The sequence below is a fragment of the Netta rufina genome (assembly GCF_964035555.1).
Source record: "Netta rufina genome assembly, chromosome: 17".
NCBI classification, from domain to species: Eukaryota; Metazoa; Chordata; class Aves; order Anseriformes; family Anatidae; genus Netta; species Netta rufina.
In genome coordinates, this window is record NC_140141.1 from 8141190 (window position 1) to 8382183 (window position 240994).

At 48.2% G+C, this 240994-nt stretch overlaps 8 protein-coding genes across 16 annotated transcripts; 6 read left to right on the plus strand and 2 right to left on the minus strand.

Moving 5' to 3' along the window:
- The first annotated feature begins 4498 nt into the window (after window positions 1-4498).
- On the plus strand, window positions 4499-32559 carry MSI1 (musashi RNA binding protein 1). Of its 4 annotated transcripts, none has more exons than XM_084297281.1 (15): window positions 4499-4634; window positions 4921-4961; window positions 5143-5224; window positions 5340-5424; window positions 9943-9984; window positions 11328-11420; window positions 21659-21707; window positions 23671-23753; window positions 24228-24345; window positions 25903-25983; window positions 27152-27208; window positions 29911-29979; window positions 30066-30220; window positions 30643-30732; window positions 31645-32559. In XM_084297281.1, exons 1-14 carry the CDS (start codon window positions 4576-4578, stop codon window positions 30706-30708), a joined length of 1080 nt encoding a protein of 359 aa, XP_084153407.1. In that variant the 5' UTR covers window positions 4499-4575; the 3' UTR covers window positions 30709-30732; window positions 31645-32559. The 4 variants fall into 4 exon arrangements, with proteins under 4 accessions (XP_084153407.1, XP_084153408.1, XP_084153409.1 ...); XM_084297282.1 differs by having other exon boundaries at window positions 30667-30732; XM_084297283.1 differs by lacking the exon at window positions 27152-27208.
- Window positions 32560-37013: 4454 nt separating this feature from the next.
- On the plus strand, window positions 37014-38812 carry PLA2G1B (phospholipase A2 group IB; the record flags this gene model as incomplete). Its single annotated transcript, XM_084297431.1, has 4 exons — window positions 37014-37047; window positions 37131-37290; window positions 38076-38203; window positions 38685-38812. The coding sequence occupies 4 exons, from the start codon at window positions 37014-37016 to the stop codon at window positions 38810-38812; spliced, it is 450 nt and encodes a 149-aa protein (XP_084153557.1).
- A 7327-nt stretch (window positions 38813-46139) lies between these two features.
- On the minus strand, window positions 46140-52306 carry SIRT4 (sirtuin 4). 3 transcript variants are annotated; one of them, XM_084297286.1, is made up of 6 exons: window positions 52259-52283; window positions 52029-52119; window positions 49735-50240; window positions 48751-49045; window positions 47411-47614; window positions 46140-46860 (listed from the first exon to the last, which is right to left on the minus strand). In XM_084297286.1, the coding sequence occupies exons 3-5, from the start codon at window positions 50232-50234 to the stop codon at window positions 47462-47464; spliced, it is 948 nt and encodes a 315-aa protein (XP_084153412.1). In that variant the 5' UTR covers window positions 50235-50240; window positions 52029-52119; window positions 52259-52283; the 3' UTR covers window positions 46140-46860; window positions 47411-47461. The 3 variants fall into 3 exon arrangements, with proteins under 3 accessions (XP_084153412.1, XP_084153413.1, XP_084153411.1); XM_084297287.1 differs by lacking the exon at window positions 52029-52119 and having other exon boundaries at window positions 52259-52306; XM_084297285.1 differs by lacking the exon at window positions 52259-52283 and having other exon boundaries at window positions 52029-52161.
- A 5384-nt stretch (window positions 52307-57690) lies between these two features.
- PXN (paxillin) lies at window positions 57691-99402 on the plus strand. 4 transcript variants are annotated; one of them, XM_084297277.1, is made up of 15 exons: window positions 57691-57781; window positions 80997-81223; window positions 81700-81815; window positions 83750-83889; window positions 84258-84459; window positions 84976-85111; window positions 89416-90432; window positions 91224-91493; window positions 92162-92566; window positions 93046-93126; window positions 94513-94683; window positions 95028-95201; window positions 95758-95839; window positions 96212-96360; window positions 97898-99402. In XM_084297277.1, the coding sequence occupies exons 1-15, from the start codon at window positions 57769-57771 to the stop codon at window positions 98162-98164; spliced, it is 3450 nt and encodes a 1149-aa protein (XP_084153403.1). In that variant the 5' UTR covers window positions 57691-57768; the 3' UTR covers window positions 98165-99402. The 4 variants fall into 4 exon arrangements, with proteins under 4 accessions (XP_084153403.1, XP_084153404.1, XP_084153405.1 ...); XM_084297278.1 differs by lacking the exon at window positions 93046-93126; XM_084297279.1 differs by lacking the exons at window positions 95758-95839; window positions 96212-96360; window positions 97898-99402 and adding an exon at window positions 94815-94882 and having other exon boundaries at window positions 95028-95166.
- Window positions 99403-100745: 1343 nt separating this feature from the next.
- On the plus strand, window positions 100746-103831 carry RPLP0 (ribosomal protein lateral stalk subunit P0). Its single transcript, XM_084297177.1, has 8 exons — window positions 100746-100775; window positions 100970-101073; window positions 101231-101406; window positions 101499-101586; window positions 101867-102013; window positions 102481-102666; window positions 103109-103249; window positions 103631-103831. Exons 2-8 carry the CDS (start codon window positions 101020-101022, stop codon window positions 103793-103795), a joined length of 957 nt encoding a protein of 318 aa, XP_084153303.1. The 5' UTR covers window positions 100746-100775; window positions 100970-101019; the 3' UTR covers window positions 103796-103831.
- Window positions 103832-104160: 329 nt separating this feature from the next.
- Window positions 104161-146916, plus strand: GCN1 (GCN1 activator of EIF2AK4). The gene is made up of 58 exons (XM_084297349.1): window positions 104161-104182; window positions 105972-106074; window positions 106709-106772; window positions 107330-107461; window positions 108698-108806; window positions 109523-109621; window positions 109707-109841; window positions 110372-110440; window positions 110527-110635; window positions 111055-111129; window positions 111387-111515; window positions 111727-111777; window positions 112183-112281; window positions 112562-112735; window positions 114277-114429; window positions 115211-115303; window positions 116764-116839; window positions 117003-117162; window positions 118081-118270; window positions 118395-118519; window positions 118889-119067; window positions 119241-119334; window positions 119771-119884; window positions 119963-120161; window positions 120659-120814; window positions 123792-123973; window positions 124239-124319; window positions 124816-124959; window positions 125599-125726; window positions 125911-126100; window positions 126522-126592; window positions 127396-127561; window positions 128577-128771; window positions 128941-129187; window positions 129861-129982; window positions 130289-130403; window positions 131159-131338; window positions 131681-131901; window positions 132630-132698; window positions 132846-132984; window positions 133094-133290; window positions 133658-133800; window positions 134555-134672; window positions 134814-135029; window positions 135355-135519; window positions 135929-136090; window positions 136532-136624; window positions 136860-137003; window positions 138012-138281; window positions 138568-138681; window positions 139208-139438; window positions 140050-140243; window positions 140785-140899; window positions 142024-142120; window positions 143011-143159; window positions 143800-143904; window positions 145354-145572; window positions 146201-146916. The coding sequence occupies exons 1-58, from the start codon at window positions 104165-104167 to the stop codon at window positions 146324-146326; spliced, it is 8013 nt and encodes a 2670-aa protein (XP_084153475.1). The 5' UTR covers window positions 104161-104164; the 3' UTR covers window positions 146327-146916.
- Window positions 146917-152679: 5763 nt separating this feature from the next.
- On the plus strand, window positions 152680-167270 carry RAB35 (RAB35, member RAS oncogene family). Its single transcript, XM_084297026.1, has 6 exons — window positions 152680-152774; window positions 156330-156380; window positions 157124-157247; window positions 163775-163899; window positions 163988-164112; window positions 164645-167270. Exons 1-6 carry the CDS (start codon window positions 152723-152725, stop codon window positions 164771-164773), a joined length of 606 nt encoding a protein of 201 aa, XP_084153152.1. The 5' UTR covers window positions 152680-152722; the 3' UTR covers window positions 164774-167270.
- A 4950-nt stretch (window positions 167271-172220) lies between these two features.
- Window positions 172221-226465, minus strand: BICDL1 (BICD family like cargo adaptor 1; the record flags this gene model as incomplete). Its single annotated transcript, XM_084297276.1, has 10 exons — window positions 172221-172421; window positions 177073-177193; window positions 179879-180009; window positions 182326-182469; window positions 183646-183864; window positions 184168-184347; window positions 185510-185656; window positions 187701-187817; window positions 221313-221528; window positions 226091-226465. 10 exons carry the CDS (start codon window positions 226463-226465, stop codon window positions 172221-172223), a joined length of 1851 nt encoding a protein of 616 aa, XP_084153402.1.
- Window positions 226466-240994: the final 14529 nt, after the last annotated feature.

Genomic DNA, 240994 nt, shown 5'->3' on the forward strand with positions numbered 1-240994 from the left:
TCCAGCCTGATCCCAGACCTTCCCTGCAGCTCTGATGGTGTTTGATGCAGCCCAGTCCCATGCTGTACTGTGCCTTGCCCGACACGTGCCTGGAGACCACATCCTTTGACTTTCTCCTTGTTCTTCCTCTGAAACCGAGGATTAAAAGCAATGCCAAGATGTCACCTCTCTGCAATAAGCAAGTTATTATAATAAAATAATAAAATATACACATAACAGAATATAACCACATCACCAAACTGATGTTTGCTTAATTTGCCCTTAAAAATATTCATGGATGGGACTCTGCTCCCGGGTGGGGAAGAGCCTGGTAGGAGCGAGCTGGTGCTCTGGGAAGGTCAACTTTGCTCGGGCTGCTGGAGGGAGGGCCAGGCAGGGGTTAGGTAGGAACAAGGACAGAGCAGAAAGCAGAGACCGATGAAACTCAGCGACAACTGGAAACTGAGGGATGGGAGGGAATGAAGGTGATGCTCAGGGCATATTTGAGGAGAAAAGCCCCATTTTCCAAACTTGCCGCTGTCTTCTATCACTTTCCATGTAACTTTTGGAGCGCTGCATTGAGAGATTGATGGGGAGTGGAGATGTTTGCAGCCCACCTTCGGGGAGTGGAGCCCTCTGTGCAGCAGGGAGCTGGCACCTTCACTTGGTCTGCGGGGCAGCTCCACGGCTGGTGGCTGAACTCCGGTGCTCCCTCCCTCGCTCGCTGCCTCGCTGCAGACAGGGTCGTGTAGAGCAGTCACCACAGAGTTGTTGGGGCTTGTGGAGAGGGAAGCAGCAGGAAGGGCTCTGATTTTTCCTGTGCCCATCGTTTCCAGGACAGCAAGTGGAAGCCTGCGGTCTCCTGCTGTCCTTCAGAGACCTCTCCTCTTTTGCCGTTTTGTGCTGGATCCCTATTCACTGTGCTACAAGCTCTCTCGTTTCCTTTCTTCTTCTCTCTCCGAGAGAGCCAAATTATGTTTTACTTTTATTTTCCCTTCTGTGCAGATGTAGTTCAAGTCTCTGAAGTTCCAGTCCTTCTTGCTGTTTTGTGGTAATTGGGGTGGTCTCCCCTTCTCTTCTCCCTCACTCCTTTCTTCCAGTTATCCCTGTTTGTATTTGCTCTTCGTACTTCCCTTTACTCTGCTCTTTATTCACCCACACATATCCTTCCCCTCCCTTTTGTCTTGCATGCACCCCCGTTCTGCTCCTCTCCTCTTTCCCACCTTGCTGTTTGATGTTCTGCACCACGTATCTTATCTTCTTGCACAGTGAGGTTTCTTAGACAGCAAAGAAATCCTTGGTGCCTTTACAGCCGTGCCTCTCTGCCTCTTGCTGCACGTGACCTTCCCCCAACATGAGCGGAGCCAAAATACTGCGAGTTCTCTAAGAAGTTCTCCACGAAGGTGCCTGACTCTTGCCCTGAGCAGGTTCCCTTTGAGGCAGCTGTGGTGGCTGCCCGTGCACAGGGCAGGTTTGCCATCAGCCTCTCCAGAGGGCCAGCATCACCCCGCAGCACGGGAGCACTCCAGGAAGGCACTGCCAGACTGGCATCGCCCCCAGGCCGCCGGCGGGGCTGCAGCTAATGTCTTCCAGGTTTGCTTGTTCAGCATCGTAACGCAAATATTACAAAAATGATTTGGATTCCGACTGAAGTTTGTTTATTAACTGCCCAAACGAAATGAAAAACAAAACTTCTCAGAGGACCTGACTGCCAAAAGCTCCTGGCTCCTGGACAGAGACAGGTCTCCAGGACTTGATCTCTCCGTAAGCCGCGTGTGATGGAGTAAAAGAGGCTGCCGCTGCCCTGCCCCTCCCCTAACCTCCACGTTTTGGAGCCTCCCTCTCCCCATGAATAACTCCAGTGTCTGCCACTGGTGCTGGGCAGAGCTTTGCCAATCATCGTCCTCAGCAGGAAGTGGACATGATTTTGATAGTGTCACTCTACCACACACGAGACACTGAATAGCAGCAAGGAAACTGAGCAGTTCTGTTAATCTCGCTGGTGTTTGGCAACCTCTCAGCAGCAGCCACAGAGGCACTACAGCTGTCTGTCTGCAGCCCCAGGAACACAATGCTGCATTATTTTATATTTGGAGATCATCTTTCCAATCATAAGGTCTGGAATGTTTTATATATTTACTTCTCCGGGAGGAAAGCTTCCTACTGTCACTAATCAACAGATTTTTTCAGGACTTCCTCTCTTGTGTGTTAGAGAGAGAAATGCAATGATGCCACCAAAGTGCTTTGGGGTCCTAAGGTGGAAATACAGAGTATTACACCTATGTTTTGGAAAGGGCCTTGGAATAAGTTCCGTGGTGCAGCGTACCATCTTTCCTGGTGATGCGAGTCCAACCACAGCCTCCATCCAAACCCTCCTGCAGTCTCATGCTTTTTCCCCTTGTGTGCACAGATGTTAACTCACATTGATCCCGTTCTCCCTTCTGCAATATTATTTTGGTGGAGAAGAGACTACAAGAAGAAGCATAATGCAACAAATATATACATGACGAAGTGTTTAATGCTTTGTCTCTCAGACTGCTTTACTTCATCTGTCTTGTAGACAATAAGCATTTAAAAATTAAAAACAATGCACTGGTAGTAAACAAAGGGGTGTTGTCCTTTTGCATGCCCAACACTGATCTCCTGTTTTTTAGCATGCCGAACACTGATCTTGTTTATTTTTTTCCCTTTCTTGTGTTTAATTAGCATTACTTCTCTGCCTAAGTTGGGCGATCAATGGAGCATGAAAGCTGTGCTAGGTGACTTGCAAAACATTAGCCCCCCAGTTGGAGTATTCGACATCCAAATCAGAGCAGGTGCCAGGAGGCAGCACAGCAGCAGTGGGTTTGGGCAGCATGGCAGGCAGCGCCGGTGGCTCTCTGGTGGTGCAGGTATAGCCCATTTTTTTGGGGATGTACAAGGGGAGATGGCAGAGATGCTGCCTCAGCCCTGCTGCTGCCAGCCGTGGTGCCACCTCGGTGCGTGGTTTCTGTTTCTCTTCCTCAGCAGCCCAGCTGCCTCTGGAGGCACCTCCACCCAGTGTGGTGATTTCAGCCCTGTGGAATGAGTGGGTTAGTGCGGAAGCAGCTCAGCCTGGGCTGGGGGAGCCAGGGCTGCTCTGTGGCCAGGACCAGGACGCTGCACAACTCAGTCCCCAGGGGTGGCTACCAAGCCTGGTTGTGAGTGTGTAGCTGCGCCCAGGTACGGGGCCAGGAGATGGGACGGTGTCACTGACCTAGCATGGGAAATAGAGTGGGTGAATGGGGGCTTGGAGAGCTAACAAACAGAAGGGATGTATTCAACTCATGGTTGCACCAGGGGCTTTGGGATGAGCCTAGGTTACGAAAGATGCTGCTACAAGGTGTTGTTAAAGCAAGGTGTCCTGGCTCCTGGCCAGGAGGGAGATGAGGTGTGTTGGCACATGAAATGATCGTGGAAGAAAGGGAAGAAAGGTCAGCTGAGGGTGGTCCTGATCTGAGAGCCCTTTGGTGCCTTGTGTTGGGCAGTAATAGAAGGTACAGGGAAGGCATGTGGTAGATGGGAGAGGAGCTAGAGATGTGCATGGAGAATATTTGGCAGCATGGTGGCCCTTGCTAGAAGCCCACAGCCTGGGACCCTGTGCTAGCCCTGTCCTGAGACGGGCTCACAGCTCCAACCAGCAGAGGTTTTGTGCCCTGCTGGGCTCCCCTGTGCCACGGCTGCCAGCACGTGCCCTGTCTCAGGCCGACGCACTGTGCAGCCAGCCGAGAGGCTCTGGCTCACCTCGCTGTAGCCTTGCAGGTGACAAGCAGCATTTCACTTGCTCCTCACCAAGCTCCTCCAGCCACCCACGCCGGGTTGCAGGAGCTGAGCAGGGAGCCCACAGACCCCCTCCTAAAGCCACCAGCATGTGGATGAACCCCCGAGCCAGCATCGAGCGGCTTGGCAGGAGCTTGGTCGTTCACAGGACCGAGGGATGTGCTGGGCGACCTGGGGGCCACCTGCACCCCCCCCCAGAGAGCCGGGGAGGGCACAGACCGGGCTCTGCGTGCGGGGGCTTCGGAGCTGCCAGCGGGTCCCGTGCAAGCAGCATTTGGGGGCACAGCGGGGCCGGGCTCTGCCCCCACCCAGCCGCTCGGGGGGCCCGGGGAGGAGCCGTAGGGGCCGCCCGGTGCCCGCTGCCCCGCGGGGACACCCGAAGCCCCTCGGGGGGGGGTCCCAGCCCCGGTTTTCCCCCTCGGGTGGGCTCCGAGCGGCCCTGCCCGGCCCCGTCCTTCCCCCGGGGGCAGCCCCGCGGCCTCTTTGTCCGCAGGTGGCGGGGACAAAGCGGGGCCGGGGCCGCTCGGGGCCGGCTCCGCTCCCCCCCCGGCGCTGCTCCGGGCGCGGCTCCCGGCGCTCGTCCCCGGCGCTGCCGGCGGGTTTTATGCGTGCGGAGCCCGGCGGGGGTGGGAGGAGCCGGGCAGGTTGTGCCCGCCGGGCCCTCCTCCCTCGCTCCCTCCCCGCCCGGCGGAGAGGGGTCGGGGGAGGGGGCAGCATGGCCTGGCCGGCCGGCCCCTTTTCCAGCGCTCATCTGCCCCGGGAGTGCGGCGCCGCTCCTCGCAGGGAGAAGAGGTCCGAATGGAGACAGACGGCAGCCAGCCCGGCCTCGCCTCCCCGGACTCCCCGCACGACCCCTGGTACCGGCTCGCCGCCCCCCTCCCCCCGCACCTTTCCTTTAACCCTCCCCACCCCGTTCACCCCCCCCCCCCACCCCCCCACCCCCTCTCCCCGGGCTCCCGGTGCACGATCGCGGCCGCCTCCTCCTCCTCCTCCTCCTCCTCTTCTTCTTCCCCCCCGGGCCGGGCAGGCGGCGGCGGCGGCGGCGGTGCCAACATGGCCGATCCGCGCCCTCCCCTCCCCGCCCGGCCCCGCGGGGCTCGGCGGCCCCCCCCCGGCTCACGGCTGTCCCCGTTCCTCCCGCAGCAAAATGTTCATCGGGGGCCTGAGCTGGCAGACCACGCAAGGTGAGCGCCGGGCGGCCCCGCACCTGCCGGCGGTGCCCCGGGGAGAGAGGGGGGTTTGGGGATAAAGGGGGGGGGGGGGGGGGCGGTGGGAGCGGGGTTTGGGGTTTTGGGGTTTTTTTTTTGGGGTGGTGGTGGCTGTGGGGCCGTGCCGGGACACCCACGGCGGGCGCTGTGCTTGCAGAGGGTTTGCGGGAGTACTTCAGCCAGTTCGGCGAGGTGAAGGAGTGCCTGGTGATGCGGGACCCGCTGACAAAGAGATCCAGGTGAGGAGGCCGGGGCCCGCTCCTCCCTTCGCCCCCGCCGCGGCCCGGCCGCCACTTTAACCAACTTTCTCTCTTCTCTCCGCATCCCCTCTCCTGCCCGGGCTGCGGGGCTCAGGGGCTTCGGGTTCGTCACGTTCATGGACCAGGCTGGCGTCGACAAGGTTCTGGCCCAATCCAGACATGAACTGGACTCCAAGACGGTGAGATGACTTCTCTCATCTCAGGGGTGCATTCGCCGGCGGAGCTCGGCCGCGCTCGGAGCAGCCATCGATTGCGGTGTTTGATTTCCAGTTAGAGGTTGTAAACTATCGATTACTGATAGCGATCGATCGGCCCCTTCTCCACCTCACTTAGCAGCTGGTAGCGTGGCTGCCGCCCCGGCTCCGGGCTCGCTATTGACCGCTGCCCCAGCGGCCGGGCATCGATCCGCGGGGCCCTCGTCCTCCCTCCCGCCGACCGTGAGGCCCCTCCGAGGCCGCCACGAGCCCCCTGCCGAGCCGGGACACCTGAGAGCAGCGGGGGGCGAGGGTTGGGGAGAGGGGGAGCCGCCCCCCGTGCTCCCCGGGGGTGCTGTGCCCCCGGCGCTGCTCCCTGCTCGAGGCCTCGCTGCCGCCCGTGCTCGCCCCTCGGTCGGTCCTCGCGCCCCGTGGCGTTCCCCGGGCGAAGTTTTGGTAACGCTGGCGGAGGTGCAGGACTTTATTGTCTCCGAGCCTGGCCAGCGCCCGCCCATGTGGGCCACCGGCGGCCTCTGGGAGCAGCAGCCGCGGCTCCGGCTCTCGCTCCGCAAACCCAGGCGGCTCCAGAGCCCCCCGGGAGGGCTCGCGGGGGAGATTTCGGCGGCTCCCGGGGCCGGGGGTGGCTGGTACCCGGTCCTGCCTCACGAATCTGTGGCGCTCGGGAGATGTGCGGGCTCGGTTTTGGGGGGGTGGGGGTGAGGTGTCTGAGTGGGAGGTCCCTGCTCTGCAGTTTTGGTGACTTCCCTTCCCCTGGATTCCTTTTCCGCGTTGCTGCCCCGGGGGTGAAGGTGAGGGTAGGGCTGGGGAGCGGCAGGGGTTGTGAGGGGCTGAGATGGCGAAAGGGCGACGACGTTCCTGTTCTGGGCACGGGCAGGCAAGGAGCCCAAACGAGCAACTTTTATTTCCAGCGCGTGGCTCGGGCATCCTCGCCTTTATCTCAGCACAACGGAGGGGGCGGGAGAGCGAGACCCCCTTTCTGCGGGTTTACGGCGCGAGTCGCAGCGAGATCTGTGTCTGTTCCTGTTTAACCGCCTGGGTTGCTCCCTTTGATGTGCACAGGTCCTTCCTCCCCCCGGGAGCTCGGGGTTAAACCTCTCCCAGCCCTCCTGGCTGGGCCTGGGTCCCCAGGACCCCAAACCTCCTCCTTTGGGAGGGATGGAAAGGGAGCTTTGCTCTGGGGCAGGGTTACAATGAAGTATTTTGAGGAGGACCCAGCTTTTTCTTTTTTTTTTTCCCCCTCTTTCTGTTTTGCTAGCCTGTGCAAACACGGTGTCTGATCAGCCAGTCCCGTCAACACCCTGCAGGCTGGCGTGGACCCCTCTTGGAAGGGCAAGGGCCAAGTGGCCGTCAGGGCAGCGATCCTGGCGGGGTTTGGGGCCGGCAGCGAGGTGAAATCCTGGGTCTCCATTCTTCTCTGAGCTGCCGCTGCCTCCGCAACGCTGCTCCGCGGCCCATGAGGGCAGGGAAGGGAAAAGAAGGGAAGGGAAAAGAAGGGAATGGAAGGGGTGGGTGGGTGCTGCAGGAACAGACGGCCTCGTGGCAGAGGGCGCGTGGGGACCGGCCGGCCATTGAAATTCCCGGCTGCATCTGCTCCGCTCGCCCTGCCGGCGCGGCAGAGAGCGTGGGGGCTGTTCCGCCAGGGTCCTTCCTTTGTTAGCAACTTTGATCCCCTTCCCCGGCCTTTTTGGTTTTTAACGCTGGTTGGTTTTCAGTCGGGTCAGGTGTTTTGGGGTGTTTTGCCCCAGTAATTGCCAGGTGAGAGGTTGGTCCTGCGTGGAGCCTCCGCGCACCTTTTGCCTGCTGAGCTGAAGCTGCTGTGAGTCACGGGTTAAATGACACAAACTCATCTGAATCCTAATTTAGGGTTTTGAGAAACTTTGCAGGAAAAGGCCCGGTGTCCTGAAAGGGCAGCCCGCTCTCGAGGCTCGGTGTCTCCTGGTAAACAGCACTTGATCGACGGTGTCTGCCCAACTTGTTGCTTCATTGTTTTCCAATTCTTCCTACCCTAACGAGCGCTGTTGGCCTGATTCTCCGGGGGAAGCTTGTGCTTTGCAGACTCCTCTTTGTTTGTAAGCTAGATAGCAGCAGCCCACGGGGTTATTTATGGAAATGCTTGATACGAGAATTGGCTTGGCAGTCTCAAGGTAAAAGATTTGCGTGACTTTGTAAAGCTGCAGCTGGCCGCTGCCTTGAGCTTCTTCTTTCTGTCTGGGGGAAGAGCAGGCTCGGTGGTGCTGGGTCACCCGCTCGTTTCTTTGTTGCCGTCCCTGACTTTTTGCTGGGTTTGTCTTTTGTGGCAGAGAGCCTGGCTCTGGGGGCAGCGCCGGCTGATGGAGAGAGGCTGGCTGTAGAGTTGTGATGAAGGAAGGAGCCCAGCCGTCAGGTTTCGTGGCTCCTGCCCTGCCCTGGACCTGCTTTGGGGCACCAATGCCAGCCAGGTTCACGCAGGAGGTGCTGATGGTGGCTGGTGGCATGGAGAGCGTTACTGAGGAGCCCCCGGTATACCTACACCGTCAGGTGTCCCTACAGCCCTGTGGGGTGAAGCGAAAGCGGCTTGTGCTCGGGTGACTTCCACTTGCCGTAGCCTGATACAGGGATTTTTTTGTTTCTCTTTTTTTTTGGATACAATCGGAGCAGCTCTGAATGCTCCCACTCTTCGCAGATTTCTATCTGGGTTTGTAAAAAGGATCCGTGACGTCAGCGGGTGACACTGAAACACAACTCCTCTGGGGCTGGTTGTTTTAACACCAGAAATGAGGGGGGAACGAGGTACCGGTGCTTTTGCTTTAATTAGAAAGCCTCCTGCCACCGAGGAGCAGTCCAGTTTTAGTAACTTGAGGCCGGCGCTGAACTCGCTCTCCTCCGCGTGTTCCCAGGGCTGCCCCTTGAGCCGCTCGCCCGGGCCTCCCTCTACCTGCAACAATAGCTGCTTGTGCAGAAGAATTCGGGCAGCGACTGCCTGCTCCCTGCAGCCAGGAGGACGCGTTATCTCTGCCCAGTTGATCACACTCAGGGTAATGAGAAAATGAGGCCGAGCTTAGCATTGCTGAGTATGAAAGCATCTTCTTGGCAGGGGCTGAATGACACTGGCTGAGAAGTAAAAGACAGTAGATTATTGTTGTTGCTTATTATCTGCCATCAACCTCCTGGGCTCCTGCCGTCCCCCTGTCCTCAAAATTCTCTGTGGGTGCCCGCACTGGCCAGGCAGGGCGTGCGTGTGTGTGGGGAGGGAGAGGGGGACGGCTCGCATGCCCCAGGGAGGCACCCAGAGGGTCCTCTGGTCCTCCTGCTCGCAGCCTGGGGACGGAGGTTTTATTTCTGAGTTTATTTGTGCTCTTCACTTTTGCCTCTGTTTACTTAGGTGCCGGGTTTATTTATGTTGCAGGCCGTGAGTCAGGCCGGAGGTGGGGAAGGCAGGGAGAGGAGCTGGTGGAAGGGCCCGGGGAGGCCGAGCTGCGGGGCTGTGACAAGTGAAAGGGCGCGGGATGGGAGGGCGGCCGGGCTGAACAAAGCAGCGGGAGGCGGGCGAGAGACACAGCTTCCCTCTGGGCTGCTGGGACGATGCTCTGGGCTGCCCTCCCAGCTGCAAGCCCGGCCAAGCGCGGGGCCGAGCCAGCCCTGCCTGTGCCGCGGGTCTCCTTCAGCTGATTTGTAGGTCTGGCTCGTCCCCGACGTGATGTAACTTTGCTGGAGTTGCCATAAAAAAATAGGCTGTAAAGAAAGAGGTGGAGGCGGAGGAGGAGCGCGCGCTCCATGGGCGCCGGGCGTGCGGCTGCGTTCGCGTCCTCCCGGCTTTGTGGTGGCGCTGGGAGCCCGGCGGGACGCGCGGCACCTGGGTGGCGGCTGAGCAGGCACAATGGAGGGCTCAGCGCGCCGAGGGGAGGCTTCGGCTTCATTGTGTGGAGAGGGGCGGCACGCTGCCCCGCGGCCACAGCCCCTGCGCGCCTTCCACGGGCAGCTTTGGGCTCCTGGGTTTATTCTGCACCCTCCTGGCGGCTCTTTTGCTGCTTCACCCTGTGTCAGGGGGTGAAAGGCGTTTGGTTTCTCGCCTGCCGCCTCTCGTCCGTCCTGCCGCTAGCCAGGTGAGCTCCGTGCTTGGAGGGCGAGCGAAAGGGAGAGCAAAGAGGCAAAAGGCAGCGCTCTCAGCGCGATGCCGGTGATGCGGGGCAGCCGGGGGCAGGCCGGGAGGGAGGGTGCAGCCGAGCCCGTTAATCCCGGCATGTGCTGGGCTCTGGGTGCCGCCTGCCCGGCGCTCAGCCCGAGCTGCTGCATGCTGGGACTTGTAGTCTCTGTGGAGCGCACCGTGCCGAGCGGGGGATGATGCCTGCGCCCTGCTTCCTTTGGTGCTCCTCAGGGAGATGCTGCGGGCTTTTAGCGAGGTGAGCCACGTGGGCAGAGCCGGCCGTGCGCCCGGAGGCAATCCTGCGTGCGTAAAGAGGCAGCAAAAGGGTGCTCACCTCTGCTTTCCAACGTCTCTTTCAGATTGACCCGAAGGTAGCGTTCCCTCGCCGAGCACAGCCCAAGGTAGGTACCGTGGCCCCCTGAAGGGTCAAGTCGTGGTGGGGAAGCTCTGTCCCCTGCGCGGGGCTGCCGGTGCCGGTAGCGGGGTCACTCCCTGGGGTTTGCTCAGGACAGGTGCTGGGCATGGTCTGACCCGGCTGTCAGGCTGCGGTGCTGGGGGTTGTGGTGCTGGAGGAGCCAGCAGGCCCCTTGGTTACACATTCGAAGTGCTGCGATGCGCTCTGTGCCACCTCCTGAGGCTGCAGGCAGAGCCCTGAAGCTGCGGGAGACACGGGACAGCAATGCTGCGGTGCACGAGGAGAGAGGGCTGCATGTGCACAGCTGCCTGTGGATAAGTGCATGGCAGGGGTGGGCTGAAGGATTTCACTGCACGAAATGCCCTCGTGTGCCTCAGCTCGGGCAAAGGCAGGAGGAGCTCGGTGTTGGACCTTAGGGGCCAGTGGCTCTGGCGTCGCAGTGAGCAGTTGCTGCTTTTAGGCTCTGGGTGTCCCGCCAGGTTTGCTCTTGGCTGGGAGTTTCCAAGTTCGTCGTCTTGATTCCTGGTGCTGTCACGGGAGGAAGAGCTGGAGGGAAGCACGGAGGGAAGGGGAGGCTGGTGCTGGGAGGGGAGGGAGGGGGTCAGGCCCCGCGAACAATCGGTGAGCAGGTATCCCGAGTAACTGGAGCCAGGAAGCACATGGTAGGAATTGGGTTAATTCCATTAAGCAGTTTGGTGACAGAAGGTGCTTTAGTGTTAGAACGGGCTGCTCTCCAAGGCAGGGAATTGCTGCGGATTAGCCCCATGCTCCTTGGGGTAATTAGGACCATGTGTTCCTCTGAGAGCAGGGGTGTAGCCAAGCAGCGAAGGGGAGGATGCAGCTGGAGAGCCAGTTCAAAGGATGTCAGTGTGCCTCCGCCTGGCAGCAGTGGCCCCTCTCAGGGCAGCTCGCTTCTCCCCTTGTCCCAGAGGCACGAGTGAGAAGTGGCACAGGGGTCTTTGCCTCCTTGCAAAGGCAAAACGGGATCTGACCGGGCTTTGTCCAGGCTCCTTTTCGGAGGAAGCAGAACTGACTTCTCCGGGGGAAGGCTGGGGATGTAACACCCTGCTTCTTGGGGGTTTTGGGGGCATCAAGGGAGCGGAAGCAGCTCGGCAAAGGCTGGAGCCTGCTGTCCGAGGAGGAGGTGTTGGTGAGCTGGTGTGTGCCTGCAGGGAAGCGCTTTTGGAGCACGCCGAGGGCTGGAGCTCGGCTGCCAGGAAGGGGCAGCCGCTGGCTGGCAGCAGAGGGTGAGCTCGTGGCCTTTGGAGCCCTGTTCTCCCCGCTTTGCTCTCAGTTTATTTGGTGAATTCCTGTCCTTCCCTTTTCCAGATGGTGACCCGAACGAAGAAGATATTTGTGGGTGGTCTGTCAGTGAACACTACTGTGGAGGATGTGAAACAGTACTTCGAGCAGTTCGGGAAGGTAAGGCTCTCGAGTGGCGTCGGATCAAAGCTGTTGCTGCTGGGGCAAACGGGAGTTTTCTGAACTTTTTTGGCGGTGGGATTAGGAGCCTGCGAGGCTTTTGTATGGGGTTAAGTAAATCGAAGGTCGGTTACAGAGGTTGGGTAGCTGTAATGTCTTTGTAGCAGACTTAGCCCCGTGTTGGCTTGAAACAAAGAGCTTGTGCTTGTTTCTGGAGTCTCTGGGACCTGGGCTATGGGAAATGGTTTTCCATTTTTCCTTATCCCAAGGCCTGTTGGGTGTTTTGGTCCTGCAGATTTGCAGTTTGTTTGGACGCTGAAGGAAGGAGTGTAGACACTCTCACCAGGGCTGCCGCAGCATTAAACCTGTGGGGTTTGGCCTGTTTCTGCTTCCAAGCCTTGTGATTGATGTTTCTGTAATCCTTTATTAAAAATAAGCCTTTTGGGTCCTGAAAGTTCTCCTGCTGAGTCTTGGGCAGGTGCTGATGTTGTTTTGGGATGTTTGGAGAAAATCTGGCATGTTGGCTGTCCCTTGTGTTGGCCTGGGTCTTCTGTGCCAGCTGGTGGCTCGGGGCAGAGTAGGCTTCTGTGGATTGAAGTTGTTTGTGCCCCTGCTCCGTGACAGCCAGGTGTGCAAATCACTGGTCACAACGGGGCTGGAGGATGGAAGAGGCTCAGTCTTGGCCTTTTGGCTGCATCGGGAGGCTGTGAGCAAAGCAGTGGTGTTAGACTGAAGGATCCCAAGATTTATAATGAAATTAGGAACTGACGGGGATCGTTGCAGCCAAATGCCGAATGTGGTCACTTCTGAGGCAGGGCACTGGGTCTGGTTCACTGTTGCTCGGTGGTGTTGTGTTCTTCTTAGCTGTTTTGGGGCAGGAAGAGTTGGAAACAGTAGCTGTTGGGGTCTTCCCCCCTGGCCAGGGTGGCAGAGCGTGGTTTGCTGGGTGATAACTGGCCGGGATGTTGCTGATAGCATCCTGGATGTGGAACAGTACCACAGGAACTGTGGAGAGTGTGAGGGATGAAGGCTTCAGTATTCATTGTCTTCTGAAAGATCACGCAAAGGGGTGATGCTACGTTAAGGCACGTTAGCTGGTGAAAAGGAGGGGAGTTTTGAAATCCGTTTTGCCAGATCGTTGGAACATCTGGGCAGACAATTTGGAACGAGTGCTTGTTCAGTACCTTCTCTCAGTTTCAAAAGTCAACTGTGTGTGTGCCTGGAGTGCTGTTGTGACTGCAAAGTGAGACTTGTTTCTGTTTCTGCGTAGCCCTAAGAGAGTGATAATGGCAAAAGTCATCACAAATCCTCGTGTCTGAGAGTCATAAGCTCTGTGTGGTTTTTATTTTCTGTTAGAAATAAGCGAACTGTTTGTCCCTGGGAGCTTTTACGTGCTGTCACTGAAGGGCTCCACTAAAGGTGGTGGTGTCCATGTGTCTGTGTCATCAGAAGGTTGTCAGCCGCATGTGTTTCTGTGCTTCTACTGCTGGCTGCGTTCGATAGGAAGCTGAAATGTCTTGGGTGTAATCCCCTTTTAACCTGAACTGTACCCTTGTTAATGTGAAGCAGAAGCATGTCATGTAGCACTCAGTTTGCAAGCAGTTACAGTCCAGTTTGAGAACTCCTTTCCAGTTCTTTTGGAGTGTTACCCTGTTACATTCCTCTTGTTTAATGGTCGCGTGTTGAACGAGGTCCTTACACCAGGAGACTGGCAAGGAGTGGTTGTGTCAGATTGTTTTCTTAGGACTGGGCAGAAGGGAGGGTTCTGCACAGCTCAGTGCGTTCATTGCCCAAGAAGTAGCATCCCGGCCGACATCCGCTGCTCCGTCTGCATTAGGTCGATGCAGCTGGCCTCTCGGCTCTCGGGAGTTTCCATGGGGAGAGGTCAGGGCTGGTCGCATTGATTCTCTGGTTTTGGGGCTGTTTCCTGACTCATCTGGCCGTTTCAGCCGAGCAGAGACTCCTCAGAGCTCTAACGCGAAGCATGTTCCCTGGTCTCTAGCCATCTTCCAGGCCAAGCCTCAAATAATTCATCAGAGGCCAGGAAAGCTGTTCCCTGAGAAACTCTCTGCAGGTGGTGGTTCCGTACGGCTGGCCGGGGGATCGGTGGGGGCACACATTGCCGAGGAAAGCCTCTGTGGCCATCAGCGCTGGGGTTCGGAGCTCTGAATGTGCCTCTGTGGTTTCCAGGGCTAAGAACAGCCCGTTGCCCACATTTCAGACGTGAGTCATTCTTACGGAGAGCATGACTTTGGTGCGCAGGCTCTTTATGATGCTCGGGGCCTCCCGGGTTTCAGAGGTTTCCTGGGATCCCTTCTCCAGAGGGACGCTTGGCACCTGACTTTGTGGTGTTCCACCTCCTAAATTTATGGCATCTTTAAGTGAGAGGTGAAGCTTCAGGCAGGTGAGCCGCATGGTGGAATGCCTCTGTTGTATAAACAGCAATGTTGTCTAAGTCACCTGGGACAGTATTCTGGAGTTGGATTGGGATTGGCTGTGAAAGACTTGTTAAGGGTGCCCTTCTTGGGGGACTCACCCTCCAGGGAAATGGCTTTGTCTCTATTCCCTCTTCCTCTGAGAGACTCCCTGTTTTTCCAGGATCTGGCGGGGGGAAAAATCATTCTCCTTTCCTCCTGCCTGCTCAGGAAGCCGTGGGAGCAGCCACAGTTAGATCCTAGAGAGGAAGGAGAGGGGAGCACAAGTCACGCTGTCCTGATTCCTTAGTATCAAGCTATCAGGCTCCTGGCTGTGCTCTTCAGTCAACCTTTGTGAATCCAAAGGCAGGCTCCGTTTGGCTCTCAGCTTCAGTGAGAGGCCATCCTCTGCCTCTGAGGACAAGGGAGCACGGAGTGCTGCGCGGCTTTGCATGGAGGTTATCTTCTAGGAGGCCCTGAGGCTGCAAGCTTAAGCATGGGGTAGGTGTGCCACCACTTGGAGCCTTTAAATGGGGAGAGATGCTTTTTGAAAAATGCCCTCCAGTCCAGCCAGAAAGCACGTATGTGCTGTAGGGATTAGGAGAGGAAGTGCTATGGCCTGCAGTACAGACAGGGTCAAATACGGTTATTGTAACGTTCTGTCATCCACATTTGTGCACTGCAAGGTACCAAGGTAGCTGGTGTTGGTGTGTCTCAGATCAGGGCAACACTTGGAGCTTTGTGTGTTCATTAGCTGGGGAAGAAAATATGGAAGTTTGGTTGGGCTCGAAATGAAACGGTTTCCCATTTCAGAAAACAAGATCACTGAGTCTGACTTTCCATTTTGTCATTCCTGCTTATTGTCCTATTTTTGTTTTGTTTTCTTTCCTTGCTGAGTCCAAAACCTTCTCTGAGCCTCGTAAAATGGAAGTGACAAAAGAAAAATGAAAATGTGTGAGAAGGAAATCCCCGAGCTTTACTTAGGGTTAAGGGAAGAAATGGAGAGGCTGGCACCCCCATTCTTCATATCGAAATGCTTGGTTTTGACAGGGAAAAAAAGGTGACGCTTCAAAGAGGATCCCAAATAGTGTGAGAGTTTCTCTGGTTCAAAGAAGGACAGCTTTCTTTTTTTTTTTTTTTTTCCTTCCAAAACTGTGAATGAAAAATATGGGCTGAGGTTTTCATGAGGAAAAATACAAAGTGGTTTTCTGTTTGTTTGTTTGTTTTAGTACAGTAAGAGAGACTGAGAAGTGCTCTCAAGCCAGCTTTGGTTTGTCAGGTGCAGCTGCTAGGGCTTTGAACATGGTGGGATCTCTAGGAAATACTTCTGGCTCCAAATCTCGAGTATCTCTGAGATGCAAGATGGGAACATGCACATGCTTTGTAAAGAGATTTTTTCAACTGTAGGATTGAAGTCCAGGAAAAGAATTACATTCAGAGTATGGGCAACCAGGTGTCTTGGCTTAAGGTGGAGTGTTGGAGATCTTGAGACTTCACAAGGAAGTATTTCAATATCGTCTCTAGACTCAGGCTACCACCCTCGCTGAAACCTGAAACAGAAGGAGAGGAGGAAGGTACCTCGTACCCAGCACCTCAGGCATAGCTAGTTCTCTGTCTTGCTCAACACGTATGAGGATGCCTCGGGAGCTTGAGTCCCAGCTTCCTCCTTTCCTGCTTCAACCTGTGGGAACGTGTTGCTCTGTATTACTTTTTGGGGACAAAGGGGTTGACCATCAGAGAAATTTCTTTGGGCTGTTGGGTCTCTGACCTTATAGGCAAAGTTATATACTTAAAGTAATAAGTGAAGAATAATTTTGGATCCTCTTTCTTTTCCAAGGGTTGGTCTGACAAGGTTTTGGGGTAGAGAGGGTCAAATAAATTACAAGGTAAGAGGCTCAAAACAGATAAGGTCTCTTTTTGTCATAGAGCTCATCTAAGCTGTGAAATCTTTGCCCCAGGGTGTTGTTGCTAAAATTTACATAGGCTCCAAGATGATAGGACAAATTCATGGAGTGCCTGGTAAAGATACAGACACCCCTTCAGGTTTGGGAAATCCCTGAATCACAACTGGCTGGGAGCTGAGGGAGGATCTTGGGATCTGTCATAATATCTTTCCCTTGTCCTTCTGTTCTTCCAAAGGGACTTGCTGTTTGTCTGTGTCCTGGGGGTTGTTGGGCGGTGTGGGCCTCTGCTCTAACTCGGTGCAGCCGGTCTTGTTTGTCATTAGGAGGGAAGTTGGGCCTTTCAGAAGCTAGGGGTGCAGAGGTGTGCTGGAAGAAACGGGGGCCTGGCCCCAAATCTGGTGTTTCTTGTGTGCTTTTGCATTTAGTGAAGCAGAAGTGCAAAGAATTTATTCACAATGATGCCTCTGCGTGACTCACTAATCAGTCGAGGCTCCAAGAGCGCTTGAAAAGTGCTTAAAAACAGGCTGCATCTGTCCCTGGGCTTGCAGGTGATCTGCATATTTGGATGAGTTGGTCACGAAACCTCCGTCTCTCAGTGCGGTAGATCGTGCCCAGAGAGAGACCTGCTCTCTAAAAATATCCTGGAAGCAAACAAGAAGGAAAAATCTGCTGAGGTCTGAGTGCGATTCTGACCTTTAGGTTGCCATCTAATACTCAGTCCAAATTCTGGACCGTTTGCTTCAGACAGATTCTGAGATCTCAGTCAGGCGATGACTCCAGCGCTGTCCCGACCGAGGGAACAAGCCCCGTATCTCGCACGCGGGATTTAATGGCAGGTTGCATGGCTGTCACAAATGCATATTCATGTACACCTGCCAGAAAAATGGTGTGGTTGACTGGGGTATATTAAATGAGTTTTCCCTGCTGACTAATTGGAGAACCTTTAGATACTGATAGGGAGTTTCTTTAAGGGAATACTTGTTCCTGCGCTATGGCTAGGCACGATTTCCCTCACTTTGATTTGGGAGAATGTTAATTAATTAATCTTTAATCTGCTGTTCTCTGGAAATTTCGGGGATCAAAGAGTCTTGTCAACCTGCGGTGGATTTCCAAACTGGATTTTGGATTTTCTTCCGCTGATCAGAGGGCAACTTATGCAAATGCTCACACGTAACACGGTTGCGAGGAACAGATGGGGAGGGGAGGAGAAGGGGAATCTGATCACCTCTCTTGTGGCAGTAGGCAGTTCGGCTGGTGGTAACAAAGCCTCTGGAACAAAGGGTGCTCTGTGCTCCGCATCTGGTAGGCAGATAGCCAAAAATGGGCTAGCATTAATGGTCATTCAGATCTTCAGTGGTTCATCTGATATTTGCCAGGTGCCCACGGTGCAGCGTGAGAGCAGGCAGGAACACCTGGGCAGGCTGACCCACTCACCTGTGGCACGGAGCGGGCTCGGTCTCTCCGTTTAGTCTTGTTTTCTGCAGAATGGGGTAAGGAGGCTCAGAAACCTGGTGCCGTGTGGGCACAGCATGCCTGCTCCATGGCACTGGGCTCTGGGTCGGTGCTTTCTCCTCCCCAAAATTAGCTTGCCCTGTCTGAGCAGCCAGGAGATCCTCTCGGGGTGGCTAATGCCCTCCCTTTGACGGGATGGCCAAGCGGTTTCTAGATCATTTGGTTTATGTTTCCCGTGTTGAAGCTGTCTCACCAGCTATTATTCTTCAGCCTGGTGTTTTGTTTTTTTCCCCCACAAATATGTTGCCATGGTTCCTTCCAGGACCAGCCAAGCAGTCTTTAGTTGCTGTTCAGGTGGAAGACACCTGTCTCTGCAAAGCCTTTGCCTGAATATTTACAACTTTCTCCAAGATCTGCCTGTGTGCAAGTGCATCCAATGTTTCTCATCAAACTTGTGTTGGAAATTTTTATTTATTTATTTAAAATCTGCAAGAGGCTGCCATTGGCTTCTCTTTTGTAGAGAGATCCACGGCTGTCCCAGGAAGACTGAAAGGTGGTAGGGTGGGACTAAGCTACTGAAAAAGTCAGGCTTTTTGGCTGAGCCTAGGTGGATCGTACTGCATTCAGTTTTGGTATAAAATGTCTCCTGTTTGGGAGGCACCTGAATGTTTTGGCTGGGCTGAAGGGTGCTTTGGTGGAGAGTCTCCTTGTGAACCTGTCACTTTTCCTCCCTGTCACCCCAACCTCACTGATATCAGGTGCTGGTTCCAGAAGGGCCTCTCAGGAGGGTGCTGCTTGCTGCCCGCCTGCAGCAGGGGCAACTCCATGAAGGATGAGGAGTTCCTCCTCAGGGGGAGTTTTTCTCCCTCCATTTCATGGATGTGTTACTTCCACTGAGCCAAAGCCTTTTTATCTTCCACTCCCATTTGGTTTCCAAAGCTAGAGAGAGCCTCTGGAGGCAGAATGGAGAGGTGATGTTACCTTGGGTTTAAGGCTCGGGGACGTGGTACCAACTCCCTCACTGCCAGAAACCTGTCAGAAAGTGATCCTTTATGGTAGGGTTCCTTGGGAAGGACACATCGAAAGAGCAAGGGGTACTGCTCCTGTCACCCCTCTCTTCTTGACGGTTCTGACCCTCGTGGCCAAGCACGGGGAGCGGCAGCATCCCTCCGAATTAACAAACCTTGAACTTGTAACCTCAGTGCTGGATAACTGCTGCCTGGACCAGCAAGCTATATAGTTCCCTGGGAGAGAGCCTTGACCACTAAGCTAAACAGTTCTCCAGTAAAGCGATCTGCTTCTTTGACTGTGTTTAAAGAATTGAAACAAATATTTATTTAAGGGGAGGGGGAGAGCGGGAGAAAGACAATTCACCCAGCGAGAAAGCCTTTGTTCACGTCCAGTTATGATCACAGATTACTTCCACACCCTGTTAAAATGAACTTCGGGGTGCTGCTGAGCCTGCGTGCTGTTTGCCGTGCGCTTCTCCCACCTGCGTTTCTGGCTGCTTTTAGCCGAGGTGTCTCCGCCACCCTTCAGGGGCCGGCTGGAGGTGCGGGGCCAGGATCTGTGTGAACCACAAAGAGTCCTTCATCCGCCCTTCATCCTCACCACCCCTCCGCCCGCATCCCGCAAAACACCCTGCTCAGGCCCCCCATGGTCAGGGGCTGAGGCGAGATGGCGGCGTCTGGGTCGGTGCAGGAGGGAGGCGAAGCCCCAGTGCTTTTTCACCTTTTTCCATCGGGAGAGACCCGCTGGGCCCTCACTCCCTCCTCCGCCCCGAGCCCCCCCAGGCTGAGGAGAGCGGGCGCCGCGGGGCGGCTTTGTGCGGGCCCCGCCGCTCGCTCTAATCCGGGCGGCAGCTGCCAATGGCGGCCGCGTTGCCGCGGAGACGGCTCCTGTTGGCGGCCGCCTTTGTTGGGGCCCACCGCGGTCCCCGGCAGGCGGCCATTGTGGCGGCGAGGCCGCCGGGAGACCCCCGCCGCGACGGGCCCGTCGCGGCGGGGGTCTCCCGGCGGCCTCGCCGCCACAATGGTCGCCCACCGGGGCGCTTGCCCCCTCAGCACCGCCTTTCCCTCCCGGCCAGCACCGGCTCTCTTTGTCCTCGGCTCCCAAGTGGAGGTGTTGGGGCTCAGATCCTCTCCGACCTGGAGGGCTACGAGGCGTGAGCGGCCTCCATGGGGCCAAGGGGAGGCCGCTGGGCTCGGCTTTGCCTCAGGGAGCTGAGCGGAGCCATGCCGGGCTGAGACCACCAAACGCATCTCACCTGTTGCCTTGGGCAGGGTGAGAAGGGGTGGTCGTACATAAGCTTTTTTGGCAATAAAATGCAGTGGTTGTAGCTCTGCGTAAAGTTTGGGCCCCAGAGTTGGGTGGGGTAAGACTATTTCACATACATAGTATTCATATTTATGTATATACACTACATGTCCATATATATGTGTCCATTTCAGTTTAGCTCATGACAGAAGGCAGCTTCCAATAAGGCATGTGTTATATATCATAAATAGGTTCTCACAACACCAGCACGTTTCAGGGTGCTGAGCAGACACCTGATTTCAAAGCACTGGCAGAAACTTGATAAAAGGACCACGCTGAGGCAGGCTGTGGCTCTCCTCTCAGCGTGCAAAGCGTGGTTTGGGATGAAGCTGTTACCCTTCTCCCCACTCCAAGTGCTGGAGCGCTGTGGGAACTCAGCGGCCGCTGCCCAGGCTGGTGCCCTGAGCTGGGTTTGTGCTCGTACGTGCGGGGCTCCACCACGTGCAGCTGCTCCTGCGGAGGCTGCTGGGGCTGATTGGACGCAGGAGGTCAGCCGTGTGCCCAACCTTTCTGTGAGCTGGGTTAAAAAACGCATAAAAACAGCCAGTAAAAATTTAAGCCACATCAGGTTCCCCGCCATCACAGGCATGGAAGGGAAGTGGTGTAGGGGCAGGAGCGAGGGGCGGTGGGGAACAGCAGCGCAGGAGGTGTTTTCAGCCCCCAGCTCCACATCTGCATCTTGGGAAGCTGCTGAGGCATCGCTTCAGATCTGTGCGAAGTTGTACGTGTCCCATGGCTCCAGCTGGGTTGCTCACGTTTTGCAGGTGGTGACTTTGCAGAGGGAGGCAGAGCCAGGACAGGACGAGCGCGAGATGAGCGGGAGCCAGGTTGTCTGTTGTCACCTCGCTCCTGCAGGGCAGACGTGTCGGACAACCCCAAGGGCGTTGGCGATGATGTCTGTCTGCTCACGATGGCGCTGGAAACGTTAGCAATGGCTCCTTCCATCCTCAGGGCACCGAGGTGGAGCCGGGTGCCCTGTTTTGTTTGTGGGGAGCTGAAGTTAAGAGCAGTGCCCATGCCAGCGAGCTGTCCCCTCCCTGCCGTGGAGTTTGGGTGCTCGCTGCTCGGGGAGCAGGCGCCTCGCACATGGCAGCGCGGCCGGGCAGCTGCTGGCCGAAGACTGCCGCCGCCTCCCCCGAGCACTTGCACGTCCAGTTTCATAATCGGATTAAGGCAGTGGTATTAGAGAGGAGGGATGGGTCAGTGGGACAGGTTTACACTGGGGCTTACACGGAGGGGATTGAAGTGTATTTTTTAACCCTGCTCCGCCTGACCTGCGGCGCGGTGCAGATGTGTCTGCAAGGAAACGCCCAGTGGGAAGGTGGTGGTGGGGGAAAGTGGCACCAGGCGATGAGGATGCACCGGGTGATGGGATGTGCTGGGCAATGGGATGCACTGGGCGATGCACTGGGAGATGTGCTGGGCGATGGGATGCACTGGGAGATGTGCTGGGTGATGGGATGTGCTGGGAGATGTGCTGGGCGATGGGATGTGCTGGGCGTTGCGCTGGCCTCGCCATGGAGGAGAGCAGCCCCCGGCCGGCTGGGGGATGGGAGCCGGCCGCCCCTCCCCCCGGGGAGGCAGCCCTCGCTCAGGCCTTGCAGTAAATTTGCTCTAATTACAGCCTCCAGCAGTGGGAAACCTCACTTAGAGGAAAGGCTCCTCCGGGGTGGGGGCGGGGGCCGCTTCCCAGCTTTCCCAGGCGGGCTCTGTTGTCTGAGGCCTCCGCTTCCCCCCGTCGCTGGGAGGCCCCTTATTCCTCTCCCCTCTCCAGCTTTGCTTCTCTCCCCCCCTTTAATTCTCCTCTCCTTTGAGGCTGGGATTTGGGAACAATGCCTTCCCTGCTCTTTGCCCCCCGGCTGGAGCCGCAGGCAAACAATTGGGGTCGCTGGCTGCAGCGTGGGGAGGGGGAAGCCGGCAGGGACTGGGGCCGGGCGAGGGGCTCAGCCCGGCAGCACCTGCCCCGGGCCGGGGGGCTTCGGTTTGGGCAAGGGGCATGGTGGTCCACGCTGTGGGGATGAGCCTGGTGCGTGCACCCTGTTTCCTTCTTGGGGATGGGAGGTCTTGATCCCTGCTGGTTTGGGGAGGCCGGGTTTGCGCAAATATGTCGGCGATGCTTGCAGTAACCTGATGGGAGCCCTTCTCTTTGCAGGTGGACGATGCGATGCTGATGTTTGACAAGACAACCAACCGACACCGAGGTGAGAGCGGTCTCCTGGCTGTAGGATCGGGGAGCAGGGAGGGTCCCCCTCCTGCCCTGAGCAGGGAGGCGCTGGTATCCCAGCAGCAGGGCAGGCGGGTCGCAGCTGCTCTTTATCTTGCCTCCAGTCGCCCCATCCTTCTGCATCTGCATCCTTTACCAGCGTCCCTTGCAGCACAGAGAGCTTTTGTCCAGTGCGTTTCCTGTGCTGTAAACTCGCTGAGTTGCAGATATGTGAGAGGAGGCGGCCCCCTCCCCTCCCCTCCCCGCGTACCTCGGTGGCTCCAGCCCGCAGTGTGTGTCTTACCTTGTCCTGTGTAACCTGAGCCCCGGGAGCGCTGACAGAGAGGCTGAGGAGTGCCTGCCTCTCACCCCTTCCTCGGCTGGGAGCCCGCTTGTGCTCCCAGGTCACCTTTTTCTTACACGAGCCCTGCTGGGGTCTGGTTACAGGATGGGAACAAGGCTGTAATGTGTGTGAGCTCCAGACCCAGCCCACCCATGGGTGTCCTTGCCTCCTGCTCCCCGCGTGTGTCTGCAGCCTGCCTGCCTCAGTGCCTGGCACGGCTTGACACCGGTACTGCACCGACTCAGATTGATTGGCAACAGCTTAACCTACGAACCTGGCTTCAGCATCTTCCAAGTCGGGGCCAGAAGCAGCCCTGTGAGCTGTCTGAAGCCCCTCCGAGCACCTCTGCCCCCGCAGCAGGAAGGGGACACTTCCTTCTGCTCATGCTGCACTGCGTGCCCTTCGGTTCTTTTTGCTTTTTATCAAAAAAAACATTAGATCTGTTCTGTTTGCACGCCTTGGGATGGTGTTCCAGCCTCATCTTAAAAGGGAAGAAATGCTCCAACCCCTGTTCCTCCATGGGTACCCCTCAGTCAGTAGTTAATGAGAGTTGTTGGGTATTTAAGGAGGGAGCAGGGGGAGCTGCCTGCCGCTCTGTCAGCAGCGTGGGCCTGGCAGAGGTCTCAGGACAGGTTTTGGCATCAGGGTTTCGCTCTTGAGTTCCTGAGCCCCACCACACATGGGTGTTGAGAGGAATGGTGTGTAACTGCCTGGGCACGGACGGGAAGGGTTTGTGGAGAGATTCTTTTGTAGTACAGATAAAAAGTGGATCCCTGTCCTTGAAAGTTATTGTAAAGCACCGTGAAACCGGCCGTTCTGGAAAGCAGAAAGCTCTGCTTAATCCCTGCGTAGCTGTGATGCTAGCCTGGAGAGATCCTTCAACCTGCCTCAGTTCTCCAGAAACAGCTGTAGTCAGCTGAATTTAGTCTGCCCACCCTCGCTGGTGTTTGCCAAAGCTGTCAGCAGCGGGTTTGGTGGGAGAAAGGAGGTGCGAGCGTGGGCCAGGGCCGTGCTGTGTCTTACCCCCAGGACTAAACTTTGGTGAAGCTTTGCAGATCGCTTTGCCTGTGCATTATCTGTGCAGCTCCCTCTCGTTCCCTGTAACCGCGTTGCTGATACTTGCCCGCTTATGCAAGGTTTTATGAGCAGTGGCCGAAGAGGAAATGAGCAGGGTGTTACTGCGGGCGTGCTGCCTCCAGCACGGATGGGGATGTCCTGGCTAGCAGCTGGTCGTTGCTCTACCAGCTCTCTTTGTGTGAGCGTCTGCTGGGATCCTCCCCAGAGTTATCAGCCGTGTGCTTTGCCTTGCAAATAGCAAAATCAAAAAACAAAGCAAAACAAAAACACTTGGTTTTGAGAACAGTTGGGTCGAGAGCAGAGGGTGGGAGGTACAGAAAGAGAAGGAAAGGGCAGTCCATAAGGGATGGGCTTGTCTTCTTCTGCATAAAGGCAGGAGTTGCTGGAGAGGGAAGATGGGGCACAGCAGTTTCCGAAGGCTGATTGCACTGTCCTTGAAGCTTGTGGCTCCTTCTCTTCTCCTGCCAGTAAGAGAATGCAGGGGATGGGTGTGAACTCTGCAGAGCTCTCGCCTGACCAAGGGGTTTTGCTTTTTCTTCAGGGTTTGGCTTTGTCACATTTGAAAGTGAAGACATTGTGGAAAAAGTCTGTGAAATCCACTTCCATGAGATCAACAACAAAATGGTGAGTGGCTGCGCAGGGAGGTACCTGATGGAGAGCAGGGCAGTGGCACAGGGGCACAGTGGCACAGCTGAACCAGCACGATGCTGGCATTTCAGGAAGAGTGCCTTAACTGTACCTGGAGCTGCGCAGTGCTGCAGGTTTTGAAGTTACAGCAAAACCTCACGGTGGCCTGGGAGGGGACAGAGCACTACCTTTATTCAGAAAGGAGGAAAATGAGGCTTTGAGGCCCCGGTGCAGGGCCAGGTGGAAGATGAAGGGCTGGATAAGAGCAGTGTTTGAGCTCCTCTGTGCCCGTTGTGTCTGCAGAGCGAGGGGAGGCTGGCAGCGTGCAGGACCGGGGGAAGGACAGCGGGACGGGCTGGTGGGACTGGAGGTGGTGGCTGGGGACAGCCATCCTGGTGGGCAACCTGGCTGGCCCGGGGGCTGCGTGCTCTGTGCTGGCCACAGCCGGGTCTGACCTTATCTTCCTTGCAGGTGGAGTGCAAAAAAGCCCAGCCGAAGGAGGTGATGTCCCCAACGGGCTCAGCGCGAGGGCGGTCCCGAGTCATGCCTTACGGGATGGATGCCTTCATGCTCGGGATCGGCATGCTGGGTAAGCCCCGGACAAATCTCATCCCAGTCGTGCCCGGCAGCAGCTCTGAGGTTTTATTGCCAGGAGCCTGCAGCAGGCAGGGCGGCCAAGGGCAGCTCTCCCTGGTGCAGGGCTGGGGACAGCCGGGGAGTGCCGGGACCTGTTTGCGATCACAACTTGCCCTCTGGTGGCACCTGGAAAAACTGCAAACTTGTCGCTGCTGTCCTGTGACAGCCGGAGAAGCTGCCCGGAGGGAGCCAAGTGCTGGGAAGCTCGGACCCTCTGCAGCTTAGTGCCTGTGGTGGCGTATAACCAGTAACTCCTAATGGCTCTTGTGGAACAGGGCACAGCTCAGAGCTGAGCCAAATGCGGAATAATCCATGCCCAGGCATTTTTCCCCTGTGCTTCTGATGGATTTCTGATGGATTAGTTCCTAGAAGAGCCCCAGAGTTTCCACTTGAAATAGTCACCCTTATAAAGGTTCTTACTGTTGCTTAAAGACTATGAAAATGCCCTTAACATTTTAGTTAAGCTTTGTCTCACTTCATTCCCTCCCTCCCACGGACAGCAAGTATCTGGTAGTGCAAGGAAAACCATACCCCTATTGTGGGACTGTTATAAAGAGCCATCAGTGACAGCCAGCTGGGTTTCGTGTCCCTCAGTGATTCTGAGGTGGATGCGCTCAGACACAAGGTTTTAGAAGCCTCACTTCCAGGTCTACAAAAGGATCTGAATGGAGCACGAACCTTCCAGCACGGTCGCTGTTCCCAGTCCTCCTCCCTCCCCCTGCTCTGGCCAGCCTCGAGCTGAACCAGGAGCACTCTGTTTGCTCAGGATCATCGCTGGTGCTGCCGGACAGGCCGTACTCAGCCTGGCTTTCCTTGCTAAGCCTGCCGATAACAGGCAGACACTGAACAAAACCCCCAAAAGGGCATTTTTTTCCCCCAGTGTTTTCACTGGACTTATTGAAGGAAAACAAATCTTCAGCCTGCGGTTTGGGCTTTTGCCTTTTCTAAGCCATCTGAATTTTAAAGTAGCGAGGCTCGAGCTGAGTCATTGCAGAATCCACGTATTCATTTCTTGGGAGATCTCAAATCAAATATTCGTCTCTGAGTCAACGTCCTGCGTTCTCACAGGCCTGTGCTGTAGAGGTGGACGGCTTCCCGGGAGTGGCAGGCACTGTCCTCCTGCCCGGCTCCGGGAAGAAGTGCTCTGCCTGCATTTGCCAGCATCTCTCATGCGAAAGTGACTCAGAGCTTTCAGCCTTTCAGATGCCACCACCTCCCCGATCTGTCCCTAAGTCCAGCTGACACATCAGACTAAGGCTTTCTGCAGAGCTGTGAGCTTCTGAGAAGGAAACCTTCGTGTCCCTACATGTTGGGAGCGAGGGAAAAAGTCACTGGGGCTGTTAAAGCGCCAGCTCACATGCATCCTGTTCCCTGCCTCAGCGATTCCCTGGGTTTTGTGCTGTGTGTGTGTTCTTTCTGAGGGCAATGGTCACGCTGCTTGTGAGCAGCCGGGCACCGAGGAGAGGGACGCGGTGAGGCTGCAGTAACAGCGCCCTGTTCTGTTCCCCAGGTTATCCAGGCTTCCAGGCTGCCACCTACGCGAGTCGAAGTTACACTGGCATCGCACCCGGCTACACTTACCAGTTCCCTGGTGAGTGCTCCCCGCTCCTTTTCTCCGCCTGCCTTCAGGTGATGGAGTCCTTGGCATGATCCGTGACCCAGGCTCTGCCCCTTTTCCCCTTTTCTCCCCCCCCTTTTTGGTCTTTCTTTAAATTGGAGACGGATGTGGAAGGGGGAGGGGAGAAGCCCTGGAATAGGTGGGAGCAGCCTGTCCTTCATTAGGATTATCCTCACACCCCGGTGACAGGAAAAGCCCCAGGCTGCTCTGCTGCCCTTTATGTCAGCCTCCTCCGTAGGGCTGCTGCTGTTACCCAGGAGGGCCCCCGCAGCTCTGCCTGTCTCGCTGCCTTTGTGTATGTGTCTGTCTCTCTTCACCAGAGTTGCCACTGCTCTGAAAGTAGCAGGGGAGTTTGAATTGCAGCTTGCTGTGGGCTGGGGAACCCCTCGGCACCCAAAACACAGGCGCCTGCATGCTGTGGTTGCCTTGTGAGCCCTGCCTGGACCTCTCGCAGCTCCTGCTGTGCCGTGGGCTGCCCGTCCCTCCTGTCTGAGGGGTTTGAAGCTCCCAGCCCCGCCGTGCGCCCAGGACACGGCCGCTGCCATCAATGGCTGGAGCCTGCTGTGCCGCAGCTGCCAGAGCTGCCTGGGGCCTCTTCTCCTTCCCCTTCCCTGTCAACCCGGGGATGGAGGTTGAGCACACACAGAGAAAAAAGCCCTCCGCGCTGTTTTCTAGAGAAGTGGCAACTCCGAGCATCCCCTCCTTACCTCCCCCTCAGTCTCAGGGTTGTTACACGAAGCCTTGCTGGCAGGGGCTGGGAGTGGGCAGTCGGCTCTTCCTCCCGGCAAGCCCGGGCCGACTGTGGCTGAAAGCTGCTGTTGCCTCCTGGCTGCCTGGAAGCTCCCTGCGAATACAGTTCATGGCTCTCAGTCCCCGTGGCTTCGAGTGCCTCGCTGTAAAACCTGGGCTGGGCTGCAGCTGAAGCTTGTGCTTGCCCTCCCTTCCAGATTAATGCTAAGGACAAACGGATCCTTTCAGTCTCTGGAGCCCAGCACCTTTCAGCACCAGTTAGAAATTAGTTTAAAGAAGGCACTGGCCCGGTCGCAGCCTGCTCCCACAGCAGCCCTGGCTGCTGCCTGTCTGCGGGGTCTCCCTGGGGGCGGTTGATGGGTTCCTAAGCTGTCTTGCATTTCGTTTTTAGAGTTCCGTGTAGAGCGGACCCCTCTCCCGAGTGCCCCCGTCCTCCCTGAGCTCACAGGTCAGTCCCGCTCATTTCCTAAACTCACAAGCTGGGCAAAGGGGGCTTTGGGCTGTTCCAGTGGTGTTGCTGCTCCGCAGCCTGCTGCAGTTAGGCTGGGAGAGCTCCTTGTTCCCTCCGTGCGAGCTCCGTCCACAGCTGGGGCTGGCAGGGCGGAGAGGGAAGCAGGGCCCTGTGCACTGCCTCTGAGAAGGGCAGTGCAGGTCACACCAGGTGAAGGCGTTGTAATTCCAAAATGGCATTTCCTGCTGCTGGCCTCTTTTTTAGCTCCTTGCCCTGGGCCGGGTCTAAGTCAGGTACGGAAAACTCCAGAGAGCAGGGTGACTTCTCAAAGGTCCATGAGTGACCTGAACCTGAGCTGCTGCAGGGACAAGATCTGGAGTGCTGGGAGGAGGGAGAGGGCGTGGGGCGCTCCTGCTCACTAATCCCACATCCCTGTGCAGGAGGTGTAGGGTCCCTCAGTCCCTGTGGGATGAAACGAGGCCAGAGGGCTGTGCTCCAGGGCTAGTCCTGGCTCAGAGTGTAAAAACCCTCTGGATCCTCAGCCCCTGCACCGTGTGCGGTGCCTTCTCTAGGCGGTGCTCCTTCTGTCCCCTCTCCCTCCCACGGCCATGCTTCCCCCAGCTCTGTCGTGTCCGTGGTATCTGTTGTAGAAGAGCAGCTTTGTGTAGCACCCCGCTCCCCGTGTGCCATCTCATGTCCATGGTGTTCCTCCTCTCCAGCGCTTCCTTGCCCCCACCTGTCTCAGGGTGCGAATCTCTGCAGTGGGGGTGTGGAAAAGCTTCCTGAGAAGCTCCCCCGAAATTATCGGTACGAACAGGGCTGAAAGGGGGTTTTGTGGCACAGAGCCCTGTCGGTCCTCAGGGAGTCTCCGCTCTCCGGGATGCTGAGGTTGGCAGCCAGCAATGAGCAAATTGCCCTGAGGGAGGTAGGAAGAGATGAAATCCCAGCTCCCCCTTAACAATATCCCTCCCTGACATCAGGGATGCAACTGCATAAGCATCTGACCCCATCTCTAAGCCTTTTGGTTGCCAAACAAAGGAGATTTGGGTTCAGTGTGTATTTGCACATGTGATTTTCCCAGCAAAACCTATAAAATTTGTAGAGGAACATGGGTGACCTGACAAAAAAAGTACTTTTCCCTCCGAGGTCCGCCCCGGGCTGCACCGTGCCCCTCCTCGTGGAGGTGAATGGCCGGGGGCCCGCTGGCAGCTGGGGTGCAGCAGGGCCCTGCACAACAGCAAGTTCTCAATGCTGCTTTGCCTGGCTGGGTGCCACGCCAGCTTCCAGTCCTGAGTGTCTGGCTGAAGCACCAGCTGGGGATCGTGGCGTTCTTCCCTCCCCGTTCCGCTTACCTACTGCTAAGCAGTCGCTGCGCAGCCTCTTGGCGAGGCCGCGAGGTTCCCATGTGTAGGCTGGAGCCGGTCCCGCGCAGCGCGGGGCCCCCTCGGATCCTACAAAGGCCCCGCAGCTCGAGGGCCCTCGTGCCTCGAGTGGCTGAGCGCCTGCAAATGGGCTTGGCACGGGGAGCTGAGCTGAGGGGATGGCACAAACGGGGCTGATTGCTCCAGCGAGCCGAGGGAGAACGCGCAGGTGCCTTGTGGTCGCTGCACCAACCTGGGCTCTCCATAGACGGCCTGCAAAAGCCAGAAGGGATTTTCCTGGAAAAAAAAAAAGAATTGGAGTCCTTGAGAAGGCCTGGCCCTTGTTCTCATTTAAAGCACATTCATTCATCTGTTTTAGAGCCTTGAAGCAGCGGTGGGGCGGGCGGGCGGCTGCCAGCAGCGTTTCCTCCCCAGAGCGGTGTCTTTGGGGGCGATGCGGAGCTGCAGCATGCTCGCCTTGGCCCGGGGCCTGCAGCGAGAGGCAAACCCAGATCTAAGCCCTGCGTGACGTTTGCCTGAAACAGGCTGGTGCCTGCTACTAAATATTCCCTTATAAGCTAGTCTGGATTTCAGCCTTAACGTGATTGATTTGTTCTGACCTCTTTTTATGGTGCTCTAAACAGAATCACGGTGAATTTCACATTCAAGCATGAAATGCTGACCCAGTCATTTTAAGGGCAAAGAGAAACACGCTGGCTGCATGCCTCCTGCCCCGAGGGCTGGTTGCCTATGGCAGTCGAGTTGGGAATTAAAACTGCTACGTATAAATTAAGACTTACTGTTTTAATTAAGCCATTTTTAGTTCCTGCTCCCTCGGTATATGTTTCCTGCTCGTCTGCAACGAGCAGCGAGGGGCTGAGCAGTTCAGGTGTGAAAGCGGGGAGGATGGTGTGCCTTGAGCAGAGAAAGAGGTAGAAAGAGGCTGTTAAAATAAGAGCCTCAAAACAGAGGGGAGGGGCTGAGCCTCACATCACTGAGGATCACTCCGAGCTGCTGGGTTTCTCCACGTTTATAGCCAAAATTTGTACCTATAACACCCTGGGATTTATCTGTCTCTCTGGTTCAGCTCTTCCACATCCCTCAGCTGCTCCGGGATGTGGGGTTAGCAGAGCATGGCTCGTGTCCCCCCGTGCAAAGGGTAGCAGCAGAGGCAGGGCTGGGCGCTCCCCTGCTCTCCTCCGTGGACATCCTGCACACTGTACGAGGCCGATGTGCCTGCGTGGCCCTGGAATTTCGCAGCGGGGACAGGAAGGGCCCCGTTGAGGAATTCCCCGTGGAGCCACGAGGTCCCTGAGGTGCCCGTGCCTTCCTTTGCAGCAATCCCCCTCACTGCGTATGGACCAATGGCGGCAGCAGCGGCGGCGGCGGCCGTGGTGCGAGGGACAGGTAAGTGCCACCTTCCTCCCCGGGGTGTGGGGTGGGACGGGCCTGCGTTTTGGGGATCTTCACTTCAGTTTTGCCACCTCTCCCAGGTTCCACCCCCAGTCGCACCGGCGGATTTCTGGGCACCACCAGCCCCGGGCCGATGGCGGAGCTTTACGGAGCCGCCAACCAGGACTCAGGGGTCAGCAGCTACATCAGTGCTGCCAGCCCGGCCCCGAGCACCGGCTTCGGCCACAGCCTAGGGGTGAGTGTTCCTTGCTGGGCTCTGCGCAGGGGGAGGGTGGTGGCAGGGGCAGGGGAGGGGGCTGCATCTCCACACGGTGATGGAGGCAAGCTGGGGGGGAGCAGACAACTTTCTGGTCGGGAAATGCCACCGCTGAGCCCCGCGCTGCCGGTGCAGGATGCTGCAGCTCGCTGGGAGCCTGCTGCTTCCCTGGGCTCCGCTGGTTCTCCCCAGCCACAACTCCAGGTCCTGATCTCCAGACCTTCCCCCTACCTGGCCCAGATGTTCCCAAAGCTCATCTTGGCCCTGACGCAGTGTCCTGCGGGTTGCTGGGCTCCTTTAGTCCTGGCACCTGCAACTGGAACTGCGCTCCCAGCATCTGAACCGCGACTGAATATGTTTTGGTAGTAATTTTCTTCACTTCTCTTTTGTTTGCTTAACAGGGGGTTTTAACTCTTTCCTCGCAGGGTCCCTTGATTGCAACAGCTTTTACCAATGGGTATCACTGAAGCTGGGGACCAAGGAGGCAGGAGGTAAGAGAGCTTCAAACAGGGCCGGGTAGTTAGAGAAGTGTGAAATTCTGAGCTTGGGCTCCCAGCAGGGGCTGTGGAGGCTGCGGGGAGGCTCGCTGGCTTCACCCAGCCCACGCAGGGAGTCCTGTGGCCAGCCCAGGGCTCCGTTCCACACAGGGGTTGATTTCCTGCTCCTCGGGCTGGGAGCATTGTGGAGGGATCGCTTGGTGTCTGGGCACAGAGGGGGGGAGATGAGAGCACTGACAGGAAGAGGAGAGGTCTGCAGGCTTGGCCAGAATCATGACCTGGTGGCTCACCTGTGTGGCAGGGGGAGCCTGTCCATGCGGCTGGTTGTTCTCACTGCTGCTGAGACCGCCTCTCTGCAGGGCAGAGCTTTCCTCTCCTGTCTGGGAGAAGGGCAGAGGGCAATCTGGGTGCGATCAGTTCTGTTTCTGGTCCTCAGCAGGGCCTGGGAGGGAGCTGGTGGATGGCGTCTGGTCTGTGAACACGGCTGAACTTTGTTGGCTTAAAAAGTTAAAAAAAAAAAAAAAAAAAAAAGTTATTTTTTTTTAAAGGAGGGAACAGCTGGCAGGGAAGGGTGTCCGGACAAGGCCCCCAGAGCCTGGCCGGGCGCTGAGCTGGGTGCTGGAGCTGTGGCTGGACCCTGCCTGGCTGCAGCCTCCCCAGAGCCAGGAGCTCCGCAGGTCGGGGCAGGCCGGCTGCACGGCGTGTGGAGCCTTGTTGGTGCTGTTAAAGAGGGAAGCAGCTCTGCTGGGCCCCGTTGCCGTGCCAGCGAGGTGCGGGGCAAGCCCGTGTCGGGGCAGGTCTGGCTGTTGAGTTATTCCTGCCGGGTAACCCCGGGAGAAAGCCCCGAGAGGAAAGCCGTTGGTTGTTCTAGATCCTGTCCCTTCCTCCCCCTGCTGTGTCCCGCAGATTCCCCAGTGACCTAACCGAGGACAGCGGCTGGAGGATCTGGTGAGCCTCGGGGGATGAGCCACGGTTACCTTTTTCTCGAGTCAAACTGCACACTGCCGGCCGGCTGCCAGGCTCCTGCCGCCCTGCCCTGATCTCTCCCTTTGACCAGACCACACTGGACTGAACCCGAGGAGATCATCTCGCTTTCTTACTAACCACCGACGGTTTACGCTTCCCCCTCCCCTGCCCCCAGCCCACCGGTTCTTCTTTTATTTATTTTATTAGCTGTTAGTTTTATTTTTTTATTTTATTTTTTTATCTTTTTTGGGGCTCCCCCTTCTTTTTGTTGTTTGCTCTTTCCCGAGCTAGTAGACATATTTTATGAATTGGCTTTGTGATTGTGTTAGGTAGTTTTTATTGAGGAGTATTTTTATTTGGCTTTGAAACTGTTTTGAATATTTTCAACTCTGTTGTTGTTGTCGTCAGTGTTTTTAAAGCACGGTATGTAACAAGAATGCAGTTCTGAAGGAAAGAACGAGACGCAGAGAGAGCAGAGGATGAGAGGAACTGATGTATTTCTATTTTTTTTAAAGAAACTGTTTTTAATTGTTTCTGTTTTGTAAATGTGAGGCTTTGAAAAGTGTGAAACTCCAAGGATCCGAAAACGTTGGACATCGCTATGGAACAAAACAAATGTATATTTTGCTAAGTGAAAAACACTATCTTACAGCTGAAAGATTTTTTTTTGTTTTCCTAGGTTTAGTTTTATGTGGGATTTTCTTTTTCCTCCTGTATAATATGTAAATATTGCGAGCTGAACCTGGCTGCCACGTGCAGCCTGGCTCCGAGGAGCAGCTCCAGGTCCTGGACTTGGTGCCGCAGTGTGAGCAATACTCTCCAGCAGAATCCTGACAGGACTCCGTTCTTTTTTTGTACACCTTTTACTGTAAGATTTTAAGACCTCTGATGAGACGAAAGGGGGGGTGGGGGCGGGGGTGAAACGTACCGGCCACCGGCTGTTTTGCTGAGCGGGTCAAAGCTGCTTCCAATCGCTCGATGTACAGACTCCATCACTGGGCTCCGCAGTGCCAGCCTCTGGTTTGGCTTTAGGTAAACGGCTTTGCCGCCACTGTTTGTCTGGGTTACTTTGGAAGGAATCCACTCTCCAAACACTTATCGCTTGCGTCAAGATTTCCTGGGAAAGGGATCCTCCTCCTCCGGAGGCGAGGGTATCGGAAAGGGGAGGCAGGCAGGTTGGGGGGAGATGCGGGTGGTCGTTCTCTGAAGGGCAGGGTGCTGGGTTGGGGAGGCGTTAACGGGGAGAAAAGCATTAGGGTGGTGATTTGGGGGCGGGTTAAGGGCTTCTCAGGGATTATATGAATTATAGAATCGCAGCTTCCCATTTGCTTTACTCTTGTGTTCTGAAGACTGTGGGAATTTGTCCGTTGTCCCATGCGGAGGTGGTCTGGTCCCTTCTCCACAACCTGCCGGGGCTTCCTCTGGTGCCACGTGCCCGGGGAAGCCTCCCGCAGGAGCATACGGGGCAGGTTTGGGTCTGGATTTCAGTGAACCAAAGACCTTGTTAAGGGGGGTGATTAAGCCTTTTATTAAGATGCAGCCAAACTCTTTTCCCAGGGAAATAACAGCTTCATCTTAAGTTTTAAAAATCATTCCCTCTCTTCCCCCAAACTGAGCCCCCGTAAGGGAGAGGGGCTTTGAGGACAGGACCGGGAGGGCCGCCGTGCCCACAGGGCTCTTCTCTCCCATCCCTCCCCTCCCCGTGTGCTGGAGCTTGTCCTGACCTGGGCGATGTGTTTGGAGAGTTCTGTTTAGGTAAGAGGGTACTTAACAGATCAGTACTGAAAACACAAAGCAATAATTTTTGTTACTGAGACAAGAGTCTGTATGTCTGTTTTTTTAAATATTTCCTAAGTAAAGAAGAGCTGCATTTTATTGGGTTTATTTTTATTCTATATACTTCAAATTTGGGTCTGCGGCCAGCGCTTTCCTCCCTCTTGGTATACGCGCTGAACTGCTTCCGTGCCCCCTCCAGACATCCCAGGCCAGCTGTGCTGCTGCTGGGCTGCGATTCACTCTCTGGCCAGTGCTGCCACTGCCTGGAGGCTGGGGCTCCGGTTTCAGGGTGGGCATTTTTTTTAAAAAATAATAAAGCTGTGTTTTTAAGCCAGTAAGTTATTACACTCCAATGTTTGTTCTCTCCACACCTGTAACCCTTTTTCCAGATTTCAGTTTTAAATTCCTAATAAATTATTTGAAAACTGTCCTCTCTCGTTATTTGGGCGTGGGAGATTTTTCCAGTGGAGGGGACTGCAGGTGAACTGAGAGCTGGCAGGAGGCGCATCCTGCCATTAGGATAAAAGCCCCAGGGCTCTGACTGTGTGTTCTGCTCCCAGCCTTTGGCAGCGGCCCAGTTTATAATGTGAGGTGGATCCGGGTTTAGCAGAGATTGTGCCTCTTCTTTACATTAGAGAGGTTTTGTGCAGATATTTATAGGCTTGAGAAGGGAGGAGACACTGTGGTGCTTGGAAGGTTGGCTCAGATACTCTTTGGATTCGTTGACTATGGTGAGCCAAGGAGGCTAGATCTAAGAAAATAAAATGAAGACATAGGAAGAGAATTCCTTAGTAGGTAACACTACAAGAAGAGATGGTAAATTCCAGCAGTGTAACAGACCTGTTCTAGCAGGTCTTAATCACAGAGAATTCTCAGAAATGAGGTAAGGCTCAAACCTGTGAATTTAAGAATGAGTTGCAAATTGAGGTGTCCTCAGAATCGAACTGAGCACCAGCAGCTTTGTATATTGTACAGGTTGGGGAAGCCAAAAATAGCTTTAGTGGAAAAATCTGTACCCTTCTGGGAGTTTTCTCATAACACACTCTTGTGCTGCTCACATGCTCACTTTCCCACTCTGGGTGGTCCTTTTGTTGAAATCAGATTATGAAATCCAAAATATGACAGCATTTTTATAACTTAAAAGGCCAGTTTAGTAGAGGTTTTCTTGGCAACATCAATAATAAATGAGAGACTGAGAAATGGGGAAGAAGGAACCACAGAAGGAACCTAAGGTTCATTGGTAGAAGAGAAATAAAACATTAAAAAAGGGAAAGGTAGCCAAGGGAGAATGAGAATGTCACTTAAATGGATATTGAAGGGAAAGTCAGTAGATTGATCTGTGGGTAAAAGATTAAATCCTTTTTTCTAAATAAACGGGGGCACCGACTTTTTCTACATCAGTCTTTAATGTTTCTTTGATGTTCTCACCATTAGGACACAGGAATCCTGAGTCTATATCCCAGCACCTGTTTGGCCTTAGCTAACCTGTGAGTGGGGAATCTTGGGGCATCAGAGAGCTTGTGAGCGATCAAAAAAGTCGGAATGATTCTGGTCACTCATCAGCAGGCCTAGCTTCAGCTAGGTGGCCTAGGGATGTGTCAGCACCCTGGGTGCTGTGGGCACCCTGATGTAGTTTCAGCGACTCTGAAGGGGAAGATGTGCTTGCCATCGCTTACAGAAACATGCATTTGATCCTACTGAAGGGTGCTGAACCCTACATTTCCTGAATAAGCACTCTGGATTTTAGGCTGTTTTCTCTTTCCTTACTCTTAAAACTTGATTCATGCTTTAGAAATAAATGCAGACTCTTACTATCAAGGGAATAGCCTGCAATTAATATCTCAAGTGTGTAAAAATGCCAAACCTGTAGCCTTGGCAGCATTACAGGCTCCGGGGTCTGAATACGACTGCAGTATTTTGGACTCCTGGCTGACTGCAAAAACTTTTCTTACCCTTTTTTGGATCCAACTCACCTCGTGCCTTGGTGCAGAGAACCAAAGGGCCTAGATGGGCTCTGCTTTGGCGAGAAACTGCGGTCTCTGAGCTACAGAACGCTGTGTGCCTTGAAACTTCTAAGCACAGGTCATTTCTGGCATAACTCCTCTGAAGTCACGTAAGCCACAAGTCCTTGTTTAAGCCAGGTAACGTTGGCTTTGCCAGGAGAATGTGTACTGTGCCACCTGCTTGTATCTGAAATCAGCGGGCTATCACCAGCTAATCACTAGTTATTTCCATTTGCAATGCTACCATTCACCTGGCGATGGGTGTGAAATGGAGTAAGGCTGGCCAAAGGCACATAACCTGGAGGGAAACTATTTTATCCCCATATACTTAGTTAAATCTACAGACTAGCTAGTATAAAAATTAATTTTGCTTAACTTGAGGAACAGAGGTTCTATCTCAGAGGAAGAATGGGTGGTTTCTTCTGGACAGGCAATGTACATGTATTAAAAGGAAGACTACATTTATCAGGCAGATTTTGATGGATGGAAAGCAGAATAGATAACGGGAAGAAACTACACAGCCAGCATGCTCATTGTTTCCAAAAGGCTGCAAATGTAGCTGCTCTGAAGATGGTAAGTCTAAACACACAAAACATGACGGTGATTTCAGGAGCCTGATGGCAGCCTGATGCCATCAGAATATGATTGCCTGGAGCATTCTACAGTTTCACCCAGCTCCGCTAGGTTTTGCCATGTACCTGGTGATGTGGTAACACACAGACCTTGACCAGAGAACACCATGTCTGTCCCTGCACTCCAACACTCCTTCTTCTTCTTGGTCCTCTGCATCTCTGAAGCCTCAGGGAAAGTCCTGCTGAATATTTCAGTTAATATTTCCTACAGTCATCCCACCACCGATGTGTTACCGTCCCCTTGTGTTCACACTTTCCTTTGTCGTAGCTGTTTGTTATGCTGCTTCTCCCGAGAAATTTCAGAGGATTTCCACGTTGCTTGGCTCCTGGTTCTTGCCTAGCAGTACTTCTTTTTCCTATACGGAGAAAGTTAAAACTAGACTTTTAAAAATTAATTATTTTTTTCTGCTCATGCCAAGGGTCAATGGGGATAAGTGAACAACGTGTTATCTCGTTCCCTGAATTAGACCAGGTGAATCAACGCAGAGATATAGGAATAATGATAAGTGGGATAGCATAGAAAGAGTATACAAGTATTAGTAATTGTCTGTTAGTGCCAGTATTTTCCAGCATAACTACCACGTTGCTATATTTTTTTAGTAGAGAGCCCTTAAAAATGTCCAGCTCTTTCAGGCAGTCTTCTAATATGAACATTAAAATAATTTAATAGCAGAAATCCTGGAAAGCAAATATTTACCCTCCTGGCTTCCAGAGTTTGAACTCCACTGGCCTTCACCTGGTCGTGTCACAAGCTGCCATCTACAGCCCCTGATGGAAGAAATCTGCATTCAGTAACACAAATACTGGCTTGCTGACCTCAGTTCTGTTTCAAGGTGAGTTTGTAGTATAAAGAGCTGCATTTTCTTTAGGACCAGTCTCATTGTCAAGACCTGCAAGAATGAAGTCCCTTGCCCTGCTTTTCCTGCTGTCGGGTGCGTAGGTGGCACTCGCCTCTGTCGGCATGCCCGTGACTGGTAATACCATGCCTAACTCTAACCGTTGTGCTTCTCCTCAGTGGGTGCTGCCAGCGCTGATGTCTCGCCTCGCGCAGTGTGGCAGCTGCGCAGCATGATCCAATGCACCATCCCGGGCAGCCACCCCCTGCTTCAGTATGATGGCTACGGCTGCTACTGTGGCTTGGGAGGCAGTGGAACACCAGTGGATGAACTCGACAAGTTTGTACAACTCTGCTTTTACAAATATCTTTCCTAGCTTGCACTTTCTCATTTCTGCATGCCTGCTTCTCCTTAGCTGGCCCTGTATATAAAAAAAAATGCTCACAAAACTCTCTGGCTGCTATGGATAAAGTGTTCCCCCAAAGACTGGTTCAAGGAAAAAAGGTTGTGTAGTATCATACCTGAATGTCTTATTACTAGGATAAAATATAATCCAAGCAATGCATTCTACTTTCTCCTTCTGTGGCAGCTATGTTCCATTCATTCCAGCACCTTTGTGTTTTGTTTTGTTTTGTTTTGTTTTGTTTTGTTTTGTTTTGTTTTCCCAGCAGTGCTGTGCTGGCAGCCCAGACAGCAGTTCTGAGCCCACTACCCAGTGCTTGACCATCGACCTCTCAGGGCTGAGCAGCAAAATGCTAAGAAGTAGCTTGCCAGTTTGGAGCTCACATTAGACCGATAGCCAAGGTGCAGCGGATTGTGGCAGCTGTTAGCTTCTCAGCTGCCAGGCTGCTGTAAACACACGTGTACTTGGAACAGTAGCTGGCAGAGGAGGAGCTGAACTCAATGATCCTTGTGGGTCCCTTCCAGCACAGGCTATTCTGTGATTCTGTGTCCCTTCGAGGTCCTTTGTGTCCTCTCCCTCTTATCACCGAGTATCTTGAGTTTTTTTTCTGTTCAGCGCCTTGTCAAAGCATATTTGTAAACACTAGCATATTTACATGTCTCACAGGTCAGCTGAGCTTGCATTTCTGGCGTTTTCTGACCTCTTCCTCCTTGTCTTCCAGGTGCTGTCAAGCACACGATAACTGCTACTCTCAGGCAAAGAAGATGTCATCGTGCACCATCTTAGTGGACAACCCCTACACAGAGTTGTACAAGTTCAGCTGCTCCAGTGAGGAGATCACGTGCAGCAGTATGTCCTCCTCCGTCTCACTCTGCTTTGCTCGGCACCTCGGCTGCAGCTGGGGTCGGGGCTGTGTGAACCGAGCGTTTCTGTGGCAGGGAGGCCAGCACAAGGCCCTTGCTGTGGATGCCTCCGAGGTGGCCCAGAAGGGTCCGAGCGTGAGGTGGTGCACGTGGGGACCCGTCCTCTCCTCAGGGGGATGAGGCCCTGCGCTCCCACGAGGCCGTGGGGGCAGTGGGATGACTGGGGAGTGCCGTGCAGCTGTTACATGTCTATAATGTGATGGCCGAGCTTTTATGGCTCCTGCATGGCAAGAAGCAGCCAGCAGGCCGCCAGGCAGAGCTGAGGGAGGGCAGGAGGGACATGGAGGAGCCCCCACAGCCTCTGAGGGGAGTGCCTCACACCCGACATGGCGGCGGTGAGGCGGGGGGGGCAGAGGGGAGGCGGGCGGCGGCTCTGAGGCTCTGACCGTCCCCGCTCCCTCCCTCAGGCACCAACGACGAGTGTGAGACGTTCATCTGCAACTGCGACCGCACGGCCGCCATGTGCTTCGCCAAGGCGCCCTACAACCCGGGCCACTACCGGCTGGACAAGTCCAAGTACTGCAAGTCCTCCTGAGGGCCGGCAGCGAGCGAGCGGGCGCCGTGTATATAATAAAGCCGGGCTGACACAAAGCAACGCCGCCCCCGCGCCTCTGCCGCGCCTCAGCGCCGCGCGCGCCCCCGGCGGCCGTTAACGGCCGCGCGCGCGACCGGGTTCGGGGTGGGAGGAGGAGGAGGGAGGGGGAAGAGGAGGCCCCGCCCCCTCCGCGAACCGTTCATTGTGGCGCGCGAGGTGTCCCCGCCTCCCCCGTCACCGCGTTCTTTGATTGGCTCTGAGCAGCAGCGGGGGCGGGGCCGGGAGGAGGTGGGGAGGGAGCGGGCGGGAGGCTGCGAGCAGGTGCGCCCCGCCCCAGCCCCGCCCCGCCCCTCGGGCAGCACCTGAGGGACCCGGGTTCGAGTCCCGGTGCCGCCCCGTCCCCTCACGGCGCCCCCCAGCACCCGGGCGGGCGGGGAACGGCGGCGGCGCGGCTCCCCCCGGCCCCCCTGAGCCCCGCCGCTGCTCCTCCGGGCTCCCGTCCTTTGGGGCACGGCCCGAGGCGTTTGGCCGTTCCATGCCCGCGGGGCTGTAGCTGTGGGGAAGGGGCGTCCCTGAGGGACGGTGCCGGGACGGAGCCCCCGGGGGCTGCTGCCGCCGGTGGGGGCGGCCGGAGGGGGCGGGTGGGCTCCTGGGGCTGCCCCAGGTTGTGGCAGGGAGCCCTGGCTCCTCAGCCAAAAACAGCTCAGCCGCGTCCCTCAGCATGAGGAGAGCGTGCAGCCCGCCTGTCCTCCCTGCCCAGGTAGAGGATGGAGACCCTGGACGAGTTTGACAACGAGTACCCCCTCAGCATCGCGTTCTGCAGGCAGATTTCCCCAGAGGACTTTGAGGAGCAGTCCGTGTCCTACACGCAGCAGTGCCTGCAGGAGCTGTACGCGGCCATGGAGCAGAACCCGCGGGTCTGTGAGAGGGCTTTGAGGAAGCAGAAACAGGTGGAGAAGGAAGAAGCTGGCTTATTCTCTTACATAAAGGTACTTGTGGCCTCCTTGTAGGAGGCTATCAGGATGATAATGAGATAGGAGGGTGAATCACTTCTTTTTTTAATAAAATAAAAATTGAGTGTGCAAGTCTCACAGCCAGATAGGCCGTATTGTGCCAATACTCATATCCTGGTTTTCTTCAGGTGTTCATGTTCATGGGTTTTCTGGAAACATTGAGCTCTCTGGGTTCTGTGGAAATCTGGAGGCTCGTGGATGTGTTTCCATCGTACTGCTAGGATGAATCATTTCTAGGGCTGCAAGTGCAAGATGAGGTCTTTTGTCCCCACACGCTAGCTTTGATTCTGAGCTCATTGTTTGTAAAGGTCCTAAGCGTTACTGAAATCCCTTTGTAGGGATAAATAAAACCCATTGTAGAGGCAAAAGTAAAATATTATCGCTATGTAAAGAAACACTGTGCTTTTGAGCTGTACCATCCTGAGCTGGGAAGAGAGCTGGTCTGCAGTCAGAAGCGTTTCAGAAACTTAGTATAAGTCTTTCCCCGTAGTAGTAACTGTAGGTTTGAGGTGGGTAGTACATCTGCTGCTGGGCCATTCTAGCGTTCCCTAGATACTTTCAGTGGAAAGATGGGAGTGCCAACTCATTCTATGTCTCTCTTACCCCATACACATTTCTGTCAGCCTACGCTTACGTTTGGACCCTTGGTCATGTTTCTTATTTACACATGTTTGGTGGTGCAGAAGGTCTAATGGCAGATTTAACAGCCCCCCAGGCAAGCCCTTCTATCTATAAGATACAAGATCTTGTAAGATCTTGGCACGTAGCATGAAGTGCCAGGCTCTAGGCAATGGCAGAAGTGGTGGCGGGGCTTGGAGAGGCTGTGCAAAGTTACTCTTTAGGGCTTGGAGGAACACTGTGGAAAGCAGAGTAACAGCAGGCCAGCGGTTGCTCAGACTGACTTATTGCCAGTTGACGGGGAAAACAAAGAATATATGAACATCTTTTGCCATGCCGGTCTGTGCTTCTGCTCCAGGAGCACAAGCAGAAACTGAAATAAAATATTCCTGTGCTTGCTGTGCATGGGAGCTCTGAAGCTGTACAGAGCTGGCATGTGATGTGCTGGAGGGATGGTGCCTGTGTGGGTTTATGGTGCAGAAGTGAACCCTTGGTGTCTTATCTTTGTCTTCTCTATTGTTGTTTTTTAGGCCAAGATTTTTTGGACTCTGCAGGGAGAATTGAATTACTCTAACTACATGGACATTGCAGAGATGAGAGAGAAAGTATGCCAGCTGAGACGAGACATGAAGAGAGTAAACAACTATGCTCAGGGTAATGACTGCTTCAGTTTCCGTTTGTGTCTGGAGACCAATACTAGACACTTGTACTGTTACTCTTCTTCTCAGGCTCAGCTTTTCTTCTTACCTGCCACTGTATACTTAGTGATGCAGAAGGAAAAGCACAGATGTGGTAATTAGGTATCTTTCTGTAGTGGGAACGGAGAGAACTGGGGGTCTGCACACAGACTTGCAGGTATCGTCTGTGTCTGGAGCACTGTTTTTAAACCCTGGCTAGCTTGACTCTGTCTTTCACCTTTCTGTCGCAGTTTTGTTTCTGGTCATTCAGGAAAGATCTCAGGGAGAATAGTGATACTAATCTACTATCTCATTCATGAATTTTCTTATGAATTCATGAAAAGTTCTCATGAATTATTCAGAGACACCAGAAAGGTGTCTCTGTGGTCTTTCTGCTACCCCAGATCTGCTGTTTTGCTGCTGGATACCGTATTGATGCCCCTTTTCTATCAGCACCCAAACTGAAATCACTTGCTGCGAGTTTCTGTAGGAGAGGCATATATTCACTTGCTTGTCAAGACAGCTGATTTATCTTCCATTTTGCAGAGCATAACTGAAACTTATTTCCTGGTTTTTTTTTTTTTTTTTTTTTTTTTTTTGGGTGGTTCTTATGAGCTGCAAACTCCATGTTTCATCACCCCCTTTAAAACAAGCTTTCCTCTTTGATCAGCTATTCACAGCTCCAAGTTTCCCTCTGACTGAAAGGTCCAATCACCATAAATCTGGCAGAGCTTTAGGAACTGTCTTCAACCCATTTGGCTGTGTGCAGCTCAGTAAATGGAGGTTATTATTCCCCTTCATGCTAAGCTGTGAAAACACATCAAAAAGCATTTGCTTCTTGTCTCAGCTCCAGTGCTGTTTTCCCCAAACAACAAAGGGACTCATATTAGTGAGAAGGCAGCCGTAATCTCTGGCTTTCCTTACCTGCAGGTACAGCTGCTTTATTGTAGAAGCAGTAATTGCACAGGCAGCCGAGGAGCCGTGCTGCAGCCACAGCCAGTTCTGTGCACAGACGCAGGAGTCCCTCATTACACCCAGCAAGCTCTGTCTTGCCAAGTGCTAAATGGGAGGGTTGTAATCTGATTTTTGTCAGATGCCACCTGATTGATTAAGGAACCAAGCATCGCTTCCCACCAGCAGTGGTTTGTGTCAGCCTGTGAACTCTGAATTGTTGCAGGTATTCAGTTTTTAGAATTACAAAGTCCAGTTGGATTTCTTCTCCTTAGCCCTTGCCAAGGACCACGCTGGACATTTGGATGCAGCATGTGTCTGTTTTTTGATACCTTTTTTTTTTTTTCTTGGAAGAATCTTCTGATAAAGGAGCAGCAGAATGTCCCAGAAGAGCTCTCATATTAGCAAAAATGCACCGTTTCTGATTTGCATGTGCTGAAGCTGCATATGTTGTCAGGGTCTTGGCAAGGGCTAGCAGCTCACTTGGGTCATTCATTCAAAGCTGCTCGCCTCTAGTTTGCAAGAGCCGTGCTGTACACTGTGAGACCTTTTAACACAAAATGCTTTTTATAATCCTCCTCTTTTATTTTTAGCCTTATTGTTACCTGCCTGGCCAATTGTCAGTGTGAGCAGGTATGAATTTCTTATTGTCCATCTGCGTCCTGTATCTACCAGGACTTGGGTGCACAGGTGACAGACCACTCAGTTGTGCAGCTCCCACTGGGGACTCTTCCACTTAAAATCTCACAGAAGCAATATGATAGGAGGAAAAGGACTAATGGGCTTCTTTGTGTTATTATGCCCAAAACATCATCCAGATTTTTTTAACTTTAACCAGAAAGATTAAAGCTGTTTAACACCCCACATATCAGAAATTCCTGACCTTTTCAGAAAGAAAGCATCAGCCAGGAGAAATCTGGCATCTGAAAGGTTTTTTCACATGTATTATATGTGAATATATATCAGTGATGAAAATGGCCAGACCAGTAGGACTGGAGAAGCAAAGTCCTCTATTGTAAATTTATTCTCTTGCTACAATTATATTTTCTGTAATCTAAAACCACAGCTGTTAAGGCTAAGTTAATTTAGATCTCAAAACCCCTGCGCTGTGCAGGGTGTCATGACAAGAAGCACTAACCTCAGGTGTTTTCCTTTCCCATAGGCACCAGAAAGCCTCCCAGGATGGTTGCTTTCAGTTGCTATTTACCTGGGGCTGCCCTAGGACAGGTTATGTGAGAGGAAGACTCCATCTGTCCTGCCCAAGCATTGGGTTTTGAATGAATAGACTGAGGAAACCAGTAACTTGGCACTGATTTGAAATATTTTTTTTTTCTCCACACAGGTGCAAAGACTAGGAAAGGAAGACATACAAGGCACTCGTGGGGAAAGATGCACACTCTAGAAGGTGGATTTAGCCCCTTGCGCTCCAAGGCTCCTGAACCTCCCAAGATCGCAATGCCCAGGGTCTTTGGTCCTTTTCCAAAACTCACGAATCAGCAGGTTTGTCAGTAGGAGCAATCTGACTGTAGGAGGTGGGAGGCTGTGCTTACACCATTCCCATCAGGCACACTCCAGGCTGTCTCCTGGGTGCTGCTCCTTCACCGGAGTGCAGTTTGTGAGACAGCTCTCATCCTGCAGAACTCTATTACAAAGTTTGCTCTGAGGGTTTGCCCAGAACTGAAGGCAAGGTTTGCCAAATATGAAGTAGCTTTTGTTTGCTCTGGGTAACTCCAGCCCCCCTTTCATAGGAAGGGCAGAAGCATCCATTATAAGGTACTCACAGCTCCTCTAGCCAAACCTCAGGAACCTGTTGTGTTAGGAACAGCTGTAAGAAAGAGTACAAGTTGTTGATTCAGCTAAGTTCATTGTTTAAAAAAAACAAACATACAAACAAACAAAAAAACTGTACTTGTGCTGTTGTCTAATGTGTGCTTTTACCAACCACAGGTGGACAGAACTACAGTTTCAAGCCCTGATCTGAAATTCTGGTGGAATGGCATAGCAACAGTGAACCAGAAAAGGTAGGAGAGCACTGAATCATGCAGGGGATGATCATGGCTGGGTTAAACCAGACAAGGTTGCTAGGAAGGATCTGTGTTTCCCCATGGTAATAGGGAAAGAGATCATTCCTCAGGCTCTGTAACACTCTTATTCTGTTAGTTTCAGCCGGTGGTTGATTTGTGTCCTATACTGCTCAACCCTGGGGATTTCTATAACTATATCCAGGCTGGAAACTTGAGAAGCTGAGAGATTTCGCAAGACAGGTCTTTGCTAGCTACCTGCAATGGCATAGTCAGCTTCTGATAGCCGTTATCTCTCTGCCTTGCTTCTTCCTACACAAAGAGTGCCAAAGGAGTGACAGGGGAAGGTGTCAATCAGCGTTAGAGTGGTGCAGAATTGGCTTTTGGTTTGGAACTTTAGGCTTGCTGTGGCATTTCTCAGTTGAGCAATCTTACTTCCCAGTGGTGGTGGGGGAACACGTTAGGAGATTAAGTGTTCTGATCCTGCTGTAGAAGTAGTCAATTTTAGTAGTGCTGGATCAGCCGGGTAGAAAAAAAGGAACAACTTTGTCTCAGCCTCATATTCATTTTATGTATATGTGCTCACTACCATATAGTAATAAACCATGCACAGGAAATTTACTGTAAATGTTTATCATTTACTGTAAGTCACTGTCCCTCGTGACTTAAAAGCATATAGTGCAATATATAGTGTAATCTGTGCAGGGTCAGGGTAGAGACGCCTTTATCAGTGATGCTGAAGAGACGCCGCGACTCCCATGTGCTCAGCTGCTGAATTGGAGGCAGGAATGGGCGTAGCAGGTTTAGTCACCTGTCACATTGGTAATGCCCAGTCCTCACTGCAGACATTTTCTTCTTTCAGACTTCCTGGCAGTGCTCCCACGCCTCCTCCTCAAAATGCTGGCTCTAATGACACCAAACTGGCAGCCTCCGTTTTTAACACAACTATGACATCCGCGTTTCAAGGTGGTGCTGAAGATGACATGGATAATGAAAAACCTGGCCCCAGTTCCTCTGCTAAAGAGGCATAAATGTCTCTTCTAATATGAAAAACCTAAACGAATAAACGCTGTGCAAGTGCCCTGGTTGCGTGTGGAGGCTCTGCTATGCCTTAGCCATGGTTTCTGCAAAAGCTTTCATTAGCAGGACAGCTGTACTAAGAAAAAGATGACTGACATCTATGAGCTTTCTTCACTACCAAACAGCAGATTTCTAACTCACTGGCAAGTAGGATCACCATTAAATGGGAGCAGAATGCAGGTAGGGGTCCTGAACTTACCTGACATGGCATTGAAGTGAAGCAGCATCTCCTAAGACCCATTATAGCTAAGTCTTGAAACATGTTAAGTATCTAATTTCCTCCACCTTCTGCAGAATTGGGTCCTCGAGTATCCCTTTGATTCTGTATTTTACTTGCTCCTGAAAATGGCAACAACAAAACCAAGAATTTTTCATCCTGTGGCCAGATCTCCTGGCTTTGTTATTGCCCTTTTAGTAAATGACTCTGGCACTCTTTCTTCAAAAAAAGTTCTTGTCAAAATCATCAGTATAGGACACATGACGTGAGGAGTAGGTTTGGGGCATTTGGAACAACAATTACACTCCCTCATAACCATGAGAGGAGTGGTAGATTCATATGGAAGGTTGGGTGAAAAATGTGATGTTCCAGTCTGGGCAAGATTCCCCACATATGTTATAATGTATGTAAAGCTACCACCCTAAGGATTACCAAAACATGGCTACCCAGTAGTGACAGATCTGTTAGGAGTGTGCAAAATCACATCTGTGAATAGCTTGAGCTCAGTCCTGAGGGAAACCTATTGTGCAGATTTAATTGCATCTCTCTCTCTCAATTCATCAACTGTTAGTAATTACATCCTGCATTTTTGCAATGGAAAAAATGAATCTAAACTGGCTATTGAGACTGTCCTTAAATAAATCACAGGAGGGAGAGGAAATTGCAATGCAAATAGTATCAGTCATGTAAACAATTTTAATTCACTACTTAGTTATTCATTAATTAAATAACATCTTTAAAAAATGCATTCTACAAAAGGTAGCAGCCACACTGAAAGCAGCTCTGGTCAGATATTAGCTTAAAGTAAATCCTCTGGCATCTCAACAATATTCCATTTTTAAAGCGTTCGGATAGTAAGCAGTTCAGCTGGTCAGCTGACAGTTGAGAGAAGTGCTGACTTCCCCTCTTTGCTCAAAGACGTCAACCTTGCAGTCTGTGCTTTCAAATCATTTCTTACAAGAGCAGTATTCTTGTTCAGCTTCTCTTTTTAGCCATTTTTTTTAAAATGGCAACAGCAAATCCCCTTGAGTCCTTACCCTCTTTAGCATGCCCCACGTTTGCCCACTAATCGCAACGGATCCTCCAGCTGATACTGTGGTGTTCCACATTGCTCTCCTCTGCTATTCTACCTCAAGTTACTTGGTAAAACTCCCTGCCCCTCACTCTTCTCCTGGGACAACTATTCAAAAAAAAAAAAAAAAGTGTTTTGTTCTCACATGTCTGGTTATCCTGTCCCAGTGAGTGCAAAGAGAAGGCACTGTTTACAACGACAAAGTAAGGCAGAAAAGACATATTTTCATCATCATTCTCCTTCCTTGTTAAGTGGAGCGGGTGTCAATGCAGGAAACAAACTGGTCAGGTCGACATGCGCGAGGCTTGCTGCCCTCTCCTGGTGTCATCAGGGGCCACACGTAAGGATCTCACAGATGCCCCTGAGATTGAAGTTTTTCCACTTTTGAGATGGTAAGTCCTGTAGGAGAGGAGGTAAGAAGCTGCTTTATCGATGGAATCGACCATTTTCGTTATTCTCATTTCAAAAGAGCAGTGTTTTGATCAGCTGGATCAATTCAACCAGACAGCTTTCAAATTGTCAGTACGAGTACAGTGACTTGAGAAACTTTCATGAATTGGTTTGTTACAACGAAAATTGTGTGCAAAGGTAGCAGCACTGATCACATTCTCTGAATCTGCAGATGCCCCCGATCCCCTGTAGTTTTCTGTTTGTGACAACTGGATTGGAGGTCAACATTGCTAGGTTTTCTGGTCTCCTTTGCCTAATTTTCTGGGAGCATTTGCACTGAGTATGCTTTCTGTTTATGATCACGGGAAGCAGTATAATAGCCCATCAGAGCATACCAGGTACAGATGAAAATTTGCAGCCAGGCTTTGATGGGGACATATTTTTGATGGGAGCATTGTGGGAACATCTTTTTAGTCAGCACATCTCAGTCACAGATTTTAATGGATACAGAAACCCATCTTCTTACCCTTTAAGGCGACTGACCAGGGAAGGTACTCACCTTGGAGAAATATTTTTACTCCTGATAGCTGCTGATGTTCAGTTTGCTGGGTCAGTGTGCAACGATCAGAGGCAGCAGCTCTCCACAGCGGGAATTCAGTTTTAAGGATGCAAAGTGGTCTAACCTTGTGGGCCCGATGTTAAGGATTGCAATGGGCAGCTGCTTCTCCCGGGCAGCAAGAGCAAACCTGTAACCAGAGTATACCTGCAGGAATACCAGCAGAGAGAATTATTGGCAGCACAGGCAAAGGAGAGCTACAGAAAGGTCTAAAGAAAGTAAAGTAGTTGCTGTTGGCAGGAAAACGGGGCTGTATGTACACTCTGTGTTATGCAACTGCACTTAATTCAAGTAGGAGGTTTCTCCACTCATGAGTGCACAGAAGAGAACAGCTTTTGACTTCTTATCAGTGAAGGGTTTCCACTTTTGTAGAAAATATATACATTGAAGGGGAAAGCCCTTGTCTTTTAGTAAATCTCTGCAGCAGTTTTTATTAGTTATCATAGGTACTTAAATGCTTCTGCTTCGATGGTTCTCACATGGCCCAGTTTAGGTACTACAAGAATGAACGTAAGGCATTTCAATCATTCCTGTGCAAAGGATTATGTGCTTAAGAAGTGCAAGCTCAAGGAATTTGTCTCCAGTATCCTGAAGTGAATTGCAATCAGCCAAGCCTTCATTTTCTGCCTTTCTGGAAAGCTTTAGTTTTTCTTAATGTAATAGAAACTGTTCCTGGAAAATCTCTTACACAAGCTCTATTCCAAAAGCTTTCACAGGTTAAACACCAGGGTTTTCTAGATCACCTTATCTTACAGATAAAATACGGTTCACAGAGAAAACGTGGTGTGATACAAAGGACAGTCCTAAGCAGCAAGCAGAGAGTTCTGGTCTCTTCTTCAGAAGCTTGATTAGGACTTAGAAGTCCTAAAATCTGGTATTGCATACAGCTTTCCATGAGGCCTCAACAGCTGGCATAGGCTAAAAAATTCAAGGGAAAAAAAAAAGGTGGGGTGGTGATGTTTGCAGAACTGAATTGTGTCAGGTATCCTGGCTTTATGGGCAAGCGCGAGCCTCCAAGGCAGTGATGGAGGAGGCAGCAGAGTGAGGTCTGAAGTGTGAATGGGGTTATTTACAGCAGCATGACTGAGACTGGCAGCGGAGTTACAGGCTCAAACAGGATAACTGTAGAACTAAATCCCAACAACAGTAAAAATAAATTACCAAGAAGCTCTGAAGTGGCTGTGGTGACTGCAAACAGCAGTTCTAATTTGGGGGTCTAAGAACTTGTTGCAAGCAGAGTAGCCCAGAAACAGGAACGCAGGGTGGGAGGAAGACCTCCTTACCTGCATAGAGGATCCTGCCACCAGCATGGAGTCTGACTCTGCCAGGCGTTGGTGCACAAAATCCACCTTTTCCCGGCTCACCGTGTCTCCAAAGAAGGTCACGTCGGGCTTCAGGATGCCACCGCATTTACTGCAAGCTGGGACTTGGAAATTGCGCACCTGCTCATCCGTCAGGAAGACGTCCCCATCCGGAGCCACACCGAGTGCTTCAGCTTTCCAGGTGGGATTCAGAGCTTCAAAATGCTCCTGAAGCTCAGAGCGCAAGGTTTGATCTCCACAGCCCAGGCAGAAAACCCTGAAATGCAGAGCAAAGTCATAATAGAGAGAGAGAAGCTTCTAAGGAACTCATTCCTTAGAACAAGGAACAAACTCTAAGGAACTTGTTCCTTAGAAGGCCTGGAAAGTCTGTTGTCATCGCCCCCATTTATGTAACAGACAGTGCAGGTCACTGAGCTGTCTTTCTGCCTCCAGCTGTTGCTTTGCAGGGATGCTCCAGGGTAAGCACTTTGAACCCTGTGCATCCCGTCTCACAGTTAGGGCTTGGCTTTTTCATCAGGAAGTTCTGGGTGACCACAGGCAGACTGTGATGGCTCCTCTCCAGACGACCAGCCCGTGCATTTCTGGCACCACCCTCTCTACTTAGCCCTGGACACTCTTTGCATCCTCAGGATCCCCCTGCCTTCACTAAGAGGACATTTACTGCAGCAAGGAAATGGGAGGTTCGGACTGATATAAGTTCTAAGCATAACCCAAACAGTACTCCAAAAATGGGGAGTTGTTTGTTTCTTAAACACCGCTCTGTGAGCAGCGCTGGTGCACGATCCTCATCACCCCAGCACAAAACCACCCTTGAGCACGCCATCTCCACTAACATAGAGCTTTTACATTTTGCCTCCTTTTTCAGCAGCTACCACTGCACTGACACGTTGGTCACCCTGATCGAGACACGAGAGCATCAGGCATCCTCCTGTCCCCACGGGGTACCTGTGTGTGCAGCCATGCAGTTCTGTCAGGCGCTGGCTCCCAGCTTTGGTGTGGAGGGCGTCCACGTTCTGGGTCACCAGCCAGTGAAGCTTTCCCAGTTTCTCCCAGTCTCTCAGCACCAGGTGCGCCGTGTTGGGCTGGTGGGAGGAGAACTGGGGCCAGCCCACGAAGTTCCTTGCCCAGTACCGCTGCCGGGCACTGGCGCTACGAACAAACTCTGCGTGCTGGATGGGCCGCCTGTCGGTCCTGGCGTAGAGCCCGACTCCTTCAGAGCGGTAATCTGGGATCCCCGATTCAGTCGAGATTCCAGCCCCGGTCATTACAAAGAGCTTCTTAGAGTTAGAAACAAAACGCTGCAGCTCCTCTACTTCCACAGGATCCGGGGGAAGACAGGCTGGCACGAAAGCCAAGTTTGGAGAGGTCCTGGACACGGAGTGGTGTCTGAGGTGATGGAGTTGGGTGGCTCTGCAACCCCCTGGCAACCTCCTGGCAGAGAACATGCTGAGCTAAAAGCCAAGAACAGAACACATGGCAGGTAAAAGAAAGCAGAGAGCATGTCCCTGACTCTATGTTCTTGGGATTCTCTGGAAAACATTGCTGATAAGTTTTCTTTGCTCTTTTTTTTCCTAACAAAATCAGAATGACTTTGCAGCTGTTAAGTAAACCCTGCTGTGCGAGGACAGTGTTTCCACGTCCCATTCACAGAGGGTAGCAGAGGGGTGCTGAAGGTGTGAGGGTGTTAAAGGCAGTTTGAGGAGGGCACCAAGCACCTCGTAGCTGAGCTGTTGCAGTGTGGGGACAGTTCCTTAAAGGCTGCCTGCTGGAAACATGCCTGAGACCTGTGGCAGCTCTGAGAAAGCTCTTCAAGTAGCGAGCTTGTTTGTCTGCTAGGCAGGCAGCTCGCTCCTTCTTAAGCTTTGGAGCCTGGCTGGTTTTTATAGACTCCTGCTGTGTCTGAGTTGCTTTGCCTCAAGTCAGGTCTTCCTCAAATACCAATTCTTACAGTAAGTAGAGCAGTATCTGTGTCCTGGTTTCAGTTAGGACAGAGTTAATTTTCTTCCTAGTAGCTGGTAGAATGCTATGTTTTGGCTTAGGATGAGAAGAGTGCTGATAACACCCCCATGTTTTAATTGTTGCAGAGCAGTGCTTATACCAAGCCAAGGACATCTCAGCTTCTTGCTCCGTCCTGCCAATGGGCAGGCTGGGGGTGCAGCAAGAGCTGGGAGGGGACAGACCCAGGACAGGTGACCCGAACTAGCCAAAGGGGTATTCCATACCATCTGACGTCATGCTAAACAATACATAGGGGTGGCTAGCCGGGGGAGGGGGCTGGACTGCTCGGGGTTAGGCTGGGCATCGGTCAGCGGGTGGTGAGCAATTGCATTGTGCATCACTTGTTTGTACACATTATTAGTAGTAGTACTATTATCATCATTGTATTATTATTATTATTATTGTTATTATTATTGTTATTATCATTTTCCTATCTTATTAAACTGTCTTTATCTCAATTCACGGGCTTCACTTTCCATTTCTCTCCCCCGTCCCAGAGATGGAGAGTCGAATTACAGGGAGAGCTGCCTGGATTCAGGGCCATGGCACCATACCCCAGTAAATTAGATTGAAATCATCAATGTACTGACACAGTGGCCATGCCGGAGTTTTTCAGGGCTGAATCTAAGCACCACGTGCAGGCTTACTCTGAAAAGCTTTCCACTATAGTCCCAAATTCTTTTTTATATCGAAGCAGAGGATTATGTTCATGATGATTTTTGCCTTGTTTTGTTGTTTAACAAGAGTAGTGTTGGGCCTTCCTTCTGTACAAGTTTAATTTTCCATATTAATTAATTAGGAGGGACAAAGTTTCCCAATAAACTGTGACTTGCTTTGAGAATAAGTCCTGTCGTGATGCTCCCAGCAGGCTGCTAAGCCAGCTTGATGGTGATTAAATTGCTTTAACTGATGAGAATTCTCCATTTCCCCCCCTTATCATCAAAAGATCTCTCAGAAGGAAGTGTTCAGAGAGGGAATGAAATGGAGATATAAAACAGGGTGACCCACAGGAGAGAGAGAAGGCAGCGGTGGGCGCAGCAGCAAGAACAGCAGCGCGTACGTTTGAGGGAGGCCCTGAAGCATGACAGTGAGTGACAGAGAGAAACTCGCAAAGGGCTGAGCGCTTCCTGTGAAATGCAAGGCTGCTGTCAATATCTAAGCGCTCAGATTTAAAAAAAGAACAACAACAATGCAAGCCAAAACCCAGCCACGCTTACGCAAAGCTCTGTAAAGCTACCTACCAGGGCCCACGGCTGGGTTTTGTTTTCTCACACACATCCGAAAGCTCCGCAGGAAGAGAGCAGCCAGCACAGGCAGAGGACAGACAGCTTGCTACAGGGCAGAAATCCAGAACCGCATCACCCCAGCCTGTTCTGTAACAATGACACGGGGGGGAGGAGAGGGGTGGTGGGCACGGTGCGCACAGCCAGGGCCAGAAGCACCTTATGGTGAGTAATGCCCCAAAACTTACCTGTCATAGCGCTGCCCGACCGACCTCTGCAGGCCTGCGGACGAGGAGTTTGCTGGGAAATGTAGTTTGCAGCGAGCCCGAGCAAACACTACAACTCCCAGGCTTCAAGGAAAAAAAAATAATCGCCCCCCTTCCTGAAAGGTGTGCCTTGGCAAACACTGCGTGCTGCCCTCAGGAAGCACAGAATAAAGTCAGGTTTGGTACGGATGTAAGTAGTAAATAAGGTTTTGTAGGTCTGTGACCTTATGGAAGCCTGCGTTTTCCTTTCGCTGCTGCTTACTTGTCAGGTTTTAGCCTCAGAATGTGGCTGAGCAAATAATGGAAGGAAAATCCACTGGGGGTGGTTAAGGACACCTCGCTGGGGACATGTGCCTGGTTGGAGTGTGAGGGGACACAGGGACAGTACAGTACGTCGGCCCCATCCTTGTGCCCTTGGTGCCTCCACTCGGTGCTGGCCGAGGTTGAGCCAGGCTGGGGGTCCTGGTGGGTGTAGTTGGAATGACAGGAAAAAGGGTGGGTGAAAGATGTGGAAAAGGACCACGGCACCAAGGGTGGGCAGATAACAGCAGTCAGGTCCAGTGTGTTGGATTAACGCGGCCAGACAAAACTGCAGAGGTCAGCACGCCACAACCACTCTCCGAACGGCTCCTGAAGGAGGTGTGGATGAGACGTGAGGGGCGGTTGGAGTTTTTCAGCCACTTGCACCTCTCCCAGGGCACAGCCCGCGCCCTGAACCCTTTCACCAGTCAACTCTCCACCACCGAGGGGCTTGCTCCGTGTGGTGGTCGTGCAGCTTTTTCGTTGGCGTTAGGTTCGTCCGGCCTCTGTGCCAGGCCTGGGCAGGCTGCTGAAGGCCCGCGGAGCCGAGGTGACGCCGGGAGCGGTGGCACGAGGGGCACGGAGCCCCCCGGATCCTCAGCACTGCACCGGGTGCTGAACACATTGGGTAACAGCACGCTCGGTCTCATGTGTTGTTCTCTGCGAGGCGCCTCCCCTTGAGGGGAAACGGGTGGTTTTGGGCAAAACCCGGCGGATTTTCTTCCTTTTTGCCCAGGAAAGGGGCGAGGCCCCCCTCATTACCATACCGCCCTCCCAGCACCCTCCGCGGGCCTCCCTTGCCCTGCAGCGTCCCTCCTGCCCCCTGCCCCTCCCGTTCCCCAAAGCGGGGGCTGGGGGCTCGGGCACGGCGGGGCAGGGGGCGCGCAGGGCGGGGGCGCGCCGAGGGGCGGGGGGGGCGCGCTCTGAGCTGGGCGGGGGGGCGGCGGCGGGGTGGAGGCTGCGGGGAGGAGAGGCTGACAGCTTTGCGCAGTGGCAGTATCGTAGCCGATGAGGTAAACCCGAGGCGCGATTATTGCTGATTGAAAACTTTTCCCAATACCCCGCCATGACGACTTGAAATACAGTCGGCATTGGCAATTTTTGAGAGCCTCTCCGGAGGCTGCTGTTAGCTGGTTAAAAAACAGAAAGGACAAAAACGGAGGAGGCTCTGGCCTCAATCCCAATTTACCCTTTAACAGCCCTCAGCCTCTATATTCGTGCAGCTTCTATCCTCCTTCAGCCTCCACCCTCTCTCTGCCTCCATCTCCGTCCTCATTCAGCCTCCATCCCATTCAGCCCCCACCCCTCCCCTGCCTCCATCCCATTCACCCCCCGTTCCCTCCCTCCACCCGCCAGGGGCGGGGGATCCCGCGCCAAGGCGGGGCGCGCCAAATGACGTCACCATCAATTTGCATACCGCTTCCCAGCAACCCCCGCGGCTGCCCCGCCGCTCGGTACGGGGGTGGTAACGGGAGGCTCCCCACCCGGAACGGGACCGGGGGGCATAAGAGGGGCTTGGGGAAGGCGGGGGGCACCGGAACGGGCAGGGTGAGCGGCGGCGGGGGGCTCGCCGTGAGCTCGGAGGCGGCCCCGGGGCGAGGGGTGGCGGCGGAGGGTTTATCCTGTCAGCTTTGCGCAGTGGCAGTATCGTAGCCAATGAGGTTAATCCGAGGCGCGATTATTGCTAATTGAAAACTTTTCCCAATACCCCGCCATGACGACTTGAAATATAGTCGGCATTGGCAATTTTTGACAGTCTCTACGGAGACTGAATTTTCATGTGGAAAAATAGACAAGTTGAAGTAGTAGGGGCTGGATCCATCCACCAGTAGCCTTTACTTTAGAAAATGGCTCCTCGTTGCTGAAGACCTCCCGCTTCTTTGCTCTGCACGAAGCGGCTGCTGGCTGTGGTGTAAAACCCTCCGGGTGACCCCATGCACGTCCCCTGTCTCATCAGTTTAAGCCCCCGCCCCGCAGAGGAGGCCCGTGACCACCACACACCAGCATCCTGGGCCGTATCTCCTGCGCAGTGGAAAGCAGCCCCCTTCTGTCTCTGTGCACATCCCATATGGTTTACGCTGTGGCCAGTTAGCTCTGAGGTTCTCTGTACAGCCACGGGTGCCATCCGGGTGAGCGTACCCTGCCTGGCTGACCCCAGGTTAGGCGGCTGTTTATAACGAGGTGGAGTAGGGAAATTAGTAGCAGACATTGATATTCCCTCTTTATCAGGTTTGCAATGTCAGCTGGGCTGGGATGTTATACACCACGGTGACCGAAGAATGACAGTGAAACCTCCTCGATGGCATTTGTCCCCTGTTTGCACTCCGGTAATGGCAATATCTATTTGAAATCAAAACCCGAGTTGGCGGGATGCCGTCACCCTTTGTCAGAATGAGGCACAGCAATAAGCACTGAAGTCATGCGTAGTAGACAATGAGTAATGCAGTTCATGTACTTGTTTGGTTCACTGAAGCAAGGTCAGTTGATAAGTGTCATATCTGTTCATTGACTGATTCTCTTTCCTCCTAACAGAACCATCTGCTACAACCCCGCCGCCGAGTGGTTTCTTCACCCAGTATCACAAAGCCATGACCCCCACCCTGTGCTAGAAGTCACCTTTGCTCTGTTTGCTGTACTAGGTCCTTCCACCAAGCGTGATGTTGAACTGTGCTGCCATCTCCCTAAGCTAATGGAAACTTTCAGGCTTGAGGCTCTGCCTGAATTTTCCTTCTGTGTCCACCCGAAGAGCCACGTCCCCTTGTAGGATGTCCCTGTGGCACAGCGCAGAGGACACACTGCAGTTCAGTTATTCTCTTCACTCTGCAGTTTCAAGTCACTCTCCAAAGTGCACAGGTAGGCTCTAAATGTGCCTTACAAGTCTTGTAGCTTCATATCTGTTCTTCTCTGACACAGATTTAGCCTGGTGCTTTTCATAACACCTCTTAGGAAATGAGCTTGGATTTCTCCAGTCTGAGATTACTGAGCCCAAGTGGGCAGGCAGAGATTTAATCCATCCAGTTTCTGAGTGCAGAGCGTGTGGAGGCCAGTGGGTTAAGCCCCCTGAAGAGTTGTGGGGCTGGTCCATAGCTGGTTAGCTACTCTTTGACAAGGAGAAAGATGCCTTCAGCAAGCACCCTGGGCTATGTGGAGGCAGGAAGTTGTGAAGTCCGGCCTTAAATTCACGTTGACTCATTGTCTGACTTTATTTCCAGCTGCCAACCTCGTTTCCCATCTGCAAATGAGAACAACAACTTCTTGTCACAACTTCTGTGAAAGATAAGGGTTGAGTCATGCTGTGTTGTAGTCGCGGGGCAGCATGCAAGAGGAAGCACCGCATACTCTGATGCATGACGTGCCTTCGTTCCCCAGCAGCAGCAGCTCTGAGGGCTGCAGCTGTTCCCACATCGCTTCCCCCTCGGTCCCACCAGCTGCCTCTGGGCAAGCCTCGGCTGCTGCTCTGCTGGGGAAGAGCTCGCTGGGGCGGCTGTCCCCAGGGAACTGCAGCTGTGCGTGCACGGGGCTTGAGCATCAGGCAAGTGTTCACAAGTCCAGGAGCATTTCAGAGGCAGAGAGCAGGTAGATGGGGAGCAAACAGGAGTTACGTGGCACTAGGAAGGATGGAGAATGGTGAACATTGGGTGGGTTTTGTTTGAGCCCACCCCTCTGAGCAGCTGTTGTAGCAGCTTGGCTTTTAACCCGCACTTCTCACTGGGAAACCACAGGAGGGTTGTGAGGTGCCAATTTTGGGTAGGAAATGTTAGGGTGTGAAAAAGAATTCAGTTGTAAACAGCACTTGATTAAGACTAGTGCAATGAGAATAGGCTTGGTTTAAAAGCTGTACAAGTGGAGGATCGCGTCCCTTGCACAACAGCTCTGCCATCCACCACAGTCACCCTTCCACAGCAGTGCTTAAGTCACAGGGCAAAGCTTTAGGGGCAGAGACTCCTCATCTTTATATTCAGCAGCTTGGACACAACGTGTTTCTTCTGCATGCATCCCGATGAGAAGTTCATTTTTGCCATGAGACAGAAAAAAAAGCTGATTTTGTTGTTGCTGTTGTTTTGATTTGCACTCACTGCCACACTCACAAAGGATCCGGTAGGAAGCTGGTGACGAACATCGCGTACTGGGCTGCAATGCAAACAGGGCACAGCGGAAACTTTATTCATGCAGAGGTAGAGGTACAACCCGAGCCAAGACCTGCCTGCTACTTGCTGCTGGAAGAAGCATGGATCGCGGGAGGGGGCCTGATCCTGACCGCCCCTGTTCCGTACCAGCAAATAATGCTGGTGGTGCACGTCACCCCACCCGAGGGGACACATCCTGCAGCTATTGCTGCTCAGACGTGGAAAAGCAGCGACAGATGCTGAGCACAACCCCTCTCACGTAGTGCGGGAAGCACATTTATGTACACAAAACACACAAATCCCTCCACATTGCGCCTCAAACCTTGCCCAGAGCCCCACAAGGAGGTGTCAGGAAAGGTCCTGGTGTTGGGGTGACACACAGGGTGCCAGCCTCCATTCCTGCTCGTGGTGTCCCCCAGCTGTGCAGGGACGTGGCTTCCTGAGGGGTGCTGGGTGCAGGGTGAGGCTTGGCATAAGTCCCCTGGGGGCTGCTGTCACCTACGGGCAGCAGGGCTGCACCCAAACCCCTCACCACAGCTCCCACTGCGGTAACGAGAACTGGGGGGCTGAGGGGACTGAGGGGGACTGAGAGGACTGAGGGGGACTGAGGGGACTGAGGGGAGTTAGGGGGGACTGAGGAGGGTTAGGGGGGACTGAGTGGAACTGAGGGGAACTGAGAGGGGCTGAGGGGGACTGAGGGGGGCTGAGTGGGCTAGGGAGGACTGAGGGGACTGAGGGGGGCTGAAGGGGCTGAGGGGGACTGAGGGGAGTTAGGGGGGACTGAGGGGACTGATGGGGACTGAGGGGGGCTGAGGAGATTGAGAGGGGCTGAGGGGACTGAGGGGAACTGAGGGGACTGAGGGGGTGACTGAGGGGACTGAAGGCGGCTGAGGGGACTGAAGGGGGCTGAGGGGGGGCCGGGGCCGCGCCCGCTCCCGCCGGCAGGGGGCGGCGGCGGGCGCGCGCGCTGAGGCAGCGTCGGGGGCGCGCAGGGGCGGGGCGGGAAAGTTGCGAGGCGCTGAGGAGAGCGGGCGGCGGCGGCGGGGCGGGAGCGGCGGCGGCACCATGGACGACCTGGGTGAGTCCCTGCGCGGTGCCCGGCGCTGTTTGAGCCCGGGGGGAGCCCCCTCGGAGCCTCCCGAGACCCCTCAGGGTCCCCTCAGACCCCCTCAGGGCTCCCGGTCCCGCTCGGGGCTCGGCTTCGCCCCGCTGCCCCCCGGCTCCCCCCCGTGGGATCCCCTCCGAGCTGTGGGGACGCCGTGAGGGCGGCCGGGGGTAGCGGCGGAGCCCGGCCGGGCCCCGTTACCTGCAGCCCCCTCAGGGAGAGGCAGCCCTCCAGGGGGGATGTGCCGCAGGAGGATCGCTGCCCTGCTGCAGCCACAGCCTCGCGGGGAGCTGGCGGCACAGAGCCGGGGCTCACACCCCCATAAAAAGGGCCCTGAAGGGGGCTGGCGAGGAGAGCAGGGCGGCCAGGAGGCCCTCAGCTGCTGAGCAAGGAATTCCTGCTGGTGGGGCAAAACCTCAGCCCCAGCACCGGGCTGGTGGCACTGGCGTTGAGTCCCTGCTCCGCCAGCAGCCGCCGTGTGGTTCAGCCCGGGTGGGTCCGTTTGCCGTTTCTCCCACCCCTCAGCACGGTTATCTCACGGTTATCTCCTGCTGCTGCTCCTCCATCGTGCTCATAGGGCGCTGAGCAATGTGTGGCTGGTCAGGGCAGGACCTGTGCAGCCAGGGCAGCCTCACCGAGCAGCCCCTGAGGTGAGCCCGCGTGGGGCGTCGTATGGGCACGGCTGTGGTCCCGCCAATGTGCTCCCAGCGTTGTACCCTGCCAGCTGCATTCCTGCCATTCACAGAGCCGGGTGGCTTTCCAGTTGGCCAGATAGGCTGCTGCAGCTTCAGCACGTTTCTTTCTTTCCTCTGGGTGAGGATTAGAAGGGAGCTGCAAAGAATGCATTGGAAAAGGTCCGAATTTGTGCGTTCTTCTGCGGTGTTGAGCGTTAGTGCCATCAAAAGTGGAAGTTTTAATCTGATTTTTGAAATAGAACTTCTCGTCTCATCAAGCCGTGGTCACACCAGGTCTTTCTCAATTCTTGTGCAGCCTTTCACATTGGACCAGATCTGACTATCTTAACAGTAATTGGTTGGGCAAGAAAAGTGGAACATTTATTTCTAAGATAATGTCTTTGGTCTGCAGAAGTCACCATAAAAGATCACGCCAACCTGTTTTCCCTCTGCCAGTTGTTGTTAGTTCCCAAGTTGCTCCCTTGTTTTCCTAAAGGCGCTCACCTTGGGATGCATAAGTAAGGCAGCAAGGCTGTGCTGATACAGCTCCTCTGAAACAAGTCTCATTTTGAACTGAAGCGAGCGTTGTTTGTTTTTCTTCCTTCGTTATCTCTGTGTGGATTATCCAAGTTGTGGATTAACCATGCTGTGGATCCAGACGGCTGCGCTGGCTCTGGCTGTAGCCAGGCTGGTCCGGCAGGGCTCAGAGGTTTGGGCACGGTGCCACACACACGTAGCTGCGCTGCTGCCAGGGCCGCTTTTGGCCCCGGAGTAGTTTAGCATTGAACCTGAGTGAACGTGCCTCGTGGGTTCAGAGCTGATGCCGTGTAAAATGAGCCGGGATAAATTCTCCTGCGCCGTGCTTCTGACCCTTTGTGGTGCGGACACAACCGGGGGCTGACGGACGTGCTGGGCACGAGGGAACGCCTCATGGGGCCTGTTATGCCTCTGTCCCTAACTCCCCAAACTTACAAACATGTTTTAGCCGTCCCTCTCCCCTCCAGAAGCTGGGAGCTTCTGGAGTGTTGATCTGTGTGTGCTTTTGCGCTGCAAAATGGAGATGCAGAAGTATCTTGGTTTCATGCTGCTTGGACTGGGGAGGGTGGGTTTTCTCACCCCTGCGAGAAAGGGTTGCTTTGGGGATTTTGTTGGAGCTTAAAGAACTTTGTGTTTTTTTGTTCCCCGCCCCCAGCACTGGAGAAATGGCGTTGCGGTGCGCAGCTCACGCAGGGAGCTGCTCCAGAGCTCTGCCCCAGGAGAGCAGCTGGGGCACGGGGCGCCCGGTGCTGGCTCCCGATGGAGCTGTAGTGCTGTGGGGCCAGGGGCAGGAAGCCCTGCGTTCAGGCAGCCCCCCAGACCCGTCCAGATTGCCTTCCGTCCGTGTTGGAGGAAGCGCGCTGTGCGGATGTGCTTGGAGTTTGACAGGAAGCTCGCGGCGTGAGTTGGGCGTTCTGCCGCGCTGGGAATTGGCGCCGAGCGTGGAGCCGAGTCCTACGGAGCACACATCCTGCCTCGGGGGGCATTGCCCCTTCCTGGGCTTTCCCGGGGGAGTTGTGTGCTCGTGGGCTGTAATTCCAGCAAGCCAGCGATCCAGCCTGTCTGTTTGCCTCAGGCAGTTTGAATTAGCTGTTGAATTCTTGGTTCTGTGGAGCTGCCTTGTGTGAGCAGCGTGCGTGCAGGCTGAGGGGTCTGCTGGCCGTGGGGGAAGACATCACCATCCTGCAAAGTGTCGGGTTCAGGAGAGAGGGAGGAGGGAGGCACTGCAGTTGCTATAGTCAGATACCGCTCAATTTTTGACTTTGAGTGTTTTCTTACAGCTTCAAAGAGTTCTCTTTCAATAAAAACAAAAGACCTTCAGTGTTTTTCTTTCAGGCTAATCTTCCCTACTTGTTTTTAACTTTGTATATTTACTGTGGGGCCAGCGTGGTTACTGTTTAGTTTTGTAGGGGCCAAAAGATTAATTTCACTTTTTGTACATTGTCTTGGTTTTCAAGAGCTAGCAAAAAGCTGTAGTGCTTTGGTTTCGAGGATGAGAAAAGATTTCACAGCTTCAGGAACTTTCGTCTTTTATTTTTTTGGAAGAGGTTGTTTGCAAACACTACTGTGGAGTCTTTGTTTAGCATTGTTTTATTTTCGTAATTTATTTATTGAGAGCTTTGGTAACTCCAGGCAGAAGTGATGTTGCTTTTAGCAGCTTTCTTTTGGTGGCTTTGAAATTCTTGCCTGTCTACTGCTTGTTTTTTTATTGTTTTTAAGAGTTCAGACTTCTTTTTTTTTTTAACTGGAGTTTGCAATCAAGAACAAAACAGCCTTCACTAGAGAATTCACCAGAGTGAGAGGTGTTTTACGAAGCAGTTGGTTCTGCTGTTCAGCAGGGACGTATTTATGGCCGTGTTCTGGCCGTGCGTGCAAAGCGGTCTGTGAGCTTATTTTAGGTGTTTGCTCACTTGTAGGAGGTTCGCCTGTCGGAGGATGTTTGTCTAGCGACGTGGCTTTAAGCGCTCTGGGCACAAAGACTGAGCTCCACAGGAGCTTTTGCTTCAGGAGGTGTTCCCTCTGCTCCAGAAGCTGTCACCCTCCCTCTCTTCAGGGCTGAATCTCCCAGACTGACCTGCTGCTGAGTTGTGGTGGCAGCGTTTGGGGGGGGGTTCCTGCCTTTCCTGCTGCCGTCTGCCAGCTCTCGGGGGTGGCTGCGCCCCGCGGGGCCGTGCTCTCGGTGCCTCTTCTGGGGAGGAAACACGGGCAAAGCTGCCAGGTCCCTCGGCTTTCTCCTGGCTCAGGTTCCCGAGCCGTTCCCGCTGCTGGGCGAGAAGCCTGTAAACAGGACTAATGCCCTGCACAATGGGGTTCTGACTTGTTTCAGCTTCTTAGCTGCTCTGACCCCTCGTGAGACAGGGGCTTCATTGTCCCGAGCAACCCAGACAGGGAGTCCTCTGCCTCGAGCGGCGTGCGATGCAGAGAGAGGCTTCTTTTCTTGTTGCTCTATTTCCATGGAAAGTCTGGACTCTGCACTGTCTTTAGCTCCTTTGTCTCTCGCTGGGAGAGGTCAACTTATCCCAAGTGTTCAGCTGCCCTCCTGGTTCAAACTGATCCTCTGACACCATCTCCACCAGCAGAGGAAGGAATGGGTAACCTCTTAGAAAACTCAGTTCTGTCTCTCTTCTTTCCTGGGGTATCCGAGCACCTCAATTTCTCTGGACCCTTTTTTCCTCACCCCTTTTCCCTCGACCTGTACTGACTGCATGGAACATGTTGTGAAACTCTGCAGTGACAGAGAGAGCTGAAGCCTGGCTGCAGAACAAGCAGGGACAGCGCGCTTCTGGTTGCACGAGAGCAGTTTCTCTGATCTCCTGCACCAGATATGTATAAATTCCTCAAATCGAATCTGTGCAGCAGCTGTGGGGGAGCAGTAAACAGCCTGTGGCCATAAAACGAGTCTCTTAGAACCGGACTGCTGCCTTAGCTGTGACACCCGGCGTCTACTGCAGCTTTGGAGGAGGCCAGGCCGGGTTCTGGATCCAGTCGTGGTGGGAAATGGCCACAAGTGACTGGGATCTCGGGTCCCAGCTTCCCACTCTGTGTCCCAGACTGTGCCTCCCCGCCCTTGTCTGTGTCCCTCGTTGTCCGCTGCGGAAGCTGGTGATGAAGACGTTCTTCTGTCTCTGCTGCCTGAAAGTGAGACATTGTCTGTGGGTAGCTTCCACAGTGTATGATGAGAAGATGGGGCTTAAGGAGTGAGATTCTTGCTTGTTCCAGCCCGTCCTAGCTAACTCGGGTTTAGTAACACCCCTAGGAGTACACCATGCCACGTCTGTGGGGCTGTTAAATATAAAAACGCTAAGCAGGGAACTGTGGGGACCTTTGGGCCCTACTCTTGTTTTTCAGTGTTTGCAGAGTCTCGCTGCACATCTCCTTCGGTTTAGTTTCAGATGCAGGAATCAGCCAAAAATGGTGATTCCTGCTTCCCCATCTCGTGGCCCTGCTGCTTACCCAGTGAGTAATCGGGCTGCAGAGCGAATGGGTTCAGGTCACGGCTGTGCTGGAAGAGCGGCCCCTTTGCCTGCCCGCTCACCCAAGTGGAGGAGACGATTTGCTGTGGGGTCAGTAAGCCGTGCTATCATGTCCCATGGCAAGATAAGCAGATCCAGCTCCACGTAGAAGCAAGGAGGGGCCCCGTTCCTTCCCTTTTGGGCTAAAACTAACCGGATTGGGGACAGCGTGGGAGTTGTGATTTCAGACAGGGTTAGCCTGACCTAACTGCTGGCTGCAGCACTGCTTTTCCCCATCTCCCTTCATCATGTCAGCATAACCGCTGCACGCGTGGCTGGCTCAGCAGGCTGGTTCCCCTGAAAATCCTTATTTTAATTGGTTTCTTTTCAGCCAGATCCCCTCCTTGCCCTTTTTGGCCACGTGTTTGTACAAATCCTAGTCCTGACACAGGGCGTGGGCAGGGGGCTGGGGACTGGGTGAGGCCGCCTCCTGGAGCTGGACTTCGTGTTTAATCCAGCATAAAGTAACGATTGATTTACAGCTCCAGAAACTTGCCCCGACCGTGGGCATGTCGCTCCTCCGTCCTTGCAGCGGGGTAACAGCTCCCTACCTGCAAAGTGTGCTTAATGTTTGTTAAGATCGCCGTGTTTCTAAAATAGCTTCTGGCTGAGTGTCTCAGAATAGTAACTCTTTGAAGCTTCTCCTGTTTCCCTTGCTGGAAAAGCATACAATGGCAAGTTTGGATTAGAATTATAAGTTTTTCTTCCCTTCTCAGCTCTGTTTATGTTCCCTCTCTGCCTTGCTGATTGCTCATCCTTTCTTCAGCCTCTGTTATGACAGGCAGTGAGCGGGGAGAAGAGATTTCCTTTCCCTTCCAAGTTCCCCACAGCAGTTCTGCTCGAGTCTTTCCCTTTACCACAAAACGTCGTGAAGTCATTCAAAGAATGTCGTGTGCTAAAGATATACCATAAAAATAGGAGGTGGGTAATGACTGTGTCACATCACTTGTGCTTTTTTTTCCCCATTTATGTTCATTCTCACTGCAAATGGAACCAGAGCCACGCAAACCGGATGGCTGGGGACAGCCTCCCTTGATTGGCTCGTGCTAAAATCCCTGCTCTCTCCTGCGTGCTGGGGTTCTGGAGCACTCGGACACTTTGAAGTATGTTTTTAAGTCTTCATAGAGCAAACAAAGTAGAAACAGCAACTGCAGTGAGAACAGCTTCGGTGGTTTTGATGTTTCAGTTAGAGGAGCTCGAGTCCCAGAGGTTACATGCTTGTCCTGTTTAGGAATCTGGTAAGCTTTTTTTTCTGCTCATAGACATGCAGCTCTTTCTTGGAGCAGCCAGTAATTATTCTGAATTTACATGGGAAATTTATCTAAGGATAAACTACAAGCTGAGGATCCCAGCGAACTTGTGGGAGGCCCCAGGAGGAGGCAGCCTGCAGTGTTAGTTCCCGACTCCCTTTCCCTGTGGCGGAGTGCCTCTGCGCTGTGAACGGCTTTAGTCTGAGTTATTTAAATGAGGTTTGGGCAGTTGGAAGACTTCAGAAGCAGTTTGGCATGGCACTTCTCACCGTGCTCCTGGTGCGTGTGAGTTCAGTGCAGCAGGCTTTGCGGGGCACTGCTGAGCGTGTCTGGCAGCAGGCACTGGAGTGTAGCTGGAGCTCTTGTTCTTTTTACTGCTCATTGCAATTGTTTAAACCTCTAACGTTTTGCAAATGATGTAAAGAATGTTGAAAAAAAGTAAATGCCGCTCCAGGGAATGAACTTTCTGAATGACACTTTGCATGGGGAATTGTGCTTTAAACGGCTTAGCTATAAATCAAACTGTATGGGGTCTCCTGGCATAAAGCAATGCCATGTTTTTGTTGCAAAACTGAGCTGGCAGACAGAATTAGCCCGTGTCTGACTAGATCCCCGAGGGACCTTGTTTTATTTCCATCCTTCAAGAGCAAGGTGAGCAGAGAAATTCACCCTCTGCTGTAGGGAAGTTTGTGGTGGCTCGGGGACTGTGCTGAGGTTGGGTTTTTCTAATAGCGGGAGAGGGCAAAGAAAACTAGAGGTAGAAAAGGTCACGCTGTAGGTGTGGACCTTTACCTCCTGTAAAGAAGGGGTGCTGTAAGTGATTTGCTGCTTTAGGGGGTTTAGTACTCCCATGTTCTGCCCTCTTTCATGGGTCTAAACAAGCTCGAGGCTTCTCTTGGAAAAGCTTTCCTTTAGGTCGGAACCACTAACTTGAACTGGATCATCAGACGAAGAGGGCCTGAGGCTCACTGCACGTCCCCTGGCTTTACTGCCCCGCAGGTAATGGGTTTGTGGTTGTCTCCAGCAAACAAACCTTTTAGGGCAGAGGGAGTAAGAGGAGTGAGAGGCCTGGGGAGAGCTGTGCCGGGCTGCAGCTCTGCCTCCTGCTCCTTTCACGTGGGAGACGTTTCTTGGGCCGCATAGGTCTGGCTAGGCAGCGTGAGATACAGCTGGAACCATTCTGCCTGGCTGCGAGCAGCTCCAGCAGTGAGACAGGATCCCTGCAGAGAGCTGGAGCACGGGGGGGAGGGAGCGAAATGCCATTTCAGCCACGTCATGAAATCTCTTATCAGCGGCCAGCTCGGGGCTGCGGGTGGGTGAGCGGTGCTGGCCACGAGGAGCTGCCTCCGACTTGTGCTGTGAAACGTGAGGAGCTCGGAGCTGTCAGGCAGGCCGGGCCGCGTGGGGCTCGGGATGAATTTGTCAGTCATGTTCTCAGAACCCAAAACTTGCGGTGTTCAGGCTGCCCTGCTGGTGCTTACTCTGAGCTTTGCCGCTTGGCTGTCCTCAGCGGGTCCCTTGGGCAGTGCCTCACAAGCACAGCTGCTCTGGCATGCTGCTCCTGTGCTGCTTAATTGCTTAAATCTGGCGCCTCCAGCACCTTCTGCCTCGGGATCGTGCTTGGAAGCCGTGACCACATGAGTCAGAGACAAAAGCTGTTAGGTTACCCTTCGCTTTCCTCTAGGAGTTGGGTACGGCTCAACTTGCTGGATGCCAACTTGCCATTGAACACGAGGGAGCACACTGCACGAGCAGCTCACCGTGGCACTGCTTGTTGTGTGAAATGCCGTCCTGCTAGGGCTGGCTGGGGTTCCCTGATGGCATTGCCTGGCTCAGGGAAATGTCTTTTTGGGGTGGCACAGCCAGCACGGCACGAGGAGCAGGGTGCTGGCTGCTGCCCACTGCTGTCGCTCACCGCGACCCCATCCTCGCGCCGCGGGCTGGGGAGGAGGGCTGGGGAGAAGGGGCTGGGGAGGAAGCTTTATGTAATTCTTGGCTGGCTTCTGAGTAATTGTTTTAATGAAATGGAATGCGGTGTATTCAGCGCTGCTTGGCAGAAACAGCCTTTTTTTGTATTTGCTATTTTGGGGGGGAAGCAGTCGAAGTTAGTCTGTTTTCCAGCTGCTTCAAGCAATTCAGCTTGGGTTTGCCACAGAGGTGGGAGCAGAGTATTGCTCTCAGCGAGGGGATGGTTGTCCTGGTGTGTGTGTGTGTCCTCGTGCGTGTGTAATTCCGTGTGTAAGTGACTGAGCCTGGTCCCTCTGCGCGGTGTGAACGCCGCTGTGGTTCCGAAGTGAGATCAGCTCAGTTTCAAAGTGTCTGGTAGTGACCTGTAGGTGCGTGTACTTACAAAATCTGTATGTGTCTAGGAACTTGGTAGGGAAATGAATCAAATTTTTACTGTGCCCTAGCTCAAGGTACAGCAGGAAGAGTATGATGAGTTAAGACAAGGAAGTCAACTGAATTCTCAGCGAGGCAGAAATGCAGGAGCTGGGAATCCTGACTCCTGTAAATGAGTGCAAAATACTTTCTCCCGTTCTCAGAATGGTTGGGTGACTTGTGTCTTAGGATTAGTGGAGGGCCAGTTAGGGATCACGCTGAAAACCCTTTTTCAGAAAGCGATTTGAAGAGGGATTCATTTCACGTACCTATGAAGGGAAGTTTATTCTCATGCTGCTTCTATTTCAGTATTGCTGGCATTTCCATTTTTGGTCAGCGCTGGAGATTGGGCTCTTTTACTCATCTTCTACCTCTCAAACTCTACTTTCTACTCTGTCTTTATCAGTTTTTTATTGCGGTTTTCTGTAGTCACGAGCTCTCTTGCGAGTAAAGCAGCCTTCCGTTGGTAGGATGGAGTGTTTCTTTGGCTAATAAATTCTGGGCAGGACACCGAGATGGAGAAGCCATCGGGCATTTGTTTGCTTTGTTAATACCACTTCTGGTAAAAATAAATCCTTGTTATTTCTCTTGCAGGTGGTGAAACGAGCAAGATTCTAGTAACTGTTACTGCTGTGGTGATGGCAGAGGATAGGTGGAAGGCTGGGTTGCCTGCCTTCTCGCAGCAGGAAGAGAGAGGGAACCTCAGGCAGATTCTCTAGCTCTTCTCCGTTCACTGGTTAAAATTTGTGGTTCTAAAAATGTTAGTTTTCTGTCTGGCTTTAACAATTTCTTTTCTTTCTGTGGGTCTTGGTCACGGCATTGTGAAACTCCTGAGCCACATTCCTTTGCCCAAGCTGAAAAAATGCAGAGCTGTGGAGCTGTCGAGCCATCAGCGAGCTCCATCACGTTGCCACCCACATCTTCTCCCACAGTAACTGGGGGGCAGTTCCCACATTCATTTCTGCAACACTGTCCTCCTTCCGTTCGTTCCCGGAGGCTGCTGTTAAAATAAAAAGAAGCTGTTTTAATTAGATCGTCAGCCATGCGCTCATGGCACCCTTGTACTCTGTGGTCTTTCCTAGGGGTTCTTTCAAAGACGTTGCTTGCCCACTCCGTAATTACTTGGATTATCTTGAGGTTTTAGGAGAATGCTCATTAGACTGGAAGCTTCATTTTAAAACTTTCTACCTATTATAGTTATAAGTAGTTCTAAGATCAACATGACTGAAAAATGTTAAATATTTTGTTGTCATTTCCCCCTGCCCTGCTCTGAGAGTTTACATTGGGCTTTTGGCAGTGCTTTGTGTAAAGTCAGTTCCTGATGATGACTTACACTTTTGGCTCACAAAGAGGTCGGCGTTGCTTCCAAGTCTGCTCCCACTCTGTTACAGAGAACCCTTACAGAAATGAAAACTTGTTTTAAAAAGAGAGGTCCACCATTTTGAGAGCAATTTCTTGGTAATAGTTGTTTGTTTTTTTTTTTGTTTTTTTTTTAAGCCAGTTAAACTAAATGCCATATTTGACAAGGAACACTCGTTTCTTAAGAAAAGGGGATCATCTTCCCTCAGAATAGTTGGCAGGTCAAACCAACAACTCTTTAACTCATCTTAATTTGTATCTCAACATACTAACATTTTATTTGACATCCTCAGTATCTGAGCGAGGTTTGCAGGGACTTCATTTCTCCTTATAGGCATGGGCTTTTCCAACTTGACACAGCTTGTTTTTTAAGGGCAGATCTGCATCTGTTGGGCTTTTTTTGCATTTATGTTCATGGGAGATACGCTTGTTACCTACTAAGGGAAAGTTGTTGGAGTGGATGCAAAAATATTTTCTGGGAGGACTAAAATCCCTGAAGCCTGCATTATGGTCTCCCATTTCAGAGCCTTCACGTTAGGTGTGTCTCAATAAGGCTGTAATAAATGGGGGTAAGATCACAATGTCTCTTTAGTGTCCTTATTCCCAACTGCTGGCCTCCTCCTTTTGGTAGCCGGGGGTTCTGTATCTCGCAGGCAGAATTTGTGCTTCTCGTGCTTGTAATTAATTCAGAATTCGTTCTTATATTTCTTTCCTTCATTTCATCATCTTTATGTGTGGCTCAAATTTTCTAATTGGCACTTTGCCTGGAAGAGTCTATATTCAGATCTGTTTATGCTGCTTGGATAGGGTTTCCACAGTTTAAAAGATGCTGTTTTTTTTTTTTTTTTCCCTCTGTTAAGTTTCATGCCTGTTCTTGCATGACCATGCAAATCTTATCCTTCCCTTTATTGGTTATGGGGTCCACATGCTTTCCTGTTTCAGTTACCTAAAAAAAAAAAAAAAAAAAAAAAAAAAAAAAAAGATAATTAAGTTAGAACGTGCAAGCTCTGACAGTATTTTGTCTCTGGCAGCGTCCAACACCATTACATACACTGATGGATCTGGTCACGGTGATCTTTAGCTGAATGAGATACTGGCGCTGAAGCGGGTCCTGCAGGCACTTGAGCCTGGCTCAGTGTAGTGGCCCTAGTGCCCCTGGGAGGGGGTGGCCCTACTTCCCTCATCTCATGTCCTCCATCTGCTGCCTCCCCTGGCTCTTTGGATGTACCCCTTCCTTTTTGCTGACCCCTGTGCTTATCTCACTTTCTTAACTCAGAAGAAAGTCTTCATTTTTTTTTTTGTATATTCTGTTCAATTGGTTCACGGAGGGGTCTTGTAAAAGCCAGAGCCAAGAGAGGTAAGTGGCAGCAGCACATGTCTGGAAGAGGGAGCAAAACCTCTCCATTTTTGGCAGTGGTGAGCTGTTAATTTGCCGTTCTGCATCCTGTGAAACTGTATCCTCAGCTCTGGTGCTCACTGTCCAGTGGAACTATTGTACTCTGTTCCCATGTAAACCCTGATGTAACATGTTTTTCTTCCCCAGATGAGTAGAATCAGCAGTTCCCAAATTATGATCTGCAAGCGGTAAGTGCTCCACAGCTGTTGTAAGGTGTCCTTTTAGATGGTCAAATTTGCAAACTTGTCATTTCCACCCGAGGGCCCTGAAGTGCAAGCAAAAGAGGGTCGCCATTGCCCGCAGATTTGGAAGCCGCTGCCTTTTTCAAGCTCTTCTGATGTGCCAAGGTGTATGGCACGGGGATAATGCTTAAAACCTGCTGAGAGGAGTTACCTGCTACCAGATTAGCGTACATGTATGTTGTAATTTCAGTGCTGCTTGTAACAACGCTGAGGTCACGTCAGATCCGACTGCTTACAGGTATGCAAATCTCTACCAGACACAGTCCACCTGGGGCTTTAAAAAATGCAGTTAAAAATGTCCACCCTCATGTCAGTGGGCGTGTGGAGAGCTGCTGGGAAGTGGCTGGGTGCCACACACCTCTGCACTCGGTGGTTTCCTCCAGGTCCTGCAGTCTGGGGCTGAGCAGTGTGCAGCACATGACTGAAGGGAGTTTGTTTCCCTCTTGCCTACTGTACTTGTACAGCTCTCCAGACGGACCTGAGAACAATTTCCCAGTGCTGTGGTGCTTTTACTGCCCAGTGGCACCCATTCCCGTTGTCTGACTGAACAGCTGCAGCACTAGGAGTGTCCCTGAGCTTCTTCCATTTGCCAGAGCTGTGCTTTAAAATCTAGTTTCCTGAGGTTTCTGTACCCATCCTTGGACTCCCTGCTCTCTTTAATGGAGGCCTCCTTCCTACTGGGCTTGGTCGATGTTTGTGAAATGGCTGCGTGCTGCATTTGACCTAATGATGCTTGTGGAGTAGCTGCCTGCTGATGGAGCAGGAAGGGTCTGGTTCCTCAGATAGCTGGCTTGGCTGAGCCCCTCTTCCTGTAGGAGTACAAGGGACTTGGTATTTTGATCAGAGGCTTGGCCCTGGGAAATTGTCCCTGAGGGGTCAGCTCAGTGGCTGCTTGTTTGGTTTTCATGAATATTTTCTTGTTTTGGCAGAGGAGAGCAGATCTTGTTGGATTTTTTTTTAACGTTGCTCCGTTTCTAGAAACTTTCTGAAGGAAACCAGCCGCAAATAAAAATTCTTAGGACATGTATGGGGAGGCTTTACTTGCCCTTTTTTGCATGCATAAGGGTAGATAGAGGGCTAAAGGTTAGTGCATTGGCGGTTCATTTCTCTTATATATTTTTTTTCCCACCCGAGATGTTGGCTGCAACCCAGGCCGGGTCAGAACTGAACTGGTAGTACCTACTTAGTCACTCGTGTCAGACACGTACACTCATTCCAGTCCTTTCCCACCGCAGGCGGGCAGGGTGCCACTTCGCTCGTGTTCAGCCCCAGCGGGGCTGTGTTGTAGCAGAGCTCGTGTCCTTCAGCTCTGTCCGAGCCAGCTCGCCTCCCTCGCAGGGACAGCCGGGGCAGCACTGGCCGTGTGCTAATGCCTCTGTCTGGGACTTGCCGGGAATGCCTGAGGATCTGTTTGCTCCCAGGCAGAGAGCAGAAATAGATCTTGCACAAGAAGGGCCACGCTAGGAGAGGGCTGTCAGGCTGTACTTACCCTGCCTGGAGACCAAAGCTGTTTCCAATTTGGTGCTGGGGAGATGGAGACTCTCTAATTTGTGCAGATCGTTGCTTCTTTTAATCGTTCTCAGGGCCAACTATACCAACCTGTAGGACCACGGGTTTATTTGCTGCCGAAAGGAGAGGATTCTGACAAAAGACTCGGTAGCAGGTGGGGCTCATCGCAGGCTGCGGAATCAGGCTGAGAAATTCCAACTTAAGTATTTTTAGTTGGGGCCTGAAGGGCAGCCTTCAGCTTTCTATTCTGATATAACACAGCCAGTCCGTGTTATATTGGGCTGCCGCGTATCACTGCTCTGATTCTGCGAGGCAGATGACTTCCCTGCTGCCCAGGGGATTTGGACCTTATGGTAAGGATCCTGCTACGCTGAGCCCCGTTGGAATTCGGGTGCTGCGGCTGCAGGCTTTGTTGCTGCAGGTCACAGCCTGTTCTGTCGGATGGAGGCACTCGGAGGCTTAGGTTTAAGGTGTGGAGCTCTCAACTGCTGCGACTGAGAAATGGGGCTGAAAATGGCCTCCAGGGCTGCCTTGGGCGCCTTAACTGTGGGTAGGGCGATGGGCTGAGGGCTGCAGTGCCTCAGTCAGGAGCAGCTGAATCACTGGAGGTCACAAGCTCAAACGCTGAGTAAAATCTGGCTAAATCTCTGAAGTGGTTCACGTACTGCAGAAATCTCTTGTGCAATCTCCAGCTTCTCTGCCCAGTAAACCAGAGCCTGGCTTTGTGCTCCGAGGCCGCGAGCGGCGAGCTGAGCTCTGCCTGCCGCTTGTGTGCGCCGGTCACAGGACGTGCCGGGGCTGTGACTCGCAAACTTTCCGAACTTTTCCTGAAGATTGCTCGTAGAGCAGTGGAAGAATTTTTTTGCCTGAGCTTATCCATGTTTGGTAATCGTTTCCTGTTGCTCGGGGCTCAGTTTGAGAGCGCAGGGAGAAGCGGGGAGGAACCACGCGAGGGATTATTTTATTTTCCCTTTTAGCTTCACCCAACTGGGGTCCTCTGCGAGCTGCTGCGCAGAGGCATCCAAGGCTTGTGTAGCTGGGGGTCTGGCGTGCCCCACAGCCTTTGGTGGCTGTGAAACTGAAAACATTCATCTGCCTAAGGAGTCGGAGCGTGAACTCAGTCCGAGGCACCAAGCCTTAACAAAGGGTGTTTTTTCCCAGGACGAGCTCGGTTTGCTGCTCCGGACTAGAAATTCGAACAGAGGGAAGTAAATATAAGATGGCTCCTTTCACTTCAAGTGTGGGGAAAACCACGCTATTAAAAAGAGGATGCTGTATATGACAGGAAATAGCTCTTCCCTCCCACCCTCCCCAGAAAGTTCTGGAAATGAGCAATAAATAGGAGGACACACCTTTGGGCGGGAGTGGCTCTGAAACCGGAGATGTCGCGGCGTTGCTGCTAGGCTCGAGCGCTCCTCTCTGGAGGCAGGACGTGAGGAACACAGCGGGCAGCTCAGGTCCTGTATGGTCCTGTGTAGCTGCAGCTGTCCTTAAATCCTCCAAGCCACTAAGAGCTTGTTGCTCCTGGTGTTTCTGTTGAGAGCTTCCTACTGAGGTAGCCCCAGCCGTGGAGTTGCCAAATTTGAAAGAATTTGGAAAGGCTTCTCTTTATTAGTGGCTTCGTGACTGGAATAGGTTCTGTTCCAGTGACATGCAGGATTCACAAAGCCATGTTTGCTTTTGGATGTTGGTCTGGTAACCTTCCTGAGCCTTCTTTTTCAGGAGCATTGACTACATCCCTTCTGAAAGGAGATGCTTAAATCCCAAACCACTTCCAGCGGGAGGATGCTCAACAAACACGTATTGAGTAGTATTCTACCCTGATTGTTACGTGCCTTGTGAGACTCGACTAGTGTCAGCACATGCGTGATCTGCCTGGTTCCTTTGAAGTACAGACTTAGCATTTTCAGGGGGTTAAAAAGTTTTAAGGTTAAGTCTCGTTTGTATCAGTTTGTGTGAAGTGAAAACCTCTACAAAGTGTTCGCTAATGACAGAGATGATGCGAGGCGCCCTCGTGAGCTGTTCTGAGATAGCAGAAAGGGTGTGGAGGTTTTTCTAGGCAAGCTGGAGGAAGGCAGAATGACTGTGCATTCCTCTGCTAGGTGGTGGTTCGCTTCTCTCAGCCCGAGCTGGGGTCTAATTGAGCGTTTTGAGAGCTAAATGGAAAAATTCTGATCCTACAGGAAAATCTTTTGTGGTTCCTTCACACAGCTTGGACTTCAGGCGTTGTTTCGTCCAGGAAGCCGTGCTGACTCAGAGCTTCGAGGCAGTTGCAGCATCAGCCTGGCAGCCTGCGCGCTGCGATGATCCCGTGCCCTGCGGGCCTGGCTAAGGGCAGGTCACCTTCCTGCCATCACCGTCCTACCAGCTTGGGGAGCGAGCGGAGCCAGCTCTGGGAGGATTTCCCAGCCTGTCGCATCGGGGATGGCGAGAGGTGGATGGGAGCTGCTCCCTCAAGGAGAAGGGGCTCTGCTTCCCTGGGACTTGTGGTGTCAGCTGCTCCCTGCAGCCTCTGCCCGTGCCCTCGGTCACACAGGAATTAGCTGCCCCTCGTGATGCTGGCAGCGTCACGCCAACAGCCTGCTGACAAAGCCCCGTGGCTGAGGTTACGGGGCAGTTGGGCGCCTCAGTGACATTTTCCTGTTAATGTGAAAGGAAGTGGCGTGGCGTGGCCGGTTTCAGGAAGGATCTCGCAGCGACCTTTCTGTTTTCCCAGCATACACACAGACAGCCTTCTTGCCTGCGCCCCTCGGAGGGATGCTGTGGGTGGTTGAATCGTACAGCCTTGGGGCTGCAAGGCTGGAATAAAGTGTCGGGGAAGTGGCTGGTAGTGGTGAGGGATTGCTCCGGAATTTGAGAGTGTTGGGGTTTGCCTGATTGTTCCCTTTTCAGGCTGCGGATTTTGTGGTCAGCATCGGAGGCGCAGAACAATCGTGGGATTTGGACAGGAGGATGGGCGACTTCCTTCAGCTGGTGGCAGGACGGGGCTGGATGTCACTTGGTGACCTGGCCTGAGCTTCGGAGGTGGAGGTCCAGGGTTTCCTGTCCCAGGCAGTAGTTTTAGTCTGTCAGTCTAGAGAAGGGCTGAATTCTGGCATCGCTCTCTTTACGCAGCTCTTAGGAAATGTTTTAAGCTGTAGAGTGGCTGGGGCTATGCTTCCAAGAAACGTAGTGAGTCTATCTAAAAAGAATAACTTTCTCAGAGTTTCTAGGCTGGAATAGTTTTGGAAGTGTCTGGCTGTCAGCACAGCGAGCTCCAGGAGTGGTGTGGGAAAGCAGCGATGGCTGGGCCCTTCCCTCCGCCGGCAGCATGTGCAGGTGGCAGCTCTGCAGAAACTGGCCGGAGCACTTGCAGGGTTCAAACCTCATCTCTAAATGTGTGGCGAGCAGTGACAGACACACAGGTACCAAAATCCCCTCAAACTGGCCGTGTTGTGTGCTCCTTCCGCCCCGTGCTGGGGCGGTGAGGAGCAGTTAGCTGGCCACAAGCCCTGGAATAAAGTTTTCTGCTTGGGTCTCAGCGGTCGGGGCAGGAAGCCACGGTCATTGCTGCAGCTGATAGCACAGACCACAGCCCAGGGTAGTGTCTGGTCTGGCCTTAAACTGCTGCTGGTGGTCGGAGCTGCCTGTGTGGGCTGCTGGGCTGGGGCAAGCCGCCTGCTCTTGGCATTGGGGACTTTGGGGTGGCTGTGCCACCAGGTGACGTTGAAAGCAGGGTGTCTGTCACGAGGTGTAGGCTGTCTCTGCAGCCTGGCGGAGCTGGGCACAGCAGGTGGATGCCTTGTTTTGCCCACAATTCGGAAGTCAGGGCTCCAAGCACACAGCCTTGCTTGTTCTAGGAGGGTGGTGTTAGTTCTAGAGGACAGAGAAGCTTCGGGGGTTTTGGGGCCTGTTGTCTCCTGTCAGAGCTGCCCACACCGCGTGTCGCTGCTGGTCCCGGCATTCCTCTTTGGGAGCAGCGCGCCTGGGACCCGAAGCACAGCTTCCACCGCTGCCTTGATGAGGGCAGTGCAAGGCTTCGGGTGAGCCTCCGTCCCTGGCATGCACTCAGGCATGGCTGAGCGGGATTTTTTGCCTGTCGCTGTAACTGCCTCTGGGCAGGTCCACACAGTGTGAAGGAAAAACGCCGGTGGCTGCTCTGCGCTGGCAAATGGTTTGGCAAATGACTTAGCTTTATCTTGAATTGCCTGGTCATGGTTTTCCTATTTCTGTGAATTCTGTTTCGTTGCTTTCTGGGGCTCCCCCAGCTTCCAGACTCGAGCTTGAAGGCAGTGAGAAGTCCTGCAGCAAGGCTCCAGCAAGTCTTTGGGATGCAGCTCTTTGAGCACTGCAAATGTTTCTTCTGAAAGGCTGCTTAATAGGATAAATATACCCAAGCTCCCCATTCCTCTGCAGTTACTCACAATGTAAAACTGGCTTGCCAAGGGTTGGGTTACCGCCCTGAGCTGTCTCCCTGCATGCGAGCTGGGGGAGAGGAGACTCATTTGAGCCTAATGAGATTTTAAAAGTTTGCATTCAAGGATTTTGTGAGGAGCCTGCTGAGTGAGCTCGAGAGCTCAGGGCTCGGTTCTGACTGTGCAGCTGCCCCCATCCTTCTAGGGCAGCAGCAATCAGAGAGCTGGAGGCAGCATCATAGAGCTGTTAAGAAAAAGTGGCTGGAGGATGGCATGTCCTTCTGCAAACAAGGTGTCTGCAATGTGTCCTGCGCCCAGTGAGACTCGGTTATCACCTCATTTAGAGCAGCCCTTGCAGCTCTTCTGCTTTTTATTTACCAACTCACTGGCAAATCGCTGCTGACTAAGGCAGAGGAGCCTGGAGCGGCTCTGGTTATTTGGATACGCAGGGGCGTGGAGAAGAGCAGGAGAGCTGTAGCCACCTGTCCCTGCAGCTGCACAGAGGAAGTCCTGCACTTTGTGCTCAGACATCTCGCCCTGTGCCCGTGCCCGGGCTGTCGGGGTGCCCCCCAGCATGGGGGAGCCACAAGGGGAAGCGGCGCACTGTGGCTGGGTGCTGGAGGCATGAGCTCTGTGCCGTGCCTGCTGGGGCCGGGATCCTGCAGCCACCGCTCGCTTTCCAGATGTCCCATGCGAGAATTAGAGCCCCAGGCAGCGTGCGGTTGGGGTGTGCAGATGTGGCTTTCAGCTGCTGAGAGCAAAGGGCTGATATCTGTGGCATTTGAGGTATCCTGCCTCGGCCATGCTTCCATTTCCTTCCCAGCACAAGAGGAGCTCAAGAAGAAAATGTGACCGCCACCCTTTTGATCTGCTTGCTGCATTGACAGTGCTCTGCCCTGCTCTGTCAGCGTGGCTTAACAGCTTGGCTTCAGCTCTCAGGAGAGAGGAGCTCCGCGTGGAAATGGGAGGCAGTTCACGCTCTCCTGGCACTAACACCCTCATCTCTGTGCTGAGCGTGCTGAGTTACGCCGGCCACTCGGTAGCAGAAGGCTTCTTAATAGGCCAAAGCAAATTTATGGTGATAATTCTCTCTCGCGTGTAATTTTTAGCTTGAGGAAGGTTAGCAAGTAGCTGGCACATCGGCTGCGAGTGAAGTGCTTGCAGTGGTGTGCGCCTCTGACTGCCAACGCCTTTCAGCTGGTGGTTTGTTTTTTTGCACATAGTGCTCTGCAGGTTGGTGTGAGTGTCACTGGGTGCTGAGAACAAGGAGGATGGATGGCTTTGCTTTCAAAAATAAAAATCCTATGCCGCTGATGAACGCAGTGGAAAACAATTTACTGCTCGTGGTAAAATTAGCGTTAGAGGCTGCTTGCTGCTGCTTGGCAAATGTGAGTGGTCGATGCCTTGTCACGGAGGTTTTTCCAGAACTAGCTGGTGGTGTGTTCTGCTCCACTGCTCCCTTAATGTGGGAGCGTTTGTGGCAGGCACAGGGACAGGGGAGAGAACAAAGAGCACGCTCTGATGTGCATGGAAGATGCATGTAAATATTTTTTTAAATAACTTCACTCAATTGAAGGGGGCCAAGTACAGCTCAGACTTACAGAAAAGGGAGCTGCTGTGGGCATCAGCACACAGGGTCCCCACGTTATCTGTCCCTGTGCCCTACCTCCGAACGGCGTTGTGCTCCTGCTCTGGCCTCGCTGCTGTGCATCAGACAGAGCCGGGACGTGGGAAGCCGGGAATGCACGCCCATGGCTGCACACCAGGCTGCTCCTGGGGACGGCAAGTGCTGGCACGCAGCAGAGGAGCCCCGGGAATGCTGAGGAGCTGCGCCTCTGGCTGAGGAGATAGCGCAGGAATGTGCACTGTGTGCTCGGGGGGTGATGTCTCCTTTCGGTGCAGCTTGTCCTGCTGAGTGGGACTTCCCCACAGCGCTGGCCTGTGCTTGCATCTTGCTGATCCCCTTGGTAGGAAGGGATTCCTCAGAGCGGTTCGGTGTGCGGACGGCAGCTCCCTTTTCCCCCGTCCTCTAACCCTACAGACAGCTGCGCTGTGCTGAGCACCGAGAGCTGAAAGCTGAATGCCCCAGGCGAAACGACTGGCAGGGCTTTGGCAGGCGCTGGAAGCGATGCATTAAGTGCCCCTTGCCGGTTCCTAATGCACACACAGAGCTGTGCGGGGGAGTTGGAGGCCAGAATCCCGAGAAGCCTGTACTTAATAATGATTTTTTGCAAAGTGGGAGGAAGGCTGAGCTAATGCGCCCAGGCTTCAGATACCTTGGAGTGCTGTGGAGTAGGAAAGGCACCAAGCGTGGTGGCTGGCACTGTCCCTCCTCCGCAGAAAAACCAGTACAGAAGAGCCCCTTGAACGTGAAGGCAGCTGTCCTGCCCTGCTGGGGAGGATGTGGGTTGAGCAGCCCTCAGCCCCACTGTGCTTTCACTTGAGCACGGTGCTTGGATTGCTCTGCGGAGGGAGGAGGAGGAGGAAGAGGACTGATTCTGTGCTACAACATCTCCTGCAGCATGTGGACAACACCGAGCGGGAGTGTCGGGGCTGGTGGTATTTCAGCAAATACCCCTCATTTTTCCCCACCCTTCAGCGCTCTTTTAACACAGTATAAAACACATCCTCCTCTGCACCCAGGCCGTGCTGGTGGTTAGGCTGAGCCCTCTGCACTCCGGTAACCAGACCGTTCTGCCTTTCCGCTCTGTCCCCGTGCCTGCCAGTTGACCTTGGTGCCTGTGGGTTGCGTTGGAGCCCGCATGGGGCAGCGGTGAATCTGCGGTGGGCACCGTGTGGTTGTTTTTGGAGTGCTGGGCAGTGGCCCCCGAGGTGCCGCGGCGCGTGCTGGGGAGCTGCAGCACACGGGGTGTTGCGCCCCTGCTGTAGGGCTGACCAAGCGAGGTGGGGTCGGTGCCAAGTTGGTTGGTGCTGCCCGGTTTCCTCGCTCTGTCCCGGTGAGGATGTGGTGGTGCCCTCTGACGGCTGCCTCCTGCCCTGGGCTGGGGGCTGCTTTTACACCTCCTGCAGCGCTGTGCCACAGGGGCTGCCGTGGGTAGGACCGGTTCATTCCCCAGGAAATCGATCGAGCCTTTGCTATTTCTGCTGAGGGACCGAGTACTTCTATTTACAGAGCAGGCACCGCAGTGACAGCGCTGCGTGAGGCACGGCTCCTTTGTTACAGTTCGTTGAGTTAGGGCTGTCTGGTCCCCGTGGTCCTTTTCTGAAAGCCAGAAGGGAGCAGTGGGCCTTTATTCCATTAATATTAATTAAAAAAGTCCCTTCTTTGCCCCTTCCCTTCTCTCCCATTATGTTAGCCTTATAGCCTTACAAAGGTGTGTGGATCCCAAATGAGCACACGGAGCTGCGTGGGCATCAAAACGTCGAGCCCCTGGGTGTTAATCCCCTCGATATGAATCCCCTCGGCTGTTTGCAGCGTGGCTGGGGACGAGCTTCCTGGCGTGGCGAGGTGGCTCTGGGCAGACTGGCGTGGGGCAAGGCCCCATGCTATGGGGAAACTGGTGTCTGCTGGGGCCGTGCACTCCCGCCTCGGGCCCAGCTGGGAAGTTGAGGCAGCTGGAGGACGGCAGCGATTCCTTCCCCAGCCTTTTCTCCTCCCTCCGCTTCCTGTTCCTCGCTCTGCCTTGTTTGCTCAAGTCTGGAAGGGGGAGGGCATGGGGGAAGTTAATCATTAACTGCCGTGTCCTCTCCTTAACTCCTTCGCAGCCTGGGGCTCCTGGCAGCTCCAGACCCCTCTGCTGCGGGCTTGGCGGGGTGAAAAGCTCCATTTAGCTGAACTCCTGTGTGCCATCAGGAAAAAGCAGCGGGTTTCTTGGATTTCTGTCCAGTGGCTCACTCGGCAGAGCTGCTGGCCTGAGGAGGTGAATTTTGCAGTGAGATGGTTACATTCGTCTGCCCCGCAGCGAGGGCCGGGGCTGGAGGGTGGAAAAGAGATTTGGGGTGCCCCTCGCAGGGCTGGAGGAGCCGGCCGCCCTCCCGGGGATTTTTACTTCCTGGTGGAGTTTGATTTGCCTCTGCCATTGGCGGGGAGCAGCACAAACCCCTCCTTCTGGGTAGCCCTGCTCTGGAGCTGTGTGCACCAAACCTCCGTCACAGGACCTGCCCGCGCCAAGGAATCGCGGCTCCTCGGTCCCCGCGAGGTACGTGCCTTCCCCTGTGGAGTCCGCCAGCCCTTCTTTTGCTTAAAAAGAAGCCTAAACTCCTTTTCCCCCAGCTGCAGCAAGCTTGTATCCCGACAGAAAATCCAATTCTGGGGTATTTTGGTCCCCCTAGGAGGATGCCTGTAGCTTAAATGCTTTGGGGAGTCTTCCTGGCTAAACGAGTGGTGCACAGAGTTAATTTACCGCGGGATTTAATTTGATGCTGGCTGTATTATGATCTCTGAGGGCAGGACTGCTGCTTTTTTCTCTTTTCCCTTTTATAATGCTTTATTTAGTGGAAGAGAGTGGGCACAGAAGCAGCACCTTCCTCATCTCGCAGTGTGATAACGCTGTCCTCCATCTGACCCTTGAGCGTGGTTTCTGAAGGGCTGCCCAGTGCTGTGGCTGCTGTGGGCTGCTCGGCTTGGGAAGGGGCTTGGAGCTGGCAGGTGCCTGCTGTTAGGGCCAGCGTGCCCCACGGCTTGTCGGGTGCCTTCTGATCCCTGCAGCTCCTTGAGACCCCGGCTGGGTCCCCAAAAACTCAAAGGCAGCAGAGTCTGGCATTGAGCAGAGGGAGATTCGGTGCCAGTAAGGGGGCTTCCAAGGGCTTCTCCTCCCAAAAGTTTCCCAAAGTTTTCTTCTTGGCGTCTGGCTGAACCGCACATCTCCCACGGGTGCCTCCAGGTGCGTCCTGATGCTCCCGTACCGGAGGGCACCCGTGTCCTAGTGGGCCGGCTCCTTTCTGAGCAGCCCTGCAGAGGTGTGCCCCTGCCTGCGGGCACCTGGCCAGCCAGGCTTTCTGCCGAAAACGTGCACGGTGCAGACCTGCAGGCGCTGGAGTTTCCCGGCAGGGTGGCTCGCAGACACCCCACGAGCTGGGATTCGCCGTGAGTCACAGCAGAGGAGCGTGGGGAGTGGGGCGGGCGAAGGAGAGGGTGCGGGGAGAACCCCAGAGGGGTGGGTTGCCTCGTCCCGTTGGTGAGGGGGGAGCGTTTTCCCTGCTCTGAGGTTTCTGAGAGGTGCTAACCTTGTGACGTGGGTTCCTCTGCCTGGCACCAGCGCCGGTGTTTCTAGCGGATGGAAGTTTTTTTTTTTTTTCTTCTCTTCAGGAATTTGTGAGCAGGCTCCACCCAGCGAGCTGAGAATTGTTTCCAGGAGAAGAAACTGCGTTTACCTGGCAGGCTCTGGAAACCAGTTAACTGTTTATGTGATGTACCGAGGGGGATTTTTGTTAGGAAAGACGAAGAACGTAGTCCTGCTGCCACGCCGATGGGCTAATTTGAAAGTTGCATGCTTCTTGCAGCGCCTGAAACTCTGGAGAAAGCCCCTCCCGAGATCTTGTTTCCTGCAGAAAGCAGTGCCTGCGGCCACGTGAAATGACTCGGTGATGATGTGGGGCCTGTAATTAGCCTGTGTCAATATCCTGTTGCGGGTCAATCTCTAGGCAGGTTCCTCCTTGGCTGCTCCTCTGCAGGGCACAGCGAGGCTGCGGGTCCTTCGTGCTGGGTGGCTTCCCAGTTAAGACAAAAATCTGAGGCTGACCGAGTTTTTTCTGGCTGCTCTGTTTCCCCTTGATGTTTTTCTTTGTACTGGAAGCCCTGAGCTGCAGCGGTGTTTCACAGTGCATTTAGCAGATCACCCTAGATGAAAACTCTTCCCAAAGACCTTCTGATGCGGACATCCTGAATAACGAGACGAAAGAGAAAACGCTGTTGTCCAGGATTTCACTTTTATTTTATTTTATTTTATTTTATTTTTTTCTCTTCCTTTCTGCAGACGCCTTACTGGCAGACCTGGAATCCACCACCTCACATATCTCCAAGCGCCCGGTGTTTCTGACAGAGGAAACGCCGTACTCCTACCCAACTGGAAACCACACGTACCAGGAGATCGCTGTGCCACCTCCGGTGCCCCCGCCGCCCTCCAGCGAGGCCCTAAATGGCACCGTGATCGACCCCTTGGACCAGTGGCAGCCCAACGTGTCCAGATACGTCCACCAGCAAGTGAGTGAGCGCGTGGTGATGGAGATGGGGAAGGTGTCTGCTTGTTTGGGTGCTGCAGTCCTCTCAAGGATGCAGATGAGGGGAAGGAATAGTGAGATGTGAGGATGAGGTTGGATAAGCACAGAGAGGGGAAATGGGGGGATGTGGAGGTTTTTAATAGAGCTAACCAGTCGGAACAAATGGCGAAGAAGAACTTGAAACCCACTGTCGTTGTTTCAGCAGTGGTAGCGTGATGACATTAGTGTTAGTCACCCGTCCTGCAGGCTGGGGGTTTCCAGCGCAGATCTGCAACTCGGAGGCACATCCGAGGCAAGTGGGGGGCAGTTGTCCTGGTGTAGCTCCTCTCCTGGAGGCTGGCTTGGCTGCCTAACAGACAATTGTGCTGCTGGGCTTTCTCCTGCGGCGTGTGGGGTTGCAGCACGGTGTGTGTGCTTGTGTGGTGTTCTCTGTTCCTAACACAAGTCTCATTCCCACAGCCTCAGTCCCAGTCGCCTATATACAGCTCTAGTGCCAAAAGCTCCAGTGCCTCCGTTCCTAGGGACGGGCTCAGCTCTCCTTCTCCTCGTGCCAGTGAAGAGGAACACGTCTACAGGTATCTTGTCCCCATTGACGGAGAAGCCTGACTCACAGCTCGAGCTGCCTTCTGTAACTGGAAACAAACACTCTGCTCCTTGTATATGTTCTGCTGCCCAGTGTTGGGTTTTGTTAGCTTGTTTGTAAGGGGCTACAGAACGTTTTGTACCTGCTTCAAGTGTTAGTGTGGGCCTTTAGTTTGCTCAGCTGTAGGAGAGGTTAAGGATCCATCAGACAGGACTGGATCTGGATTGGGTTGAAGGTTACAATCCAGGGACAAGTGACAAATCCGGCCCCAAAGTTCTTGAGGAGGTGGGTGGCCTTTGAGTCAGTTGTCTCAGGGAGCTCAGTTACCCGTCACCTGGCAGGGTGCACGATGATTGGAATTTTCATGTAAATTGACATTTTTTTTAACAAAGGCTTCAGATCTTCCCTGTCACTGCTACTGACTACTTATTGCTTTATACTCACAAAGACAGCTCAGAGGTTGGCGGGGCAGCCTGTATGGGTTGTCCTGTGTGTTGTGCTGACATGGGGCTGAGAGAGGAAGAGGTGGTCAGGGCTTCATCTCTGCCGGCCCCACACAACACACTCTGTTCCCAGCGCCTTTTTACAGTGGTGTTTCACTGGTGTTGTGCTCTAACCACGCCTAGCTCTTCCTGCTGAGCAGAAAGTTGCTCGCAACCAGAACTACTTCTGGGTAGAACCAGGCGTAACCAGAGATGGTCCAATGGAGGCAGTAATTGCAGTTTTTTCAGAGGGCTGCGTGCAATTAGTACAAAATGAAGATAATTAGGGCCCTGAATCCTCCTGTAAAAGGGCCTGGCATGGCCTGGTTCTGGTCTGAATTGCAGCTTGTGTGCTTGGGCCAGGATGAAGTACACCCTCCTCAGACTGCGTTTGTGGACTTTGTTTTCAGTCTGAAGAGAAAGATAAGAACTGCCTTTATGGAATTTAATAATTGTCGCTGGTGCAATAGGTGTCAGAGTGCTAAAGCCTGTCTTGGGTTAACTTTCTGAGCAGGATCTGGGAGTGTGCAGGAAACAGAAATTCCCTTTTTGCATTTGGAAAGCATCTTTTTGATGCAATAAGAACCTCTAGAGCATTATGAGTTATTTGTCTACTTGGAGAAAAGTATTTCCCTGCCATTGATGATGGGAAGACTGTTATTACAGTGTAGTTACTGTAAGAAACACCGGACTTGTCCTCAATTGTCAGTTTTGCTTTGAAACAGCTTGCAATTGTGTGTAGCTAAGTGGGATCACCCTTACAGGATAAGCAGTAATTGCAGCTAGTGCTTTATATGTGCTCCTGTGTAGGTAAACTTTAAAGGCCCGTGTTTAACGTGGTGGAAAATGCTTTCAAATTACTTCCTTATAAATTGGTTACAATTCCCCAAATAAAAGGTTTGAGGACTTGAAAAGAGACCTTGTGTGCTGCAAAAGGTTGCCACGTAACCTGTCACTTTTGGCTTTTTGTTGCTAGCTTGAGATTTGTACTTTGCCTCCTCTCCAGTCTGTGCTGGCCCTGCATCCCCTTGTTTCAGAGGAGTTATTTGCTGCTCGCTGTGATGTCAGCAGAAACAAGTAATTTTCCCGTATGCCAGCTAATGGTTCTGCTGCTGTTCTGTGCATCTTGGATCTGCAGACAGTTAACTCTTTGCTACAGGGCTGTGCAGCACGCGGTCCTGAAAATCCAAGCCCCTGTCTATCAGTGCTGTTTCTTTGTAACTGACAAACGAAGATGTGGCTGAGCAAACTGAAGCTGTGGCTAAGCAGCAGCTCTGTTGATAGTCACTTCACAAAGCATGCGTCATCTTTCCCCACTGGTCTAAAAGCCCCAGTTGGAAAATCACACGGTACACGTGTAAACTCTACCAACCTAACACAGATTTCCCTCCATTCTTCTGCTGTATCTTGAAGTAGAAGTTTTGTGCTTCCCTTTTATTTTTAGTTTCCCAAACAAGCAGAAGTCTGCAGAACCATCTCCCACCATGACCAGCACCTCTCTGGGCAGCAACCTCTCAGAACTGGACAGGCTTCTCCTGGAACTGAATGCTGTTCAACATAATCCCCCAAGTGGCTTCCCAGCAGGTAAGGAGTAGCAAAACGTTTGGTATTAGCAGATAGTTTGCTTCCCAAAGTAATAGCCTACTTTCTCCTTCCAACATCCCCTCTGAGAGAAATGCCCCCAGCCCAGATCAAAGACTCATTTAGCATGGGTGGGATCTCTTGAGGTCCAGCACCATACTCAAACTCGGTCCAATTTTAAAATTGGCTCTAACTGCACACTTTCAAAGTTAGATTATGCTGCTCAAGTTCTTGTGCATTTAAGTGTTGAATATCCTCAGAGATGGAAATTCCACAGGGTTTTTGGGCAGCGCATTGCTCTTCCCTCTGATCTGCGTGTATGTATGGACCTCTGTGTCTGAGCTACTCTTTTCTGCTCCCCCTTTCTAAAGACGAGGCCAGCAGAAGCCCATCACTGCCCGGCGTGACTGGACCTCACTATGTCATCCCAGAGAGCAGCAGCTCTGTGGGAGGGAAGGCTGCACCCCCTACAAAAGAAAAACCAAAGCGAAATGGTGGGCGTGGGATCGAGGATGTGCGTCCCAGTGTGGAGAGCCTGCTGGATGAGCTGGAGAGCTCAGTGCCAAGTCCGGTGTAAGTGGTGCTTTGGGGGCTGCTGGCTTCCCTGGGGCTGGACGGGCTCTTGTGGGAGTAGTGAGGTAGGGGAGGGACAGATGCTGCGGGGCCGTGATGGACAAGATGGGATTTGTCTGAAGGGTGGGAAATTCAACAGGCACGTGAGGATGCTGGTGCGCTTCTATCTACTGCATCTCTTCCTGGATGGAAAAAATAACACATTATGTCACTAGCAGCATGCTGAACTTGGGTTTATAACTGATCACAGATACCCGCTGTCTGGTGAAAGAAATGTTTGGTCACAGTCCCTGCCTTCATGGCTGAGGTGTATGTGCATGTATGTTTGTTAGATGTGGCAGAAAGAGGAGACTTCTCTGTGGTGTGGAGGTTCGATCTGGGAGGAGGGCTGGCCAGGGTTGGCTGTGCTGGTGAAACTTGCTGTGCTGTGCTTTTTTTGGGGGAACAGTGGGACTTTCAGTCTAGGAGGGCTCCCCTGTACCTAAATGCACTCTTTTTCTTTTTTTTTCTTGTCAGCCCTGCAATCACTGTGAGCCAAGGAGAGGTGAGCAGCCCCCAGCGTGTCACTGCCAGCCAACAGCAGACCCGTATATCTGCTTCTTCAGCTACACGAGAACTGGATGAGCTGATGGCCTCCCTCTCTGACTTTAAGGTGCTCCATCTTCACAACTTATGTTTCATCTTGTCCCTCCCCTTGTCCAGAGTCTCTTGCCTGTTGGCAGTGTCTGCTGACCTTATTTGGTCTCCCAAATGGCCTCTTTACCTCTCATCCTTACTCGGAGAAAGTTCCTCTGGGGTTATTTGCACTTTGTGTGCTGCTGTAGGTTCTTGACTTCTATAAATTCTCATCACTGGCATGGGTAAGGCAGTTCTGGGGTCTGTTTTTCCTTCCATCCTGCAGTTTGTCCGTGTTTTGCAAAGATAATGAGCTCAGTTACTGCTCAGTGCAGGGTGAATTATTTTGCTGTGCTGCAACTGAACAAGAAGTAGGGGAGCATGGGACACCATCTGCTTATTGACAGAGACCAGGCTCTCCTGTTCTATGGGATGGCCCCCTCTGGAATGCATTTTTACGCTGATGTGCTTTCCCTGAGGAGGGTGTGTTAGGGGCTTAAAGGTATGTGGTATGAACACCGAAGCCTTTGCATCAAACAGCTGGAGGCTTCAAAGGTTTCCACCTGAAAACAGTATCACTTGTTCAGCTCAAAAAAGAGTTAAAGGCTGAGCTTCTTGGGGAGTAGAGGATAGCAAACAGTGTTCAGAATTGTGTTTACAAGTCAACCTATTGCACTGGAAAGGAACTGCTACCGGTGCTTCAGTTGTGAGTGGCACATAGAAAATCCCATAATAGGATGAGCAGGGGAGTAACTTGTCTGTGGTCATCTTGATGAAATTTTTGGCATACATCTTTGGATGATTTATAAACGCAGACATTTCTTATTCATAGAAGTATGCTATCATTCTGACACTAAGTGATTAACTGGAGTTTATTTTCATACTATTTCATTTACCCACAATCGTAGCAAAAACTGCTCTTACTTTCTACTTTCAGCTGGTTCACTTAAAGCCTTGCTGAATTATTCACTTGAATTTATTCTGAGAGAGCTGGAGAAGCAAATACCTAACACATTCTGTATGTTGTCGTTATTGGGTGTGCCTTTCTTACAAGCAAGTTTGCTTTGTAATCCTAAGCAAGTCCCTTACTCACATGGCAGAATCTGCTGGTGCTTGGTGTTTCTTGCCTGTGCTGCACTCCATCTCCTCCTACCAGGAGTTTAGATGTGAGGCAGACAGAGCTGAGCAACACTTTGTGAGAAGTAAACAGGACATTCGGACACAGCTTTGTGGTTATTTGTGGTGGTCGTTCCCTCTGTGCCACGTTCATGTGAGTACTTCCAGAGTGTGCTGTGGATTTCATGGAGATCCCTACAATACCCAGAGTTTTGACCAAGCGTGTGAGCTCAGAACCCAGCAGCGAGCAGCGTGTATGCTCCACGGGACTTTACTTGCCCTGGCCTTGCTGGGATTTAATTCAGTCTGTGGTCTGTGACTCATGTATACAATTTAGTGAGAATCAACGAGTTACTCACTGTTTGCTCTGGACTTAGTGTAGTTTGTATTTAGTCAACTGCAAACGTTGACACCTTCCTGTTGCTTTTTTTTCTCCATATTAGGTCCTGAGGTAGAGTGCAGGATATCCACAGCTATCTGTAAAATCTGTTTGCAAAATGGCACAGTTCGGAGGCTGGAGAGCTCCCACCTGTGCTGCTGGCAGCATACCTTGCCTTGCTCCTTCTACACACTGTGGGAGTGTCAGGGCCTCGTGCCCCTGCCGGGCTCAGAAACAAGCTCAGGGCATGGTTGTTGTCACAAGCCTTTTGCTCCTTGGTGAGCTCTTGGCAACTGGGAATTCCCTTGCCCAGCATTGATTTTTTTTTTTTTTTTGGCAAGATACAAAGAGGGGATGTTTCTAAGTGTGGGTGTTCAAATGCTTTGCAGTCTTGGGAAAAGGCCTGAGATTCTTTCTGTAACTCCATTAAAATTGCATGACAGCCTAGCTGCTTCCTGTATGCTGCCCTCCTCCCTGGCTTAGTTTCTGGTTGGACTTTAACAAACTGAAATGCAGCAAAATTTTAAGATTTGAGCTCTATAAACACAGTGTTAAGATTTTTGTAAGTCTCATCTGTATATAAATGTTGTTCCCCTGAAGCACCCACAACATGATTTCTGTGATCACTTCTCTTGATAATATTGTCCCTGGCTGTTTTTAACAGCTGCCCTCCTTCTTCCTGTTCTCCTTGTTGCTTCATTTTCCCTTCAGTCCTTTTTGTTTGTTTTTACCTCCCGTATTTGTGCCAGCTAGTGGTGTTAGCTTGTCTGTAAAAATGGACTTGTGGTCTGTTCCAGTGGCAGGATGGAAGGGAGAGAAGTGGAGCCTTTCCTAAAAGTGCAAGATGAAAGGCTGTTGTTTGAGTGCCAGACCTGTGTGGGGCTGCAAGAAATAGGACAGAAAAACCGAGTCCAGTATGCAATTAGCTGGAGCTGGTTCAACTGCAAGTTCCAGCAGATGGGGGTGGGAGAAGTCGCAGCACTGATGTTTAATTTCCCTCATACCCCAGGGTAAAAGCTGCTGTAACAGACTGATACATTTTATCATCATTTTTCTCACTTTAATGAGTTGCTCATTCTCTTTGCTTACAGAATCCATTTGATTTTTGGTTATCTAGCTCATCAGCGGCCATGGAGATTACTTAATGCACTTGGTTTTTCAGCCTCTGCCACTCCTGTGTAATACGATGCCTGCTTGCTGCGTGGTGAGGTGCCTTTAGCTGTAAACTGCTGTGTGTGCAACCTTGCTCTGAATTTGGAGCTTGTGTGTTTTTAATAGGCTGGAAATACTTGCTTCTGAGCAAAATGACAGTCTTGCTGTCAAAATGACTGGCTTTAATTTTAGAAAGTCTAGAAATGAGTAAATATGAACCCTAGCATAAAAAATGGTTGCTTTTATGGGTATATCTGGGGGGTATAAATACAGAGGAGGGCAATATTGGTTAACTTGCTATTTTAACCGAGGAGTGTACTTGCTAGTTCTTCTCATCTTGCTGTGCTCCCTGAAAGGAGGAGCAACCTGTGATGAATTGTGGTCCCCTACCACATTCCAAGTGGTCTCCCTGTAGTGCTACTGCTGTGACTTCACAGATTTGTGTGCTTGCCAGCTCCTGACCCCTTGGGATGGTAGCTGCGTAGGCCAGCTGAAGGTATATGTCTTTTCCACCTTCTGGCAAATTTTGTGCATGTTCTGGTTAATTTTAGCCGTCAATTCATGGCAAGTGTCCCAGAAAGGTAAGTAGGGACTGAGATACTGTGCACGGGCTTAGAAAGGTTAGAAAGCCCTGCTAGGTTAGAATGTGAGCATCTAACTTCTTAAAGCTTCTTTGGAAAGCGTGGTGAAGAATCAGAGCAGCTCTTGATAGCTGTCGGATGTGGGAATCCTTAAGCTAGGTTTTTAAAACTGGCAGGACAGCATTGGCCTGAAGTTGGCCTGGCTAACCCGCTGTTCTGATTGCCTTTCTGTAAGGAAAAGGAGAAATACCAACTTGTCTCCTAGAGCTGAGCCAGGAGCCACTGGAAACAGGGAAAGGAGCATCCACAATCTTTTGTTTTTAAAACACCCTCTAGTCAAGGAGAACCAAAACCTCGGTATCAGTCATTGTTGTTAAGAGTGTATTTTGGATTAAAATTAATACTGATTTTGTTACCATGTAAATGTGGAGATGGCTAGATTAGCCTGTTCCCCTTAGGCCACAATCAAAGCAGTTTGCAAGGGCATGGAGCGACTGCCAGGCTTGTTGAGATTCAGTGTGTGTCACGTCCAAGGTGAGATTAATGATGTGGGTAGAACAAAGCCCATGTCATCTGTTCTTGCTGTGCTTGCCCTGGAGCTTTGTTTTCATTGCCATGAACATAACCAACTGCAGCACGCTGTTAGTGTATCAAGAAGAAGAATGTCAGGGTTTGTTCTATTCATTGATTGCTTTTTTCAGCTTCGAAATGTAAAATCTACATGGCTGGCTATGAGTAAGTTGCTAATCTGACCTTTACTCAGAGTCCAGGCATTCCTGGGTTTGTTGCTGGCTTCCTGGCAGCTGTCGCGTGCCCCCATCACAGCTGTAGGTGAGCATGAGGTGTTGCTTAGGAGGACAGCATAGAAAAAGGATCTTGATGGCTCTAGAGCTTCGTATCCTGTGATCTCATGCAAAGATCAGCACGCTGTCACGTTAGTTCTGCTCTTTGATATCTCGTTCTCATTCCTTGTTCTCTGGTGTAAGGCTCTGGACTGACGTGGCTCTTTGATTTGGAGGTCCCAGTTGTTACAATGCTGTATACCGTGCTTATTTTTTCCCTTTCTTCTGTCTTTGTTTTTTTTCCTTGTTCCTTCTGTCTCCTTTCTTGCAGACTAGTTCCACTATATCTCTGATTTCTGAGCCCTCCCCAGAACTGGTTCCCAGCTCAGCAGACGCAGACTCCATCGACTCTCGTCACAGCTTAGCAGTGCTTTGCTCTTCCAAACGCCCTTCTGCGAGTCACAGCGGGGACTTGGCAGCACCAACATCTGCCCCCTCAGCTGGGGAAGGCAGTCACGCTGTAGCTCTGCCTGCTTCAGGGCATTCTGCTGCTCCTACACGCGTGCCTTCTTTGCCACAAACGGTCCCTGTGCCCCCTCCGCGTGTCTCTTCTGCTGCTCGTGGGGAGCAGTTTACCTCTGCAGGCTTGGTTAGGCTGAGCAGAAAGCCTGACTCATCTAGAAAGGCTTCCCAGGCCGTGCCAGCTTCCAGCATGGAGTTTCTGTGTAGGTCTGCTGAGGTGGAGGCACAAGGCCTGGAGTTGGCAAAAGAGAGTGAGAAAAAGGAGCAGAGAACAGACCCCAAAATCTCAAGTGTCCCGATCTCAAATACTGGTCAAGGGAACGCGCAGATAGCAAAAGACCCGGGCCAGCAGGGAGCATTCAGGGATAATTCAGCCCTTCCTTCTCAGGGCAGAAGTGTGGAAACAGCTTTAGATGAGCTCTGGGCCCTGGAGCTGGCCGAGCCTCTGCCAGAAGTACACGCAAAGCATGAGAGGGTTTTGAGTCCTGTGTGTGAACCTTCTGTCACGGCCCTGGATCGGCGGGACGTCTTCCCAGACACTAAAAAACAGTTGGGATTTGTTGTGGAGCATGGACAGGAGCTAAAAGCTCCACGTGAAATCCCAGTAGATGGCTGTCCTGATCTGGGCCAGAAGAGGCAGAGCAGAGGGAGAACTCCTCGGAAGGCAGGAGCTGCTACCATGACCAAAGCCATAGGAGAGCAGGAAAACGAGCAGTTCACAAGCTCTGCAATTGCTCCCCAACCTCCTGAAAACCTTTGGAAAACTGACTGGGATCAGCTGCACGTCTCCAAACCACCCATTGAGAGGATCTCTGCATCGGGCCAGGCAGGCACCGCACGAATGCGGGAGCAGGATGAGTCCAGGCCTGAGCTGACAGCTCACTAACGTTTGTGTGTGCTGTGAGAGCGCCCGGGCTCACCCACACTAACAGCATGCAGTGCCCAGCTGCGTGTCATGGATGTGTCAGGTCCCCTGCTCTGTCCTGTGGCCTCCTCTGCATGCCGGTGAGCAGGACAGAGCACGGCAGGCTGCAGGGACTGCCCTGTGAAGGGGAGTTTTATTCCCTGACTGGAACAAGGCAAATGGCCTCTGAAAAGTTGAAGGGCTGCTTCATGCCTCCAGAGGATGTTCCTGACTTGGGATGGCAGCTCCTCTGCTCTGCTGAGCCTTTTTAGGTCTTGTTGCCAGACCAGTCAGTGTTCCTTCCAGCCCTGCAAGTGTGCTCTGTGCACCAGCCACCTCTGACCGAGAGTCTTTTCCCTGCAAAGGGCAGACACAGAGAGGCTGCTGCGTGTCCCTGCGATGCTGAGGGTTCTTTAATGCTCGGCGGAGCGGTCGTGCTGCACCTCCTATCTTGGCTTCCTGCTGGATAATCTTTCCCTTCCTTTTCTAGATAGTTATTTTTGGCTGCAGTGATTATCCTTACGGGGTTTTTCCTTGCACTGAGTCACTGTTCTGGGCTGTGCCAAAAGGAGTTTTGGCATTATGGAAGAAATGTCATCACTCTTCCTGCTCTGCTCACAGCTGTCACTAATAGCCTGAGTTTGTGCTGTTGCATCTTGAGGCTTGCCCCTACCTTGCTCTTCTCTGCTGACACTGTTACCTTTGTCATTTAGATTAAGTCTTTAATCAAGAGGACAAAAGAGACCTCGAATGTGCATCCCATGAATCGGGACCTCTCTCCAAGGCGTAAGCTAGGTCCTGCGATCTTTCACAAGTCAGAGCCCCAAGATCGCTTGATTGAGGAGCTGCAGGACAGACTGGGCATCGCCAAGCAGGAGGAACAGGAGGAGTGGAAAAGCCAGGAGGACTGGCTGACAGAGGGGGTCGTTATCACTGCCACACCCCAGGGAGAGGAGCAGAATGGTGGACAGCAAGTAGAGAAGGTAGAAAGGAGGGGCGTGTCTTGGGAAATGCCAGCATGTCCCTCTCTCCAGCATGGCGTGGAGGTGCAGGTTCACTCTGAGTGTCCTAAGCAAGACAAAATGAAGAACTAGCTCTTCCTGCTCCCCCTTGCCTGACCTGAAGAGGGAACTGGCTCTTGGGTCCTAGTTCTCCTTGTTTAGGAATTGGAGTAGTACCTGAGGGCCCTGGTAGTGGTATCTGTTTGGGTCTGCTGCTGTTGGATATCAAATATCCACGTGGGGATTATTTGGGAGCCATGCTGGGAGGCCTGGCATAGGCAAGCTTTGTTTCCTGCCTCTGCAGGAAGTTCTGGGTGGAAGATGCTGCTCCTCCTCAGAGCGACGCAGAGAAACAAGTTTTCTAGTTCCTTGCCCCTTGCTTTTTTGCTGCTTTTTCCCCTTAGACAACGAAGGTAAAAGCCAGCAGCCTCTGTTCTTACCCACTTGTGCTTGGCCGTGGTTATGAGGCTGACGTCCTGTTCGTGCTTGGGTGCAAACCCCAGGAGGTTCAGAAGAGGAAGGGGGAGAGCACCGGGCAGTAAGGACTGGGTTATCGCCTGCTCCGTGCTCCCAGCCTTCCTGGAGCAGGAGGTGCTTGTTGGTTCCTCTTTGGCTTTATTCACTTCTCTTCTTCCTCCGTGTCTTTCTAGGTGGTTTTCCCTCCAGAGTCCCCGCACCCCCCGAGGAGGACGGTCTCTGTTTCAGCCTCTCCCCCGCTCCTGCCTTCCACAGAAGCTGCAAAGACAGCCCCTGCTCACGCTGCTGCCCCTCGTGTCCCTGGCCCCACACCTCTCCTCCCTCTCCCACCTCAGCCTTCCCTCCCACCGTCTATCTCAGCTCCTCCTCCAGCCTCCTCCTCCTCCTTCAGCTTGGCTCCCCAGCCTCTCTTCCAGTGGGAGACTTCTGCTGATGATTATCATGAGCTTTCTGGTGGGGGCACCCCTCCTTCTGAAGATCCTGGGCACTCCTCTCCCCAGCCTTGGACCCCTAGCACCAAGACAGTTGTTTCTGTTGGCTGTCAGACTGAAGATGAGGCTTTCTTCCCACAGATGCAGGCAGGCTTGTCTTTTCTGTTTATTTTCTTTTTAGCAGAATCTTGTCCAGTCCAAGCACTGCTCCCAGCTTGGTGGCTCAGTAGATGTTGAGGCAAAGGTTGGCGCTGATGCGTGGTAGGAGAGCAGAGCCGTTGGTAACAAATCAATCCCAGCTCTGCCTGTCTGCCACAGAGCACGGCTGTGCAATAATCGCTGGGGTGCGTGTGCTTCCTGCCTGCCCTTTGTGCAGCAGGGATCACGTTGGCTTTATTTCCCTCTGAGATAAAAAAAAAAAAAAAAAAAAAAAGGTGGCTCTGAAGCTAGGGCTCAGCTCTCCTTGCCGTGATTGTCCTTGAAGTAGGGAGAGGGATGAAAAAAGACACCAAAAATCTCAAGTCTTACTATATTAGTCTGTGTGGCTGGCTGTCCCCAGTGCCAGTGGGTTTGGGGAGGAGATGGTGGGATCAAGCCTCTGCATCGTGACCTGTTGTGCTTTGCAGGTGACCTCCGCTCCTCCCCTCGTCGGCAGTGCCAGTCTGCTGGCTGCTCCGGCACCCTTGGGTGCCCCCAGCCCCGAGAAGGCAGGACCTGCTTTCTGTCCGCATGGCGTGCCCTTCTGGGGGTGCACGTGCAGCGTGGGGAGCAGAGCTGATGCTTTTTGTGGAGTGTGGTGTGTTGCTCCCTGAGCTTGTAGCTGAATGGGGGGGACAGGTTGTGCACTGGGCTCCACTGGGGAGCTAAAATTGTGTGTGGCCTGAGAAATCTTGTGCAAACAAGTGGAAACTGGGGTTTGCCACCAACTTAACTGGTTGACTGCAAGCGCGAGCAGGATGAGGAGCAGAGCTCCTCCTGGGGCTGGAAGCGGGGCTTTCTGCCAGGCTCTGAGGTGCTTCAGTGTGTCCTGCTCCCCGGCTGTGATGGCAGCAGGCTGGGGGGTGTTTGCAGGCATGGATTTGATGTCTGTGCTTAACCTGTGCTCTTAGTAGGAGAAAACATGCTCCATGCCGACATCTCAGGGAGGGCCGACTTCTGGGTCTCTAAACCTGGCAGTAGGCATCGCAGCGCAGTCAGAGCAGTCAGCTGAGATAATCCCCACCTCCTTATTGCAGTTTGCCTGCAAAGGAGGCTTTGGTGCCCCAAGAGCACCCATACATTGTTCCCAAGTTACAAACCGAAGTAAAACTTCTCCCCCTGGCCTTCTTTGGGAAGGTGTGAGCAGCTTTCGCTGTGAGCTCCAGAACCTGCCTCTGAGACCAATCTGGCAATCCCCTTCCCCGATCCCCTTCCCCAGCACCCCGCGTGCATTTCCAACAGACGTGGCAGTGTTCGCTGCACGCTGCTGCCGTGGAGGCACTGCCCTCTCTGTAGGTAAACACCAACTCCGACCGTTTCCTTCCTGCTTCCACTTGCTTGGCTTCGGCGTGGGCTGAGAGCCACCTGATGGGGCGAGGGAGACTCGGCACGGAGCGGGGCTGCGGAGGAGGGAGGAGCAGAGGTGCTTTGGCTGAGGGGGAGATGGAGCCTGGGGAGGAGAGGGGTCTCTGTCGGAGAGGACGACAGCGAGCAGCAGCGTAGGAGCAGAGAGAGGTCAAGGGGAAGAGGCCCTCGGCTGGCGTCTCTGCTTTGTCAGCTGGCCAGGAGCTGATGAGGTGAAGGGAGATTCTTGGCAGAGGCTTAGAGGGCGTTGTACTGACTGCTTGGGGTCTGCAAGTAACTTCTGCTCTGTGTGCAGCAAAGTAAAGGCAGATCCTTAGTTCGCAGCTCTGCTCTTACACATCCCAGGGCCTCTGCATGGGCAGAGTTTGTGTGTGTACTTGATCCTGGCTCTCACCAGCTTCTGCAGCGAGCGTAGCTGTCTCCTAGCAATCTCCTGTCCCTGCAGAAGAGCCGCTGGCAGCAACAGCAGCCCTTTTCCAGGCTAGGGCAGCACCGCTTGCCTTACAGCCGCTGTTTTCTCTTCCCTGCAGTTCATGGCACAGGGGAAAGCCGGCAGCAGCTCCCCGCCGTCCACAACCCCCAAACCTGGCAGCCAGCTGGACACCATGCTGGGAAGTCTCCAGTCTGACCTGAACAAGCTGGGAGTAGCGACGGTTGCCAAGGGCGTCTGCGGAGCCTGCAAGAAGCCGATCGCTGGGCAGGTGGGTCGAAGGTGCCACCCCTCTGCTGAAGCTTGGGCTGCAGCTGGGCGTAACGGGGAGGGCTTTTTCGTGAGGCTGAAGGGACTGGAGATGCTGGAGAAACTGAAGTACTCTATTTATCCACTGGCTAGGTACGCTGTAAGCTCCTCCAGTGACCTCTACCCTGCCCTTGAGGGACTGCCCTCTCCTGAGATGATAGGTAATTCAGTTTTCATGCTACCCCAGTCCAGGGCTCACTTGAGTAGTAGATCTTGTCATTCTTGCTGACCTCCAGCTGGTAACTTGTCATGTGGCCGAGGGGAGAGCGAGGTAGAGGTGTCCTTCATAAGTTGTCTTCCCAACAGGTGGTTACAGCCATGGGGAAGACCTGGCACCCCGAGCACTTCGTCTGCACCCACTGCCAGGAGGAGATCGGGTCACGGAACTTCTTTGAGCGGGATGGGCAGCCCTACTGCGAGAAGGACTATCACAACCTCTTCTCCCCTCGCTGCTACTACTGCAACGGGCCCATCCTCGATGTGAGTTCTGGGGGGGTGCAAGCCGTGACACGAGGTGCTGCAGGCCTCAGTGTTTAAAAACTCCACCCATGTGTCCGGGGTGAAAGATTTTGTTTGGCGACTTCTATTTTTCCTTTGCACTGGCTCTGAAAGGGAAACAACTTGACCCTGTCCAGTTCTTAATGAACTTAATTAATGAGATGGGTTAGTCCCTCTTACCTTCACTGAGCTGTAATCCCTCAGAGCATGGCTCTGTCATTGTGGTAACGATTCCCCAGCTCCTGCCTGTTGGTAGCCTGTAGTAAGAGGCACCAGAGCGCTAGCCCTGAGAGCTGGACGGGGCCCTGTGTAAGGGAGGAAGCCGTGTGTAAGATCCTTTTAGGGTAAAAGTGTGCTGTGGGGAAAGCCTGAATGAGCCAGAGGCAGGAGAAGTGACTCAGCTCTCTGAAGGACGGTCTATTTTAATGCACGCAGTTGTCAGCACCAACATTAAAGTGTTCTTCCACCCAGTGCCCCCTTGTTCACCTCCAGGCTGAACCCATGATTAACATGATTGTGCTTTGCTTCTTCTGAACAGAAAGTGGTGACGGCTTTGGACAGAACATGGCACCCTGAACACTTCTTCTGTGCCCAGTGTGGAGCTTTCTTTGGACCTGAAGGTATTACTGGTTCATACAAGGGGAAAATAATCTCCTCCCTGAGCTGCAGATAGGTGTGTAAGGCAGAGCTGCTGCTGGGGGCCCGCCTGAGAGATGACGGGAACTGCTGAAGGCAGAAGTTCCAAGGGAAATAGCTGTTTATGCAGAAGGGATACCACCAGGATTTTTTTTTTTCTCTCTCTCTGTCTCTGGAGAGGAAAAATATGCATGTGCATGTGTGCGCATGGGACAGGAAGGGCAGCAGAATGAGGAACAGCTGCCTGCTGTGTGTGAGGGGACGGGAAGGATGATCCTACCCGCGCTGGTTTCTCCAGAGCTTGGCTGGCCATAGGTGAAGGTCAGGAGCTGATGCTCTTTGTTCTTCTTTGGCAGGATTTCATGAGAAGGACGGCAAAGCCTACTGCCGCAAGGACTACTTCGACATGTTTGCTCCCAAGTGTGGAGGCTGTGCCCGGGCCATCCTGGAAAACTACATTTCTGCCTTGAACACCCTGTGGCACCCTGAATGTTTTGTCTGTCGGGTAAGAAACCCAAGGTCCTTCAGGGCTGCTGTACGACCCCTGTCCTTTCCACCCTGCAGGCCTCTGGTCCCTTATCAAGACAAAGGCGTCCGTGGGGTCTTGAAGTACAGCCAGATAAAAACACGTCAGCACCAAGCACCTTCTTGTTCCTCTCCTGGTTTACGTGAAACTTTCTGGCTGCTTTGCTCTTTCTGTTCCCAGCTGCAGTTCTGGGCTTCTGCAGCAGCTCACAGATAAACAGAGACATTTGCTGTGGCCTTTAAACAATTATAAGCTAAGCTTCTCTCTAAGCACTTGCCTCAGCAATCAGATTTTGAGGCTCTTCCTCCCATGCTCCATCTGACAACGTAAACTAATGAGACTGACCTTGTTCAGGCAAGGCAGTGAAGTAGTGGCAGGCTCCATGCAGCAGGCATAATAAGCAGGAATACTGCAGATTAAATGCTTGGCGCTCTTTCAAAGTGCCTCACGAGTATTAACTCTTACAGGCCCCAAGAGATGAGCAAACATAAGCCAGGCTTTCCTAGAGTGGGGAAGAAAGGGAAAGAAACCAGATTCAGCAGCAGAATCGTGGGTTGCGGGTGTGATTGTGACCCAGCGTGGAGCGTTGAGCCACCGGTGGCCCTGCGTGCTGGATGCTGTGTGCACACAGGTCTGGCTGTGTGTGACCCTGTGCTCTCCCAGGGGAAGAGGAAGGTGCCTGGGCTGAGCAGCACCAGGGTTATGGAGATCTGGCTTCCGTGGGCCTTCCTGCTGCCATGGACGGGATCCTCAGCTCACCCCCAGGCCATCGCCTCAGTTCACCGCTTGCACGAGGAGGGGAATCTCCCCAGCCTTGCAGGGAGGACGGGGGCTTCTGCTGCAGGTTGTGCTGTCACGTTCTCTGCTGCCTGGTACTGAGGGTGATGACGAGTGCTGGGCTCCAACAGGCACAGGGCTGGCGTGTCCTCGTCTGTGCAAAATCATTAGCACTGTAGAAGAACGAGGGGTTTCTCCCAGTAGGGATGCACATATGCCTGGTGGAGGTATTTCAGGTGGAATCCCCATCCTACATAAAGCATACCTCTGTGACACCAGCCATTCCAGAGAGCACTTTTAAATAGGAACTGTGCCTCATTTTCCCAGCTGGACCTAGTGCCAGGTTCATTAGGTTTTGCTGTATTAAAGCCTGTGTTGGTCCCTGCCTTCCGCCTCCTATTGTGGGGAAGCCGCAGTGAGATTAGGAGAAAAAGGGGAAGGTGCTCTGCAGCGTTTCCTGCCTTGAGAGAAGGAGCAGTGTTCTCCTTCGTCCTGGCTGAACGCATCTGGTAACTCCTATTTTCTTTGTGTGAGAGAAGCCAGCTGGAAAGGGCCGTGGTTGTTTCCCTTGCTTCTGGCTCTGTCTATCCTTGGAAACTCTTCTTGATGGGCAGACTTCGGCACATGGATAGCAGGATGATGTTGAAAGCTCGTGCCACGACGTGGAGGAGATTTGTGGAGCCTCCCACATCCCTGGCTTGTTACTGAGTCTGTCCCCTTGTGCTTTCTCCCCCTGCAGGAATGTTTCACCCCATTCATCAACGGCAGCTTCTTCGAGCACGACGGGCAGCCCTACTGCGAGGTGCATTACCACGAGCGTCGCGGCTCGCTGTGCTCTGGGTGCCAGAAGCCCATCACAGGACGCTGCATCACTGCTATGGGCAAGAAATTTCACCCCGAACACTTTGTCTGTGCCTTCTGCCTCAAGCAGCTCAACAAAGGAACCTTCAAAGAACAGAACGACAAGCCCTACTGTCAGAACTGCTTTCTCAAACTCTTCTGTTAGAGGCGTCCTAGCTGGGAGCTAAGCATCTTTCTGCCTCCCCCCGGGCAGTTCTGTCTCTCTGAACATTACTGTGATTTCAAAACCTTCCCAGGCAGGGGAGAGGGCGGGTGGGGGGTGGGGGGTAGTGCTTGCTTCTGCTGCCTCGAGGCAGCAGCTCCAGAGACGGACCATTAAACTGGAAATGCCCTTGCTGCGTCTCAGCAGAGAGAGGCAGTCCCCTGGCTCCTGTGTGCAGCTGGGTGTGACCGACAGCTGAGCTTAGCCCGAGGGCTCCACCAGGGAGCTTCTCAGCCCCCTCCCGGCAGCAGGAGCCTTAGCCAGTACATTTCAGCCCGTTTCAGCCCGTGTCAGCACTCTGAGCACACCCTGACGCTGGCAGACAACGCAGCCCTCTGTCCTGACACCTCTCTGAGGCTCCTGAGCGCAGCCCAAGCTGGTAGCACAGCGAGGGCACCCCACGAGCTCAGCACCACCCTGCCTCCACTCCCTGGGGCCGCGGGCACCCCTGGCTTACCAGGAGCCTCAGCACAGGCAGCCAGGACCCTGCAAGGGTCTCTCCAGTTCCATTACACTGTAAGGAGTTGATACCACTTTTTTTTGTTGTTTGTTTGAAGAGGAATCAAGGTATTACTGTGTTTTTTTTTTTTTTTTTTCTTCTTTTTCCCTAGTTTGTTATTCCCTGCCCTCTCCAAGCCTCGGCCATCCCTCCGTGTGCTGCTGCGTGCCCCTAGGGGGACGTGCGGGGCCAGGCACCTCCCTCAGCACCCAGTCCCCTCGCCTGCTGCTCCCAGGAGAGAGGCGGCAGGGCAGCATCGGCCCTTCTGTAGGAGCAGGGAGGTCAGGGCCAGCCTCCACCACGAGTGCCTGTGGTGTGCCTGCGTTATCCAGCCCGAAGCTCTCCCACCCACCCTCCTCTACAAGGTCAGGGAGAAGCAGAGGGGTTTAAGAAGCCAGGGAAAAAAAAAAATCCACCCTTTATATGCTTTGTCCTTCCTCTCTTTGCTAACGAGACCTGTCAGCCCTCGGTATTTCCTTCCTGCGCTCCTGTTAAACGTGTTCCACGGAGAGATGCTAGAGCAATAACCTTTTGTACTGACTGTTACCGGCATAACCAGTCCCCGGGGGCGGGTGTGTGAGGCACACTTGGTTTTACTATCGAAATGAATACTGTATCCTGCCTTTGATAAGATTTCTACACTGATTTTGAATTCATATCTAATTTGCTTTTAATCCTCTTATACCGAAATTGGTTTTGAAGTGATTTTAAGAAAGCGCCTTTTATATCTCGAGCTGTGCTGTGCCGGGCAGCGTGCCCGCGGGGCTGCCCCTGCCTTTGTAACCTCGACGCTGTGTTAAACCCACCGGCCCTCGCCTGCTTCTTTCTGCGGGGGGCGCGAGGGGCTGCGGCCGGGGGCAGGGACCACCACCTCCATTTTATTTTTTATTTCTATTTTATTTTCAATGTTTATTTTATTTTTTTATTTTTATTTTATGTTCTTTCTTTCCCTTTTCCTTTTTTCTTTTATTTTACTTTTTTCTTTTTTTTCTTTCCCTTTTCCTTTTTTTCCTTTTCTTTCCCTTTTCCTTTTTTCTTCTTTCCCTTTTATTTTTTGCTTCTTTCCCTTCTTTTTTTCCTTTTCTTTCCCTTTTATTTTCTTTCCCTTTTCCTTTGTTTTCTTTCCTTTCTCTTTTCCTTTTTCCCTTTTTCTTTTTTTCCCTTTTCCTTTTTTTTCCCCTTTTCCTTTTTTCTTTTTTCCCTCTTCCTTTTTTCTTTTTTTTTTTCCCTTTTTTTCCTTTACTTTTTTCTTTTTTTTCCTTTCCCTTTTCCCTTTTTCTTTTTTTTTCTTTCCTTTTTTTTTTTTTTCCTTTCCCTTTCCCATTTCCTTTTTTTTTTTTTTTAATTTCCCTTTCCCTTTTTTCTTTTTTAATTATTTATCCTTTATTTTAAATTCACACTGGCGGGTGGGCTGCAAGTGGCTGTGCCACCTAAAGGCGTCGTTTGGGTGTCCCTATCAGCTGTGCCCTGTTGCCTGGGGGTCACCTCCCCTCTGGGACCTCGGAGGGAGCTGTGGGGTCAGCTGCTGCGGGGTGGGGGCGCCGGGAGCCCCGGCTTCTCTTCCCCAGCCTCCCGCCCGCACCCTGGGGGGAGGAAGGGAAGGGAAGGGACGGGGCTGGGGCTGGGGCTGGGGCTGGGGCTGGGGGGTGCAGGCGCTGCTCCCAGCCCGGCCGGGCGCTAAGGCAGTTGCAGGAGGGGGCGTGGCCTCAGACGGGGGGGCCTGGTTTCAACGAGGGGGGCGTGGTCTCAGTCAGGGGGTGGGGCCACCCGAGGTCTTCCCGCGCTGAGCGTTACGGTGGGGGCGTGGCTTGCTCTCAGGGGGCGTGGCTTCCCCGCCGGCTTCTCCTCCGGCCACCAGGGGGCGCCCGCTCGCCCCGCCGCTCCCGTGAGTGACAGGCGCGCCGCCCAACCGGAGAGGCCGCTCCGCCGTGACTGGCTGCCGACCAATGGGATGAGGCGGAGTCCGCCCGTGGCTCGCCGCGATTGGGCGCGAGCCGCGGTATAAAAGGAGGCGGGCCCGCCCTCCGGCCTTTCTTTCCCGGAGCCCTCGTGGAGGTAGGAGCGGGGAGAGGGGGGGCGGGAGGGGCCCGGAGAGCCCTGAGGGGGTCCGGGGAGGGCCTAGTGGGGCCCGGGGGGGTCGTGAGGGCCCCTGAGGGCCGCGGGGACGGGGATCGGGGATCCGGGATCGGGATCTGGTGGCGGGGAGGGCGCTGCCGCTCAGCGGCCTCACCCACGCCCGTCTCCCGCAGGCCTCAGCTCGTCTTTAAACCCGCCGGGCGATCCTTGGAGCACCGCCGCGATGCCCAGGGAAGACAGGGCTACGTGGAAGTCCAACTACTTCATGAAAATCATCGTGAGTGCCGCTGCGGGCCGGCCCGGCCTTCGGGAGGCGCCGCCTGGGGTCGGGGAGCGGGGCCGGGCTGGGCCGGGTGGGTTTTGGGGCGCTGCGGGGCCTCGGGGCTGCTCTGCCCTGGGCTGGCCCCGCAGACACGGGGCTGTTGTCACCGCAGCAACTGCTGGATGATTATCCGAAATGCTTCGTTGTGGGAGCGGACAACGTGGGATCCAAGCAGATGCAGCAAATCCGGATGTCGCTGCGCGGGAAGGCCGTGGTGCTGATGGGGAAGAACACCATGATGCGCAAAGCTATCCGCGGGCACCTGGAGAACAACCCTGCCTTGGAAAAGTGGGTGACAGGTCTCTGAGCGGCTTCCTGGGTCCTCCCTTTGGGAGGGGATGTGTGAGGAATGGAACTGATGGTTGTCATCTTTCCTTCAGGCTGCTGCCTCACATCCGTGGGAACGTGGGCTTTGTTTTCACCAAGGAGGATCTGGCCGAGATCAGGGACATGCTGCTGGCCAACAAGGTGGGGGAGTGAGCCGTCACTGCATCTCTGGGCTGGGAAATACTGAGGGAAAAGTGAAACCGAACCTTTAAGGGGGGGGGTACCTGATTATCCGGAGTCTTTGGGGATTGGAAACTAGGCCCCTGCAGCTGTAGCTGAGTAGCTCTTCCACTGCTGTCTTGTTTGTGTGTGCCTGGGTGATGTCTGTCATGCAGGGTCATTTTGGGAAGGAGTTGATGCCATTGCAGGGAATCTGAGAGAGAAGCGTTCTTTTGACTTACCTCGTTTCTTCTTTCTTCAGGTGCCAGCAGCTGCCCGTGCTGGTGCGATTGCTCCTTGTGACGTGACTGTGCCAGCCCAGAACACCGGTCTCGGACCTGAGAAGACCTCCTTCTTCCAGGCCTTGGGCATCACCACGAAGATTTCCAGAGGAACCATTGAAATTCTGGTTAGTGAGCAGTGGTGGTGGTGGTGTTGAAGCCCTTCCCTGATTGAAGGGCCCTTGCTGCGATACCGCGTGGAGTTGTCCTTTCATCCTGCGTTCATGTGGAAGAACAGGAGGCGTAACCATCATCCAAAATCTCATTCACACTGAAGCACTATGAACAGTCAGATTGCTTCACTTTGGGAACTTCTGAGGGCTTGGTTTGGGCATGCAGTGGGGTGGGGAGAGGGTTTTACATTCCTCTGTCAGATCTGAGCTCTTCTAGAGGAATTCACGAGCTACCCATAGGGAAGGGAATCGAGGCACTGCTCATCTCCTGGTTCAGCAGCCTCAGAACTCTGAGCCTATTTTACCTTTGCTCATTTGTTCCTTCATCTCTTGCCATGAGAACCGTGCCTTCGTGTCCCTGCTGTGTTGGTTGGCCTGAATTTCTTTGTGCACATTCACTGATTTTCCTCCTCTTCCTTTAGAGCGATGTGCAGCTCATCAAGACTGGAGACAAAGTGGGTGCCAGCGAAGCCACCTTGCTGAACATGCTGAACATCTCCCCGTTCTCCTTCGGGTTGGTGATCCAGCAGGTCTTTGACAATGGCAGCATTTACAATCCTGAAGTGCTGGACATCACTGAGGATACCTTGCACAAGCGTTTCCTGGAGGTCAGTGCCTCAGCCTTGTATCCTTAAGGTTCAGCTCTTCGCCGACCTGCTAGAGGGAAAACAGGCTGCAGGTGCTGCCGCAGAACGAAGTGTAGGCTCTGGTGTTTTCTGCAGGCTGTAGAGTCTGAGTGCCGTGGAGAAACAGTCACAGAGCACCTTCTGTAGGCTTTTCTGACCAAAGCAAAGGAAAACATACTGGGCATTTCATTAAGTGAGGCGTGTGGGATCAGTGAATGTGTAATGGCAGTGAAGTGTTCGTGCAATCTGGACGCTATTTCAGCGAGTGTTTGAAATCACTTAAATCCTGATGTTTAATTCAGTGGGGTTGGGTTCCTTGTGCACGCTATGTACTGTCCTGCGTTGTGTTGGCAGCACAGAGGCGGCTGTCACAGTTTCTCATCCCGGTTATGTCTCAGCACAAAACATGAGTCTCTTTTTGCAGGGTGTTCGTAACGTTGCCAGCGTCTGCCTGCAAATTGGGTACCCGACCATTGCTTCTGTGCCCCACTCCATCATCAACGGGTACAAGCGGGTCCTGGCAGTGGCAGTGGAGACTGACTACACCTTCCCACTGGCCGAAAAGGTAATGGCAGTGTCCCAGAGCCTTGTTCAAAGTGCAGCGAGCGCTGCACAGAAACAGCGAGCCCATTACCAACCCTGAAAGGACTCAGGGCTGCCTCTGAGCGTGAACTGGACAGAGCCGAGTGTCCTGAGGAGGGCGCTTGGCTCCGTGGGATGAGCGTAGAGGCAGGAGCCTGCCCCTTATAATCCTGCCCACCCAGGGCTGCGAGAGGTGCAGGGGGCAGCCGGGTGCTGGCACCTCGGGCACGGGAGGAGCGAGCTGGGCCCTGCCTCCCTCCACCCCTAGGGCAATCGCCTCACTGGACACCTACCAAGCCGCACAGCCCCTGGGAACATGGGACGTGGGACATTTCCCCTATAACTTCCCCCTCTCTCCCCGCAGGTGAAGGCCTTCCTGGCTGACCCCTCGGCTTTTGTGGTGGCCGCCCCAGTGGCAGCCGAATCGGCCGCACCCGCCGCAGCCAGCGCCGCCGCGCCGGCCAAGGAGGCGGCCAAGGAGGAGTCGGAGGAGTCGGACGAGGACATGGGCTTCGGGCTCTTCGACTAGCGGCGTGGCGGGGCTCAATAAAGGCTTTGGACCCTGCCTGCGCCTCTGCTGCTGCCTGCGGGGGGGGGCGGGGGGATTCGGAGCCCTTCGGGTGGGCTCGGGGAGGTTCGGAGCAGTTCGGCGGCGGGGTTCGGGTGGGTTCGGTTCGATTCGGGGGAGCTCGGCTCCGTTCGGCTGCGTTCGGATCCTTTCGGCTGAGTTCGGCTCCCTTCGGCTCCCTTCGGCCAGACCCGACGGCGTTCGGCTCCGCTCGGCCGCATTCGGCTCGCCTCGCAGCGCCGTCCCCATGGCAACGCCCACTCCCCCGCCGCGCAGCGCGTGCGCCGGCCGCCCCGGAAGTGCCGTCTCCTTCCGGGGCACAGCGGCGCCATGGCGGCCGACACGCAGGTGAGTGCGGGCCGCGCCCGCCCCGCTGCTACCGGCCCGGCCCCGGGCGGCTCCGCGCCGCTCCCCCGGACCCTTCCCGCTGGGGGACGCCGGGGCTGAGCCCCGAGCCCACGCCGGGCCTAGGAGCGGGGCCAGGCGGTGAAGCCCGGGGGCTGCGGCGCTGGGGGCCGGGCCCCCCTGACACTGAGGAGCCAGCCCGGGGCCCGCGGGAGGCCCGGGACAGCCCGGGGGGGCCGGGGGGGGGCTCGGGGAGCCGCGCTCCGTGCCCAGCAGCCCGGGAGCTCCGCCGGGGTTGTGGGTCCGGGCGGTGCAGGGGTGGCTCCAGCAGGTTTGTCCTGTCCGCGTCTCCTCGCCGGGGGCTCAGCGGCGTGAGGGAGTGCGGCTCGCCCTGAGCCTGCGTGCGGTGGAGGCAGGTATGGGGAGGTGTTAACGAGGCGTCTCCAGTGCTACAGTGACCGGCAGCCGCGGGCTGGAGGCACGGGGAGAGCCCAGGGTAGGAGATGGTTGGGTCACGGACACCGTCTCCACATCCCAGACAGCTCTCTTCCCCGAGGGATTCCCTGCCTCTGTGCCAGCAAAGAAAATTCCCTGAAAGCAGCTCTTCAGAAGAACAGAGGCAGCTTCCACTTCCCAAACTCTTGGGTTTCTGTCCTTCCAAAAAGACCTGTTGTGGAAAAACTGGTAGAATTTTTCCTTAAGAGGGAAGGAGTGGTTTTAATCAGTTTTTGAAGACACGTTTATTTGCCACCCTTCCTAAAGATATTCCTTGTTATAAACTTACAAAGGTGCTTGGTATAAGAAGTGAATTTCAAAGGCCTTTCTTGTAGCCTTGTTCTTTTGGTTTATGTAAATACAGACACCTGGGTGTAATCCTGCCTGAGCCCTGTTGAGGCTACACGGAGCCTTTTGTACACTTTTGAAACTGGGAAGTTCACTGGAGTGGTTTCTAAAGGAGCAGGTCACTGAGAACACACGCTGCTGAAAAAAATAAAGTTTATCTCACCATCTCTGTACCCCTTGAAAGCTGACACAAACTATTTACAGGAAGTAAACTTGGTGGTTTTCAGGCCCTTACAGCCTGTGGGTTCAGGCACATAACAGACACAGCAGCACAGGCGTGACAAACACACGTCGAGTTGCGTGATCTGGGGTTTTTGTTTACCTTGGGTGCTAACGAGAGCACAGGGAGGGAGTTTTATGGCGAGGCATGCTCTTTGTAACCTGCTGAGTCCAATGTACAGCACCCCTGAGCTGTGTGTGCCCGTTCTGGATGAGAACAAGGCAAGCTGAACGTTCTTTTCCCCTCCCCATGCAAGTAATTTCCAGCAGCAGTGATAACCTGGGACAGCCTGAAACCAGGGATCGGTGTTCAGGAAGTGAGGGTAGGCTCTGTGCTAGGCTGTCAGCAGCTGGTGGGTGGCTTTAGGAGGTAACACCCCCCGAAAAGTTCCTCTGCATTCCTGAAGTGCTGGGTTTCTGGCTTTTAAAGGCCCTGTGCTCTAGGGCGTTGATTTTACCTTTCAGTCTGTCCTCCTTTTGGAAGGGTAAATGTACCTCAGAGAGTGCCACAATCACAGAACAGAAACTGGTTATCCTGCAGCTGACCAGTTTGAGTTTCATCTCGTATGATGTAGTGACCCTTTCCTACTCAGTAAGGAAATCTTACACTCACGGATGACCGCATTTGGCCAATAAGTTTGTGCAGCTGCACAGGACATGCTTGCCCTGGTTTTATGTCCTGTTGACATCAAATCCAGCCTGATGTTTTCTCCTCTGCCCGTGCCTTTAGATTTCTGATACGCTGAAGCGGTTTGCAGTAAAAGTAACTACAGCCAGCGTGAAGGAGCGGAGAGAGATCCTCAGCGAGCTGGGAAAGTGCATTTCTGGGAAAGGTAAAAATGGTTTCGATCACTGGGGTGGAGAAGGATGTTGAAGTGCTTGGTTTAAAAGGCTACATGAAACTTGTGGGGTAGTTTGTAGATGTAGTGGGGTGGCTGCATTTGCAGTATGTGCTCTCCTACAGCATTAGTTCCAAGTGTGGCTTTTGTGGTTACTCCAGTTACTTACATGTGTGCTTTTTCCAGTAAATTATTAGTTTTTCATTAATGTATCAGTCACCTGTTTCTCTTTATGACTCTTCTCTTGGTTTTGTAATGATTCATGGAGTATTTGTATACACACATGTATAAATAAATAAACAAATATATATATATATATATAAAGAGAGAGAGTACAACCAGAAGACTTTACACAATCTTAATAAAATGAAATGAATTTTTAAAAGTCTTTTTGATGCTTCTCATTCTCTGAAGGTGGCCGGAATAGCATGCGTTCCAATTCTGCTGTTATTTAAAAAAATACATAAAATGTACACATAAAAGAGAGAATTCTGATCCTTGCAAACACTTCTGTATGTGTGTATGGGCTGTGATCAGTTTTTTCACTGATTTTAGTTTCAGGGTGCTTGGGTGCATTAAAGACCCCAATGACTTACAAAGAAATATGCTGAAATCCAATCTGTTACAGATCTTCCAGAGGGCGCAGTGAAAGGCCTTTGCAAACTCTTCTGCCTTACCCTGCACCGATACCGGTGAGTAAATTGATGTAGAAAGGCTGTACTTTTTAATCTCTTAGTAAAGTGAGGTTATTTAGCAATTAAACAGGCTTGGAGCATCTGGGAATCTTACTGTGACGTGTCCCATAGATGCATGTGATGTGGGAAGATGACATCTAGCGATTAGGCTCTCAAGTTAGGTTTGATATTAAGAAGTTTCAGTGTTTACCTTGTGCTTCACTTTTATTTGAACTTAAAATTTGCATCCTGCAGTTCAGTTCGGCAGTGTGAAGCCAGAGCAAGATGCCTTTTAGATGCTTTCAGACGGGATTAAGCTGTGCCCTGTTGCAGAAGAGCTGCTCAGGACTTGTGTTTTCTTTTGCAACCTGCTGGAGGGCCTCAGCGTAATTTCTGCCAGCTGAGGAAGTGAACGGAGCTTTCTGCCAGAAACCTCCACTTCTCAGAGCAGCAAGGATAAAGCAGCTATTAGCTGAAATGAGGAAGCAGAGCCCTTTGCGTGACGCAAGGTAGTAATACGTGCGATGTTGGCAGGGTTTATAACTTCACAGAGATCCATTTTTCCTTCCCGCCAGCGATGCGGCATCCCGCAGAGCCCTGCAGCTGGCGCTTCAGCAGCTCGCAGAGTCCCAGCCAGACGCAACAGCAAAGAACCTCCTGCAGTCACTTCAGTCCTCGGGGATCAGCGGCAGGGCCGGAGCTCCCAGGTGCGGGATAAGTTGCTTTGTGTGGAATCACTTTGGAATTGCTGGTGGTTATTCTTGCCTTGGGTATGGATGCTCTGCTGCTGCTTGCCAGAGCTGTTAAAAGCATTCAGGGATAACGTAATGACTGCTCAAATTTTACTTCTTTTAACCTCTTTCATGTCTTCTGTGAAATCAGAATCTTCTTGATCCACTGCTGGTGGATCGGGTCTAAGTTACAGTTTTATTTTGTTAAACTTAAGTCTGGAATGATGAGGAATAAACTCTCAGGAAGAAACAGTCTCCAAAATGATTAGGAAAGGGGAGTTCCTACCCATCCCGTGTTCAGCTGCTGGAATTCAAGATTTATTATTGACAGGAAGATAATGAAGTTTGATGTTCAGATGAGAAACGATCTGCTATTGTATAGCGGTAGCAGCTGCAAACACCAAGTAGGGCTTGTTTCTCCCTAGGGTTCTTCTCTGTAGGTTTTTTTTTTTAGGCTGATGGAGGCCCCAGAGTGCCATCCTGCACCTCCTTCGCCCACCTCTTGCCTCCTGGCTTAACAGGGGAGTACTTCTAAAAAAAAATACCAGGTCTCAGTTTAAAGGTTTGCAGTGATGCAGTATTTGCTCCTCAGGTGACTGTTAGTACATCGGGTGATTTGTTACCTTATTTCACTTTTTGAGAGAAGAGGAAAATGGGGTGGGGATCCTCAGGGAGCTGAGAGGTGGGCTCTGCCACTTGAAGGAGAGGGAGGAGGGAGAGTTGGCATAAATCAGAGCTGAGTGGTGTGCCGGGGGGAATGTAAGCTGTGAAATGCTTTGGCAATCTAAGGCTGTGAAGCTCTGACAGTCAAGATGATCAGCAGATGAGAAATCTTGAGTCACTTTTTGGGCAGTCTCAGTCGGCGAAGTATTTAACTCATTGCTATAATGCTGCTGGAAAGATCAAAAAATGGTCTTTCTCACGCTAAGTTTTCTCATTCCCAGCAGGTGAGATTTAGCCTCCCTTTGCCATTCAAGTTCTGCGTTTAAACAGGAGCTGAAACACATCAAGCAAAAGCCATCGGAGCTTACAAACACCAGTTATTTCCTTTAAAAGTTGAGAGTTTAGCTGTGTTTTTTTTCTGCTATAAGATAGCTTCAGTAATGAGGTGGTGTTTTGGGGTGGTGTAGATGAGCCAGTTCTGATTTAGTAGAAGTTACATAGTGTTACGTGGAGGGCTGTGGATTTACCTGCCTTCTGTTTCCACTACAGTAAGAGCAGTGGGTCTGCAGCTCTGCTGGCGCTCTCCTGGACGTGCCTGCTGGTTCGCACAGTCTTTCCGACGCCTGACAAGAGACAGGGGGAAACGTGGAAAAAACTGGTAGGTTCTTCTTGGTTTGCAGAAATACCCTTTGGAGGTGAGGACTTGAATATTTCTAATTTCTTGAGTTTGCTGAAACATTGCACGTAAATCTGAATGTGACTAATAAAGTCATGTTAAAACCTGGGTTTATAAGATGATCTTGTTTGCTTTCTGGTGTTTTTACCTCTCCTGTTCTGCTGGGGAAGGCAGGAGATGTACGAAGCATGAGACTGGGGCAGTCTTACACCTGAGCAGACTTGCTCTGCACACTGTGGTGTATACCTGTGTTTCTAGCCTAAGTTGTGCCTCCAAGGTGCTCTCTGAAGCACGCTGTGAACTCCTGCTTCCCTGCCTTGCCCGTGATATTCTGTCATGTGGTTTTAAGTAGCCTTTTGCTTTCTTTTACCTGTGTTAACAGTCTGTCCCTGGGACCATGCTCACAGCACCTTGGAATATAGTTGGAATACACTTCAAGAAGAGGCATAACTTGATACAAATTACTGTTTTCAAAGTCAGAGTTTCCAAAACTGTTATACATGTATATAGTTCTGCAAAGTATATATGGGATGAAAACAGTGCAGCTCCCTAAATCTGCATGTTGGAAGAACTTACACAGCCTAAGCACTTCTTCATAAGCAGATGGAGTTAATCACAGGCATCTGACAGTTCTTGTTTGATACAAGCTCTCTGAGAAGCAGGTTCATGCAGGCTGTCTTGGCTGTTTCCCTTGGCAGGTGGAGGTTCAGTGCTTACTCCTCTTGGAAGTCTTGGGAGGTTCTCATAAGCAGGCAGTGGTTGGGGCAGTGAAGAAACTGAACAGGCTGTGGAAAGAGGTGAGCTATACTTCATGTAGCTTTATTCAGCAGCAGTTCTAGCTTCTGTTGTGTTAATGTGCTTTTTTTTTTTTCTTCTCATTAGAACCAGGATCTGGTGGATCAGTACCTGTCTGTCATTCTCGGTCTTGAACCAAACCAGAGCTATGCTGCGATGCTGGGACTGGTGGTGCAGTTTTGCACAGCCCAGAAAGAGATTGACATCATCAAACGCCACAAGGTAAATCTGCCATGCTGTTTTTTTTTTTGTTTGTTTGTTTGTTTGCTTGTTTTTTTTTTTTTTTTTTTTTTAAATAAGTAGCATTGCTTTTCATCATGGAGAAGGTTGGGGGACAGATGTGTCAGCGAAGCTGGTACTTTCCGTCTGCCACTGCTTTCATTATCCATCATTTCAGTGGTAATACAATTCTGGTTAAAACAATGGGATGCATTTATAGAGGGAGCTGCCAGGTATGTGGGTCTTTGCTCTGGCCTGTGCTTTTACACAGCCAGCCAGCCCTGCAGCTTTCTGCCTTCTCCCTTGTTGTAGGAAGGGAAGGCAGCAGCTAGTCTTAGTGGGTTTGAGTATTAGGCTGGCGGATAAGCAGAGAGCCCTGATCTCTGCTCGACCATCACTCAAAGCTTCTGCTTGGTGGTTAGGGCTGCCTTCCAGAGGAAGGTGAGGCAGGGCGTCAAGCCTGGCTTGTCAGTGGCATGCAGGGAGCTGTGTGGGTTGCAGCGTGGCTGTAATTGGTGTTTCTGCTTGTTCAGAGTGCTCTTCTGGATTTCTACATGAAGACCATCCTTATGAGCAAGACAAAGCCTCAGAAGCATGTGCTGGTGAGAAGAACTCTTCCAGGGCTGTTGATGCTTTTGTCCTGTGTGTGGTGCCCGCTGCTGTGCTGAGTGCTTTGTTCCCTTTGCAGGACAGCTGTTCCCCAATTCTTCGATACGTCTCTCATGCTGAGTTCAAGGACTTAGTTTTGCCAACACTGCAGAAATCCCTGCTGCGAAGTCCTGAGAATGTAATTGAAAGTGAGTCTGTCATCTCTGTACAGTGCTCTGCCAAAGAGCCTGAACAGTTGTTCCTCAGAGTCCTGGAGTCGTGGGGGGTGTGCATCCCTCTGGACTATGCTTATGGGCCTGTGGGCATAGGCAGTGAGTGGGATTGTCTGGTGTCTAAGGGCTGGATGTGGAGAAGCAACATTTGTGGTGTGATCCCAAGTGTCTGGGTATGTGGTACCTATGATTTACACTGAGAACAGAATTTCACAGCTGAGTGCTAAGAATAATCCTGAATTAATCTATTGATTGGGCATCAGTTTCCGTGCTTTTCCTCCCTAGTCCTTACTGGCCCTGCCTGCTCTTGATGTGTTCAGTGGGGAAGGAAGTATTAAAATGCTAAAATCAGCTTCTTAACAAATTTAATATGACATAATCTCTTCTGTCTTCAGCAATCTCTTGCTTGCTCCTGTCTGTGAACCTGGATCTTAGCCAGTACGCTCTGGACATTGTGAAAGGACTGGCCAGTAAGTACTTAATTCTGGAGGGAATGATGAATTCAGAGTAAGTCTTGCTTCACCTTTATGGCTGTATGTATAAGAATTCGATCGCTGGTGTCGAGGTTGATTTATTTGGGTGGGAGGATGATACTGTAACTTGGCACTGGAATAGTTCATGTGACGTTCCAGAAGCTGAGTCAGGCCACATGCAAAGATACATCCTTGTCTCGCTGATTTTATGCAGTTTGTGATAGAGAGCTCTTAGCTCGTGCATCATTTTCTAGGTCATCTGAAATCCAACAGTGTGCAGCTGATGGATGAAGCAGTTGTTGCATTAAAGAATTTGGCTCGACAGTGCAGTGATCCTTCAGCTGTGGAGTCATTGAGCAGACACCTTTTTGCCATCTTAGGGGGTGAGTAAATTGTATGATAAGCAGCAGAGGTGAATAAAGATTTTTTGGCTTCAAGGTGTGTTTTGTGTATTTTTTTCTGTTGATCTTGACTGTCTGTATGGTAGGGGCTGCTCAGCCTGGGTCAGGGGTATTTTAGAGAAGATAGCTGATGTAGCACATTGTGATTGCCTGTCTGTGCATCAGCAGTCTCCCATTTGTTTCTTGTTGGCAGGCTCGGAAGGGAAGCTGACAGTTGTTGCTCAGAAGATGAGTGTCCTTTCAGGTGAGGATCCTAAAAGAAAGCTGCTTCTCTAGTGGAGCAAATCCAGCAGATGGCTGAATGAGAGGAATCCGTATTTGAGCCTTTAGGAATGAATCCCTGCCTGGTTATTCTCTGTTGGCTGCGGTTAATGTCATACAGGGTGCTGGATACTGCATGCAAATTCTTGACTTTCTCTTCAATGGAAATAGTTGGCTAGTAGGCTAAAATGTTTTCTGCAAGGAAGGAGGTGACTATCTTGGGTAAAAATGAAGACAGCGTCATGTAAAGTTGGTTCATGGTGGATGTGACATCCAGATGTAGTCATGAGAAAGAGATGTCTGAGCAAGGACTCAAATGCAATTGTTCTGAGATTTTACAGCAAGTGCTGGTACTTTAGGAACTAATGAGAGATGTTTTTCTTTTCAGGGATCGGTAGCCTTAGTCACCATGTGGTTTCTGGGACATCTAGCCAAGCTCTGACTGGAACTGTGGCTGAGCTTTTCATCCCTTTTCTGCAACAAGAAGGTGAGGTCTCTTGCTTTTGTTCTGGATTTGTTAAGCTGCTTTCATCTTGAGCAGGCTTTTCATACGGCCTGTTACTTAGGACAAATCCTGATTTTTTCATGTTGTGCTATAAAATACATTGCACCATTTTGAAGAGCAGCCCTGTGGAGACAACTCTATGCCTGTTAGAAGCACGTGCATTCTTCTCCTTCCTCACCCCAACATTATCTGCTTTCTGTTTTATGTGTTCCTGTGTTCTGTGTAACTGCTGTACTGATGTGAGCCCTGTGTTACTTTCTAGTCCATGAAGGCACGTTGGTTCATGCGGTCTCTGTCCTGGCTCTTTGGTGTGTTCGGTTCACCACAGAAGTCCCTAAGAAGCTGGTGGAATGGCTAAAGAAAGCCTTCAGCCTTAAAACCTCCACTTCAGCTGTGAGGCATGCCTACCTGCAGTGCATGCTAGCCTCTTTCAAAGGTAAAACTGCGCAGCTATTAATAACTCTCTTGACTGTGTGGCTTAAGAAATGAGTAATCAACTTCTGTTCTTGTTGATATAGTAGATAACTGTGTGGGTTAAGAGAGATTTTGTAAGGTGATACCTGTTCATTAACCTTCATTTTTCTCCTTGAAGTCTCTTTTGCTTTCAAGCCTTTAAAGATATCATATCTCCTTGTATAACTAAGTATCACTATCTGTTGTGCTGTCTTTTCATATACCCCAAAGTAATTTTGGATTGATTTGCTTTATAGATTGCAGTATTTCTAGCTAAGGGACCATGCTTTTGCTTCATACATCATCCATAACACTGGTATTGTGGGCTGCAGTTTTGATGCTCAGGAGCTTAATTTTTTTTTTTTTTGAAGGAATATGTTTTTGAAATCTTCACAGCCGTTGGTGATCCTTTTCAGATTTGCCTCAGTTGGTTGTATTCCCTGTGCTGACTTCAGCACTTCATCTGCAGTTCAATAGGTGATAGGTCTGCTCTCTGTATGTGAGATCTCTCTTGTTGAGGCAGTATGAATTGAAAAGTTGTTACATGTTTTCCTGAGAGATGAATAACTTGGTCTATTTTATTAGGTACAATGAACTTGCCATTTGTTTTTTCTCAACATGGATATGAGTAGAATTAAAATTCCATGTTTTTCTATTATAGCTGCTGGGAATTTCTGTGTTATCCTAGGGCTGAAAAAACCCACCAACCACTTCAAAAACTAGTTAGGTTTCACAGGAGGCTGGTCCCTTCATAGAGATACATGTAAAGTATGGGAAACCTAAAGTTGCTCATGCTTTGCAGAGGCAGGGGGGATTACATGTGTGAGGTGTGCAGCTGTTAGAGGGATCACGGCCTAAGACATTCATATTCCAAAACAATTTACTCAGCACTGGCATGCTGGCTGCCATTACTTTGGCCCAGTAGGTGAAGTATCCAACTTAAAAAATAAAGATTCTAAATCTTACAGGTTTATGGTTAAAACACTACCTGCAAATACTCAGTGTACAAAATCTCAGTGTCATCTGTTTCTTTTTTTTTTTTTTATTTTGGCATCGTCTGAGGTGTTGCTTCTGGAAATAGCTGGAACGTCTAGCTCAGTTCCCTTAGACGCGAGGGTCACAGATCAGCGGGATTCCTTGGCTTCTGAACGTTTGAGATGGAACAGATGGTTGTGGCTTGCCAGGAATTTACTTCTGCGCTCTCAGAGAAACATAGTTTTAACGTCAGACTTCCTGTGATTTGAACTAGTTCCTTTTATGTAACCGGATTAGCATTTTCTTTTGCATCCCGTGAACAGAAACTAGTAGTGGGATGGGACCCTTTTATCTGTGAGGAAAGGACTAAAGTGGTTATCATCCTCATAGCTAAAGTTTGATCACAGGAGTGATTGGCAGTGCTTTGGGAGTCTTCCCCATCTGTGTCTGGTTTGCTTCTTGTGTTGTAACAACAGAAGAACCATTGATACCTTTGGTTTAAGGTGTGAAGGATCTTGTTTTGCAGTTTGTCTCTGTCTGTCTCCTCAGGTGACACATTATTACAGGCAATGGACTTGCTGCCAATGCTGATCCAGACAGTAGAAAAAGCAGCATCCCAAAGTACTCAGGTTCCCATGGTAACCGAAGGAGTTGCGGCAGCTTTGTTGATCTGCAGGATGTCTGTAATTGAGGGACAAACTGGTAAGATCACAAAATGTCTTGGCAGAATCCAATATGACCAGGCTCTAAGGAATAACACTTTCTTGACAGTGTGCCTCAGGTTCTATTCCTTAATCCATACATTGCTTCTGAGCAGAGAATCACTGCCCTTTGATAAAACAGGGAAAGATTTATTCTGATCTCTCCTGGTTCTGTCAATAAGAAATTCTTGCTCTTCCGTGGCTTTGCAAATTCCAGCTTCCATTCACTTGGGGCAGTATTTCTCTTTGCTCTGACAAAAAATTAATTGAGACCTTACATGCTAGGATATGACAGAAGTGTTAAAAGTGTTGAAACATTCAAAGTGTAACTTGTTTGCCATTTATGTAGTATTTTTACAAACTATCTTTGGAAAACTGCAGGACTGGAATTCTGTTTTCCATTAGAACATATTGCAAGAACTGTCTGAATTCATACATCTGCCAGGATATGAGATCCAGATGTGTTCTGTCTGTCAAAAGCAACACATCAGCTTTCTCCTTTTCTGCATTTTTAGGGAGTCTTGCCCTATGAAAATTAACGTGAAACAGATTTTACGTTTCACAAGTGTAAGTCAGAGAAATATATTTTTTTCAACGGGTGTTTTTTAGACATGCTTATAGTTCTAAATGGGAGATGAGAGGCTTTGTAAGTGAAGACAAGCAAAAGCTAGAAATAGCTTCAAAAATTTCAGGAGACAGAATTTTACTGTATTCTCTGTAACCTGGTAAGTTCTTACTCATTTTGATAAGTCCTTGATAGACATCTGTGCTTTTCTTCTCAGAGTCTAAGTTGAGCAGCTTCTGGCAGCTGATTCTGGATGAGAAAAAACAAATTTTTACATCTGAGAAGTTCTTGCAGTCCGCTTCAGAGGAAGGTAAATTATCAGTTATTGCGTATCCTGTTACTATTTAATTCTATTACTTAAGCAAGCTACTTTGCTGTTAGCCCGGTTCTGTGGTCCTTGGGGATCCATTTTCAGATTGAAATGAGCAGTGCTCTCTTCTAGAAGTATATCTAAATTAATTGTAACCTGGCAGTGAATTAATTAATGTCTAATGTTTCTATCCTGTGTTATCAAACATTTACAATTCCAAATCTTTATGTTCAATGAAGGTCTTTCCAATTCAAAAAAGTGTGTGGTGTTCCAGCTTGTAAGTAGATAGTTGCGGCCAATCTAAGGGACATGGATAAGCATAAAATTAGGAAGAAGATGGGGAAAAGTAAAATAAGGTTGGAGAAGAATACATGCAGAGGAAGCTTGTAAGGTAATGTGGAGGAAGAGTAGTAACAGATAAGAAATCAATTGGGTTATACATTAGTCTATCCATGCTCTATTTTGTTCTCTTGTGTTTAAAGATTAATTGGAAAAAAGAAAGTGCCCCATAGAAACATCACTGACTATCTTTTAAACTGAAAGCCTTGCAAATGAGTTCATGAATCGTTTCTCTGAAATGAGTTCATTTATCTTTTGTACAAAGCTCTGAAGAGGTAAATGGGAACTAGCATAATTTGTTTGCTTGCTGTGATCATTATTTGCTGAAGGCAATGGGCAATATGTATATCCAGTCATTTTCCTTCCCAAGTCTGCAGGTATCCTGAAACAATATGATCTGGAAAATTGTTTATCAGTCCATTAGGATGTTAATCCCCAAAACTAATGCTGGTAATTTTGAGAGTAAGCATTGTCGTGATTTGTTATTGGTTATTAATGAACAAAAACATCCAGCCGATGTGTTTAACATCCCCAAGCTATCTGATGCGTTGAATCTCCAAAGCAACCTGTTATTGTACTTAATATGGGTTATAACCAACCCTACATTTCAGGGCTTTCTGCTCCTGTTTTTATGATGTGGTTGGACATTGATATGCAAACCAAAGGGTCTAGTGACAGTAGAAGCTCGGATGATAGTATGTGGTAAAATACAAAAGCTATCGCCCCCACAGCGTTATGCGCTTTTTAATGAATTTATTAAGCATTTTATTGTCACATAAGACATTTCAGCAATGCTCGGGAATTAACAGTATTGATGCAGTGAGTATGGTGCTTCTTATTTGATTTGCTCTGTTTACTCACACGAAAATAGGCCTCTCATACTGGTTAAGGAAAATCTGCTGGAGTGAAGCTAACCACGATTCTCTTAGCTCATGATTCTGTTTCCAGTCTTGTTAGATGTTAATTGGACTTGTTTCTAGCTTTACTGAGAAGCTTATGTAGAGGCTCAATTTTGGCAGTTATTTTATTGTGTGCTGATTGCTGTTTATTCATTCTTAAGAAAAAAAATCTCCTTCTGTATTAAATCACATGCTATTTTAAATATTTGTCTTTTCCCACAGCAATGTGTACTGTACTGCAGCTGACAGAGCGTCTCCTCTTGGATCATGCACAGCGGCTCCCTGAAAGTAAAGTTCAGTACGTAGAGTGCTGTTACTGATCTGGGTCTGACCCTGAATGTTTATGCAGGAGAGGGTGGGCCTGGGACTTTGCACAAAATGCTGAATGCTTTGTGCTTTTGTGGCCAGGTGGTTTGCAGAGCTACCTCCGTTGCTCAACCTGTTTATTTCTCCGTTTTCAGGCAGTATCACCGTGCCCTTATTGCAGTACTGCTGAGTCGGACCTGGCATGTTCGAAGACAGGCCCATCAAACAGTCAGGAAGCTTTTGTCCTCTCTGGGAGGGTATAAACTGGCTTATGGGCTCTTGGAGGAGCTGAAAGTGGTTCTCAGTTCTCATAAGGTGAGCAGTCAAGAAGCCTCGTCCCTGCTTAGCTGCTTGTGTGCTGCCCATCAGCTCCATACCCTAGGTTTGCTGTTAACGTTGACATACAGTGTGCTAGAAAAAGGACTCAGTTCCAGCTTTGTGATCTTCTAGAAATGCCACTTGTTCCTAGATTACTGCTATTATTTTGTTAGTGTCCCTGGTGTGTGAGGCTGCCCAGTCTTCCTTATATGCACAAAAGCCACATTATTCCAAATTACTTGGGGAGGAAGTTGTAGTTTTCCATGTTCTTGTATCATTTAAAAAGCAAATTTAATCCCCACTAGAAGACCAGGTATGTAGATCCGTTCTCAGTATCCTAGGTCTTTGGCCCTGGCTAACAGTTCAGACTGCCTGTTTAAAACAAATGCAGTATAAATACTTCAGTAACAACTAACATCCAAAAAAAAAAAAAAAAGTTAAATCCTGTATTATTGGGCATGCTGCTAAGCCAGCACCATGTGAAGTTGCTAAATAGGTTAAGTTGCATTATTTAGGTACCAAGGGTGAGACTTCATAAACAGTATCTCCATGTCACAGACGAAGCCTGAATAAGGTATTTTTGAAAGATACTGGGTAAAATTAGACAGCAGAAGCTGGGCGTACTGTTCCTAGCCAACTGGTGAAACCTTTTCCAAAGTCCTCTTTGCTAAAAATGATAGTTTGAGTTTTATTTTACCCTGCCTTGCCAAATCTAGTATGGTCTTCTGCTCTTAGTCTTTCCACCACTGTCAGCACTCTGTGCTTTGGCTCCATTATCACCCTTTATTTTATTGGAAAACTTGAGGTTGCTAGCACTTTCAGAGGGAGCTGATTTCTGGTGTTCAGTATGGTGTTCCTGTAGGAAAGTGTGCTCAGGAAAGCTTGCTGTGATGTTAATGACAAATTATCCCCTAGGTTATGCCTCAGGAGGTTCTGGTGATGGAGTCGGGAGAGTTGTCAGAGCTAGGAAAGACGTACATTCCTCCCCGTGTACTTCACGAGGCACTGTGTGTCATCTCAAGTGTGGCGGGGCTGGATGTGGATTCCTTTGAGACAGAAAAGCTGGCTCTGGAGATGCTGCTGGTGAGCCATCATCCGTCTCTAGGTAAGTGAAGGGATAAAACCACTCTCACGAACAACAGATTTTTTTTTTTTAAATTTTAGCTTTTTGTTTCATTGTATTAGTAATCTGCTTCATATTCATTATGTTTATTTATCCTTCATGCTAGTGGCAGTACAGCCAGGTCTTTGGCCAGCCCTCCTCATCAAGATGAAGATAGATCCCAAAGACTTTATTACCAAACACCTGAATGACATACTACCCAGACTCACTGCCTACACTCCAGAGAACCAGGTGATAAACTTCTGCTTTTCTGTTGTTTGTATGCGGAGATACTTTGGAACAAAAAATTGTTTTGGAGGAGTTAAGTGCTAACTGGTCTGTCAGAAAGGAGATATGTCTATAAGGAGGGGAAAAAGCAGGTTCAAAGAGAAATCCAGTGGAGAAAAAAAAAGAGCTGGGATTTAAGGCTGTAGGGGGATGTGTATCAGCAGTTGAATAGAATTCTAGATAAGGTTTTGGTACTCAGTGGATGATGAAATACAACTTCAAGGGTGTTGCTCTCAAAGAATGTAACATGGCCTACTTCAGCAGGGCATACTCTTTTGAAACAGTATCAAGGAATACTGATCATAGTGGATTTTCCTTTTGTTTTCTTGATAGTCATCCATGAATGCAGTGGGATCTCTCTCCCTGCTTTCACCTGGCAGAGTGCTCCCACAGCTCATCAGCACTATCTCAGCATCAATGGAGAATCCAGCTCTGTGCCAGGTTACTCGAGAGGAATTTGCCATCATGAAGACACCAGAAGGAGAACTGTATGACAAGTCTATAATACAGAGGTAAGACTATAATTTCTTTTTTCTGTGAACATGGGGATTGATTCCTGCTGGCATCTCGTCAGTGAGTGAGTGGGTTTGGGTTTGTCAGATACTCTTTTCTGCACAGAAGTTCCTAGATTTGTGTGCCTGAACCTTTCTTCAGAGTAGTGCTGATTCTTTGCTTCCTTTCTCAGTGCTCAACAGGACAGTATGAAAAAGGCTAACATGAAGAGGGAGAATAAAGCTTACTCTTTCAAGGAACAAATCATTGAGCTGGAGCTGAAGGAGGTGAGGTGATGGGAACAGGAAAGCCATTAGTGATGGCTGAGACACAAAGCTATCTCATCTGTTTTGTGCATGGCTTTTGGCATACCTGTGTGTACACTTTTGGGAAAGATTAACTGTATTTCTTTCAATACCTCAATATTTTATTTTCTTGTTTCTGTGTATATCAGTTTCTCTTATGCCTATATTTGTATCAATTTCTGCTGTATTCTACTGATTTGTGAGTGCACTTATTAGTTGGTAATGCCTGTTTTTCTCTTCATCTCTTGTTCAGTGCATCTTGTGTGAGTTTCCCAGCAAGGGTTGTTAAACAGGTGCTTCCATCCTGTTTTAAAAGTAAACTCTGAAAAACAAGGTGTCCAACTTGCTCCTCCACCTAATTGAAGGTTTAGAGTTAATAGTTCCAGTTATTGATGTCCATGGTGCTCTCTATTTGCAGGAGATAAAGAAGAAGAAAGGAATAAAGGATGAGGTGCAACTGACTAGCAAGCAGAAAGAACTAATGCATGCACAGCTGGAAAAGGAGTCTCAAATAAGAAAACGACTGAAGGAGGCAAGTTTTGATCTTTTTTGCCAGCCCTGCAGCTACCAGAGTAATTTATGGTAATCTTTCAAATTGTTTCTCTTACAGCTTGATAATGAACTGGAAACAGCCTTGGGACTCCTGGACACTGTTATCAAGAGAAAACCTCCTGGTCTAACTCAGTACATTCCTGGTCTCATCAGCTCCTTCTTGCCACTTTTTAGATCGCCTTTGGCTGCTCCAAGAATTAAGGATCCTTTTCTTTCCTTAGCTTCCTGTGTCATGCCTGCTCGACTTAAAACCTTTGGTTAGTATTTGCAGTTGCTGTTTAATGGCAGGGTGCGTTATTTTTGTGGCAGCGTGGTCAAAATCCTCCCTCTTACAAGCTGTGAATCGTGACCGTATAACACAGACAGCTAAGAAGAAAAAACACTATGGAACAGTGTTTAAGGAGGTGACTGCACTGTCCTAGTGATCCCGCTGCTGGACAGGTCTTGGTTTGGGCTGACGTCTTTAGAAAAGCTTGGGATTACTGAAATTTCATGACAGATGTTGCAAAACAAGAAGAGTTTGCTCCTTGTTGGAGGGAACACACAATAGTGTTCATACAGCAAAAAGTGACTCTTCTGAAGGAAAATATCCCCTATAGCCTTTGAGGCTGTGCTTCCATCTCTGCACATCTTTTGCAGCCTGGGATGTTTCCTAGAGCTTTGTTAGAATTCTTTGGTCTGTGTTCTGGGAGTTTGTTCTCAAGAAATGTTTGGTTTTAGTCTTTTCGTGTATTTTTTTATTCTTTCACACCAGGTATTTTACTGAGCCATGTGACCTTGCGCCTGATGAAACCTGAATGTGAACTAGATGATTCCTGGTGTCAAGAAGAGCTGCCTACTGCTCTCAACAGAGTTGTTAGCTTGCTGCATGCCCACACCATTCCTAGCCGAACAGGCAAGGGAGAAACAGGTAAAAAGCACTGTAGATCTTAACCTTCTTCCCCCCTTGCCCCAATAACTTAGTTCTTTTATTTTTTTGGTTTGTGTAATGTTTTATAGGTGAGACTTCACTTTTTTATTTTTAAATCCAGTAAGTCTTTTCATAGATATGAAAAAACTTAAGTTCCTCATTAATTTTTTTTCTCTTTGTGTGGTGGCAGTAGTAGAAAAGATATTACAAGTATAGTTAAGTGTAGAAATGAAACAGCAATAATTTTTTCTTAAAATGGTTCAGGCAGAAATAATAGTTGTGAAATTAAGACTCATCTTTGCTAAGGACAGTTCTTGCATTTCACCACCACTTAGCATAAGTGATTCAGTGAGACTAAGTGGAAAGACAAAATAATTGCTTGTTATCTGAGATCTCAGCAGAGAAGTGCCTGTGGCGGCTTCTTGTTTTCTACGTAGTACTGCAGTTCATGAATATTTTATTCTGGCATGGTTACAGAAGAAGCAGTTCCTTTCTACTTCGTAGCATAAGGGCAAGCACCAATATTTTTATAGTTCAAGAATATGATCTGGGCTAAAATGAACCCAGGGGTTAGTTTTAAAATAGATCAATTCCAGAATCTGCTTTATGATGGGGTATGCAAGTACTTGTATCACTACATGCTAATAGGTAAGAATTCTTAAGAGGTTGGAGAAGTCTGCTTCTCTTGGAGGCAGGGATGACTTAAGCTGTCTTTACAGATGCGGTGTTCTGTAGTGATAGAGGTGATTCATCCAGGCTTTGGAGCTGATCATCATCTAACTCAGTCAGAAAATGCTGTGGTAGACAGTTTATAAGTTTTAGAAGAAATCTAGGATTCCACTTGGTCCCTTACCCCAGTCATTCATTTCTGCCCGTACAGTTCTGTTGCTGGTCAGATCTGCAGTTTTGTAACTCTGACATAAATAATCTGTAGTGTTAAGCAGGAGCAGTTGACCATGTTGAGCACCGCTTTAGTGCTCAATGTCTCTGTGATAATTCAGTGTCTCTGTTATTTCATACATTTCCATATTAATTGCAGGATCATTAACATTTGAATGCTTATTTCCAGAAACTAGTGGAAGTATTTTGAAATGTTCTGCCTTCAATATTTCTTACAGTGCTTATTTAAATGAATATTTGATTTTTTTTTCACTTCTCCAGCAAGAGAAAGGCAGTAGGTTCCATAACACTTTGTTGGACAAGTCAAGTTGTATTCCCAAATAATTTTTCCTAAAAGTTCTTAAAATGCTTTTGAGTGCTGTCTTACACAATACTGTTTAGTGGAAGTTACTTTCTTCAGTTACCACGATACTTAGGAAAGACCACACGTGTTTATACTGTGGATGGTAAAATTTATCATTCATTGCTGAAATGCCAAGATACATTTTAAAATACCAGCTACTCTTTTAACAGAACATTTATCTTCTCAGATAAAGCCTTCTCCTTCCTGCTGCATATAGAGGGACAGTTGCTTAAGCCTAAAAATATCTGGCCAATAATTAAAAAAAAAAAAAAGCATAAAATCAGATAGTGAGAAAAATCTCACATCTGAGATAGCGGGTTTTTTACCTAAACTATTCATGTTAAATAGTTAGGAGCTCTGTGTGTTTGGTATTTAATATTTCTCTCTTGAACTACTTCTGCAGTATCTATGCCCTACATAAGCTGACTAATACTGCAGTATTGTATCTGCAGTGCTCTTCATCTGCATCTTAGAAATCTAAATTGTGGCATTCTCTGACAGCACAGATAGGATGTTGAAAGCAAGCGTTTTCCCTAGATATCCAGTACTTTAGTTTTAACAATATATAAAAGCGTGACTCCAACTAGAGGCCCACAGGCATATGTTCAAGAATACATTATACACTTAACCGTATACATCCTCAGCAAATAAGTGGTGCTGACAGTTTAGCTTGAAACCAGAAAGAATCATTCTTTCTTTTTCCTAATTGTAGCTTTCAGATTTTCTTTAAACGTTTTGCTTTGGACTAACTGGAAGACTGAAAAAAGTACTTGTTATGTCCCATAGCAAAGCACCTGTAAGAAGGAAGAATCAAAGTCTCTAACAACAGGAATCCAAAAGCTCTAATTTTTTCAAAGGGGAAGAGGGTTTGAGCCTTGTGCCGGAATTAGAGAAACCTCATTCTCAAGAATCCAAATGAAGGTTGGAGTGACAGGTTTGTTAGGTTGCTAGGAAGTGTTTAAAAGGAATACAGCTGGCAAATAAGCTGCTACTTTGGGACAAAGCAACTTTAAAAACGAGTTAGTTAAATAATATCAGATCCCTGTTGCTTTGAATAAAATTAACCTTTTTTTTAGTTTAATTCAAGTGAATTCTCAGAGAGTGTAGATGCAAACTTAATACAATTTAAATATTAGATTTTTAATTTCAACGCTGATTGTGTAATGATTTAATTTTGTCGTGTCTCCTCCATCCACTGAGTATGGTCTGTATAGACAAAACCATGGTTTTGCATGTCCATGTACTGTAATCCACTGAATTGTTTCAATGGATTTTGCTCAGCAAATTGCATTTGCTGCGTGTGTTGAAATATTATAGTATTGGAAGTAATTTGTAATTCTAATATGACTTTAATTAAAGCCAGCTCATCAGTGTAGCAAGCAAGAACATTAGGTAGATCTGAGTGCCAAATGTCACTGTTGGAGGCCTAATGTTGCTGTCACTAAGCGGCAAAGTGATAGGGACTAAACAGGTGGCAGGCTGTGCAAGCTGCCTTCAACAGGCTAAGTGCTGTGTCTGTATGGGTTAAGTCCAGGTACACAAGACATCATCCCGTAGACCCTCTGCTTTTAGGGGCACAGAAATACTTGGAGTCACTTGACAAGCTTGTACATAAGATTGAAGCTGGCAATATCTGTTACAACCTACAAAGTGTACATTTTGCACCAGTCAGTGTTGTAAAATGGTGAGCAGTTCTGCTGTTCTGCTCACAGGATTCTTTTTTCCTTTTCACAGGTGCTGCCCCATTATCAGCTCCAGCATTTTCCTTAGTTTTTCCTCTCCTAAAGACTGTTATGATCGAGACGCCCCATACCAGTGAAGACAAGGAGGAGTTCCTGGTCAAGATTCTGCAGATCCTTACGGTTCATGCTCAGCTGAGATCATCAGCAAATGGTCAGGCTTTGCTGGTAGATGAGGTAAGTGAGAGCTGTGGGGATGAGGTGACCTTCCTCAACAGCTGTACAGCTGAGGGAGGGGATGAAACAGCTAATGTGTAAACTGGACAATGCAGATTAATTCTACTAGTTAGTTAACAACGTACGACTGTTTTCTGTCACAGGTTTGGGTCATGTGCTTAGACCTAGTTTTTTATTGTGGTTCTTAAATAAGGACGGTCATACACAGGCAAAGTTCTTTGGAGTCACAAGACGTAAGGGTTTTTCTCCCCTCCTCCTCTTTCAGAATGGCCCAGAGTTGCTGCCCCGAAAGGACATGTTGATTCTGCTGACCCGGGTGATAGGAACAGGTTCTCCACGGTTACAGGTGAGTCCTCGGCTTCATAACCACTGTCAGGATTCTGCCTCAGTTTCATCAACATCTAACTGAGGGAAATACATCAATCTGCTCCCTGAGGCTGGTGGTTGATACATCATTATTTGTCTCCTCTGTTTATGGTATTGGAGGGGGGTGGTTAAAATACCTGTGTCTTTTTTTTCCTGTGAGTTTTATGCATCAAACAGTCTTCAGTTTTCCCCAGGTGTTATTTTATTCCTTCTCTAAGGCCTTGTTCAGCTGAAAAAAATCAGTGACCTGAAGTAAAGTTTGATCAAAAGGGTGAGGTGGCAGAAAGACAAATAGTAACAAAATGGCATGGGATTGGACTGAACTCAGTTCTTGTTTTCATCCTGAAGCCTTCTCTGTTCTTTCAGAATTTCTTTGCTTGTGATAGCACTCAACGCCCACCTGCACTCCCTTTGATCAAATGCAGAGAAGAAGAGGGCAGTGGTGGAATCTCTAATGCTTCCTCTCGGCATTTCAGGTTCTAGCTTCCAACGCACTGACCTCCCTGTGCACGAGTAGCAGCGGGGAGGATGGCTGTGCCTATGCGGAACAGGAGGAGATTGATGTGCTACTGCAGGCCCTGCAGTCTCCGTGCATGAATGTTCGAGACGCAGCTCTCCGGGTAGGTGGGAACAACTCATGGTTACACTGACTTTTTTCATTTTTGGAGAGGTGAATCTTCTCCAACACTGTTGAAGAGAGGCTTCAGCTGTGATCCTAGTCCTTGGGCAATATGTCTGCAGGAGGAGGCTTTAGCTACTGAATGTTAATGCTGTGAGTGATGCTCTTTGTGCAAGATTTACCTGGTGGAAAAGAGTACACTCTGGGTCTATCCATACTTTTGTATTGTTAAAACAAGTGTAATTACAACAGCTTAACATTTTCTATTTAAAATTGCATAGAGCTTAGTCTCAGAGGGAGAAGCTGTCAAAAAATTGCTTTGTCTATATTGGGCCTGGTGTTTTTGGAAAGCTTCAGGCTTAGTCACTTCAAAGAAGATAAAACCAAAAAAACTGAGGGTGCTTTTTTTTTTTTCTTTGCCATCAAACAAATTTCTGCTAAGTTCTCCTGAGCTAGTTTCTCTGTTCTTAGGAACAGAAAAGACTGTAGTCACCAGAGCACAACCTAGTGCTGCACAAGTGTGCATGAATTTTGACATTTCCAATTACTGAGAGCTTGACTTTGCAAAAGTTTCAAGTGTTTTAAAGTATCTGTTTCTAAAATCAGATCTTTGCACTGATTCTCCTGTAAATTAATTCAGGGACTGATGGAGCTACAAATGGTTCTACCAACCCCAGACAGTGATGAAAAGAATGGACTGAATCTGTTGCGTCGCCTTTGGGTAGTAAAGTTTGATGTGGAAGATGAAATACAGAAGTTGGCAGAGAGGTGAGAGTTCTTCCTAGCTGAATGGATTGTAAGGGGGTCTTTTGATTGCTCACCTTGCGAAGCTTTATAGGCAGGGGCTTTGTCTCCTGCAGGCAGAGGGCAGGTTTGGGTCAGCCTTATATTGCACGTAACTGTGGCTTCTCTACCTGAAAGGTGATCTGTTGCTTCTGTGTGTGTGCTGCAGGTTGTGGGAGTCCATGGGTCTGGAGCTGCAGCCTGACCTCTGTTCTCTGCTGATTAAAGATGTCATCTATCATGAAGAGGCAGTGCGACAAGCAGGTGCTGAAGCTCTTTCCAGAGCTGTAGCTCAGTATCAAAACCAGGCAGCAGAGGTTATGAATAAACTTACAGAGATTTACCAGGAGAAGCTCTATGTAAGTACTTTTGTCCCAAAGGCTTGACAGGCCCAAGCTTCTGATGTATTTTCTATTTTTTAAAAGACCGTTTTTCCCTTTGTTGGCTCTGAGGATATGCATGAAGTTTACTGTTGCTGTTTGAGCTTATCACAGACTTTAATGTATTGGTCCTCAAGTTAACAGCGAGTAATGGCACCATTCATTGCACAGGTGAATGATATGGCTTAGGTGATACAGGAAGACTGTGGCAGAGTAGGGACTAGAATTAATTTTTTTTGGTCCTAAACTAGCACTCTGCTTGTTTTTTATTATGCTCTTCTGCTAATGGTATCATACCTCTCTGCAGTGTTTTAAAAATGGCATTGCAGGTATGCCTGACAGTGTTCTCTGTGCTTGTGTCCTTGGAAAAGGCATTCTGATGAAATTTCCCTCCTTGCAGAGGCCACCTCCAGTTTTGGATGCTTTGGGACGAGTGATATCTGAATCACCACCTGACCAGTGGGAAGCAAGGTACAGTTATCTTCACTTTTATCTCCTCACTTCCTGTGCATCCAAATGCAGTGTTCCAGATTTTTATTTATACATCCAGGCAGTTTTCTACGCTTATATTTCTATAAGGGAATGTTCAAGGACAAAATACACATTATATTGACTTGCTGATTTCATGGTTCCTTCTTGTTAAGAATATTTGTGCCCCTCAAGCAGGCTGGGCACTCCAAATTGGGATGCTCTCACTTCCATCCAAATACTTGGTGCTATCTTCTCTATGCCCCTCTGTTAAGAACAGGATCTTTCCTTATCAGTCTCTGAATCTTATCTTACTGGATTCCCACCTCTGTATGGGCAAGTGGTTATTGCAAGAGAAGCAGGCAGCAGTGCTAGCCCTAATGAACTGAAAAAATTCCCGTTTGCAGACTTACTTTTTGTCTACTTGCATGCCCTATGCAGGTCTAATTGGAGATCTTGTTTGCTCTCTTAGGATCATTTGTTTAGTGCTGAGGTGCTGATGTACAGCTGCTGTATTTCAGCAGTAGATGAAGTGATCCTGATGTCTGTGTGTTGGCCCAAGTATCTGTAACGCTTAATCAGCATAACAGGCATTATTTGGCTGAAGGATTGTTGTTCTTTTGGGAACCTTAGCATGGGGTTATGTAATGAAATGCACTTAGCTTGGACGCTCTGAAGCTCTCTGATTTCATAGTCTTTCTTTATCTCTTCATTTCTTTAATGTACTGTTGATAGCAGATATGTTTGAGACCTCAAGCAAATGCTGTCAAAAGTCACTAAGCTCACCCAGCTCACTGTCTTTACAGGTGTGGCATAGCGTTGGCCCTTAACAAGCTCTCACAGCATCTGGACAGTTCTCAGGTGAAGCCGCTCTTTCAGTTTTTCGTACCGGACGCCCTGAACGATCGCAGTCCTGAAGTCAGGAAGTGCATGCTAGATGCAGCTCTTTCAACACTCAACACTCATGGCAAAGTAAGTCTGAATGCTTCTCTCTCTAGCACTGGGAACAGGTGGGATGAAAATGTAGATACTGTGTTGAAGCCCACTGATTTGTTTATTTTTATTAGATGGTGGTGTTGCTTGTAACAGCTTATGTTTTAATATAGTCGTTTTTTGTTTTTTTTTTTTATCAGTGATGTTCTGTTAGCGACTAGTGTTGGCTATGACCATGATTCTATCATTGCTATAAAAAAAAGAAATAGCCCCGAATTAACTGGAGTTAAAATGGTATACAACTAGAGCAATAAAAGTAAAGTCATACCACCAATCTTCTAATTCTGGGAAGGTGATATCTGTTTTAGTCCTGATGGGAAGCAAAACTTGAAAACTTTCTGACTGTTGGCTTAATTAAACTTTATAACAACTGAAATTATCCCGAACTAAGGATCATCACCTTCCTGACAAAGTTATGTTAGATGAGAGAGGTTTAGGGGATGTAAATTGCTCAGCTCCTTTTTTCCTCGTGTGTCAGTCACCTCCTCTGGACAGTCCTCTATATTCCTGTTAAGCTCGGTGTTCCTGCTCTGTTATCGCTCTTGTGTCTTGCAACTGCCTTTATAGTTTCTCTTGACAGGTGATGACAGTCAGAGTATTTTCATTATATTGTCTTCCCTTCTGTTTCTTAGAAAAGCAGTGTGAAGTTTGCTTTATCTTCCTGTTCTTTCTTTGCAAATGGAGCAAGCAAAAGGGCAGGCACTTAACGTTTAAGCTAGCAGCCTTGCCTGGTAACTTGCACTGCTTCTGGCAGAACATTGTGCTGACAGCTTTGGAGATCTAATTTTTAAGGACTAACTTCTCTCTAGCAGGAAATATTTGTTGCCTGTCAGGATGGCACAAGGTTTTGTGTGATGTGGCATATTAAATGAACTGTAAATACTGTCTGATTGTTCGGTTTGTTGGCTCAGAGAAGAACAAACAAGTCCACTGAGCATAGCAAATCTCATTCTGAGTGGACTCTAGTGGCAAGTTCTGTGGTTTTGTTTTTCAGGACAATGTTAACTCTCTCTTGCCAGTGTTTGAAGAATTCCTGAAAAATGCTCCTAATGATGCCAGTTATGATGCTGTCAGGCAGAGTGTGGTCATTCTGATGGGTTCACTGGCAAAACATCTGGACAAGAGTGACCCTAAAGTTAAACCAATTGTTGGCAAACTGATAGCAGCCTTGTCCACACCATCTCAGCAGGTGGGTGCCTTCCAGGAGGAGTCCCCATTCAGAGGCAGGTTAACACTGATGTCAGAGAGATGAAAAATAGCTCTGGTGACAGACAGCTCTCATCGTGGGTGCAATCTAGGGGAAAGTTATGTCAGAGATCAGTATTCTGTGATCTGACAGCTGGTGGATTGTTTTACAGGTTCAGGAGTCAGTGGCGAGCTGTTTGCCACCACTGGTGCCTGCAATTAAGGAGGACGCAGGAGGAATGATACAGAAGCTGATGCAGTTGCTTTTAGAATCAGATAAGTATGCTGAGCGCAAAGGTGCAGCTTACGGGCTGGCAGGCCTGGTGAAGGGCCTTGGCATCCTTTCTCTCAAGCAGCAGGAGATGATGACCACGCTGACCGATGCTATCCAGGACAAGAAGAACTTCCGTCGGCGTGAGGGTGAGGAACTTTTCCTTCTGAAAGGGTTTTCCTTCTAAATACTTCCTTTATCTTCTATCTACTACTGCTGTGGTCATATTGAATGATACCTTGTGCTTTTCTTTACATTTATTTTACGAAAGTTTGCAGCGTAGGAAATGAGGGCTGTCTGTTATGAAGCCACTAATTGTGTACAGTGTCCTAAAACTGGTCTGTTTGCATTGTGGTGGGAGAAGGTTATCTGGTCCTAGACAGTATGTTTGTACTCCTGCCTCCTGTTTTCAAAGGCAGGTGTTTTTGCTAGGTGGGCTTCTTCTGCCTCTTGAGGCAGTACATACTCAGCTGGTCTAGAGTGGCTTTCAGAACCTAGTTTTTCCTTGTGATGCTGGATGTTTCCTGTCCTTATTTCTGTTTACTGAAGCTAGGAGTCAGGACTGTTACATGGGTTTAATGCTACTGAGCCTCTTGCTGTCCTTTCTGAGACCACAGATCTCCACCACAGTGCTTGCCAGAAGTGCAAGAAAGCAAGAGATTTTCAGGCTGAGATTTGGGGGCTTTTGGAGGAATTCTACAGATATCTGGCAAATTATATTTGCTCTTTCCATTCCCTTTAAATGAAGTTATATTTTCCCCTTTGTGTTTATTTTTCCCCTTTATGTTTATTCTCCTCTGACTATCCTTTGTGTTTATTTAGGGGCTCTGTTTGCCTTTGAGATGCTCTGCAGCATGCTTGGAAAGCTCTTTGAGCCGTACGTGGTTCATGTGCTACCTCACTTGCTGCTTTGTTTTGGAGATGGGAACCAGTATGTGCGAGAGGTAAGAGGCCTCAAATTTGTCACAACATGCAGTGTTAGGAGAAAACAGAAACGGAATGGGTATGAATACTGTTTATAGTTAGGCAGATTGAGAAGGTGACACATGCCTGGAGATGCCACTAATATAACTTGATGTTCTTAACAATTGAAAGCATCTTATTTCAATGGCCATTAACTGGGAGCTACTTGGCTAGCTGCGTTGTTGAACTTAGACACAATTTTACTTGAAGGCTTTGTTCCCATTGAGTCGTTGAGTGAAGAAGGAAAAAACATGTGACACCTTGTAAATGTTCTCTTCTCCTTGGAGGCTGCAGATGACTGTGCCAAAGCAGTGATGAGCAACTTGAGTACTCATGGGGTGAAGCTGGTTTTGCCATCGCTTCTTGCAGCCCTAGAAGAGGAATCTTGGAGAACCAAAGCTGGTATGGACCAATATCTGACTGACACGAGTGAGAGTAACTCATATGTTTGCTGTTGTTCCCCTTGCTTATTCCTGCATCCTTACACCCCTAAGGATATAGGAATAAGCACCTAATAATAAGTACCTAAATAAGTACCAATAAATAACTAAAGGGGGCTACAGGAAGGCTGGGGAGGGACTGTCAGCGAGAGTAGTGACAGGGCAAGGGGAAATGGCTTTATACTAAAGGAGTATAGATTTAGATTAGATATTAGGAAGAAATTCTCTACTGAGAGGGTGGCGAAGCACTGGAACAGGTTGCCCAGAGAAGCTGTGGATGCCCCATCCCTGAAAGTGTTTGAGGCCAGGTTGTTGAATAGGACTTTGAGCAATTTGGTCTAGTGGGAGGTGTCCCTGCCCATGGTTGGAGTTAGATAATCTTCAAGGTCCCTTCCAATCCAAACCATTTTATGATACCTGAGCAAATTCTCCTGGAAGATGCAAGGGATGCTTTTTATTCCTCATCTCTCCAGTAGTAGTCCAGAAGCTAGATGTTTCCTTTCCCACCCCCCCTGTCATGCCCTTCTTTTCCCTGGTACTAAACAAAACAAAAATAGTTTTTGTCTTTTAAAGTGCATAGAGTGGCTTAGTGCATTTCAGCCATTCTGTGTGTTCTCTGCTAAGACCACTTGTAGATTTGAGTTTGAGGTGAATCTTCTCTTATTTCTTCTTTTGCATTTTTTTTTCTTTCTTTCTTTTTGTGTTCTTCATGCACAGGGTCAGTGGAACTGCTGGGAGCCATGGCATACTGTGCTCCCAAACAGCTCTCTTCCTGCTTGCCCAATATTGTGCCAAAACTTACTGAAGTGCTCACAGACTCTCATGTGAAGGTGCAGAATGCAGGTCAGCAAGCTCTCAGGCAGATTGGGTCTGTCATCAGGAATCCAGAGATCCTTGGTAAGAACTGTCTGCATCTCTAGTGCTGAACAATGACCTCGGTTTATAACAGCAATGTTTGTGTTCACTGCATTTAGGATTAAATGTGAACTTCTATAGAAATGAAGCTACTTCTGTAGCTGTATAACATGAAAGCTTCACAACAGCTGTCTGCTTCAGGGCTTTTTGTGAATACTCCTTTCTGTTTTGTCAGCTAATGTTGTTAGGATTTTCTCTGTTCTATGCTTCTGAATGCTTTAAGAGGATGTAAAGCATCCTGTGAGAGAACACCAGCTCACCCTGGCATGTGCTTTTGTTTTATGTACAAATAAAGTCTTTTCTCTCCTTTTTAAAAATATTCAGCAATTGCTCCAGTTCTGTTGGATGCTCTCACTGACCCTTCCAGGAAGACTCAGAAGTGTCTGCAGACTCTGCTGGATACCAAATTTGTCCATTTCATTGACGCTCCATCGTTAGCTCTTATTATGCCAATTGTTCAGAGAGCTTTTCAAGATCGTTCCACAGACACGAGGAAAATGGCTGCGCAGATTATTGGGAACATGTACTCCCTGACTGATCAGAAGGTATGGTACTGAAGAAGCTTTCTAACTGTATGCTGTATTTACTGTGTAGAAGCTAAGGGAGAAAGCACTGGGGATAATTTATTTGGTTTGGGGATTTTGTTATTAAGGTAAACAATATTAGAACCCAGGCAGCTTTAATTAAATGTATGTAAATGAACAGGCAGTGGCTATAAAGGCAGTGAAAATTCTCAGGAGCTTGAGACTGTTAGCTCTGCACTTGCCTCATCTAGGTATTATCAGATTTATCTCTGCAAGAGAAGTCTTTTAATTTTTACCATATATAAAATGCCTTAACAAATAAACAAGCAAAACTACTACCAGTGAAACACAGATCAGTGGCTTACAGATGGATCCTGGGGTTGTCTGAAAAGTATTTGTACAACCTCGCTGTAGGCTAAAGAGCTGTGTTTAATTTTTGTGCTGATAATCTCTATATTTAAACCTTGTGTAAATGTTAAGAGTGTTGGCTTTTCCTTAGATACAAAGTGGTAAGTTATGAGTGAGCATCAAAAAGGTTTTGAGTGGTTTGCACGGAACTGGTGGTCTGTGTTCTGCTTAGAGAACAATCCAGTGTGCTCATTTGCAGGGTTTTAAAAGGAACTGATTGAACTCTTGAGATGTTAAGGATGATTGCTAATAATAAGGGGCTGAACTGCCCTTTGCATAAAGATGATTTAAGTTTTTCTCATTTTGAATCTAGTACTTAATCTTTGGGCTCTTTGTTTCAGGATCTGGCTCCTTACCTACCCAGTGTGACTCCTGGACTGAAGGCATCTCTGCTGGACCCTGTACCTGAGGTAAGTCTTTTTGTACAAATACTGTTTCAGTGCATTATGTTAAATGTTATCATCATCTTCTGTAGATCTGTAATCAGGCTGACACATCTCTGTCTTAGTAACTTTGACAGGGTATCTTACAAATCTCTTGTTTCTGTTGTCTGTTAGGTGCGTACAGTGTCTGCAAAAGCACTGGGAGCCATGGTGAAGGGCATGGGAGAATCATGCTTTGAGGATTTGTTGCCATGGCTGATGGAGACACTGACATACGAGCAGAGCTCAGTGGACCGATCTGGTGCTGCTCAAGGTGAGGACAGCTGTGTATGAATACTGAGCTCAGGCTTTCTCCTACTGAATCAGATTAGCTTTGTTGTTTCTGACATTTATCAGCTCTGTTACTTGCTTTTTTTCTCCAGGTCTGGCTGAAGTTATGGCTGGTTTGGGGGTGGAGAAGCTGGAGAAACTTATGCCAGAGATTGTAGCTACTGCCAGTAAAGTGGATATTGCTCCACACGTGCGCGATGGTTATATCATGATGTTCAACTACCTGCCAATTACCTTTGGAGACAAGTTCATTCCCTATGTTGGTCCCATCATACCTTGTATCCTTAAGGTATGTAGCAGAGACCTAAAGAGTTTTATTTGTTAGCAGATTAAAAAATAAAAAAACCTCCAGAGTATTTTAAGCATCATTTCCAGTAATTGTGAGACAGGTAGATATTTGTTCAACATTGCTGGACTATAAAAATACATAAATGAATTTAATTTATAAATGATTTATTCTTCAAGTTATTTGCTTGCTGTCTTTTGTAGTCACTAGTAATTTCTTGAAATCACCTTTGACCATTCACAACTCTATGGTCCATCTACTTTTCATGGCTGAGAGAAAACATCTTTTTGTTTTCCTTCTTGGTTTTGTATATTGTGGTGGAAAAGGAAAACAAAAACCAGCTTTCACAGACACTTCTCTCTCTGTGCAGGCACTAGCAGATGAGAATGAGTTTGTGAGAGACACTGCCCTGCGTGCTGGCCAAAGAATCATAAGTATGTATGCTGAGACTGCCATCGCACTTCTGCTGCCACAGCTTGAGGATGGCCTGTTTGATGATTTGTGGAGGATAAGGTAGGTTATATCTTACCCACAGACTTTCCATGCTTAGAAAACTGGTGTGATTAAGACTTTGTTGCTTCTCAAGCAAATTCAGAGACCTCCTATGAAGCAAAAGCAAATGTCTCTTGTTGCTTGTTGATTATGATGCCTTATAGCACCGAGCCTGAGAAGCCCTGCCAGTCATGGATCAGGTTTCCTGGTACCTCCAAAGCATTCCTACTAGATTATTAATTCTGATAGTGACTCTGAAAAGCACTTCCAAGGTAGCTGATGTGGCAATATTTAGTCGCAAACATATTGTTTCTCATTTTTCAAAGTGCTGAGTAAGGTATTGTTCACTTGTGTATGGAAATGTGCAGTGGAGCACTCACAGCTAATAGCAGTTGCTCAAAAATTAGTTGTACTAAGAGGTTTGTGTCAGCTGAGTGCTGATGGTTGCCTTTATCACAGGAGAATGTCTTTTGGATTGGCACAGATACTGGCAACGTCTTCTTCCTTTTCAGAATCCACACAATTCCCTGATACATTGCTTTGATACAGGAACTTTCTTGTCCAGTCTGGCTTGAAATTCATTCCTTCCCCTTCTTTCTAGCATGCTTGTTCACAGTCATGTAGGCAGAACGATCTTATGTATCAGCCCATACAGCATTTCATTGCTGACCTAACTCTTTGCCTTGCATTTTGTTCATGTCTCTATTTGATGTATTTGGACAGGGACTGCCTGATTACCCTGTTTTGTAACACTTGACTATCTTTCTGTTGCCAGGTTTAGCTCAGTTCAGCTCCTTGGAGATCTTTTATTCCATATCTCGGGAGTCACTGGAAAAATGACCACAGAAACTGCCTCAGAGGATGACAATTTTGGAACAGCCCAATCAAACAAGGTAAAGCTGTTCCTGCCTGTTGTGCTTTTTTTAAAATCAGCTTGGAAAGCCTGCTGGAAAGATGTATCGAATAAGCATGTATCTTGTTCTTTTTGTAAGCTTCGGGAATGGATAATAAAATTTTATGCTGTTTCTTTTCAGGCTATTATTAATGCTCTTGGTGTGGAGAGGAGGAACAGGGTGCTGGCTGGGCTGTACATGGGCCGCTCTGACACCCAGCTCGTAGTGCGTCAAGCCTCCTTACATGTCTGGAAGATTGTAGTCTCAAACACTCCTCGCACACTGCGTGAAATTTTGCCAACCCTCTTTGGGCTTCTGCTGAAATTCTTAGCCAGTACTTGCGCAGATAAGCGAACGGTGAGAAACTGAGTAATGCGGTCCCGTTACTGCAGACCTTATAAACTAATCCATGAAGAACACGGGAGAATTCTTTTATGAATCACTCTAAAACTATAATGAATTTAATTGGGCTGAGAGTGAGTATGAGTTCTCTCTTTACTGAAGGCAACTGTGATGACAGTAAAACTATTTTTCTACGACTACTTGTTACAGTGTTGTTTCCATTGCTACTACTCTTTCTATACTGTGAATGGTAATTTATAGTCAAAAGCTAACTTTCGCTTAAAATTCAGCTTAAGTTTTATAAAACAAGAAAACTAATTAAATAATTTTTGGGGAATAGGTTGCAGCACGGACATTGGGAGACCTTGTCCGGAAGTTAGGAGAGAAGATCCTTCCTGAAATCATTCCTATTCTGGAAGATGGACTGAGATCAGACAAGAATGATGAAAGACAAGGAGTCTGCATTGGGCTGAGTGAGATAATGAAATCTACCAGCAGAGATGCGGTAAGTTAAATAAGGAAGGTGAAATTTGCCATTTCCTAGGTATTTGTTACAATGCCGGGGTTGCAGTTGAGACGCAAAAATACAATGACAGTATTGGACATCTTTTATGGACTAGATTCAGGACTTATGATTGATGAGTTGCTATTGAGGCAAATGTACACATTTGCATCTGTTGATATATTTAAGCCATTGCACAGTTTTGACTTCTATAAGCTATCATAATAAAAAAAAAATCACAAGGTATCCTTAGAGCATTGCAAATCTTTGATTAATCCTTATTTTCTTCCGGTATATTTCAAGCAAACAGAAAGTTAGAGTTCACTGTGTAAATTCCTGTTCTTAGCTATTCTACTGAGTTGCGCATGTCCATTGTGCTTTAGATATTCTGTAATTTTATCTTTGTTTTCAGGTACTGGTTTTCTCCGAGTCCCTAGTTCCTACCGTGAGAAAAGCTCTGTGTGACCCTCTGGAAGAAGTCAGGGAGGCCGCGGCTAAAACATTTGAACAGTTGCACTCAACAATTGGACATCAAGCTCTTGAGGATATCCTGCCATTTTTGTTGAAGCAGCTGGTAAGCATTACTCAGCGTTAGTCAACAACTTAATGATGTTGTGGGACAAGTTTTGAATGACTAGCTTAAAGGAGAGGGAAGCTTGGATTGGCAGACCCTTCCAGGGAGTGGCGTCTCTACACTGTCTCCTCCTTGTCATGCTAGCCATCAGCAGGGCAAGTCTTGTGGCTAAAGCACAAGCCTGAGAATTGCTGCATCTGGCTCTGCTAGGGAATTGCCATTGTCACCTCCATAAATTGGCCACCGTGCCTGATATGTCACATCAGAAAAATGTGACATAAGGGCTTTTTTAGGTTTTAGTTATATAAGAGCATTTTTAGACAGAAGGACCTGTGTAAGTACTGGTTATATGATCAAGTGGTGAACAGTCACTTGAAACAAGGTTTAGCTTGGTGTGTCACAAATCATGTCTCAGGTCTGTAATGTTCTCTCTCCCTGTAGGATAATGAAGAGACATCTGACTTTGCTGTGGATGGTCTTAAACAAGTCATGGCTGTCAAGAGCCGGGTGGTGTTGCCTTATTTGGTGCCAAAGGTACAACTGGAAACAAACTTCAGAGCTATGTTTTTATTCTATTTTCTGCCAGATTTCTTTGGACTGATGACAAAATATTTTGAAGTCTTCTTCCAATTTTATGCTCAAAACATTGTCACTGCAGTTGTGATGCAGTCATAATTAAAACTTTCTCCTGTTATAGATGACTTAAAATTCATTCCTTCTGAAGAAACTTCTTACTAATTTCTTATTTTTTATTTATTTATTTTTCTAGCTGACTACTCCCCCTGTGAATACCCGTGTGCTAGCTTTCCTCTCATCAGTAGCAGGGGATGCTCTGACAAGGCACTTGAGTGTCATCCTGCCTGCTATGATGTCTGCACTGAAAGAGAAGCTGGGGACTAGTGAAGAGCAACTGGCAAGTACCATGGTTCAGTTCTGTGTTATGACTGGTTGCCTGAAGATAGTGCTTTGGGTTTATTTCTCAGCACAGAACCTGTGTTCTCTAGATTCACAGATTGCATATTACATCCACTAGCTTCTTCAGGCTGAATTTTCTTGCCTGGTGGCATATTGAAAGTTGAAAAACATATGCTTTCCAAATCCATTTGTATCCGTATGAAAGTCTCTTTGGCCTGCAACAAGATGCAATTCTCAGTTTACTTATTCTTGGAGAGCTGCCAGAGTGTCTAGTTAGCTTTATTTATTATTGGTATAGAAGACAGAGAGATTAAAGGGCTGGAAGGAGAAAATCTTCTATTTTGCACGCAGCACTCCTTCTTAACTGCTTTCAGAAACATCTGTTATTTGGACTCCAGAGAACATCCTGGAGCTGTGACTGAATATAGACATGTACACAAGTTGGTGAATTGGGAATGTTGGTGATAAAGTCCTCTTTTCTGTCTGCTGAAGATGCCCTTTCACTCAGCTTCTAGACGTACTTGTAATTAGTATTATGATGCAAAGCCGCAACTTTTTTTTTTTTTTTTTTATTTAGGTAGTTTATCTGACAAGACCCATGGTGTCTGGGGGTAAATAAGACTAGGCAGACTGAGCTACTCTAATTTTTGGAAGTTAGCCCTTCTGCAGCTGCAGAGCTATCTGTGCAACAGTTCAGGTCACTTGTTAAATGCTGAGAGTTGATTATATACCTGTCTTTGGTCCAGGACTGGTGACCCATTTATAGCTTTTTTTAACCCTAAAATTTGTCACTAAATATAAGGACTGAAATATGAGTGGGAAATCGGTTTTGAATTGAGCTTTTAATGGCAGTGTGACCAGCTATTCCATAAGAAAAGATCAGCAAGTGGGATATATTGTAGTATTTATCTAAGAGATAATGCTTTGGATAACACGGGCAAACCTGGTGCTAAATCTGGCTTTATTCTATTTGAGAGTTAATGTAAAGTTAATTTGGACTCTTTAGGAGATGGCAAACTGCCAGTCTGTAATCCTGTCCGTGGAAGATGATGTTGGACAGAGAATTATAACTGAAGATTTGCTAGAAGCTACCCGCAGCCCTGAGGTGGGAATGAGACAAGCAGCAGCTGTCATTCTGAATATCTACTGCTCCAAGACAAAAGCAGACTATACTGGGCACCTCAAGAACCTGGTTTCAGGCTTGATACGACTATTTAATGATACCAATCCTGTAGTTTTGAATGAAAGCTGGGATGCACTTAATTCCATCACCAAGGTAAGATGCAGCTTAAAAAGGTTACGGTGGTAATGGCTGGCAAGGAGAAAGCAGGGATAGAGCTGCTAAAATACTGCCTGAATTGAACCTTTTGTTTTGTCTGTAAATGACATTTACATTTGCAAATACTGCAAAGATTTGAGAGTTACAGGCTGAGCCTGACATCAGCATTATGAGTGAAGCAAGAGGAAGGAAACAGCTGCCTTCTCTTGACACACCTGAGAATTCAGAAAGAAAAGCTGGTCGTGATGTTACCTCATCTTTGTCTTACCCCTTTCTCCTGCAGAAATTAGATGCTGGGAACCAGCTTGCCCTCATTGAGGACTTACACAGGGACATCCGGGTTGTAGGGAACGAGGCCAAAGGAGAGCATGTGCCAGGATTCTGCATTCCTAAGAAGGTAAAGGATCAGAATGAGCATGTCATGCAAAGTTGGAGTCGTCACAGCCATCATGTCCCACCCTTTGGGGGTTTTGATTGATATGATGTTACAGCTATTAGAAATACTGAAAAAAATCCAAATCCACATGTTGGAGACTTTTTGTAGGCTATTCCTGCTCTTGAATTACTTTGCAGGCAACTCCTTTTGTAACAAGATTTTTGACAGTTCTGTTATGCATGTAAGTCATGACTGCTGGCTGCTTCTTGTGGAGGTGTAATGTTGGACTTGTGTGCCAAATTTCTCTGGTTTAAAAATTCTCTCATCCACCAGCACTTTCCTCATAGCAACTGGCTTAGCAAGGCATAGATGCATGAAATCAAGCTGAATAAAAGTAGCTCTGTAAATGTGGAAGCAGGCAGCTGAAGGTCAACAGGAAATTGAGAGAAACTCTCCAAGCTTGTTCATCTGGTGTATAACAGAAGCAAAAATAAGACATTTTTTGCATCGTAGCTTCTAAGCTTTTTTTATCTAATTGTCATGACAGGGAGTGACTTCTATACTCCTGGTGCTGCGGGAAGGTGTTCTAACTGGCAATCCAGAGCAAAAGGAGGAAGCAGCAAAGGCCTTAGGGCTAGTTATTAAGCTGACTTCTGCTGAAGCTCTTAAACCATCTGTGGTAAGCATTACTGGACCACTCATTCGGATCTTGGGAGATCGGTTCAGCTGGAATGTCAAGGTGGCTCTGCTTGAAACATTAAGCCTTCTTTTAGCCAAGGTAAGATTCAAAGTAATTGACTGGTTTGTGAACATATACCGTGATAACCTTCCTAAAATCTGTTGCTCTTCATTTAAATATGGTTAGGATACCTGATGGTGTATATCTGATATTTAGGAATGGCACTGCAACTGGCCTACTGAAAAAAAGTGTCCTATTTTTGAATCACTGGGCCTCTTAGAAATATTGCTAAATGCTGTTCCCACTTTAACTTGATTAAAAACTACCGTGTAATTAATTTTTCTCATGCATTCTCCCCATTTTGTGAAATGTTAAGTTCAAAGATGATAATCTCATGCATTTGAACTGAGCTGAGCTTTTATTCAGTGCTTTCCACAGAAGCGAATATTCATGATGGTGTAGAAATCTTTTAACATTTTCCTTGTATTTCAGTCTACAGAAAGAAAGGTTAGGTTTGAAATGAATAAACATTGCATGGTAAAGCATTATTTGTGTTCTTCCTGTTTTAGTGGTGTGGTAGATCTGAGTAAGGGCTATTTGCTACTCTGATAACTGACTGCTGTACAAGTTGTGCTGTTTACAGGCCTCAATTTATAGCCACTGTTTCAGACTCGTCTGCATCACTTTTCCTTCTTTCATCTCTGGTGTAGGTTGAGATTGCCCTGAAACCATTTTTGCCTCAGTTGCAAACAACCTTCACCAAAGCTCTGCAAGACTCCAACCGTGCTGTTCGGCTCAAAGCTGCCGATGCTCTTGGCAAACTCATTGTTATCCATGTAAAAGTGGATCCTCTCTTTACTGAGCTATTGAATGGAATTCGTTCCAGTGATGACTCTGCCATCAGGTAAGGTGGAGGTGGTACCTCAAACTTCGCTGGGTTAGAATGGCAGAGCTACTGTAGCTATTTGAGTAGAATTTCTTCCCTCCCTTAGTTCTGAGAGTAAGATTTACTCACTATTAATCAAGAGTTGTAAAACCAAGGATGTGGATGATAGGGACTTTCTGGGTTAAAAGCTAAGCCCTGGTGTGTGACTTCAGGGAGGTGTTACTTGGCATCTGCTCAGTTCTTCTCCCTCCTGAATCGCAGAATGTTATGGATTGGAAGGGACCTACACATACAGATCCCTAACAAAATGATTTCCTGATTTATTTCTTTAAAATCTTTGAATAGTCAGAAGTTATTTATGTTGTAAGAGACAGACACAAACATGGAAATATTCTCTAGCATGCGGCTCTTATCAGTGGAAGGAACATCAGTCTCGTAAACGGCAAAGTGTGTTAATCTAATTACTGTGTGAGAAATTCTTAGGGATGTCCAGAGCTCAGTTTATTCTTTAGGGTGAGGGAAGAGGCAATCTCTGACTGTACGTTGTTATCACTTCTAGGGACACGATGCTGCAAGCTCTGCGGTTTGTGACACGAGGAGCTGGTGCAAAAGTAGATGCTGCAATTAGGAAGAATATCAGCACGCTGCTTCTGGGGATGCTGGGACATGATGAGGTATTGCTTCAGACAGCTGCAAAGGGTCCCTGTTATGGACAGTCTTACTTTTAAACTTGCCATCTGAACTTCCTAACAAAATTATTTTCTAAAATACCTTCTGGGGAAAGAAACTTACATAAAGAAGCATTTTAGTTGGGCATTGCCCACTAAACTGAATGCGGTCTGTAAAATCAGTCTTGTTGGAACCTTACCTGTGAGCCAGGTGCAAGAATTGGAGATCTCTAGCCAGTTACTTTTAACTCTGAAAACCTGTGAGTTTAATGTTTCCTTAGCAACCGTCTATGTGGGTTTGACCTGCAGTTCCTCACCGACGTGCTTAAGAAAGATCTGAAGTCAGGATTTGCTTTTTATCGCAGAAAAAACCTGCAGTACCTTCGGTGCATGCACATACATGTGTCTGTAGGCTCTGAGGTGGGGGTTGTCATTTACTGTGAAGAATTTCTTTGCTAGTGACATATTTTTCTCCAATAGATAAGTAATACTAAGTTTAATATAGGGTTTTCTATATATGACAGCAACAGTATCATATGTGAGATTAAAATAAATAATCTTAGTAATTTTTTTTTGTTTGTTTTAATGCAGACATACAACTGTTGTCATGCTAGAAACAAAACCAGAAAAAATCCCACTGGATTTGATGTTTGAGGGTGGAGAATAGCAGTGATATTATAGTTGCATAAGCAAGCCGAACCTACAAAAGTCTGGAAGCTTTACATTCAAAGTAGTATGAGTTTATTACAGAGATAAGCTTATCTAGAGATGGCTAGAAGTAATGCTTATTTTCTAGACTATGAATCAAAATGTAAGTGTTAACATATCTTTTGAAACACTCACTTTCATTTTATGACTTGTTAACAAGTCAGGATTTATATGAGACCTCTAATTATTCAATCTTTGCTGGCTTTTCTTTGACTGTGGAAGAGGCTTTAAATTCCATTCCATACAAGAAAACTCATGAAGTGACACACAGGTAGTACTAGGAGTGAAAGGGTGCCTACTAGTATGTTTTCCCCCTTCTCCGTTTATTTCATATCATCTTCTGTCACTTGCTCTTCTTGCTACTGATCAGTGATGTGCATTGTGTCCCACCAGCATTACTCTTTCCCTCCTTCCCTCATTAGGATGCCACCCGCATGGCCTCAGCTGGCTGCTTGGCAGAACTGTGTGCATTTCTGTCGGAAGAGGAGCTCAGTACTGTTCTCCAGCAACACTTACTGGGTAGGTGAAGTTACCGTGACCACCAGAACCAAACCTGAAAAGCAGGGGAAGATACTTTCTTAGCCAGTGGTTTGGGAAAACTTTATGACTAAGTGATTTAGGTTCCTCCTTCTTATCTTAAACATGAATCTTCAGATTTCCTTGTACTTTTCTTTGCTCTTGGCAGTTCATGTGTACACTCTGGTACACTGCTGTAATTTAGGTTTACCTGTATTTTTTCTGGTTTCGTTTTCAGGTGAGTTGATGAAAGTACCAGCATGGCCAAGTAATTGCTTAGTGCTGACGCAGAGGATGGGAGGTGACAGGATGTTGAGGAAGGGTGGAGGGAGGGCTGTCCCACCTTAGTTGATGACACTGTGATCTTAGATTGGCTTATGCTTATTGTAGACCAAATCTGGTGGCTTCAGATGCTTTTGGAAAATTAACCTTTCACTTAGACAAATGCATGAATTTTGTGAGAAACTGTAGGTTGGAAGTGCAATGGTACTCTATGGAATTATAAAAAAGGAAATATGTTACCTGGTTTCAGATTACTTTTGACACCAATAAAATTGTAAAGCTTATGTAATTCCAAAGGCAAGTTGCTTCATGCACTAAGTGATGTGGGCCTGGCTACATGTGACTTGGAAGACCATCAGAAATAGCCAGGTTCAACAATGCAGAGTCATTTCTTTGTGTCAGGTTTCCATATCTGCCCATAGGGTGTTCCCATCTGATAGTGGTGCTGTGGTTTAGCACAGTGTATATGGCTCTTTGGGAGGAGTGGAGAAAGGAAGATGCTGCTTTAGATGTTGTTAATTATTTCGTTTTATCTAAGGGAGTTGACAAACTGACAAATACTTTCTCAGATGTAGCATTTTTAGAGGTATTTTTTTTTCTGTCATTTCTAGCGGATGTCTCTGGAATTGACTGGATGGTGAGACATGGACGAAGCCTGGCTCTCTCAGTGGCTGTAAATGTTGCTCCTTACAGGCTGTGTTCCCCCAAATACTACAACAGTGTTCAGGAGATGATCCTCAGCAATGCCACCGCTGATAGGGTAAGCACTACCTGAGGGTGGGCAAGTTCTGTTCAAGTGCTTGTGGGAGTAGTTTTAAAAGGTGCACAAGTCCATTGTAATACCAAAAAAAAAATGGAACAAAAAATTCCCAAGTGCAGTCTGAATGTTCTCCCTTGACTAGATGCAGTTTTAGAGTGAAATGACATGACTGTTCTGATTCTTTGAGTTCTGGTCTCTGTGGAGATGAAGATTAAATAATCTTCAGCCGTGGAGCAACTTTCACTGGGGGTAAATTACACTTCTGCTGTCCTATTATAGTTCTCATTCACAGGCCAGGTTTACAAGTGCAAATATTTCAATTTAGGAGGAAGACTTTAAAAATAAGGTTGCACGAATAACTTAGCGCTGAGAACTTGTGGGCCATGTGCTATCTGCCACCACATTCCATGTAGCTCACAGCCACATCGTGATTTTTATTATACTTATCCAATAACATTACATTGTTTTTGTTAGTTGCATGCTACCATTCTTTTAAAGATCTGTTTAGCCTTTTGCAAAAGCTCACTAGTCTGTGGGCCTGCAACTAGTACAGGCTCTGTAGAGTCTGTAACTATGGGTCTAGTTATGGGGGCTATTGAACTCTGCTGTAATAACACCAGTTTCTGTTTGTATGTTGAAGATACCCATTGCAGTTAGTGGCATCAGAGGGATGGGCTTTCTTATGAAGTACCACATGGAAGAAGGGGGGAACCTGCCTCCAAAACTTTCCAACCTCTTTATTAAGGTAAGACTGTTTATGCTACCTGGTATTGTTTTCCTGGGATCTTAACTAGTGTCATATGATCTTTCTTTCAGCTAATTCATAGGTGGTTTTCTTTACAAAATATCTGTATTGTAATATAGCATTAAAGCTGAAACCTCAGCTCCCTTATTTTGGGAAGCTCTAAATCCCTTGATGCTTGGAAATCTAGGTAAGTCGTTTTTTGTAGCAAAGCACAGACAGAATACCTTTACTAGCCTACTTTGTAGCTGCAAACACAATACCACCATCTCTGTTGTAATATGGAAATTTGACTTTTGTTCTGTGTTCATTGTGATTTTTTTTCCTTTGCAATAACAAACAGCTGGCAGAGATGGAAAACTGTAGCGGGGGAGTTATCTGTTTGTTTTTTAAGGTTGCTAACGGATTTTGTTAGAAAGGTGCCAAATACCAACTCCTTTCCTCCCTGGTTTTGCTGCAGTATTTTTCAACTTTTTTTTTTTTTTTGAATGGAGTAGCTCCTAGAGCCTGGAAGAAAAGTGAATATTGAAGTCAATGCTTTTTTCCAATTCATATCTATTTAAATAATCTACCTCAGAATTCCTTTCTCTGTTGTTCTGGTTTATTTTTTTCCCCATGAAAGTAGAAGGAATCTGATTTTGAACGTTAGAACCTCAGGATCCTTTTTAATGTCTTAGAAAAGGTGAGGGAAAACAGAGTGAGATGTAATGCTGGAGCAGGTGACCTGCTGCTTTTTATTTTGTCTGTTATCTTTATTGTAAATAAAAATGTGTTATATTTTCAGGTTTTACATTTCAGTCTGTCAAACATGCAGGTTGACATGGAGGCTATAATTCTTCAAAGCAATCTTTTTGTTTGAAATTCTACATCCATACATTAATTTGTATCATAGTATTATGTTAAAATATAAGTATCACAATTGTCACAATACCTTTATCATGGCATTAATAGTTGATGTGTAAATGCTAGCTTTCATGTTCTAATATGTTGAGATTAAATCAAAAGTAAGCATCTCTCAATTTTTTATTTTAAAATTAAATATCCTATTGAAATGTACCTTAAATGCTAATCAGAGATTGAGTGGGCTGTTGCTGCTAATCGAGTGTATTTTACAGAGGTCCTAACACTGTCAGCTTTTGCTGCATTCAGTGGTCACTGTCATTTCCTGAGAATGCTGAAAGAGAAGCATGTGACCCTGCCAACAACCACATTTTTAGAAGCTTTCTTTTGAAAAAGTATCTTGTTTTCAAGGTTTAATCTTCTCTTACTGTATATGTAAGTTTAGTAAAACTTGTTTATAACTAACATGTTTCTCTCTTGTGTATCTGTGAGTTGAAGACTGCTTGTTTTTCTTGTTGTAGCTTAACATACTTGAATTAGAAAAAAGTTAAACGTGCTTTAAATGCCTGTCCTTGGTATATCTGAATTTAAGACCATCTTTGTCTCATTCAGTGTCTCCAGAACTCATCCAGTGATATAAAGTTAGTTGCGGAGAAGATGATCTGGTGGGCAAATAAAAGCCATCTTCCCGCACTGGATCCTCAGACAATAAAACCAATTCTCAAAGCACTTCTGGACAACACAAAAGATAAAAACACGAGCGTAAGAGCCTACAGCGACCAAGCCATTGTTAACCTTCTGAAGATGAGAGCGGGTGAACAAGTACTTGAGGTATGAGACAGAAGAAAACATAACCACCGGTAGCGGGCTGTGTCACGTGGCTCTGCCTTTGGTTGTTTTAAGTGTTGGGTCTGGAGTCTCAGAAGGTGCTGGCAGTCTCTTTATGGAATAGATGGAGTGGGATGTTCCTTATTTGCATTTAAGCCTTCATCACTATTCTCATGCTAAGCTTTGAAGAAATATGCAAATTACCTGATGCTGTACAATCATACCATGCAGTATTGAGAAGATCAAGGTATTTAATGAACCCTTAATGTTTACAACAGTAGACTTGCTTTCAAAATGCCTGAAGCCTTACAGTGCTGTAGTTACCTCAGCTAGAACTGGTAGTTTATTGCTGTTGTCACCTGTATAATCCTATTGCAGTATTAGTGGTGCTAGAGAGAGTATTTTTAGGATGGATGGAATGAATACCCCTTTGCTACATCCATATCCAGACCTCTTTTCAAAGTCCTAGTTGGTTTTGGATAGTTCTCATGTTTGGAATTATAAAACCAGATGAAAGCTTTGGGCATATTTGAAAAATTGTAGACAAGTATGCCTTGTGAGGCACTGAAATTTGTTATTTTGAATGGTGTATCCTAAGGAATTGGTAATTGGTGTTGTCTTCCTTCCACAGTCGGTTTCCAAGATTCTGGATACTGCCAGCTTGGAGCTTCTCAACGAAAGCTGCAGGCGATCCCTTAAGAAGCTGGCTGGCCAGGCTGACTCTGACGAACAGATAGATGACACTATACTGACGTGATAATAAAGCTCAAAAAGACAAGAAAACACTGAACCAACCGCTGCATCAGCATTTCAACTCAAAACACCTATTTTAAATGTTTTCATTTTTGAAAATGTTAATTCTGATGGGATTTCATGAAAAGGACTCCCAGAGAGTATTTTAGTATCGAATATACCAGAATAGCCTTAATTAGACCCACATTAGCTGAAAATTGAAAATTTGGTCCCCTTTTTGAAACAGATAATGCGCAAGAAACAGATATACTAATCAATACTGGTAAATTATGGCCAATTGTGAGGTGTGGCTAGAGCACATCAGGCTTAAACTCTGGTGATACCTATTTTTTTTTCCAGGATCTCTGCAAAAACTCCAGTATTCAAAGTACTGTTGGTCTTTTCCAGAGACCCTGTGAAGCTGGAATAGAACTCAGTGAAATTTCAATCGTATTGTTTTTGTGTACTGCTAACTTGCTGCTTGTGACGGTTCTGAAGACTGAAAATCCCTGTAAAACACAGTATTTAAAACAGCCTTAGAAATCACAGATACAAAAGGGGAATTAAATGCAGTCTGTTTAAAGAAGGAACATTTAATAAAGGCTTTGACTTTGATCCTTCTGGTGTAAACTGTTCTTTTTAGACATTCATTTGTCAACAAACTAATACTGTGATTTACTTTTTGGACCTGCTTTTTCTAGGGCGTACGGTTTGTAGAGTGGGTAGTGCTACAATCTATAAAAACCCTTTTGCAAAACTGAGGAGGCTAGGGTTTAAAACCAAGCCAGAAGTGACATTTAATGAAATTTGTAATTGCTCCTGTTCATTTCCAAAGTATTTTTGACTACATCCAGCTTTTTGTTATTTGACTTGTGAAAAGTCCTCTATTTTTGTCTTCAAAGGCTTTGAAAGATACTTGGCACTTCCAACACACAGATTTTTTTGTCAATGAGTTGTACTGCCCCAAGAAAGCAGTGTTTTACTTTACCTGGCCAACTATGCACTTGTGTGGTTTCTTTTTTTTTTTTTTTAATTAACTAACACCTTTAATGCCACTTGATGTAAATAGTGAAAAATTGTGTTGCAAAATGCCAATTTTTAGGGGGAAAATTTGTTTTGCATTCTATGCAGAGTAGTAGTTAAGCGAGCTGTATCTGTTTAAGAAACCTACAGAGCAGATGGCTGCACCTCAGAAGCTAGAGCATCAAAATCTGTACTTTCAAAGCAGGGGGATTCAACTCTGGATGGCTCAAACCATGATGATGGGAGAATACAATACTACACATCATAAAATTTGAGAGCATAAAATGTAACCACAAGGGATCACACCTTCCACTAGAACTGATTTGCTGATTGCTGTGGCAATAGCAGCAAACCTAAAAACATTTAATCTTCACCACGCTAATTCCTGAAATAGCAAGATACAGTCTTGAGTAGGTATTTGGGAGTGCTGTGCTTTGTTCTGGTCAAAAGCCTGTCAAAAAGCTCCTGATGTTCTGTCAGCTCCCAAGCCTGTGGTACAGGCTCCTGGCAAGCAAGTGATTTGCTGCAGAAGCCAGGCGGAACTATTGGAAGTGACTTGGGAAAGTCAGCTGCTTTACCGCTCATCTAAAATAGGCTCAGCTCCGACTGAACCATTCCTAATTGATTCCCATATAATTGTTCTTCTACAGCATCATACGCTGGTGATTCTATAACTCATCTATGCCATCTATTTCATTAGAAGCACTTTCAGACTGTCAGAGCTTACCTCATGTCTACCAAAGCCTTCCTTGCTGCTACTGGAGTCTGTTACTGACTGGCCCATTCCCGCAGGCATTGAGAACAGTTAATTTGTGCAACAGCCACATCGTCCCTGCAGTGTTCTCTTTCCTGGATGAAACAAGGATGGATCTATTAAGTTTCCACGTAGATCATGTTTTCTAAACCTATCCTGTTGCCCTTCATATTTGTTCCATTCTGACTTGTAGTTGTCTCGTGGTGTCCACTGCTGGACCAAGTCTTCTAGTGGAGACTATTACTTTGCAAGTCCTACGTAAGACACAGCTGTCTATCCCAACATGAGGTTTGGCTCCTTTTTATTTTATGTCAACAAGTCTGCTGTTAAAAACATGTACGGTTTGTGATCAACTATGAAACCAGGCTTCAAAATTGCTCTTTAGCTATTTATGTTAAACATTGTATTCATGCAGTTGATTACATCTACAAAATTCTACTAGTTTCCAGTTGGTCTTACTGAACTTCCAGACTACTTATTTCATAACGTTTATCTGCATTTTTGAAGGTTATTTTGAATTCTGCATTTGCCTTCCAAAATACTTGCAAAGCTCTTCTGCTTTTTATTATCTAATGATTAAAAAAATGTATTCTCTATCCCTTCATCCAGATAATTAATGAAAGTAATAAGCAGAACCAGTCATGGGATAATTCACTGTAGGAAGCTACTTGCCTGCATGCTGTTTGACAGTGAGCTATGAGTAACTACACTGAGCAGAAAACTTCCAAGTATTGGGGGATATCCCTTGGAGTAGCTCAATGTAGTTTATATGTCATTGCTTATAAAACTGTTGTGAGCAATCAAAAGACTTCCACCTAAATGTTACGGTAGTTTTAGGCATCACAAGCTTTATATATTGCTCCTCTCTCACATCCAACTCCTGTATTTTAGGTGGGAATAATTTGTTTTAGTATACTTTGAAGAATTAACTGGTCAGTAGTACCACAGTGTATCTTTCTTCCTCCTCTAAAGAAAAATACTGTATTTCCTAATTTGCAGGTTCCTAAATATCAAAGCTGGTCTACAAGATCATAAGGATGAGTGGTAATAGAATAGTACATCTGTTTTGTTTTGTTTTGTTTTTAATTTACTTTCCTTTAAATCTTAAACTCCATTTTTGCGATGAATTGATAATAATCAGAGTGAAAACTCAACTAAAAATGCTCTTAAGGATGTGGCAGTCTCAGTGTGTTGTGATTAATTTCACCTATAATGAATGAACTGTGTTTTGGGATAACAGGAACCGCAGTTAAACCATGCAATACAAAAACTACTGTGCACTGAAGCAGATTTAAACAGACTTTTATACTATTCAAAAACCACCAGATAGGTGGCAAACAGCACAGTGTTTGTACTGAAATTGCTTATTTCACTAATGTAGACAGGAAAGAGGAAAAAATTGCAAGTTTTTCTAAAGAACAGCAGTTTGGGATTTCAATCACAGACAGCTTGGCTTACCTCTTTTCTCTAGGATTCTTACTGATGCTCCACTTAAATGCGCAAAGGAAAATTACAGTTAATAGAAGGCTTTTTTATTAATTTATTAATTTTAGCCAATTGCAATTTTGTTGTTGAATTAAGGGTATTTTGAAGATTTGTATTTTGACCTTGTATAATGTGAAGTGGAAAAACTCGTTCATCTTGCCAAATAGCAGCTATGTCTACACTCAGTTTAGTTGTTTCCGAGAGGGAGGAGTGAAAGGTAGGAGCTCACTTGCACTGACAGAGAATATGCTGATTTTTCAATTACAGCGAAACACTGAATTTGGATTTTGATAGCTACTTTTCACTAAACTATTTATGCACTGCAATATAATACATCAGAGATAAAATACCCATAATTTTTGCCACAACATGAGATCTGATAAATTGGTTGTGCCAACTTGGAGACTAAGGAATTAATTTTTTTCTCATTTCAAATGTCTTGAAAATACCAGTTGTCAGTATAAGATAATTTTTTTCCTACAACTGACTGTAATAACATCTTTGAACTGTCAAGCAGCTGTCTCTGAGTGACAGCTGAACTGTGTGTATTTCAAGAAGATCACAAAATAATTTGAGCTATATTTAAACTTACAAGGTGTTAAAAATTTCAATGGAAAAGAGATAAATGTGAAAACAATATATATATATATATATTTTTTTTTTTTGAGTCACACAGTTGCGTATGGTTCATTTTATTTGGCAATGTGACCTCATCTTACACTTTTCACATGAGGTTTCATGAGCTTAAAAATAAAGATAATGGGAGCACTGTATTTTTGGGGTTGAGCTAGTGGTTTGTATGATGGATTCGAGGGATCTCCCTGCAATGGTGCAGCCCCCTTGGGCATCCTGGCACTTGGGGCACACGTTGGGTTATACGACGGGCTGCCCAAGTGCTGTACTGCAGCAGATGAAATGCAGGGGTGTTGCTTTAGCACTGGGCTAGGTTTGGGCTAGCTGCAGACCCATTTCCAGCAGGGTTTCTGTGAACATGGGCCTGCAGAATGACACCCCTTCATGTCTGGTAGTGCTCCAGCCTCCTTCCTGCTCCTCAGTTAGCTACATCATACCTCTGAGGATCGCAGTGAATGAGCTACAGAGCATGGTGTTTAAATGCATGAACTGCAGAGATCGTGGTGTAGGAATGTGAGATGGAGGTCATCCAAGTGGATTTCTGGACAAGAAGAGTGTGATAGGGGTGAGCTTTCGAAGGATAGAACATATTTTGAAGGTTAAGCTTAGGGTAGGTTTGTAACTAAACACACAGGCATTAGTTGTGTTTTTGATCAGAAGTGTTTAAAAGGTGCAATTTTATATGCTAGAGATCTTCACTCTAGACATGCTATTTTAGCCATTCTGTGTTGGTTTGTTTCCAGATATTTCTAATGAGTTCCATAAGAATAACAAAAATGTAACAGTGGAACCATGCCACAGTATCCTAGAAGAAATAGGAAATAACTCTAGAACTGGTTAGAGACATCTGCCTTAAAAATATTCTTATTTCTCCTGAACAACCTTATTGTGTAAAACTAAAGAAAAGGATCTACAGCTTTTGAGCCAACGTTAAGGGAGAAAGCAATACCACTACCAAATGCCTGTCATTTTCTAAGAAACATTCACATCTTGCAGTGTAATTTTGGCTGGAAGGCACCACTGGGGTTCAGCGAGTCCAGCTGAACAGTCAGATAGAGCAGGTTGCTCAGGGCAGCGTGCAGGCAGGCAGGACACCACCACCTCTCTGGGCAACCTGTTCTGGTGCCTGAACAGCCTCCAAACGCTCACTGACATGGGCTGCAGTGGTGCTGTTTCACTGATTTCTATCTTTCACTTGTGCCTTGGTGCTACCAAAAAGATCCTCTATGTAGGTGCATCCTAAGTATCTTTAGAACTACTATTTATATTGTAGCTAGCAAAAACATTATGGACTGACATATTCAGGTTAATTGTCCCTGATTTCTGTGCCATCCTCGCGTTGCCTATCTGTAGGCTCAGCTGCTGGTAGAGGTCTGTGCGCTTCAGAGCCAAGACAGCTCTCCCCACTTGAAAAACTGAAGTGTGGTAATGAGATACTTCTGTCAATGAACTGTAAGCTTGTGTTTAAAATAATTAAAAACCACCACAAAACTCAGTTTAATTAAATAATGTCAGTGTTTTGGTTTGAATCTGTGCTAAACAAAAATTAGTGGTGACATAATTACTTTGAAGATAGATGCAATGACTAGCACATTGCCTTTGTTATTTTTAAGCCTTAAAAATGTGAAGAAAAATGAAATCCTGAATAAATGAGGTATGTAAGCCAAAACACTGCATTGTCAAGGAGTTTGATTGCCAACAAGAACAGATGTTTTTGGTAGGAAAGGATCCAAAGAGACAAACAGAGCTTTTCCTGTGCTGTGTCTCCACCTAGAAGGGGTCACAGCTTTATACGGTGTGTGCAGCCAGCCCCTGTGTGATGGCAGCAAGAACTGAGCCATGCACAACCCCCCCCTGGAAGTGGGAAATTCCTCTGGAAAAGGGAAACCCCTCTGGAAGCGGGACACTGGTGGAAGTGGGACACCTCTGGAGAAGGGAAATCCCTGTGGAGGTGGGACACCTCTGGATGTAGGAAATCCCTCTGGAGAAAGGAGATCCCTGTGGGGGTGAGACACCTATGGAAATGGGTATTGCTTTGGGAAGTGGGACACCTCTGGAGAAGGGAAATCCCTCTGGAGAAGGGAAATCCCTGTGGAGGTGGGACACCTCTGGAAGTGTAACACCCTTTAGTGCACTCTGAAACACGGCAGTGTGAGGTGATGCAGGCACAGCTGCCCCCTTCATACCCCAAAACCAGCCAGCACCTCTGTGTAACCCTCACACCCACCCCACGCACACCCCCACCCCTCTCCTCCCCTCAGCGCCCAGCCGCCATCATGGCGGCCGCCTGAGGGGAGCGGCGGGCGCGGACCCCCCCCACACCCAGCACCGGGCGCGCTGTGCGCATGCTCCGTGCGCGCCTCTCCCCCCACACCCTCCCCGCCCCGGCGGCGCGGCGCATGCGCAGTGCAGCAGCGCGGCTGTCAGTTCCGGCCGCAGGTCGGGAAGTGGGCCCGGGGCCGCCGCCGCCGCCCCCCCCCAGCTCCGGTTCCCCCCCCCCCCGCCTCCCGCCCGCCGCCCCCGGCCATGGCCCGGGACTACGACCACCTCTTCAAGCTGCTCATCATCGGCGACAGCGGTGAGGGCTCGGCCGGGCCCGCGCCTGGGGTTGGGCCGCCCCTCGGGGCCTGGGGGGGGCGCGGCGGGGCCGTGAGGCGGCCCCCGGGGAGGGGTGGGGGGAGGGGAGGGGAGCGGCGCCGGGACCCCCCCACCCTGAGGGGAGCGCGCTGAGGGGGGGCGGAGATGAGGCCTGAGGGGGGGGCGCGGCCCGGCTGGGCCTTGCCGGGGGGTGTGGTGAAGGGAGGGGTGGGGAGGGAAAAAAGGGGGAAAAGGTAAAAATGGGGGGTGTGGGGGGATAGCGGTAGAGGGGGGGAATCTCGGGGGGGGGCTGGGGGCTGGGCACACACAGATCGGGCAGGGCTGGGGGCTGGGCGCCCTGCTCCCCACAGCACCCCTTAACCCAGCCCCAGCCTGAGGTCTCCCCTCTGCAGGTTGTAATTTTTTTTACTTATTTCTTAAATCCTCGCCAAGCTAGTGGCTGTGCGTGTTTGTAGTTGTGGGCTAGGTGCTTGCCCCTAGGCCAGCTGTGGAGAAGGGGCAGGTACACAGCCTGCAAATAAACCCGGAGTGCTCCTGCAGCAGTTTCAGAAACTTCTGGAGGGCTGGCGTGCGAGCTCAGCCCGGGTCTGCAGCCTAGCCTAGGTACATAAGAAGCGGGACAGGGACGATTCCTACCCCAGTCCAGCTCTGCCTTGGTAACACTCCAGCAGCTTACAGTTAAATTTCCATAAACTGGAGTAGATGGCATCCACCCTCATCTTTTCGTAGAGGTGTGGTCCGTGAGGCAGCAGGTCCCGGCATGCAGCGAGGCATGGCTCTCGGGTGAAAGTGGAATGCTGCTCGATCTTGGCACTTGTCACCTCCAGAAGCTTTTGCTGTATGTGAAGGTATTCTGTCCTCTTCTGCTGTGTGCCAGCAAGAAGGAACAGGCTGCCTAAAAGACAAGTCTAAAAGGAAGAGGGAAAACAGAACGCGAGCTTCAGAGCAGCTTAAAACCCTAGGCACTTTTGGGAGCCTGCAGATTATTAAAACCAAATGCTGCGTTCTGAGCAAAGCAGTAGCTCTGTTGCTTGCTGATGAGTTTCAAAACTGTTCAGGCAAGATAAACAGGATGGTGAAAACTCTTAGGGAGACTTCTCCTTGTTTTGAACAATTAAATTAATTTTTTCAGCCGAGTTGTCTTGAGCAACATCCCCACGCTGTTATCCAGTGAGAGGAGGGAAGTGCTGTGAGATTTGTCTGCTTGCCTGCGCTTCTCTGTTGTTGTAATTAAATCTCACTAGTTAGCTGGGGTATTGATTTTCTTTTTTGTTTTTGTTTTTGTTTACCCCACCAGGAAGGCTTTGTCCCTGCTTCCACAAAACAGCTTGCTTGCCTTGTTTATTGATGTTTAGAGAAGCCTTGTGATAGGAAGTGGACTGATAGGGCTGGGTGATTGTTTCATCTGCTTTCCCCATATGCAAATACGTTCGAGAGCAGTAGGTTTGTGTGTTTTTAGAACAGGTCATCTTGAGAAGCTGCTGGTTATCTCCGCTGTGCCGAATGTTTAAAAATAAGACAGATGATCTGTGCCTTGTATGTGCTGCTTCGATTTCCTCGTGCTTTTTGATTTCCTTTCACCGTTTGGCAAGATGTGGGTTTAGAAACTGGAAGGGCACGGAAATTTGCTTTTATCTTTCATTTTGCCCGGTCAGTAGGCCTTCCTCGTTCTGTTTCGCTTTGCTGCCTGGAACGCGCTGTGAGCCCTGCTAGCCTTCTCCCTTCAGATCTTCAAATAACTCTGTGTAGGAAGTGGAGTATGATAAAGAGTCTGGTTTCTCTCGACTCGCACGGTGCGGGTCAGAGGCAGCTTAGTGACACCGCCGTCACCTGGAGCGTGTTCCAGGGCTCAGGGGCTCCTCCTGCTGAGCAGGCAGCCGGGTGCTGGGGGCAGGATGGTGCTGGTGCAGTGGTGGTTGGCCTGACGGGGCCATGGTCCTGTGCAGCCCGGGCAGTTCTGCTCTGCAGGGCAGCCTGAGGCCGGCTGGCTGAGCGAGTGCTGCGGTCTGACAGGTCTGCGGGTTGCAGCATCTGCTGGCTTTCTATTGAGCTGGGGGCCACGGCTGTTTGATCAAAAAGCAGAGTACCTGCTGAAGACATTTCCTTTTTTTTTCCTTATTTTTAGCTGACTGGCATTGTGCGTGGGTTTGCCTCTTGCTAAATAAACAGCGCTCTGTCCAGTTTTGGGAGCTGCTCTGCTGCCTTTTTTGAGTTGAGGTGTGTTCGTTGTACGCACGCTGTAGCTCTGTGGTTTATTTAATGGTTCTTTCTTTTCCCCTAATACTCGATGTGAAATGAGTCTGGCTTCTGAGTGTTTGGAGACTTGAACTCCTTGCAAGTGAGATCTGTTTTATGGGTATCGTGCTGATTTTAGTGGGAGTTGGTTTACATTTTTGCTGGTAGCTGTCTTCAGATGCAGACAGCCAAGAACTACTGGAGGTCTGTGTAGCCTTTTACTTGTACCTTTAAACATTCTTCTGTTAAGAAGAATTTGTAAGTTATACATCATCAAAATAAGTAGCTTAAATAACTTCTACCTGCAAAGATTTAGTAGATAATCACCCTGGTGAGCTTGAATTTCCTCTTCGTGCTGTAGCAGGTCTTTTTTTTTTTTGGAGGGGGAGGAGGTGGAGAGAAGAGGAAGGGACAGCAACAACAGAGATGTGATATAGAGATAACAACTTTGAGGCATTCTGATCCCCCAGTTCCCTCAGTTGGGTGTGTAGGGACAAGCTTCCCATGATTTGTGTTCCAAGACCTATGAGAAGTGCTTCCACGCAGGAGGGTGTGTTCTGGGTGCAAACAATTGATTAAGGGAAGCATGGATGCAGTGCTCCTTGAAGCACTTAAACGAATACATTTGTTTCATGGAACGTTCCGGCAGAAGGCACAGCTTCAGCAAGGTGTGCGTCCCTCCTGTTGGGTGTAGAGCAAGCCGATTTTGGATGCTCTAGAACAAACAGCTCCTCTGTTTGGTTTAGGTTTCGGTTAAACTGTGGCCATGATAACGTAAGCTTTGTAAAACCAAACCCTAGTCTGATTGTCTAAGTAGTCCAAATTCCACTGCAGTTCAGCACGGCGCAGATGGATGGGAGGTGGGCAGTGGTGCAAGCTGATGTGCGAGTGGAATTCAACGGGAAGGCTGAGGGCAGTGCTCTGAGCACATCAGCGGGACGTACCCAGCTTTGTGTTCAGTCCTTACTGCCCTGAGACCTCTTAGAATGAGTCGCAGGCTGCAGAAATGAGCTGGAGTTTGCTGAGGGCTGGAAAAGGAGGGGACAAAAAAAAAATAAAGAAGACAATCCTGTGTTGCTCCAGGAAGCATACCAAGTCCCGGAGTGACCGCAGTGTGCCGCTGGGCTCTTGATGAAATCTTCAGGAAGAGCACTGAGGTGACTGCTCGGGGTGGTGGTACCGAGTCAGCAGCTGAGAAAGGTTCTGGTTAGAGTTAAAGCATGCAGCGAGTGGCCAAGGTACTGCTGTGTTTCCTGATATCCACGATGACTGTACTCAAAGATGTCTTTATTTGTCATAGGTGTGGGCAAGAGCAGTTTGCTGTTGCGTTTTGCAGATAATACCTTCTCAGGTGAGTATTTTGTTTACTTCTCTAAGTGAAATGGTCAAGGTCTGCTCCACTGCTCCTGGTTGGCAAGGAGTTGTTGCACAGCACATACAAACTGGTGGCAGTACTAGGAAGGTGTTTCTGACTCTGCTTCCCTCTGTACAAGCCCCTCTAAGCCATCCCCTTGGATCTTCACTTACAACTGAGAATACCACAGCATTTAACTACTGACGTGGTTCCAGAAATAGCTTAGGTTCTTTAGCTTGTGCTGTGTTCCGTGCAGACTCCCCATTAGCCCTTTGGGATTTAGGCTGATTGAATATTGTAGCTAAATCACTTACATTTGTGACATAACTAATTTATTGGGAGGAAACTCACAGAACAGACTGTATTCAAAACAGGCGATTGCATTAGCATTTCAGGCAAAGCTTTGTCACAAAGCTTTCACATGTGGAATACTTGTGCAGTTACCGTCCAGGTCTTAAGATACTTGAGTGCTTACCCTTGACCACAAGTGCAGTAGAAGAATAATTTTATTTTTCAGCAGTGTCTTAACTTTTAAGGATGGTGTGGGAGATGGGACTTAATGGCTAGAAAAAAAATCTGTTTGCTGCAGATAAAACATGCAGATAAAAGATGAGTAGATGGGGGAAAGTTGTCCCCCTGTCCAGCCTGAGAGCTACTGCCCAATGGGGCTCAGAAGTGTGTTTTGAGCCATGCAAAGTAAAGAAGCCTTAGCTCCTCACTTATCCACACTTTCCTTTCAGGCAGCTACATTACCACAATCGGAGTGGATTTTAAAATCCGGACAGTGGAGATCAATGGAGAGAAAGTGAAGCTACAGATCTGGGACACAGCTGGACAGGAGCGCTTCCGGACCATCACATCAACGTGAGGATAACTGAGCTTTGTGACATATAGCTTTGTGAATGGATCTTGTAATTTAGATATTTTAATGGTGCAGTTAATTAGCTAACGATAGCCGTGCTGTCTGCGTAGTGGGACTTCTCTCAGCTGACTGAGAACAGGCAGGGGTGGTGTTACTGCCATTAAGTTTGAAGCTGGGACTTCAGATTTCCTCAGTCTTCAGTGCATTTCCATGCTGGCTTTGTCTTATTCCTCTGCTGCTAGTTTCCAAACTGTAATTATTTCACTCTTTTGCGTATACTGGAAAACTTATCTCGAGAACCTGCCCAGGAAGGTCATCATCTGATCGAATGTACGGTAGGAGCGCAGGCACAAACCCTTTGTGTCGTATAGCTAACGAGTAGCTCTGAGGTCTAAGAATAGGCTAACCGCTGGTTAGTTTTCTTTTAGGACAGAGGTATTTAAAGGCCATCTTTGTCTTGAATTCTGGTGAAGCAGACACCCACACGAAGTTAACCTTTTCCTTGGTCCGAGTTCAGTTGCATGTTCATTGTCCTTTTGAACAGCGTGTGCGCAGCTTTTCCTGTTCCTGAAGAAACCACACCCAGAGCTACTGCGATGGGAACTAAGAATAAAGTCTGCTTGTAAACCAAGTGCAGTAAATGCTGGAGTGCTCAACGTGGCACTGGGGGAGTAAGGAGAAATATACTTAGAATGCAGAGCTTTAATACACAAAGGAAATAAAAGAATAGTAATAAAAATGAATTATTGTAAGGCCCAGGTGTTTCACTTGGTCTTTTGTGGCTGACTTCTCTTCTGGCTCCAGTTTGAGGGGGGGTCATTTTCAGCTGACGTATTGATTTCATGTCTGAGCAGTTTAAATAGCGGGACCGGTTGTGTTTGTGTCGTGCCTGAACATCTAGAAACAGCAAAACCGAACCTGTGCCCCGCCCCTTTCCTCTGCCCTTCTAGACGGATGTTACTGGATGGCTTCCATTGTTTCCCGAGTGTTTGGCTTGAAAAAGCTCCGCTGCCTCTCGTAGGGTTCCTGTGCGTGACATCACTTCTCGTCGGAGCGCGGCAGGAAGCGAGGGGGAGGCAGCAGCGCGGCGCATATCAGCTGTGCGGCCCGGCCAGGCCGGGTGCCCCAATTAGTGCTGAGTCAGCAGCGGCCCTTCCTGTTTGCAGATTCCCTGACACAACTCGGAGCTGCGTTAATGAGCGTTGGTTCGTGGGGCTGAGGGGCTGATGCCAGCTAGTTTAAAAAGCCCCGGTATCCGCCGCTGAATGGGGAACACCGGGAAAAGAGGCTTCCTTTTGTGAGTGGGAATAGCTGCAGGTCAGACTTTGGGTGGTGTTTTATGGATTTTTTTCCTTCAATTACAGCAGCAAATGGAGAAGCTGAAGTGATTGGAGGCGTTTGTGCCATGACCTATTTGAACTCAGTTGTTCCTCTCTTTTGCATGGCTTTTTACCAGAGCAAGTACAACTTGTGCTCTTGGGGAAGCGAAGGCCCCGGTTTTCCTGCCTTAATACTGGGAAAGCAGCTACAGAATCTTGCATGGCCAGGAAAAAAGAGTTGAATTTTGTGCAGCTTCAAGCAAAGTGCCAGTGCCCGAGTGCGTTTGTCCTGTTGAAGAAAACACTTCGTGAATTCTGATGGCATTGGGGGCCTTCCTTTGTTGCTAGGTGGGCTGGCCGTGCCTGCCCGGCGTTCCCTGCTGTTTTTCCAAAGGCAGCCTTTGGAAAAGGACATACCACCTGTGAAAACAATAGGTAACAAGGTTCTGGTTTCAGAAAGGGTTTTGTCTCCTTTTATTTGGCAAAGTAATGCAGTAGCTGGTTTGCTTGTACCAAGGGAGCCTCAAACTGAGGTACAGAGTTGGTGCTTGTGAAAGGGCTGCGCTGACTGCGTCATGGGTGGAGTGGAGTGTGGGTGCACGGTCAGCGGGGTGGTGTGCAGTGTTTGTTACAGTGACCATTTAGATTGAGGTTAAGAACATAAGAAGGTGTTACCTCAGTGATATTTCAGGGCAGGAAGTCTCTTCTCAGTTAAAGGCAGAGTTGAGATTCACGTTGAGCCAAGCCTGGCAAGCAAGCCTGAAATTGGAGCCCACCTGGTAATAATGAAATAGGTTGGAAGTGCTGCAGTGTAAAGCTGGGGTTGCAAAATGGCTGAGGTGGAAGGAAGTTAGTAGTAAAACGTTGGGAAACATTAAAAAGTTATACTGTTTTGATTGTACTTGACCACAGGTACAGAACTGAAGAACAAAATAAAATGTAAGGAGAAGAAATCAGTTTGATCAGGAGCATTGTACAGGAACTCAGGAATGTCAAACCAGATTAGATTTGTGGACTGAGGAGCATAAAAGCAGCTGTTTTTATTGTCTACTAGATGTGGAAATACTGGGATAACTGGTACCTAGTGGGAGGAGAGGCTAAGTTGTAGTAATTTGGTTGGCATGGAACGTCATCCAAACTGCAGTTTGATTTCAATTCACCGAGGAGGTGGCATGCCAGAATTCAGCCGTGTTAACAGAAATACCTGAGCTGTATGAACAGACAGTTCCTGTACGTAATTTGCTGGTGTATATAAGGACTCCTCTCTTCTGATTCAGGGCTGTGTGTTTAGGGTTTAAGGTTTAGGTAACGCTTGTCAGATGTTAGCTCAGGATGAACAGTAAAAGCAGAGGAACTTCCTTTCATGCAGTTATATGGAATGGCATGCTCAAGAGAGGGATAGGCATTCAGAGGGGATGGAATTGCTCTGTGTTGTAAACCAGATATGATGGTCAAAAGACTAGTCAAACAGACCTCTGGCTATACAACAGATGCATTTTTTCAGGTGCCTTGGAAGCACAAGTATGAAAATAGATTATTAGAATTCTTTGGAATCAGTTAGAATTCTAGAGGAATGAAAAACAAGGCAACGTGCTACAAACAAGTGAACTATTAATACTAGATTAAACCAGTGGCCTGTCTTTCAAGTTGGTCAGTTACCTTTTTTTTCTCTTGGAGAAAAGAATTTATGTTCCATACTGAACCAATGGCATCAGTAGGACCCATCTTCTAAATCCTGCTTAGCTGCCTTCAGACCTGGTGATCTTCTAATCTTGGGAAGCATTTATTAGGGGAAATCTGAGAACTTTCTTACTGGTATCTTGTAGGAAATGCAACAGTGGAAGGCAAAATGTTCCCTTCTGCTCAGAAAAGTAGCCTTCAGAGACCGTAGGATGTGGGTGGCTGAAAGACGTGTTTGGTTTGGTTAGCCAGTTCTGAAGACTTTCTGTTTTAATATTTCAGTAGTAGTAGCTAACATTTTCATGGCAGTTTTTAATATTTCTATAGGTAAAACGAGCCACTTGGCTACTTCTGTACTAATTTCAACTTTACTGCTATCATTCTGAAGCCTTTCCCACACCAAAGCTAAAGTCTAGGTAACTTTTCCAGCCATATAGAGGATTATTGCCTTCTACCAAGCATCCAAAGATATACGCATGTGGAAATAGCTTAGATCTGATCGTCTTTCATCTCAGTGGGATTCTTGGGCACTCCAAAGATGAGTAACTCTTCTATAACTTCTTGTTTGCTCTGTTGTTTTAACATGTTTATCAGTGGGAGCAGTAGCAGGTCCTGACTGTGGAGGTTTGTAGGGCAGATGGCAGACCTCCCTGACAGAGGACAGCCAGCATCAGTCGTTCAGTCCTTGAATGGGAGGGTGAGTTTGAGAACTTCAGTTGTCTTCTGCTCTGATTCCTATGGCATCCATCTTCCATGAAATGTGGATGGGAAGGAGCTAGAGCTTCTTTCTCTAGTGTCAAAGCCTCAGCTACCTCTTGGTTGCCAAAAGCATAAAACTTACACCTACCTCTCCCTGAATGCCACAAGCCCCATCTGTTCTCTGCTCGCCAAAGCCTACATTCCTATAAAAGCAACTGCATGGCATCAGTCTGAAATCTGAAGTGCGGAGTAGGATAAACCAGATTTTGGTCTTTCAGTACTGTCCTGCACTTCAGGTTGCAGAATCTTTGCTGTACTTGTTAAGGCTAAAATGTTATCTAGGACATAAGTCTGTCCCTAACAAATGTGAGAAAACAGCACGGCTAGCTTTTTGTTTAAAGTCTGTTTTAGGAGGCTAAAGAGCTAGAGAACAAAAGGTAGCCGGTCTTATCTCGCAGGCTGCTAAAAGGTAATGTCAGCCAATGGAGAAAATGACATTTTAGTGGAGATGAGGGGTTGGCAACCTTTCTAGAACAGTGTGCCAGACTATTTTCCCTTCCAAAAATAGAAGCAGTGTGTGCTGGTAGGAGCTCAGCAGGAGTCAGGGGTTGCTGTCTTGCACAAAGGAAGATATTTCTGATGCGGTGGTTGGCAATATTGCTGCTGTGTGGCAGGAGCTCCCAGCTCCCGCAGAGCTTTGAATGCCGTAGTGGTGTGCGCTGCGTGGTCCAGCCCACGGTCCTCATCTCCAGGAGCAAATGGCAGCGTGTCAGGAGGGGGACCCTGTATGTGCAGGGCGCGTTATCCTACTCCCCGACATCATATGTTGTTGCTTAGAAGAAAACCGGGATGCGTGGGCAAGGTAGGAGCTGCAGGATGCTCCGGTGGGCCCGCTGCTGATGGGGATGGTTTTATGGGGAGCACGGCAGAGCGAAGCGGCTCTGCGTTGGTGTAACTGAACCACGGCTTGTCTCCAAAGGCCAAATCTTCTCGTTGCAAATCTAAAGCTCAGTGTTAGGGAGTGATAGGTCAGCCTAGTTGCTGAATTAAAGGACTAATAAGAGATATGAGAGTCATAAACCAGTATTCATCAAAATCTGTGCAGTACGTGCTGCTGTCAGGAGAAGATTTTGCAATGTATGGATTCAGGTTGTGGAATATTTTTTCCTCTAAAGGGCCTAAGTTTTAAAATAAAATTGAGCTTGTAATGAAGTAAAGCACAAATGCAGTGCTGCAGCAAGATTTGAAGTGTTAAAGGAGCTGATTGAGGAAGGATTAGAATATTTGATAGTGCCGGGTCTCTTACCAAGAATAAATAATTCTCTCCTGAGTTAGTTCTTGCCAAGGCAAATGGATGTACAAGCACAAATTACTGGTAAAGCAGAGCATGGAAGAAGTACTTGGCTGTCTTCTGAAAGCACCCAGGTGAGCAAGTGAAGTGGGCTCTCCTGCTGCTGGAGGGTGTGTGTCACATCACTGAGAAGCATTGATCTGCAGTGACGCTCACTACAAAGCCATTGTGTGGCTGCCTTCTGTTAAAGGAGGGATGGTGAGGCCAAAGGCGAGGAAGAGACAGGGACTTACTCAACTGCATCAATAGCAGAAGTGAGATGAAACTGAGGTCTTCTAAGAAGTAGCGCATCTGGTTAGATTAAATGGTTTTGAATTTGAAACTCGTGTTCACTGAGTTGGAATAAACTGTCTGAGAATCAGGGTGGTCACAGCACGTGTCTGAAGGGCAGCAGAGGGGAGCTGCAGTGTGTGCGATCTAGCTCCAGGAATGTTGTCACAATTTAAGGGAAATTCCTCAGGTTTGGCATGCTGAATTCTTGCATTTGTTTTAATAACAGATCTTAATCATAAAAATATAGAGATCTTAATATTGATCATAAGAAAGAGGAGGTAGTGAATGGGAAAAAAATAAAGCTACTCAAAGTACAAAACCTGGCTGCTGATAAAGGCCATCTGTCATCTGTATCTGTTAAATTTTTGGGGGGGCAAAGCTGCCTGATTTGCAGTAGAGAAAAAAACTGGTAGCCCTGTGAGTGTGGCTGAAAACTGAAGAGGTGGAGCTTGCTTTATTTATGTAGCATTCTTGTGCACATACTGCCTGCCTGCAGTAGCTTCATGCAAGTGATGTTGAAATTTGAATTCAGCTTTTTTCTTGAGTATCAGATTTGTTTATCTCTTAAAGGTGCTGATTGTCCAAGACTAATGGGAATAAACTGAAGCAAAGCTTATTTTTAATGGCTAAAGGTAGCAGAACGCACTGAGTGTGCATATGGAGTAGATCTGTTGAGTAGGAAGGTGTGATCAGAGCACAGTCGTTCAACAGGACAGAAATTTTTGTGAGCTCCAGAGAACTGTGACTGAGGGTTGCGTATATTTGAAGATCTGCTGTGAAATTTTAGTCTGTAAGTAAACTTGCATAGATAAGGGAATTGCTGCAAAGACTCTGTGGCTTGTGCAGTGGTAGGTCCACAACACGGCAGTGCTGGGGCCACCACCACTTCTTGCTCACGTTGCTGGAAGATGTTACTCATCTTTGAGGGTTTTGGCAGCCTAAACAAGGAAGACAGCAACAGTCTTTGGACTTGGAAACCTGCTTGCATGAGCAAAGTGAGCAGGGAACTCTGTAGGTTTAGAGGAACAGCTTGTGACCTAAATGCTATAGAAGAATTAAACGACTCCCATTGGAAAGAAAATGAGGGCACCTGATTGCCTGAACTTGGGGATCGCTATGAGTCTTGTGGAAGCTGAGTGCGAGAGAAAGAGCTGAGAAAGTGAGGCATAACTTGAGTTAACACTTGTTGTCTTGTCCTGCTCCGTAGGTATTACAGAGGAACGCATGGGGTCATTGTTGTCTATGATGTAACCAGTGCAGAATCTTTTGTGAATGTAAAACGGTGGTTGCATGAAATTAATCAAAATTGTGATGATGTCTGCCGGATACTAGGTAAGTTACTGATCAGAGCTTTAGAGCATCTTATTTAATGGGATGACCTTCTGAAGTACTGTACTGACTTTTTTCTTCCCTTTTCTAGTGGGGAATAAAAACGATGACCCGGAACGAAAAGTGGTAGAAACAGAAGATGCCTATAAATTCGCTGGGCAGATGGAGATCCAATTGTTTGAGACCAGCGCCAAAGAAAATATTAATGTGGAAGAGGTAATATAATGTGCGGAACAGAGTATGTGTAGAACTATGTGGAGATAATGGTTTGAGGAAAAAGTAAGAGTGACATTATCCTTGCTGAGGAAGAAGGATACTTCATTGCAGATTGCACGTGAGAAGGTAAAATGACAAGAAGAGGCTTCCAACCACCTTTGGTTGTGGTGAAGCAAGATGAAGGAGGCCTCATTGCATTTCACTAGCTTTTCAGGGCTAACACATCAGGCATGTTCTCAGGAAAGACTCCTCACTGGGGGGGATGCTTGTAGGAGGTAGAACTGCTCAGTCTTCACTACAGGCCTCAGCTGCCAAACTGACCTGTTTGGGAAAGGGGATTGAGGCATCACTGATTTAGCTTGGAAGTGAGTCTGGAGGATTCCAGATTTGAACTTGGCCCGTAGTGGGTTGGGGAAGGTCTCTGAACCGTTACTGAAATGTTGAGAAGAGTGGATGCTGTTCTTTTAAAGCAGCTCCCTAATGGCTAGCTGTAGTTCATTGGGTGGTCTGACCTCGCTTGTTTCTCTTGCAGATGTTTAATTGCATTACAGAGCTAGTTCTGCGAGCAAAGAAAGAAAACTTAGCAAAGCAGCAACAGCAGCAACAGAATGATGTGGTGAAGCTAACGAAGAACAGTAAAAGGAAGAAGCGGTGCTGCTAATGCCCTTTCCCTGCTGCAGAGACTCTGCTCTGACAGATCAGCCCCTCCAGCTAGACTCGGGCAATTCCACTGGGGCAGGCTTTGGGAGGACTTTCTCAGTTTTGTGCCGTTATTTAAAGATTATTTTCTCTCCATGTTTTCTATCAAGAGGCGCTGGCACCTTACCACTTCAGTGCCAAGAAGGTATCGGATGGAATCTTGCCCCCCTCTCCTCCCCTGCTCATTCCAGTGCGCCTTGTAGACAAGAAAGGACGTTGCCTACCAAGTGGACTAATTAACCCAAGAGTTTGTATATAATGTATATTGCTTTAACCAGCCTCGCCTCCCTGTTGTCGCTTTGGCTTATGCCTTCTTAATGTCAACCAATCATGGACTGCAGAGTTCACCTTTTTAAAGTAGTACAAAGTTCTTAATTCGAGTCAGCCCCAGGCTGGCAGGAACTGCTTCCTGGGGCCTCCGGCTTCCTTTCTGTTGGGCTCCAGGCTGGCAACTGGTGCCCCTGGGGCCTGTGGCTTCACTTTGAGTTCCAGGCTTTTACTGGGGCTCAGGCTTTGTTTTTCTAGGTACCAGGATCGCAGGTGTTGCTGCTGGAGCCTGGGGTTTCACTTCACCAGCCCCTGGGCTGGCAGCTGGTGCTGCTGCTGGGGCCTTGAATTTCAGTTTGCCATGGTCCAGGTTTGTGGCTGCGTCCTTGGGTTTCACCTTCTTGTGCTGCAGCCCGGCCGTACCTGTGCTCTCCTTCAGTTTGTATCAAGATACTGAAAAACAAACCAACCTGCAGAAGTGGGATTTACTTGGATAAAACATTTTTTTTTAAGGCAAAATTAAACTCCTTTGACCTCTGCTTTTGGTTCTGCCACGGTCCTAAGTGAGGGTCCATTTCTTTTGAGAACAAAAACCTTGTGATTCTGCCAAAAAAACACAATACCCCTTCTCCTCATTGTCCTGTCAACAAATGAGATCTGAACTTGAATGTGAATTTTGGTGGCAAAGCTGTTTTTGAGTGAGAAAAGGTATGACAATAAATCCAGCTGTTCTAGATTGGTGTCTGAATATGGAAGCTGCTGCAGGATCATTCCCAGGATTCTTCTAGTAGAAAGGAGGACTGCTGTTTAATGTGAGGAAATGGAAAGCTTGCTTGCTTGGGTTATGTGGTGGTGGAGGGTCACCCCTGGAAACAAACTGGTCTTGCTGTGCTCAGTAATGTTTTCCTGGCCCTTGTTGGCTTCTCTGGGAAAGCGAGGGCTCAGTTCATCGGCCTGGGTAGGTATAGTTAAAGGTGGAGAGAGTATGTGTGTGTAACGAAGATATCAAATGTCTGGGCTGAATGTACGTGCTCAGCACCTGAATAATTGCTGAAATAATAATTAAACGGAATCTTTAAAATGACTAAAAGGCATGGAGGATATGACTTCCTTTAAGACCTTAAAGATGGACGTACTCAATTTGTCAGTGTGAGGCCCTTTGGAATTGCTGGCCTTGGTTTGGTAGGATGTGATTCACCAATGCCCATGAGCTCTGAATCAGCCCTCCTCTCTCCCTTCCCCCCCCTTCCCCCAGAAGAGGCTAAAATTTAGTCACTTATTTTGCCTACATTCTTTTTTAGCTTTTACGGGTTGTGGTAAGAGTCCTAATCATACAATCACATCACAATCAATCACTTTAAGGACCTTTTTTTAAAAAAATAATGAAAATGATGAATGTGTAACACGTTTTTAATCAGTTCAGGTGCTGGGAGTACATTTCCAGCTGCCTTCACCCATCTGTTTCCTTCACATATCTTTCATTGGTAGCCCAAGAATAAGGTTGAGCTGGGATGCTAGTGTGAGCTCTGATATTTGTAAGACTCGAGCGGCTATGGAAAGTGGCGGCTTAAGTTGCACCAGGTGTCCATCCTGTCTGCTTTCTGGTGTTGGATGTGGTGTGTGCACAGGGAAGGAGCTCTGTCAGTCCTCAAAGCCTTCCTGTTGAAACGGAGCTGTCCTGTGGCAGTTGCCACTTCCAGGTTTAAGGGCCCAACTGCATTACTTCGGGACCCTTGTGGTAGCGAGTCTGCAGGTCTAGGAGGGAGCAACTTCGTACAGGCAGAAAAAGTAAAGAAAATGTCTGAATTTACTGGAATTGATGCAATAAAATGAGGAAATGGTGCACCCAAGCCTGGAGTGTTCTCTTATGTGGAAAGATTGGTCCTCTTTGAGTCCAGGTCTTTGTGGCCACAATTTGAACTCTGCCAAGCCAGGTGTCCAGCTTCCTGGCTTGAAGTGGGATTTTTTTTTTTTTTCTAGTGCTGGCTGTAGAGGAGCAGTTATATCTGCTCTTGCCACCGACTATTCAATTGGAAGGGGTGGGGACTGCATCTCTAGTGGTGTGCTGATGTGAAGTTTCCTAAATGTCGAGCAATGGAATGTCTAACTGGTTTGCTAGGATTATTTCTGTAATGAAAGTTTCTAATTATGCTTTTTAAATAATTTTAAAAAACTAAAAATAAAGGTTACAAGCTGCCAAATCTTTTTCAAGGCTCTGTTTCCTCTGCAGTCCAGCATCTGGAGGTGGAGGGTGGCAAGCCAGGGACGAGCCCTTCTGCTGTATGTGGAGGGTTTTTCTTTCTGGCAGGGGGTATTGGCAAAACAAAAATTCACGCTTTCCTGGTTGTTTGGTTGCTATTGTAGTTTTAAATGTGAATCAAAGTGTAGGTTGGAACTGGTAACCATATTTCTGTGTGAGAGGTGCTAAATGATTTTGCTAGAATCTTTGTTCTACAGAAAGTGTTGAGAGAGCTTGAAAGCATCTCATCCAAGGCAGCCGGGGTCAGACCCTGTGTGTACAAAGCACCTGGAGGCTCTCCTTGCTTTCACAGGCGTTTCTGAACGTTTGTGTTTCTGTACAGGAGCTACGCAGCTATCACCATGTGCTTGCTGCCAGTTTATCGCTCCCTGTGCTTGGCACACAAGCAGGTTACTGAAGGCAGGTCCTCGCTTCTCAAGAAGCGTGATGAAAATTCGCTGTGCAAAGATGCTTCTTCTGCCTGCACTGTCCTTCTGCGACTGTGCAGACAGGAAACCTCAGGGCAGAGGTGGTCCGAATCCCAACTGGGTCAAGTTGGGCATGCTTCATTGTTGCCTGTGTTTTTTCTGAATGCCTTAAGTTTGAATATCCCTCCACCTAAAGGCCAGTAAAGGGTACAAGTGGCTGGATGGTGGTGAAGACTTGAGGTTGCCTTTCTATTTTCCTGTGCAGCTGGAGGTGTGAGTGCTTCAAATGGTCTTTCTCCTGGACCGTTCTTTTCTGAATGTGTGCACATGCTTTGTGTGAGTGAATTTCTTGGGGTGATGAGGTACTAGAACTGCTGCTAGGTGTTAAAGATAATGGTTCAAGAGGTGACTTCGTTCTGCAGCTAGGCAGGATAAGCAGTGACTTGAGCTGAGACGGTTTCGTATAAATGATCTGTTTTATTCTGAAGAGAACTATTTACAAAAGAAGTAGAGCATTGTTTTTACTAAAAATATGCCTTTATAGATTTTTATAATATGTATCTTATAAAAACCATACATTTATTTACATTACTGCTACATACAAAAATTACAGCACTGTGGTTTATGTACATATCTATAGATACATTCTTTCCGCTTGTCCCTGCTGTGTGCTTTTTCCCTTTCAATCTAAGGGAATTGTTGCTGCAGCACCCAGACGCTTCCTTTCTTGGCTTTTGGTTAAAACAATCTTGCTTTTTATAGCCGAGTAGGGAGTAGAGAGTTTGCCTGCTGCAGAGGCATATCTGGAATTTACCATCCTAAGTAGGACAAGTGCATACAGCTATAAAGTCCTTGTGCACGCAGCACTGCCTGTAACCTCACTTCTCACTGTTCTGTGCAAAATTATTCCGTTGTCGTTAATTGATCTAGCATCCATCTTGATGGCAAGTTGCTGATCTAAGTTTATATTAATATAAAGTGCTAGTGACTTGCCTTTCATTTACATGTACTTGTTTCTTGTTTACCATTGCTTCCCTTGCAGTTTGCTAAAGGGAGATTCATTCCCTTTCCCTTACATTATGCCAGCATAGTCAGTGCTTGCCTAGCCACCTGTTACTTAACTGTGGGAAAGTTCTTTGTAACCTTAATCTCAGCAGGCATCTTCTCTCTGTGCAACAGGGACTGTGCAGCATGACTGGTTTATTAACCATTATCTCAAAAGTAAAGGTGAGTGCTGTGTTTAGAGCTGCTGATCCCACTTGTTAAATCTACTTTGGGATCCTGAGTACCTGCTGGATTACTGCGCTCCCTCCATCTCATTCGCTGGAGCTGATGCTTCCTTTTTGCCGTGTGTCTTAGAAGTATCAAGTATCACAAGTGGAGCGAGTGACTCCTAAACCAACACTGCAAGGACAATTCCAGGTTCCTGGCCATTACGGAACGGGGGTGAGTGTTTTAACGACAGTTCAAGGTGAAATAGACAGGACCTTGTTAAAACACGACATGACAAATGAGAACACGAAGGACTGCACTGATGAAGTTTTTAAAAAACAAAACAAAACCTAGCTGCTATGTTAAGGCAGTTTCTGTTCCTATTGAGTAGCAGCTCAGCACAAGGAGGTCTCCTTTGGTCTGTTATCCAGTTCATTAAAACCCAATTTTCTCATATTTCTGGGTTTAGTAGTGCAACTAAGTCTTTCGGATTAAGGGGTTAGTTTTAAGAAACCACATCCAACTAGCACGTTGGAACATTCTGACTTCCTTCTTGCAATCTCTTCCATCACTGCTATTAAATAAATAAAATTGCAATGGGATTAAATAGGTTCCTCCTTAAATGAAGAGATGTGCTGTGCATTTCAATTGCCTACTCCTGCAACCGAATGAGTCACTTTCCTCTCAGCAAACATGTAGCAGAAGGCACCTTTCTTCATCTCATTACTGCATCTTCATTAGATAACTTAAGGCCCTTGCCTTAGGATTGCATACATACAGACAGACAGACGTCCTCACAGGGATGGAGTCCCGCACAGCTGCTGGGTTTGTGGTTTGGAGAGCTGTTGGGGCCCAGGAGATGACAGCTGACAGCAGAATAAAGAGCTGCAAGGAGCAAGACATTCACATGGCTCTCCCAAAAATATGCAGTGTCATTTCCACAGAACCGCTGGATGACAACTGTTCACAGGTATCGCTGGCATCCATCAGTCCACGCCTAATTCTGCAGGTATCAGTTTGTCAATGCGAATGGGCGTAACTGAGTCCTGACAGCAGGGGATGCTGAGCACATGCCTCGTGTCTCTGCCCTGTTAGAGTCACAGCCTAGGTATGGGGGGACGATGAGAGTTCGCCATCCTGAGAGCACGCTTGGCACTGCGCTAAGCCCCTTTCCTTCACTTGCACAAGTGGATACAAGCAGGCACTCAGTGGAAGAGAGACAAAAGGTTTCATTTTTCTTTCCTGCCAGTGAGGCTCCAGACTCTAAGCATCAGACAATGTTGGTGGTTGCTTTACCTAAGAATTTCCTGGAGTAGATTCTAGAATCCAGGCTTCATTGCTTTCAGGTAAATGCATTTTACCACTCAGGTTTTTAGCATCATTCTCAATCCCAAAGAGTACTCTGCTCCTTGCAGAATGGCCCAGTGGCAGCTTCATACTAATAAGGAAAAATGGGAATGCACAAATCTTTGTAGGCAGAAGGGATATTGGTACTGAGGTATTATGTATGCCCTATGCACTAGGTATGTTAAATAGTTTCAAAAACAACCCACCAAGCTCTTACCTGCTTCTTAGAAGGAGGTGTTCAATACCTAATCCTAGCAGAAAGCCAGTGACTATAAATACTGAGCAGAGATGAGCAGCTTCCTGTAGGATGGTGTTTTAGCACCTAAGTTGCTGAGCAGGGCAGAGCTGAACGTGTATGTAGTTCCATCTCCTGTGGGACAGCGTAGGGGGCAGCCTCCTCAAAGCAACGGGGAAACAAATCGGGGGCTGTGGGTATTGTGAGCTGGGAGAACGTGTGAAAATTGCATAACAGCAGCAGGACATCTCTGAACGTGGCCTGGTGTAACTCACTGTTTTATGAAGGTAGATTGTGTTAAAGGGAAGAGCTGTAAGGTGCCCGTCCAGTGCGTAGGGAAACGTATTGCAGGATTTCCAGCACCGTGTGCATACACCACATAAGCTTTTTTCCTTCTCATTGATCAAGTCTTGGTTACAGCAAAGCAGGCTCTGATCATCTTCGGTTAAAAGGAGATTTGGCAACCTGCTTGCTGAAGGGTTGAGTAGTGAACGACTCACAAGCAGAACATGCTCTCCGTTTACATCAGGCCATAGCTAATAGTACCGTGTGGGGGCAAAGAGCAAGCTATGGGATCTCCAGAGCTTTGTAGGTGCCCTCATTGCCTGTGGTTTAGTGAAGGTAGGTGTGTGCATGATTTTTAGGGATCATGTCTGCCAACCCAACATCAGTAGGCCATAGATTTCATTATGGGTAGGCTCTCAATGAGTTCTTTTTTGGGGGGTGGGGTGGGCATCCAGTTAAAGTAACAGGTTTCTTAGCTGGGGAGGGGTACATGGCTTTGGGGAAAGGCATGTGATTTGAAGTTCCACAGCTACCTTTGCCATCAGTGGGACAGCATGCGCCCCAGGACTGAACATCCACAACGTTACTCAGTTTGTAGTCTGTTGTAGATGGTCAATCTTCTGGGGAGAAATCCTTAATATTTTTGTGCAACTGCAGACTCTGCAACTCTTCTCTCTGTAACAGGAGGGAGCTGTAGAAGACGGTAACATCAGCAAACTTACAGCTGCCCTGATCTGCAAGGAGCCTGGCTTCCCAATGAGGGGTGAGGACCTATGCAGAGCCACAGCAGGGGATGATGCCCAGGCAGGATGTGCAGTGAGGGCTCATCTTCTGCTGTAGGGAAAGCTTCACTTGTCAAAATATGGCAATGCTGGGGCTCGAGCAACTCCAGTCTCAGCGGGATGGATGGAAGGATATCACAGCTGCCAGGCCTGGAGGGCAGTGTAAGGGACTCCTCTCCTCTTGCGTTCCACTCTCTTCTCCCCCCCTGCACTCACTGCGGTGGCAGTTCCCAATCTCCTGCGCTGCTTTGTCTTGGGGCTGCTTATTTCCTTCTCCAGCATGAGAACGCTTTTAAGACAATCGGATTATTCTTCACAGCAGAAACTGAACTGTGTCAAAGCGCCTAAAATATACCCTGAAGTTTACCACTTCGCTTAAAGAATAAGAAAAGTTGCTTTCGATTAGTAGCACATCGTCAATTTGCAAACCTCCGATTCATGTAAACATTTGGTTCAGACCAGGTGTGGTGTTAATAGTGCAGAGTCTCAAAGGTTAACTCCTTTGCCCCCTTTTTTTTCCTAGTGGATCAGAGTTGGGTCCATCAGCAAGCGGGGCAGCTGCCCCCCTCCCCATCTGGATGCAGGAATCGGTGGAGAGGTTTCTCTTTTTCAAATTAATTTTTCTTGAAAAAGGAAAAGAGACGGTTCCCTTCTGCCCCGATGGGCTCGTCCCCCTGCGGCTCCGGCCTGAACACGGGGGAGGGTCTGGCACTCCGCTTTGCGCCGTAGCCACTGGAGAAGGAATAAGCAAGCTGGCTCCATTCCTTCGGGTGTTTGTCCATCAGCTGCTGGTCAATGACCCTGTGCATGTCATCCTGTGGTGGAGGGAGAGGAGACAGGCGTTAGCGGCAGCTGATGCTCAAGGGGAGCTCACACAGGGACGCGGCTGATGCGGGTGTGAAACGAGCGGTGATGAGATGAAGGAAGGATGACAAGTGTGGTGACAGCTCTAGCTCCCTGCCCAGCGACAGGTTCAGCCTCGTTTGCCACTGTGAGCTTTTTAGTGAGCAAGGAAGGTAAATCATGCTGTCTGAGGGGTGAACTGCTTCAGCAGTCTCACAGCAGAGCATCGTGCCTGTTTGGGACTCTGACTATAAACTATGCTGCTCTGCTGCCTGTAGCTTTTAAATGTCCCCTTTGGGGAGAGGAATAAAAAAAAACTCAAACGCAGCTGAAAGCAAAGCCAGGAAACATCAGGAGGTCTGTCCTGAGCAGGTCTCTGTGCTTGCTGCAGGCAGGTAGGTGCAGCAGAGCTGTCTGCACGGCCCCCTTACAGGGGCTTCTTGGGGGAAGGTGCCACTGGGAGCAGAAGGACTGGGGTCTGGCACGGGCCCACCAGACCCCACATGGGGTTTGTACGAGACTTTAATGACAAAAACTGCTCGTCCCTTAGACCAGCTCCTTCCTGACTGCTGGCAGAGTGGGGGGGAGCTCTGACTGACAGCTTGGCACCAATGACTGCAGTGTGGTTTTTTAAACGTACCAGAAACACTCTGCTTTAATCCGTGTTTGCGGCACAGTGAAATTGCTCCACACAAAATAATTAGTCAGCTCTGTTGCTGCTAATGACACGTGCTAATGTGTTCCTTGAAAACCTGGCTATCAATTCCACGAATTTTAAACCATTTTTTATTCTCCATTATTTCTGCTCTAATTGCATAGTTAAACTGAAGCTTAATGAAAATTCATGTACACAAACTAGCCCCACAGGAGAAGTCACCTATTCTCCAGTGGTTTGGTCCCTGGTTAGGACCATGGGCACTGCCCAGAGGAAACAAGGTTACCCAGGGCAGGCTGTAGCAGGGCAGCCCCCTTGGGACAGCACTGAGACAGTCACGTCTTCCTGGGGTACCCATGCGCCTGTCTCCCTGTCAACTGGGAAGGTTGGCAGGGTCTCAGCAGTCACTGGCATCACAGACCTAGCAGCGAAAACAGCCTCTGCTAGGAGAAGCCCTCAGTGCAGCCTGGTTGCCCCAGGTGGCCATTGCAGGCCATTTTCTGTGGCCCTGGTGGGCTCAGGTGACCTCCCAGCCTTGCATCTCCTTGAGACAGCATGGGTGATGGGGCTGCCCAGGGCTGTGGGTGCTAGTACCCATAGCCAACAGCTGCTTGGGATCCTGGTTTTGGGAGCATCAAGCTGCATTGGTTGCCTGGAAGCTATTGAGGGGCTGAAATTACTGATACAAGAAACCTGTTTTTAGGAGCAGAGAGAATTTGCTGCTGGGGAAGTTGCAAAATGACTGCCATTGAACTGGTCTGAGCTGCTCTTTATCCCTTCCCTCTCTCCTTTGGCTGTTCCTCTCTCAGTTTCCCAGCTGAATTTAGACATCAGACTGGGTGCTGCTCGTGGCTGGGCTGTCTGGCAGCCCTGGGAAGGATAATAGAGAAATTGCCAGCCAGCAGGCAAGGTCCTGAGCCCTGCGAGCCACCAGTGGGGTTCAGAGGGGAGCAGGAGAGGTGAGAAAGTGCCACCTTACTTCTTGTGACACTTCCAGAAGGGAAAAGGAACAACAGCCATCGCCTGAGCCTGAATTTAGTATGAGAGGATTCCCCAGGGGAGCGTTAGAGTGTGGAGCTACGTGGACTGGGGAAGCTTTGGATCTTTTTAGAGCAGGACTAGAAAGGGAAGAGGCAGAGGGAGAGTTGAGGAAGTTAAGGCAAACATTAGCGTTAAGGTAAGACAGGTTTCCAGAAGTGAAGCTGCCATGTAGAAATTTATGGCACTGGGATTTTGAAGGCAACTCTTCTGTCAGATGACGTGGGCACCCAGGCTCCAGCACGTCAGGTCTGTGTCCTTGGTTAATCACAGAATGAGGGATAGATTTGATTTTATATATGCATTATATGTGTGTGTATATAGAAGATACGTTTGTGTATATAGAATATATATGTAAATATTGTCATATCGATGTGTTCTGCCTTCAGTCTCCCTGTCTGTCCCATCTGTGACTAGGGCAGAGCTGTGGTCCCTGCCTTGGTGTGGGGCAGCATAGGATTGCCTGGGGACACAGCGGGAGGACAGACAGCAGGGCTACGAGACCCCTTTGACAAAGCGGTTTGTAAAGCTGGATGCCACGGCACTGGTGTGCTCTGGGCCTTCAGGGCAGGAGTTTCTGCTCTTTTCAGGAGGAGTGAGGCTGAAGGAGGTGTAACTGGTATTTATCCTTTTTGTGAGCTGGAACCAGGCTCCCTCATGTGAGATAAGGGCTGGAGCTGCCCTGGGTGACCCCAGGGGCTGGCAGCTGTGCCCATGCAGGCTGCAGCTCTCTGCTAGCATTGCAGCATTTTCTATCCTAACGCTGCCACTGGTGTTATTGCACTGAAGCCGCTGAGCTCTTGTTTCAGAGGAGCTCTCCTCACTTCTAAGTTTGCTCCATCTTCATTCCTACCCCCGTAACCTCTCTCTTGTCCCCAGTCAGATAATGACAAATACTAGTGTGGGGCAGATGAGGCATGGGGGCAACGTGCATGGCCTCACCTGTGCTATTCTTGTGCTAGCTTTGGATCTGTGACATTTTGACATTCTGCTTGTGGCATATTTTATAGCCTGCATGACTAGTTGCTCACAGAAAACTGTAATCTTGATGGTCCCTCATAAAGTGCAGACTAAAAGTGTGCAAGAGCAACATCTTGTCATTTAAAGTCTCTCTTCGTACGCCCAGCTAAAGCAGTGAATCTCATCCCATTTTATCAGAAACATTCAGCTTTGCAAGAAAGTCCCCAAAATAAGTAAATCACCTGGCTTCTTTTGAGACTCTGTAGCTGAGCTTCTGTTCTGGGGACACCGGGTGCTTGAAAACTATTTTGCTACGGTGTAATAGCACTTCAGGTCAGAATGTTGGAGACAGCTTTCTGCAGTGTGAATGGGCCTGATCTTCATCTCAGGCTGCTAGGAACAGGATTGGGGTTGCTGTTTTGCTGTGGTTGGATGACAATGTGTGAAGACAGAAAGCAAATGCCTATTGTCAAAACTCTAAGCTGGGGATGTTCCAGCAGATACAGATGGTATTAAGCAAGTAGGTCTGAACTGATACCTCTTGTTCAAACTGAAGCAGAACTTGCAGAGTTCTCTATCACTTTCTAGATAATGAGGCTGAGAAGCAAAATCCCAGCCTGTACTTCAGGAAGTTTTCCAGATGCTAGATATGCTGAATGGCACAGGATTAATGACACGTGGACCTCAGCCTGGCTTTCCCCATGGTGACCTGAGGGGTAAAGCCTCACTGCAGGGTGCTGCCCCTTGTGCCCTGGACTGGTGCTGGGGGATGCAGGATCCTGAGGGGTGATGGAGAGCCCCCACTGGCTCCTCTTGCTGGATGATGGTGAGTACAGAGACAGATGCGGGTGATGGCAGCAGCAAATGGAGCAGGCAAGGGGATGGCAGGTGCTTGGCAAGGGTGCAGGGAGCTCACCTCAAAGGCAGGAGGGGTGTACGACTAAAGCTGTTGGTACAGGAACTGAGAAAGGCCACTAGATCAGAAACCAAAGGAGCCAGATAGTAAAAAGCCCTGAGGAAGCAAACTGTAAGCAGGAGAAAGAGAGAGAGAGAAAAAAAGAGAAACGAAAACACAGTGGAGTTGAAACAGGAGTGAGGTTGTATGGGAAAGGTTTCTACTGGTCAGGCCGGTCGTTAGTAGAGCTGGGGTCTTGCATGGTCTGCAGTAAATTGCTGTAACTGGCTCAGATCTTTTCTCTTACATCTGCTCCTTTTCTGTTAAAGCTACCCTCCCTCAGTGCTAGTTTCTTAGAGGACAAGGCTTTGTCTCCTGTCAAGGGCTCTCTGTTTTTGCATGGGTCTTTCCCACTGAGCCCAAGCAGAGCATTCCTGGGGAAGCTGCCAAACTGCTAAGGGTTTGAGATTTGATTTTTGTTGTTAGATATTTTTCTTTTCTTTTACCTTGGTGGAGAGCTAGGATTTTAGCTTTTCCATCTTGCCAGATCTTCTGAGTGGATGAAAACAGTAAAGCTATACCATGAAACCATTGCCACAACCCTCCTGCCTCCCACCCTTCTGTTTAGTTATGGAAACACAAGGACATGCTGTGTTCTCATATCCACAAGAGTGCGACCACCCAGAGATACCTCTCGCGTGGACACCTCCCCAGAGAAACATCAGGTTGCTCTGCAAAGCATGGGATACCTGTGCCACGTATAACGGTGAGATCCAGTTTGTTTCCCCATTTCAAATGGGTATTCCTCTATAATTAATTGAAGGGGTATAAGTGTATAACTGATTAACAGTTCACAGCTGAAAGGATTTGAACAGGGGGCTGTTCCTCCCCTCACCTCCACCCCTTCCTCCCTGATTACTGCTGCATCCCTGGCTCCTGCAGAGCAGAAATCAAATGCTCATATCTACAGATGCTCAGGCTGAGAGCACAGTGAGCCCACGGGGAGGGGAAAAATCACCCAAAGTTGACTGTGTGTCCCCTGGACGCTGCCCTCAGGCGATGTGAGGCTGCTCACCTGCCAGGCCTCCAGCTGCTGCGAGAGGTTCACCTTCTGCTGGATAGCATCCAGCAGCTGGCTGTTGAGGGACATCATGTCGATCTTGCACTTGGCCAGCTCCACCTCCACTGCATTCTTCCTGGGGGAAGAGCAAGAAATGGGACTTTTGACTTATTTTTTTAATTATTTTGAGGAAATGTTAAACATATCCTTAAGGAGAAGTCAACAAATTAGTCATTAGGCAAGTCTCTGGATTCCAAACAGTTCATCTCCTTTGTACTCCGGACTGTCTACTTATCTGAAGAGTGGGCCAGAACTGCAGACATCCTTACTATAAAAACAACAGATTTCAAGTAAGCACATTTAAAAAAAAAAAAAAAAAAAAAAAAGGAAAAGATATTCAGATATGCTACTGTGCAAATAATGTAGTATGCTTGAATGATGTGCAGGATATGCCATTAAAAAGGGAGAACTAAAATGAGGTAGAATCTACAAATAATTTTTTTTTGCATTTCCTCTGTTTACTAATGCATAGGAAATTAAATGGTATGTGTTTAAAAAAAAAAAACAACAAATAAGAACAAATAATCTTTTTCTGCTCACTCGATCAATAAGTTGCAATATAAAACAACAAAAAACCAAAACAACAGCAATTACAACTCTGCTTTCATTTTCTAGAGATAGGACTTGGACAGAAGGAAGGAAGAACTGAAGGAAGAAAGTTTATTGTGGCATTTGCTTTTTGAGAATGAGGAACTGTTAAAATTGTTTGAATTACATATTAAGTTTTCAAGAAAGCTCCCAACTTCAATGGGGATGTGCTGGCCCTCAGGAATGCTGCTGTGTGTCTTCCCAGGCATTCCGTGGGCAGATGAGCCCATGGCTGAGCTCTGAATGTGTGGTGGGTGGGATGCTCCAGCTGCCACAGGGTAGTGGGAAGGAGCTGTCCTCTGGGAAGGAGCAATTTCCTAAGCTGCCTGAGCTGGGAAATGCTGCTCACTGTGCTAGGAGAGCACAGGTAAGTGCAAACTGCCTGGCCTTAAGTTTTCAATTAATTGCTGTGTGATGGGAAACCATAATGTGAGTGGCTGTGAACCATTTTCCTTGAAAATATTTTTGGGGTGAATAATTGCATCTTATTAATTGCATCTAATTCATTGCCTCCTAAGAGCTCCCTCATGCTCCCCTACAGAAGAGCAGTTTGGGAATTTGTGTTTATATTCCAGGTAGTGGTTGCTTAACACCTTCTATTATAGGATCCTATTTTCCTATTGCTTCCCATGTTGCCAAACTTCAGCTTCAAGCTAAAAATTTTCCATGCCAGATGTCTGCCTCAGGCAGTGATTTTATTTTTGTTCAGAGGGGTTTTTTTTGGGAGTGCTTCAACAAAAGTGACTTAACCCTTGAGTTGCAGGGCAGGCAGAGCATTGCATGCCTATCAGGCTACTTGCTGCAGGGGAGCAGCCCCTTGGTGTGCAGAGAGGTGCTTTCATTTCCAGCAACAAGATGCCCTTGTCTGCTTTCGCTTGCAGCTACTGCTCATTAATCACTTGCCACTCAACCATGCACACTTGTCACGTCCCTTTTCTCTGGGCTCCTGCCACCACAGGACAGTCAGCTGTAAATGTTAGTGCTTTGTCCCAGCAGGGTCATTAACCACTGCAGAGAAGCTGTACCTTTCCACTCCCAGCTATGGGTCTGAGCACCTTAAGTAGCTTTTTGCTATGAAGCTCCCCATTGCTGTTTGGATATTACGGTGGGATTTATCACGGCAGCAGTGTGTTGCCATAGCCACAGCAAGAACCAGCAACCCACATGCACAGGAAATGTCAGAACAACCTCTCCGCGCCTGGCTGTGCAGCTGGGATGCTCTTGATTTGTGCCAACAGATGGAGGTGTAACAGAGGAGAGTGACAGGAATTTGGTAGCTGGATACACAGGCAAGAGCAGCATGGATGATTAGGTCACGTAAAAAAATAGTCTTAGTGTCTGTGCATGCAGATTTAGCCCCCTGCATCTGCAGGGGTGCAGTGCTCTCACCTCCTCCTCTTGTGAGCACCTGAGGAGTAGGCATGGCTGTAAGGAGATGGACTGGTGGTGTCCTGGCCCATCTCATTTTGGAGGAGATTATCAGATGTTTCCTTTCTACCTAGAGCACAGAGTGTGAGTGTTTCCGCCCTTCTGCTTAGGGAAAAGAGCGCTTGGGGCAACACTGTTCAGCAGTGCTGTGGGGCAGTGCAGCAAGCTGAGGCACAGGGACAGGGAAGGGGGTACCGGGCAGCAAAACTGCAGAGGTCTGCAAGGAGGAAGATAGTGAAAACAAAGATTCAAAATGGTGGGAGAATCCTGACCAGAGAAATAGAGAATCATAGGACCGGAGATGCAAAAAAGACCCTGGAGCAGGAAAAGAGAGAGAGTGACCAGATAAATGGTTTAGGGAAGAGATCCATGCAGAGTTGTAACAGGGATGGGCAGGGAAGCAGGGCTTGTGTGTCTGGAAGAACAAAAGAAAAATAAGAACAGGACAAGACCTGGTGATTCCACTTGCTGTGCCTCAGACCAGTACCACAGATGGCAAAACAGGTTCACAGTATCCTCCTAAACACTCCCAGTCCTGCCGTGAGGAGGCTCCTGAGGTCTCCTGCTCTGCTCCTGACCTCCTGGCAGCATATTCCACCACCAGCAAGGCTGAGACTTACTCCATTGCTTTGTCACAGCTACTGAAATGTTGGGAGGGTGGAAAAAAAACACCCTGGAAGCATCTGTTGCTGAGGAGCTCCTTCACTGCTAACTCAGCCTGGCTTCGGCTGTTCACTGTGCTTACTTTGCGATGGCCTCGTCTCGGTCCCTGATGGCCTGCAGGAGCCGTTCACTCGTCTCCTTGTCTTCAGCAGCTCCTCGCAGCCGGTCCCGCTCCTCCTTCAGCGTCGTCATTTCCACACTCAGCAGTGTGACCTGTGGTCAGAGGGGAGGTGTGAAACCCAGGGTCACTAGGACAAACATACCACGAGCAGTAAAAAAAAAAACACAAAACACAAGCCAGGTGGGCCAACCTGGAGACTGAGGTCTCCTGCCTGTAGGAGAAGCTGCATCTGCAAGCAAAGGGGTTGCTGTTGCTGGTGCAACCTTTGGTGAACCATGCTGGCTTGCCTAGGGGTGCAGGCAGTGCTGCTCTGAGCAATACAGGTCACCAGGGTGGACTCAGTCACATTCAGCAACAGCACCGGGAGCCGTGCAGCCATGTGGGGCATGACCCACCTGTGACTTTGTCAGCTTTAAGCCCAGTGTGGCCCCAGTGCTGAAACACCTCCCTCTTTGAGCAGTTTGCCTTGTGCATGCATCCTCTGAGTCTTCCTTTTTGCCCTTTCTCAGCTTAAATTGTTGCCAATATCATCTAGCAGCAAAAGAAACTTCTTTTGGTGGGGGGAGCAACGATATCATTGTGTCTTCCAAACCGTTATGAAGCTGAAGACAAAGGATGTGAAAATTCCCTTTCATGCCACGGAAGGTGTTACTGGCATGTCTTAAAATTTAATTAGACTTTAAAATATGTGCAGTCTTAAATAGTCTGAGAGATGATCTGTTGTTTTGGTCCTGTGCAGAGTGAGTTAATAGGGTGTGAAATCATGCAAGGATCGCATTAGCACAGCTTTGCCATATTTCATACACATTTAATTTCTTTCTCTATGGCACACACATGCTCAGTTATGCTGCTCCACCACCTGGAAACCCTTCCAGCACCTGACCCACCTCCCTTCTCTGAATGCACCTTGGTAGTATGTGAGTCCTCAAAGAAATCTTAAAATAGAGGGCAGACAGTCAAAAAGGGCTCATCACACTGAGGATGTGGGAGGATCTGCTGCTAGCATGGCATGGTTGGGTTGGGGGGAAGGCAGGTGTGAGTGCAGCGTGTCTGTCTGTATGCAGTTGCTTTGCTGTCCTATGCTGGGGAATGGGAAAACCCTCCCCGAGCCGTGCCCTCCCGCAGCCCAGTGTGGGACACACCACTCAGAGTGACGATGTGATGGAGAGCAGGGGTGGGAGCTGTGTGAAAGGTGCTGAGCATTTCTGCTGACATCCCAGGGTGGTGGTGGTGGTGAGTCAAGAGGCAGAACTGCATTTGGGGATAGGTTTGGGGTTTGTAATTGCACCAGCAATTGCTGGGATTTGCAGGTAGGGAGGGTCCTGAAATCCTTCTATGCTAGGGACGTTGGGGAGGACCAGTCACAGCAAAGAGCAACCAAATGTTGCTCTTTCCTGGTAGCCCATCAAGGGTACATGGGCTTGAGAGCCATGCTGAGGAGGTGTTGCATCCAGACGAGTGTGCTGGTGTATGGATGGTCACTCAAAAAAGCTGTGAGTAAGCCTCTCGTGGTCTGTCAGCATAGCCAAGCTGCAGGGATCAAACCCTTGTTTTCACCATCTCAGGTGTTCTTAAGGGTGAAGGAGGACCTGCAGGTGGTGCACAGGAGTCCCCGGCAGCACAGCCAGAGCATGTCTCACTGGTGGCAGTAGTCTGGACCCTTGAAGATGGTGCTTATCGTGGTTGTGTTTCTGAGGAACGGTCCTCAGGGAAGAACAGGCACTAGGGCTGCTTCCTTGCTGCAGTCTGCATCTAATCAGCTGCTTCAGCAGCAAGGCATCCTTGTACATGCACAGCTGTCACTGCCGGGAGCATTTAATGATGCTCTTGCTCTGTTTTCTTTGGCAATGTGGTGGGAGCTCCCATAGCCCTACATGAGGCTGTCAGACCCTGGGTTGTGCTGACTTTTTGGTCAGGGACGTGTTTTCTTTTCCCTTCTCCAAAGGGATACAGCACCACGTACGGCACAGCAGCACTAGTTTCTTCAGCAGTTGCATCTACCCTTCGGTAAATGCAAATAATAAAATATAAAAGCACTTAGTGCAAGCAGGATGGGTCAGGCTGGGTACCTACAGGTTCCAGCTCCCCACATCAAACAGCCTTGTACTTTGCTGAGAAAAGTTTAAGTGAGACAGGCTAGCTGCTAAAGCAGACTGAGTGCAAGGTTTAAAGGAAGTTTGGCTGCTTGAGATCATGTCTGGGATGGGCCCCTGGGCACTTGCAAAAGGAACTCATCTTACATATGTGAAGCTTCTGCAGTGAGTTTAACAGAGACTCCTTCATCCAGCCATAGCTGGTGCTTGCCCAGATGCTCCTGGCTACTTATGGTGATCTCTTCCATGGAAAGTGTGTCTTGGGAATGAACACTGCTGTTACAAGGCCACCCGTAAAGTATGGGAATCACCTACCTGGCTGTGCAGTCGTTGCAGCTCCTCCAAACTCTGCCTCAGTTTGCCCCGTTCTCCCTCCATTAACTCCCTCAGGGCTCGTGAGTCCTCACTTGTTCGCCTGATCTGTTCCTCCAAGGTGTCATCATCACTTCGCCGAGAGCTCTGAGAGCAGGAGAGAAATCTCTTTATCAGTTTTCACTTAAAAAAAAAATTCAATTACATTAATCTGCTGCTTGTTTGAGGTGGAGGGTACTAAACAAGGAAGATAAAAGTGTGAATGTGACTTTGGCAGCGTTTCAGTTTTCCTTCCATAAACCTCCACAGTGGAAACGTGCTCAGCCAAGGGTAGCGCTTCTACACATGATAAAAAGCATTCAGACATGGTCTCACATCAGCATAAACTGAATTTACTGAGACCTACTGACCACCTGGTAACATGTGGCTATAATCTCTGTGTTTGTAGACCTTTTGCCGGACTCTCTGGTTTTAATTTAACAAATAAAACTTTATCTCCTTGCTCAGCTTTCTTGCCAACTGCTACAGGTACTGAAATGAGGAGAGTGAGTGCTTGCACATGGCTCTGTAGTTGCAGAGTCTGTACTGCCTGCATCAGCATCGCCTCTCAAATAAGTCATACTGGCAATGCACTTAGCTTGCAGGTGATGAAAATAGGCCTGACTTGGAGCCTTTGCAAAAAGCCAGGTGTTTTCTCATAATTTTGTATTCCTGTGGATGCTGAGCAGTCCCCTGAGCCACCCCTCTTCACTCACAGCATCAAGGCTGTACCCCATGAACACCACTGTGTGCCAGCAAAACCCTTCACCTGTTGATGGATTCATGTCTGGCAGCTCTCACCAAAACATTTGTATTCAGCCTCAATTGTAGGGGCAGAACCTATCTACATAGGGTTAGGATGGTTTTACAATATTGCTAATACAACAAGGTTAGGAAAATTGTAACAGAAACAACTGAACTGCAGTGGACAAGGCCACCTGCAGTATTTCCATTTTGAAAATCCAGCTTACTGCAAATCTAAAATAAAGTCTACTTTAATTAATTTTCCAGGACAACTCCCAGACTGAGAGTTGCTTGAGAGTGTAACCTTGAAACTCATGGGGTCTAAGCAGTGCAAGCTGGAATCCCATGTACTGGTTTGGCTCTTGGCTGACCAGTTGAGACACAGAGCCTGTTGTGCACCATGACAGCCCATCTCTGTGGGCCACAGAGGCTTTCTCAGAGACCAGGGACTTCAGGATCAACTGGGAGCTTGTAACAAGTTCTGTCACCTTGTCAGGGGGGCATGTGCAACAATGGGCTCTCACCATGCTACTGACTCACCGTGGAGTCTGCCCCATCCAGCACGTTTTGTATCAGTCTTTTCAGCTCGCTAAGAGCTGCCCGTAGGCTACCGGCTGGGACATCTTTGGCTGATGAGGTTTCTGAAGACTCATCCATGGAGGAGTCTGTGGAGACTGCGGAATCTGCGCTGTCATTTCCTCTGAGATGGGAGCAGAGATATCGCACTTGGCAATATGCTTCCCAGAGCTGCAGCCTCAGCTGGAATGAGAGAGCCCCATGTTAGCTTGGGATGTCAAGGCTGTGGAAGTCCACCTTCTATGGCATGGTGAGGTGTGTGATTGCTAAAGCTCACAAATATTCACCTAGATTGCTATGTTGGTTTTGAAATGGATGCAGAGATTTACTTGCATACAGTTAGAGGGTGTTCATAGCAGAGCTGGGACCACAGCCCTCTTTCTGGATGTTGTTTCAGCTACAAATTCCGATCCAATGCATTAAGCTCCCTCTCCCTCTGGGACTGGTGAAGTCCATGAGCTTTCCCAGGGGCAGGAGGGCAAATACCTGTTCTCGTTCTTGTTCCAGCTCCTCTGCCTCCATGCTCTGCTCTATCTCAGATAGCAGGGATGTGCTGGTTGTGTTGAAATTTTGGAGACTTCTCTCCTCACTGAGCTCTTCTACCTTCCCCTGCAGCTGCCGGTACGATAGCCGCACCTCCTGGAGCTCCAGCTGGCTTTGGTGCAGCTTCCAAAGAAAATCAAAAAAGCAGGGAAAAAAATGTTACTGGAGGTGATATGGACTGGATGAATCTCTTGGTTTGTGAAGGAGCTGAGAGGGAGGAACAGGTGGCGTGAAAGAGGGCTTCCAGCCAGGAGGAAAGTACCTTTGGCTGTTTTTACTATTTATTGGAGCTTAATAATCTCCAAATGTTATTAGATACTGTTTGGGCTTTGGAATATTCTGAAATATAAAATTAGCAGTTTAATCAGTGCTAAAATGAGGAACATTGTGAAGAAACTGGGACCTGTGTAAAAAAAACTTGCTAAAACTAACAGAGCAGAAAGTGAATCCAAAAAGAAAAGTAATATAAATACATACTGAAAAAAAAATCTATATAGAAATATAAACATAATGATCAGCTAAATCCTAACACACAAAACTCAGATGTCAAACTCCCTAATTCACTGGTTTGCAATCTGAGTTAATGGAGTGTTTTAAACACACAAGATGCAACATTGGCATTGATTTGTTTTGGGGTTTATCTGTGGTCACCCAACTGTATAATTCTGTAAGCACTGGGCTGCAGTTTGCCTGAGGGGGAGCAGCCACTGCTGTGCACAGAAACTGTGCATGGGGCTGGTGCACAGCCAGGTGTCATGCGAGCAGTGGAGCTGAACGCACCAGGGCTGTGGATGCTGGGGAGGACAGTGCTGTCTGACACATCAGCAGGTTTCTCATTCCTCTAGGGAGAGGAAAAAAAGACATGTTGTTTTGGAAATCTGGGGGTACAGTGGTTGTCAGCTCGCAGAAGAGAAGTAAAATCTTGCTCTCCACTAAGAGGCCCAAAGTTGCAGACAGGCCAACCTGTTCTTCAGAGAATGATGGTTGGTGAGTTGGCTTGCTGTGAAACTGCTTGAGCTGTGACAGTCACAAGGCTGGTTACTGTTCCCTGGAATAGTGTAAAGGAGCTTCTTCTAGAGACAGTTCTACTATTAAAAAATTAAGTAATATGACCACAGCCAGTGCTATCCAGTTCCTTTTACATTTCCTTCCTTGCATTTTATTTTTTCAGTTGTTCTGTCTCCCAGTTCTTCATTATCTTCCTTGTCAATTTTACCCCAAACTACATTTTTGATGCAGTTTCCCCATTCATTTGCTCCTCCTTCTCTTATTGCTGTCTCCTCACCTGCAGGTCCTTATCATGGCTTTGTCTCTCCAGGATGAGGACTCGGTCCTGCAGTTCCTCCACGGTTCCCTGGAGCAGGTCATTCTCCTCCATCATGGCACTAAGGCGATGCTCCAGCTCCCGCTTTCTGTCCGTCAGCATTTTGATCTGCAGAGGAATGAGAGCTTGAGTTGGACCCCATGCTTTCCAGGAAGTGCAGAGGAGGGAAATCACATTTCCATGAGAGCAATGAAACAGAAAAAAAAACAAAAAGTATGTATGCATGTATACCGTACCTGTGTGTGCGAGAGAAAAAGTACCTGTGTGTGTGGTTTAACACTTAGGAAGGGCCTGAATGGATACTTCTTCCCCACACTGCAGAGGCAGTTCCAAAGGGTCTCACTGTGCATTGGCAGGCCAAAGAGCTGGCAGGAATGTCCAAAGGGATAAAGTGGAGCCTGGCCCTGTCTATCCCTTGTACTCTAAAACTTGCAAGAATGGGAGAAGTTACTTTTCCTGGCCTGCCCCTGACTGAGCAAAAGGTGGGATTTTCTCCTGTGTGAGCCCTGGACAGTGCAGGGAGAGCCTCTGGGCTCTTGCTCCCCATGGGGTTGTGCCATGGCACTGCCTGCACACTTTTTTTAATTGCTGCACATTCCCCAGGCCCTCATCAGGGATTTTTCTTTCTTTCTACTCATGACGACTCCTTTCTGTGCCATGCTTATTTTTAGTTTCCAGTGTTCAGCTGCCTTTAAAATTGGTTCATTTCTTTTAATTGTCAAGGGCAGCGGTTTTAGGTGAAGAGGGACAATGTGCCAAACAAAACCTCTGTGATTCACTTAGCTGGGAACAGTGCACAGGATGAATCAGCATTAGCCAAGGTCACTTCTTGTTTAACGAAGAAAAAGGAATGTTTTCCCATATTTGTGCACACAGGACCTTTGGGGACTATGTATGCCATTCACCACTTCAGTACAACCGTAAATATTCCCTATGGTCTCCTTTCAACTCCTTTCAACATGGGCCATAGACTAATTCAGCAAATTCCTACTGCTTTTTTGGCCTCTACGGGACCCTGTCTTTTCGTTGCTTTCCAGGTTGATGGAAATGTTTGGTTGCATGAAGAAATATTAGCAAAGTGTGTGGCCTTGCTATTTCTGCAGGGTAAAGGCTGCTGTAGGTATTAGAAAGCTGCTTTTAGGTGACTAATGGTTTCTGAAATATCTCTTCCCACCACCATCATGATTTGTGTGGGTTGGAGAAAAGGGGTGCAAGAAAAATAAGAGGTATAATACAGAGATTGTACTGAGAGTAAGTATTTGGTATCCAAGCCGGTAATGAACACCCTGTGAATGACTGCGTAACAGAAAACTGTTGCTCTGCTGAGGGCCCTGGGCCATAGGAACAGGGGAGAGGGATTTGGAAAGCAAGAGACAGGAAGAAGGTGAGGGGAGGCATACACGGTGACAGGCATGCATGGTGATGGGGATGCACGCGCGGGCAGCCCCCCTCCAAGCCTCCATACTTACTTCAAGGACCTGCTGCTCCACACCAAGGGGAGGGGAAGAGAAGGCGAGGGACCAGCAGGGAGCAGGTGGGAGCAGGAGAGAAGAAGAAATTGAGAGATTTTAGGAAAAGCTCTTCCTGATAGCTTAAAAATAAAAAAGCGGCAGGGTGGTAGAGTTGAACATCTGCCCCACTAGCTCCAGTGAGTCCCATCAGGGAAGGAAAGAAAAAGGAAGACAATATCATCCCTGCTAATGTACCAGAGCTAAACAGGCAGGGGCTCCTTGCTTTCACGCATGCATGACTGAGAGGCAGGAGAGGATTGCTGCTTTCTTTGCAAGCATGAGGAATAACAGAAGAACAACCTTGCAGACCTTCCCACCATGCCCCAGAGTTTAAGCTGATACAGACAGCAGCCCCACAAGACTTAACTCTATGGTTAAGATCCTGGAAGATCCTTCCCATCTGTTCATTTGCAGGTGTGCTTGTGCCTGAGGCAGCAGTACAAGCTGGCCCTTGCCAACCTGGCCAGCTCTGTGTTGCACCAAAAGTCCGTACCGGGGGAGTCTTCTGCACCACAGCTACCAACCTGCTTGCTCACCCCAAGCAACTGGGTTTGTTTACCCAGTTCCGAGTGGTTTGTTATATGGGTTGGAGCAGCCCTGGCTGCCTTTCAAAGTAGAGAGGCTGAGCATGAGTTACTCACCTCAGCCTGGAGGCTCTCGAGCCGCACAATGTGTTGGCTGCTGGAGGAGTTCTTCTCCCGAAAGTCCTCCCGAAGGGTGTGGACCTGCAGGGAGAGCTGCCGCTCCACCTCGGATGCCTGTAAGGAGAAACCAGCTGGCATTACCCTGGGAGTTGTCCCATGGCAGTTAGCTCCTCCTGCACAGGGGAAAGTCTGCAGACCTGCCCCCATATGACTTCTGCACAACCCCTGGTTTTGGCAGAAACTCTGAGGCCTGTAGAGTTTGGACCAGGAAAAAGCTCATCCTGAACAGAGGCTGAGGAGAGCAGCCACTTAGACCATGTAGTTTTCCTACAGGACTGGCACAGGGACACAGCCCATAACTTCCTCCTGCTGCAAAATAACATGATGACTCCTGTGCCTCACAGGGAATTTAGTTTTCCTCATGAGCAGTAGCCCAGCTGGGGCTGAGGAGGCGAGCAGGCCGCTCACAAAGGCAGTGAGGGAGCCAATCTCCACAGACCCCAGAAAACACCGCTGTTGGATTTACCTCTAAACCTCTGAACATCTTTGGTGCAGCTTTAAAACAAGTGCCCTTTGCCTCTGATTCCCGGCTCCTGGCAGGGCCAGACGGAGAAGCATCCACTCCAGATGACTGTCAGTGTGGCTTCGCTGGGCTTGGCCCTCTTTCCCATTTTGAAGGAGGGATGCCCCAGTTATGTGGGGTGGTTTGAGGACAGCGGAAAGGCCATTCCTTACCTACAGGATCCAGGCTGCAGACAGGCTGTATAAATGACAGCTTAGACATTTAACTACCCTCTGGACAGTTTCACTGCTGATTTTTATACAGCAAACACACTTGTTTAGGTTTGTAGGAGAACATAAGGTTTTTATGACAAATCCCTAATGAGATAGCAGAAATGGATGGTTCTCTGTTTAATTAGCCTCCACCAGGTTCCATTACACTTAGGCACAGACTTCCCCCTGGCAGATTAGCTGGAAGTGAATTAATCCCCCTCAAGATGTGGCACTGCCATCCTGCTCAGGGCACAGGCAGAACTGTATGTCCAATGGTGAATGCCACCAGCGGCCCCATGCCTCAAACAGGGAGATAAGATGGGAGGGAGAGATGGGGGCAAGGAGAGAAAACCCCCAGCGGGGTCAGCAGTTGTTGGCAGGTTTGGGAGTCTATCTGATGTCCATCAAATGTGGGTCTGGGCTGACAGGGAGCCCAAGGCAGCAGCTCTACCAAAGGGTGCAATGACTTTGTTCCAACAGCTCCTGACTCAAGGAATGAACACAGATCCAGCCTGAGCTGCCTATAGAGATGACACTATCCCTTTTAAAAATGGTCCCTTAATTTCTGCAGCCTGCAGCAAATTAATCCAAATCAGAAGCAAGAGACAAAAGGCTGTTCCACCTCCATCAGGTGGAGAAACTGTGGCTATTCCAACACAATCTTTGCAGGGGCAGCAGGAGACAGAAACATGGCCGCAGAAATCAGCCAGGTTCTGACCACTGGCTGCTGGAACAAGAAAGAGTTTCTTATAATAAGAAAAAATCTCGTCTACCAATTGATTTTCAGTTTCCTTCCTATCCTATGTCAGCATAACCAGTATTTTCACCTTCTTTAAAGCCTCACAACAGAGGCTTTTGAGTATTCCCTCTGCCTCCCCCATTTATTTATTAAATAAAGATTCTTTGCACAGGCAGAGCACACAAAACACAGTGACAGCACAGCTCTATAGGGAGGGGGTGGTTATTTTTCTTCCCTTAAGCAGCTATGGATCTGAAGGCATCCTGAACTGCTATTAATTGGTGACACTAAAGAAGATGGATGGATTGTGCTTTCTGTGAATGATTCACTTGCATTTGTAGAGACTGCTGAAACATCTTCATGCTGAAATACGCTGCAGGAGCTATCAGGAATGAAAAAGCACCAGATGAAAAGCACCAAAGGATTTTGCCTGCAAGATGCTGACCACACTCCCAAGGAGCACAAGTGGCACCGGATGACACACCAGTATTTGATGGTTAATTGTATAACACAATTTATATGCTAGAACAATTCTATGTACAGACAATACAAACATACAACACAGCAGTAAGAAACAAGGGGATGTAAAGGCATTGCAAAAATCTCTAGTAAGACAACATACAACTGCTGTTGCTAGTTCTGGTCCCTGTGCTCAGATCAGAAGGGCTGAAAGGGTGATCATGGAAAATCTGTTATATGAAAGGAGTCTAAAAGAGGCTGGCTTGTTTTATCTCATGCAATGACTGCTGAGTGTGGGCTCCCTATAAATATATCGTGGATTAGCACACAGAAGGGAGAAGTGCTATTTAAGCAGAAGCACAGTTTTGACAGAACTGATGTGAATAAACTGTGTAAGAGTATATTGAGGCTGGGAATGGGAACGTTTCTAAGTTTCCAAGGCGTTGCAGTAGGATTCCTCCTTCTGCACCATCACAGTAGGAGGAATGGTAGCAAAAATGAATTTTGTGATGGAGCTGGATCACTTTATCATGCAGTTTCTTTCAGAGGGCTGCCTATGACAGAAAGGAAATGAATTGACCTCAAAGGTCCTTTCTGGTACTGTGCTGCTTGCAGGACTGTAAGGTTTCTATTCTCCAGCTTTAAATCATCATCTGGAATGATTTGCTGTTCAGCTTACACACTCACACATCTTATTCCTGCAGTTTTAGCCCACCTGGAGGGAAGAAAGAACTCACTGCTAGTGTCTAGGGCCCTAATGCAGACAGCATGTCACAGTGTCATCTCAACCTACACTGTTCACATCCTATTTATTGCAGTAGAGAAAAGTAAAAATAACATTTTCTTTAGCCTCATGGAGTGCAGAAAACTATCCCTGACCATAGTTTAACAGAAATAAACAGAAATGACTGCATCATGTGTTTCCCTTCACAGGAGAATGAGGGAAAATCCTCACTTTTTTTTTTTTTTTTTTTTTTTTTTTGTTTCTCTAGGCAGGGAAATAGCTGATGCATTTAGTCTCACCTTTTTCAAAGATACAAGTTTTTGTATGAAAGAAAAAGTCTTTTGAGCTGAGCTACAGTTAGTGCTGTAGAGTTTTCATGCTACATTTGTTTCAGAGGTTATTAATACTGCTGTCAAATTACCCCTTCTAATTGATTATAAAGTCTAGATTTTCATGTAAATTTGAATATTACATAGATAGCCACTTTGACAGTGTACGATATTCTGCAGGTTTTCTGATATATTTTTATGTGGTCTCTGCTTTGTTCTCACACCTCTGTAGGTGTGTGCATACATTCACATGCATTTTAAACCATGAGCCTGCTACTGATTATTTCAAACATGCTCTTTTATTTTATATCATCAGAGGATGTAACCTTCTATCTACATGTTCCATTCATTGCTCAAATAAGCTATGATTTTCATGTCTGCTAAACTGAAGTGGATTTATTCTGCCTCAGCCAGTCTGGCTTTGCTCTTATTATACAAACTGTAGTGCTTTCTCTTCCCCATCAGTGTTTTCCTAAACATTAAAAGTTAGAACCTTTTTGTGGTTACATCAACCATTTAGTAATACATTGATTTTGTTAGAGTGAAGTAAAATTCATTTTGGAAGGGCAGACTTATATCACCCAATATCGTAGCTTTTCTCTGTAGTTAAGAAAGAATTAATTTCCTGGGTATAGGAAAATTAGCCAACACAGCCACCAGGCAGTGTTTGAAACATATCTGCAAAAGCATAGACATCAATTCACAATTAGATATATTCAATCAACTGTGAGATTTGTTTTCTGGACTTCAGGCAAGGTTTAGATGAGATTTGGGCAATGCAGGACGAAAGGAAGAGCAGGACATTTTGGTCTCTGCTCTAATTAGGGACTTCTTTTCATTGCAAGGCTGGTAAGTTTCTTTCCTTATTAATTCTAGAGTGCTAAAACACATGAAACCGTGTACATATTTGGCAGGAAAATGGGTACTGGTTACAATAACTCCATGGGGTTTAACATCTGGAATATATGACAAATAAATAAAATAAATGTAAGTAAACTGGAGCACTGAAGCTCCTGTCAACAGGGGTGCTTTGTAACATTTGGGATGGACTGTGAGAAATGAATGGCCTGCAGGTTAGTTTCATGAAAAGAAAACCCTCTTTTGGAGGAAGATTTGCTAAAGAATTCTAACTGCATACAAAATACCCAGCCATAAGTCATGTCAGAAAGAAAAAGAGAATGCAAAAAGTCTAATGGACTGTAGCTGGGTAAAGAAACCAGTGCTGCCATATGATTTACTTCTACAAACAAGATGATTCAAATTTAACAAAGGATATTGAAGATTTACTTGCCTAAAATAGCTAAGGAAAAGAAACCCTAATTAGTGCTAAATTTGTAACACTCAGGAGAGCGTGTTACCCCTTTTATTAATTTGCTAATAGCTCAGTTCAAGGGACTCCCCGTTCCCACTGTGGTACCATTAACACTTCCAGTCACTAATCGCTGCCTACTCTGGCTCCAGGTTCCTGGATTCCCAGCTCTTCACATGGAGGAAAATATATTTGGCTACTGAAAAGCAAGCAAAGGAGAAAATTACAAACATCTTGCTTTAGAGTAATAATAATAATAAAGACCATTAATCTGGCTGCCAAGGGAGGCCCGGGAGGGTTGGGGTTGCTCTCCCACCACCACAGGCAGCCCCCTGGTGCCCGCCAGCAGCAGTGGGAAGCCTGATTTTCTGAGCTAACTGACCCATGCCAAGGAAGTGGTGAGGCCATGGCTGTTGTCCAGCTCCTGGCACACCATAAACAGCCATCTATATTTTGCATACCTTGAGGTTGCCCAGTCTGGGCATCTTTGAGAGATATTTACTGAAGCTTTAAATTCAGGTCAAATTTAAATTGTTATTTGAAGCATTATTCTATCCAGGAAACTGCTTACGTGACAGCGACCACACAGCACTCGTTATTCATCACCTTTTGAGGGCTCTGGTTTGCACTTGCTGACTGATGTGCACGGAGGGACTCCCTGAGGGATGGCCCCTGCGACGTTCACAACAGCCCCGTCAGGGCAATGCTGCTGCGGTGGCTTGACCAGACACCCACACAGCTGTTCTCTCACTCATCCTCCACAGGATGGGGGAGAAAATAAGGTGAAAAAGCCTGTGGGTTATGATGAAGACAGGGAGATCACTTACCAGTAGAGGAGATCACTTACCAGACAAGGAATTCAAGATAAAGGCAGTGACTGGGAGACGGACAAAGCTTGGACTGGGCATAGCCAGGGACAGGGAAAATAGTGGGGATTTTCTTTTTGTTGCTGTAAGGTGGTGGATGGAGGAGGGGTGGACCTGCATAGAGTGTGTACATTGCCCACCTTTGCCATGCTGTGCTGATTTTGGTGTGGGGAAACGTTTCTGTGGCTGATGACATAAGAGAACGTTGTGAAGGTTGCATGATGAGGGTGGATTGTAATGACAGTTCTTAAGTATGTGTTTCATGGAGGTGAGGGGTAGATTTTAGGAGGCATCTGTGCTGAGGAGCTGGCAGCAGGGCTGCAGGGACAGCTGTGAGCAGAAGCCAGGCCGCTGGTTCTGGCTGGTTCCAGAAGGTTCCACAGCAGCCTCCCCTCAGGGCTCAGCCGAGCACCTCAGCAAGCTGATGGCACTTCAGGGAAATTCTGGTAAGAAAGGGCAAAAGGCTGCCCGGCAGTGAGGAAAAAAATGTGAGTATCAGCCCTGAGAGCACTGAGGTGAGAAGAGAGGAGGAGGAAGAGGAGGAGGAGGAGGAGGAGGAGGAGGAGGAGGAAGAGGAAGAGGAAGAGGAGGAGATGGTGCTGCAGGTGTTGTGGCCAAGATTCCCCTGCCACCCATGGAGGAGTCCACAGCGGAGCAGGTTTGTCCTGAGACACTGCAGCCCATGGGAAGGATGCATGCTGCAGGGGAAATGTGTGAGGAGAAAGTGTCAGAGAGGAACCATTAAGGACTGACCACAACCCCTGTTCCCCATCCACCTGCGTGGCTTAGGGAAGGGAGGGAGAGTAGGTGGGAATGAGGGAGTGAAGCTGAGTCATGGGAGATGAGGGCGGAGGGAGCATTATTGCTTTAATTTTGTCTTTGTTTCTCACAATCCAAATCTATTTTAATCGGCAATAAATTAAATTAATTTTCCCCAAGTTCAGTGTGTTTTGCCTGTGGCAGTAATTGGTAAGTGATCTCCTTGTCTCTGTCTCTGTCTCAATCCACAAACTTTTTCATCTTATTTTCTCCCCCCCGTCCTGTGGAGGTGGTGGAGTGAGAGAACAGCTGGCAGGGCCAAGGTGAACCCACCACAGGCACACAATTAGCTTTATCAGCTATCAACTTTATTAGCTTTATCAGTAATCTGCAGTTACACACTTTGCACATGGGAAGACATGGCTAAGCTTTCTCTGGAGGACCTCTTCCCGCTGCTCCCCAGTACAGAGCAGGCCATTTGGATCTGGGGAGCGATGCTCATCATGACCAGGGCCAGCATTGTCCCCATCTCTGAAAAATGACATGGTGGGACTGAATCTTCCTCTCCCTGCCTCGTCCCTTGCTCTGCTACTGTCCAAGTTTGGGGAATTCAACCACACAAAGTCTGTAGTAGCTTGGTCCTGGTGTGAGAGCTGTTACCACACAGACAAGTTACATGGGAAAATGAGAATTTAGGAAACTGGCAACACTTCCAAAATATTTTGTTTGTAAACATCCAACAGAGGTTGTTTGCATTGATCCCATGCTATCCTTTTTAGAAAATCTGTTTTTTTTACACTGTGAAAGTGCTGGGGTATCAGTATGTAATATATGTATCTGTTATATACCCACAAGCTATAAGCAGTATAGCAGGTGGATTTGATACTAGTAACCAAAGTGAGTATATCTGCTTACGTATTGCACGTATGATTTACTTTCTAACACAGATTTCCTTTTACTCAGGAACCACCTCTGTAACTTGCCGCTGCACCCATCAGCCCACTCCCCAGTGATCTTGTTTCTGACCCTCAGTTCCTTCACATAGGTAAGATCTGTGAGCTGGCCGTGGTAGGGGCATACAGCATCCAGTCTGCATTGTCCTCACTGGGTCCTGGCACTGAAATCATACGTCTATGTGAAACTGTGTACAGAATGTGGTGCACTCTCTATTACCTTTTTCAGTGCAATTCAGGCAAACTACTGCATATCTGGCACTTGACACCTTCATACCATATGCCCTCATGCCCAGCTATCTGCAATGGTCTTTATGCCATTGAGGGTCTCCTCCTGGTTATTCCTTCTCCTTATTCAGAGGAGCCAATAAATCCATATCTGCTTAGACAGAAGGGTTTGACTATGTGGCAGTCTGCCTGACCTCATCTGTTACGGCCATACAGGTTGATGCGCCTTCCCTTAACAGACTGATGTTGTAGGGCACAGGCCCACTAGAGTGATTGAGCGGTCCTATACTGACAACAGAATGGATGGATTAAAGAAGAAAGCATTTTTTTAGTACAAAATTGACCTATCAAGAAAGAAGGGAATCAAAGACCTAAAGGATGAGGGTTTGTAATTGCCAAATCAAAGAGCCTGGTAACCGAGACAAAGCACTGAAATTGTTCTTATAAGCATCAAGCTTAGGAGACATTACTGTTAGGAAATGTCTCTTAGCTGTGGCATTAAACCTACTTTGAGAGGCCTTTGTGAGACAAAGGAGAGCAGTGGCATCCCATACTCAAATCTGCACTTCTTATACAGCCATGGTGTTTTAGAAATAAGATACTTTATTGCTTACAAGAAAATGAAAAGTCTTTGCTCCAGATCTGTCCTCTCTTCATTTTTTCCCTTCTATAGGACAAACAGTTAATTGCTCAACTTGTCCTTTAACATCACTCCTATTTACCTGAGTTTTAAACTAAACAAACCCAGAGCGAGTGGTTTCCTTGCAGCACATCCCAGTGATGCAGTGGATGGCAATGGGTTAACGCATCATCAGCTAAGATGCTTCACACCTGAGAGGCAGAGGCCAGTGGGGGAGCTGGCTATAAGAGAGAACAGGGCACAGCTGGTACTTTTTTCTCTGTGGGCTTAGGCTTGTACCTGCCCTTTGAGATAGGGAAGTGTTGTGGGAGCACAGATGTTTAGTTCTTTGGTAAAAACCTCCAGAAAATGTGATTCTGTTCAGCCTGAAGTTGGATTGCCTGTTCTGAGGGGAAAAGTGCTCATGTTGTCTGGCTTTGGTTGCTTCCCATGTTTCTTGAGGCTGGAGAGCTGGAAGTGCTGCTGGAGATAACTGCTGTTAATGCCCCGACATAATAAGGTACTGCCTTTTTTTTCCTTTTCTTTCCAAGTGTCCTTGAAAAATCCTTTTAATAGGGATAGTGAATTCTTACTGCATCACCAAGTACAGAAGAGTGGACAGTCAATGGTTTTCTGGCAATGCCATTCTTCTTAACTTTCCTGGAAGACTACTTGATACAACTAGTTTATAAAGTGAATATATGTGGGTTTGTTTGGAAAAGAGCTCAAGGGAATGAATACAAAACGGTGGTCTTCATCTTCTTTGTCAGTGAGTACTAAGATACCTGTTCGGCTGAAGTCAACAACCACTAGCTTAGGCTAAAGCATCTTACAGGATTAGGAACAGCTGCTCGCAGCAAAAACAAAGACAGTTGTGTGCCATATGGGGGGGGGGAGGGGGCAACTCTGGCAAGGTGTAATGTGTATGTTCATTGTTTGGAAGAAATAGCTTCACAAGTGGATGTGGATTGTGAACGTGTTTTAGGAGGTGCTTAAACATGAGCCTCCCTTTTTTTGTGGTTTATTCTTGACCTAAGCATTTGGCTCTTGTGGAGAGAAAAATACAGTGTGTGGAAAAATGAGTCAGCCAGCTTCCTGTGGGAGGGACTGTCGGAGGCCCGCTGCTTTGAACGCTGTAATAAATTAGCACTGGAGATAGCTCAGAGGACAAAGTGTGCCTGGAGGACACGCAATGCTAAGCAGTGCACCCGGTGTGGCTCTTGTTCTCTGTATGCAAATGCTGCTTCCAGAAGAGTGGGAGATGAGACAGCCCCACACAGGGGCTCCCAGGGCTGGTGTCTGTCAGTGGGCTCAGAGTGGGGAGCTGAATGCAGGGCTTGTTGGCAGCTGCTCGGCTCCTGGTTGTTGAGAAGGAATGGAGTAGTACCGGCAGGCTCTTCTAGTTCTGAAGAAATGCTGCACATGACCTTGACTGAAGTATTTGTTGCATGTATTTGCAACTGGAGGCAGAAAGGCTTACAGCTTAAATCAAGTCCATGACCCTACAGCAGAGCTGAGGGGAACTGTTGCATTAATTTCAGCGGAGCATAGCTTGGAGCCAGTGTATTGCAGTGGGGTTTGGGGCACTCAGTTTAGAAAAGCCCCCCCCAAAAAAATCCACACCACTGATGTGTGAGACCCCAGTTTCTGAAGTCTTGCCTTGATGTAGCAGAGGAAACTGGAGCTGTTTGAATGTGGGATGGCCTGTGTTTAACATCAATAAATTGAATTGTCTGCTCTGCCAGGTAAATTCTAATGCATTTCTAATACTTAGTTTCCATGAATAGGTTATTTTTCCCTGACAAAAGCCATATTTTATCACAGTGCAGCATTTTGGCTCTGTTACGTTGGATGTGGGTTTTGAGTGTTTGAGCTTAATGTGACTTTTCTACTCAAGCTAAAGGACAAAAAATATTTCTTCCAGTAAATTCCTAGTGAGCCATAAGTATGGGTCAGGTGATAGTCTAATGAAATATAAAATGCATAATTAATTTGGAAGTAGTTGATGAACTGGAAGCATAAATACTTCAGTCATTAAAACCTCCTAGAATAAAATGGACACTTATGATGGCTGAGGCAAAGAAGTGCAATATATAGTGCTGCTCTCAAGGGGCTTTGCTGTCTTTCCTGGTAGCCAGAAGTCATGATAGCAAATCTCCATTCTTGTATTTTACTTCTTATGAAATTGTTTTAGTCTAAGACTTTTTAAACCCAGAGGTGTTCAAACTCACATATCTGTGCCTGGAAGCAAGACAATAATTAAGCTTCTTGCAGTCTCTTACTCTGGCTTTAAGTGCTCTGACATCTCCTTCATTTCCAAGAAAACGAACTGAGTTCTGTTGAGGATTTCTAATATATGATGGCAGTAAAAGTCAGGAAGGGAATCCTCACCAGCTTTTGAAATCTTTACCTATATAACCTGTTAAGTTTAGGACCTACTCCTTAAGGATTTAGTAGTAATATGCAAACTAAAAGCTTTCCAATGTGTTTAAACCTGATGCTCAAACTTGCACTTGTAGACATGTCTGACTGCATGAAAATACTGGTGTCTATTCCCATTCCTGTGAAATTGGTGGATGCCAAAAAAAAAAATAATCAAGGAGTTAGATTAAAACCCATTAACTTCTATTAGGAAGCCTTGAGACAGGAAGAAAGCATTTTCTGAAGCATAGGTGTGCATTTAAACTTTGATAGATTGACCTGGGAGATGTTTTATCAGCTTTGAAATTCCTGTCGTATTTGACTCCCAATAACTTCCATCAGTCAGTTTCTGAAAAGCAGTACTCAATGTGTTTGCTCACTTCTTTGACAACTTGTCCAATTTATTTCAAAACCCAAAGGAAGGAGCGTTAATAGGTCTTTTCTGTTTGGCTTGACTAAGGCAAGATATGTTACTCTGTGCAGAAGGCTTATTTATTACAGATGATGCAGTAAAACCTGTAGTTAGTTTCTGTAGAAAAATAAGGACACCCACAAACTATAATGAATATTGGCTAGGATGGAAGCTCCAGCTACAAACTATTAGTTTCAATAAAGCTTTTCCTTCACTAGGGGATGTTTTAATCACTGCTAGGTACAGTAGGGTCATAAATGAAAGGAGAGGGACAAAAAAAAGAGCAAGTCTGTCACAAAGTATCAAAAAGAAAAATGTCACAATTGCAATGCTTAAATAAAAAGGTCCAAATCTACTTTCTCAAAGCTAGTTCTGGAGCTGTTAGGTAAGCTTTTACTTAGGAAATATTTCTTGATCAGATAGTATTTGATCTGTCACTTTAAACACAACTGAATTGGGCTGGATACCTGCAGACAAAGCATCTAGAGATACCATTTAACTTGGCAATACTTCTTTTCCTGTACTTCAGCAGCCTTCAGCTATTTCTGAGTTGTTCTCCCTTGCTGGCAGCATAAAAAGATCTTTTTAGAGTATAAGGTCTTTGGAGCAGACTTCTAACACACGGCAGACCTTGCTTTTGGTGATCACTGACAAAAGATAATTACAATGTGTTAGTAATAACATCTGAGCACTCTGATCTGCTGAAGTAGAATGCAGATCTACACTTTATGCATTACAATATGTAATAAGTACATGCACACTTGTCTCTCCTCTCAGCCCAGCTTTGCTTCATTTCCACTAATGTGGAAACAGCTTATGACTCAGTGCAGCAGATGCTTGAACACAGAAGTACTTGTTTACCTTTTTGTGCAGTGCCACAGATGTAAGTGCTGAGGGGATTAGGTCTTTGTCATAGCTCCTCAGGGCAAGGACTTAGCCTTCAGAGCACCTTGATAGCAATATGTAGTAGTGACTTCTACCACAAGCCAAAAATGCTAAATAAAACCCCAGCAGGTGTATTCCAAGTCTAGGATGAAAGTTTTCTGAATAGCACCTGTAACCCAGCTTCTGGGAATCCACTGAGTATTTCTGTAAGCGGCCAGGTCTTCTCTCACGTCAGCCTAGTGGGTGAGGTGCTCCCCTGAAGGCATTCCATGGGTGCTGCTATGGCCAGAGCCTCTCTACAATGTGGGAGTCCAAAAACAAGAACATGGATCTCTTCTTGGAGCCTTGTCCTCCCACTATCTAGTTTTTAAAAAGTTTTTGCATGGGTTTCTTTAAATAACAGCTTTTGGCAAACTCACTGGCATTTTGGTACTTTAAGTCCTACAAAAAGCTGTGCTTGGTGGAGGGAAAAAAAAAAAAAAAGCAAGTAGATGTAGACAGCAAACTTAGCTGAAAAACAAGGCGGGTGCAGCACATGCTGCAGGATGGCATATAAAATACACTGTGCTCTGCCAAATCATATGCATGCAGGGGAATGCATTATGAGTGACTGGAAAGAGCCCCTCTCTGCATGAGTCCCAGGCTTTGGTGCATCTGTGAATATCATTTAAGGAGTAAAGCACAGAGGCACCTGTGTGGGGATGCCAGCTCAGTCCCAAACAATTCATGTATTCAGTTATCTTTTCTGATGGAAGAGAGGTGAAATGCTGTCAGAAGACGAAAAGCCACTGTAGCAACATCACAACAGCTGTGTTAGAGTAACTGTGTGTGACCTGGAGTCCACTGGAAACACCACAGACAAAGGTTCTATGTTTGGCTGTGGGCCTCCAATTTGGCACACATACTCTACTTAGACTTGCACCTATCACCAAAGTTTATCAAATGTAGGTCAGGCTTCATTGAATCAACAGTCCATTCCCCGGCAGTCTGAGCTGCTGCTTAGAGGAAATCACTCCCACTGTGTTTTTTAGCACTGAGGTTTCTGACTTCTGACAACAGACCCTGTGCAGCAGCAGTGAGCCTGGGCTGGGGCGTGCAGCAGGTGCCAGGTGGACATGGGGATCAGGGTGGACCCACAGCCTGGGTTTCCATGCAGCTGAGCTGTGAGGCTGCTGATGGTGAGCTGGGGAGATTTGTAGGCATGGCACAAGGCCTTAGATTGGAAATGCTGCACTGACAGATGCTGTGAGAATTAGCAGCCTTTCCTATGTGTCTGATACTGAAAGGATGCTTTCTCCTGGTGGCTGAGGTTTTGATGGCTGAGGCTTTGCTTTTGCAAAGCAGTAGCATCCTTGGCAATGCTGGCATGAGCAGAGCAAGGGGCGTGCCTTCCCCTCCTTCAAAGACCCTGCATTTCACCCTTGGTGATGTGGCTCAGAGAGGTGGAGTGGGAAAAGACCTAGGGATGTCCTGTGGGAAATAGGGGCATGCTGTTGGTTTTGGCTCTGGTGCTTTTAAGCATATATCAGAGCTGCTGAGAGCATTATGTATGCCATATACGTGCTTTCTGTCCCTAAATCGGTAACAGGACACCAGCTAAATTACACCAAGTAAAATGCAACAAAACTGGTGTGGCAATGGCTGTTCGTTGCCTTCAAAGTCTCCCTGACAAGTTGCTGGGAGTGGGTTTCATTTTGAAAGTCCTGTTTGAGTGTGCTCATACTCTATCTGAGGCTGCTTTGATTTCCAGTTATGTTCTTTAATGGCTCCCTCTTCAAAGGACAGTGAGGGCTGCCTTGTGGGAGCGCGTGCTGATTATCCTGCACTTGAGTGCAGGCTGATCTACTGCTCCCGTTCTTACACTACTACAGCAGGGTTTTAAAATGGGATTTCTCCTAGCACCACTGCATCTAGATGATTAACTTGCTCTTCCTCTTGCTGCTAGAAAGCAAGAATAATGTGATCAGTGTCAGGAGATCATGGTATTCAGCTGCTAGCAGTTTTTGCTCTGCTGCTGCAGCTGCATTTCTTTATGCAGAAGCCTGTGGTAGTGATTGTAAATCTACTGAGTGCCTGCTGTGTTTGGGAGTGTCCAAAATGGTGTTGCTTAAAATTTCTGCCAGAGCAGAGGTATGCAGGTTAGAAAGACTTAATCCTCTCTGTGCTAAAAACCACCTGTTTTAGGCCACTGACCCTCTTCCCTCTGTTTCTCATGTGATGAGATTGTGCGCTGGAGGTGGCAGATGGCTGGGGAGCAAACAGGTCCACAGAGCCTGCGAGCAAATCATGTTGCATCATTGCTAACGAGCTTGTGCCAAGCCTTAGATTTGCTTCTGCCTGCCACTACCTTTCCTACACCAGCTTCCCTCTCACCCCTTGCCTTGGCTGTTTTGTGACTTGAATCCTGGAGCCCTTCCCCAGCTCTCCAGCTGATCTCTCTAATAGAAAGCCACCACAACCTATTGCATCAACACAGCACTGTGCCAGAGATTTGTATATTTAATTACAGAAATTCTGTGATTTCGGCTGCAGTGTATCTGGTTTTGATTTTGCTGCTGAGGGTGATGTTTCCTCTTTTAGCTTCCTTTCCTTGGCTCTGCTCAAAGGTTTTTTTATGTCCTGTTGAATTAGAGCAGATGCTGCCAAGCTGGGACATTATAAAGACTCAAATGGACTGAAGAAGAAAAAAGTAGTTTAAACATGTCACTTGTGCACCACAGGCTGTTTGTCATTGCTTGGACACCTCAGCCCCTAAAGGCTCATCTATAATGCGGTGCTGCTTGGCTTCCTGAGCTGGGATACTCTGATCTTCCTATGTATGGATGGGGCTCATCATGACATCGTGCATGGCATAAGCCTGCTGTGACTGTACAGGCAGTCCAAATGGGGATTTGGAGACAACCAACTTCCTCACTAGACCCAAATGTGGTATGTTACTCAGAGAAATGCTCTCTGCTTGCAGAAAGCAGTGGTGGTGAGGTTGTACCTCTTTGGTGTGATGCTTTGGTCACGTCTGCTTGAGGAGTGGGGGCATAAGGTGCAGGCCATAGCTGCTTGCTGGGGCAGGAAGTCTTGATGCAACTGGTGTCAGTAGGCACATGGATTTCAAACATTGACCTGAATCCAGATTAGTTTTCAGAAATGAATAGGTTAAAAAAGCGTAGCATAAGTAGCATAAGTTTAAGCTCTGTGGGGATTTAGAATTTCCCAGCATGATCCCCACTGGCATCCAGGGACAAAGGAGATAAAGATATTAGAGCCCAAGTTTTCAGCACAAGCCTTCTCTTAAACACTGATTCAAAATACAGCTTTACTTTTCAAGCTGAAAGACACCAAGTATATCCATGCGTCTCAAACTTATTTGTCTGGAGGACAAGGCAAATACTACCACTTAAAAAGCCCCGTATTAGCTTTCATCCTTACTCAGTTTACTGAAAGGTTCTTGGATTTAATATTATTTATGGCAACACCTTAACATTGCCTGGAAAGAAGGTGGTTTGGCCAGGTCTCTTCACAGAGCAGGAATTTACACGAGGGTTATAAGGCTCATTGGGGCTAATCCCTGCTAGCATTATACATCATCTGACAGTTGCCAGGGAGACGAACATAATCTCAGTGAGACAAGATATGTGAGAAGGGTATTTATGGACATTTGCCTAATGATGCTGGTGGAATGCACCAAAAAGCGATTATTTGCGTGCCTTTGAAGTGTTGCCTCTTCTGTGGTAAATCTGGGAGGTGTGCAGCTGCAGAAACCCCAAATCTCCCTGTGATATTAAAGCAGCACCACTTGGCCCTGAGGTTTCCAACTTCTCCAGCAGCAGAGGCTTCACCTGCTGTCACACAAAGGGGTGAACGAGGCTGTTGTGGTGCTGAGATGGCTGCCCATCTGTCTGCGCTCTGCAGCATCAGCAGCCCGGAGGTATAAGCAAGCGGTTGCGGTCTGCGGTGCTGACACAGCCTTAATGAAAGCCATCCGCTTCACGTGCCTGAAATACTAGCAGGTGTCTCATGCAAATGTCTTGTTCACTGAGTGATGTGAGGGGAAGGAAGAGAGGAAGTGGGGTGCATGTATATATAGGCATAGATGTGTGTACACTCCAGCAATGGTTTTCCAGCATAACCAGCTGTTTTCTCCTTCCCTGTCCCTAGGGTGAGCCCAGTTGCACAGAGGCCAGCTGGCTGTGGGTGGGTGTTAACGGCACGTGTGATGCTACATGGGTCTGAACAGGCATTTTGGTCAGACTAGGCCATTTGCCCTGGCCTGGAGTGGCTTATTAGATCTGCTTAGGGAGATTAAGGGAAGCAGGAGAGCTAATATCTTCATTCAAACAAGCTCACGCTGTTAGAAAAGGCTTCTGCATTGACTGCCTCACACAGCGAAGTATTTTATCAGCCATGTGCTCCCTGGCCATGGGAAGGAGCACAGACTGATGGAGGTGGCCAACACGTGAGACCTAGAGCACTAAAGCTGCATGGTCTGGCCCTGCCCTGCTCTGGGTAAATCTTCCCCCTCCTGTGAGGCAAGGCAGTGACCTGTAATGAAGGGATAAGGGTTGCCTGTCTCCTTCCTTCACAACTTGGCCTTTTTAGTCTGATACTTTCTTTTGATGGAGAGAGATGGAGGATGGGGAAAGGAAATTCCTAAGTTTTTGAAGCCTTGATGCAAATGATTTCCTTGGAAGGAAGGAGCAACTGAGAGGCAGCCCTCAGCTGACGGACTGTGTCTTGTGGTGCCAGAGTTAATCTCAGTAAGTAGCTCTGAGCTGCTGGGTCAGATAGTGCCTGGAATGGAGGAGGCCTCTTTAAATGAAGTAAATCAGTCTGCTAATCCCCTGTAGGTGGGTTTTGAGGAGTTCTTTTAGATTGCAACCACTGATTTGCACAATCTCAGATGTTTCTGCAGTGGCACCTGGCTTTTCCTTCAAGGGGTTCCAAGTAGTCAAAGCAGATGCTCAGTGTGTCTATTCCAGTCAGTCAAGAAAATAGCTCGTGAGCAATACTTCTGCTTACTTCCAGCCCTGCTTTTATGTGGAACCATTCTCTATTTGCTTTCTTTGGGGTCTGTGTCCAGCATGGACTCTACATAAAGGTCAGGTGCTGGCTGTGAGGCCTCAAAGTGTCTGCGTTTATTCAGCTTAAAAGCATCAGGGACATGCAGTTGCCTTTGGCAGGAAAAACTGATGCTCCCAAGTGTGCATCATCCTCCTCCACCTTTCTCTGGGGTGAGCTCATTCTTCCATATCACAAAAACAAGCCTGATGAGCCTGAGCAGGTTAAATAGCAGCTTTTTGGTCTGTCTTGCCTTGACAGAGGGGAGTATGGGGCAGCTCAGTGTGGTTTCTTTTGGTGGAGACTAGAGCATCCATAGCCCCAGTGCTTCAAGGACAGAAAGGCCCCAGGAAGAGGAGGTACCACTGCAATCATCAATTCCATGAGCATTTGCCTTGAGCATTTAAAGCTTTGAATATTTACTAGTTATTGAAGTCTGGTCCCTGGTGCTAAGGTGGAGAGGGAAATAAAGAAGCACAACATTTAGGAAGAATTTGTGCACAAGGTGAAATACGACATTCAGTAAAGTCTAGGGAAATAAATCTCTCTGGATTAGAGGCAAGAACTACAGAAATCATTTGAGTTAGCAAATCTCTGTGCGTCTTCATAGCCGATCAATGGATGTTATTTGGAAAAATATCACATAGTTCAGAGGAGATTGTAGATTTTGGCAAAGTATCATTTCAGACTTTCTCATTTGGCTTCATAGAAACATAAATCTGCTGGAATATGCAACTCCCACAATACCTGACTTTGTGTTCAAGAAATTGTTGGAATCTACCTCTGAATTCTTCCCAATTTGCATTTGTTTTGACCCCTCTATTGCTTTATGCTTGTGTGGAAGGAAAATGCAACTCTGTTCTAAAGTCTTCGAGCTCAGTTATTACTTGTATTTCTTTGGGCTTCTCTGCCTTTTTTCTTCAATATTCAGAAACAGCAGGAAGACCTGACCTCATGATAATTTTATCTAAAAAAAGATAAAGAAACCTCAGATAAAAAAAAAAAAAAAAGATAGAGAAGGCCTCTTTCAGGCTCAATTTTGCCCAGTTCTTTTCATACCGAGGCAAAAACTGGCCAGCCCTGTCTGATGGTGACTACTTGGCTACTTACCAAAAGCCTCCTTTGATGGGTGACCTTGTAGTATCTCTGGGCACTCTGTCCTGCTCAGCTAACTTACAGTTAAACGTTTTCCTTAATGTCTACACTAATTCTTGTCCTACAGCTTATGTGCACTGCCCCATACGTAAGGGGATATGAGGAATAAAGCCTAAATTATAAGTAATTGTCTGCACCAATACCCTTTTCCTGGAGTGGTGTACTTCATTATGGGATATACTTCCCCAATTTCCTAATCTACACATTAAATAATAAAAAAATTCATCTGCATTCTGTAAGATGAAGATGGCTCAAACTCTTGTGCAGGCTGCTTGCCAATGGAAATGGAGAGGAAATTTTCCTTTGTTAGGATCTTTTTCATAGGCTTACCCTGACAACTGCTGCCTAGTCTCAGTGCATTGTTTTTTTTTGGTGTCACAAAAAGACCTATGCAAAGCACCTGCTAATCAAGTGAAGTAACAAGGGAAAGCTAAGTACTTCTCAAAGGCCCCCTTCTGTTGAAACCTGTTTACTTGGTCCTGAAGCACTTGACCTGACAAAAGCTAATGGCTCTGTGCATCTCTTCTGTACGTGTAGTCCCTTTCCTCTAACAAGTCCTGTGGTTGGCACTTGCCCCAGGGCCCTGATGTGAGCAACAAATCTGCTGGTCTCTGCTTGAGTTGTAAAAGGCTTTGGTTTTCCTTCCTCTGAGCGCGTGGGCAACCAGCTGCAATGCTGCTTTGTTAACAAATAACCATGAACAACTTATGCTAAGTAGTTGCCAATGAAATAGCTTTCCAAAAGAACATCTCCATTATACAAAACAGTGCCAAGTCTGGAAGTGGATTCAGAAACAGACTTTGAAGGATGTAGAGAGCAAGGGAAGTAGCAAGGCTAAATTTTCCCTCTCAATGTACTGGAAGTGGAAGCCAGGCTAACCCCAAAGGAACTGAGCAATAGTATGGTCTCACATCAGCTCAAGGAACAAGACTGCAGAGACAATGACCAGCCTGAGGACGGCGGTAATTTGTCTGAACTCATTTTTGAGAGGAGAGAGACTGAGGTGGGAGAACAACAGAAGGGAAAGCAATGAGGACAAAACAACAGATCTTTTAGGTCAGATAAAATGCAAAGTGAAACCAGTGAATAGTATTTAAAGGGCAAATTCAGGAGAGCTGGATGCCTTAGGTGCCCGCTTATTCCCAAATACGCAACAGTTCCTGTGATAGCTCTATATTTATTACCCATCTGCATTGATGTACTAATCTTGGTAGAATAATATCCCATCTGAACCTATCCAAGTAATTTTTGCTTTTAAAAAGGCTCTTTACATGCTTCAACATTAAAGCCTTCCAGGAAAGAGTAATTAGGAGATGATGAGAACCATTAATGGGAATGTTCCCACATGCTTCTGATCTTGGCAGTCCCCACTCAGACACTTTCCTGTCTGAAAGAAAGCTGGTGCAAATCTCTGCTGCCACAGAACTGAGACTCTATAGGAAGCCACCTAATAAAATTGTTTCGCCAACCTGTACCTCTTCAAAATGAAATTCTTGCCTGATCTACTTATGGGACACCTCTTATCACTGTTCCTCTGCAATGCAAGTCACTTGATTTTTGTCCTGGTCTGCCAGTTGCTACCTGTTGTATTTTCACCTCTGGGCAGCTTCTTGTTCCCATCTCTGATGGGATTTCCCATCCTCACAAGTGGTAGTGGCAAGTACGAGCCTTCTCTGTTGCATTGGAGCATCTATCAGAAGTCAGCAAGACTCTCACTGATCCCATATCTGTGCTTAAACTGGATTTTGCTAAATGCAGCTTTAAAACTGTTGATTAAGCTCTAGGCTGTTTTTGCAAGGGGCCCCTATGATTTTGTGAATAATCAGAGCACCTAATGCAGCCTGCAAAAACCCTTCAGCGTAGAAGAAACTTCCCTCTTGGGCTATTGTCTACTAAACTGCATTTAGAAAAAGCAATCACACTTAAACAGAAAAGGATTTTAAAGACTTCATTACAAGGTGCGCAAAGTTTATAACCCAGAATGGCACTTTAAAGATCAGATGTTTTTAATTGTTTTTTCTTATGTGCAGATTTGTAAAGCCTTGAGTTGTGTTTAGCTCTGGTTCTAGCTAGTAATGCAGTGGCTGGATGCAAACACCTTCTGTGTCCTACTTTCTAGAATCTCCTGGAGGAAGTGTTTACAGCAAGTGTGAATAAGTGTGAAATATTCCTACAAAATCTTTTCTGCCCACGTTTCCCTACCTCTGAGCTACTGCATAATAAAGCAGTTCCTCTAACCATCGAGACCTGGACACAAACAGAATAGCCACTTGACATTTTTAGTGCTGCGTAAGAGGGGAGGAAGGGATTCATTCAGATTTTTATTTCCTCATCACATATCAAGTTCAATTTCAGTCTCATGTTGGATTCCTGCTAGCAGCATCACTAAGCTGTGAAGGTCTGAAAATCTTTCAAGGCAAAAAGCCTTGCAGAAACTCCTGAGATCTGCTCCAGAGCTACTTGCTAGAGATGAAGGCAGGGCTGCGAGCTGAAGTGCAAGGAAGAACTGTGTATAGTTGATTACCAGGTGCTTAACAGTTGCATGTGTTCTCCTAGATGGTGCTCTGCACCCTCGTTCCAGCTGATATGCTGCCTGAGAGTAGGGACAGGATGTCTGGGCTCTGGGGATGTCTCCTGGGGACAGTCCCTGCTGCTCCACCCCGCACCACAAGCCTCCAAGGCTGTGAGATGAGCTGTAAGCAGTGCAGAGGTGAAATGGTTGTGACAAATAACCATTTCTACTGCACTGTGTCCCCCAAGCTGGACCTGCAGGGAGGGTGCCCAGGATGATGCCCAGCCATGGCACAGCCACCCTTGTACCAGTTGGTTCACCTGCTTACACAGGCTCTTTTTACGAAGACAAGAAAATGTTTTCCCCAGCATCTCCCTGCGGGTGGCATGGACAATGAAGATCTCCCGGGCCATGGCAGCCCAGGGTGAATTTTTTTTTTTGGGGAAAAATCATAGTGAGCAGAGGAAGCAGCGGGGGGGGAGGGGGGGAAGGTGAAGTGGCGGATGCCGGGGACACGTCCCGGCAGTGAGCCGAGCCCACAGCCCCCACCGCCCGCCCGCCTCGGACGTCACAACTGCGTCTCCTTGCGTGTCCGCCGACTGTCCCCGCATCACAAACAGTAGGATCACACCCGGTCGCCATGGCGACATCGTGATGCAGTGTACCGTCACCAAGCAACCACCGAGGGGTCCCCAGGGATGGAGGGGTGCCTGTCCCACTGCCCCGGGCAAGGATGAGGTCCCATCCAGCCCCATAGATGCTCTCCTTTTAGTCTGTGAGCAGGGATTTGTGTAGTTCTGCCACCTTCACAGTAGCCATTTTTCACCTCGATAGTAATTTGTAACCCTTTCCTGGATGGCCCTGTTCTGGTTGGTGCCCTGAAATGGGGTTAATGGGTGCTGCAGGGTTGGTCAGGCTGCTCTGGGGGGTTGAGCCTTTCTTTCTGCCTGTCTTCCTTCCTCCAGATGGATTGGTGGGCGAGCACTAGTGAGCTGTGACCTCAGGATGTCTTCATTACCTTCTAGGGCACTGAATCATCTCATTGTAGGACTTTGCAGGTGAGAAAATGCAGCTGCAGTCACGTCCTATATTTACAGCTTTAGGATAGAAAGCCTCAGCACTCCAGCCCTGATGTGGCACGAAGCTGAATTATTAACAAGTGCTTTCTGCTAGGGGAGAAGTAGCTGGAATGAGGAAGCCTTTCCTGCCTGCGCAGGAATCAGTATTCAGTAGGAGACTAGGGATCTGGTTATGTAGTGCTGGGATCTGCTGGTGCTTCAAAGGGGCAGGGAGCTGGAGGGTGCCTGGTGTGGATAACAGGAGGTTTGATGTGCTGGAATCTGCTTCCCACTCAGCCCACCACATGTAGGGTAACTGCACCTTGTGCCAGGCACAGAGCTGTGCTGGAAGGGCTGTCTGCCTGCCCTGGGGCACAGGTAGCCCTGCCTAGGCTGCTGCAAGGTTGCTTCAGCCCCTTCAACAGAAAGGGATGCTGGCTTCTCTTGTGCAATTTCCCTGCCCTATTGAATTTACATGGCTCAGAGGTGATGCCAACCAAGGTTTGCTCTGCAGGACTCTACAAAATCCCTCTGAGTAACTCCAGTGAATGCTTTCAGGTGAAAAAAAAACAACAAAATTCAGTGGAATGACTGCACCTTGAAGTGTGGGGCTAGTCAAAGCAACTCTTCTTGAGCTTTGGTCAGCTCAGGATGCTTTTCTGTTTAAAAAAATAAAGCCCCAGAGCAGTACTTAAGTTGAGCCTGACTTACTCGCCTCTGCACTAAGCATGGACTTTCTCAATACACCCTGCTGGGCTACTGCAGACAACTCAATAAACAAACATAAGGAAGCTTGTATTAAGCACCTGTACAGATGAAATAAGGAATTAAAGGCAAGCTAACTCATAGCGTAATGGCTACATATCTCTGGCATGGAAAAAGCAGTGAATCTTGCCCAGCACACTTGTTCTAGTAACTTCTTTTTCAGTGATTAGTCTGGATTTCTTAAATTCAGCATTGTTCCTATGCTGATAGACCCAATAAACAATATTCAGAAAAAGCTCTTCAAATCAATAACTGACAAAAGAGCCATTTTTTTTTCTAGGCATGTTGTTGACCACCAAAGGACGTATTTAAAACACAATTGATTTGGAAAGGAGAATATAATAGCTGTTTCATTCTTGAATTAAAATGTTTCTTTCAAATCAAAGTCTGCCTGTGCTGTGAAGCTGTGCTGCACATTACAGCACCGAGCTGGAAACAGATCTCCTTCACTTGCAGTATTACTGAAAGGAAGGTTTGGGGCTAGCAAATCCAGCCTCCTTTGGAGACGTGTGGGTTGGCCGATCATCATCTTGCTGTACCAGAGGGATTGACTGAAACACCTCATTCTTTGTAGCAGCGTGCTGGCACTAGATGCTGAGCGAATATATGAACTTGGTGATTGAGGGTCCCTCGGAGGGACGCTGCGGTGGCTGAGTGCTCCTCTCTAAACACAAAGAGCTATTTCAGCAGTGCAAGATGACACGCTTCTTCCTGCCGCTGCAAAAGAGGTTTTCATTGCAAAAAAAAAACCAAAAAAAAAAAAACCAAAAAAAACACCTACCTGAGCCTGACATTGTGAAATTACTTCCTTATGCATTGTGCACCATAGCAGAAACCCAACCGAACTGGAAGGATACATCCTTGCCCAAGCTCCATGCAGCAAACAGCTATGGGAGCCCAGGGCTGGTAGCAGGAAGTGTGTGGGAAAGCCATCTGGTGAAGTCACTTAGAAACAGTGTGAAAGTCTTTTTTCATTCACTTCCTGACAAAGTAGTAATATGTTGCCTTATTATAGGCAAAGGGCTGCTTGTTATTGTTGTATTCCTAGCTCCTAGAAGCCCAAAGGTGGGGACAGGGTGTGTTGGGTCTGTCTGAGCTGGAGTCACCTTTTCCCTGCAGCAGCCCACACAGTGCTGTACTCTGCACTCGTAGCTGGAACAGCACTGATATCACTCCAGTGTTGTGTCTATTGCTGCATAGTGCTGGCACAGCATCAGGACTCCTTCCAAGCCCCCAAAAGCCAGCAGACTGGGGGTGGGCAAGTGATGGGGAGGGGACATTGCTGGGGCAGCTGACCTAAACCAACCAAAGGGATATTCCATAACACCTGATGTCACACTCAGCAATAAAAGGGGGGGCTCTCGTGGGGGAGGGGGCTGTTCCTCCTGAACAACCACTACGCGTTTGGGGCCCTGCTTCCCAGGACGTGGCCGAACACCGCTCGCTGATGGGAAGTAGAGAATAATTTTTCCTCTCTCTGTGCTTCCGCGCGGACTGATTGCTTCTTTTGTCTCTGTTTTTTTTTCTCCCATTCCCTTTCCCTTTAATTAAACCTTTCTTATCTCAAACCTCGAGTTCTCTGTGTTGTATTTTCTCCCCCTTCCTCTTTGAGGAGAGGGGGAGTGAGAGAGCGGTTGTGGTGGAGCTCGGCTGCCCACCTGAGTAAAACCACCACAGTCCTTTTTGGCGCCCAACGTGGGGCTCGAGGGTTGAGATAACAATAGCATTGATTGAAGTATTTACAACTAACATATTGGTAGTCATAATGCTCGGTTTTCTGGTAATACTTTTCTGTGTGGATATGTTGTATATAGCCCACTCTCTGTTTTCTTTTTTCCTTTACATCCGATCGGAGAAAGTGTTGAAGTCTGTGCTTGTTTTTTTTATCATGTTGTGCTGTAACATACTGGCCTTCAGTTTTGTTTGGTATTCAAACCCGGCATTGTTATCCTCCTGGTCTCCTGGAGATTATCTTATTGAAAATATTAGGAATTACAGTGCCTTCTACTTTTCTCCCTGTGGGCTAATTACAGCAGCCTTTCAGTATCTTGGATACCCCTGGTCAGATATTATCCTCCTGTCACTAGGTCTAGTGTTTGTCATCTTCCCCAAAGTAAAGCAATTTATTAAGAATATTATTCAAGGACCTGTCCCCAGACAAAGTTGTGGGTGGCAAGGTGTGTGGGGGGATTTGGGCAGGTACCTATCACGGTTTTCTCCCCCAATGGTTCTAAATTTCACCCCTGAACAAGTACAAAATCCAAGAAAACTGGTGGAATGTTTGAAAGACGTATGCCCTGACCCTGGCAATACTAGAGAACTCCACCAGCTGGCTGCACTCTGCTGGGGTCTGGCTTACGCCTATCAGATGTCAATTAACATTGCCCAGCACCCTCAAGGGGATAGGGAGGTTCCTGAATTTGATAATGAGACAGCACACACTGTGACCACCCTAGAGGACCGACCATCTATGGTATCAGTCGCCCCTGTAGTAAAGACGAAACAGTGGAAACGGAGATCAGGTCGTTTAGTAAGGGAAGAAGCTCCTTCTACGGATGAGGGAGAAGAGGAAAAGGCAAGTGGCTCTAAAGCAGCGTTATCACGGCAACATCGCAAAGAAGAGACTGAAATCATAGATGAATCAGAAACTACTCGGTCTCTATCTCTGAGTGAGCTGCGAGAAATACGGAAAGACTTCAGTCGCCATCCAGGTGAGCACATCCTCACTTGGCTGCTTCGATGCTGGGATAGTGGGGCCAATACCCAACAGCTAGAAGGCAACGAAGCCAAGCAGCTGGGATCCCTTTCTAGAGAAAGACTCATTGATAGAGTAATTGGAAGAGAGGCACAAGTTATCAGCCTCTGGAGGCGAATCCTAACAGCAGTGAAAGAAAGGTATCCCCACAAAGAGGATATTGTCTACCAAGTAAACAAATGGGCCACTATAGATAAGGGCCTCCAGCAGCTGCGGGAATTAGCTGTGCTGGAGATGCTTTATAGTGATTTAAACAACGCCCAGACACCTAAAGACCCCGATGAAGTGCAATGCACAGCGTCCATGTGGCGGAAGTTTGTACGAGCTGCACCCCCAACACATGCCAGCACACTGGCAGTCATGGGTTGGGACGAGGGGATGGGGCCAACTGTGGATACCGTGTCCAACCAGCTTCATAAATATGAAGAAAATCTCTCTCCCCCAGTACGGGGCTGCATTTCAGCTGTGGAGAAACTGTCCCAACGGTTAGATGAACACATAGCTTCGTCCTCACCTAAACGGAAAAATCTTTCGGCCATCAAGCGCCAGCAGTCCCCAGCTCAAACAAGGGAGAATCCGGGACGCACACCGCGAGGTACCTTGTGGTTTTATTTACGTGACCACGGGGAAGATATGAGGAAGTGGGATGGCGAACCGACCTCGGCCCTAGCTGCTCGGGTACGTGAGCTACGGAAAGATACAACAGCAACAAAGAGGGCCCCTAGGAGGATTGCTGCCCCAGTTTCTGTTGAACAGTCCCCCAGAGGCAGTAGAAGGAATAGTATTACTCCTGACCCTGATGAAGAGATTTCTGCTTCACGTTTGGAAGAAATAATTGATAGATACTCCGACCAGGACTAGTGGGGCCCTGCCTCTGGCCAGGTAGAGGAGAGGGACAACCGGATTTACTGGACTGTGTGGATTCGATGGCCTGGCACACCGGAACCGCAAAAATATAAAGCTTTAGTGGACACAGGTGCACAGTGTACCCTAATGCCGTCAGGCCACCAAGGGGCAGAACCCATCTCTATCTCCGGAGTGACGGGGGGATCCCAAGAGCTAACCATATTGGAAGCTGAAGTGAGTCTAACTGGGAATGAGTGGCAAAAGCACCCCATCGTGACTGGCCCAGAGGCTCCGTGCATCCTTGGCATAGACTACCTCAGGAAAGGGTACTTCAAGGATCCAAAAGGGTACCGGTGGGCTTTTGGCATAGCTGCCTTGAGCACAGAGAAGATTAAGCAGTTGTCTACCCTGCCTGGTCTCTCACAAGACCCTTCTGCTGTAGGATTGCTGAGGATTGAAGAACAGCAAGTGCCAATTGCGACTACAACTGTGCACCGGCGGCAATATCGCACCAACCGAGACTCCCTGATTCCTATCCATGAGTTAGTTCACCATCTGGAGAGCCAAGGAGTGATCAGCAAGACTCATTCACCTTTTAACAGTCCTATATGGCCAGTGCGGAAGTCCAATGGCGAGTGGAGGCTAACAGTGGACTATCGGGGCCTGAATGAAGTCACACCACCACTAAGTGCAGCAGTGCCAGACATGCTAGAACTCCAGTACGAACTAGAGTCAAAGGCAGCTAAGTGGTATGCTACAATTGATATTGCTAATGCATTTTTCTCTATCCCTCTAGCAGCAGCATGCAGGCCACAATTCGCTTTCACTTGGAGGGGCATTCAGTATACTTGGAATCGACTGCCCCAGGGGTGGAAACATAGCCCTACCATCTGCCATGGACTGATTCAGACGACACTGGAACAGGGGAACGCTCCTGAACACCTGCAGTATATCGATGATATCATCGTATGGGGTAACACAGCAGAAGAAGTTTTTGAGAAAGGGAAGAAAATAATTCAAATTCTTCTGAAAGCTGGATTTGCCATTAAACAGAATAAAGTCAAAGGACCTGCACAGGGAATCCAGTTCTTGGGGGTAAAATGGCAGGATGGACGTCGCCACATTCCGACGGATGTGATCAACAAAATAACAGTTATGTCTCCGCCAACTAGCAAAAAAGAAACACAAGCTTTCCTAGGTCTTGTGGGATTTTGGAGAATGCATGTGCCAGGCTATAGTCAGCTTGTGAGTCCTCTATATCGAGTGACTCGAAAGAGGAACTCTTTCGAGTGGGGCCCCGAGCAACAACAGGCCTTTGAACAACTCAAACAAGAAATAGCTCGTGCAGTAGCCCTTGGGCCTGTCCGTACTGGACCAGCTGTGCAAAACATACTGTACACTGCAGCTGGGGAGCATGGGCTCACCTGGAGCCTCTGGCAGAAGACCCCAGGAGAAACTCGAGGCCGACCTTTGGGGTTCTGGAGCCGGGCCTATCGAGGATCAGAAGCCAATTACACCCCAACTGAAAAGGAAATATTAACAGCATATGAGGGGATTAGAGCAGCTTCAGAAGTTGTTGGTACAGAAGCACAACTTCTCTTGGCCCCACGGCTACCTGTGTTACATTGGATGTTCAAAGAGAAAATCCCCACTACACATCATGCAACCGATGCTACGTGGAGTAAATGGGTAGCGTTAATTACACAGCGGGCTCGAATGGGGAAACCCAATCGCCCGGGAATCCTGGAAGAGATTATGGACTGGCCAGAGGGCAGGGATTTCGGAGCACCGACAGAAGAAGTAACGCGTGCTGAAGAGGCACCACCATACAATGAGTTGCCAGAAGACAGAAAGCAATATGTGTTGTTCACTGATGGATCCTGCCGTGTGGTAGGGAGCCATCGGAAGTGGAAAGCTGCTGTGTGGAGTCCCACACGACAAGTTGTGGAGGCCATGGAAGGGGAAGGTGAGTCAAGTCAGTATGCAGAAGTGAAAGCTATACAACTGGCCCTAGAAATTGCTGAAAGAGAAAAGTGGCCGGTACTGTATCTCTATACTGACTCATGGATGGTGGCAAATGCGCTATGGGGGTGGCTGCGACAATGGAAACAGAACAACTGGCAGCGCAGAGGTAAACCTATCTGGGCTGCTACCCTGTGGCAAGATATTGCTGCCCGGGTAGAAAACCTGGCTGTAAAGGTACGTCATGTAGATGCCCATATGCCTAAGAATCGTGCTACCGAAGAACATCAGAACAACGAAGAAGTAGATCGAGCTTCAAAAATTGAAATAGCTCAGGTGGACCTGGACTGGGGACATAAGGGTGAACTGTTTGTAGCTCGATGGGCTCATGAAACATCAGGACATCTGGGGAGGGACGCCACATATAGATGGGCTCGTGATCGAGGGGTGGACCTGACCATTGAGGCCATCACACAGGTTATCCATCAGTGTGAGACCTGTGCTGCAATTAAACGAGCCATGAGGGTAAAGTCTCCCTGGAACAGGGGGAGATGGCTTGGATTTCGATATGGTGAGGCCTGGCAGATTGACTACATCGGACCACTTCCACAAACCCGCCAAGGCAAACGGTACATACTCACCATGGTAGAAGCAACTACTGGGTGGCTGGAAACATACCCTGTAAACCATGCCACGGCCCGAAACACTATCTTGGGCCTGGAAAGGCAAGTGCTGTGGCGACATGGTACACCGGAGAGAATAGAGTCCGACAATGGGAGTCACTTCCGAAACAATTTGATCACTTCCTGGGCCAAGAGACATGGCATTGAATGGGTGTATCACATCCCTTATCACCCACAAGCCTCTGGGAAGGTTGAGAGGTACAATGGACTGTTAAAAACTATGCTGCGAGCATTGGGTGCTGGGACATGGAAACATTGGGATATAAATCTACCAGAGGCCACTTGGCTAGTTAACAACAGGGGGTCTGAAAACCGTCCTGGTCCTGCTGAAACAAAACCCCTACACACTGTGGGAGAAGCTAAAGTCCCTGTAGTGCGTGTGGGGAAGTGGATGGGGAAGGCGGTGTGGGTTGCCCCTGCCTCGGGAAAAGGCAAACCCACTCGTGGGATTGTCTTTGCCCAAGGACCAGGGTATACCTGGTGGGTAATGCAGAAAGATGGGGATATCAAGTGTGTGCCTCAAGGAGATTTAACACTGGGAGAAAATTAATCTGTCATCCAAGTTATGTGTTGTAGGAGGACACTGCAGAACCAATGACAGGTCAACTTTGCAAGGAACCGGGCAAGTGCAACACTGATGTGAGCTAAGCTGGTGCTGGTGTCAAGAAAACCAACTTCGCCTGCCCTGAGTGACCACTTTGACAGATGAAGGCGAAACCATCAACAGTTTTTATGAGCATTTTGGGAAAAGACCTATAGAATAAAGAGAAGTACAGACATAAAAATGCTTCAATGGACAGAAAACAATGGTGATGAGAACATCTATATACTAAACTGTACCTGATTGTGACACAAATGTTATGGAATAAGGGGTGGAAGTTGTGTTGGGTCTGTCTGAGCTGGAGTCACCTTTTCCCTGCAGCAGCCCACACAGTGCTGTACTCTGCACTCGTAGCTGGAACAGCACTGATATCACTCCAGTGTTGTGTCTATTGCTGCATAGTGCTGGCACAGCATCAGGACTCCTTCCAAGCCCCCAAAAGCCAGCAGACTGGGGGTGGGCAAGTGATGGGGAGGGGACATTGCTGGGGCAGCTGACCTAAACCAACCAAAGGGATATTCCATAACACCTGATGTCACACTCAGCAATAAAAGGGGGGGCTCTCGTGGGGGAGGGGGCTGTTCCTCCTGAACAACCACTACGCGTTTGGGGCCCTGCTTCCCAGGACGTGGCCGAACACCGCTCGCTGATGGGAAGTAGAGAATAATTTTTCCTCTCTCTGTGCTTCCGCGCGGACTGATTGCTTCTTTTGTCTCTGTTTTTTTTTCTCCCATTCCCTTTCCCTTTAATTAAACCTTTCTTATCTCAAACCTCGAGTTCTCTGTGTTGTATTTTCTCCCCCTTCCTCTTTGAGGAGAGGGGGAGTGAGAGAGCGGTTGTGGTGGAGCTCGGCTGCCCACCTGAGTAAAACCACCACACAGGGCTTACTGTGTTAGAGCTGCTGGGAGCACACACAAGAGGAGATCTTTGCCTATGTGGCTCCACCCCCATAATTTTTGAGCTTATAAGGATAGAAAGTGTATGAAATTCTTTTTTCAAACGAGGAACTGAAACAGATGGGAGAGACTGAAGGAGCTGGAAACAAAACACATAATTCCAAGCCACGACTTTCTCAGCAGAACTGCGCTTTGCCTCCTGTACTTGGAGTGTTTATGGTGAGCAGTGTGTACCTTAGTGTATGTGCTCTGCAGCTTTCCTCTGTAAAATCAGTGTTTGGCTCCGTATGGATGCGCTACTGAGAATTCCTACATGCTTTGCTGTGCTGAGGCAGGGGGAGGGGAATCAAATGAACATGCAGAACGGGGCTTTAATCATCACTTACAAAATTAAAAAAAAAAAAAAAAAAAGGTTACTGTGGAGATCTTAAACTCAATCTTCCGCATCTGAGTCATGTCTTTCACTGAGCTCCCAGTCGATCCCACCTCACTTCCATACAGTTTAATGCTGCTGTAACTGGGCAGTGTCTCTGCTCTGCTAGAAGCAGAGAACCACACTGAAGGCCGTATTTCAAGAGGAGGCAAAGTTCCTTATAACCTACTTACTATTATTAGATATGTAAAGTTCTCCTATATGATCATTTCATCAGAAGACCTCAAGTCATTTTATAGCCCTTATTTTAGCCTTGTGGCAACTCTAAGTCAAGACAGTTACCGCCATTTTTAGAGATTGGAACAGACTTAAAATCCCTATCCTTGAGTTTTCCTTACCAGCTAGTGCCAGAATCAGGGATGGAGTTTTCAGTCCCACAACTGAATTGCAAGGCAGAGTTTTCTGGGTCCCTTTGCTACCCTTGTGTGGGGGTGTGGGAGCGTGTGCTTGACTGGTTAGTATTTGTGCCAGGCTCATACTGGGGAAAAAAGTGTTGGGTTGGCCCTTTTCTGGGGAAGGTAAGTTTTTATTTTTATTAAAAAAAATAAAATAAAATAAAAAATCACAGGACTAATTAGATAGTAAAAGAGTATTGAAGCAGGAAGGAGGATGAAGGAGATGGTGGATGCTGCCCTGCTTTGAGGTAAAAGGGGCTGAAGCTTGGGAACTCCCAAAGAAGCAAGCAAGACCATGTGGGCTAGTAGGTCGTGAGGCTGAGCCCATCGTTCGACACGTAGATTCTCGTGCCAAGGGAATGCCTTCCCCTGGAGAGATGCTCACGTCTTGTGAAACTGGGCCATGAGCTGTTAATTGCTAAACCACAGAAATTCAATTTTAAAGAGGTAGTATCTATCTTGTAGAATGTCTCATACCAGAGTAACATTTCTTTGTCCTCCTGTGAGTGAAGCCTCTAGTAGGGTGTTCAGTGGTAAATAAGGGTAGAGTTGAAGTTTTTGTTGCCTTATCACAGGCTTCTCTTAACCCTTTCCTCCCAAACAACGCACTGAGATGCAAAATTCAGAACCAGGAATGCAGAGGGGATAACAGCAACACCTCTGAGTTCACAGAAACCAAAATAGTGCTCCTTTGCAGGGTTTGTCTTCTGCCAGTGCTCAGCTCATGATCCTGAGCAAGACTCCAGGCTATGGGGACATGGCTGTAGGCAAGCATGTCCACACAGCTCTATGTCCTTTTATTTATTGAAAGTCTAAGTAGTAGCAGGAGCCAGAGCTGTGTGGATGGCCAGGGTCTAAGCACTACTGCTGCTTCAAGCATTACGTATGTAACATCTTCAGAACAAGAGACTAGACAAGCATGATGGAATTGCACCATGGAGCAGCAAATGTGGATAACAAGCACCCAGTAATCAAGTGCTAATGTAATGCTGAGATTTTTAACAGCTTGAACCAAAGCCCTGGCTGAACAACAGACCATTCCCAACTTGGCTTCATTTTGCTCAGATTTTTATGGCTCTAGGAAAGCTTTTTATGCTCCAGCTATATCCACTGCAGTGTCTGAGTTACTGGCAATTCTTAGCCAGGTGACAGACTCGGTGAGCACTGATCTTGGCTGGGGAGCCTCAGCAAGTGTAAGCTGCTACCTTACCTTCCCTACCCTGCCTTAGCTGTGCTTTGTGGAACAACTGTCCCCTACTCAATGCTGGGAGCTGGGTGGGACTGGAGCAGTGAGGGCAGCACCTGGAAGCAACTTCGGGATGCAGTAATTCTGAAGAGAGTGGATTAAGATTATTTCTGGCAGCAATGGAGATCTAAGGGAACAAAAGCTGTGCTTTGCCACTGCATGCTAGAAGACCTAACTTGGTGGCGGCTTTGCACAAGGCTTTGCAGAGAGGTTGTCTGAGCAGCTGGGCTGTGAGAGGTTCCTGCAGCAGGAGTGTCATATGAGGATAATCCCATGCTGTTTAAAGCCCAAAGCAAGCTGTCTGGTTTTCCTCTTCTACCTTCTAGGCTGGTCTCTAGTTTATGGTTCCACTGGGACCATAAAATCTTACATTTCCTAACCAATGATGGAAATCGTGCACACACAGAAAATCCCTGCGGGCCACCAAATCTGATGAGAGCTAAGTCCTGAGCACCAGATAAAAAATGTAACATATCACAAGGGCTTGGCTTGAACCTCTTACCCATGTTGTACATGAGAGGTTCTGTCCGGAGAAGAGGTGAAAGATCCTCTTTAGCTATGCTTGGGAGACAGTGCTTTAAAAGCCCTCATAAACTTAGCAGCTCTCCTGAGCTGAGGAAATATTTTTGTAAAAATCAAATCCCCAGACAAAGTGACTGTTTTTCAGTGCTTGACAAGAAAACCACAGCAGACTGAGGGATGATTTCCTCAAGTACCAGTACAGAGCATTATTCTGAAGACCTCTTACTTCCAGAGGCAGAGGAAAACTGCACTCAGGTTAAGTAACAGCAAGTGAACAGACCTGTGTGCTTGGCCCGTTTCAGTCTTCTGGTCCTAGAATTGTAACTGAGCTCTTGACCCTCCCTTAAGAAACATCTGTGTCAGCCCCCGAGTCTCACCCCTGACCAAATCCGGTCTGAAATATGCTCTCCTACCATTACGCAGGCCTCTTCAGCATGAGTCTGTGGTGTGTGTCTTTGTTCTATGCAATTTGGGGAATATACAACTGGTGAGAAAATACTTTCATCTGCCACAGTAACTGTGTTCTCAAGCAGTAAAATTATGGTTTGTACCAACGGTCCAGTGGGGAGAAAAAAACAAGATTCTTAATTCTAGAGGACAGGTCAGCTTCTGGGGGAGGAGGCAGCAACCGTTAAGTCTTTTGCTCTCAGGAAGAAAACCCATGCTGGAAGCAGCCAGTCAATTAGGCTGATTTGTAGCAGCCTTACTATAAATCCTCTTTCATTCAGAGGCTAAGCTCTTTGCTGAAACATGCCATTCCAAGGAATTTCAGGAGGTTCTCACACATCTAAACATGGCAAAATTATTTGCAGTGACACACCATCTTGGAACAACACAGTATGTTCAATTTAAGAACTTCATAGACAATGGATATTAAAAAGGGAGGCTAGCAATGAGCCTCTCACCCTGTCACAAATAAGTCTTTTTCTCATTTTACATTTTTTTAGCCTGTTCATAAACTTAGACTTGCTAAAGCAGATTTAGATACAACCAGCTGAGACAGGTATCTATGAGTTAAATGACCACTCAAACCCCCAAAACATGAAATGCAATGCTCCTTAAAGGTGTAAAATTCAGATTAAAGGCAGTGTGTTTTATAGATGCACTGGTGTAATCTGTGTGGATGCAGAACCATTTCTTCTCCCTAAGCAATTTTTCCCACTAACTTGTCCGAAAGGCTGCTCAGAGCCAAGCCATGAGCCCTTCCCAGGGCGGCTGGGTGCCTGCCCTTGCTGTGCCGTGGCGACTCACCCTGCTGAGCTGGTCCAGGAGTCTTTGGTTCTGTTCGGAGAGTTCCTGGACAGCCCGTGTCTTCTCGCGGTCGGCTTCGCGCAGGTGAACCTGTTGCCTCTCTAGCTCGTCCTGCAGCTGCTTCACGTCGCTTTCCAGTTCAGACACCCTTCCTTCCCATTCTCCTTCCTTGTTCTCAAATCGCCTCCGCAGTTCGTGCTTCTCTTGTTCTAGGTGCTAGATAACGGGAGAGGGAACAAGAGGTTAAGAAGGGAGGAAAGAAGTGAATGCTCCCTCCCTCCCCTCTGTTGCGCTTAGTACTGCCTCCTTTCATGCAGGAAGGAGAATGGCACAGTCACGCTCTAGTACCATGGAGGTGGCAATCCCATCCCATGTCAGGACAGGTCGCAGGCACTAAACTTGCTTCCAATTTCCAGCACATGGCCTGTCCTTGGCCTCTGTAGATCAGCGCATTGAATTTTTACTGAAACAACTGCCAAAAGGGTAAAGCAGGCTGCATGTCAATAAGTGGAAAATATAGGTCAGGCAGGCCAATTGATTTAGCGGAGCCTATGTTAACTCCAACACAGTATTTCAGTGGGCAGTAGCATAATTCTTCAAAAAATTGCCTTTATAGTCAAAATTACACAAACTGTATCCTTCCTGCTGATGAGGAATCTAGATGAGGCATCTTTCTTGTCACTGGGGTCTTACAAACAAAACTTGAATCATCTATCCGTTTGTTCCTTCTATTCCTGACCTAATTAGTTGCCTGGTGGTTTGATAGTCCACAGTAATTCTGTTGTTTGATGCAGTCCCCTCTGGGGTGGTGGTGGATATAATGAAGTAGTTTCATTGCATGTGCTCATTCTGGGGTGCAGGTTTTTCAGGAACAACTCTCAGGTCTGGTGACTTTAGGACTGGTTGCAATACAAGGGACAGCACGAAGCTGGTGGAACTTCTGGATGTTTTACAGGCTCAGTAAAATGAGGACTTGACTGTTACAGAGCTGCAAATCAGGTCAAAACAGATTTGTTGTGCCCATTTGAAGGAATCTCTGCTCTGAAATTCTGAGCTTGGATTTCCCCTGGTGACTGAAGCCATGTGCATACTTGTTGAATGGTCACAGACTGGGACATGGCTGTGTCCTAAGATCAGTGAGGAAACTAGAAGATCAGGAGCCCTCTCCTTATCATTTGTTTTCTGTTCCCCAGAACAACCTGCGGTTACTCTCTACCAGATTCACGAGCCTTTTAGGAATGTGCCTCAGCAAACAGAAACCCAGTGGGCCCACCGCTGGCGGCACTCTCCCATTTTTCTGAGGTTATCATCCTCCAGTGAGCAATCCCCATGATGCTTATGTTAGGAGGGGAAAATAAAGCTTCTAGGAGGGAAGGAAAATTGCACTGCATTTATGTGAAGTGGCTTTTTATTGCTTGTTAGGCTGTGAGGTGGCTGTTTCCCCTGGGTGCCTACTGCTGATGACACACAGCCTCCCTGGCAGGGTCTCTGTCACCTTCCTGAGCAGGTCTGAATGTCAACGCTCTGCACTTCTCCAGCAGCCTCTGGCCTGTGCCATCACTGATCGTCCACCTCTTTTGCCCTGCAGCAGATGCCATGTTCCTTGATCTTATCCCCAAAGCTTCCAGATCCCTTCCAGAACAGCAATGCCCTGCTTGTGCCCTTCCAAATTATTCTACAAAATACAGGACTTTCTGGAAAACCCTCAAATATGAGGGAAGGCTGATTTAAAACAAACAAAACAAAAAAAACCTGGCCCTAAGCAAAAATACTTCCCTGTGTTACCAGATGCTAAAGGAAAGAGTACTCCTTGCAAACACTCAGCAGTATTATAATTATTTTTAATGCAATAGGTAGGCAGGAGATCCTAGCACCAAGCCTATGACAACTAAGCGTGGCTGGAGCAGCCACAATTTCGCTTTCAGCAGCACACAGAAATGCTGGGTTTTACAGCTCTGTCTCTTTCACTGCTAGGCAACGTTCAGAAAGATCCAGGGCCTTCTCTAAATGGAAGATGAAACTTCAGCCTGCTGAGGAGCAGCAGCGCAGCTGAAGTTCCCTGGTGCACGCAGGCATACTCAAATGTGATTTAGAAGCCATCGGTAAGCCTTGCCAATCATTTAAAAACCACTTTAGTGCCTTACTGCAAGGGAAAATCCATGCTATGTATGGCTCCAATAAGCAGCCATCATACAGGCGGGGGCTGGAGGGAGGAGAGGAACAGCAAGTTTATTCTCCCACGATGGAGAGACAGGAAGGGTGCAGCAGGGCATGGAGAAGCTGTTGTGAAGAGGGAGGACAAGCCAGTCCTCACCTGCTGACCGATCCCCCCTGCCTCCTCTCTCTGCAGCCATCTCCCCTTGCCTGCCCTCACCCCAGCACCTGCACAGCTGCAGATCTGTATAGTTGTTTTTTTTTTTTTTTGGCATGTAGTGATAACAGGGCAAACTGCTGTCCTCAGTAGGAGGGTTTCATGTTTTACAAGTGTCTCTCTGTCCACCAGCTGCTCGCTGATTTCTGTGTGGAACTGTTTTCTAGAAGGTATTTAATTCCAAAAGAAGGTTTTCTTTGACTTGACTGAGCTGGGCTGGTCCTTGTTTAATGAGCTGGGAGCAAGGAGTTTCCAGCTGACAAAGAGGGTCTGCACTGAAAAACGCTTAGGTGTGGCAAGCTTCTCGGTATCAATGGAACAAGAAATTAACTGTTTTAGTCACTTGTGGAGGGTAAAACTGAGATTACATATCAGAATTTATTACAGGACTTCAAGTTTGTTTAGAAATGAATTTGAATTCAGGGTCTGAAGTGAAAGCTGCCAGAGTAGGTCTATGGTAGGAGTGCTGCACTTCAGTAACACCTGCAGAACTAGAACCGATTTGGCCATGGGCTGCTACCTGTGTCCCATGTGCACACTGCCCCAGGGAACAAATCTAAGCACAGAGTGAAAAAGAGACATTTCTCACCGACAATGTATTGACAACACTGCAAAGGCAGAGTCTTGAGGCAAAGTACCAGAAGCACAGGCCAGCACATTGGCTGGTAGGAACTGGAAAGGCTTCACTGAGTTCTTGTAACCAACTCTGAGCTGCTGCCTGGGAGGAAATCTCTCAAGTGGTACTCCTACACCCCTACACTAGGTGCAATTGTCACTAAGGATCTTGGCTGAGTTTTGCTTCTGGTCATCATCAGAAAGTTGTCAGTGTAGGGATAGAAGTAACACATGGGGCCTTCCTCCAAAATTGAAAAGCTTATTGTGAAATTTTGTTTACTTCAGTGGCAACAGGAGGAGGCCAATATTTAATCAGCAGAGGTGAGTCTTACAAGGCTTGTGTTACAGAATATTAACGTTTGAGGTTGGGTTTTGTGTGTGTGTGAAGTAGCACAGTTTTGGATCTGCCAAACCCAGCAGAAAAAACCTGACCTGTAAGCAGATAGCTCCTATCAGATGCATAGCCTGAAAAACAGGAATCTGCTATTCAACTGGAAAGTTAGAGCTACAGTAGTAGGATGAAAAATGTAAACAACTGGCTGCAGTTATCACCCCTTCATTCGCCTTCCAAATGGGCCCAGAAGAGTGGAGGGAACCATTTGGGGAATGTTAGTTAAAGTACTCTAAAGCCATAGTTCTTAGTTTTCCCCTCTCCTTTTCACTTTTACATTTTGCGAGCAGTGAGTGGTGTTTGAGTCTCCAGAATTGACTCCCAGCAGCCCAGGAAGCGCCTGAAGTTGTGCATTTTTCTTTAACGATAGGAAAGGTTTTACTCCAACTCGTCAGGGGAACCACGTCAGCACAATGCCACATACGTCTGTTCTTGCTTAAAGATCAACCTGAAAACATTCACTCCAGCACATTTTAATACTGTGGGAAATTCTAATCTGATAAATAGTGCTGCTAAATAACAATTTGAGCAAATGTCACCTTCGCTATTGTTTCTACCAGAATAGTAAATGCAGAGAGATTTCCCTGCAAGGAGGAAGGGACCAGCCAGCGTGAAGTGCCGAGTTCAATAATAGAGAGAAATTTCCCCTTTCGGGAAGAAGACAGTCTGAGAACAAAGGCCATACATTAATTTCACGAATCCTCTTGAACTTCAGAGATGAAAGTCTGTGAGGGATGAACACAGAAATATGCAGGGCTGTGCAGAAAGATTGGGTCTGGGGCTGTGACTTGAAATCTAAATGCTAACCCAGTATTGTTCAAACTCTCCAGGAAGGTGAGTGAGGCTTTTTCTCGTACCCTGTGTTACTTGCTAGGGGATTAAAATTTCAAGAGTATCTCTGAGAAAGGAGCAGGGTGATAGTTGTGCATAGCCGTGCAGGAGAGTTGTTCCAAAAGCAGCTGCCAGCACCAGTCCTTTTCTTTGTAACAGTTCCATATCAACCTTAAAAAAAATCAATAAATGGCAGGAGCCTGGGGGTTGAGCTAAACATCTCCATACCTGTAGGTATTTTTCAGAGCAACCGGCAAGCAGAGCCGTATCACCAGGGCTTATCTCCTGCCCTGCCTAATGCCTCAGCTCCAGCAGGAGGCTGACACATGCCCAGCACCTCGCTGCTGCTACACAGCCCCAACTTCGAGGCGGCTCCGGGCCGTGCCCTCGCCCGGGGGCTGGGGCAAAGCAGCCGGGGGCCGGGGCGCTGCAGGCCGGCCCGGCCGTGCCGTGCCTCCCCCAGGCCTCGGGGCTTTCGGGGGGTTATTTTTAATTCGTTCCCTTGCTTTTAGACCCCGTCACGACCAGAGGGAGCTCGGGCGGGGAAAGGACCGCGGCGCGGGGCCTCACCTCCAGCTTATCGGTCAGCTCCTTGTGCATCCTCTCGTACTGCCGGCTCATGTCCTGGTTGCGCTCCAGCAGCGCCTTGCCCAGCCGCGCCGCCAGCACCAGGTCCTTCTCCTTCTGCCGGATCAGCGACAGCAGCTCGGGGTCCCGGGCGGCGGCGGCGGCGACAGCGACAGCAGCAGCGACGGGCGGCGGCTCCGGCGGTTCCCCGGCGGCGGCCAGCAGCGCCAGCTCCTCCTCCAGGGCCAGCTCCAAGCCGGCGGCCCCGGTCCTGCTCCCGGTCCCGGTGGTGCCGGCGGGCGGCTCCATGCCTCCGGCGCTGTCCGCCTCCGCCGGTGCTGAGCCGGCGGCGGGCAGGGGCAGGCACGGCGCCGACATGGCCCTGCGAGGCTCCCCCGCCGCCGCCGCCGCCACCGCTCCGCTGCGCCCCCCGCGCCCGGCCCGCGGCTGCCGCTGCTGGGCGGGGAGCGCCGCCGCCGGCCCCCGCCTTCCCGGCTCCCCCCCCCAGCCCCCCAGCTCATCGGCCTTTTGGGGTGCCCTTGGGGGGTTGGGGAGGGAGCAGAGCTTCTGCACCGTGCCCAGCTGGCTGCTTCTGGTGAGGGCACGGGGAGGAAAAGCCCCCGCGGCTAGGTACTGGGAAGGTCGAGGAGGGGCACAGCGCTCCCTGCCTGCTGCCAGCCGGGCTCTTTTGGTTCAGGGAGCAGCTCTCCAAGCCTTTCTGCTCGGTAGTTCGCCCCTGGAGAGCTGACTACAGCTTCCAACAGCCACTGGGGCTTGCTTTCAATTTCAGATTGGTTTGGATGTTCCCCTAGAACATTTACCTTCAGAGCGACCTCGGGGAATGTTGGGAGTCGTAGTCAGTTGTGCTCAGTGCACTTGTGGCTCCGGGGAGAGGCAGGATTGCCAGGTAACTGAGCTCCATGGAGTTGATCCTTCAGTTCTGTTTTTGTTGACTTCATTTCTCCCCTCTGATCCAGGCACTACTTCTTGCCACAGGAGGGGAGGCTGAGGCAGAGCAAGGCAGGGTAGAAGTGTGAGTTGTTACGTCTGCTTGGACTGTTTCCTCAGTTTCTCTTGGTGGTTTAATTTCAGGAGATGCTCTAATTGATAGTGATTGAACAGATTCATTTGAAAGGAAAGCTGTAGTTTTGACTTCTGGAAGTTTGTCAAAAGAAACAATTTTTTAACTTCTAGCCCCGACTTCCATGAAGCTTGTTTTCCCTCCACAAAGGATTCACTTAAACCATGTGCATCTTCATGCAGCTGCCCAACGCATCAGTCCTAAGGCTGTGTTTGGCTGGGATGGTTGAGAACTGGTGCAGTTTTCTAGCATGGCTGGCTCCTGCCTCACGTCAGACCCAGGTCCCTGGAGAGCTGCAGATTATTCCTAACGGTTAGAGCAAGAATTGGGGGAATGCAAACTTCCCTCTGGCCATCTGCCACCGGGATGTAGCCCTCTGTGGGGGATGCACCCTGATAGCCCAGCTAGCAGGACTCGTCCATTGTTGGCTCTTGTCCTGTTGGTGGCGGTTAATGCCAGTGGTGCTTTTTGTCATGCAAACACCTGCTGTCCAAAACCCAGGTGGAGACCCGCTACCTCATGCCATGCTCATCCTGCCAGCCCCCATCTTGTAATGGTGACCGTTGGCTATTATGGACCCTGTTTCTTGCTGGTGACCCGGAGGTGACTCCTCCTTTATCTCCTAGCAGTTCCCCAGGCACTGATTTTGTTAGAGCTTTTGTCCTTGCGATCAAATGGGGACAGCGTTGCTAGAAATGGGACTCGCCATAAGGCAAGATGATCTACAGCTTTTAAAGGAATCCCATTGCCCTGACGCGGTAGCCATACTGTCAGAGATTTGATCAGCAGTATTTAAACAGAGGAGGGAGTTTAATGTTTAAACTGATTGTGAGCACCTTCTGCTGGATGTGCCTACTACAGCAAACCAAGCCTGGTGTGATTAATGAAATCCATTGTGGCATTAATTTTCATCTCTAAAGCTTCTATCAGTATATAAAACAAAAAGAGATTATATTGAGATGGTTTTAATCCCTCAGACAAAGCCTGAAACAAACCCTGTAGCTGCATCTGTTTGGATAGGGAGGGAAAAAAAGCTATCGCCTGGATGAAGATGTAAATCAGTGCTGTGTATTGCAGATGGGCCACCATCTCGGTCAGGCACCTACACAACCTTAATGCTCATTTGGGGCCTACTGACTGCAAAATGTAGCAGTGCTATTTACACTAACCTTGGACTAAAGCTTTGGTCACAGCATGACCTGCTATTGACTTGCATTTCAAGAAAAAAATCTAGTGAATTTAATTATTGATTCGACATTTTAGAAATATATTAATTACTTTTAAAACTTCACTGGTGTTTTACGTTGTATGCGTTATCCCCATCAAATAGCCAAGAAAACAGTTAAGGATACAACAGTGTATTTACAGGTATACAGTGGCATTATCCATTAGGATTCTAAAATGCATTTTGGCTGAGAGCTGAGACAGCCTCTGTCTACAGACACCTGACACCTATTTCAGCTCCTCTTTCCCCAGATAGGCTTGGTGTGTCCTTTGGAGAACCTCAGCCTAGAAAAAAAGATGAATGGGTTAAGGGAAACGAGTCAGAGGCAAGCTTTTTTTTTTTTTTTTTTTTTTTTTTTTCTTTTTTTTTTTTTCTGCACTGCTTATGCCTGGTATAAGTCTTCACCAGGTGGATGCTAAGAACTGCAAATAATGGACAGGTCTTGTGGACATCTAGGTGAGGTGTTTCAGGAGCTGAGGCTCTTGCAGTGTGAAGGTTCCTGTGTGTACAGCATAAATTATCTTTCAGCATGGAAATCACTACAGGGATGATGATAGCACAGCCCCTTTCTGAAGCTGCAGGAAGGACAGACTGATTCAAGTACGCAGAGAACAGAGCAAGTGACTGATGCATCACCCCACAGGTACAGGATGTATGAAGGCCTTCCCTGTGGCACTAGGAAACAAGGCTGAAAATAAACATTGGTACAAGAGGATGGTGTAAGAATGTGTTCTTCATTCTTTTCCTGCTCAGGCAAAAAATTACAGGACTGTAAAAGAAAAGCAAGTAGTAAAAAGTTAGCCTCTACTGGACAGGGAGAAGGGACAGCACTGACTCTGATTCTAAATAATTTCCCCTTCTTGCTTTTCCCCAACTCCTGATTACCCAATTCAGTAACTAAGCCAGGGGAACGGTTGGAGAACTTAACTCAAGGAGCCACTCAGGGCAATCTGCCAGTGCAATTCTCTCTGTTAAACAGGTTCCTAAAGGAGTGAGCTCCTGGAACAGACAATCCAGCTTAAGCTGCGGATATGGCAGTGAGTATTGTCCTCCCAAGAGGGTCAAGGAGAGGTGAACTGAAAGCTGCGCAGGCTCTTCAAGCCCAATGTCAAGTACATTGTTAAAACCAGTGCTTTGAAATTAATATTCTGCCTTCCAGATATTTCACCCTTTGGTCTTCTCACAAAGGAAGTGTGGCAGAGGGTCTGGACCTTTGGTGGTTACACCAGCAAATGCTGGTGTACGCAGAGCTGTATGAGTTAAGCAGGACAAAACATATTTAACACATCAGAAAAGCTGCAAATCCAATAAATGCCCAAGTGCTCCAGTCAATACTTCCACCTCAGCTGTGAGGGCAGCAGCCAGAAATGAAGCACTGCAAGGGATCATCCTTTATTATTTAGAGTAACAGGAGCAAAAGACGCATTGTGGGAAAGCCACAGGCAGACCTGTAAAAGTAGATTATTGTCCTATGCTTTTAAAGCTAACTGCACTGAGAGAGGAGTTCCCATCAGCATCCTTAATCTTCCTGTCAGTGGGCTGACAGTCTTCCAAGGAAGACGGCACAAGCTATCGGCTTCCTTTTGCTGTTCTCTCTCTCTCATATCTGTTTGAATGATTAATTGCTTTATTTTTCTCTTTGCTTTACTGCACTTTATTTCTGACAAATGTTTTAGTTATTCTGGTGGTTCGTGTACCTGCATGCTGAGGTGTTTCAGTGTCCCATAGCTTCCTGCTGCTGCAAGATGGGCAGCAAGAAGAGTCGGCAGCCTAAGAGAGTTTGCTCAGAGGTTGCAGTTACCCAAATGAATAATTAAAGGCAATACGTGTCTTGCTTTTAAAGCAGGACAGAACTGCAAAGCTGGAGATAAGACTCCTGTGTGACCTTACTTTCTCTTTGCTTCTGTAATGTCCAAAGCTATCTGGGTATGTGTGTGCCCAGGTTCTCCCTGCTGTTGGGGAGAAGAAATAGAGGATGGAAAAGCGAATTTGTAGAGGTTGGTAAGGGAGGAGAGAATAGAAATTTCTGGTTAAACAGAAGGGAAAAAAAAGCTGTTAGGAGTGTTAGCCAAGCAACGTGTAGTGAACTGAAAGACCGTCCTAGTTCCTCCCAAGGCTCAAGACCCCACAGAGTTCCCATCAAGCTTGTTGTTCCTCAGGGTTATCAATATTACGTCACTTAGAGCAGAAAAAGCACTCGGACACCAAGGTGACTCATAACATCAAAGTCCAGGGAAAAATCCCTTGGCTGCTTAAGCGTATGAACGCATGGCCTGAGTGACTCAGGCCTGCCTAAGGGCAGAGCCAACACCAGACTGTGCTCACCTTACTGCCAAGGTGTAAGGAGCAAGGGATGCAAAGGGAAAAGAACAGGGTAATGGATTCAACTTGTTACATGGCACATGCAGGTATCATGCTGAGACATCCCTGAGTTAGAGGCATAAATGCTTTGTACTGCAGCTTTTAGTCACTGTTTCAGGTGCGAGGTTTGGAAGTGTGCCAGAGCCATCTCTCCAGAGCAAAGGTGACAGTGCCGGGAACAAGCACAACTACTTGGAGCCTGTGGAGCTGCGTGGCCAGTGTTTCAGGCCAGCTCAATTCACTGGGGTACAGCACTGGAAGTTTGACTTGGTTTTACTCCTGGCCCTGATGAGCCAGGTGAGGTATGTGCTACTTTGCTCTGCTCCTGGGGCTACTTAACTAGTTCTAGCTAAGGGAAAAACAAAACAAAACAAACAAACAAAAAACAACAACAAAAAAAAACAACACGACAGTTGTGACTGATGGCAGGATTTGCTTCAGGCAGATTCTGGACATAGGGAGAGCTCAGGGTGACTCCCTCTGGCTGGGGCAATGCTCAAACACTTTTCTCAGGAGGTCTCCCATCCGCATATAATCTTGTCTTGACTGCAGGGATTGGCACCACATACCTTAACATTGTACTACAGATATGCCACTTGAATGGATCGCTGCATCACTTCTTGTTTCAAGCCTTCTCAGCTGGAAAAACCGCAAAGAAACAAAAACTATCCTGGGAATGCAGTGGGCATAAGATCCAGAGCAGACCTGGGATGGGGCCAAGCAGGTTGGGCTCCACAGGCCTGCTTCAGAGGCATTAGGCCAGAGCATGTACACACAGACCTGGCCCTGGGCTTGCTGCTTCTGCGATTCATGGGAGCAAATAAGTGCTCAACAGGTAGAGTGGCTTTTTTCAGTGAAGCAGTTTTTTTTTTTTTTCAGTGGGTGAGTGTTACCCCCTCTTGAATCTTGCAGCATGACAATATTTGACAAGTCGTTCTGGAACAAACACTCCTTTTAAAAAAGAAACAGTATCCTGTGCTTTTGCTCATATGGAGACGCAAACTGAGAGAGATGTTCTTGCTTGTATTTCTCTATAGGAAACCATTAGGTCCTAAAATTACCTGCTGTGTTGTTGGCCACCATGCAGTTCTGCAACCATTAAATGATTAGATATGACTGTGGGGAACAAATATTTGTTCAGGACCATCTTGCTCTGCCTCTTCTGTATGTGCTATGATTTGTAGTGACTCATGAGGGAGTAATGGTCTTTGATCTAGCGTCGTTAGATTTGAATTGACCATGTTGACATGAAGCAATCTTTGTTGTGAAGCAGCTTCCTTCACTCACTGTTGTGGTCAATTATTTCATGACAATGGCAACTCTGCCAGGTATTTTTGCTTCATTGAGCAATTATGTTGTTATGGAAACTGGTATTCTATAAATTATCTGACGAGGGGCCTGATTCACTTCTTGGGAACAAGAAGTTTGAAAGCAAAAAGTACAGGATTCTTTCTTTTTTAATTAGTTACACATTGATTTGTGTAATTATTTTAATCTTTAGGGCTCATTAACTACTCGGTGTAAATGGCAGCTCCTTAGCGTCTGTGCAAGATCTGGCCTGTTGTTGTCCCTTATTAGAGAAAGTGAGACCAGTGGATGTGCACAGTACGGATGAGCTTGTTCCTGTATCTGTTTAGGAAGCTGCTGTGCCAGAAGGGGAGAACATTCCCGTGTGCCATCTGCAGGGCTCTTGAGCTCTTCAAAACTTGCCCTGGCTGTGCTGTGGCTGAAGCTGCAAGTGGCTGCGATGGGAGTGATGTGTCCTTTTGCCTTTGCCATTGAGACTGCTGGGAGCCTGCAGACTGCAAGAGGTTGATAACCTTGTTCAGGAGGTTCTTGAGAGGATCGAACCTCCTGTTCAACCGCACAAACTTTTCAGACAGGCTGTGTTTGCAAAATTTCCTTCCAGCTACTGCTAGTTTCCTACCCTAGGATAAAGGAATGGACAGCCTTGAGGGACTTTGGTTTGGGGTATTTTAACTAAAAAAAACCCTGTTGTTTCAGATGGTGCTAAAGGATCTCCTTATTTACTAATCCAAAGCATGGATCTTATCGGGGCGTGAACTGTCACACCATGAGGAGGCAGGCAATCCTGCCTGGATGGAGGCATCTGGATATGGGCAGTGCAGAAGCTTTCAGAATGAGCTTTTGTAGCACCCATTACCTATGAGAGGAGCAGCCTTTCATCTCTGAGCTGATTCTTCAGTGCTTTTCAGCAGCATGAACTATGATAAACATGTGGGTGGAAAACCACTGAACGGGAGTAATTAAGTGGCTCCTGGTTAGCTGAAGCTCATTCTACATGGTTGAGGGACCCTGCATTAGTGTGAGTCAGTCAGTGCTTTTCCCCAGGATCTTTCTGCTTTTTCATGTTTTCAAACTTGGTTTCTTTACTTCTCTTTCTTTAGACAGTTCTGTTTTTAAAAAGAGTGTTGTTACCTTGTTCATGTTCATCTTAAGCCTGAAGGTAAATGCCTGATCTTTTGGCATCTGGACACAGAGACCAGGCAGGGGTTAGGGAGGGTGAGATTTGTGTATGTGTTCCGGTAATAGGATCGTACTTGGAAACATTCTTGTTTCTCATCTTGTCCATATCAGTCCAAGCTGGAAAAGTCACATATTGCTTCTTATTACTAGACCGCATGACAGTATGTGCTAAGTATTCACCAGAATAGAGTGCTATGGATTGAAATGGGTGTTCAGGAAGAAACAAACACAGAAAAAGGGAATTTTAGAAGTAATTTCTTATTGTATATGTTTGAGAATTCCAAGAGGCTTTTATTCAAAACTCGCATTTCTCCTGAAATAGTTTTCAGAAAGTGAAGCAGTGTCTGACTAGCACAGGATAGGAGCTGCACAGGGATGTTAACCTTCCTGGGAGAAGTGGCTCTGTGGGGCTGTCTGGAGCAGGAACCTCTGGAAATCCATCTTTCCTCTGCCAGCCTGGGCATGGGGAACACAGCAAGTGCTCGGAAATAGCAGATAGCCAGCTGATAATTTGTTTCCTTGTCTGATCAGTGGGGGTTACTTTGAGGGTTGCCATCAGTCTTGTCATAAAAATACTCATTTCTGAATCTCTCCGGAAAAAATAAAAATCCTGTATTTTCACATTCTAGCTGCTGGTTTCTAAATCCCCTTCACTTTGTCAGCACCCCTCTGCCTCATGGAATGGAGAGCTGCCAGACTGGTGTATCATCTCCCTGGGGCCTGCTGCCCACATACCAGGTAGCACATTCAAATTCAAAATAGCAGGCTTTGTAAGAGTGCAGGTCAGCTTTGGCTGGCAGTGAGAGATTTCTTTTTTTTTTTTTTTTTTTTTTTTTACAAATATGGTTGCATATTGCTGTATGAGAATATTTCACAATGAAATAAAACTTGGTAGGAGTAATTTCCATTTTAAGCTCATATTTATGTATAAGAGATTTCAAGAGAAAAAGAATTGCCAAATAATAGCTAAGGCATACTGTTGAATTATGGGTATTGCTTTCTGTTGTTTAATTACTTGCAGACTGCACTATCCTTCTGGAAAGGCAACTGCAGGACCTCCTATATTACTGTTCAGCTCCCCTGCATCTGGCAAGTGTCATTCTTTGGGATTAAAAAGTAAATTATTTTCCATCGTTTCTAGTGCTTAAAAATAATGCATCTTTTCTCCTCATTTGGGGACTTCCATCACTAACAGGAGCATAACTTTAAAAGCTTTTTTAACTGTCTGCTATACTGCTAGTGTAAGAACTCTGTATAGCACTGTTAAGCCAAAAGACACTTCTTTATAGCAATATTAAAGGTGAATTTATAGGTATGTTCTTAATGTTTTAGAATCTGCTCCTCTAAAATTCTTTGTGCTCTAGCAGTCAGGGGAGCAGAACTCAGCACCTGGGGCCAGCAGGATTGAAGTCACCCTGGCCTGTATAGGCCAGGCAGTCATACTACCACCATGCGTTGGATAAGCAAATGACCCTGCATAAAGCAGATTAATGAAGTTTGCAGGTAAAGAGATTTATAGTTTATCTTTACATGTTAATCTTAAATGGAATTACTGATCAGAAATTCTGACCTTTGACAGCACTACCTGCTAATCAGGAATTTAGGTAGCACAGGTGCAAGAAACACTCTCAGTAGCCTTAAGGACAGGCACTTCAGGGGATCACCTGTGTTCAGATGGGAAAAACAAAGTACAAACTGGAGTAAAAAATTAATTTTATGGGTAGTCCAAATAATTAACTGTAATGCAAAAGCTAAAGTATAAAAAGGAGAAATAAAGTATTTAAAGACTGTCATCTTTTACGTTGAGGGGAGCTCCTGCATGTGTGGTTGTCATAGTTCCTTTTCAGATGGGGGGCCTGATCAAGAGTGTGCATGCAGAAAGGTGGAGAATATGAAACAACCTGAGAGCTGGTCTGGTGGCTCATTTCCTTGTGAAAAGTCCACGCTCTGGTCTGTCTGTCTGCAGCTGACTGTGTGCGGGCACGGCTTTAACAGCTTGGCACAATTTGGCTTGCAAGAAGTTGTTCATGTGAGAGTGAAAATAATGTCAGCTTCTTGCTGCAGTTGTTGAAATCCTACCACAAGGAGTGGGTGAGTAAACTCTGTGCTTAGCTTGGGGTGTTCGTTTGGGGAGGTCAGTGATGAGAAAGATAGGATAGAAATGTTAATACTGAAACAAACCATGCGAATATCCCTGAATGTTACACATGATATCATCTGCTCTTGCAGAGGGAGCAAAACCAGACTTCCAAAGACTAGATACTGTCTCTTCCCATACCTCCTGCTTTCCAAGGAGTCCAAAGCTCTTCACTGAAACTAAAATGAAGCAAGGCTTGGGGAAACACTGTGCTGTAATTACTGTTTCCATTTCACAGAGGGATGAAGGCAATCACTAGCCCACAGTCCCAAATGCCAGGTCATGCACAACTCTCATGCTGAAGTTGTGACTTACAGTCTTAACCCTTAGATCACGATTTCTCTTCAAGAGTCAAATCACAAGAGGAAAACAACAGGGACCCTGATAGTGTCTTCCTGCGATGACTGTACTTCTTTGATTCTTGAGACAGACTCCTGAGGACCAAGGAAGGAAATACTACAGCACAGCTGAAGTCACAGATGTGTTATGGTGATGGTATTAAAAGAACTGAATAGAACATGAGTGTGAGAGAGAAGGTTGCAGCTCCACAGAGCTTGAGATCAAAACATAAGACACGTGGCAAACATGAAAGGGATTAAACTTAGATACAAGGAAGAAGAAGAGGAGAGAATGAAACCATATTACAGTAATTTACTGGTCAGTTTTTAAGTTGTGAGATAAATCATGCTTGTAATTTAAAAAAAGAGTATTTCTTTATTCCTGCTGGGAAGACCTAGTTCACACTAGCTGTAAATGTGTTAGGACAGAAAAATCAAAGTGTTAAACTGCTGCGAGGCACTCTCATCATATCATAATGCCTTTTGAAGCAGTAATTCAATGATTGATCAGAGAAGATCTAATTAACTAACTACATTATGTGAAAAAAGCAACACCATGAAGAAAGCTGTGATACTCTGGGCTGATGAATCTCTGCTCTGTTGCATGGGTGTGGGTGTTCTGTGGAAAAGGCAAACCTTCATTCAATATATGACCTAAAAATAAACCTGAAGATTAAAAGTTTCCTTTGTCTTTCTGCCCTACCTTTCCCATATTATTGCTTTGCATACTCCTAGACATTTTAGGAAGTGCGTAGACCATATTTGTCATTAATATATTCAGCATTTAGTTAACTGCTTAAATCTAATATTCACCCACACATGAGCTATATGGGGGTGAAATTCAGATACGAATGTTACCTTAATAGAGTATCTTCCATTCTTGTTTCTGATTTTTAAATTTTGCCTGTCTGCAGAGGCTGGGTGAGCTCAGTCTTAGTGCAAATGACATTTATGAACATGCGGTGCATCCTCGGTCTGAGTTCACAGCCCGCGCTTCTTCCATGGGATGTATGATGGCAGCGTGACCTGCAACATGGCAAATGAGGGATGTGACAAACATGAAGCCAAATATTATTCATTGGGATTGATGAACGCTTTGATGTGCTGTTGTAAAAGGATCATGGGCATGTTTTGCTTATTTGACAGCCCTTCAACTTACATGCCAAGACTATGATAAAAATCTACAGCAGTTCAGGTTCTCCATCAGAGCCCAGTTTAGCTGATTGTGCTTTTGTACCTGTGGTGCTTTGGACTGTGGTTCACCTCTCCCATGGAGATCGGGTCATTTTATAAAGCTTCCAGCCCTTTGCCTGACAAGGTCTTCTGAACCAAATGAAATCAGCCTTGTTGGGCAGGAGGAGAAGAGGCTTCACAAGTCTTTTTACGTGCATTATTTCAGTGATGGGGGCTAGTCTGCATTCTCTCTCACATATTTGGGTATCTGGTTTCTTCCAGGAACATTTTACTATTAAAAGAAAATCTTAGTTTAATGCAAATTTAGCCTACATTAATCATCCTCTTTTATGTTTTTAAGTGTCAGATGTAGCCTTATATGAAGAATTTCATTCATTTTTATATTTTCCCTCACTGCTTTGATTCAAGGACATTGCAGAGATTATAAAACATTTTTTCCCAAATTTTACATTTAAATGAAGAAATCTCAGCCTTGGCCAAAAGGGAGGGAAGCAACTACTTCCCAAAGCATTCTTTGAACAATCCTACCCTAAGAGGCTGTATGACTTGCCTGTGCCACATAGTCTGCCCAGAGCTTTCCCTTGCTGGCTCCTTGCTAATTCCTTGGGTCAGTTTTGTGCTACTCAGTGTCAGCAATAGGTAAGATATATGTTGTGTCAGTTTTACTCCATTTTTTATTTCAAAAGAGTAACCTATATACAAATAACACAAGTACATGTAGGTTTATCCTTGAAGTATGTTAGTTTGGTGTTTCAGAAGTTACTCTGTGAGGAAAAGAAGATTTCCATATAAACTTAGAAGTCTGCAGAGCTCATGAAATACTGTATCACTCTTTTGAGCATACCAACATCCCTCTCCTGTGCAAAAACCTCCCTCGAAACTTGCTGTGGGCATGGATGGTAAAAGCAGGCTCCTGTGGTTTTTATTGCCTCTGCACACACGTCACCCTTGGTTGCTTTCCTTTTTCTCCTGATGACTTACCCGCTCAATAAGGTGTAACATAACCAACCTGAAGTGCTATAGCCATCAGAAATTGGAAAATCATTCAGTGGCACAGTAGGTAAATTAGCCTAAGAGGCTACCCCTGGGTGATGGGGGAAAGGCTTGTGGGTGAAAAAGGTTATTTATGGGAATCATTTGCTCAGGTGCTATAAAGTTAGGTCTTGAGTTTGGCAAGAGAATATGTAGTAGCAGAATCTTTGGAAAAGTGTCCGTCTCTGAGCTTCAAATAATGCTTTGTTTAAAAAGCTGAAGTTTTATTTCAGAAAATTAAACCAGGGGTTCCCCTGTCCTAGCATATGCTCTGGAAATGGTTTTCCAGCCATTTGTGTTTGGCTTATCGGTATGCTGCTAGTCACCTTCCCCTGGCTTTCTGCTGCTGTTAGCTGTATGCATCAGTTGTTAGTCAGTTAAACTCTTTCTGTATCTCGGTCCTTTGGAGAGAAACAGTCATTTGAAATGGCTGGACAATGCTGGCTAGGTAATTGTGTTTATAAAACAAAAACATTGTGTTCCTCTTTATTTACAATTATTGTAAGTGGAAATGGCTCTATTGTTTGTGTTCCTCTGAAATTAGGTATCGCTCTTTCAGACACCTGAAGACCCATTATCAATGCCACAATTTTGTGTTGCTTTATCTGTATGAGAGAAAAGATCTGTTACTGGCCTATCTCAGAAATAGCATCGCATCAGCTGGAAACTGATTGAGAATTCTTTTAATTCAGCAGATCGTTAAAATATATATGGCACTTCCAGGGAAAATCAAACCATGTGGAAACAATAAAGACTGGCAGTTATGTCTGATAAACAATAATAATCTGGTGTCTAGGGAAAAAATGAGGATGTGGTTTTCTTCTGAAGCCTATCGACATTTAACAAAACTGTGTTTTGCATTTTTAACCAGTTAAAAAATTACCAATAGCTGTTGTTTTCTTTTATTTATTTATTTATTATTTTTTTTGGGTAGGGGGGAAAGGGGACAGGAAAGACAGACAACTGTAAGGACTTGCAGCAGATTCTGATTCTTTATTTTGTTTGACCTGATTTAACAAGCTTCTTCTGTTGAAATATCATAGTCTATGTTGGGAATTATGTCAGGAAGCACAATATGTGCAGTGTGGGTGAGTGAGCTTGCATAAACTGTCAATGAGGATCAATTATAGGAATTATTGAATTACACATTAGATAAGTAGCAGATGACTTCTTTTTGCATGCAAGTGTGGTGTTAGCTATTTTTGTCTAAATTAAAATATAGCCATACAGGCAGGGAAAATTTGTCACTAAGCGTCACAAGCTGCCTGGGTTTATTGATTATTTTTTCCTTTTTGATTGAAGTCCTGCAGTCTCGTGGTTTTGGCGTGAAGCACCATGCAGATGATGCGAGAGAGCAGCATCAATCTACAACAACGTGCAATTAATATGCAGCTTGGGCAGAAATGACTACTTACAAGACTTTAGAGATGAAAAGAAAAATGCTATTTAGCAGTTGCCATTTTCTGATGTGTTTAGTACTCCTGATTCAGGCTGTGGGAGTTGTGTGTCCTCCTGCTCATACCACAGCTGGGCAGTTGACAACAGGGTGGTGAGGCAGGCTCGTTCCTGCATTTTTACAATTTATAAATATCCTGTGTCAGCCTGTTTGTCGGGTATTTTTGAATGTCTAGATGGTATTTTTGCCCCAAGAAGCTACCTAGAAGGTGGGAAGACTGGCTCAGGAATAGCCATCCTTTAGCAGACTCTAGAAAGCTGTTGAACACCACAGCCTGCGTCGCCCTGGCTGTGCCTCTGACTCGGTTTGTCACTGAAGACAGCTTGGATGAAAAAGAGAAGCAATAGGATTTAAGAGCCCTTTTCAACAGAGGAGTATCTGTTCTTATTCACAGGATCTAGGTGATGTATCATCTTCTGATGTTGGGGTACTGAAAGGCGTCAGAATGAAACCCAGGAGAATACAGAGGACAGAGAAGAAATTAACTATGCAGCCTGCATGCAAACATTCTTTTATTCCAGTATCTTGTACTCTAAAATGTAAAATCTTTATCCCCAAATACCTGTTATTCTTCTCATGGTGGACTGAGTCAACACAGAACCCAACCTCCTCCACTGCTTTTACTGCTGCCTTCTAGAGGATTCTAAGTGGGAGCTGGTGGTCTGATTTAGAAGACTTGTTCGCAAATAACAATTACTTAGTGTAGACCTTTTTGTCATTTCTATTTGTCATTTTGAGGTTGTCCATTAGACTTTTTCTGATAATTGTTTGATATGAAAAGCTAACTGATTTCTGTTTCATGTTTGAAAGGTTTAAGAAGTGTATTATTTACAATGGCTCAGCAAGCCTGCACCTCTGCCTTTGTTTCCAAGAAAGTAATTGCTATTAGCTGTTTTCACCCACTGGCACAATTCATATATGCTGCTTCTGATCCATTTTGAAACTTCAGAGAATCGATGTCCAAGACTTTCATTGCACTGAGGAAATCTGGATAGCTGAGTGCTGGGAAGAGCAGAAGGTAGAACATATTCTACCTTTGTACTTATGTGTTTCATTCAATTACAAAAGAATTTGAAACACAAGCATGAAAACAGCTTTTATTAAAAATTGATTTTTAAAATGTTAGGAAGGAAATCCAACTGCAGTCCTTTACAAACACAGGATAAAAAAAAGTAGCCCCTAACCCTTTTCTATTGCAGGTAACATTTATTCCACCAAAACTCTTTTATGTGGAGTTTCCATTCTTCTTTCAAAACTAGTATTTTAGCATCCACTCTTTGGCAAAAAAGGGCTAAGTGCAATTTCTTGGAAGACCGTGAACATTGCGTCATTGCTACAACCTCCCACCATGATCTTTTGTTTTTGTTGTTTTCCCCATTTGTGGAAGAATGTACTGGTTTTGTAGCCTTTTTCTTCTAGGTAGCAAAGGAAACGTTAAAGTATAATAAAAGTGTGAGCCAGGCTAATAGCATATCAGGTCTGGTGAACAGCAGCTTGACCTGCAGAACAGCCAGAAATTGTCATTCAGTCCTTATGTGAACATCAAGCTACTTTGCTCTTTGTCACTGCTCTCTCTTAATCACTTATTCATCACAG

Coding starts and splice junctions, on each gene's coding strand:
- MSI1 (XM_084297281.1), top strand. CDS start 4,576: ATGGAGACAGACGGCAGCCAGCCCGGCCTCGCCTCCCCGGACTCCCCG. Junction 23,754..24,227: donor ATGAGATCAACAACAAAATG/GTGAGTGGCTGC, acceptor TCTTCCTTGCAG/GTGGAGTGCAAAAAAGCCCA. Junction 30,221..30,642: donor GCTTCGGCCACAGCCTAGGG/GTGAGTGTTCCT, acceptor TTTGCTTAACAG/GGGGTTTTAACTCTTTCCTC.
- SIRT4 (XM_084297287.1), bottom strand. CDS start 50,234: ATGTTCTCTGCCAGGAGGTTGCCAGGGGGTTGCAGAGCCACCCAACTC. Junction 49,046..49,734: donor CTGCATGGCTGCACACACAG/GTACCCCGTGGG, acceptor TCTGCATTTCAG/GGTTTTCTGCCTGGGCTGTG. Junction 47,615..48,750: donor TGGCAGGATCCTCTATGCAG/GTAAGGAGGTCT, acceptor GTATTCCTGCAG/GTATACTCTGGTTACAGGTT.
- PXN (XM_084297277.1), top strand. Junction 91,494..92,161: donor GTGGACAGCAAGTAGAGAAG/GTAGAAAGGAGG, acceptor GTGTCTTTCTAG/GTGGTTTTCCCTCCAGAGTC. Junction 92,567..93,045: donor CTTTCTTCCCACAGATGCAG/GCAGGCTTGTCT, acceptor TGTGCTTTGCAG/GTGACCTCCGCTCCTCCCCT.
- RPLP0 (XM_084297177.1), top strand. CDS start 101,020: ATGCCCAGGGAAGACAGGGCTACGTGGAAGTCCAACTACTTCATGAAA. Junction 101,587..101,866: donor ACATGCTGCTGGCCAACAAG/GTGGGGGAGTGA, acceptor TTCTTTCTTCAG/GTGCCAGCAGCTGCCCGTGC. Junction 103,250..103,630: donor CCTTCCCACTGGCCGAAAAG/GTAATGGCAGTG, acceptor CTCTCCCCGCAG/GTGAAGGCCTTCCTGGCTGA.
- GCN1 (XM_084297349.1), top strand. Junction 119,068..119,240: donor GACAAGTCTATAATACAGAG/GTAAGACTATAA, acceptor TTCCTTTCTCAG/TGCTCAACAGGACAGTATGA. Junction 129,983..130,288: donor GGAACCAGTATGTGCGAGAG/GTAAGAGGCCTC, acceptor TTCTCCTTGGAG/GCTGCAGATGACTGTGCCAA.
- RAB35 (XM_084297026.1), top strand. CDS start 152,723: ATGGCCCGGGACTACGACCACCTCTTCAAGCTGCTCATCATCGGCGAC. Junction 156,381..157,123: donor TGCAGATAATACCTTCTCAG/GTGAGTATTTTG, acceptor CTTTCCTTTCAG/GCAGCTACATTACCACAATC. Junction 163,900..163,987: donor TGATGTCTGCCGGATACTAG/GTAAGTTACTGA, acceptor TCCCTTTTCTAG/TGGGGAATAAAAACGATGAC.